Source organism: Psittacula echo (assembly GCF_963264785.1).
Source record: "Psittacula echo genome assembly, chromosome: 1".
NCBI classification, from domain to species: Eukaryota; Metazoa; Chordata; class Aves; order Psittaciformes; family Psittacidae; genus Psittacula; species Psittacula echo.
In genome coordinates, this window is record NC_137735.1 from 100,538,738 (window position 1) to 100,827,095 (window position 288,358).

A 288,358-nucleotide genomic window follows, 5' to 3' on the forward strand; every position below is an offset into this window, starting at 1 on the left:
AAGCACAAAACCTTTGAAAGACAGAAATATTTGTACAGCTGTGCTCAGGTAAAGCAGTGATAACCACAAAAGAGAAGTACTGTTAATGAAAAACAGATGGTCTGACAAAAGAGGGTATTTATGTGTGCTGGGTTTCTACAGCACTGCATACGGGCAGGAGAGGCAAAAGCAAGTACTCCATCAGCTGGTGGTGATTGATCTCAAGACCCCAAACTGCTATGTCTCTCCTCTACGCCCAGTACCACATAAGCCTGTGTCTTATTTGAAATCTTGAGGACTTGAATGTGTTGCTACCAATCAAGGGTTTCACTTACTCCTTGGGCTACCTGCCAGTCTCTTGCTTAATAATGTTTTTTGAGTGAGGACTTTCCCATAGTCAGCATCAACTTAAATGTCCACCAGTGTGCATTCTGCATAGCTAATGATCTTAACAACAAGGTTTTGGTTCCATTATTATTTGAGCTCCTTCCTTGAAAGTATTTTCCAACATTATTAATGCAATTCCAGTGAAAAGAACACAGCTATCTTGGATATCTTCAATGTCTATTCTGCTTGTGAGACTCTTGGAAGACAACATGCATTTTTAGGCTCAGTTGTGCCTTTGTGGCTACACAGTCCAGCTTTTATTTTTTTTCCTATCATTGCAACAATGAACTTGTTGTCAGCACAGTAACCATCTTTCTGATTCCTGTCATACTGACTACTTGAATCAATATTGCACCTTTAAAATGATAAAGTACCTTGATTCAGGTTAGGTGGGTCAGTGTCATGAGGATGATTCACAGAAGTCTTGCAGATAAGACTCTGAGTTTCAGAATGCATTGAAAATTATCCTGAAAATCTGTGTTTCCACCTGGGTATTGTCTGCCTCTTTAGATTCATCCTGTCTTCCACAGGGATTTCAGCTGACCTCAATATGCTGGATTTTTTTCTGGCACAGTCAGATTTTTGCAGTAAAGTGTGTTGCCATATATAATAGGATCCATTTCTCATCTCTGTCAAATGTAATTACTTTGATGGCAATGCATTCAAATCCACCTTGATATTACAACATTGCTTGTTTCACTCAGTGATGGGACAGAAAATGAAGAGATTTGTTTGTTGCTTTTGTTTTGCTTTTTAATATGCATCCTCTCACAAGGGCTTTCATGGTCAAACATTTACAACAAAGCTTACTTAAATTTGTACCTCACTATTCTGAAATCCACCATGTATCTGTGCCTTTCTGCTAACCATCTATGTGTGCTATGGAAATAAGGGAGTCCCCTTAATTTCAAGCTGTCCAAGATCAACATGCTTCCCAAGTTAGAAGCAGGCCTGAATAAAATTCCTTGGAGCAAATATCTAATGAGACTTAGAGAGGGCATGTGTTGTACTGCCCAAGAGGGGATTGGTTGAAAATAAGTGGGAACCTCAAAGCTGAAGCATTCTTGGAACACATGTGAATTATTTTCAGCTTGACCATATGAATTCTAAGGACCTTAAGCCTTTTACACCGAATAAATGGTATTTCTCCTATAAACTGTTCCATTGACTTGTTTGTTGCAGGAATATGATGCTGTAATGGAGCAATTAGTTGCCAGAAAGCAGTCCCAACACTTCTCACATTTCAAATGGGAATTCCACATTTCCACTTCCTTTGCTGAATAGATGATATAAGAGATATCAGATCTTGTCAGCATCACCCTATATTAGTTACTTCTGGTTATAGTCAGGTTCTGAGCATTACTGTACCCAGGTGCCTTTGTTTTCAGTGGGTTTTAGCCCTGTACATGTATTTAGGTCATGTCAGCTAGCAGCCTGCTTCAGAGGGTCTGTTTCCCTGCACAGCCTGAGTAAAGCTCCGCATTTAATTATTGCAGCTGAAGCTATTATGCTTGGAAACAAATTACCTCTGTCAAAGTCCCCATAATGTCATTTTGATATTTTCTACACTATTGATCTACCTCCTGCTTTGTGTGGATTTCCTAAGCTGACAGAAAATGTCAGAGCTGTCTTGTCCAAAAGCATCGGGACCGCTCCAGCCATTTCATAGCTGCCTCTGTTTTTACAAGGCATTTGGTGTGTACTTGAACAGCTCTGTAGATGCCTGTTTGATGTGTGATGCGCAGCCTCCTGGGGCTTCAGAGTTTCACCCCAAGCTGGTGCCAAGGTTCTACTCTATGATACGGAAATGCCAAGGTAATTTCATGCTTTGTAAAGCTCTATGAATATTTTTAATTATGACAGAAATGCCATGGAAATGAAGATTGTTCTGGGTTTTATTGTTGCATGTAGTTTTGTATGACTCTAATTTCATAGCAATTTAGTTCATTTGGCACTTTGAGACTGGTGGGTTTTCTGCAAGCATAAGAAAGTGAACCCCATATTTGTCATGGATTTGATAACCTTGGCTAAGCTAATGTAGGGACTCCTTTGCAGAGTGCTAACAGTGATGGATATTTGTTTTATTCTTTTTTCCCCTGTCACCCCCACTGGAGACTGACAATCTCTAGGCTCTGAAGTGCCTCTGAAGCACAAGATTTCCCCACACTCCTTTGGGATACTTCAATACTACCCTGTAAGGACCATGTGGATCAGGGCAGGAGACGATACGTTAGTTAGCCTTTTTCAGCTCAGACTTTGGTTTCTTTTCAGAAACTGTGGGAGTTTTTCCCCTATAAAAAACTTTCTGCTTTGTAGAAGACTTAGAACATCAGATGATTTCCTTTAGGACATAGGAAGTCCATAACTGAATAAATCCCCCTACTTTACTAGGGTGATACCTGCACTCAGTTTGGGCAATGTATGTCCTCATATGCACTATCCTTCCTTGAGCACTGTGTGAGCATAGCTTTTGGTGTGCTCCCACTGAGATCAGATAAAGAACATTAGCCAGGAGTGTGCTTCATGGGGAGAGGACAGACACTTGGCTTCTCCCTCAGCTGTCCCCATCTAACATAGGTGAATGTCTGCAATGAGCTGTCTTCCTCTGCTCTCCCCCAGCATTAGTCAAAATAGGTTGATCAAAACCACTTACTGATTTTGGGCATGGTGAAGCAACTAACAGCCCAGGCAGAGCTGTTACCTGTGGAGTTACCCCTTTGGTGTTGCTCAGTGGGTGGTGGGGTACATGAAGCTGCCTCTCATCCTCCTGGTAGGGCTGGGTGGAGAGTGAACACCTATACAGGCAGGCACTATAGACTCAAGTGTTAAGAAGGCTGCAAATGTGCTCAAAGGACTCATGCTCATCCCATCCAAGACTTCAGTGGCTTTGTTGAAGAAAGAGGTGTTGGTGCTTATTTCAGCTGAAGGCAGCAGCTAAGGGCTCTGATTCTTCTAATTCACCCCGACAGCACAGCTACCTGACTGACTTGCTCAGGTCTGCTAGCTTTCTTCTGATTTAAGGGGTTGTTGAACATGTCAGGGTAGGGACAGGAAACCGCACAGTCTTAGCATATTTTCACACCCATCTCTTTCTATATGAACTGTGAAGCAGTATTCCTAGAGGTGAAAGTCATGTTAGAAAGAACAGTTTGCTGATTCATTTTTTCAATCTCTATTAAATTGCTTTCCAAAAAATAAGAAAAGCATTCTATGTCTGATGAAGTCTATAATGCAACTTCCATTAGTCTGAGAGTGTGTTAAGTTCATAATTGATGAATTTGCATATTAATGTGCTAATTTATGTAAACTGGATAAACTCTATGTGTTTCTTGAGAGACGATCAAGAAAAAGGAAAGCAGGCAATTTTTAATTAAGACCTTGCAAGCAGGTGTGTAGTGGGTCTGAGAAATGGAGGGAAAATCCTGTAAACACATTCTAACACTTACATGTTTGAAAAACGTTTTGTTTCTCTTTCTACTGTTAGACATTTTTTCCAGATACTCTGGAATGGGCCCACAGAGTGCACAGGAAGGCAAAAATGAAAAGCAGAAATCCTGCAAAATACCATTCTTTGTGCTTAACAGTCTTTTTGACCCTTAAGATCTTGAAATGTTAAAGACTGAAATTAAATAGCAAACATTATTGCCTTACCTCATAAATCTACAGATTTTCTTCCTATTTACATATAATATGTAACATTCTCTTAAATCCTGCCAAAATGCTTTCCTCAATGATTAGAATACCTGACTGTGCCAATAATAGACTTGCTGAATCTTGCCTTTTCTCTCTTCTTTGAATGAAATTCGCCCCCTAGGAAGTAAATTGTTTGTGAATGAAATGCTATTTTTATGAATATATTTATGATTTCAAGTGATTTGACCTATTCTTGCCTAGCTGCAGGCCCATTTTCCTCAGTGAGTTGCTTTTGAAATTGTTTACTCTGAGTTACCTGGTAATTGAGATGATTAATCAAACGGTGTGACCGATTACTTTAGTCATGTGCTGATGTTTGATTGATTGGCTGGGGTTTTCATGAAGCAGAGAGAAGATGCTAAGAGTCCTTTTCTTTAAGCAGAGCATCTCACTGCAAAGGGAGAGCACAGTAGGATGGCAGCCAGGGCTGGCAGCAGTATCCCACCAGGCTGGGTCAGGACTGCTGACCCCATCTGTAGGTACCCCTGGTAAAAGAGCTGCAGCACAGAGGCTGCTGCAGGAATACAGGCAGGAAGCAGGTAAAATAATGGGGCACTTCAGCTCAATGCATGAAACAGGTCTTTTGCCTTAATTTGGATTTCACACTGCTGCTTAGCCATGGTAACTTTCGCTGGAGGTAACAAATCTGACTACAGATCTCACAAGGGCTTTCTTCTTTGGTTTCAAGGTGAAACTTTGACTCTGAGGTACTCCTGTTCATGGCCTTCTGATGCTATAGAGCACATGAGCTATATACTTCCCTTACCTGCAGAGCCAGAGGAGCAGCTATGCTTACTCTTTTGAAAAATGCCTCGATACCTGCGGTTAGGAGGTAGTACACAGAAGCTAATATTATTATCTTTGTGTAGGAAACAAATATCGCTAATGCAAAAAGGCTGCTTATTGAGGCCATTTGGGAAATGGGAGTGAAAAGGCACTGATTTTAGGGATGCACATTTATACTGGGATATTGTAACCTCGTACCATGAAGACAGAGAAAAAAAATGAGCATGGATGCCAGGGGAGAAAAGAAGGATGTTATCTGTGCAAAATTGCAGCTCCTATTGTAAATTTCAGGGAGAGAAATGTTTCCTGTAAGTATGACTCAGATTTCTGTGAATCAATAAAGACTCTGAGGGTCAGAGGAAGTCAGTATTTTTTAGAGGTGAAAAGTACTAAAGTCTGTGGCTGACTCTGGAGCGAAAGAGAATCCAGTCTCTTCTGGATGGTTTTCTTTTCATTTTTTAGGGAGACAAAGAGCCTGGATGGTTCTACAATTTAAAATACAGTTGAACTACTGAGGACTACCCTTATAAATATGTACCCATCTTAAGCAGGCTGTCTTCTATGGCTGGGGAGGTTGTTAAAGACAGATGGAAATTCTCAACCTTTCTCTTTCTCCACTGCCAGTGTGCCTTTGACCTGCTCTGTTCATAGATAAAAATGGAGAAGCAAGCTGCATCTAGAAGGAAACACAGAGGCTACAATTTAAATAAGGACAATTAAAAACTACAGCAACTTTTAATATCAAATATATCTGCTGGTTCCTGATAACAGGCAGGGCTGATCAAATATTTAATAGCTCACAAGAAAGGTAAACATATATAAATATTTTTATTGATGTAAAACTCCTTTCACAGAACTTACTCTATTTCTCGGGCATCCTGTAGCATCCAGATAAGACAAAGTTGCATACATTGTTTAAATGTTAAATAATCTCATTGGCTTTTATGTTTATGTTTGCTTCTTACATTCTGGGGGAAAAAAAGCCCAAATCCCAAAACCCAGTTCCTTTCCATACATTATTTCAGTGAACATTGCACAGTGTTAAAGGAAAGAAATATCAGGAAAAATCTTTCAGACTTATCTACAAGGAAAAGTTTCAATGCTGAAGATAGATTTCTGACTGTTTTTAGAGGAAAATGACCTTTTGTGGCATAGTTCACTGCTTTTCTTGCATTGAAAGACTAACAAGCATCTTGAAGCTGGTCAGTTTGTACATCTGAAGTGTGTCAATCATTCTTGTTATGAAAAGACAGATCTTAAACATAACTGACAACTTGTTTGTTAGGGAGACTGTGGGACGTAAGGAAGCTAAGATAAATTTGCACTTGAACTCATAAGTGGCAACCTCTGTACATTATTTTAGCCACCCTTTGCACTTGTTTTTGTTATTGTTTTATCCATTAGTGTGTTGAAATGAAAGGGCTTTAGGTAAGAATATATTTAAGAAGGATCCACACTTCTTTTTCATATTAATGTTTGTCACTGAATAATAACTTTGCTTCAAAAACTTCATGGACTAGGACTTCTACTTACAGTTTGGGGTTTATTTGTTTGTTTTCTCTTTATAAACCTGATTTCAAGCCATATTTATCCAAATTTGCTGAAGCCTGCAAACCTTCATATAAATCTGAGCTTATACTGCAGCTAAGAATGTTAGCTTTGCCTCCTAGGCCAGGCAAATTCGGTAGATCTGAGTGTTGCTTTGAGGTTTTCTGGGGCAAGGGAAGAATTCACTGTAAACATGAAAGCCACAAGCAGAAACACTTCTATGAACATTTGAATCACAAAACATCTTGATTTTTATTTTTCTATAATAATCTAGGGTGATATATGGTAATTAATGCTGGTTCAGTTGGGGTATTACAGTCATTAAATCACTGATTACAAGCAGCCACAATCGTTTTAATTCATTGGATCATTACATTAAAGGTAAAGCTCCAGCGTTATCACTAGCACAACCTTCAAACTGTTGATGAGCTACTTGAGAAGCTCTTGACAAAGTGTGTTTGATTTGGAGTCCTGCTTGTAAGTGGTGCTCTTTTTTGCAAGAGGGTTTTCTTTGAATGATTTTTGTCATCTAGTGATCTACACTGGTTGTCTATAGTGTCCTGTAATACCTTGAAATATCTTTATCATGTTCCTGCGTACTGCACATCACAAAATAATTCATCCCCAGATTTTGCAGTAAATCTGGTGAGCACAGACAGGACCCTGGGAGCTTCATCTGTATCATAATACCTTGTTATGCACCTTGCTGTCAGGTCCCTCTGCTCCAAGTTCTCTGCCTCACCGTAATTCTGCCAGGTGGATTTAGAGAGAATCAAAGTCAATTAAACCAGCTCGGATACCACTGCAGCCCAATGGACATCATAGCCCCCGACAAATTAGGATGCCTTCCAAGTATATGCTTAGAACAGAAAAATGAGAAATGCTCATAATGCAACATGTTCTGAGCATATCCATGCTGTAATACCATACATGACCTTCCATAAATTCTGGGAAAAGATGACAGGGATTAACAAGCATCCGTCTTCTGTGAGTAAAGAGAACTTGCTGGTGGAGTGAAGGACTCCCTGTTCAGTTAGCTGCTTTGTATTGCAGGGGCTGCACAAATGCAAAGGTCAGGGCTTTGAGTTAGTCCTTGCTATAGGACCTTAGTCCTATATAGACTTACATACTCATAAGTCCTTAGGCTTTTTATATTAGTAAACTAGGAATCTGTTTCAGTTTGCACTGTCTCAAGAAGGTTTCGGTATCTGATTCAGAAAAGTCCATTTTTGACTCCAGAATAGGTTCCCCGTTTGAGCACTTTTTTGCTGGTATGTTTTTGTGTTTCATTTTCTCAAATGTTTGCATGCTTTCATTCAAATAAACCAAATTCCAGATAAATTTGTGAGGTATGCTTCTGAGTACTTCCTTCCTTTCCTCCTGGAGTGATGTAGTGGGTTATAGAGCCCTTTGGAAACTTTATGACTGCTGGTGTACTTTTGATCAGTGGATAGGGGCGTAAAGGACTTCTGGAGCTTCAGGAATACCCTTGTATTAGTATCTTTCATCAGCTGACCATTTGCAAATACTTACAAATTGCCCTGCTTCTTTTTCCATGGACGTTACAAGGTGTCTTATTATTTTTCAAGCTTTGCTTGTTTATTAATAGACTTGCTGGTTTTATTGTTGAGATGCTAGAAACAACTAAGGTTGCCCTTGTTTTCATAGCTGCTGCTGCTTTTTTCTCTAGTATGCCAATCTTTGCTTGTTAGCTTTGTGCACATCATACCTTCTTTCTCTGCTCAGGTGTAGGCTTTCCTTGGCAAGAGCTGTTCTACTCTCTGTATGTAACACAATCTTGAATAGTTGCTAAACCCCACCTTTTAATTTTCTTTAATTAAAAATAAATTAATTCATTTTCTGAAAGATTCTTTTTGTCATCTTCCAAAGCACTGTCACGTCTTGAAAAGGTTGAGTATCACTAGACCCCTATAATTTAAAATGGTGCAATTCTTGCATTCTCTTGGCTGCATTTTTCTTTGCTGCATCAGCTGGGCCAGAATGTCTTAATATCTTAGTCGTTTACTAAAGGTTTCATTCCAGAAACCCTTCTCACATCTTTCAGTAGTTATTCACTTCAACTCTTTTTGATTCAGATAGTGTTGTTCTGAGGCTAAAATGCTGTTAGAATTTTATATCCAGATTATTTTTTTTGCTTTTTAGGTGTCTTAATTTTAACATCTAAATACTGTAAATGAGTGGCATGCTGGAGAAGACAGACTGCAGAAAGTACAATCTTAATGTCAAAAATAATTGACTATCACAATCTAATTTACTTATAAACAAGAAGTTCCTAGCCTAAAATTCAATCCACAGCCCTCAAGTACTGATGACAAGCTTAATTTCCTAAAGAAATTCACTATTCTGTCTTTCAGATAACTTCTCTCTTCCATCTAAACCTGTGTACTGAAGGAAATTTAGCTACAGTTAACCCCTTGCACACCAATTTCAGATAATACTCTGAACACCAACAGAGTGAGGGGTACCCGAGAGAGGCCTGTGTCCTTCACTGGCAGCACTGAGTAGGTCTTTTCTGTCCCAGCTTCTTATAAATGAAGATATGAATAGCACTTGCCTTTTGGAGCTCTAAATTTGGGCTTTGTGCCAGTATCTACACAGGACTTGAATTTCTTCATTTTCTGGATTAATCCCCATCAAGTGTGGCAAATCACCGCTCAAGGGCCCATTTCAGTGCAAAATAAGCACATTCCTCCCTGGCTTTGGCCACTTTGAAATTACAGTTGTGTTGACTGAAGGACAAAGCTGTATGAAAGTCAAATATACCCCCCATATAAGCCATGCAGGGCTCTGAAATGCAGATTCGTTATTGTCTAATTTAGTAACGTTGTTAGAAAACAAGTTTGTAATTGATCAGTTTAAAGGATATTCCCAAAAGAATGTAATAGGGTGCATCTTGCCTAAATGACTAGGAAAATTTGAAAACAAACCCTGAATCTACTTTCGGCCACTATTTTATATTTTTTTAAGGAAAAGTGAGGTGGTGGTCCACTACTATAAGCAATGGAACTACATCTAGAACCAAAGTTGCTCTAAAGTGTAATGTCCCAGACATGCTTATTACCCTAATTGTCCTTATTATGCTTATAACCCTATTTTGTTGAGATCAGTGTTGGTTATAGCTTCGATAGCTGCACTGAGGATGCACCCTCATTTATACTGGTGTGAGTGAAACTGTGTTCGGTGACAAACCAGATTCTGATGTAGCCTTCTTATTTTGGAAAGACTGTTTTCATCATAGTGATCAAATAGGTGGGACATATAGGTATTTTGGGGTTTTGTTCTAGTTCCCCTACTTTTTTCCCTGGGGACATCATCTTAAGCAAGACTTTTGCAAACAGAGAACAGTTTGGGTTGGAAGGGACCTTCAAAGGTCATCTAGTCTAACGCCACTGCAATGAGCATATACATATTGAACTAGGTCAGGTTGCCCAGAATCCAGCCTAGCCTTGAATGTATCCAGGGATGGTGCATTCACTACCTCTCTCAGCCACTTGTGCCAGTATTTTACTACTCTCACTGTAAAAACTTTCTTCCTCACACCCAGCCTGAACCTTTGCTCTTTTAGTTTAAAATCATTACCCCTTGCCCTGCTGCAACAGGCCCTGCTAAAAAGTCCACATCTTTCTTATAGGCCCCTTTTAAGTACTGAAAGACCACAATAAGATCTCCCTGGAGTCTTCTGCAGGCTGAATAGCTTGCCTTTCCTTAAGTTTGGAGATGGCCCTGATCAAATCCAATGATCGCAGAGTAGCATGTGGGAGGGAAGACACAGCAGGGGACGTGATCTTAGGTTTCTCCATGTACCCCTCTAAACACTGGGCCTGAGTATCTCATGGGCCAGGACGGGTTCTTCTCCATCCTTTGCAGGCAGGCTTAGACCTGTACTTCGAACTACTCAAGAGCTGTCCATACGCTTATTCTCCCTCCTGACAACAGCTGTAAGGAAGTCCGCGTTGTTTCCAACCCCTGTGTCTGCTGCTGGCGCCTGGGTGCCAGCTGCTGCTCCTGGAGCTGCTGAGCAGCCGCAGCTGAGCAGCCACCTCCCGCAGAAGCCTGAAGCCCCATGCAGGGCAAACGCTGGCCCCATTCTTTCTCTGTCCCCATGCGTGATCGCGGCATTTCTGTCCCCTGATCGCGGCGGCGGGGAAAAAGCAGGAAAAATGACACTGGGGAGAGATCGCTGTGCGTGTCAGGGAGCGACGATGGGGCTGCGTTTCTGGCTGCCGCCTTGCTCTCCCCGCCTGCGGAGAGGGAATGCTGAGGGCGGGGTAGGGCAGTGCAGGGGGAGCGAGGGCGCTGGCCGCCGTCTCCCGGCCCCTCTCGCCTGCCGCCGGGGGCTGCTGCTGCTCCCGCCGAGAAGCCGGCTCTGTCGGAGCCGGTGAGCGGCTCTCCCCACCCCTTCCCGTGTATCACCCAAACTCCTGGCAGAGGAGACACCCTCCGCTGCCGCCTTCGCTTCCTCCTCCTCCTTTCCCTCCTCCTCCTCCCTCCCGCTGCAAACCCCAAATAAAAGGGGCGGGGGGCGGCAGGATGCGCCGCTCGGCGGGGAGGTCGGCGCCGCCGCCGCCGGCCGCCTGATGCTGCCGCAATTCGCCATTGCCGGGCACGGCTTGGAGCCGAGCGGAGGGAGGCAAGGTGCAGAGGAGCACCAGCTCTCCCTGCCCTGCCGCTCCCTTGGGCCGCGGCCGCCGTCTCCCCCGATGCCCGGCCGCCGCCGGAGAGGGGCCCCGGGGGCCCGCTCTTGCCTCTTCTGGCTCTTTGTGTTGCTGAAGGTAAGTGCCGGGGAAGGGGAGGGATGCGGGTCCCCCCCTTCCCGAGAGCGCCGAGCCCCCTCCGCGCCGCCTTTGTGTGCTTTCCAGGCGGGACCGCGGCGCCCGGGGACGGCGGGTGGCTGAGCCCGCTCCGCCTCTCCCGCGGGCGGCGGAGGCTGGGGCTCAGCCCCTGCTGGCTCCGCTTTGTGCTCCCGCGAGGAACCACGCAGGGTCTGCCTGTGGATTTGGGGGGACTGGGGTGAGGCGACGGTGCGACCCCTCGGTCCGCGATCCGACGGGCTAGCAGCCCGCGGCGGGATGCGCTTCCTCTCCCACATCCCCACCGAAAGTGGCGGCAGCCCGGGGGAGCTGCCGCGCTTCTTCCCATCCTTTGCCTCCTCTGAAGTTACCCGGCTCTCACCTGGGGTGCCGACAGAGGGGCCATCTGGTGTTCTTGGAGGTGTTGCCCGCAAGGCCGGGCATTGCCGGGGTCCGCGCTGTCCTTCAGCACCGCCCGGCTCCGGGGAGACGAGCCCCGCCGCGACATGTTCCCCGTTAAATGTCCCTTATCGTTCATTCACCCCTACCGCGCAAGAGAACCCTTGTGAAAATGCATTCAACAAAGGGACGGGTGGTGTATCGTGGTGGTTTTAACGCTGCTTTCTGATCAGCCTCGTGCAATGTTCAGGCTCAGCCTATCTTCTTGGTAGCTTAATTTTTCAAAGTTCTGCTTAATACTGCAAGCTTGGTTTCACATGACATTCTCTGTCTTTACACTGCTGCTCCTTTAGTGGTTTCTCAGGCGTATTTGATATTCTTCGTGTAACTTATAAAAGAAAATGTATGTGCCATCTAGGTGAACACCGCTGACTATAAATGTCACTGCCCTAACGTACAGTGTTCAGCGCTACTAAAAACTTTGTTGTATATTTGTCAGTCACTGTTAAGCAGAGCTCCACAGCTAAGGACCTGACCTCTCAGAGTCCTATAAACGTAAATGTTCTGTGGAAATCAGCAGAAGTCCCTGTGTGAATAAGAGTTTGCAGGATCATGTCCTAGAACAGCAGCGGTGTCACTTCTAAAATTGACATTGCATTGACAGAACTATTTAAAGGGAAGCTTTCACAGCATCTGTTCACATATAGTAGTCAACTGTCAGCTGTCTCATTTTCCTAAGTGCTGAAACATACATTTATGCAAGATAAGATGTGAATATACAGACAAAATTTATTCCTTGGATTTTGGTGATTTCTTTTTTTTTTTAAGTAAGACTGTGAACGTTATGGCCCAACAGAAAGGTAAAGGTTCTAGTTTGTTCCTGAATATAGAAGTTCACACAGTTTTAAGTAGTTGTTTTATCCCACAATCACAGTTCATGTTAAGTAGTTTACATTTGTAAAATACTATACTTATAAGTAATGGATCTCATGAATGAATGCCAAGAAATTTGGTAATGTTTGAAGGTAGCAAAGGCCTCAGGTTTTTATTCTGTTGGAAAGAAACCATTGCCTCTAAGCCAAATAAAACTCAGACCAACCAGGACTGGAACGACAAAAAAGGCTGATGAGCATTAGCAGAATTTTGTAGTGTGAGGGAAGGTAAAGCTGTAGCTGAAGATAGAGCTGCATCAGTGACACTATGTCACAGATTCATGTCATGGATTATGACTTTGGTTGGATAGCAAGTCTATTGTCATTAGTTATCTTGTACGTTATTATTAAACACTACAGTAAGAGAACTGAGACTTTGGTGGATGCTCAAAGTAAGCATGATTACAGGGGAGAAGTTGGAGAAGCAATGGCAGTGCTAGTTTCAGATCACTTGAATAGGACTATTTTCCTGAGCTTGAAATTCACTTTTTCTTTAATGTCTACATATTTTTTGCAGTGACAAATAATTGCAAGCAACTAATTTTAAAACAAGTAATTTCCCTAGTTTTGTGCTGTTTAGTTCTGCCAATCTATTGAAACACTACTAAAATTATCCAGCCTCAGGTTATTAAATTGATGTTTCACCTGGAAGTTAAACTCATTGAGAAATAAGTGTCATTGAATTGATGAATCTGAAGACAGGCAAAACTGATGTCTGCGTGCTTGCTGTTTCAGCCTTAGCAGCCCAAATGTCACTTGCTAAGCTGTATCTGCTTGATGTGGCCTTGATATACCCATCTGGCAATTTGTAAAATCATCAGCAGACTTTGCACGGTGATAAAACTGCTCAAAGCACATTTTCTCTTCCTTTCCTGTTGTTGTTATTTCAGGGTGTAAAGTAATAGTGCCAACTTGTTCTAACTCCTGGTGCTGTCTGAGGTTGCTGGTACAGTCAGCGGCAAAAGGAGATCAGACAGGGATATTACATACTGCATGTTTTGTGCCTGATATTGTTGTCCATGGACTAGTAATATTTAGTTCCTTCTTTCACAATACAGTATGAAAGCTTTCTGTGCTCCAGGGTAATACCATAATCTTTCTTTTTGGAAACACAGCAATGCAATCTTGAACCTTTATAATTCCCCTTTTTTTTTTTTTTGGTGATTTTCTCATGTGATGGCTAGTTTAGAAACTAGCAGAAGAAAGGCATTGTGTGCGAGCTCAGATATTGATATAGATTTACAGTACTTGGCAGAAGAACAGGGCTGAGTCTTGCTTCAGAGAAAAGCCTCCAGCCACTCTGCTGTGGGAATCTCTTAGTTAATATATAGCCATTTTGCAATGGGTCTGCGTTGTCCAGTGTTCCAGTCTGAAGGGCTGGAAGGCATAGTCTTTAGCTGCTTGCTTTGTAATTGTCTCATTTTGGTGTGGTAAAGGCATGGCTGATCACAGCTGAAGGGAAAAGCTGTACATCAGCCAAGTGAAGAACAATAAAAAGTAGACATGTTCCCTGATCCCAGTGACTGATGTTATCTTTCCCATCCAGTAACCTTCCCTTAGTCCTGTCTGCACTGAGCTTTGACCAGTTGAAGTTCTGCCCTAGATTATGTGGCTACTATGTCAGATGTCCCATGCTGTTAGTCACTTACACCAGTGTGATTTTATGTTTCCTTACTGTTTTATTTTTGTGGAACAAGGTAGAGCTTAAGTAGAGGACATAAAGAATCTTAAATATGCCAAACCTGATGGTGGGGCATAATTTACAATCTATTACACCTCCAAGAGGGTCTGACCAATGCTGTGAGTAGGAAAACAAAGAGAAAGCTTGTCACAGTAGTTCCGAGTAGAACTAAATATGAGGGATGACACTCTTTGGTGAAAATTGTCTCTCCAGGAGACTGAGGTCTGTGTATATCAGTCTTACTTATGTTCATCAGGCTCTGCATATAAAGCGGTAACACCCTCTTTCTTTCTCTTAGCAAGGACAACTTTTTATGTCTAGCAGGTAAACTTCTGTCCACTAGTACATCAGTTTATGGAGTTTGGTGTCATAGTGAAGTCTAATTCAGGTTTAGATGGACCAAGCATTCAAAGAGATTTAGATTCTGTAACACCTTACTCAACACAATCTTACCCGACAAAAGGAAATATGTTTCTGTTGGTAGCATTTTCAAGAGAATCTGCACTTAATGATCTAAAGCAAAATCCATACCATCAGGACATTGCCTGTTTTTGTGGGAGAAACATTTTTAAGAGAAAGGCTGATTTCGTACCTGGGAGCCCCAGTGTCCCGTCATTGTTTCCTCCTGGCTGGAAATAAAAAAATACCAAAAAACACAAAGTGATTTTTGGTGGTGATGATGGTACTGAGTCCTTTTAGCAATCTCTTCTCTCTCTAAGAGATGCTGGCTGAAAATTTTATTGAGAAAACAAGTTTGGTTTTTTTCTTTTTTCCTCATAACCATATCCTACCAGCACCAAAATAAACCCCCAATCTTACCAATTCATTTTTGTTGGCAAAACTAATGTAAAGTTTCCTCATGATGGGACAGACTTACAGGAGCTACTGAGGTAAAAGTGTGAACTTTTCTGCGTACCACTACTCCAAGACTAATCAGGCCATATGGAAGAGAAAAACATCCTCCCTGCAGAAGCATATACTTTTCTTCCTAAAATAAATGGTCATCCGTAGCTCCAAACTTCTACAAGTCATATTCTCTCTCATTTCATTAGTTTCATGGATTATTTCTAGACCAGGGTGATTCTAGATGGCAAGGCTAATGAAGAGGATGCTTGCACGCCAGCTCATGTTTGTGAAACTGTAGTAGGTGCTTGCAAAACTCTCTGCCAGTGAAATAAGAGTCTGCTATTACTCTGGCAAATTTCTGATTTCATTGTGATGAAATGGTAGTGGACCATTGAGAAAAGATCTTTCATCCCTGCAGGAGTTATAAGTCCCAGATTCAAACTGCATGAGGTCATTAAGGCAATTTCTAGGTTGTATCACCTCAGTCAGAAGCTGCACTCAAGGCTGATCCCTCATTCTGGTTAAGACAGGGACTATGCCAAATAAAGATTTACCTGTGGTGAACCCCTGGTGATTCAGTAAAGGTCTCACAGACAGTGTGCTGACTGAACTTCAGAAACCCACTAATCTCTGCATTTTTGATGTCAACACACAGAACAATCCAGGCAGATCATAAAATGACCTTACAGAGCTTCAGAATGGATCTTAAGCTGAACAAAGGCTTGTCTAAACTCATCTTGAGGCTTATTTTACCAGACAGTCTCAGCTCTGGCAAGAGCTCCGGGTCAGGACAATAAATGTCAAAAAATAAAGCTTTGAAAAGAGGTCTTTTTGCTAAACAACTTAAAAGTCTCATAATTAAGTTTGGTTTTAGGTGTTCTTTGAAATTATGTAGTTGGTTGCAATGTAAAGAAAAAAAAAAACCTTTTAAATTTAAAACATTTTTAACATTTATCTTTACACAGTTTAGTACCTAGGAGTACTAAGAAAACTAAGAAAGGCTACCTTGCTTTTCATAGTACTGTGTAATCTTGGATGAATAGAGCCAGTGAAGGGACCAGCTCCTAAGGAAGAAGTCTGCTATCTTTACGGTAAGCCAAACGTGATGCATTTCATTTCTGGAACACCTTCGTTCTCATGCTAGGAAATTACAGTGGCTTTTAAATGAAGGAGTTCCAGAAATAAAATGATATGCATCATGTCTGGCTCACCATAAAGATAGCACATTGTACCAGAGCAAAAGTAGTATGTGCTGTACTCAAATTACTATGGTTATCTTTGCATTTTCTCTTCTGTTATATGTGTGTATTTAGAGAAGAAATGTTTTACAGTAAGAATCAGTGATGGGAAAGTTGGTGACACAACTGATAGTAACAGGAAAGAGAGCTGATGATATGTTTTTAAGAGAGAAGATGTTTTTAAGGGAATTAATAGACTCAGCTTTTAAAACGCTGGTCTTGAGGTAGCAACATGGGCAAGAAGAGAATATGTGGGATAGGCACTGTGACTGAGTAGAAAATATAGTACTGGGGATGGAAAAATTGAGTGGGACATCTAAGCATGACGGTTGACCACTTCAGAGGAGCTGAATGGAGGTAACAAAAGTCAACAACTCTGTGCTATTCTATGTCAGCCAGAGATTTAACATGAGATAGCTGTTTGGTAGATGTGAACCTCTTGGAGGATGAAAATCCTAAATGCCTTTTTAAGTACTTTGGAAAAAACAGATAATGTTGCTTGTCAATCTAACAGTTGTGATTTTAAAATGATTTGGCCTCAGTGCTCTTTAGGTGGTTGAGACATAGATCTCCTAGTCATGTCAGAACTGTTTAAACAACCGTAGCTCCTTCACATGTTACAGTAGGTTCCCAATTTAGTTATGTTGACTTCTGACTATATAATGCAAAGCCAAGTGTTTGGGATAAGGGAGGTTGGTCCCAGTCACAATGTTGTCCATCAGCAACTCCTATATTAAAAGCTTTCAATTATTTCCTTGACAGATGCGTAGAATCAGCCAAGAAGGGGCTGCTCTTCAAGGTTGAGGGAAGTCACCAGAACAGACCCCAGCCTGTTCCAATCGTCTTGTTATCTTTGTGTAATCTGCTGCTTGGCATGTGTCTCTTATCTGCACCAAAGCTATTTGGGACCATTTCCTCTTTGTTCATATGGAAGTCATTTTAATGTGGAAGTAATTTTAACATGGAAAATCTCTGCTCCTTGTTGACCTATCACATGAGAAGGGTCTAGTCCTCATTCCACTTAAAAACAGAAAAGAAATCTTAAACTTGAGTAAAAAAAAAAAAAAAAAAAAAAAAAAAAAAAAAAAAAAACCAAAAAAACCCCCCAAAAAACTCTATTAAAATATGAAGAACAGTAGAGAGGATTGGTGGGGGGGAAAAATCCACAAAAAAGAATACTAATTAGTCTTTTCCCAAAGTACTGCAAGGCAGCTCTAACATTTTCCAACAGCAATGAAATTAATTTATTTAGTATTTGCTTAGTGCTGCTGTGCCTAGCTTTGTTCTGTATGCAAAATATCTGCAGACTCTGCCTGAAATCTGAAAGATAGACACATCAAAATAAGTACGCTCTAGATAACTGAGAAATGATTATCATGTGTGCCAGTTGCTGGTGTTCTCTAAGGGGAGGTATGCCTTCCAAACAGAAACAAGTCACAATTGCTTCCCCCAGGAGCTGAGCAGAGGGATTTTTTGTTGTTATTGTGGTTTGCTGCTTTTGTTTTAATTTGGTATTGATTTCTACAGGATGTTGCTCATCAGAGCTTCTGGATATTTACATCAGTTTAAAGCATCAAAAAATAATTAATAATCAATGTGACTTTAATCCCTTCAAAGAGAGCCTATTAACCTACAGAAAATGCTCTAGCTCACAATAGCTTCATGAAAGTAATTGTAAGCAGGGCAAGAGATGAAAGGGAGAAACATCACTCAGATATTTTGGTTTTTTTTGAAAAGAACTTTTATTCAAAACAGAGAATATGGCTAATATTTTATAGCAGTCATCTTACTGTAAATTGGGAGGTTTGGGGTTTTTAGTAATTTTCTTTCTCTACCTTGCCTGCCCCTGCCTAATCTTGTACTGAGATTATCTTGAGTCATCAGTGTCTGCTTCTAAGGAAAATATTATGATGTCACAAAATCAATATTGGAGAATCCTATACTGTAATCCCTTTTCAAGGAAGTCCATTAAATCAATGCCTCTCATTCTGTGAGTAATGACTGTAGAATCAAGCCCTCTGATTTCGCTGTGTGAAGGAATAAGCAGATGGGATGGGATTTTACATAATTAACTGGCCATTATTAAATACAACAAGAAAAAGTATGACATTTTCTGTAAGATAAATGAATACATAGTCAATACTTAAGCATATTTCAAAATGATCTCTGGTATAAAATTACTTCTGCTTTGGGTTACAAAATGTGCTAAACCAAAGATGCTTTTTTATTTTTAAAACTTTTTTGGAAACTAACTGAAGACTCCATAGGCTCTGAAGCCCTTTCAAGTTTTCTCAGCAGCATTGTGGGAAATCATGAAAACTGCAGAATAGTGACACCATATAATTGTCACCAGCATTTAACTGAAATGGAGACACTCCAAGAATACGGATAATAATTCTGCCATCTCACCTGTTGTTTATGTGCAACATTGACCTCTGTTAGTTGGAACCAGAACTGATGGGTTGCCTCTAATTTTTAGAATGCTGGGAGCTATCAGAGAGTCTTCTGTGCTTCTGGGAACAGGTCCAAAATCCAAACGAAGTCAATGGATGTCTTTATGTTGCTTTAAATGAGCTTTGGATCAAGCTGTAGCGGGAAGACCTGTGATCTCAGCTGGGTGATGCCGTGAAGTTTGACATGCAGCACAGAGTTAACTGTAACCTGCAGGTGACCTTGGGCTCACTGCAGTGTTGGTAGCACAAACCGGAGGCACTGCATAGTTTTGATTTTTGGAATCTGAGAGCCTGATAATTTCAAGATACTCCCCATAAGATAAATCTTGGGCAACCTTTTTGCTTAGGAAGTAGCTGTATTGGCAAGAGTTGGTTTGTTGCAATCCCCTGCTGGAGCCAGTGTAACAGGAGCACGCTTGAATGCTTCTGCTCTTACAAGAGGAGCTTCTTTGCAGGAAACTTAAGTTATGTAACTAGCACTAGGCAAACATAGGGTGGTTTTCTCCTGGCACAGACATAAGTCTCCTCTTTCTCTTCGTTTGCACATTTCAGGGACTGTTCAAATAAGAGTTCAGATTTAAATACGTTTCAACATATAGCTGGTTTTGCTGGCATTGCAGTATTAACACAGGTACATTGGATGGAAACCAAATTCTACACCAATAACTGATACTTGTGTATGGATCTGAATAATAGAGCTGGTCCCTGCTTCTTTAAGAGGTTAGCTGACTCAAAAGCAAAATTAAAACCCAACGACAATCAGAGGCCTTTGAATTTCAGATCATAAACTCTCATCCTGCTCTACTCGGGTGCGATCTGAAGACGGGCATTATTGCCTAGAGTCTTTCACTTACACTCTTCCAGTTAATTACAGAACAGTAGACTTCCATATCTGTGATCACACAAATGGAAATAGCAGTTCAAAATATATTCACATGCTTATCTGAAATGCAGAAGGAACCAGAATTTGAGAAATAATTTAAGATAGGTGTCTGGAATATAATTTTTATCCAAAGGGCAAATGCACAGCCAAATTAAACGCTGTCAACGAGCCCAAGTTATGTATTGAGTAGCAGAGCTGCTCTTGCTTGGAGGAACGCATGGTGGAGTCAAATTCTCTTCTTCATGGAAGGAATTCAGCAGAAACTGGATATTTTCTTACATGTACGCACAGAACAGTTGGGAAGATTAATAGAGTTCTCTCTGTTTCTGCAAGGACATGTTTCTGCTTGGTTTAAAACTTGATAATTAGAGGGGTGAATAGTTAAAAGAAGCTAACTATAGCAGCAAGCTAAAAAAAGAAAGTAAGTTTTAGCCCTTTGACTATAGTGCTTCGCAACAGCTTTAAATGAGACCTGTATCCATATCTGCTGCATATTGTGAACATGAAGATAATCAGGTTTTCCTTTTAATATTTTGTCATAAAGGGCCTGAAATTTGCAGGAACCTTTGTGCAAAGCACCATGCCAGAGACCAGTTGCCTCAGACATCACGCATGATGCTGGGACAAGGGGGTTTTTATGTGGTGGCATAACAGCCTAGCTATCAGAGAGCAATTTTTCCTGGTAGGCATTACTACACCAGGTGATGGACAATAGACAGTCAGGATATCAGTAAGTGTCCAGGTGGAAGAAACAAATTCTGGAGTATCTATTACATGGTGCATGAACATTCAGTTTGAAGCAGAATCAGAATATCTTCCTTATGGCCTCACCAGAAGGACTCAGTGACTGGAGTAGTTGCAGGTGACATTATTTCATACAAAATGAAAAAGGTTAGGAGATAAAAAGGAAAAGACATTTTGAACGTAGCAGAGCATATCTTGCAGGCTTCATCTATTCCACTTATGTGCATGGCTATTTCTGCATCTCTTTTCTTTCTTTCTGTAGCTAACCTTTAATAAAGATGTGACCTGTTTGGAGATCGGCTTTTAGTAATGGTATCTTGTAATGACTGTATAGGATCAGTTGCTCATTGTCAATATGCACTATGGGGAAACTCATCTACTGATCAGGGTGCTTTTGTTTTTATATGAAAGATTTTTTTATTATTATTTTTTCTGGTCGTAGGGATTTGTTGCCTTTGTAAGTTCTGGTTATATGGTTAAAGCATATGAGAACTAGTGGATACCTAGTGGACATAGCATTGGTTTTAACTGAAAGAATCAATCTTGCCATTGAAATATTTAGGCTAATATGATTTGGTTTTCTAAGCTGGTAATTTACTATTTCTGCATTTGTCTGGTGTCCTGTATGGTGTATGGGTCTCATGGTGCTCTGGAAAGAAAGGGTCAGATTTTCTCATGCTTATTTCCCAACGTAATAAATTATTGCATTGAGGTTCAACGGTGCAACAGAACTGGGCTTGCAGCAAGTGAGGAAAGCCAAGGGCTGCCGTGTTGGACTGCTTGCAGATGCAGTGCTAAGACTTGCAAGTCAGAAGCAAGGAATGATTCTCTTAAAAAATGTTGAGACAAAAGCCACAATGGTGTTGTAAGCTGGATGTGGACTGGTTGGCTATCACTGGACAGCTCTAGGTTTTGCTGCCCTTTTTTGGAATGTCATAGGCATGTTCTCATTTATCCTTCTAGCTAGATTTATGCTGACTAATGCTGATAATCCTCGCTCCACTGCAGAGCTGGGGGTGTACAATTCATGCTGACCAACTGCAGCATGTGGGGAAAGGAGGGAGCAAGAGACTGCAACAGGCTAGTTGAGAAAGCAAGTGATTCAGAATTGCCCCCTGGTTGTCAATAAAATGGCAAATGCTGTAGTATAGAGCGGGGACTGCACATCTCTGAGGATACAGGGAAATGTGTAACTGTTCAGAGTCAAACAGTAATTTAGGCTGGAAGGAACATCTAGAGACCATCAGATCTGAGCCGTGGCTCAAAGCAGGGTCAGGTAAGTCAGGTGCTAAGGATCATGTTTGGATGAGTTTTGAGTATCTGAGAAGATGGAGATTCTACCACCTCTCTGGACAACCTCTTAGGGACCAGCAGGAAACAAATGACAGTCAGTTAAACCTTTTTCAAAATCATGAACTGGGACTCAAAAGTATGAAACCGTCTTATTAACCTGACCTTATTTTTTTCTCTGAAATTCATTTAAAATAATAATTTTAGGCTATCTTTCTTTGTAGAATTTAAAACTCTGGGTTACAGTCACAAGCTTTATGCTGAAGCCTGTTGGTTTTTCTTGCATTCATCAGCGCCTTGAAGCTTGAGCCTTAAATATAACATGAAGGATAAAATTCTTAGAGCTGCTGTTGTTAGAATGTGCCTTAATTATCACTTAAACTTTCTGCAGAGTCAGGCAGGTATCTGCCATCACGGCACATTCATTTCACAGCTTCACATTTCTCACGAAGGCTTTTTGATTGAGATATTTTTTTTTCCTTCTGTAAGGAGAGCCATGTCTTCATGTATTTGACAAGCTTAGGTCTTAGGCATGCAGGAAACCATTAAAGCTTCACTGTGGGGGTACTTGCGAATAATGTGAGTGAAAGGCTGTTGGGAACGGGGTTGCCTCTGTCCGATGGCTTAGTGCTGGAGCAGAGGAATTGGTCATCACCGCATCGAGTTAGAGAAAATTGTAAAAATCAAGGTGGAAAATACTTGTCTCAAGGGAATATGGGGAATCCTTTCTGGAAATTTCCCTTGCGCTTTTTTCATTGATAACTAGTGCTCCTCAAATCAATAGATTACAGTGACTCGATACATTTAATGAGCTCCAAAGGAACAGTTACTTTGGACTGTGATTACAGCTTCTGCTGCCTGACTCCACATCATGCTAGCATTTTATTACTAACGATTTATAATGTTGAAAGGGAGGCCGAATTTGGTGATTCATTATTTTTTTCACAGGTTTTGCCTTGAAATTATGTTAGCTCATATGTTTACTTGTCTGTGCTAGGATACAGATTCCTGTCTTTTTTTTTTTTTTCAACTACAGGATATAGAATAGTAAAAAAATACACACCAACTAAAAATAAAAACACCACCAGAAAACTAAAACCCAAACAAAAACCTCCCTGTCAAGTTTTAAAAGTCTCCAACATGGCTGTTGTTCTATGGCCCCTACTTCTTCCAGTTCTATTCCATTGAATCCTGATTTTCAAACAATATCACCACACAAAAGCCTTCTGCTTACAGCTTTGAAAAGTCAAATCTTCCAGTGAATAACAGAAAAGCATATATTACAGTTCCAAAACAAAGAAAAAAAAATCTCATAATGTCATCTGTTAGAGAAGCAAAATGATGCTTTTCCCCTGAAGACACTACAATGCCAGATTTAATTTATTTTGGGAAGAAAGAAAGACTATTCTGTGGAGTGTGCTTACCACTTGTGAAGTGAAAGGTGTCAGCAGAGGGTGTGAAGATATCCTTGAGAATAGAGCTTACACAGAACCAGACGAGTTTATAGAATAAAGGAAAAACCTCTGCACTTTATATTTAGTATAGAAGAAATGGATAGAAGGGATTTCGATGTCATACACAGCCTAGGGCGGATCAGCTGTGCTCAGTCTGTGGGTTCAGAAAGTTTGGTTCTCTAATCCCAACTCTTCAAAACTAGATTTAGCTACGCCAAACTCTCTGGCCTTCACTGTGCAGGGAGGGTGCTGTGAAAGAGGACACCTTGAGGTCCACTTCCCATGCTGCTGCGCCCAGCAGAACTTCAGGGCATGTGGGAAAGGGCTCCAGACTGAAATGGCTCTGCCACAGAGCCCTTTGCCTGCAATGCAATTTAAATGTATGATTTCATCTGATATTAATAATTTGGAAGGTTTACAGATTATTAACATAGGGATTGTCTGAAAGTTGCATGTCATATGGATACAGGAGTTTCATATACTCTCCGGTTTTCCATATTGTGTCATTTCTTTGTGTCCTTAACAAGTTTAAAGAATGAAGTCTAATGGTGTCAGCTGATGCCTGGGATTGATCCTTTATGTTTTCTGTCCAGAAACACTACCCCTGTTCCTACAGTACCGCGTGATGGATGGCTGGTAATTGCTGGATGCCCACTGTGAATTTTCAATTATAATGAAAAGTCTTCTTGCATTAGGAGATGATCCTCAATCTGAATGAGGGGAAGGAGATGGACTGCAGAGACGTCTGCATGCTGCACCCAGGAATGCGTGTGCTACCTTAAGAAGGCTAATAAAGGGGGAGGGGAGTGTCCCCTTCTGCCCCCTGATAAATCCATCTCTGTGCTGTCAGAAATGGCTATAGAATAGGAGCTCTGGGATTTTTCTCTGCGGAAATGATCTAGTTTCATCTATCTTTTTTCCTCTTTGCGTACTGGCATATTCCTTCTCTGCAAGTATTTATCCAAAGTCTTTACTTGGAGCATTGGACTAAAGGTCATATCCATTTTTTTTTTCTCTTATCTTTCTCTCCTTTTTTTTTTTTTTTCTTCAGTAGTCACTCTGTTTCTAAAGATGGCAAATTAAATAACTGATGATTTATTCTGATGCCAGAAGGCCTTCGTAATATGCATATTAGGGTTTAGTGTATTTTTCTTTTATGCATCTCAGCGCTTTCAATTTGTATTCAGAGCCATCCTCTTACCATGAACTCCTATGCCCAGAGCTGAGGATTATGTTCTTATCCAACATATGTACTCAGCCTGAAATGCTAAATCTCTGCTACTAGAGGAATGGAAAGATGTTATGGTTAAAGGAGCTATATCAAATTAACCAGTCAGATCACACTATAAATCATTTCTGGTGAGAGGCAAGATAAAGATACTCCTTGAATGTTTGTGTCCCCTGACCAACACTAACTCTAAATTTAAATATTGGTGCTCTGATTGTGAGAGATTAAACAAATATGGATTTTAATTAAAAAAAAAAAATAAATCAGATTTGTGACAGCAGTGGAGGAGTCTCTGTGGATGCTGTTTTGCACAAGAACAGTCAGATTTTGGTAGCCTGTAGCATGGAGACTGTAGAAACAAAGGATGACAGTATCATAGTGGAGCCTGAGTTGTTCTCACACCCCTTTAGCCAGCCTGGTTCTCACTGGGAGACCAGAAGCAGTTACTGCAGGACTCGACCTGCTGGTGCCCCTGTCTCATCCTGTTTCTATTGCAACAGTTCAGATATAAGGAGAAGAGAGGGCAGGATAACTCACCTGGCTTTGTAACTCCCCCCATTAGACTTCAGGAGTTTCCCACTGATGCTGGCTGCCAGCGTGTACCCTTGCAGTGCAAGGATGACTTTGTGGTGGGGCATGGGAGGGTGGTGGCTGGGACCTGCTGCGGTGTTGGGGAGGATCCAGCGGCTCTTACATCCCAGCTTTGCCTGCCTGGGAGTCACGCCAGAGCTCACCAAGCCAGGCCTGCTAGCATTGCCTTGTTAATGGTGCTCCTCCATCCCTGCAACTCTGCACTGGAGAAGGGTGCTTTATCTTCCTGTTTTTCCAGAGAAAGGAAGCATTCCTAGCTGAGGAGAAGGCAGCAACACTATGCTTTCAGCTGGTCCTTTCTCTTTCAGGTCATTTGTATCCTGAAGGAAGCAGACACTGGGTCCTCCTCCACAGTGCAACTGGATTGTGCTAGTGCATCCCTCTATGATACACAACTGGTACAAGCCACAGAGGGATTGCTGTGGTACCTCAGCTCAGATGTTTTCTGAGGGTTTACGTTACCGTGGCACGTTATCACATTGATGTAACAGAGTGCTGACTGACACCTAAAATGCTGATGGGGTGCTTATCCATGGATAAGCTGCAGGCTAATCTGGTTTTCAGTCTGTGAAGCTAGGCTCAGTACTTGAGGGAGATAGGAGAGTGTCTCTGAGACAGCATCTTGTTGGCGAGTTGAAAGAAATTTCTAGAAAAGTGCAAAGACAAAGAATCTTTACTTTGCCTTTCCCTCATGAATTAAATACTAGATGATTTCATTTTTTTAATGGCAGAATACGTGGATGTTTTACTTATTAATGCTGGGCTAAAAATATTGTAGTGATTGGGTATTCGGAGGGTTTGAAAGGCAAAATAATAATTTGGGTTGACTGGCAAAACTTATTTTATAGTTCTTGCCACAACAGAGGAGCCTAAGAAGCTTCCCAGCAAATATTTCAATTCTCCAGAAAGAACATTTCAGTCCTAAGCTTTCTAGCCCTCTGTAAAGAAAAATTAAGGAAGGGACAGTCAGTCAAGGAAAATTCAGCAATTTTAACAACCATTTCCAAGTATTCACCAATACTTGTAATTGTCAGATATAGGTTTTTTTCCAAGAATAAAGTGCTAGTGTATTTCTTGCATTTATCCTTTCTAGAGTCTGTCCCCTCACTATTGTTTCCTTGGCCTCTTTCCTCTCCAGCCCACTTCTTCCCCTGCTGTTTCACTTGTCACCTCTTCCTGCTATTCTCAGCCGTCATTCTCCTCCACCTGTGCTTAATCCTGCTCAAGTCCCTTTGGTTCACACCCAGCCTCTCTCACCCTCCTCATGTAAACCCTGTGACCTTATTTATCAAACATTTTGCTTTCCAATTCTCTGTGAAGTTGTATTTCTCCAGTAAATATTTTGGATTGCATTTTATAGAAGTTGAAGAAGAGGCTTCTTTGCACACACCATTTGCAGCCATTTAGCCTAGTTCAATAGTTAACTTGCAGCGGAATGCTAAATAGTCACAAAAAGACTGATTGCATGAGAAGACTATTTTAGTGAAAATAACTGCTATTCAAATACAGGTTATATTTCTGGGGGGAAAAAGGGCCAATTACCGTGCTTAGTCACCTACACTGTGAATTTAAATGAACTTCATCTAAAGCAATGGTGTTACATTGAATTACACCAAATGTAACTAAAATCAACATCGATCCCCACAACTTTCAACTTGGCTGGCCATAACGGTGCTAGGGTTTTGTAACCTTGTCCTGGTCATAGTTCATAGAATCACAATATATTTGAGGTTGGAAGGGACCTTTGGAGGTCTTCTGGTCTGGTACCCCAGCTCCACCTAGAACCACTTGCCCAGGACTGTGGGCAGACAGCTTTTGGATATGTCTAAGCATGGATCCTCACAACTTCTTTGGGCAACGCATCATCACCAGTTGGCCATACACCACTACCAGCTGGCCCTAGGGTACAAGCACAGAATCAACGCATAGCAGGCATTGGCTATAGATACACTATTGCAAATAGAAATAGGTCAACTTTTTTTCCCCCAAACTAAAAACTATTTCTTCTTTAGAAATATGTGGTTATTTATACTGTAATCTTTAGAAGGATATGGGCTCCAAAGTCTTTGTGAAGAGCTTAAAATCGGTATTTACTGTATCTGCTTCCCCTTTTCCCCTCTCTCATCTCTTCTCGAAAAGCATTTAATGCAAGTTTGGGTATTTATTTCTGTCTGAATTACATATATTCCTTCCATACCGTGAGCTTTCTGGTAGATAAATTGGTCCTTCTCTACACCAGGACAGGTTGATGGCCCATAAAATAGATTTTCCAGGACTATTGCTATGGCTATGTGATTTATACCAAGACCCTCCCTAAGTTCTAAAGCCACAATTACTAACAACAGTAGTGCTCCCACACAAAATATTGGGGTTTATTTGGCCACATGACCTTGCTTTTGAATATTGAGTTTTAAGTTATTACAATTTGTGCTAGAAAACTAGTTACTCTATAGATTTCCGAAAGCAAATAAATAATAAACTAAAGCCAGTTTTGTGAGCTCTATCTTCAAAGAGTTTCACTGCAGGTCTCTAATTCATGGGTGGAAAGCTTGTGGCTAGGTTCAGGCTCTTATATCAAAGGATTTGAACAGCAGCTGTAAGCTGCAGCTGTGAATGGTGTGGGAGCTCTTCAAGAGAGCTGTGCTGCTGCAGGCACAACAACCAGCTTTGCTGGTGTGTGGGGTTCCCAAGCAGGTGGTGCAACTGGGGGAGAGTGTTGAACGGCATTTGGGTTACGTAGCAGCAGGGAGGGACTGAGCTGTGGAGCTGAAGGAGGTACACATGGTGGGGACAAATGAGCAAGCCTCAGATGTCCGTGCCAAGGATCATGTGGCTTTGCAGATATTTCCTCTTCTTCCTTCCAGAAATTCTGTCCGGGCACATTTACATGACTCTGCAAATCTTCCTGAGTTTCTGGATGTCTTGTCGCCAGAACAAGCTGGACGCTGCTCATAGGAGCTACTAGGCTGTGGAGCCTTGTGTAAGCAGTAGGTCCAAACTTCCCAGAGTGTTGAAATTGCTGTGCACATGCAAGGTAACTTACAGAGTTAAGAGGAAACTGTTACCATTATGCTTCTCAATGTGTTAGAAGCACTGCAAATGTCTTCAGAAACGTCCGCATGTGTGTTTCTGTACAAGTCCAGCAGTTTGGTTTGCTTAATCCCACAAACTAACATAATAACAGGTGGACCAGTGAGACAGTAGCTTGCTTACTCTGAAGTTAATGTTACTCTTTCCACTTTATTTCCTTCTATAAAGGTGTTGGGACTGGGCCACGGGTAAGGACCTTTTTGCCCCAGTGCCTACTTGCAGTCATAGACCTCATCCAAGCAAACCCCGTAAAGCTGTGCCTAACCTGGAACACATGACTTTGACAGTGACCCACATCCCAGTGCCCAGGGACATCCTTAACTAACTGGCTGAACTGGGGCTGGACAATTTCCTCTCTCCAGTAATCGTATTGACTTCGGACTGTTTTTGAATGCCTCAGGGTCAACTTGAGTACCAACTCTAAGACCCAACTATGAAATGAGGAGAGATAAAGCGATTTGCAAAGTATAATATTACATTATGTTTATTACAGTGGTGTCACATCTTAGGCTCAGCCAGCTCATGTTGCTTTATCCCAGTAGTTTGCTGATTTCAGGAGGTTTCACTCCTTTTTGCACAGAGGAGTCCTGCCCTATACAAAGCCTCCAGCCCCTCTCTTGCAGTACCTCTGGGACTTGTCACACCTCTTTTGTGGAACCAGCCCTGCTTACTACTTCATCTGGCCTAGTTTTGTGGAGGGTAGCAAGTTCAGCCTTCACAATGAGTAGTCCAGCAGGCAATGGAAGTAGTAGGAGCACATGGCTGCGAGGAGACAGGAAAACAAGGAGCAGTTCCTCCTTCCTCTGCTGAGAGCAGGCTATTGGGTCTGCACAAACCATCTCATGTCTCATCAGTTTTAGAAATAAGAGCAAACTCAAGCGGTATTTTGAGCAGGAACCCATCTGGAAAAAGCAGTTCACTAGGAAGGAACTTTTCTTGAGTTTCCCTTCAAGAAGAGTAGGAACTGTTCTTGGCATCTTCATTAAATTTGAAGTCTGGTTGGTCAAATATTGTTTGTGTTTTTATTATGTGCAAAGTCCCTTGTCAGTGGACCTGGTGCTAGCCAGTGTTGATCGACGCACAGTGGTCCAGGGGTTGTTCTGTCTCAGAAAACTGCTGTATGTCATTATAGGTACCAGTAAAAATAAAATAAAAAGAAGGGAGAGAGAAAAAAGAAAGAAAAAATCCCAAACCAAAAAACAGATGGGCTTTGTGAATGGGGAATAAGGACAGCCAGTAAAGGGTGGCTGAAATTTTTGTGAAGACGAGAGCAATTTTACCCATGGGAGTTCCTTTACCTTCTGGTCATTTCTAGAAATTATTGATCACCGAGTACATCTAGACCAGTCTTACATCAGCTTCAGCTGAAAAAGAGTCTGGAGTTGAAATACATTCAAAATACCTGCCATTGTTAAGTAGCTAAACTGACCGGAACTGGAAGCGTTTACTTTGATGAAATGATTACTGTTGTAAAACCCTGCTTGGCTGCATTTTGTTAAACTGCAGTTCTGCACTGGAAATGACAATTTTTAGGTTTCTATTTCAACAAAGGCAGAGAGGAGATTCTGCTGAAGTGGAAGCATCTCTGCAGATTAGCATGGCACAAAGCATAATTAAATCTTGGCACCTAAAGATGCTGAGATGGGTAGAGAGTATTAGCACTGGTGTTCACGTACATGTTAATGTCTATCTCATCTCCATAGGAAAATGAAAATTAATGATGTGGTATTTAATATTTGAATGATTCCATACCTGTGTTTAATTGCAGTTTGTAAACCGCAAATCCGATTTTCCTGCTGTTAATACACAAATGAAGATACTGAATTTTATTTTCTGGTTCTTTTTTATTATCGATTCACATATCCTTTTGAGACAGCTTATTCATAATTGCTAAAAAAACATTTTCCAATTAATGTACACTTCTTATAGATGTGTAAAAGCAGCCCTGAAAGGAATCTGTTTGTGGAGAGTTTGGGACCAAGCTGCTCTTGTGTCTTCAAAAGTATATGCTGCCCGTGGCAGACCTACTGCACTTACAGAGAGGGGAATAGGATCCAGGAGAGCAAACTGCTGCCTGTTCTGATCACAGGAATGAGTGGATTACTGAATACTAAATTTCAGTCATAAGTAATGCATTAACATCGGTATTCCACCATCAACATTGCCCTTCTGCCCTTAGTAAAACTAGAGAAAGTTCACCTCTTAAATTGTATTCAGATTTATAATTGAGTGTTTTGGGTGATGGCTTCCTCTACTGCAAGAACAAGGAAGTGATTTACAACGTGTGCCAGTAGAACGTTGTTATGTGAGGAGAGATTAACAATCATAATTTCAGACTCAACAGTATTTATAATTCAGAATTGTCTGCTTTAATGCAAATACTCTGTCTTAAACACTGTGCTCTGTCTTAATTAGATAAAATAATCCTTCCTTGCTTGGGTAGTCCCCTAAATTAGTGACCAGCCTAACATCCTCAGGATCATGCTTTTGCAGTCTTTGATCCATACAAATTGTACAAACTGAAAGAGAGGAAAGCGGTCTCTTATATATGCAGCACAAGAGCCATTACTTCAGTTTTAAATTCTCTGGATTAATTTCCAGTTGTTCATTTCAAGAGAGAGCTCCCACAGGCATCAGTGGTCTCAGATCAGACTTCCTCCAGTTGAGCAGCTTCCGCACTGCGCTTTTTGGGAATTTCTGCTCAGTAGAAGTGGTGCCAATAGAGAGTTAACCAAGGAACATTAGCCTGACCCAGTGCACTGCTGGCACAAAGAACAGAGTACGCTCAAGCAAGGAGGCAAGATCTGTGACTGGCCCCTTGTGCTGGTAGCGATTACTCACTAGCCCTTAGGCTGGATGGGTCTGCAGTGCAATCAGGATACGTGATTACATCTCAGGTACTTGTGCCTAAACTGGTTTTAATCTAATAGGGTCAGCTACTGTTAGCAGCAGAGCTGTGGTGATGTGGGCTTTAGCTGCTTAGTATGCAGCTGAGGTGCTGTCTGCACCGAAACTGGTGTTTCCATGGCTCCATAGCTAGTGGGCATAGGGCCAAACTCCCTTCCACATGTATAATTCTGTTAAACTCAGTGGGTCCGCTTCTTTGAGGGAAAAGCAGCAGAACTGTACTGTGCAGCATAATCATATTAATATTGCTTGGCAATGGAGAGCAGCTGAATGTGCAACAGGAACGTTGGCATCGAGTTCTCCCCTCACAGAGGGAGGAACTATTTTCTGGACTTGTCAGTTGCATCTGAGGCCTGTGTGTGTGTTGAGATTTGATTTTACTCACATTAGCCATTAAGAAGATGCCTGTAGCCTGGACCTAAGCTGTAGATTTTGGTGTATACTCAGTAGAGGGGTGGATTATACATCCCAGATGTTTCATACAGGTGCTATGGTGTGATAACTTACCCTTCAGACCTGGTCATCTCTGTCCAGACAGCATTAATCCAACTTGCTCAGACCAGGTGCCCCAATTTTGGATAGTTTCTGCTAGGGGTGAGATGAAAACAGTGGCTTCGTACTGCCATGGAGTCCCTTTGTGGCTTTTCTTGCCCATATGACATCACAGGCAAAGGGATTTGGAGGCAACCGATACCAAATAAAATGCAGTGCTGGAAATTTCTTGAATACTGAAATGGAAATGAAATTTCACTTAAAAGCTTTCTGTAAATTATGTGAAAAAATGAGGAGTACAGATTTTCTAGCAGTGCATGGCAAGATCTGTGGAGGATTTCTTTGAGCTTCAAAAAATCATGCCATTTTGAGAACCAACGACAACTTTAGTAGCACAATTGCTTCTAGGGAGTTGGTGCTGGGAGGATAGATGTCTGGAAACATTGTACATTCATTTCCTCTCATTAATCAGGAAAAAAACCCTTTCAGCTAATGGGGAGAAGGGTTAGTATTTTCTCAGTGCCAGGTCTTTCTCTGGTGGTTTTTTTTCCTGACCCCTGTAATACAAGAGGAAATACAGGACTGTGTTCTGTATCAGCCTACAGTATTGCCAAACCCTGACACAGGATTTGCACAAAGTTCAGAGCTGATACTAGAAGCTTTATCTGTAATATTTATTAGGCATCACAGTGAAACCTGCCTGGCCTCTGGTTCCACTATAATTTTGAAACTCCTATTAGGCTCGTCGGATGTTGTAACAGAAGTTCATATCTCTTAAATGCACCTTTTGGGCTGCACACAATTTTATGCTGCAAAAAGCAGAGGAATTTCAGTATCTCTTTTTCGTGAAAGCTTCTGGGTAATTTCAGCAGTTTTGAATGAAGTCATTTGGACTAAGGTTTTCAAAGGTCTGGAAGAGATTTAAAAGAACATTAATGGGAGATGAATATTAAAGCATCAACCCTACGTTTTAAATCCAGACTTAACTTCCATTGCTTTTGTAGAGTTAGGATTTCATCCTGAAGTCTCAGTGATGATGGCTGAAACCTAGTCAGTCCTCTTTTTATTCTACATGTTGCAGGTTAAGCCAAAAGAGCTCGGATGAAATAAATACCTATTAGTGATTTTCCACATCATTTTTTTTAGAGGTAGGGAAGACTTTGGCCAACTTTTTTTTTTTTTTTTTTTGGCTGTGTTTCCATTTCAACAAGCACTTCTTCTCCAGTTAGATGCAGAAATACTGAAAAAACATGAAAGAAACAGTTCTCTGCCTAGTAGCAGAAGCTGCCTGGAATCACGTAGAACTGCATTTCCAAAATGTTTGAACAGGCATGCAGACTTTGAATTGCTTATCTAACCTGTTAAAAAGATTGTCCATTTTATATCATTAGCTTTTAATCTCATGCATCCAGAAGCAAGGCTTTCTTATGCAGAAGAAAACAAGGCTGACAACCTGTATCTGGGATGTGTTCAAACTGTGTTGCATTATTCATCTGGAAGTAAACACTTGTCAAGTGCCAAACACTTGATTCTCTTCTTCTATCCAAAAACATTACAATCTTTAATTCTGTGTTTTTTAAAAAAATACAGTTTAATTTTTAAAGAGCTTACAAAGCCATTTGATTAGTCAGCTCTGACTACAGAAAACATAACTGCTGTTGCATTCTCAGTATCACAAGACAAATGCGTAAAGGCTTGGAGTACAGTCATAAGGTAGTTTACTCCATCAGTCTCCAGCTTTTGGATCTCTACAAAACTTAGAGGTTTCACAAATTATTTGTGTTGGTTATTGTATTATTGTCTGTAGACTCCTATATCTTGTGTTAAAGCCCATACAGTAGCTAAGGAAATTTCATTTATTTTGGCAAGACGTTGATTAGATTTCTCTGAAATACTTTTATTGGTGTTATCCAATCCATGAAAGGCACTGCAGGAAGTGACTCAGAGATCTTGTGTTATGCTGAAGGGGAAACAATAGCATCAGTTCCTTCTGCTCTTAATCTGCATATTAAAAATGACTCTAACTCATGTAAGATTCACTTGTAAAACATCCTCCTTGCTCCTTACAAGTTGATTCTCTTGGTCTCATGGTGTTATGGTGTTTCCTTTATACAGAATAAAAAAGACGGTTGGGGAGAGGTTTCTTTGGTTGTTTGGGTATTTTATTTTATTTTGGGGTTTTGTTCATGTTTATTGTGTGTTCTTTATACTTGTGTTCACAACAGGCTACATATTTTTTTCCTATTCTGTGACTTTGTTGCTATTGTTTTATAAAACACGGATTTGAGACTCAAACAAATTGTTATGCACCATTTGAAAGGCTGAAATTAGCCTTTGAAGTGCAGTGTGATAAGGACTTGACAGCTCTTTGAAACAAACAAGGCTGGAGATGTGGTTTGCAGAAATCCTCCTGGATGCATTCCATTTCTCATGCCTGGTTTTCAGGGAAGTGGGTCATCAGATTGTGCCAATGGATAAAATATGTGGATAGATTTGTTTAGTTGCTTTGGTTTTGGGATAGGACAGATTTGTGGCTCTTCTCTCTCCTTTTGTCATAGGCAATTTTATTTTCTAGATTATTGGTTCAAGTGTCTTACTCCTTTTCAAATCAGAAAAAATTGCAAGCTTTTATTAGAAGTTGCATTTACTGTATGTATTTCTATGATTCATATGAGGTAAGAAGGATACATAAAATAATATTGGTAGGGAAAAAACAAAAGCTCATGCACTGATAATTAAACATATGTCAAGATCCATAAGCTGTGAAATTATGTAAAGTAATGCCTGAATCCTATTGTCATATGGTTTTAAACATTTCTTGAATAAACTGGGTGGCTGGGAAAGGGTTCTCTTTCTTCAAAACTGAATAATAGCAGCAGTAAATGATAATAGTTAATACCCATGTGAATATTTCCATTTTATCTGCCAATCTCTCGCTACTTTACAGAAAAGAATAACGGGCTTTTCTCCCTGGGTTTAAAGGAGGGAGTTTGCTGTACTGTATATATACCTTACAGATGGTTATAATTTCTAGAACCATCACTCAATTTCGATTGATAATAATGTACCCCATGGGAATCCTTCTTACTTATTGTTGCTTTTCCCTTTGTTAACATCAAAAAAATAAAGAACTGGGTAACTGACATCAAAGCCTAGTTTCTATGGAAAGGCAGAATTTCCTTCCTGCCTTATGCCTCTGCCCTGGACAATCATTACATCTCTGCTCAGACACAGCTTTAGTTAGTTACCAGGCTAGTGAAGACTGGACTTTTCCTTAGTATGTGCAGGTGAAACCCTTCCCCTGACAGTCCAGCTTTCACCTTCACTGAGGCTGCTGCTCAGGTCGCAGCCCCTTGGTTTGGGGCTGGGCCTCACAGACAGGCTTATTTACTGGCACAAAAAGGCAGCAACATTTGCTTTCCAGTGCTCTTGGAGCTGGATTAAGCAGTGACCTATAAAAGAGAACGTATGTCCACTTTCCGGTCCTTTAAAGCTATTTGTTCCTATTAGAGCAACTTTTTTAGCATCAGCTTATTTTCACTCAGTAGGTTAAGATCTTATAAAAACTGCAGGGAAATTAATTCAGAAAAGACTATGCAAAGGAAATAAATATGCAAAAAAATAAATATGCAAAGCCTGGGGAATTACTTTTTCGTGGTGCAAATAAAAGCAGCCTCCTTGTCTTTTTTTTCTGCCTTTCTGCTTTTTATTTTATTTTTATGACTGCAATTTGAAATCTTAGGCCCTCATTTTTACTAAGCGTAAGAACAGCTTACATCTTTCACTGGCAAGTACAGAGGTCTTAATGTGACTCTATCTTCACCTTGTCAGAGAGGTATTAAGAGACCTGTGACAGATGTCCTAGTTCTACCAAAATGAAATTTTAAAGAGAGTGCAAGTGAATATGGCACGGATGTTGTAGTTGGTTTGTGACCCTTTTTTTTCTTTTTTTTTTTCCTTTTTTTTTCTTTTTTTTCTTTTTTCCTTCCCCTTGAAGTTCTTTTCCCACTTTCTTCAAAATCAATGGCTTTGTATTTAGCCAGGCCAGTCAGTATCTGAAGCTCCTAATTTACTCTAGATATAGGTGCTGACGTTTGTAAGTACAAGCATAGCCAGGGACCAGTAACACTGGCTAAATTGAGAAAATTCAGTACAATCAAGGACATATCTTGCTTCATAATCTAAGTAATATATGCAGGTCCTATAGGACCTCAGAGTAGATAACTAGCCTTTCAAAACTGCTGGTGTATTTAGAATATTTTATTACCTTGTAGAGCACCAACAAATTTTGATTTTAGCTTCAGGACAGAGGCATCTGTGATCCCTGTATTGCAAAAACCAAGCCCCATCACTGTGAGGAGCCATAGTGTAAGTCAGTGCCAAATTAATTTCGTTCCTCTTGTGTTTACATGTTGAGTGGGTGAGAGCAAACATTTCAGCACCTTGGAATTCTTCTAGTTACTTGCCATTTAATGCTCTTATCAGACGAACTGTAAATAAGAGTGTAATTAATTATTCTCTACTTACATGACAAGTTGAATATAAGTTCCATCCCCGTGGGAGTCAATTATTTACCTGATAGTGAGGAGAAATTACTGCAGGGTTATTTGGAGATAACCTGGAAGATGAACATGGGGTTTGCATTCAGTTATTTGTACATACTTGCCAACCTGATAGCTAGATTTTGCTGAAGAGCCCACACAAAGAAGGAAGAATTTAGGAGACACCAGCTCTTTATAATTGCAGCTGGCTCATTTTCACGTATCTGAAAGAATCAACATATCACAAATTCTTTATTCCTAACTGAATTTTGCCCATAAGAAAGGTGCCAGGTTTATTGTTCTAGGGACAAAATCCCCATGCCTAGGCAGACTGAAGATGCCACTGAAAGTAATGCCAACTCCACATGCTGCAGTACTTTCCCAGAGGGCACTTTCTTGGAGTGAATCAAGTACTTCGTGTCCATCACAAGATCCTCTGCTTACTCCTGCTATTACTATGAGTGCTCTCAGGGTCAGGGACAGCATCGTGTCACTGCATGGGTCATTCATGGTGTATATATGAAACATCGTCTAATTTAATTTTCTTCTCTACCAGTAGCAGAACCTGAACTGCAGCCAGTCCTTTTCAGTCCCCTTATTTTGGCCTCTCCCTGGTTCCTTAAGTCCTAAAAAAATATTTTAGGCATAAAATTGTGTCACAAGTGTAGCTAGTGAGAAAATTCCTCTAAAAAGTGAGACAAGAGAGACATTAAGACATTTGCAAAAGAGGAAAGGAGGGAAGAGACTAATTAACCTTTTGGTTTGTCATTTTCATGGCTTTGCCTTGAAATTTTGTGCATCTTCCAAATTTCAGAGCAAAGATCTAATGCATGAATAGATACAAAAGTTTTGTGGCTTCCCCCCTACCCCTTGACTTTAATACTGGGGGGGATCATAATTTTGCCTCAGTTTCTCTAGTAGCACCGTAAACTAGAAGTGATTAGATAGAGACTGTAGAAACCTTAATTAGACACCTCATTAATAACTACAGTAACCTTTTAGTAATGTTTTAGGACAACCCAAGCGTTCAGTAAGTAAATCTTTGTATAAAACTTTTCCCAAGTGAAATTGATGGGAGCATTACCATTGACTCCACTAGAGGTAAGACTTTATACTGTAGCTTTTTAGTATGCAGGCAACCTAATTCAAGGTTATGTGACATAATGATTTTTCTTATCTTCCTCCAGCTGTTCTGTGTTTTGTAATTACCTACTGCTTCTCCAGGCACTGGAAACAAGATTGTACTTCTAATAGATATTGAATGATTTGAAGCTTTTCTTAATAGAATATAGAAAGACGCTTAACATGTTAATAGTACACCGTGATTTGAAAACACTCTTTTTAAGAAGTGCAGTTCAGAGTTAAATCTCTTGAAGTGTTTCCATTTTGATCAACTGAGCTTCATGTAAAAAAAACACTTGCAAAGACCAAGACTGGCTTTTTACTGGACTTGTCATTTTGGTTTTCATTTATCTTGCTGATATCAAATTCACATTTCTTGCCATCTGAACACACCCATCTTTAATTTTTAGATGACAGAGAGAGACACTGACTTTTCATCTTCTCACTCTTTGCATCTTCCTTAAAACCTTGGTACAGAGGAGGATGGGTTCAGCATTATATCCACCTGAATCTGGCAGTTTAATTGTGGAATTTCCTTTCATCTTTCCAGCTAATTTCTGCAGATCACTAACCTGTTGCAGGGAAACTGGCTAGCTCTGGTCTGCTGTTCAGGTTAGTAAGCAGTATGGTGGTCTTTTCCAGACAAGAGGGCCCTTTTGAATTTAATATAAGGATGCTTTGGAGCTATTCTTTGGAAATCCCCCCGAAAACTGAAAAACAGCACACAGTGGGAGAGTGGAGAAGAGTAGTGGAGCTTGATCTGTACTCTTGAATGAATACATGGTAGATAATATACAGTAGGATAAGGTTATCCATGTGGGAACTGCATGCTACATGTATGACAGTATCACAGTATGTTAGAGATTGGAAGGGACCTCAAAAGATCATCTAGTCCAATCCCCCTGCCGGAGCAGGAACACCTAGATGACGTTACACAGGAATGTGTCCAGGCGGGTTTTGAATGTCTCCAGAGAAGGAGACTCCACAACCCCCCTGGGCAGCCTGTTCCAGTGTTCCGTCACCCTCACTGAGAAGAAGTTTCTTCTCAAGTTTAAGTGTTGTGTTTGTCCGTAGCTTTCCCATTTCTCTGATAGGTTGGATGTGAGATTTCCCTGATATCTCACCTGTACTGCAGAAGATCAAACCCTGTTGGAAATGTTCTCCAAAACTGAAAGATGATTGTTATGCACCTCTGCAACTAATTTGGTCTCTTTCCAGTCTGCCTGATTATCCATCATTTACAGCACAAACACAGATCTGTGGAGCAGGCTCTGTCAGGAGCAACTGGTATGGTAAAGTCGGCTTCTCTACTCCACCATTACCTAGCTCTTTCTCTTCACATAAACTATATATTCACATAAGTGTACAGAAACAATGTTATGTGGCTTTCTGTCTGGAGAAATTTCCCCTCACTTATCTCAGCAGTATTGCAAATATTACACATACCCCAAAAAAAACCCAACCAAAAACCAACCAAAAAAACCCCGGTCTACAAATCCGAATGCTGCTTGAAGAGGTAAATGAAGTACAAGAAACACTTTCTATTCTTACAGAATAGAAATAGGCTAAAGAAAAGCAGCTTAATTCAGTAAGCAATTGCCCAAAGCCAGTTTTAACCATGCAGTTTATCAGTTCAGCTTAAAATAAAATTGGGCGAGAAAAAACCCCAAACAACAGGAGTTAAATGGTTTAGCTTTCCAGAGTGAGGAGAGAGGTGTGAGACTGCAGCAAACCAGCATGTTTGCACACCAACAGAGAGCAGGAAGCAGCCAGATAGCATTTCTCATTTACCTGCATGACAGGGCATGATCCTGACTACAACTTTTAGGTTTATAGAAGAAAGGTCCTCAAATCTCATTGAAATTCAATTAGAGCTCACTGTCTAATTTCCTCCTTTGCAAATCTCAATTTATATGAAGCTCACAACTAGAGAGGGCCAAAGGCAACATCACTCAGGTATTAGTGCTGTGTTCAGCATACTGCGCTCTGTGCCCAGTTCACTTTAAGAACAATTGTGGTTTAAGCTGACAGTACCAACAGGGATGTAACAACAGGCTTTATTATTATTTAAGGCTGTGATTTTAATAGTAATTTCCATAAAACAAAATTTTGCAAGTGAGAAAATAGTGTTTTACACAGGAGAAGGAATGCCACTGAATGAAAATCATAGAATCATAGAATAGTTAGGGTTGGAAAGGACCTTAAGATCATCTAGTTCCAACCCCCCTGCCATGGGCAGGGACAACGAAGTGCTAACTTCCTGTTAGCACTTTGGGCAGTGAAAGGACATCTTGGAAGCTTCAAAGTTCTCTGTTGTTGTAAAAGAATTTGCATAAATCTCTCATCTCAGAAATGAAAATATCAAATGCCTCAAGCCATGAAATACTCTGTGTGTTTCTGATTTCACTCTGACAAAGAAGCATTGGAAATCTCAAGGAGATGACAGGTGTCTGGGGATTCTACTCTGATTTCCCTTAGAAGTTGGCACAGCACAGGTGTAAAATGACTTCAGATGAAACAAACCCTGGTGAATGAGGTATCTTCAAACCATAGTCCTATGATGTAGACGAGAATTTCACCAATATTCAGAAGCAAATTTTGTGACTTGTCTTTTTCTATGGATTAGCTCATGGACTGTTTGACCTTCACTCTCCTACTTCAGGGACTGATTACTCCCATTCTCTTTGCCCTGCAGTTGGCTCTTCTGTTGAGTTACTCTGATTTGTTCTTTTTCAGTCCACTAAATGGCCTTCAGCTTCTTGTGAAGGTCAGGAATATGAAGAGGATTGCAATAAAATCGCATTGTTCCAAAATATGCTTTTTTATTAGCATTAAATCCTGAAGCAGCTGCTAAGAGGAAAGGATCATAAACATTATTGAGCACTTTTAATTACAGTAAATGACAGTTCCAGGTTGTATTATTCTGTCCTTCTCTGTATTCAGCATGAGTCTTTCTGGAGTAAAACTATAATATTAAGTCCTATCGATATAGTCTTACCTGAAATCATATACCTATGGAAGCCAAATTGTGTTTGCTTTCAAACCTAGGTAGACCTATCAACATCAATAGAAATATCAAGTAAGTTAAGTGAAAGGAATGTGACACTTGCTTTTTTTGGCATGAAGTGAACAATTCAAATGACTGTAATTTACAGTTTGTAAATATTCATGAGGAAAAGCTTATATTCTGTGACATACTAAAACTGGGTTGTTTTGTTGAATTTTTGCACCACACTGGGAAATTCAGGTAAAGTGAGAATAAAAAAGTAAAAATAAACCCAACAAAAATGGTTTTATCTGTGACTTGTCTCAGCATGGCATCTGTTCGTATTCCTTGGGTCAGAGCCCGGGGTTTAAATGCTAACTTGATTCGTGTTTAAACTGCTGAAGTGACAAGCCTGGACTCCAGTTCTACTGACCCAGTTCTCTCATTGGAAAATCTCCCTCCTCCGCAGAGTGAGTGATGAGTCTGTGGCAGGGCAAGCCTGTGCTCTGTTCCTTACGTGATCAGAATTAGCTAGTATTTTTTGTATATGTTCATTTTCAAGCCACTTATGAAGCTTTTCCTTTTTCTGCTTCTCTGCCATGTGCATTTAACTTTAGACTGACTTAAATTTCTCAGCATCACCAGTACTTACCTGCTGCTTCACACACTGATTTCTCATCCACAAAACCAAAATAAAACTTGGTGAAGTTTCAAATGAAATGTAAGCAGGCAGCTGTAAATTAGCAGCTATGTGCCTAGCCTGGGCTATGAGATGGGCAAGGAGAATTGGCTCCTAAGACATTGCTAAGAAGGACTGGTCCGATAGCCTCTTGGTTGCTGTGCTCTCTGATTGCTGTGTGAAGTGGGTACTGACCCTTTGGGCACAGCAATTACCCAGCCAATGCCCCTTAATATGCTGCAGTAGTCACATGTCTGTGTGGGACAAAAACATTGCAGGGTTTTTGCTACATGGTTACATTTTCTCTTTTAAACAACCTCAGATGCCGATACAACAGCCTGGACACAAATGACTGGGTTACCTACTTCCGTGTCTCACATGGAGTGGGATCCCATCACACCTGCACTGTCAGAAGTACCAATGTGCAAATTCTGGTCCCTGCCTTGTCTTCCTCCTATCAATACTATATTACATTCTAATGGCCCTTTCAAAATGGAAAGTATGATAGTTTTACTGAAGGATATTCATTGAGAAATAGAAACAGTGTTGATGGCTTTGACCATGTTAAATAAAATTGTTTCCTTGTAGTGAGAGGGTACCTTCCCACTTTCAAAGAGAAAAGGGGCTTAACAATGTTGAATAACTTGCACGTTCATCTGTTTAAAAGAGTATTTTAGAAAAGATTTGTTTGCAATTTATCAGAGCTTTTCCATATCTTGATGAAAAACGTTTTCAAGGGCAGCTATATGGAATAAAAACTATTTTTTTAGGAAAAAAAAAAAAAAGCCAAGTGATTAAGAAGAAGAGCTCTTATCTAATCATGCCCACCTCTGCAGAGCGTGGGCACTGCTTCTCAGAAGTGATCTGCTTTTGACAAACCCCTGCTGCCAAAAACTGTCTGCAAGCTTTTGGGCATTTGATTCCCAGGTGTTGGATTTCCTCAGGTGTCCTCAACCCACTTCCGAGCCGCCCAGTTATTCTGCAGTCCTGCAAATCACATGAGCCACTGCTGCCCACTGCTCCGGCGTTAGCACTGAGTCAGTGAGGGGGCAGAACTGTAGTTTTATAATCTCATTATGGAATTCAGTGGGAACCCAGGGTGAACTTCCCTCCTATAAATCATCAGTAATGTGACCACTGGCTTGGTGCAGTCAGGATTTAAATTCATATTCTCAGTGTTTGTAGGGTGGTTAGTTAAAATGACTTGCTTTTTGTATGGCGTTCAGCAGTAGCTTGTATAGAGCATTGGAGGTAGGGACAGCTTTAGGAGCTGGTGATGTAGCTGACAATCATAACAAGATGATCTACAAATGAGGAACATTTTTCATTTCTCGGCAATCGTTACATCTTGATGAAATCAGCAAGAGGTTTGACTAACAAGGGGGAAGGACTGCGAGAAAATTTTTCTTGGCTACACCAAGAAATCCTACTTGGATAGGCTGGCTTTGGCATTATCTCTTTGTTTCATTCATTTTTTACATTTTATGGGGCTGACCATGTCTACCTTGTAAAGTGCAGGTCCAAGTCTGTTAAAGTCCAACTTCATCACTCTGTTTATTTGCTTATGCAGAAGCGTAGAGTCAGGAGAGGCCTGAGCTTGCTGAAAGTGGGGAGAAAAACATCCCGTGCTACAGCTTAAGCCACAGGTACCAACTACATGGTCTGGGCAAATTGGGCCATGAGTAATGCACTGCTTCATGAAGGAGGCATTTTTTTAATGCCAGGTTCACATCCTTTGGGCTAAGTGAAAGGGGACCTTGCTTTTCCCCTTCTTATCACTTGATCCTGATCTTCCTCTGCCAGATAGGGGGAAGTCAGAGAGTACTACACTGAGCTGGGAGACTGTCTTCAGAGCCACAGTGAGATCTGGCAGAGAGTTCTCCTGTTTCAAATTGCAGGATTCTTAATAAGTTAAATTTAAACGTTGCCTGCTGTCTTTCATGATGTCACAGATCATGATTACAAATCTAAAGATACTCTCGTAGTTCTTGTCCCCAGTGGCAAAATGTAACTGTGGAATTTCTTGGGGGAAGTGGCACTGGGAAGGTGGACCAGGAAAGAAACTGGATCTTCGTGCTAGTCCTAAGCTAAAACCTGCTGAAGTACGTAAGAGCTCTCTATGGAGTTAAATGCGTTCAGTCAGGAAATGTAAGTGCATTTGTACACTCAGAAGCACAAAAAGAGATGAACAATCTGCTTGTGTCAGCTTTGCTCTTCCTGAAGATACACACATGGTTTTTGCAATTGTTCCTCCCTCCCACCCCCCCTTCTTTTTTCTTTTCTCTTTAACAAGTATAAATGCCCTAGGGGTGATACAAAGAAAAAAGTATTTTATCTGGAATTTTTTGTTATGGGTTCATTCTCCTGCTCATTAAAAAAACCACTGAAATGTGAAATTTTTCAGCCACCTCATTTCATTTATCTGTGAGCATCCAGACTCCACGCTGAGGTCATTAGTATCTCAGGTGTATTACCTCACCTCAGTCTGTTGCTATGGAAATAGCTCCAAGCATCTTCAGTGCCTTGGCTGTATACTGCCCATGCATCTTGGCAATACAGGCAGCAAGGCAGTAAAAGGGAGCAAACTTTAGTTTTAAAACATGCTGATAAGAATTTAAATATTTATAGGTATTTGGCATTCTTTACCTGGCTCCTAAACCCCTCCATACTTGGTGGTGATTTAATGCAGATGTATTTCCTTCTTTTCTGCCTGATTTGTGTCCATTACGTTTGTGCAAAAGTGATTTCTGAAGGAAAGGAATGACCTATATGGAAAATAACAATCATAAGAAAAAAAAAGAAAGTTGGTTTCCTCCTATTTGTCTTTCAGATTTCTAGATATTTCTATGCATGGCTTCAGGCAATATAGCTATACAAGCACTGCATCTAATATACTACTGTATTTAATAATTGATCAAGCTGCAGTTAGCGTCCTGTTCTCTCTGACATTACTGTTTTGTGTTGTTCTCTTCATACTATGCTGGTAATTATTGAATGGCTTAAACATGGTTGCTCTTCCATGCTGTTTTGAACCTTTCATTTAAGGATCTTCAAGACCTTTATGTAACTTGAGACTGAGTTAAGCTGCTCTTACCTCCCTGAGGAAATATGGAAGCGTTATCACAATATTCTCTCTGTTCCAGCTGCAGGCTGTAGCTGCTGACTCTGTGGCTTGCAGCAGTAACCCTTGGCTTGAAGGAATGTGGAGCATTTTATTTGTGTGGACTATCTGAGTGGTGCTGTGCTGCTGTGACAGTTAGGAAAGGTGACAGACCAACACAACCAAAGATCCTAGGCTGCCAAGTGTCCCTGGGAGAGCTATTTGCTACTGCGTTCAGAATTAAAGGCAGCTGTGGGGGCTGATCTTAAATTTCTTGAGGTCTGAAGTTTTTTCCTTTCTTTCATGAGCTTCAGGGTTGGGGAAGCCTAAAGGTGAAATAAAACACAGAATGTGGTTGTGGTTTTTTTGTCCCCCATCCCTCATTCCTTACTTTAACTGTCAGGTAGAATTCTTCCACTTAACCCAATCGTGAAAGTTTTACATATTTTTACTAATGAAAATCAGCCAACTCTTGTATGTGGGAAGGAAGCTAGGGCACTAGGGCATTAGTAGAAGCACCTCCTCTGTGGGAGAGGTGCGGTAAGTGTCCGCTGCCTGTATACTGACTTTGCCTTTCTGCTGTCACAGTGTTCTCTGTTGCTACAAAAACTTTTAAGCCTTTTTTTATTTAATTTATTTTTTCTTTATTTTTCTTCCCTGTAGAACGTCTTTCAGAAAACCCAGGACCATATAGTGAAGCAAGACTTATGTTTTTAATCTGCCTAGTTTGAGAGGCATGGAAAGCAGTCCCGCTGTCATTCCCTGCTCATTTGATTGTGCTGTAAGCTTATAAACTTCTGTTTGGTACAGTGCTCTGGAGACTTACTGGCAGCCAGCTAATAATTTCTGTAATCCTATCTCCCAGACTCAGGAGTGTGGTCTATATTCTGTTTCTGCCTTTCTCGCAGAACATAATCACTTTGAGTGGGGTCGGACAGATGTAATAGCCAAATTTCATCTGGACAATTCGACAAACCTCGTAGGGTGGTTCTGTTATGAAACCTATATATCAGTGATCATCAGCAGGTTGAATTAGTACAACAAAGAGTTTCCTGGTACACCTGCCTGGCTGTTGGTATAGGTAATTGGCCCATATAGAACAGCAGGCTGACTCAAGCGCAGCAGCCACGCAGCCTGAAATTATACAACCCCTCCTAGAACAAAGGTTTGTTTGATACCGTGGCTGGCAGAGTGGGAGAGTTCACAGGATTTCTTTCTGACCCTTGTTAGATAGACTTAGGCTTTGAAGCTGTGAGGTTTGAAGCTGTGAGGTTTGAAGCTGTGAGGTTTGATTACCTCATTTCCCTCCACCCCCCACTTCATGCATCTAACACACTCATGCTTTTCTCCCTATTCTCTCAGGCATAATTGGCTCAGAGAGGGATGGTAAGGATGAAGGGGCAGCAGTAACACAGAATATCTTTCCTTCTTAATATCGAGTCCCAATCTTAATGTTATCCAAGTATATATTTTATGCTTGAACTTGAAAGAGAAGATTTTTTCAAGCTTTAAAATTCTCTATAGAAAGAAATGCTGGGGTTTTTATTTCCTTCTCTTTCATTTATCTTTTTTAAGATGTGCTGAAATGGAACTGTTGGTGAGATCCTTGCCTGATAGTGGCTGACAGTATTCTGCTGACTTTGAAGAGTCTCTGCCAAGTTACACCCAATATGAACAGGCTCATTTTGGAAGGAACTGTGCAAACAAATTGTCACGGAGTGAGATGTCGAAGTTTGTGATGATACAAAATGTTGCACTTAATATTTAGCAACGGAGCTTGGCTTGGTTTTCGGTGTTCTTGCTGAGTATGACATCTGGTGTGATGGAAACTTATACCCACTTTATAAAGTTTAAGAAAAAATATTCCCAAATTAATTCTGGTGGCAGCTGCCTTAAGCTCCTGATTTGGTTGGTGGGATGCAGAGGTTTTACTAGGATTGTGGATAGAAAGCATTGTATCATGCTTATTGCCATTGGTTGAGCTATACATGGTCCCAAGGGAGAATTAACCTGTATCATACCCCAAGGAAGGGGGAGGTGGGGGAAAAAGCAGCGTCTGCTTGCAAAACGCTGACTGTAAAGCCCTTATCTGCAACCATTTGTTATGGGCCAGAACTAGGCGTTAATAGGAATTCCTTCTATGATGAAACATACTCTTCCTGGGGTATGTCTTTCACTGCCAGTATGTTGCAGTGCGTGAAAATGACAGGCAGTGATAAAGGAGGGAATTGACAGGACTGGAGGAGAGCTTTTGTTTGTTGCTGAAATGCTGCTTGTGAGGAAATTCTCAGGAGTTTGGCACTAAAGTCTGTGGACACAGGGTGTCATGACTTCTTCCACTAACTTTTATGTGGATGGTAAGCATGCAACTGTTCCAAATAGAAACTTTGACTAGTAGCTGTAATAGAAACATGGAGCACAAGCAAAGAAGAGCATCACCTTCCAGCACCTTTGCCTTTATAGTTGTTTCATAGAGTTTTAAATAACTCTATTAAGTACCTGCAGGAAACTGTCATGCCAAGCTCCTGCTGATGCTGTTGTCAGTACAGCTATACATTGTACGAAATGATGAGCAGTCCTTTTCACAAAAAGCTCTTGTATAAGCATACTATTTACAGACATCATTGAAAAAAATTAACATTTTGAATGGGCTAGAATGAGAGAGGTACAGAGTTTCCTGGTAAGAATTCATGAAGCCTGTGTATTACTTGCTTTATTGACAAAAACATTAAAGAAGTGACAGCTGACTTTCGGCAAATTAATTTTGGACCCTCAAAGAGAGATGAGTTAAAAGGTAGAGACATGCAAGTATTAGGCACTGAACAATTTATAATGATGTGGACATTTTTTTTCTGTCTGTTTATAGCTTAATATATGCTTGCCACATTCCAGTTGTACTGGTCTGTCCTACACAAACCTGTATCTTAGAAAAGCTCAGTGTAAAGAGAAAATAACAGGCTGTCTCCAATGTCAAATGCCTTGGAAATGGATCCACCTGATTCTATGTTTTATTTCTATGTTTAAAGTGTGTCATATTTACTTATAGAACTGTACTGTATTTTCCTTCTTTTTTTTTTTTTTTTTTTGACACAGAAGAAAAGCCAAGATCTAACGAAGAGTTTAAGGAAGGGGGAAAAAAAAACCACCTCGCCTCTTTACCAACACTGTAAATTTCAATTACAGAAATGTAGTTAGATCAAGTGCAGGGCCATTAATTTCCTTCAGCTGTCAGTTTTGCAGTGTTTTGTTAAAGCTTAGGAGGGATGAAGAATGCATCTATTTTTTTAAGAGCTCTGTATAAACCACTAGTGTATCAATTCTGATACTGTGGGGTTGGGGTTTTTTACATTAAAATTTTCACTGAAGACAGGAGGACAAAGAACTCAGAATCAGGCCCATAGCCAGAAATATGTGAGAACTTAAAAGCCAAGCAGAATAATTGGATCTCTGCTAACAAACTGACAGAAACTGTCATAGGTAATGAGATTAACATGGCAGAAAGCCCTGAAAACAGTGACAAAGTAATGTTCATTTCTTACCCACAGGAAACTTCGACTTTAACAAGCCAAAGAACAGGCTAGCTGCGCATAATGTCATTATCAAAGCCAAAGTGGTGTTGGCTGTCACACCTATATCTCTCTCTTAAACCTTTTTAAGAAATACAATACCTACAAGTGCTTTCTGGAGGAACCTCATTATTTATGCCTGTGCCCAAGGTGGATGCTACGTGTCTTTCTTAATGCCACCCTTCACAGTCACGTCAGCCTCTCCAGAGACCTCTCTCATTTTGCAGAGGAGCTGGCGTGCTGTGGTCATAGCCAGAGCTGGACTGCAGTGGAAGGCAGTGGACATCTGAATCTTGGAGTGGTGTATCCCGAAATAACTGTAAAAAGTGGCAAGTGTTTATTCAGTATTTTTAGCATGGCTGAGCATGTCAGAAAAGCCTTCTCCCAGAGCTGTGGTCTGCTGATAAGATATGTATGAAGACTTGCATGACCTATTTGATTGGGCCTTTCATAGTGAAAATTAAGATAAGCTGGGGAAGAAGAAAAGGGTAAAAATGCAGCAAAAAAGACAAACGTAAGCCTATTTTCAAACTTTTCCCCTTTAGATATCCAATATAGTGCTAGCAAAATCCTAATTCTCCAAATGTGTATTTGGGGGCTTTTAATGTGTGAAGAGACTTCTTATTTTTAAGCCTGGGCTTTGTGGAAACCTGTGTTCAATTTTTTCAAACTGCGTCTGTTGTCTTAGGCAAATCACTTTAATCTTCCCCTGCCTCAAATCTCTATGGTGTAGCACAGATAGATTAAGTTTACTGCAGATATCCAAATTATCAATGGCACAAACTCTCCAGGAAAAGACTCCTTTGATCTTGCAGTAAGAAGAGCCCTACTGAAGCTAATGAGACTGAGTGTACAGGATAAGTGCTGCTGGAGGTATAATAAAGCTACTGGTGAGGTGGGAGGGAGAGTAATTTTTCCTCTGCATCTAGACTGCATTTTACTGGTGGAGGGGGAAGTCCAAGTGAATCCAGGTTTGTGTCTATGAAATGCCAGTACGTTTTTTGTCAGGCTGCTTACCTATGCATCCTGCTCTCCTTGTGTTCCTCGTGAGTATATAAGCCATTCTCCTCCAGTGACCCTGCAATAAGTAATTACCTCTCCTCCACATTGTTTAATCATGCTGGTATTTTACATGGCACAGCTGGGTTGCTGGGTTGCACTTGCTGCTGCTGGAATTAAATGCGCCTTATGGCTTTTACCTCAAAAAGGGCTGATCCTGCAAGGTGTAGTCTGCCCCCCTCATTGAGAAGTGTTGGCTGGCACTCTGGGTGATCCCTCACAGCTCAGCTGTGACTTAGGGGGCCAGGTCCAAAAATCAGTTGGCTGAAACCTGTGGCCTGTGTGGTGCAAGAAGTTGGCTGAGAAGGTCAGGGTGCCTCTAAGATGATCAATCTGTGCAGCCCCAGCGCTGAGGTGTTCAGGATTGCCTAGACTGAAACTGCGCTCTCTTTTAGTAAAGTCTATACCTGCAAAGTGATACTTTAAGAGTGGAGAGCATCATAAAGTTACAGGCTGTTATTGCATGTATTTATTTTGCTAACTCTCTATTGTCAATTTGTCTACATGATTTTGATGGCAATTTGTTAAGTGCTGCTTTTCTGTCCTTTGTCATGCTTTCTTTATATTCTTAGTGGTTTAGGAAAAGCAGTAATTATATGGCAATATCCTTTTGTTGCAGTTAGGCATGCTCTTCAAAAACAATCCCTGAAACCAGAGATGGTGTGCAATAATTTTCTATTTTCATTCTGTGCAGTTACTTTCATTCTTGATTGATGGGAAGATCTCTTATTAACCATCAATGAAGTTACAGCGTCTCAAAATAATTTAGATAAGAAGGGATCTCTGGAAGTCATCATGTCCAAACTTTCATTTAAGTTGCGAAATTTGTAAAAATTTTGTAGGAATAATGAACTTCTGGTTAAAAAATAGAAATGGAACTTTGAAGATGTGCATACTTTTCTTCTCTGCTTTAGGTTTCTTTCAATAATCTCAGTCATATTGCTTATATTAAAAGACCTAAAGATATTTTATTGTCTAGGTTCCTTTATACTGTGTTTGCTGCTCTGCTCAGCTAACGCTTCCTTTTCACTGCACTTTGTCTATTTTTTATAATAATCAAACTCCTTTAGGGAAAGAACTAGTTGTTACTCTGTACATCTAGTCCATTCGCATCTTGATTGTGGTTATTTGTGGTTATATTATAGTAACAGTACTCTTCAGAAAAGGTGACACCACAACCTGCAGACAGGTCTATTGTAAGGATGCTAGATACTAATTTTTTATGACAGGACTGCAGAACAGGATGTCCAACATCAATCATAAAAATGTTCTTTCTTGAAGCAATGAGCTTCAGTAATAAATTAGTCACCACTGTCTCTTGTACATGAAAAAAAAAGAATGTTAATCACGGTAGTGAATAATGAACCCAGGATGCATGGAACCCAGGACTATGATAGGCTGAGAAAGCTGGGGCTGTTCAGCCAGGAGAAGAGAAGGCTGCGTGGAGACCTCATAGCAGCCTTCCAGTATCTGAAGGGGGGCTATAGGGATGCTGTGGATGGACTATTCGTTAGGGACTGTAGTGATAGGATAAGGGGTAACGGGTTCAAACTTAAACAGGGGAAGTTTAGATTGGATGTAAGGAAGAAGTTCTTTACTGTAAGGGTGGTGAGGCACTGGAATGGGTTGCCCAGGGAAATTGTGAATGCTCCATCTCTGGTGGTCTTCAAGGCCGGGTTGGACAGAGCCTTGGGTGGCATGGCTTAGTGGAAGGGGTCCCTGCCCATGGCAGGGGGTTGGAACTAGATGATCTTAAGGTCTTTTCCAACCCTAACTATTCTATGATTCTATATTTACCTCAGTAACAAAATAAAAAATGCTACAAATTAAGTCACCTCTTACATGCTTGTCTGCTACCCATAAGTGGTTCCTTACTGTTGTGGTGGTGTTATAGACAAAAACATGTATACGGTATGTTGGATCCCTACCTACGTCAAACACTTAAATGAAAAATGTGCACTAAGGCAACCACAGGCAGCTTGTCAGGCTGAGGTAAAGCCCCCTTTAAACATGTACAGATTCAAACAAGCTTTTTTAATAAGCAAGCTCTTGTAATTGCAGTTTTTATCAGCTATTGACCTGGTTTCCTTGCAAAGCAAGAGCTCATCTACAAATTGCTTTGTGGATCATAAGTCTCTTCTAGGCTTCTTTCCTCTTGGAGAGGTGAAAGGCATGGCAAGGTCCCGAAGTACAAGGACTCAGCATGATACTGCAGACCTGTCTGCTTCAGGAAGAACGTCCCAAACTTAGCAGAAATTGAGGTACTGGGGACCTGTGGGGTCGCACTCATATCCTGAAACTTATCGTTTTGACGTGTTCTATACATCAAAGGTTTACAGCATAAATTGACAATACCAAAGGGTTTGCAAATGACCTTTTAAAGCAATCCTAGACATCAGTGCAGGCTGAAGGCTTACAGTTAAGGACTATGAACTATTTTGGTTGGGTTTGGCTAGCATAGATCATTAATGTAGTATGTCAGGAACTGTATGTGAGCTTTTGTTTTGATAGAGTTTATTTCTGTTGTCTGAAATTACTACTGCTGTGGACTAGTGTTTAGCACACAGCTCAGTATGTGAACTAAGGTTAGATCTTTTAAGGCTCTGCCTACAGCAGAAAAAATAGGTTTTAACTTACCATTTATAAAAAATCATGTGGAACATCCTTCTATGTCCCCTGTTTTCAGACTTTGAGAGACTTTTACATGCATGCAATTTGGGGAACTTGTGCTGGGTGCTGTTCAAACATAATACAAAGGCACATTCTGCCTTGAAGATTTACCTAGGAAAGAAAAAGCTAGGCTGCTTGATCAGCAGTATTGCAGCTGCAGGTGGATGAAGATGGAGTGATGCCGTGATATGAGCTGGCAGGACTAAGCAGATGTGCAGTGTAGCTTAACTATTGGAGGCAGGGGGAGAACAGTATATGCCATCAATATAAACATCTATTTTCAGAACATCTGATTGGCATTAAGAAAGCTAGCAAAAAATAAAATTTACAGAAGCAAGGAATGCAGAGAACCACTGTGTAAGTGTGGGTAGGGGTTGATATTTTTTGTGTTGTTTTTTTCAGACTGAAAGACATGACACAATGCTTCATCTTCCTGTGCAAACAGCTGTTGAATATGTGCTTCAAATTTAGCTTTACTTTAAGAATAGTTTCTTGGGGAAATGTTTGCTCCTTTATCAGAACTCTACTGAGGCACGTACCGATTTCAAGGAGACTTTCACAGAAAAAGAAATAGTGGGTGCAAAATGAAATCCCTAGTTTTGAAGAGAGACTGTTTCCGAAAGAGGAAGTATTTTAAGGACCTGAGCATTCATATGAGTTGCACAACCCTCAGGTCCTCCACCTGTTTCAGCAGGCTGCCACTTTACAAGCAGATGCCCTAAATTATTAATGGTTTCATGATGGCACACTCAGCCTTTCAGGTCGGAGCTGCCACAATCTGTGTTCATAATATGCATCGCTCCAACATAAGACTGATTGAATTGTAGGAAATCAAGCCCCTTGTGTGGGATGTTGCGAGCAGATGGACCTAAATTCTAATTTTCTACCACTCATCTCTGTTCTTTTGACTATAAGACCCTGTGTTAACATGTATATACACAGAAAGTGATGACTCCATCAGATGAGAGATATGAAGTCTAAACCAAAATAACAAGTTCAGCTGCAGTTAAAGTCAACAAGAACTTGTCAAATGAGAATGTCTTACCTTCCCACCTCCTTTCCTTTCTTTTAATCTTTTTTTTTCCTCCTTTTCCTGCTGCTCTTTTCCCTTTCTCCCACCTTGTGTTTCTTGTCTTCCATGAAAAATGTTCTAAATTCTGTTTCATCTTGGTGAAGAACAGGGAAAAAAAATAATTTCAGTTCCTTTCTGCAAGATGAAAGAACAATGTCCTATCACTTCTACTAATATTCAAGTCAAGCAAAACCTAAAGAACCTACATATTTACAAAGCAAAACAGATTGTAATTGGTACTCCACTGGAAGGAATAATCTTTGAATGTTGCCAAGCATAGCTTAGAAAAGCGAGAAATTATTTCCGAAGATTTGTGGATGAAAAATGCAATAAAATAAAATAAGTCTTTGTGTAAATCTTACTAAAATATCCAGCAATTTTAGAAAGACATGAGAGAAAACAGAGCGTAAGGTAAGAAAAAAAGCACAGAAGATAAATAGCCTGCTAGGAGGGAAGATATGATTATGCCTTTTAGCAGTGTCAGTGCTGGCATAATTAAGCTGGTGTAGGGCCTGGTTTGTGAGCAGTTACTATAGAAGAAGCTGTGTTTTCTTTGTACCAAGTCTGATTCCTCACTGATGACTTATTAATGCTTCCACTTGCTCTGCAGAGGTGGAAGCGGCTGCACAAAGCCTCCACCAGCACAGGTTTGTGACAAACATGAAGCGGGTGCTGAAGAACAGTGAACAGAATTGCAGAAAGAGTGAATTTAGTAAGTCAACAAACTTATTTTAAACTGGCTGGCAAGATTCGGATAGTTCAGGGGATGATTCATCTAGCAGACTCTGTCTGCAAAGCAAGGGCAGTTTAATGGTTGGGTCCAGAGCAGGGCCCAGAGCAGTGCACCCTCCACTGCTGTACCCTCCACCTTCTTATTCCTGCCTACACCCCCAGGCCATCCTGCCCCATGCCTTTATTTGTTTGGCTACACAGAGAGGGAGGCTGGGGGAGAGTTTCAAGTTAGAAATAACCACTCTAAAGTACCTCCTTAAATCCAACCTCTGTCCTTCTCCAAGTGGCTGAATAATACATCCCTGGAGCTACTACCTGGCTTAAACTTCAGAAGTCCTGCTATAAGCTTGTGGAGCCCATTAACTGAACACTTCCTCAGAGAAGAATATTAGTATTATTTCCAGGAGCATCTGGCTTTATCTTGGGTTTGTCTTACCCTGAAACCTCACATGCATCCAGTAACTGACTACTCAGAGAGGAAACACATCATCTTTCCCACTACCATGAAGCTTAAAGTTTTTCCTCTCCAAGAAGATTGCTCAGTGCAGGAGGAATGCCGCATGGGGAGGAAGAGGAAGGCTAAGAAGGTTTCTTTGGGTCTGAGAGTGGTGGGAACAGTGAGAGGGTTGGCAGAGGGCAGCTGGATCATGGTTCCTGATGAGTTTCTGTCTGGTGTAGATCAATGCAAATGAATAAGTAATAGGGCCCCTGAAACATCAGGAGACAAGAAGATTATTTCTTTTCTCTCTTCAAGCCACTGGAAACCTAAAGTCCACGGCTCCTTATTGCCTGCTTTAGGAAACCCCTCTCCTTTCTCCCTCTTCACAGTACTTCAACACAGATGTTGTGAGAGTGGCTGATGTTCTCCGCTTTTCTGAGACATAGAATGCAGCAGCCTAGGACTCAAGGCAGCTGGAGGCCACTGCAGAAACACTGAAATTAGTTTGCAAATGTGTCAGTTCATGCATTTTTGTAACAGGTGTCAGAAAATGTGACTGTTGTCTCAAAAGGCATTTAATTGGCATTCCAGTTTGTCTTTTTTTAATTGCACAAAATTGCAGTGAGAAGGAAAACTGTGAGTGGGAGATTAAATAGGACAGTCTGTCTGCAATAAAATGGAGTTTCCTTAATTAAATCTGCTCAAAAGTTGCTAAAATTCTGTCATTTGCTTTATCTCTCACTATTTAGTTTCTGGAAAGAGGGGGGAAAGTGGATATGTTCGCATAAAAATGTAATTTATTAGGATCACCTTCAATAGCTGCCTAACAGCCTGCTGTTACAGTAGAGTTCCTGGCAGAGAAACGGTTGACTCTCAGAGGGTTTAAGTTTGCCTAGAACTTCTCCATAGGAATTCTTCAAATGCTCAGCATCTTCATGGTTCATATCTGAATCCATGGGCTGGCTTCTGAAATGCACTTGCTATTCAACTGCATGAAGCAAGACTGTAAAAACTAAAGAACATAAACCTATTCCTGGATATTATAGTGATATAATCCCTGATGTTTGCAGGGGAAATCAATAGATCTGTGACTTAACAACTCACAAAATGCACATGGACTTCTAGAGAGAGACATTTATGATGGTACCCAAATAAATATAGCTAGCTGGACTATAGGGTTGATGCCTACAGTCCACACGTGTCTTAATGCCTAATTTTTAATCAGCGAGAACCTGTAAGTTACCTATCTTATGAATTCCTGCCCATGTTTAACCTGAAAAGCTCTACACAGCTTTTAATCAATTTTGTTATCCAGATACTTTCATTCAAAGTTTGCTTTCTGCAAAATATTTTCTTGTATTGGCTAAAAATGATTATTCTGCAAGCCACTTCCCTGGAAACATAAGATACTTGCTGAAATATGAAATAGCTACAGTGACACTGAAAGCGCTTTATTCCCCTTAAAATGTATACCCTCTGGAAAAATCGTAAGATATTTGTCCCTCTGAAATTCACCCACTACTTTGGTGAGTGATCACCTCAATTTCTTTCTGTTAAAAGCTTGACATTAGCAATTGCTATAATATTATTTATGAAACACACAGGCCTCTGTGCAAATATGCACTGAATACTGTCCTTTTCTGAGGAAGACAAATAGAGAAGGTAAGCACAGAGAAACACAAAGAAGCATAGCTCTGAGTCAGATAGCGATGAGCTAGTTTTAAACCTTAGCTTTCAGCTGAGTTGTTATAGCACTTAGTTTATACTGCATGCATTTTCTTCCTCAGCTACTTGCAGAGATGTTCACTGGACAGAACATAAATATGTAAATTGAAATCTGGCTGAGATTTTGCTCCAAGCACACAGCTGGCTATGGAAAGTTGCATGATTTTTCACAGTATGTTCTCTGCTCAGGGCACTCTGGCAGCTCATGAGAGCCACAATGTGCTATGCTACCATTTGGGCTTAAATTATGCCCCAGTTGGGCCTACCCCTTTGGGAGCCTTATCTGATGCATGCAATATTCCAGACTCTGTCCCTTGCTCTTAAAGAAAATTTCACTTCTCATTGTGTAAGGCTAAACCCTGAAATCCATTGGCAAGTCTTTTATGCCCAGTTTGGCTTTGGTGAGATTCTTGTCTGGGTCAGCTTGTTGGGTTTTCCCCTTGGGGAATGAGGTTTTTTCAGTATCTTATCCAGACTGTGGTCTTTACTTTTCCACTGAAGGAAACCTATGAACGCAGGTGAAATTTCCATAGTCCTTGCCTGACAAGCGGCACGTAATGATTTGGGTTAATGATACTGCTTTCTCCGGAGCAAATGGGAGACTTTTGCTGCTGCAGTTGGTAATTAGGGATTTCAGCTGTTCTGTGCAGAATGAAGTTGTGCTGACAAAAAGGTAATTACACTGCAGTGCATTAAAAAGCAGGTACTGCACGTATAATTACTGGAGACTTTGCCTGTGTGTGTGTTTTCTTAGCTTCAGAGTCATCCCCTAACAGCAGAACCACGGACGGCTGGCACAGGGCGCTTGCCAAGAAAAGCAATTTAGGAGAGTTATTACCAACCAATGTTTTCCTGTGTTCAAAGCCAAACTTAACAAATGCTCACTCACTCTTGAGAGGGGGAGTAAAGAATGGAAAGAAAACTAGAGTGTTGAATTTCTGAAAGAAATTAAAGTAGATTGTTTATGTCTGCACCGTTATGTTATTCTCCTGCTTTATGACTACTAACACAGCAAAACGGCAGTTACATGAAGGAGTCTCAGAAGGCCTTCAGTATTTCCATGTGGGATGTTCTGCCATGCAGTGGCGATCTCTATGAAGTCAGGCTGGTGTGCTGGTAGCCACTGCATTAGTGCTTCAACCTGCAACAGCAAGGCTGTGTCCTCTGCCTGGTGGCTGTGCCAGCTCTTCATGGTGCCCCTCTACTGCAGGCCTTATCCCATGATTGGGAAAAACCAGCATTGTAGTGATGGATGTTGTTAGTTACCAGGAGCACTCTTGTTGTGGCCCTCTGGCTTTGTCATTTAATCCACTTAAGTTTCACTGGATTTTGGCACATGCTAGCTGATGTCTTCATCTCTGTTGCATCTCCATCTTCTGCGTGACAGCAACCAGCAACCCCCTCCCCAACCCTTCTCTCTTTTCCTTTACATAGACAGCTCTGCTCCCACTGCCAGGAGCTTTTTCTCTTCTCTTGTCTTTTCCATCCCCGTCTCTTGAAAGGGTCAGGGACATGACAGCAGCTCTTTTCACCTCCAAGATCATTTATACTTAGGGCATCCTTGCCCATGCAGAGCTGCTGGCGTAGCTGAGAGGGAAGGCCATCTGTGTCAGCAACAACAGTCACTTTCAGTGAAGATTAATTTAGAAGTTCCCATTGACAGGACCCCTTTGCTGTGGTCCTGGGTGGTTGCTGGCACTGACGCCCACCTCCTGCTGCAGTGAGTCCTGGGCCAGGGCACTGGGCTGCTGTGCCATGCTGTCACCTTGCTCCCCTACAGCTTTGCAGCTTATGCATACGTAACATATCCCTCTGGTGCTTAATTTGCTAGAGATCGGTTTAATGGAGAAGTTCATGGCATTTGTGAGTGTATTCAGAGTATATTCTTGCATAGCGGGGTAGTGTAGACTCTCAGACATGTGGAAAGGTGAGGAGCTCTGGGCTGGGTTTCCTCATCAACTGTGATCACTGACCTGAAGGTACCTCCTTGATGCTTTGCATTAGAAATGTATAAATTCAGCAAGTTAAACACTTAAAGGAGTCCAGCTGCTGGCAAAGCAGTGCTCAGCAGGATGCCTGCTCAGCAGGCACTGCTCTGTCTCCCAACCCCAGAGAGCACATGCTGCATCTCTGAGCAGGAAAGAAAGATGGAGAAACATCCCCTGCAGTTCCCCAGGCTTTCAGTATGTATACAGAGATGATCAGAAGTGAATGCTCTAAATTAAAAGGTAAAGTGATGATAATGCTCTGGTATCATGATGAGTGCTTAAGCTATATCCTGGTAGATCAAATTAGCCTTGCAGGACACCACACAACAAAACACCTCCAGGTAAAACTTATTGAAAATAAATTTATAGTTGTCTTCCATAGTTAAGTTGAGGGCATTAGATCTTGAAGACCACAATTTGCATCATTCATCCTCTTTTTTTCATGGACGTGTAAAGGTGAAAGAGAGGGATAGTCTTCAAAAACACAACCCCAGACTTGGGAGACATTCCTAGAGGACTTACACTTCTCAAGCATTCTTAAGTGCCATTTAAAAGCAGAGAAATTAATGGACTAGTAAAATGCTTACTTGGTGATATCCATTAGACTTCCACCAAAACCTAAAAGCCAACACTGAAATTGTATAGCCTCAAAGAAAATAATGCTGAGTGGCATGCTGCACCATAACATATGCAAAAAATATTTCATGATACAGATACAAGTGTAAAACAAAATTATTTTTGTGCGTAGTCAAATACATCAGAAAGAACCACATATCCTGATTTGTTGTTGATACACAACCCTTTCTCAGGGAGAATAATTTCCCCTAAGCAAAGCACTGGTCTATCATTAGCAAACCAAGAGAGACAGTGAATGCAAATGAGATCATCATTTTGCTGACACTTGAAATTGTGAGTCTGTTGCTTTAGTCGTGGTAGTGTGAGAGTCCTGCCTGAGCAAGGAGCCCCAGACAGCATTCTGAGAAGGTGGCACTGAGAATAAGGGAAATCTGTTCAAGCTTCACAACCTAAATTATTAATCTAGCTCCTCCTGCCATTTTAGAGTTGTGCCGTTATTCCTGAGGTCTTAGGGCAGGCAGGTTTTGTTCTGCTGCCTGAAAAACCTCAGGTTCTTTCATATTCTTCCCTCCCTTCCAAAAAATCCAGCCTCAAACCCCTGCGGATTTTTCTAACCAACACTAATAAGCCACTCCCAGGTTTTTTTTTCGGTTACAAAGCAGTTACATAGTAATTCCATGGCTCTTTTGACATAGGAAGTCCTTTTTATACTAGTCTTAATTGTGTCAATGGTGAATTCAGTTTGCACATGTGCAGGTAGAGTGTTGTCCAAAATCAAGAGTACTGGAAACTGGATTCTTAATAGAACAAAATGCTTGCAGCAGGATAACTAAGATTATATCTGCAGTTATCGCTGTAGACTTTACATCTTAATAATGGAGGAATCATTGCTGATAAAACAGAAATGCAATTCTGCATTACAGGATGTAAGGCTCATGGAGTAAGGCTTATGGAGATGCTCTTTACTGTATCAGGCATAGTTATCTGAAAACTATCCAATATGTTTAGTGTGGTATAACATGAAGCTTCTTATGGCTTCCTGACAGTCCTGTGGTCATCCAGTGCTGTAAGTATAGGGAATGTTTGGGTTAGACAGGAGAGAACAAGATGGTGCTGATGAAATTCTTCCAGATCAATAGGTCCTGGGTTGAATATTGCTGTGAGATTTGTCATTTCATGGTCTTTGCAGACTGAGGCTTACGCTGCATTGATAGTTTCTTCCTCTAGAAACATTCTCAACTACTTTCTGATCATGAGAGTTTATAAAAATATCACTTTTTTATTTTTTCCCTTTTTTCTCTGTCTTTAGCAAAAGCTTAACTTTCAGTGCAATTATGCAACGGTAGCTGACATCATGATGTGCCCTGGACCTTAACAGGTTGTGGTAGTTCATCAGCAGATTTAGTTCAGAGGATTTAAGGTGGAAAAAGGCACAGAATTTTAAAAAGTTGTAGAAACATTTACCAAATCCCATTGTTTTTTCCTTTGCTTTCTTGTCTCTATCATGATGCAACTAGAGCTTTGGTTACTACTACTCTAAGCCACGGCACTTTAAATCCTGTTTATGGTCCAGAACATGAGGGTCACCAGGTTCTGATATCACTTAAACTGCATGGAGCCTGGGGGAAAGCTAAGAATGAGATGTTTGCTTGATTGCACATTTTTTTCAGTGTGCTAGCCCTTTCCTTGTCCTGAGAGCACTGCAGTGACTTTGAAGATCTGGACTCTGGGGACAGGGTGGTAAGACATGTCAGGCTCATGTCGCACTCTGGCCAGCAATGTTGACCCCATTGCTCCTCGTGGCCAAGTGCAAAACTTTCCCTTAAATTGTTGCTAATTGTCCCCAATGAAGTTAGTTCCAGGAGCTTTCTCATGGCTTGTTTTATGCGGACAATCTGAGGGGAAACTGAAGGTGATCACATTAGGTTTTCCTGCTCCTTATTACAGATGTTATTTCCAGCTAAGCAGCCTTGAATACTTTTTTTGAGCAAGGCGCCATTTCTGTTTAACAGTTGTACAAAAGAATGAGGATTCCTCAACAAAGGCAGTATAAAAGTAGGCAATTTCCACTCCTCAGTAAGAAAAAACTGGTATAAACAGTGGTTTAAGCAAACTGGTCCTTGCCAATTCTGAATTTCTCCAGAGACTGATTTTCACCCTTCAGTAAATGTGGAAAAAAGAAAATATTACATAAACCAAACTTTCTTTGCTTAATATCTCCAGTTCTTCCTAGATCTCTTTCTGATGTCTCTGAGTGGTTTAGGTTCATGTCTATCAGAGACTTATATTAAAGTTTACAGGGTTCCTTTGTTACAAACAAATGCAATTTCACAATTTTTCAATAGTTTTGGGCTAATAAAACCCATCATCTGCTGGATCCTATGGCATCCAACTGCCTGGTCATGTGACTCTTCAGACTGTTTCTTAGTTATGGGGTTTATATGTCTTCAAATAAGTTGCCATGAATTTAGAAAAGGCTTAGGAAAAAAGGTATGAGGGTGATGGGAGGCTTGGGGAACGTGCCTTATGGTGGCAAATAAAAAAATTTGGTCTACTTAGTTTATCCATTGGAAGGGAAGGAGTCAACTTGATTATGGTCTAGAAGAACCAACAGGGAAAAGAGATTCCTTATACTACGTGGTATTTTGATCTCCATTTTTTTATTCTGTTAGATCAGAGGATTTGATGCTGAGTTTAATACGAAAAAAAAGAAATTACATTATGGGTAATTATTCTCTGTAGCAACTTAGGGAAGTAGTGGATTCTTCCTCCCTTGTAAGTCTTTAATTCAGTAATACCTACCTCTTTTATACATATTTTTCTTTAATATATTATAAAGCAAAGAAAAATTGATACAGGTGATGCTAAGACTGGGAATCTGTGTAAAACTGTGTTATGGTTCAAACACATGTTACAGGCTTAAGAGAAATTGGTTGGTGTTCTCTAGCGTAGGTTATGTGACAAGTTAGAACAGACAACCAGAGTGCTGCCTTCTTGCCTTACAAAAATAAATCTAAGAATATTATCAGTTAGCAAAATAGGCTGTTGTGAATGAAGGAGTGCTACTAGGCAAAGAAATGTGTAACAAATGTGCATTAGGAGAGAAATGACCAAATCAGAGATTTTCCTCAGGAGATACATCCCTGTGTTGTTTCCTTCCATCACAGCAAACCTTGTCAATTTGAACAACTGGTGGTGTTGAACTGATAAGGGCCAATTATGCTTTATCAGCTCTGTTAACATACAACAGTTGTGCAGAAGTAAAGCCCACAGTCTAGTGCTGGTTATCCTGTCAGTGAAAGGCTGGTTAGCCCGATGGTTCTACAGAGATTGATTAAGCAATGAGTCTTGACAAGGCTGGCAACATCGCTGAAAAATAATCAGGCCTCTGGGAACTTTTAAGATTACCAGCACGAGCCTTGGATTCCTGTGGGTGTATTTATCACATGGGATCTTCACCATAGAGTGTCTATTAATACACTGTTGTTTGCATTAGAAATATTTTGCTGCTCCTGATCAGGTCCCTTGAAAGATTCATCTGGTCTGACTTGCTGTCAGAAATAGCAGTAAAGTCACAATGCTGACTTTAAACCTCTGCCTTTTATGCTTAATATTGCTCCTTGTCTGCACCCAGGTACAAATAGAAGTCCCCATGCTACCTATCAAATTTACACTGGTAAGTAACATAATTTGACTCCAGCAGTAGGGATGTCAGGGATCAGTGGCCTAGCACTGGTGACCCATGTCTCCTTATAAAGCAGTCAGCAGGTGAGAAGCTCTCTTACAAATGACCTAAATAAACTGATATACACTGTCATTGACAGCTTGTTTTCTGTGCTCTGCCAGAGACAAGAGTTCTCCATGACTTTACAGTGCAAATCTTTTTTTACGAGCTCAATTTCTTTCTTGGCAAAGTTAAAAAAGGAACCTGTTTCCTCTACCAGTGGCAGGAGGCAAAGCCTTTCCAGCAGCATGCCACAGCTGTGGCCTGTTCTTGTCAGTGAGACAAAAACAATTGCCTGCTTACACCTGCACATAGGTCTGTTATCCATGCAGCAATACAGCCACTTGTGCTTTCTTTACCCTTCATTCTTTCTCTGTGCTTGTTTAGCTGGTCTGCCCTATGCTCTTGTCTAAAAGAACATTAAGATCAACCTATTTACTGAAAAGTTCCCCTGCTGCTAGAATCCAGTTTCTCTGCTCATTTTTACACCTTCTGAGAGCAGAAGGAAATAGCAGAAGTGAAACCATCAGTGTTCATGTAGGCTGATAACATGTTGCATGAGGAAAGTTCTTGGCAAAGTTTGGTTAGCTTACGCACAGAGTCCTGTTAACTGTATCTCTGTAGCTCTTGGATGAAGTTAGGCTATGTTCAGGCAGCTCAATGCCTGGGCAAACCAGTTTCCCATCTGTCTGCAGAAGCTCTCTGTGGACATACTCTGAGTGACTCAAGCTCTTTCAATTAAATAAATAATTGGAATTAGCAATTAGCTCTTTATTTCAGTGGGCTTTGGCTGTGGTTGGAGGCATGTGTGTATGCAGTACCTTGGAGATACCTGAAACAGATATAAATGAATTGTTCCTCAGCAGCACTAATGAGGCTTTGTAAAGAACTGCTCTAATGTGGCTGCACTGCTGTGTTCCCCAAGTGCCCAGCTTTGTCCTGGCTTGTGTGGAACCTTCTTGGAATGCAGTGCAGGAAGCAAAAGCTCTATGTATGTATTCCTCACATATGCAAATAATGCTGTTGTCATCACTGAAATGATTTACATGGTCTAAGCTTTGAAGATTTATCAGTCTTTTTCTCCTAATTTAGGACTTTTTGTTTAGCTCTTCTAGAAGAGTTTTTCTAAAAGCTTAATAGTTGATCACTTCTGCATCCTCATTCTACATGAAACCTCCCTGGGTGGATCAGGCAGTACCTGTAGACTCAACTACAAACTTTTGGCTTGTGTAGGCAAAGGATTTTGCACACAAAAATCAAAAGAGTTAAATTTTAGAATCTTGCTGACTTTATATGCAGGGTTTTCAGGTGTCTTTTTTGTTTTGTTTTGGTCTTATTTGTTTTCTGAAAGGCCTATAGTAAAGGGGAACTGACTGGAGGGGAACTGAGAAAACAGGTTATAGAATACAGGTGTTACTGGAACCAGTTTAGTAGCTTAATTTGATTCAAGGAATAGAATTTAGCAGTATTTAATTCACTATTGCTTTGACTGGAAGCTTCCAGTTTTACTGGAAGGGAGGGAATGTTAAAGGTGGATGATGTATTCTGAAAGTGTAATAAAATGTTAGTTCAGTAGTATCCCTTACATCAGAGTGACCTTTCCAAAGCCAGCTAAAGTGTTATCTATTGAATAATGGTGCAGTGAGCAACTATTGCCTCTTGCTCTAGCATCCGTCAGATTAAATAACATCTGCATCAGTCATTCTGCATAACACAAAATGTCGTTTTAATAGAGCAGCGACATGGGATCAATAGTGCATGCTTTGAAAATTAACTTTATTTGTCTCATACTGCTTGCTGGATCTTAAGGAGAGGACAAAGAAAGCAGAGAGTATTCAAAGTAATATAAAAAGTGAATAAAAATGTGTTTCGTTAGTAGTACTGTAGCATACAGCATGGCGTTTGCTGTCCTGAGACAATATTGTAATCTTCTGAGACAGGCTTAAGTCTATCTAAATCAATCATTTACCTGTTTGTTAGACGCACATGCACACACATGAACAGTCGCACAGAGATTTCCATGAAGACATAAAGAGATGTGAAACTCTCTCAGGTAAAATCCAACAAAGAAATATACCTATTGCCTTGATCATGTTGGAACTCAATTTTGCACCAGATTTTTAAGGACAGTATGAAGTAGTCTTCTAAGGAGAAGACATTCAGTGAAGTAGTGTCTTCTGTAAAGAGTGAGAGGTGGGACCTTTACCAAATGTGTTCAGGCTTTTAGAGAAAAAGTTCAAAAATCCTTTATGAATCCAAATTTAGATAGTGATAACTTCAAAATATGTCCCCTCTTGTTTTCCTTGTCACTTCAACCCACATCAACAACATTTTAACTTTTGAGCTGTTATACTAACTTATAAGAGCTGTGATGAGACCATTTATTCAAACTATATATAAAACTGAGAAACAATTATAGCTGGTCAACAGAACAGGCATTATTCTGGCACAGTATCACATGCTGAATCTAAATGCAGTTAAAGGGCGCTTGCAAATCATAGGTATGCATATGGGTGAAATAGGTCTGAGTTTATAAATCAACTGAGCAAATGGTAAAAAGGTCTTTAACTACCCACTATATTGCCACCATTTCTGCAAAACAAGTGAATTCTTATGGTCTCCTGTGTTTTTGTGATTGCATTCCACAACTCAGTGTCTCACATAGCTGAAGCCAAAATTATCAATAAGTTTAATTTCTCAGTTGGATGACTCAATGGGAAAAGTGTGAGAAAGGAGAACTTAAAACCTCTCCAGTAGATACAGAAATATGGTAACTAAAAGAACATACACTTTCTCTAAATGGCTCCAAACCTAAATGGCAGGGTAAAAAGAATTAAAACCAAATATGAAGCTTAGTGAAAGGGAGATTCAAGAAACAGAGGAATAGTACCAGCATAGAGAAAAGAGCCTACAGGAGAAAGGAGTGAATTACTAGTATTAAAGTATCATATATCCTATTTTTCATTCTTTTTTTACTGATTTTCACAACATACAAAATGGATTTCATTTTTATTGCTCCAATAATATATCCTTAAATAATTAAACATAGTCTTAAATTTATCTCTATAGCCTTAAATTTCAATAGTCTTCTCTCTTTTTCTTATTGGCAGTGAACATTGGTCAGTTTCTGATAGGACAATGTGTGTATTTTGACTCATAATAATATCTGTGAATGCTTCTTCATGTCATCTCTTTCTTACCAGTGCCCCTAACCTTCACTATCAACAGAGAAAATTGGTCTGTTTCTTTGAAAATCACGCACACACACACAAATCATTGATGGTTTGTGTCCTAATGGATGCAAAATCTACAGCAATGTTAACAAATCTGGTTTAGTTCTTTAAAATTAGTAAATATTTCTGGCTGTAACTACAGCCAGAAGTTCAGGTGCAGAATTTCAGGAAGCAACATCAGGAAGAGGTACATTCAGGCATTTGATAAATGGTACTAAGTAGTGAAAAGCTAAGCGATAATTTGTCCTCAAATTTAGTTGTCTAAAACACCTTACCAATATTAGGCTGTGCTTTGCATGTGTGTGTATATGCACAGCATGTATATATACTATATACAGGTATATGTGTGTGTATGTGTACAGTGACAGTTTCAGTAAGGGATGAAAAACATGGGCATTCCTCTGAATTCAGTGGGGAATTGGAGATGCTAAAGTGCTATTTCTGGGTGAAAGCACTTTTGGATATTGCTTTCTCTAATACATAGTGTTCTGGTGCTGCATTTATCTAGGCATTGCATTCAAACCAGAAATGAGCTGCAGGAGAGCACAGTACCAGAGCTTTTTTGAACTTGGTATTTGTTGTGAGAATCTTAATGGGAGGTTTGTTTCTGTTGTTGGGATCATCCTTGTGTGGATTTTCTCATCTCTTTGGAGGACTGGAAGTAGCATTAATGACTGAAAACTACCTGAGCGAGCACAGCAAGTAGTGTGCCCTCAACTTTCAGACTCAGCTTTCTCTCTCCTCAGAAATTCAGTTCTAATTACAGAAGAGGATGCCTGAAAAGCTTCTTATGTCATTTCTGTGCTCATCATTGCTCTCAACATGTCAGTGGGATGAAAGCTGCTATAGAAATGTAAGATCGCTATTATCATTCTTGTTTTCCTCAGTATAGAGTGAAATGGGGTCATGGAGAATGATGCCAGCAAAAATGACTGGAGAAAGGCAAATAAAACACAGATGTATGACTACTAATGAAAAGTTTTAAGGATTAGATTGGAAACAAGATGTCAAATATTTTCTTGCTCTGACTAAAATCACTACTGGCTGCAGCCTAGTAATGAAGAAATGGCACCCTGGGTCACACAGGTGGACCGTGCAGCACTCACTCTTTTCTCTCACCTTCTTTGGCAACTCAATACTAAAACATGTTTAAAACAGAAATAGACAGTAGGACAGATGCTGATTTTCCCCCACCTTGCCCCTTTTAAGTTGCTTTTCTGTGGCTGTGACTTCAGTGGGGTTCCCAGTGTCACATCTGCGTCCCGCTGCCGCCAGCACAGAGCCTGGCGAGGGGAGCTGGCAGACAGGGCTGTCGTTATGGGCTGTGCCCTTGCCCTAGCCACTGGCTTGAGCCGTGACCTTGGAGTATCTGATCCATCTCCCTGTGCCGGTTTTCCTGGTTGTGAAAAAACTAACAGCAGAGTAATTCTGAATTACCTTACAAGGCTATTGGGGCGCAGGGGGATCTTAATGAATATTCGCAGAGTACTTTGAGACCCTTGAATGAAAGAAGCTATAAAAATGCAAGATGTTATTATTTATTTATGAAGGTCCCCTGGCTTTCGGCCAACAGCATGAATTGTTGACATTTAATTATTGAAACAGTATGCCTATCAGACCCCTTATGGTAGGAAGAGATAAATAATGCAGAAGACTTCAGAAAACCCGGTCAATACCCTCTCAAGATCTGAAGCAAATATACCAGACACATAGCTTCATCCGAAAAAGAACTGAATAATTAAACCAAGGAATGAGATCAGTTGTTCGCAATGCTCTTTATAGTTCATGCACAGTGTTCTACAAACTATTTATTATTAGTCCATTACTTACAACCAGCCTTTTCTAAATAAATACATACGACTTGCCTATAAGGGTCCCATCATTGTGTAAATGTATTAAGGACCAGTGAAAATGTATGAGCATTTGAAGTTATTTGAGCAATTACAATGTTTCTTCCTGATATCTTGAAGCTTGAAGGTTTTTTTTAAAACCTTATCATAGAACCAATTAATACTTTTAAATATGCAATCAATCATCTTGCTATGAAAAGAAGAAAGGGTTTAGATGCTCAGGGTGCTTTTGAAGAAGCTTCTTAAAAAGATGTCTGTGGAGTCACGTTAATTATACAGTGTACTTTAGATGATGTTTTTCATCCAAGCATTGCAAAATTTTCACAACTGCTGAGGCTTAATATCACCGCAAGGCAAAGTACATAATTTACAGTTCTGATGGATAAAGTGAGACACCAGTGTGTTATAATACAGGATCTTGGGTGCACTGCAAGGAAACAAGGAAACTCTGTTTCTCCTTTGCAGGGTGTACTTTCTCCTATCCAAACTCTAACTATAGAAAAGAGGTGATATTAACATCTACAGAGGGTACTAAAATGGGAGAGATACTTCTGGAAACCAGCAAACCAACACCTTTTGCCCTGTGTTCTCAGTTGCTTGATCATTTTATAATGCCTGGACTTTAATGGCATAAAGATTTATAAACAGGTGCAATTGGCCAACTCTAGCAAGTCCCTGCTTATCCAATGCTGTGCTGCAGGCTGAATAAATTTGAGATTAGAACTCCTCCATCTCTGTGACAATGCAGTGATGCGTGGGCATGATGCTAAATGAAATCTCTGACTGAGCAATGAGATTTTAGCAGTGATGTGAATGGACTTTTTTTTTTTTTTTGCCAACTCTCTTGCAAGACATTAATTCAGGAATTTATCCAATGCAATAGATCATAGCGATTTTGACTAACTTAGAACTGTTCATTAAATTAGTATATTCTGACTGTCATTTTGAGTAGAAACATTATTTCTCTTGGTTTCCACGACTGACCATACTGAAGGAATAATTTTCTGTGCAGAATCGTGCAAAGTGTAATTTGCTGTCTGTTGATTAATTGGCATTGTCTCCATGGCATTTCACCTCTTTGTGGCTGTCTCTTGTTAAAGTACTGACTGTGTCTGACCCTGCCTCAGTTATCAGTTATGACAAGCTCACAGCCTTAGGTAGTGTGACTCAGAAATAGCTGGGGAAAGGGAGAACAGCCAATTTGTGTGATGGCTGTAGAAGAGGATTAGTAAATTCCACAGATGTGAATGATTCCTTTAAGCAATGTGGTTACTGAGCTAGGGAATACTGAAGGAAGCTAATGAATCAGGCTGAAACTCCTCTGGCTGGGGCAAACATTGCTGCTGGATGCTGTTCCTCATGTGAGTCTGGGCTAAAAGGATGAAAACACATCTTGTCCATCACTTTTCTCTTCTTTCTTTCTTGATCCTCCGCTGTTGTAGTTCAGGGTAGCCATTGTACATTGATGTTCGATATTTCCAGTATACTTGTAATGTTTTGGAAACAGGACTAAAGGTCGATATTTCCTCTGACACAACCAAAAACAAAATAAAAAAAATAACCTGGGTGATTGTCCTCAAACTTTTGTTCTGAATTTACTCCAGCATAAGTTAATGGGGTTTCCTTCACTTCATACTCTATTATACAAAGGCCACAAATGAACAAACAGATTTTTAAGTGCTTACTGATGTGTTTGGCTCAACTCTTACAATTAAGCTCTCAAAACATTTGCTGTGATATTTAAATGATAAACATTTCTCATGCTGCAAGTATATGGCATTTTGGAAGAGTCAAGTGATAGCACTGTTAAGTGTGGCTTCCATTTGATTATGTCACCAATAAGTGCTATGGTTAGTGTGAAGTTTGGGAATTAAATTTTCTATGTTGTAAACACAGATAATGGAATATTGGAAACAGAAAACATACCCTAAAATACTTCCTGTGCTTAAAAATCCAGTGTGTTCTGGGATCCCTGACTGAGAATGCAAAAATGTTCCCATGATCAACACCTTTCTCTATTGATTCTGCTTAATTACCTTAAAGACAGTCTGAGAAGAGGGAAAAAAGAGGGGGAGTGTGTGTTAAAAACATGAGGATCCAGAATCAATCTGTGGCTCAGTTGTTGACTGAGGTTAGTGATGATACATCAGTCAGATTCTTTTCCTTTGTCTTGCTTTATTCATTGAGAGGAAGCAATGCGAATCTCTGTTCTTGTCTAGTTACAAGATAGACTGTCTGAGGCAGGCAGCCTGTGACTGTACAGTGCTCAGCACAATGGTTCCCGGAGCTTGAATAATATTGTGAGTTTAACACAAACTTCAGGAGTGCTGTAATATGAGGCATGGCAAACTAGGCAGAAAAGGACTGGAATATTAAAACTCCCGCAGGTTTTGAGAACCGAGGTCTTGTATTAATTTCTTCCTGTCATTAACTTTCCTTGTCTTTCCAATATTTTCTGCAGGATGTGAAGTCATATCTGATATTGATTGCTGTGTAGTCTGAAGCACAGATAAGTGTCAGCTTGCATTAAGCTGTAGTTAGACCTCTCCTCTCCCCACCAGCCCCTGCCTCAGAGCTCTAATGCCATAAGTAGGTCATTGCAGAACTGGAAGCTGTATTTTTTCGTTCTCCCCCATGTGGCTGCTGGAATACATTTAACTGCAAAGCAGAGCATCAAAGCTGGAGTAGCCAAGCTCACCTCTAAAAGATAATTAGTGAATCTCTGTTCAGTGTGCTGGAGGGTAAGCGACAATTGGAGATGGATAAATATGCTGGTGTTTCGAGTCCTCACATTTTTAAAAACAATTCCTGTTTGAGTCTTCAATAGATGTGTGTTTTATTGGGCCAAAGCAATACTTGGATTCCCAGTTCAAATGCACTGATGGGTTATACACCCATCAGTAGTATCAAGTATGAGGGGTGTGGATGGCTCCAATGCTGTGGTTTGGAGTCCTGGCTAAAAGGTAAACTGGAAGTAACAAACTGAGAGGGAGGAGAGGAATGAGTTTTTACTCAAAACTGTGTCAGGTGAAGTGCAAAGGGCCAGCTTCCAGCAGACATGCGGTGAAGCTGTTGTCCAGCCAGGGGTGGTTGGTATGATTTTGAGCGTTCTGGTGTCAACCCCATGATTGTGAATATATGAGAGCAGCTGCTTGAAAACACTTGGTTTCTGCATGCATTTAGCATAAAGACTTCTTAAGCCTTCAGAAGATTGAATTGGAGATTTTATTGTACTAGGGTCTATTTCTAAAAGTTTAGACAAGCATAGGGTAAGAAAATAGGATATCTTGAATCTCTTCCTCACTCTGCTAGGAACTTCCTAAATGAATTCCCTGTATGAACTTGTGCAGTAATGTAGCCCCCAAATAAGGATTATTGTATTACTGTAAAGGCTTTAGTAAATCATTTTACTCTAGTGATTGAAATAAACTGATAAGCAGTGTCACAAAAATCTTTTATTAACAAAACAAATATAGACTCTTGTGTTGTGATTTTAAGCATTATACCAACATACTTTTTTGGTTTTGTGGTTAGTTTTGGTTTTGGTTTGTGTTTTTTAACTGGGATGAACTTCCTCATTTTGGTCATACAGACTGTCTTATAAATGGACAGTTAAATGATGGAAATTTTATCCAGAATTCTCTTGAGGCCATATATACACTTGTTGTCATTCATCAGTGGAAAAGACTAAATCTGCAGGGTCTACCTATCACACATTAATAATGCTAATTACATTTCATAGGCAGCTACAGCTACAAGATTTTAACCCAAATGGCTTCCTTTCAGATGAGGAAAAAGTATGCATAGTCCTAAAATTCAAAAAGCTAACTTTTATCTATACATAGTACGCCAAGACTTTATGTGACCATTAGAGAGATTACTGAGAGCTTTTTTGAAGATAGCTGTGAAATTCTGAATGGGCAGTGACTTGTCTCAGAATGGGCTGTTCAGAGAGGTGAAGGGCCCTAAGCACAGCAAACCCAGGGAAGGTGCAGCCACATGGGCCTGCCACAGCCCAAAGCCTTGTTGGCTTTCTGCATTTCATGCTATGGACCAGGGTGGAGGGTTTGGCGGTGCACATCAGAATTGAAATGGTGGGTCAAGTTCAGAGGTGAGTCTCCCCTGAAGTTATGCCAAGCTGGAAGTGACCTTAGCTGTTATAACTCTTTGCAGCAATTACATAAAGGATCTTTTTATGGGTCTTTATCCAGCCTTGGAACAGATAGATGTACATGTTGGCACTGTGCTGCTGGCTCTTGACTGCTATACTTTACTCATTTCTGAAATAAAGTAGTAGAGCTCATTTCATATGGGTGTGGGGATTTTGGCTGATTTTTTTTTTTCTTTTTTTTCTGGTCATGGACTGTTTTGTCAAAAGCAAGACTAGTTTGTTCAGTTTCAATTGAATCTAGATTGATAAACATAGGGAAGATTTTAGCTTCCAATAAAGACACCCCTGCTTCACTGGAAAATGCTTAGAAATGTGTAAACTCTTCCCTCTTTTTGCTGTCAGATCATTCTGATTGCTTTGCTTTATTTGGACATAAACCCTCTAGTTCCTGAGTTTTCTGAATTGTTTTTCTGTAGGTTGCTAATCTGTGCTAAGGGCTTGTGGATATCTTTTTTTCACTTGTCTTTTATGAAAGCTTGTCCCTGGATCTGCTACTGGCTCTGCTGGTTATATGTCCCTTTTTTGTGCCTTAATTTGTGGAACAGAATAATGCTACTTTCTTCCTTTGTAAAACCACTGAAGAGTTACAGCTGAAAAGAAAGTTCAGTATCATTATCTTTTCTTGCTGTATGGGGAGCTCCTTTTCTGTGGCAAAAAAAAAAATGGCATTCATTCTTCATTAATTTGAATTACAAATCGAACATCTGTAACTTCTCTGCAGGAATGGTGACAACACCACAGCTCTAAAATGCAGCATGCAGAGTCAGACCCTCTGCTGCTATAGCTCAGCAGATTCCACTGAAGGTAATGAAGCTGTGATTTATAGCAGATAAGCATCTACAATATCTCTAAAAGCCCTCTCCACAATCTGTCACCTGCTATTGTGGGCTCAGCAGAAGGATGAAATAATAGGAAAGATAAGGAATTATGGAAGGGCCCGTTTTCTTCTAACACAGGAAAACGAGCTTGGTCAGAAAAGCAAGGCATGAGCTAGTGCATCTGTTCTTCAAGAAGCACTTATTCCAAGAAGTGCTCAATTCAGACTCTGTTTAATACCTGTCATCTTGGGCCTCTAATGGTTTGCCAGAATTTCAAGCAAGCATTTCAGATACTTGTTAGTGGGAAGACAGTGTGTGACAAAGTACACGCGAATGAGTTCCCCGAGTCTATGCAGTACAACTGTCCATAACTGAAGAATTAGGATAGCTCCAACCTAGTTTTCCACCCATAGTGTTCAAAGACAACTATCCTGGGGAGCAACATTGCATTGCATTGCCCTGGCTCCATCAGGGTGTCCTGGCAGATGCAGGAAGGGCAGAGGAAGTTGCCCATGTTGGCTATGCTCTAGCTAGGAAAATCCCGCAATTTTCCTTGCTCTTTGCCTAGTTGGAGTGATGCAGCTATAACAGATGGCATTAAGTAATTTGGCCAATACTATTTTCATTATTCATTCAACTGTAGAGCTTTTGCAGAAAAAATATGGTTTGGCACTTTCTAAAGATACCTTTTCAAAGGAATAATGCATGTAGTTGCAAAATCAAAGTACTGAAGAAACAAGGTTTTTGTATTCTTGGTGTCTCTCAGAGCTGAGATGTACCACCTACATTTCACTGAAATTTTCAAACTATTTTTGAGTTTATTTTTACATTTACTGCAAATATTTTTATGAGAAAGTAAGTTACACAATCAATAGCTTTTCAGTTTTCTGCTATCACCTTTAGCTGAATAACCTTAGAAACCTACAACTTTTGTATTGTAAAGACTTTATTTTAAATCATAAATTGTGTGGCTTACCTTGAAAAGAAAACTCATTTCCCTCAAAGTGTGACAAACTGGTATCCATTTGTGTTAAAAGACAGAAAATATTGAATGACAGTATTCAGCAACTATCTTCTGAAGCTGTATTTCTTTGTTTTCTATTTTTGTTGAGTGGCCATGGAAAGCTAATTATTGTTTGGTTATACTGGCTAAAATGTGTAAGATATCGCTGACAAAAAAGTAGTGTTCCCTTTTCACTGGGCATCAAACAGACACTTCATCAGTCTAATCTAACACCTCATCTAACTCAATTTCTTTCCAGATATTTTATTTCTTTAATTCAAACTGCAAAAAATACCACAATTTTTCCATTTGCTTGTTCTTTTGGACATCTTGTACTCAGGTGTCAGATCTTTATTTCATATAATTAGGGAGGATATAAAAAGCTGCAGATTTCAGATCTTTCTCTTTAGGGAACTGTCTCCTGGGCCATCAAGAAAAAATTGAAAATTATATATTTCCTGTAACGTATAATTAGACCACTCTAAAGAAATTCCACCATGAAATAGAATGCTGAGTGAGGGTGCAAATGCATATTAGGTGTTTCCTGGAACTTTTTTAGGGAGCATAGAAAATTATTATTGTGTGGCAGCTGATATTACAGTGGTGTCCTGTCAATGTTTTTTTCTGAGGTCCTACAACTAGGGCTGAGCTAAGCAGTTTCAAAAGATTAAAAATTTCCTCTTTAGCTCTGCAAATAAACCTTAGCTCTATATTAAGCATGAACTTTTTCCACCCACTGAATTTTTTTGATGTGTTGTTTTCCATGCCTGGTATCAATTCAGGACAAAAAGGGGCAGAAATGCAGAAATGCGACAGGAAATTTGGATGTAGATCTGTAACAGCAGAAAAAAGTAGCTTAGAGCACTTGCTGAAGAGTCATTATTCACCACCTTAAATTCGAAATGGCATAAATTTGAACCTGGCTTTTGATCCTCAGCCTACTTAGATGTGCAGAAATATGTTTGAATAGACAAAATCTTTAAGTGGTTGTTGTACATATATATGGAGCATTTAAATAAGACATACATTTCCAACTGAACTGGGAGTTCAGTTGAACTGGGAGTAAGATTGGCTCCAGGCTTTTTATGTGATCTCGACAGAAAAAAAAATATATATTTTTAATATTAAAATTGTATACCTGAATAATCTTGAGCTGTGCATTTAAGAAGACCCCATTTTATGGATATTGAAATGATAACAGATTCACATAATTTTTCCTTTCCCAGAGTCTAAGGTATAGAAGTCTCTCTGAAGTCAGCTTAAATACTGAAGTTCTGCCTTTAGTATATGTAGCAGGGAAGCAGCAGGAGAGATACCAGCATATCTTTGACGACTTTAAGTATCACCCTTGACCCTTACAAGTGCATTGAGGTCCACTCAGACACACAGAGCTACGTGTACTTAAAGTCAATAGAAAATTCTGTCTCTTTTATTTTTGCATATGATCAGACATTCCCACCCAGGTAAATTTAATCTATTGAGCTCTACATATAAGGCTGACACAGGGACCTGGGTTTGAAGTACAGAATTTTATGATCATCTAAAATAAGTTTATTCTGAAATTTTTCCTACTTTGGGGGCAGAAAACACTTTACTACTGCACTGATACTGCAAAGTTTCTTTTGCTGTCTGTCGACTCTGCATCTTGTTAGGGAGGTAGAATGAATGAGAAGAAATGTTCATCACCTATGTGGAATTTAAAGCATGTACAAATGGAAACCCACATTCCTCCTTCCTCCTGCTGGAGGTCTAGTAAGGTACTGAGGAGAAACACACTCTGTTGTCCAATTTTTGAAGAGGTAGAAATTTCTCTTTATTAACTTTTTGTTTTTGAAACCTTCTTTTGTAACCTACTGACTGTGAGAAAGAAGCTGGGTTTTGAGGTCTCAGGCCACACTGGTCTCTGACTGGTGGGGGCACTACTGACCTTTGACTGACTACTTTGATGAGTGCTGAGGTTTCTTACCAAGCAAATTTAGATTGCCTCCTTTTTGTATACAGTAAAAAGAGAAATACTGGACTACATTTGCTGCAAGCTTGTGGTGGCTGTTCTCCATGACAGTTACAGAAGTATGATGTATACAAGAGGATGAGAAATTCTGGTGTCCTCAACATAAAAAGGACATGGAACTGTTGGAACAAGTCCAGAGGAGGGCCACGAGGATGGTCAGGGGACTGGAGCACCTCTTGCATGAAGACAGGCTGAGAAAGTTGGGGCTGTTCAGCCTGGAGAAGAGAAGGCTGTGTGGAGACCTCATAGCAGCCTTCCAGTATCTGAAGGGGGCCTACAAGGATGCTGGGGAGGGACTCTTCATCAGGGACTGTAGTGACAGGACAAGGGGTAACGGGTTCAAACTTAAACAGGGGAAGTTTAGATTGGATGTAAGGAAGAAATTCTTTACTGAGAGGGTGGTGATGCACTGGAATGGGTTGCCCAGGGAGGTTGTGAATGCTCCATCCTTGGCGGTGTTCAAGGCCAGGTTGGATGAGGCCTTGGGTGGCATGGTTTAGTGTAGGGTGTCCCTGCCCATGGCAGGGGGTTGGAACTAGATGATCTCAAGGTCCTTTCCAACCCTAACTATTCTATTATTCTATGATTCTATGAAATTGGTAGGGAGGTTCTCCTTTTAATCCTCTGAGGAGTATGACAAGTACACAGCAGTCCCTAGAAGCAGTGATTTATGCTAACCTCAAGGCAGTCACTTAATTTAGATCTTCCTATTTACTCCCTGAACAGAATATGAAATGCTGTAAGTTCTGCAATAGGGTGAGTTGCAGTTAGTGCTTTTAATCTGTGTAATACATTCTTGTTCAAGTTACTTCATATTCTGTGTCTTTTTTTCTTGCTTTTGTGATCATAAAGGGTTGGCTAGGCTGGGTCTGTGTTATAGGGATTTATGTTCCCTTCTCAATACAGACTCCACTGCAGAGTTTTTTCTTCTGTAAACCTCACCTAGATTGTCAGATTATGCTTTTTAGTCACAAAATTTACATTTTTAGCAGGTAAGACCATCTTATGTCACATTTTTAGAGCTTGAGGATTTACATTTATTTTGCATTAGTCATCTGAATGTTCTTTGTGGGTTTTTTGGGGATGTGCACGCACATACATATATCTCATGTTCTTGACAGATCTGCTAGGCTACTTCACATACTCTGTTTCATGCTTTTTCTTTTGTGATATGTGTTGCACTGTGTCACACAGGATAAATTGGAGATGACAGTAAACAACATGCCTGACGTAGTATCTTGTACATGATCTGAGGCCAATGTTGATTCCACCCTTCAGGGATTTCCCTCAAGATCTGTACCTCTGCCTCAGATGTGGCAGGGATAGAAAATGCTTCCTGTCAGAGCTGAATCCCTTTGCACAACAAAGTTCTACAGATACACTTGCAGCAAACTGTTAGAAATTGAAATCTTTCTAGTGAAAATGAAATAAATTTGAGCAATTTAGTGCAAAATACACTTCCAAGTGCAAGAAATGCATCCTCCCATCCCTCCTGCAAAGGAGATTTCTCCTTGCAGGAATGAATGGTATTACTTTGATTTACCATTACCTTTCACCCTGTAATTATCACATGTCTGCAAAAGGGATGCAGCTATATCTATTCTGATGTGTCACTGCACACCTTTTTCTCATTCTTCTTGAGTGGTACAAATGCCTGAATGAGACAGAAAATGAAGAAATAGGTACAAGGAACAGCAAAAGATTCAGACTTGTAATCTTCAGAGGCATCACGATATATCTTAATAATTACTGATGGATTGTGAGTCATTGCAGAACTCTAGGGGAACCACTGCGTCTTCAACATGCAGGACATTAGGGAATCACAGGGCTCCAATATCATAAAGATAAATATTAGACTACATTGAAGTCACCTATAGGCAACTGTCTCAGGTGCTGCTAGCAGCATCTAGCATGCTAAAATCCTCTGGGGAGCTATGGAGACACTGTGGGAGTTTGTGCTGTCCTAAGACAGGCACTTGAAAGCCAGCTAGGGTGAGCAGAGAGAGTAGAGCAGACGGAGGAAGAGAGCATTGCAGCAGGCATTGCCCAGGCACCACAGGGCCCCCTGGCAGCCATCTGCTCCCAGCTTTCCCATGGCTGCACCACACCCTGCAGCAACCCTCACTTCCATGGTAGAAAGGGACTATTTTGACTTGGAGGGATAGAGAGGTAGGAGACAACGTTTAGTGGTGCCCAGCGCCTTGGAAGAAGCGTGTTCCCCTCTGTATGGACCTGCGGTCTCTGGACTTCCAGCTCCAAGGGTTTCTCTCCCTATTGTGTACTAAGTACTAAGCACCCCATTGTATGCTGTGGTAGCACTTAATTCATTGACTTAGGAGGCATGGTTTTAGTTTTGTTGTAAAAACCTCACTGTTCTAGGTTTTTTAGAAAGGTGCTCACGTTACTCTCAGTCGAGTTCAGTTTCAATACAGTCTATGTATGCAATAGTATGAATGAATAAATATTAGCTGAGGCTGATGGGTAATAATTGTTTGAAGTTGACAGATAATTTCAATTGAGGAATAGGACTGTGCAATTAACTTACTGAAGGACAATTATCATATATTTTGGGTAATGAAGAAATGCCAACTTACTAAATGGATGTCTTCTGAGTAAACAGCGATGTTCATTTCAAACCTCATTTATATAATGAATGATATGCAAACTGCATTTGGACTGTAATAGATATAGCTCAGGTCACCAGCTAATTTAAAATAAGTATAAATAATACAACTCCTTTGCGGATATTATGAGTGAAAGGTATGAGATTTAGAGTCTCTGGTCCTGAAAACAGGAGCCTTAAGTTCAGAAACTGCTACAGTCATTTGACAAACCACTGCATGGCTTCACCCAACCTTCTGTAGGTCAAAGGAATAAGTTTACTCTTCCTATCACATGAGATTTTCCTCCTCCTTTCTCCATCTCCTTAGCCCAAGACTGTCTTTTTCTTTCATCCTCTGAAATATATCAGGGTCCTAAGGTGATTTCTTCCCCTCAGAAAGTTATTAACTCTTGAGAATAGGGGCCATTTCAATTTTAACTCCATCAGGTGTTTCACAAGAACACTGCTTTTTCCAAATGGCACCCTACTACAAATAGCAATAAATCCATTCAGGAACCCTTTCAGCCTGTAGAAGTGGCCGTTTCCCAGGTGGTTCATGATTGACCAATCCTAGTGCACAGTGGTTACTCTCAGGTTGTCTCTTGGTGATTGCATGTGCTTTATCAGCTTTTTTTTTTCTTATCTTTTCATGGATTAATCATCCTTACTCAGTCAATGGCTAATAGGACGAGGGCTGGGCTGTGTTGCTGCAACATGCAAACACATGCACTTGAATTTTCTGATGTTTTCCCTGCTGTTTTATCTGAAATTTTTGGGGATATCAGAACATTTCTATACTGACAAAGAAACAGAACTCACCCATGCGGAACATTTAAAGCGCAGTACAGCAGACCAGACTATGACAGAAACATTTTAAGTGGTGAAGTTCTTAGTTCTGTCTTTAATTACTACAGGAAAGGCTTCAATGCATCGTTCAACTTGGTCTAAGCTTCAGTGTTTTTTTCGAATTGTCAGAGACAGAGAATAGACTTTTTTTTTTTTTTATTGAAATCAAAATTTGAAGACTTGAATTCTTAGCCAGAATAGCAATTTACAGAATGAAACTTGCACTGATTATGGATGGCTTATAGTTCAGAGGTAGATTATAGCCACAGAGTCTGCTCTTGGATATGAACGTTGAGAAGTCTGCAGTTGTTAAGATTCAGATCTAGGGAGGAGCCATTCACAAAGACAAGAGGTTTCAGTGTGGAAAGAGTGGTATTCTTACTGATCTATGTTATCCACAGATTTCATAGATTAGAAAACTTTAATTAGCATTAACAGCATTGAGCCATCAAAGCATAAAAGGGCAACAACTTATTTACAATTTTATATTCTTATGTTACTGATATCCAATTAGGAGCTGAATCTCCTGGGGTTCATCTGAAGCCTAGAAACCTGTTCTCTCTGTCCTTCCTCCCATTTGGAGGATAGGAAGCATCTTCCCCTCCTTCTCCTCCTTTTTTCTCTTTGGGAGACCAGTGCAGTTACCAGGAGTTTCTGCTTTCCTTCCACACTCTTTATGTGCTCTAACTGCTGTGAATATTGAAGCAAAATTTGCCTTCCTTGTTTTGGCTGAATTCAACCATGTCAATTGTCATGTATGTGGGAAAGAAAGAAATCACTAGGAAATGAGTGGCTTGATCCACCTTTCTTGACTCCCCTGAGACAGGGCTAAAAAAATCTAGTTACTGTGGTTTCAGCTCTGTTATTTACCCTCTGTGTTGCTTTTAACCATTTATTTAGTTTATGATAGTTTATGGACAGGCATTAGCTTGTCTACCCATCTTCTAAGCTAGCAGGAAGCTAAGGTAACCAGTGCTAAGCCCATGTTAATATACTTGACCATTCATCAACATGTATGACCATTCCTGTAAAGTACCATGCAAACAAATCCTTTGTGTGTTTTCTTTATTACTATGGCTATACAACCTCCTAAACGGGTAATCACCACAGGAGTAGAATGAACTCTTTGAAATTACTAAGAGCTTATCAGTAGCTCAGTACTAATAATTAATTAAGCTAAGTAAAAATGGCTTTTAGTTAAGGGCATAGGTGAGTTTAAAAGATTATATATTGCTTTTTCTCCTGCTTTATAATTAAAACCTAGTCCTACAGTAGACCTATATCTTTTGGATCCACATCCATCCCCCAGCAAAGTTCCTTCTTTTTCTTACATCCTGCTATAGACCACTGGCATAGGATGGTATATTTAGCACAGGAGCAGCTATACACTTCTTTAGAGTTTATTTTCTTGTTAGAAAAATGCCCTACATTTTTGGTAGGAGAACTGGACTGCTGTTGCTTTGCAAGGCAATCATGCAGTGAGAGGGTTATGGTAAGCAGGGTGCATGTGTCTCAGTCTCAGTCTCTGTAACTAGAGTCAGCCTTGAGACAGGTTGACCCTGAAGACACAGGTTTTGTTATTTTGGCTAGGTTCTCACAGAGGAATTTGCCTGAATGCTGCTCTGTCACTCTTGTTCAAACAGTGGTGTAGGTGATGTAAAATTAATAAGTTGCATGAGTCATATACACATGATACTGTATTTATAGCATTCTTCTGAGGTCTCATTAACATGTATTAGAAAAGTGCTTTCAAATTCTCCAGTGAAAGATATTATAGTACAGAGATGTAGAACATCTTCCAATCTTGACATCAGCTTTAATCAGCTCTTCAATTTAAGTTGTCTAGAACTGAACTTCAATTTGGGATCCTCTCCTTCAGGGCATCAAGAAGGTTACAAGACCTGAGTGCTCCAAAACTTCTTGGGAAACTGAATGAGAATCCAAGAAGTCTGGTGCTTGAGCACTTCCCACATTACGTTTGGACCATAAACCATGCAGATTTTCTCACATTTTTCCCACTCAGCTGCAATATCAACAGTAAAAGCACATAATTAACCAGAAATATTCTTTCATTGCTATTCGCTAACATAATAGTGGGGAATTTGGGCTCAGATAGTCAACCAAAACATACTCCTTTGCTACTGAATTTGGAGTGGGAGGAAGTGTGGTGGAGGAGAGAACATGAGTACAAATTGCCTTTTCTCCTCCACTCTCATTTGTTTCCAGTACTGGGAGAGCTTGCTGCTGCCTTCTGAAAGGGAGGGAGCCAGAAGCAGGGAGTTAAGGGAGCAAATTGGGATTAGTCACTGCAACAGTCATGCATAGAGGAATATATGATTATTTCAGGCTGACTTTCCTTTGTTTTCCTTTGTCTCTTGTCAAAAAGCATGGTTCTGTGAACAAAGTGGAGACTCAGCAGTAAAATTTTCTGGGCCATGGCTGACATTAGAAAATAGTTTGCAGCTAAAGGCTTTTCAAACAAAATTATTTGCAAGGTTGTCGTGTTACTTCAGGTCAGGGTCTTGTATGTTAAAGATGACGTCTTCTGCACAGAACAGAGTAGATGAAAACCCCCTATGCTCTTGGGGAGCAAAGAAATGAAAATTAAGATGGATTCATGATCCCATAGCTGTGTTTGATGGCTGCAGTGCAGACTGAAGGAGGAGTGAGAACACCGGGTAGGACTGGAAACCTATTGGGCTGGTTGCTGTTACCACTGGATGAAGTAACCAGCTTGGTCTCCAAAGGAGCAACATGAATCCACATCAGTAAAAAGCAAGACAAAAAACTGTAGAGAAGAGAGAGACTGCAGAATGCAACACACAGATAAATTGGAGATATAAAATACTTATGTTTCTAATTCACTATTTTGTAAAATTCATTTTAAAGCTGAGAAACGTGTGAGCAAGCCACATGCAAGTTTTATATGAAATTTGTTTTCTATTGATATATTTTCTAAATATATATATGAAGCAAATCAACAGCAGCTCTTGAGATTTATTACAAACCTCTCTAAAAAGGAGGTGTTCTTGCTTATTTATGGCAAGACAGTGTCATGTACAGGGAGCAGTAGGAAAGAAGCAGAAGTAGGTATTTGTGTCTTCTGTTACTGGCAGAATAGAAGGCAGGTAACATGATGGAAAGATTGGCATCAAATAATGGTTGATAAAGTCTTTAGGGGAAAAGAACAAAAGATTAGTCTGTGTGGGAAAACCAGTGAAGGGATTCAAAGGAAAGCTGACATCATCAAAACACACAGGAAACATTTTAAATATTAAGTGTTCAATTCAACTCTCAATTACCTAGGATAACAGCAGCTGGGATAATCCAAAGTCAGGGGTAATAAAACATTTATAAACAGGGTTTTAAGAATATGAGCAATACATCCTCCTTGAAAACTTATAAACAAATTTCTGTAGTGAATAGGAGTATCTTGAACTGGAGCCAGCAAAGAAGGGAAGAGGCTGAATGACTTGTGCTGTGCATCTGTCCTCTTGTGTCAGCCCAGGGCAGCCAGACGAACAGGGGAAAGGCAAAGGAGAGATAACAAGAGCTTTGACATCTGCCCATACCTAGTGCTGTGTGCACGGAGCCCCTGAACTCAATCGCTCAACTGTAATAACAGTTCTAACTAGCAGTGGCTCTGGGGGCTAATTATTCAGAGCAAATAATGCTGTGTCAAGCCCCTTATGTTTCTCCACTTTCTAACATGACACACAGTCACTAAAATAGGCCTTGCTTTTATGAACCTTGTGCTGCTGCCACAAGGGAACAAGCCCTCCTACTGCTAATTGAGACACTGAGAAATGTATTTAACTTCTCAATTTGGGATTTCTTCCTCATCCTCCAACTTCTTTGCTTTCTCCTGCCAGAGCTCACTGTAGCAGGAAAGAAGTCAAACAGCACACTTATTACAGATAATTACTTCCTGGATGTAATTTTTCTTTTGGAAATGCTGCCTGACAGTTAAAATCTCAAAAAAAAAAAAAAAAAGAAAAAAAAAAAAAAAAAAAAGAAAAAAAAAAGACCTGAGGGGTATTTAAGTAAATCCCTCTTAAAAAAAAAAAAAAGAAAAGAAAAAAAAAAAGAAGAAAAAAAAAAGACCTGAGGGGTATTTAAGTAAATCCCTCTTAAAAAAAAAAAAAAAGAAAAGAAAAAAAAATCAGTCTTACCAGGGCAGAATCCTGCTTATCATTTTTTGTGCATGTAGGATCAGTTAGTTATCACACTTGTAGCTTCTTCTGCCCTTTGAGGAGTTTTGTTTGAATTATAATCACTATACTATCTCTGCTCTTGGTTTTTCTCCCTAGATGCTCATTCTGAGCTACTTTTGAGAACACAGGCTGAAATTTCTTGGACATGAAATACCTAAAATGAAACAAACCAAAGCCTACCATGTAAGATGTAGGTATCAAATATGTTCTTAATGTTTTCAAAGTATAAATCTAAATAAAATATAATGCAAGTTTTTAGCTTCAGGTAAAATGCTTGAGTTCTCTTTACAAATACAAATCAATGCTAACATCAATGAGTTAGCCTAGTACTGCAGGAATTGTGCTTTGGCCTATGGTATGGAAGTCTGGAAGTCATGAAGGTCTATGAAGGCATAAATTGGTACCAGTGGGATTTTCAAAAACAAAAATTTATATACTGGACCTGTAAATACCTTTAAAAATCTCAAGAGTGTTTTTTACCTATTGCAAAAACCTCTGCCAGTAGTTTGCCTAGCCATGAGGCCAAGTCAAGGTAATGGGTTAGCCACAGCGAGGGATGGCACACTACTGAGACCATGTAGAGATCACAGCTCCCCTGGGGTGAAATAAGGAAGGATGATCTTGCCATTAACCTGACAGACTGGAACCCAAGGGGAGCAGACTGGAATGGAAATGGCTTTACTTCCATCCTCACATCTACAGTTATCAAACTGTGCTGTAGGAGGTGATGATGAGAATTGCAGGCATTTGGTTTTAAGCTACATTCATGCCAGATTGGACGACTGGGTTTTTTTCTTCTTGATCTGCATCTGAATGATAGCTGCTGGCTTTTCTAGGACAGCTTAATAAAACAGCATGGTCTTTACTTTCCAACTTCTGTTTTACCATGTGTAGATGCAGGCTGCTTTTTCCTGGCAGAGACGTGTTTTTGTGTTGCTTGGAATTATTTGTAATGTGATTGTAGCAGGAGATTTCGATCAAGAATGGGGCCTCATTGTTGTAAGAAGTACAATTTTTTCTTTTGTTGCTATTTAATTTTATGTAGAAGAAGGATTTGCTCTGTTTGCAAACATTTGGATGAGCTTAGATGTGTCAGTATGAGGCACAGAGCCTCATCTTAGGGAATGAAATCGTTATGTGCTCATTATGATCTCTTTGAATTGCAAAGCTGACCAGGATGATAAAGATGTGGCTCTTTTATTTTTGCTTCTGCACGCCTTGCTAACAACTGGTGTAGTGTGATTTTTTTTTATTTCACACTTACTAATTGCTATATGTTTCAGGAGCATGTGTCAGTTTTGTTTCACAGCAAGAGCCCTAATTGTGCGTGACTTCTTGTCGCTGCTCTGCGCTTTCAGATCTATTCTAGGTTAGTTGAAAAAGTCACACATTATAACAGTATGAGGCACTCTGGAAGAAGCCTGGTTTTATGGTAGAGGTGAAGATGAGTTACACAGAGGCAGTGTATTGAGAGAATAATACATCTCCCAAATCTGTATTCATCTGCACATGTTATTTTGTACGTAATGGAACTTTCATCCGGCTCAAGGAATACAGGACAAATTATTTCACAAGGATGATATGTCCTTGTACTGTTTCACCACTGAATTGGACACAAATAGGTCTTCCATTACCATCACTCATGCATGTCTTCTTTTTTTTTTTTTTTTTTCTCTTTCAAGTAGAGACAAGTGGCAGGGAGGAAATCCAAGTCTTCTCCAGCTTCTGTTTTTACTGTGGCTCATACCAAGACATTCACGCTCTTTGGAGCATGGTGTCTAATGTTTTGGTCTAGTCTTCCTTATTTATGCAAATTTGCTGCACTTGTATGCAACTTTATAAGGACATGGATGTTTTTCTGTCTTTTTGGTATGAAAAGTGTGAGAACTGAATGGAGAGCTTACAGGAAGAATAAGAGGGGAAAGAAAAATACTGTGAGATGGATTATAGGTTGGTCGTAAACATGCAATTACTTAATATAAGTATGAATATTCACTTTCACGCACATACTAGGAGACGTATTTGCAGCAGCAGAGATAAGCAGGACATGGCTAATTTTGTTGTCATAGATAAATACTATTTTGCTGATAGGTTGAGCTGTGGTAGCTATGTTTATGATCCAAATCTTTGGGGTAATTTAAGCCAATCATTTTTCCTGGTGCTTGTGGTAAACTCAGAGTATGCACCCAGTCTGTTACTGCTGGTGTTTCATTAAGCTGTGGAAGAGCTGTTGCTTGCAAATGACTTTTGGAGCAGTGAGATGTAGGCAACTCACAGTGCTGTTGGGTGATGAGTTTCTTCTCTGAAGTCTGGGGAACACAATGACAACACTGAGTCATAACTTTCTTCTTTGTGCTCTCAGCACTCTTGGTATCACTTGAGAAATCACCACAGGAATGTGCCTGGAGTTGCAACACTTAATAGCCACGAGAAAAACCCCAACCAAACATCAAACCTCTGCCTTCTCTACTACTTTAAATTTCTAAAGCTTGTTGAGAAACAGCTTGGTCAGGATCATACTTTTGTCCATTGACTCTCCTGGCGCCTGAATTAGGTGGCAAAAATTACATCCAGAATAAACCTGAACTGAGAAACAACATTGTAGTCTGACATTGATAGTAAAGGGGTATGAGCTCACTGGAGTGGAAGTGGAGGAAAAACTGAATTATGTCAGTAAGGACCTGGTGGAGAATAAATCAAGAATGTATTTAAAATTTTAAAAAGCTATAAATAAATAAGAGAAACCATTCCTTTGGCTTGATTGCTAAACAGCTCCCATTACCATGGGGACTCAGCTCTGCCAGTGTGCATGTTCTTGCATCTTTCTGATGTTGTTTATATACACATACATAAAGGACCATACTCTGCAAGTGGAGAGATATAAAAGTGCACGCTTGTCTTTAAAAAAAACCTTTTTGTGCTCAGCTCTAATTTTTTTAAACACCTTGTGGATACTTACCTGCATTGTAAGCCACCTACATGTATTTATAAAACTGGTCTTAGTGACTTTTCATGGTCATGTATGTGAAAAAGAAGAACCTGAATTTGATATTCAGAAGTACAGGCAGGTGTGATCACAGGAGAATAATGAAAAATGTTTCTGTTAAGTCAAAGATTTGTGAAAGAGCTTAGGCAATATACTTATTGCTTGAATTCTGAGTGCAGGAATTGATAAGAGAGGTCTGTATATTTGCATTGCAGTTATTGAGAAATGACCATACCGCGACTGGCAAATGGCAGCCAGCCAATTAGAATAATACATTTTTTGTCTGGATTAGTGTAATGCAAGATGACCAGCACTTATGTATGGAAGCACCACCTGCTGTGAATTAAAAAAAAGGCAAAAAAAAAAAAAATCCATGGCATCTCTCACTGGTGACAAAAATATTTCATAAAACAGAAGAAGAAAGCAATGGTATAAACCAGTACGTGGTGAAATCATATCTAGAAGTTAACTACGAAAAAAATCGTTATCACTTTTATACTGTGGCATTATGTCACAATGATATTATACATTACATTGCCTAGTGACCTGAAAGCTTTTTATATTACCAATGAGTTAACGCCTATGAAATAAAGCTCAGTAAATATTTATTTGAGGCTACTTCTGAGGAGGGTCATGTTGCCTCACTGAAGGTCATGCTGTTTATAAAATCATCATTTTCAGCAGAAACAATAACAGATTGCATCCTGAGTTAAAATTAAGAAACAGTCTTCTAAAATTATATATTCTTGTTTTACAGTCAATTCTGCTTAAGGGTACAGATTTCCCATTGATGATTTTCACACACCCTTTTTTCAGCTGACTTTCCTCTCTCAGTATATTAAGCCTTCTCTTGCCAGGCTAGCCATTGTAATGCCTGGGGAAAAGCTCTGCCAGGTATTAAAAAAGGAATAGATAAAAGAAAGGTAATAGCTAAAGTTTAATTCTATAAATTCTGCATTCAAAGGGTTTGTAACTGCCAAACCAGCTAGAAATTTAATCTGCATGCTTTCCGTACTATTACTGCTGAGCTACCCCAGCCTAAGATACTAAGCTGATGAATGTATTTATAAGGGTTTGTCTGCATCCCTGTTGGCCACTGAATTAACTGCCAAGTGTAAAAAAATGAATGAGAGCAGAAAGGAATAATAATTTCTGCAAAGAGAACACCAAACCTGAAGAACAGGGTTCTCAGCATCACCAAATGACCCAAGAGTTTTACTATCCTTTGAATGACTTTTTCGCAACCTCACTTCGTAAAAATGCCAAAACAAATTAGAAGGAAGTTTCAGGGGTTTATTAGTCTTTGGTGACTCAGGAAGAGAAATCTTGATCTCTTGATTGATTCTTGTATGCAGGGCCAGCCTTTGTGACATAGGCAAAGGATTTATGAGCATACTTACATCTTTTGCTGAGTAGGACCTTTTCTATGCTTAAAGTTATATGCCTTACTCAGTCATGGCCATCATTTACTTTTCATATACGGCTGAAAAAGGGAATAGCTAAACAAAATTTAAAGCTTATAGTATCACTTTAGACACAATAGGAGCCATAACACATAAAAATGGCAATACAAATCCAAGTTACAGCTGCCATCATATCATACACAGCTGTTGCTTCTGGTCCCATCTGACTCTTGATGTTTGAAAGGGAGGTGCACAGAGAGAGAAAAGCATCTGCAGAAGGCAGTTTGTTTAATCCTAAGTAGATAAATCAAATTCTTTAGATCCATCTCTTCCTACAGGGTACAGAGGGATACTAGATGATGAGATTTGACTATATGCCCAATTTTTAGTTTGATAAAATGAAGTCAGATGAATCTCACACCAAGTACAGAAGTCTCAGCATAAAAGTTGTGACCAACATGTCATTAAGGTCTCCTTGCTTTGAAGGTAACAGGATATTCAGTAGTATACACACAGAAGCATGAAGAACATTTAAGCATGTTCTTGTGATAGCACACAAATGGATCCCAATGAAGAGTAGGTGTGGTGGCTGTATATTAGAGTAGAAGTAATTATTATTTTCCTGATCTGGTAAGTACAGCTGCAGAGGGTTTTGTGTTGCAAGTTGAAGCCATTAAGCTGCTAGGAGAGGACATTGTAGAAGAATTATATCTTTCGTGAAAGCCATATAACACTCAGTAACCTGGACTGTCATCCCTCTGGTAGGTAACAGCAGTCATTCTCCCTTGGCCAGTCTCTTCTTCTGGGGAGGTGGGGTGGCATGTATTGCATCTCAAAAGACTTCACCCCACGGTTGAGGATCCTGACTCCATTTCCTAAGCTCTTTGTTTTCCCTTCTTTCATTCACTTCTTTCAAGTCAACCTGTGGCAGCTGTACTAAAAACTAAATGCTTGATATGCTGTGACCAAATAAATCCTTCTGGAGTTATCCCTGCAGGGGAGTGTGGCAGTGACAAGGTATGAGTTTTTGTAGCATTAGAGAATTTGGTAGCTTTCATGACTGCTGAGCAGTATGTTGCCAGCAATAGTGTGATAGGAAACTCTTCTTTGGATAGGAATTTATCAAATCAGTAAAAATGGCTGAACTGAGCCTAAAGCCACACTAGAAACGAATTGAAATTCAGGATGTAGCAACTGCTGAAATGTTCTGCGTGGATATGCAATTGACCTTCTTCTCTACAGAGAATTACAGAGTTTATCTCTTGCTAGTAATCAGGGAAATGGCACTGCCTGCTTGCCCCTCTTTGAGCACAGGTTGGGAAAAAGTGACAAAAAAACCCAACCCACCAAGTAAGACATTCGACTCCCCCTAAACCTGCAGAGCAAATACTTTAGCAAGAAAAAAACCTAAAAAAAACCCCACAAAACATTCAGCCACAGGAACTATGTATAAGTAACATGAGAAAATCTCAGCAGATTATCTGGTCAACAATTGCTAATTTAGACAACACATGACACAACAGAGCGATCAAAGGGCAGAATATCAGATTTCACTTGGATCTGAAAAAAATCCCAACCCATAAATCAGTGCTTGAACCTGAATAAGCAACCTTTCAGGGTTCAACCATAGCCATGTTATGATTATGGCTTGGGGCAGTGTCGTGGTTTAAGCCCAGGCCGTAAATCAGAACCACGCAGTCTACTCCCCCCCCCACACCTTTCTTCCCTCCGCTTCTGGAGGGACGGGGAGGAGAATCAAAAGAATGCAGCTCCCACGGGTTGAGATAAGAACAGTTTAATAACTAAGGTATAACACAAATCACTACTGCTACCACCAATAATAATAATGATAAAGGAAATAGCAAGGAAGAGAATACAACTGCTCACCAACCAGTAGCTCACCCCCACCCTGCCATGATCCAGCCCTTCCGGGGACTCTCAGTTCTACATCCTGGGCATGACGTGCTGTGGTATGGAATACCTCTTTGGCTAGTTTGGGTCAGGTGTCCTGTCCCTGCTTCCTCCCGGCTTCCCCTCCTCCCTGGCAGAGCATGAGACTCACAAAGTCCTTGGTCAGTCTAAACATCGCTGTTATCAGCTCTGTTCCCAGGCCGAAAGTCAAAAACACAGTGCTGCAGCAGCTACTAAGAAGGAGGAAAAAATGACTGCTACTGCTGAACCCAGGACAGGCAGAAAGGTATTAAGTATGTTAAAGCACTTGTTTAAGGTGAACTCTGGATAAAACTGAAGTCAGTAGCTTAGATAGGGACAAATGCACCCCACGCCTGCTTCTGAATTCTTCATATCAGAAAAATTGATTTGAAACAGGATTTTTTTCTATTAATGGCTCCTTATTTCAAATTTTCTAACCTCTCTAGTAGTCTGAGAACATATTTGACAAAAAGGAGTTTTTGAAAATACTCAAGAGCACTTCGATTCTGAGTTCCCTTTAAAATCTCTTGGAGTTATGGAATAAAGAATAGCTACTGGAATAGCCCCTATCTACAATTTTATTCATTGCATCTAATCTGTCCTCTTATAGATTAACATGGGAGAGTGGGGTGGGAGAGGGAACAGAAAGTCTTGTTTTCTTCCACCATTTTCCACTAAGTTGCTTTGTGATTTCAAATTAATTGCATAACCATCTGGGTCTTTTGTTTCTCAGATAAATGACAACTCTAACTTCCTCCCAGTCGTGCTCTTTGTAGATAATGCAAATACCAAAGCATTGCATTCTTTCTTTAAGAACTAGTTCACTTGTGCAGGGTATATATGTACCCTATCAATTTAAAATGAAGGCTTTTTCACTTTTGTAATACCCGTAAGACTCAGTCTCTATCCCCCGTCATACTCTCTGCCAGAGCATGTAAGATGAAGTTCAGCTGACAACCAGTCCTTAGAATCATAGAATCAACTAGGTTGGAAAAGACCTTTAAGCTCATCAAGTCCAACCTTTACCCCAGGACTGCCAAGTCCACCACTAAACCACATCATTGACAGCCTCATCTACACAGGTTTTGAACGCTTCCAGGGATGGTGACTATCACTTCCCTGGGCAGCCTGTTCCAATGCTTGACAACCCTTTCTGGGAAGAAATTGTTCATAATATCCAATCTAAACCTTCCCTGGTGCAGCTTGAGGTCATTACCTCTTGTCCTATTGCTTGTTACTTGGGAGAAGAGATCAGTTCCCACCTCATTACAACCTCCTTTCAGGTAGTTGTAGACAGCAATAAGGTTCCACCTGAGCCTTCTCTTCACCAGATTAAACACTCCTAATTCCCTCAGCTGTTCCTCACCACACTTGTGCTCCAGACCCTTCACCAGCTTCTTTCCCTTTTCTGGACCTGCTCCAGCACCTCAATGTCTCTCTTGTAGTGAGGGGCCCAGAACTGAACACAGTATTTGAGGTGCAACCTCACCAGTGCTGACTACAGCGGGATGATCCCTGCCCTGGCCCTGCTGGCAGTGCTAGTGCTGTTACAAGCCAGGATGCTGTTGGCCTTCTTGGCTGCCTGGGCGCAAGTTGGCTCATGTTCAGTGGCCATCAATCAGCACCCCCAGGTCCTTTTCCACTGAGCAGCTTTCCAGCTGTTCTTCCCCAAGCCTGTAGTGTTGCATGGGGTTGTTGTGGCCCAAATGCAGGACCCGGCACTTTGCCTTTTGAACCATTGGCCACATCCCATTGATCCAGCCTGTCCAGATCCCTCTGCAGAGCCTCCCTATCCTCTAGCAGATCAACACTCTTGCCCAGCTTGGTGTTGTCTGCAAATTTACTGACGATGCATTCGTTCTCCTTGTCCAGATCATCAATGAAGGTGTTAAACAACACTGGCCCTAACACTGAGCCCTGGGGGGCACCATTAGTGGCTGATTGCCAGCTAGATGTGATGCCATTTACCACCACTCTTTGGTCTCAGCCATCCAGCCAGTTTCCAATCCAGCTACAAATACACTTATGTAGGCCATGAGCAGCCAATTTGTCCAGGAGAATGCTATGGGAGACAGTGTCAAATGCTTTACGAAGGTCCAAATAGACAATGTCCACAGCCTTTCCCTCATCAACCAGGTGAGTCACCTTATCGTAGAGGGAGATCAGGTTGGTTCAAGTAGGATGTTCCCTTCATGAGCCTTTGCTGACTGGGCCTGATCCCTCTGTTTTCCTGCAACAAGTTCAGTCCAGTTCCTCTCAGCTGCACAGCAGTAATGGAGCACGTCATGGTCAGTTTCTCACAGTGCAACAACAGTCTTTGTGTTCTGTTGAACACCAGGAATTTTCTGTGTCACTTTCTAATGTCACCTTTCAGCATCAGTAGCTGTTCAGGAGCTGTTTCAGCATCAGAAGCTTATATTATAGACTTCTATTATTTGCACAGGTGAATCCACAATTTTGGAGCTGAAGTACTAAGCAGCTTGAATGAATTTGTCCTTCATCATTCAGAAAGCACATCTCTTCCAGTATTTCTTTCATCTCACATAGGGCACTTTGAAGCATAAGACACTTCAAAGATTGTTTGACAGCATGGAAAGAAGGTGTCTTTCTAATAATCCGAGTTCTTAAAAATCCACATTAGCTTCTCACTTCTTTTTCCTTCAGTATTTTCCTGGGGTGATCTGTTCTTCCTTTCCTCTATCACGGAGAGGGAACTGAAATACAGTGCATGTGTTTTGACTTGTAGGCCCTGTGCTGTGAAAGCACTTGCTCTCAGTTGATGGAGAATATGTATATTCTTAGGCTAATGTACATGTGGCATATTATTCAATTAAATCCTGTTCTTAGAAAGTAATCTTTATTTTCCTTTCCTCCTAGCTTCTCCTTTTTGGAATTTAATAAGGAAGCCACTTAACATGACCTCCTCTTCTCACCTGGCCTATGTACAACTCTGATCATTTTACATTTGTCCAGGTAGAAATTTTCTTTCACTATTCTTCCAGAGAGAGAATAAGTATTGACTGGAGAAGATCACTACAGGGGCCAGTTTGGTAGAGTTAAGGGAACTGATGAGGCAATATGATACGTTTCCTGTGCCCTTTTTTCTTTTCTGTTATTCACGTAGAGGCTCAAGAGGGAAGATGCATTTTAATTAAAGCACATGGTTCATCTGGCATGTGTATGTGTTTGGGTACATCCACCAGGGATGGCTAACTTTAATTGCAGAGGCTTCATAAAGGTCTGAGTTGGGGAAGGTTATCAAATTCATATATTCTTTCAGAAGAATTCTTCTTTTTGACATATTCTAATACTAGAGAGAAGCTAAAAATCTAGACCATAGAGAAACCCAACTATATCTGCCTGAGTGTGAATTTCTGTCGTATTTGGGATAGATATGTGCAGTCAGGATCAATAAGAGGGAGAAGTGCCGTCCATAGTTCTTTCTAACCTAGTTTTATGCTATGTCAATATCAGGGTCTCTGAATCACTGTGCTTGGGTTTTGCCCTTTCCAATTTACACTAGAAAGATGGGATAGAAATATATGTTTAGCAATAATTCATTAAACGCTACATATACTGACAAGGTGATACATAAAAGATATTAGCCTTACTGAATGCAAACATTCCACTTTCACATATTTAGCATTCTGGCATGTACTTAATGTTATCATAAAAGCAGTTGATGGTGTCAAGAAAGATTTCCTTCCAGATTATTAACTTCAGAATGGTAGCAAAATGTGGTGGACTGTACACACCAAAATAACATTTGCTTAAAAAAATACCTTCGTATTCTTCATTCATGTGCAGAGAGGGGATAAAATACCTGTCCCTTTAAAAATGTCTCCCAGAGCAAAGAGATGTTGAAGCTCATTTATAAAATATGACCAGCAGATTGTTGTTGCTGGCTTATTGAGACTGAGAATAGCAACAGTGCTGAGGACACTATTCATAGAGCAGGATTCCAGAAATGGTGTGTTAACCTGAATCAAACATCATAAATTATTGAGAACTGCTGCTTTTACTCTCTTTCCACTTCTTTAAATATGCCCTTTTGCATGGAAAATCTTGAATATAAGGTTTTCTATTTCTCTGATGGGGTATTTCTTCCAAAGAGTATTTATTAAGGGAGTTTCTTTGCACAACCTGTGGAGAAGTGTAGATAAAAACAGAAGCCTCAGGAATAAATATCCTTATTTCCAAGAAGTCTTTACATTTTTTGTTCCAAGTCTGTAACATTTTTGTTCACACTCCTGAAGAGCATTTCAAACAATCTTTTCATCTTGCAGTCAACATTGAAGTCTCTTCCTGCTTCAGAATTCACTGGAACGTGGAAATCTTAGGATGTACTTTCTTCCCTAAATTCTGTAAGGTTGACTGTGCCTTTTCTTTATTTTTTTTTTTTTTTGTTAGAACTATAGGATCTAAGAATGATAGCTAGCGTAATATATAATAAGCAATATTCACCCAGTCCTTTCCTATGCACAGAAAGGATCTTTCTCAGGCCATGTCTATGAGAACTGCTTTATTTGAGACTGCTTGCATCTTTTTGGGAAACCATATCACTTTCAGCCTTATGAAATGCTTTTATTAAGAGCCTTTGAGATGAGAGTAAAGAGGCTGGATGTGGAATATAAACAGCACAAGGTTTGTGAAAGTAAGAAAGGTGACGCAGTAATGATGGAAGAAAGGTTGGAACCTGAAGGGTCATCTAAAGCAAAAATTTATGTATTAACTTATACTTCAAAACAGCTAAAGTGTATGAAACCACAGGCTGTTGCTTGCTTTGGATGGTGACTTCACATTGCAACCGAAGGGAGTTTCATGGATCCCTCTTATTTTCTAGCTATAAAGGATTGGAAGGTAGTTGTGATCATCTGCCACTGTCAAGTGTCTAGCCTGCACAGGGAAATGGCAGGGAAAGGAACAGAAGGAGAGCAAGAGTGATTGCGAGGTAGGAGGGAAGTAAATTACTGAAACAGTTATATAGGTCAGAATTTGTTTCCTGCACAGTGACTCACATGAAACAATACATTTCCAACAACTGCATAGTAGATTCCAATTTCTGCATAAAATGAATGTTTAGTATTTTTGCTATAATTTTTCTTCAGTATCATTTGTCACATACGTTAGAAAGCTGGTGCAAAAATACTGTGACATGACTTTTATGCATATTTTGCAATATTATTTATCTTATGAAATTTCTTACATGCTTTCTGTGGAGCAGCTGGTGACAGAAGACTGCAGGAATTTTGCCAAGCTGGGAGCATGGATCCTTTGGCTGTTCAGTGCACTTTCAAAAGTAATTCAGTTCTCAGACGAGCCCTCAGGTACTTTGTCTGAAAAGGTCATCCTGTATCTCAGTTATTCCCTTTAAGTACCTAAAATTAAGTAAGATGAATCTTGGTGAGAATGAGTCATAGTGTGATTTAGAATGAAATAGCATTATTGGCCAGTGGAACAAAATATATCTGAGTATAGTAGCATCATTTGGGAAGTTTAGGCTAGATATAAGAAAGAAGTTCTTTACTGTTAGGGTGACGAGGCATTGGAATGGGTTGCCCAAGGAAGCTGTGAATGCTCCACCCCTGGCAGTGTTCAAGGCCACATTGGATGGAGTTTTGGGTAGCATGGTTTAGTGTGAGGTGTCCCTGCCCCATGGCAGGGGGGTTGGAACTAGATGATCTTAAGGTCCTTTCTAATCCTAACTATTCTGTGATTCTATGATTCACAAAAATAGCCAGTATTTCATCCAAGATGTCTGGATATAGTATTCAATATTGTCTTGTCATACTTGCATTGATGTTATTTTTGACCATCATTACACAGAAGGTGATCATAATGGTACTTTTGCCCTAAGAAGTAGATACTTACAGCTTTAAAATTTACTCCTACATGAAGGTATCTGATGGTCACTTTGAAAACTCTGTGATACTTTAGGATTTGCTTAGGATTTACTCTATAAGAGCTGACAGAAGTAAGATTTGTTCAGCATCTTGGTTCCACTTGCCTAGCATTAGATAACGTGACACAGTTACCAGTATTTTAGTTTTACAGAGCTGATGAATATCCACAGCTCCTCTTAAAGACAGCAGGACATGTAACTGCTTACACTTCATATAATTGGGTTCTGGTCCAATGTGTTTCAAAGTGAGACATTCAAAAGCTAAAGTAAGTACAATTAGTAGGCGTTTTGCAACTTTGATCTCTTCTTCATGTGTAAAGCTCATACTGTTAAAAGGAAATAAACCGAGGATATAGACTTCTCAAAAGAGAACTCTGAGCTCTGCTGCACACCGTTTATTTTCCTATTACTCTTTGAATGTTGTTTATTTGACATGCTCTATATTGCCTTGCCTCCCCCTCCTTTTTATTTTAATTGGGACCTGGTTATTGGCTGGAAATTCCACTAGCATGACTCATCCCTGCGCTGGAAATGACTGCGAACAGGCATCACATTGTGGGGATTTACTTCCCTCTCCACCCACCCCCCTTTTTTTTCTTAAGTGCTTTATCGTGGCATGAGCTTGTAATAATAAACTAAAAAGGAAGTTGAAGCTAATCATTTGGTTCTGAATGCACAAGCCCTGCCAAATTTCCCCACAGGCATGAAACAGCCGCTCAAGCTGCGACACCAGCAAATTAAATCCTGGAGGTAGCTGACCAGAAGTAATGAAATGTGTATTTACCATACTGATGCTGTCAGTCCTAAGACAAACTGGCTTTACAATCTAGTTAAGTGGGGCATGTTTGTCACTTCCAGAGGTGCTTCCAAAAAATACTCAGGTTTTTCTCTAGACTTCTTTTCAAAATCACAAGCCCAATGATGGTTGGTAACCCTCACTTTATACAACATACAACAATAGGATGCCTAAAGTGGTCTGTTCTATTAAAACACTCAAAGTGAAATCCATATCCCAAAGGAGATAAGTGATTTAATCTTATGACATGTTTATTGCAAGGCTTTTTTATTCATAACCTTTTTGCCACTTCATTCTATAAACCAAACCTTAGAGTTGTAATGATAAAAATTATTTAAGGAACCAATGGATAATAACAGATGCCTCTCACAAACCATGTGTTTTGTGCATGCAGCAGTTTAAAAGCTTGGGCAGGTACAGGTGTGTAAAAGAGGGCCAGATAATCACCAAAAAGAATAGGTACTACTCAAGAGAGGGATTTGTTACGCAGGTGGGCACACAGCTACTAAAGAGATGTCACTTAAAAAATGCTTGTGCATCATGGCAGCAGTGGTTCAAAAGCATCTGGACACATGCACACAAAGTAGGGAGGCTGTCATTTCACAATCCTCAGATGTTCAGGAGATAAAGGACTCAGGGAAAAGTTACTTTCCCCAGTTAGGTGTAGTCATAGGTAACAATAGTATATGTCTGAGAGGTTTCTACGTATTTAGCTAGCAGAAACATGTTAATTGTGTGAGAACTACTGAAGAAGGTTAGTGGATCATTTGCTGAATGGTACTTGCTGTGAATTCAAGGAAACATTATGAGGGGACAAATGAAAGTACAATCTTCAACATGATTAATACAATACCCACAGAAGGATCAAAGAGTAAAATCACACCCCATATGAGCAGTCTCTGAAAGCATCTAATTATATCCTAGGAATGTCTATCGCTCTGCAATTATATGCTTAATTTCCAGCTGTACTCAATTAACATCACAAATGATTTATAATACCACCAAACACAAGGAACTTGCTTAGAACTGTTTGTCGGCACATGTAAATTTGTTGAGCTTTTTTGTCTGTCTTTTCATAGCAAGGTAGGCACATTGAGTTAGTACCATGTAATTCAATGGCAAAGCCAAGGGCAGGCTAGAAGTAATTTTAGAGATAACATCATTCTTTCTCCTCTACCAAAACATTCAAATGCTAGTCTAAGGAAGGTCAGAACCCACTGATTTACATGGGATTATATATGCAGTTCAAGCTTGATATATAAAAATAACCTTGCTGAACCATGTCTGTCTTTCCTTGCTTGGCCTTGGAAGGGAATCATGTTTTTTTGTGATACAAAAGCACACATGCATCTGAAAAGCCAGGCTGTGAATGCCTTCCTTCTCCTGTCTTACCACATCAGGAGAGCTGAAGTAGGAATCATTCCATATTTGCTTAGCATGGAGATAATGGGGATGAAGAAGGGTAAGAGAACCTCCACTTGGTTTTGACCAGATCTAAACATAATCCCCAGTTAAAGGCTTGAATCTGTGTGGATCCAAATACTGAATGGGGATTAAAAGCAAAATACAAACTCTTGAAGTATGTTAATTTGATCTACTCAAGGGTAAACCTGTTGAATTCAGCTGAGGCTAATGAAAACACATGGAAGCTTTTGGGCAATTGGAGTCTTACATTATAAATCTTTTGGAGCAATTGCTCTGCCATCTGTGAAAAATTAATCAGATTTCCACACCAAAGTATTCATCCATGGATAACACTGGTTTATATCATTTTAGCAACTTAAAATTAATTCTTCTAAAAGTCAGTCAAAACAAATCTCCAATCAGCAGCTGAAGTTGCATTGCCTTTATTTTTAATCCGTTGAAGCTGTCTAGACTGCTTATCCTCTTTGAACTGGACTTAATTCACTTTTACCTTGTTCTCATGTTGGGTCAGGTAAGTGAGTTTGCTTTGGTCATTTTTTTTCTCACGCCTGTCGTTCTGTCTATAGGGTGATATGACCTTAGGTACACTGTGAAATCTCAAAGACAGTGATGAAATCACAAATGTATATTCAGACAAACCACTGTTATTTAAAATCTTACAAACCTAGAACCAATTCTCAGAATTGGTTCCAATTCCTAGAACAAATTCTCGGTGGGGTGTTTTTTGTGGGTTGTTGTTGGGGTTTTTTTAATGGCAGGAGTTAGCAATACCATATGTGTGAATTTCAAACTGGGAGCCTGGTTCCTGCAGCATAAATGCAAAAGACATTATTCTCATGGAAGAATCCCCTAAACAAAACTACAAGAAGACAGAAGGTAGACAAACTGCTAGAATTAATCTCTGAAGGAGGTGTCTAGCTCTTTGCTACAGGAACAACTTGACTGAATAAGTTGCAAACTAGCCATGGTTGCCCACCCTGCCTTCCAAATAGAGCTCTCAGCCTGTGAAATACGAAGGAGAAAAAGATCCCATGGAGTTGGGAATTTAAAATACCAGATATTACAGTTTTCACTGAGGGTAAAAAATTCTAAGCAGCAGTGTGGCCTAATAAACAAAAAGGCAACTCTTAATGAAAGCTTGAACTTTTCCTTCTTGTTAATTACCATGAAACTGTTTTGAAATTCCTGTGGAGAGCAAGTGCTTCTTGCTGACAGCTGGTTTGCAATTAATAAAAAGGGAAGTGTTTTCAGCTGGCAATGGCTTAACATGCTCATGATATATGAAAACAAGGTTAAATTGCTTCTTTCTCTCTACTACTGACAAAAGAAATATTGAAAAAGGAAATGGCGTAGCTTAGGAACTGAGAAGTGCCAACCAAAGCCATGGACATAGTGCTGAGAGCTGCATATCACCTGGTAGTTGCTGGAATGGGCATATTTGCAAAAGCTTCATCAGTGCCAAAAATTATTTTTCAGTTGCAGGCTTCCAGAATATATTGCTTTGAAGAATATATGATCCTGTTTCGGCAAGATAAAGGAGTCTTGATTTAATTTTCTCTCTTTGTTGGTTTAAATGACTTACTCTTTGTGGCTTTACTGGAAACCCTCTTGCTTCTGATACCCTTTTTAATCCCATCCTTCTTCTGCTCTACTCCACCTTCTGTCAAGAAAGAACGGCAGAGTCTTTGTTGCTTGGGATGTAAGGGATGGAGTAGCCAGAGCATCAGAAAACACACAGGAGGAACTAGCCTTCACTGCAGAGAGACTGGCCTGATAATAAGATGCTTGTGGACTTTGGCTGTGAATTGTGTTCAGAAATAAATGTTATGGTTTGATGTTAACTCTCTTGCAGAATATGAAATGGAACTTTACCTCAAATATAATGTGAGAATCCTATGAATACCAAGGGAAATAAATAAAAGTAAAATAATATGTTTTACTTCAGCAAAGTCTTTATCCTTGTCTTGTAGAATGCAGAACCTTTCCAAGTTACTGTCCGAGAAGACAATTGTATCATTGTCTCCCTGGAAGCATCTGATGTGGTGAGCTCATCCTCTGTATATGTTGTGAAGATAGCTGGAGAATCCAAGAACTACTTTTTCCAGTTCGAAGAATTCAATAGCACTTTGCCTGCCCCTGTGGTTTTTAATGCCAAATACCATGGCCTATATTACATAGTAACTCTCTTGGTAGTGAACTCAAATATGGTTTCCAAGTCAGCAAGATCAATCACTGTGTTAACCAGTAAGTAACATGTTATTCTTTCTTTCTTCTGTTTCTTCTCTTTGTGTGTGGTTTTATTTTCCCTGAAAGTTATTCTTGTGGAGAAGGTTGGGTGGGGTTTTTGTTTTCACTAGGTCATCCTTCTGTGTAGGATTAATCCCTGCATGAGAACAGTAGGGAAGAGGTGTTGAGAAGGCTTATGAGTGAAAATTCACAAGGTCTGAGCAAGAAGAAAGGGATGGCTGTGGGTTTCTCCTAGTGTGAGCTTTCCTGAACAGTGACCAGAGGTTTAACATACTGAGACAAATGTGATGGATGAATCTCCTTTACAAATGTTCATCCTAAACTCTTTGAACCAAGAGTTCCAAAAGACTAGTAAAAGACAAAAGGTGTTGACTAACATTTCAGTGTAAGCACTCCTGTTACATGGTGAGATGTATTCTGGTTTAAATGCTATAACAATGTTCTTTGGTTGCCAATGTGTTGAAGCAGTGTTAAACTTGCAAAGCAGATTCTAGTCACCAAAACCATGTTTCTGCCAGTATAGCTAAAGTTTTTTTTGTGTGGAGACCGTAACTGTAAGTAATCTGTGTCTTACTCCCTCCATGTATATCGAACCTGGGGGAGAAGTGTGATTTTGTTTGCTTTGTCATCATGTGAAGCACCACAGATTTCTGAGTGATTTCTGCTGTATTTCTGGCTCGACTGCTACTCCAGAACTGCTTCCATGTGCCAACCTGAAAACAATTCGTAAAATATAAAATGATTTCTTTGCCTGGAAGACAGATTTAAGAAAAGACAGGAAAAAAATATTTGGATGGAGCAAAACCAATTTCCGGGTGGTTTTGTTTTTTTTTTCTATAGACAGTTTTAGTTAGCTTGCAGATGAGGAATGGTTATGATTTTGTGTACTTACGTTAGTCTGTCAGTGAGAAACTGTCATCCACTGTAGTAATATTCAAAGCATATTACAGTAGTCTCATAGGTTACAGAGTGAGGTGTTTGAAACTTTGCAGTAACCAGATTTTGCATAATCTATACATTGTGCAGCCTTCCCTTGTGTTCTCAAGTTGTACCCTGATGAGGACAACCATGAAGCAATCTATGGGAAAAGTATGGTGTTATTGGGTAGTTCAAGTTTTCTCATAAGGCATATGTGCAAGAACATCTATGTGTAGTGAACAATTTTAGGATTCAAAAGCAGTCTGAATTTCCTTTTCTTTGACTGCTTTAACCTTGCAGACAATGTAGTAATTCTAATCCAATTTCCTATTTATGATTTGTTTGTTTTCTTAAAACAAAATAATGGAAGCATCAGGCATAATCAACTGGAAAAGAAAAATGCTTCACTATGCATTTCTAGTGGGTTTTGCATGCTGCACTTGCAGTTGTGTGTCAGGGCTCATTGCTGTTTGATTTCCAGAGCCCACAAGGGTCACTGGTAGCCTGGGAAGGTGTGATCCCATGTGGCAGATGGAATACACAAACTTCTGTGCAGGGGATCTCTGAAGGAAGAAGAAAACCAGTGTTGCTCAGCCCACCAAAGCCAGCTCCAGACTTCCTATTTCTGGCTCAGCGAGTTTCCAGAAGGTGTTCATGAAAGAGTGTGAGGCTGATGGCTCCAAGGGGCATATCCCATGTCACTTTCTCTCCTCCAAGACTTGACAGTGTTCTTTCTGATGTAAAGGAGCCCACCCCTTTTCACCACCTGTCTTATGTGAGTCTGTTGGCAGCATCCTAGGGTTTCCTGCTGTGGGCTCTGCTGCTCACCTAGAGCTTGGAAGGACCAGTGATTTGGCAGTTGGACAACGCTGCTTGGGGAACTCATGTAACAAAAAACAGAGCGGTGAATTTCACTGGTTTTGTCTCAGCAGAAAGGCAACCAGGTTTATGGAAAAGAAAGAGCAGCATTGAAGGATGCAGTAGTGAACATTGAAAGTGTGATGTAAATTCTGGACTTCTCAAGGGAAAGGGCCAGATCTCCTGTGTATTTTCTGCCAGGCAGACTCAGGATTGCTAGCTCTCATGTAGCAGCCTCAGTTACTAACATAGCTCATCATTGGAGCACAAGGCTGCAGGAATGAAAGTAAATTTGGAATGAAAAGACAGTGTGGCAGGCTGGTCTTTTTAAGATACACTTCAATATGTTGCTTTTGAGAAGAGATTTTAAAGCTCATGTAGTGACCACTGGCTTCTCCTACAAAACTGCATGATAGTTGGTTTTCCTTTTATTTTTTTTTAATTTTCCTTTTATTGTTATTATTCACTCCCTGTTTTACATCATTTTCTGATAATTAATTAACTTGATTTTTGTGGCAGACAATAATTAGGAGAGATTCGTATTTTCTTCACACCATATGCTCTCACTGCCTGTTTAACATGCTTAGTTTATTTTAACCATGAGAAGACATATAACTATCTTAGTTACTCCATCTATATCTTACATGTGAAAATATGGCACATTGCAACTAGCTTCCAGGACCAAATTAATTCCTATTCTAATTTCATTGGTATCAGGAGAGCTTTACAGGGGCAGATTGGCCTCATTCATTAGACTGCCACAAAATAAATCAATTGGGATAGCCAGTGATGCCATTGTGGTTACTCCCAAGGCTGTACTTTGATATTTCACAAGTCCAGTTTTCTGGGATCTTCTGATTTCTAAAAAGGAGTCCATGAACGGAGATGTGGTCTTGGAGCTTGGCCATATGCTGGAGACCTGAGTTTCACACAAACATTGTGTATCCAGATTATGCATGTCAAAATGAGAGCATGGTCCTTCAAAGACATTGTCTACTTAGAAATTCAGTAAGAGTCATGAAAGATCTCTACTTTCTAATGGTATATCTTGATGACATTTCCTTTCTGCTATTCACATCCCTTAGCAATGTGCTGCTTCTCAGCATATTGGCAAGACAAAGGTATGTCTCTTCACAGGTTGAAACTTCATCCAGTTTGAGTCAGAGAAGACTTTTGTTTTACCCCTCAGATATTTCTGTTCAGATAAAAAAAGATTCCTCAACAAAGATGATTTAGAAGTCAAAGAAATATCTATTTAATACATATATGCAAATATAATTATATGCATGCAAATATAGACATATAAATACACGTGATAAATATGTACATATAAAATTTAAAAATCTTAACATTATATAAGTATACAAATATGCATGTCTGTATGCTACATTTGAGGCTTCCGTTATTAATTTGGGCCTTCTCCACTAGACCTAACAGTTTATTTTCTGCTTATCTCTGATTAGAATCATTTAAGGGCTTTCTCATATTACTGAAACCACCACAAACTATAGCGTTTGCTTGTTTAGTCCAGATTGTTGTAATGCAAAGTGTGAACTATTTGTTGCAATATTTCTTCTCAAAGCCGAAGGGTTTTGTCAACTTGAGCACAGCCCACATCCTTGCATTGCTTCCTGAGCAGGGGTGATAGAATGAGATGAACAGGGTGCATTCAACTCTCAGATAGAAAGCCTGCAAAATGGGATTTGAGCACAAAATAGCTCTCTTTCTTCTGATTCTGTAGCAAAGCTGTGCTCAGCAAATTGGGCTCAGTATTTCACTAAAGGAGAAAAACTGAAACCCTGACCACTTAGTTGAAAAGATCCCTGTGATGGTTTCCACAACAATAGGTGTATGAATCTCACCATCCTGGCCAGATTCCTGTGAGTGCAATTGTATTGTGCCTATCAAAAATACCTTTCTTCCAGTTTTCAGTCTGGATAAGGTTAGAAGTTGTTCTGGTATCTAACATGATTACTTCAAGCCTGCTTTTATCTGCTCTTTGGGTTTTGGCTTTTCAATGGGAGTGAAGAAACTCCAGAATTTATATAATTAATTTAGTGTTTTGCAATATTTTAAAAAAAGTTTCACTTTATTACTAATCAGTTTTACATAGTTTATGAGAGAAATAAAGAGCACGGGTGTAAACAGTGACTAAAATTCTCACTCGTTCTCTGTTTTCCCATCTTGAAGCCTTGTTTTATTCCCAGGTTGACCCATACCTATACAGCCTTTTTTTTTTTTTTTTTCCCCCAAAATTCATTGTCAATTCTTCTTTTCGTTGTGAAGGAAAAAGTGTTTGCTCATTGGAAGGAATGTGGAAAGCAGTACACTGCAAAGCTATTGTGTGCTTTAGGAAAAATGTATCTCTACTGAGAACTGGAGAAATCAGGATCTCTGAGGGTAATTAAGAGCAGCTCTGCCTGACTTTTATTTTAGCTGATGATTAGGAGTTTTGAGTGGTAAATGTCTCATTGTTTCAAAAGCTTATAATTCCTTACATAAATCACTGTAAAGTATATTCCCTTTAGGGAGATTTCTGCCTCTGTGGCTTCTATGAAAAAATATTCTCCTCAGGAGACCAATGGGCCTACTGCTTGGGACTCTGATCTCTTCTGCACTCAAAAAGTAATTGGCATTAGACATAGTTAATACTTGGTTGTCACTGTGCCAGACACTGCAGGAAGTGATTCAATAGGTCAGATCCTTTTCTCCAGCTTATTAATGGATCAGAACTGTTGAAGTCAGAGCTTCAGAGGTTTTTTCCAATGAAATATAAAACTTAAGCCTTTTGTGTTTTTCTTTCTTAAGGGATGACATGGCACATCTTTAAAAAGGCTGGTTATCCGTGGCAGCCTGTTTTGAAACGTAACTCAGAAGAGTGCCTAGGTCCATTAGTGCTCAGCTTTCCCCACAAACAAATCGTGTTATCCCCTTTTTAAGGTGGAAAAAAACGTCCATCAGAATGAGCAAAACAAAGAATTGCAACCGTATGATTTCCTGCCATAATTTCCATTGTAAGGATGATCTAAAATATTGGCCTAAATCTGTTTAAGAACAATAAATTAATTTTTGTTCTTGTGATAACATTACTTTTTATTTTGTATTGTCTTTTTATGTCATCTTATGCGAATATCTAGAAAATGCAGTATATACCGTCATTGCTCATATGCTACTTTCACTTAAATTCCCTTTTCATAAGCAATAGCACATGGTATCTCTATTGCCTATCATAAACTTGAACATTATGTTCCTAAATTATTGAACAGCAGCTTTTTAATCTCAGAAATTGTTACTTTTTAGCAAGAGAGAAAAAAATCCCTAAAGTTTATAGCATAATGGAACCTCTACTCTGGCTGTGACTTGTTCCCAGTAACTATATAGATACATAAAGAGTGTCATCCTGGGGAGAAAATGACATAATTCACTTCTTCATGTGAATACAGGGAATTACCCATGGGAGTTAGGTCATGCCATCAGTGGGGCTTTTATTTTTTTTGTGAAAGTCGTGATATGAAGGTAAATTATCATTAATTTGGGTTTGATAGTGAGAAACAGAAGGGTTGATCTCAACCCAATTTCAACCACGCATATGTAATACTACGTAGAATCTACCACAGTAATCAATCACTAATCCAATCTGTAGAGTGATCTGATCTACAAATACTAAATACTAAAACCAAATTGGTTTGAACTGGAATGTTGTTATATGTTATATGTTGTTATATGTTATGAATTACTGTTAATGTACTCTTTTCTTTTTTTCATCCTCTGAATTGCAAATGTTAATGTGTCTGGCACAAACTGATGTATTAATGGAGGATTTAGCATCCAGAATTTTCCAGGGCATTTGAGGAAGAAGTTAGCCACATTTATTATGCTATCTTGATGTTTGTATAATGCAAGCTATGTGCTTAATGCAAAATGCTGTAGAGTTCAGGAGAAACAAAGAAATTGAATCTCCCATAAACTGATTTAATGGGAAAGCAGTTGCTATAGAGCAGCAGATTCTGAGACACTAAGAAAAAAGGCAAATTTAGGTCTTGATCCTGCAAGCTTGTCTGTGTGTGATTAATATAATCTGCCAGTCTAAAAATAAAGAGATTGTACATGAAGTGCCTTAAACATGCTATTAGAGGGACACTGAAATCTTCTAAGGTCCCTTCTGTAATATGAATTCAGACATCAACATAGTGCAGAATGTTTATGAAGCTCCATGTTTTCTGAACTATTAGGCTATTTCTTGAGAACCACTGAAATCTGTGAAAAGCTGGATTCTGACTACTGAAAATGGTAAAATTAAAAAGACCAGACTGTTTATGCTCTAAATTATAAATACAGACAGCAAAGAGTGACATTTTACATATTCTTTAAATTTAATAACCCTAGGAGCAGTTAGTAAGTGAAAAACAGAACATGACTTTTTTATCTGCTGAGTGTCCTTTTAATTTCACAGTGTGCAAATAGCTTTTGATGTGAAGATTTGGTGCCGAAGGAAGTAAGATAATGGAAGAATCTCTAAATTGCATTATATCACTCATGCTACTCTGCTAATATCAGCCATGAGCAAGGAGAGGATAGTAAGCAGAAGATAACAAGAAAGAGAGTCTGTGGTGATTACTGCTTAATTCAATTATTGGTTAATTAAATCAAAGCATCAGGAGGAAAAATCATTTGGATTAAAAATGAGTATAACTTCCATCCTTTATTTGATTTGTTGTAGGAAGGAATAAATGGGGTAATTTAATCACTGCATGAGAAAGTTTCAGTAATTCTTTCAGAAATAAGGAGACCTCAGATGTGAATGAGATAGCAGAAGAAAGCCCAGGGCACACCCGCTAACATGAAAGATGAGTGCATGTTAGCGTTGTGCTAGTTAGAGATTGTTATTGACATTTAAACTACTATCGTATGCTGTGTGAGCTGTGATATGAACCCTCTGGTCATGTGGATAGTCAGATGAACAATTTATTTTAGAATAAGCAATGGGAAGAGCCTCAGAGGAAAGAAGAGGGTAGACTTTGTTTCCTGTGATCTGTTTTACTCCTGTTTATTTCTAGGCTATCACAAATTGTCAGCAAAATTTTCACAGCTCCCATCAGTGAAGTGCCTGTAGTATCTGTGAGATTGGGAGTTTCTATTTGTAGGTAGTTAACATACAGATACATAGAGATTTATCTAATGAAGCTAATGAAGTGTCTTTGCCATGAGAACTAGTTTAAATAATCCTACAACACTGCATTCACATGCTCTGACAAAGTTAAAAATGATAATATGACTTCTTAAACTTGGGGAAAGATTCTATTTGCATCTGTGGTTTTTGTTCTTAGTTCTGTTTTCTTCTCCATTTCTCGTCATATCTGGAAACTTAGTACTGTGTTGAAAATACCGTGCTGATAATTGGGATTTAATTTTTGCTTCCACTACAGTCTTGCTTTTCCATCTTTTATTAACCTATTCCACCTTCTGTGGGATAATTCCACTTTTGAAACTGACACTAGTCTTCACTTTCATCTATTCTTTCTGTTGTAACTGTTGTAACTGTATGCTTTTCAGGGAAAAAATATTTGTTTAGTTTTTCTCTAAGACCTACCACGGCAGAACTTTGAACTCAGATGTGTCCTCTGAGGCCATGCTAATCAACAGCCTGAATTTTTCAATCTGTTCCCTACAGTGTGCAAGAACTAAATCAACATGATAATACTTACAAGGATTTAGGTATAATTACTGAGGGTGTTGTGCGTTAACTATCTCTATTAAAATATGCTAGTATGACAAATTTCAACTACCACTATTATCTTGTTTTGAATATGTGCTTGGCTCTCTTAACCTATGTATAATTGGATTGCTATAATTTTTTCTTGCTGAGAAGAGCACTGAGAAAAAAGGTTATTTTTTTCATTGTTGTTTTTTTGTGCACAAAGGAGGCTGAATGAAACTGCGACACTCTTGTTAGCAGCAATCAGACTCCCAGCTGCAGTGAATTGGCACTGCTTTCCTTAGGTGACAGAGCTACACTGGTCTAGGTGCCACATTGCAGGACACAGGGTATTTCTTTTTGTAGCCCAGCTGGCTCAGAGTTCAGAGCACTAGATCAGCAGTTTGTCACTAAACTGCTTTCTGTGCACAGGCTTTCCCCGCCCCTTTGCCCTCCAGTAAACCACTTTATTTCTCTGTATCTCAGTCCTTCATCTGTAAAATAATGGTGATGGTACCGCTATATTTTGTAGAAGTTTGATGTGGATAAATGCATTGAAGACAGTGGCCCTCTCAAAAATGGTGGGAACAGGGAATGTGTAATTACCCATGAAATACAGAAATGAATGTATATCAAAATAGAAAATCTTCATCCAAGTAGTTTCCTTTGGGCATTATGCTGATAAGTTTCTCATCTAATCTTAAAAGTTCACATTTATGCCAAACTTATGAGCAATTTCATGTGTTTTTGTTATTATTATCTGGACACTTTTACATGATTGGCAAGGATTAAAGATAAAAATCTTTCTGGTGTGTACTTAAATAATAACTGCTATTTCAACCTTATTTTTGTGGCAAATAAGAAAGTTTTTCTGTTAAAGTGTAAGCATAAAAACCATAAATTGTTCATGGGGGAGCACGCAAATGTTGGCTTTGACAATGCCCAAGTAGCTTTTGCCCCGGACCTCTGTGAAGCGCCACATATCACATGCTAGATTTGAGTGCCTGTGCCATACCTAGCAAAACCATTTGTTTCATTGCATTGGCGATGGTATGTGTGTGAAGAACTTAGTTTGCCTATTAATCTGCTCCTTCCTTCCTTTTTTCCTTTTATTTGTATATCGTTTAGAACCCCTTCCTGTGAGCAGTGTTTCTATCTATGATTACAAACCATCTCCAGAAACAGGAGTGTTGTTTGAAATTCAGTACCCGGAGAAGTACAATGTTTTTACCAGGGTAAATATAAGCTATTGGGAAGGAAAAGACTACCGAACAATGCTGTACAAAGGTAGGAGGAAACTATTCTACTATAACTTAATGCTAACTCTGCCAGAAACATTTTGAATTGTGGTCTTAGGTGTCGTTTTGACATGTATTAGTTAAAAAGATTTTTATTTTTTGTAAAGTGTCTGATTATATAGTGTCATGAAGGAAAGGAAGAGTCTTTGAATTGAACTGGTGGTTCACTTTGGATTTCAAACTGCTTCCCATTCTAGTTCTAGTGATTCTTCTTTTCTTTTGGATATTAGAGGAAGACTGAGTGGTCCAGATATTTTTAATCAGTTCTGAAATCAACCTGGGAAGGGATCCCCAATTCCTAATGCACTAAACCCCAAAAAGCTATCTACCTTCTTTACGTTGTTTGTTTTTTTTTTTTTTTAGCTTCACTGCTGCTGTACAATCCAAAACAAAACAAAAGTTAAAAGGAAAGAAATGCAAAACTCATTAGGAAGGAGGGAGATAAATTTTTATTTCCTAGAGATGCTTGTTGAAATCCCTAGATGACATGTGTCAGTTGAGGCATAAAAAATGCTTCCCAGTCTCTTCCCTCTGGCCAAGATTTCTTTTTTGGTGAATAGCTGATAGGAGAGCTGTAGGATGCCCCAGAGCTGGGAAACCCATTCAGTGTACCTGATTCCTGGCACAAAATTTAAACCTGGTAATTCTGTATCACCACAGAGTGGCACAGGGCTAATAGTGCTATGCTGTATAGCACTGTATATTACTGTAGTATTCAGCATTGTCCCTGAGCTAATAAACCCTGCTGCATTTTATAATTTTCAATTTTATTAGAATAATGTAATCAGGGGCTAACAATCTAGGCAGTCAGTCTAAACAATTTATCTAAGAAATGTAACAAAAGCAAATTCTGCTTTTTATTTTTACTGTTTTCTAACTCCCTTTTGCCCTGCAATGTAGCTTAAGCATAACATCTGTCTCAGAGATGTAATTCGGACTGTCCTATGGAAAGCATCCTGAGAACTGAGAAAGGCACCTGCACATACTGTGGGCCCTGAGGAACAGGTGGTTTAACACTGCATAGTGGCAGTAGAATTCCTTTGAATAATCGAGTAGGTGCTGTATTGAATTTTAGGCACTGAGCTAAGGCTCCCAAAGTAGAAGTCTAGTCACTGTAAGCTCTCTTTAAAGTCAGTAGAGGGAGATACACACTTCCAGATGGAGGTCAGAAAATTTTCCAGTCTCTTTGCTTCAAAACAGAGTGGGGCTAGAAACCACATTTTTTCAATGCTGTGAGGTGACAGAAGTTAGGAAAGGTGATTCTGAATCACAGCACAGAATATAGGTAACCTCTTTCTGAAGAACAAAGGGTAATTTTTAAAAAAAACAAGAACAAAGCAGTAATTTTTACCTTCTACAGCTAATACATGGTTCCAAGGGCTGTAATGCTGCAGCTGCTGATAAATAAAAAAGTCAACTGGGTTTAAGAAATTCACTAAACAACTTGCACACTCATTCCTATAGCCGAATAGCCTGAAGCAACTTCTCACGTGTACTGGTGGTGGATGTGAGCTCCAGACTCAAAACCGTGGCTTGCACTCATTTGCATACTAGATGGCCCTTTGAGCATCTACCATGAATGTTATGCCTCAGTCAGCAAAAGACCATGGAGGCTTTTTTGCGCAGCAGTTAAAGGTCTGCAGAAACTCAGATGTTCTTTGAGATGTTCAGTGTCACGTCTGAAATGCCGCCAGTTCAGCATGTGCAGTTGCATTACCAAAAAGTGAACTTTTGATGCATTTTCCTCTTTTCTAACTTTCTTCTTTTCTTCTTTTCCTCTTAAACTTTCTACAGATTTCTTTAAAGGTAAAACAGTTTTCAATCACTGGCTACCAGGTATATGCTACAGTAACATCACATTTCAGCTGGTATCAGAAGCAACCTTCAACAAAAGCACACTGGTGGAATACAGTGGCATCCAGCATGAGCCCAAACAGCACAGAACAGGTGAAGAAAATTATTATGCACCATTTGCTCCCAGTGTGTATGCTTGCTCTCCTTTCTGCTGTGGGGAGGGGATTGATCCCACAGAGAGGATCCCACACTCCTCTGTGTGGGAGCAGTCCTGGGAGCTGCTCCTGCCCAGGAGCATGGGAGGGGGATGCTAAGGCTAGCACATAGGGTTATGTGTCCAATACAGTGCAAAGGGAAATTTATATGAATGTTTCAGCTATAAAGCTTTTTTCTTAGAAAATAAATTCTGCTTCACATGAGAGGACCTAGGCCTTGTGCTAGGAATTAATTTTTAAGCCACAGTAGTAGCTGCACTGAGCATACTATTGATCCATCTATATTGGTCTGTCTCCTTGCACAGTGAATCATAGCTAAACTGTTGGAGAAGGCCTTCCTTACTGTGCAGTCTTCTATTATGGAGAGAAATGTCATAGTCACCCCACTTGACAGCCAGTTTGTGCCCTGAAGCATGACTTTTTAATTTCCAAGACAGCAATGTTGCAAAGGCTGAAAGTCACGCTTGTTTAGGGTCCAGAACTAATTTCATTTGGTCCTGGAACAGTGCCCAAAACTTTTCTGTTAATCTGTTGTACCACAGACATTTTCCAGGGTCCATAGTGAAATGAACCAGTGGTAAAATCAAAAAAACAAATCTTCAGATGAATACACTGATGTTGGTCCATTCATTGCCGTGGACAAAGTAAAGTCAACTGATGCCAGCCAAGTTCTGTCTTGAGAATCTTAAATATAGTTATCAAGATATTGAACCATAAGAATACAACCAACAGGATTGTACTTTGCTGTCCTGCTGCCCTCACATCCTTCATTCTTCGCATGAAAGATCGTAGTGTCTGGTTTTGTATTAGTGGCCGTGGCCGGGACAGGGGAAGTAAACAGGTTATTGTGGTGTAAAGTGCCAGTTTAAAAGGTGCCAGTTAAAATTATTTGCAAAGGCTACTCTCACTTATCATATGTAAGGGCAGACAGACAAGCAATTACAGTGAGGAAGACAAAATGCTGTGTGTTGCCCTCCTGGTATAAGTTGAAGTACCTTCTTTGCATGCCAGAATCTTGTCTTCTGGCAAACCAAATCTTAAGATCAAACCTTCACAAATATTAAAATCTAAACTGATGTTTAATGGTTGTGAAAAGGTGCTGCTAAAAGCATATGAGAAGGCCTACATTAACATGAAGGTCATACTTTTTAAATATGGGTTATGCCATGTATTAGTTTTGAATATATTTTTCAATTCATTTCCACAGAAGTTTTTTTTTCCATGATCAAGGTCTTTCTGGAAGACATAATAAAATATATGAAAATCCATTCTTACAAATTCACACTCAAGTAGCCTTGCTGCTGTAGTAGCACTGAAGTCGGATTGACTGTGATTTCACATCTGCTTTTCTTCTTGTTATTCTTGAATCATGATTTTTTTGGGAATTTACACTCATTTTGATCCTACTAGGATTGCTTCTTCTATAAGTATATGTAAGAGAAGGGAGAATCTTAATATGAAGAGGTTATTTCAAAATATCTCTAGATGCATTGTTTTTCTGAAACAGTATTCCTCTGGGGAATTAACACATCTAAAGGTGCACAGAACATATCTATTAAAAGACTAACCCTTGCTTCTCTTTTAGTTCCTTACCCACCTCGAAACATTTCTGTTCAGATTGTGCCAATCAACAGAAACAACTGGGAAGAGCACAGTGGGAATTTTGCAGAAGAATCATTCATGGAGCCACAAGAAATCATGAAGAAAGAAAAGCATAGCTATTTTTCTGACAACCCACCTGAAATTCCAGCAGTGAACACAACTGCAGCCTCAGCTGTCTACCGTCATAACAGCACTGAGTATGAAACCACATCACAGCCGTACTGGTGGTCTAATGAAGCTGAGTCGTCAGAGGGTGAAGAGGAGTTTGTCAATGCAGTTTCCAGTGATTACGAGGCCAGTGATGTCAACACATCTGGAAAACTCAATCCAGAGCCCCCTTCCTTCCTTCCTGTACAAATGGTGGTGACCTGGTTACCACCAAAGCCGCCTACTGCGTTTGATGGTTTCCATATCAATATTGAAAGGGAAGGTAAACCAGAGCCTTATAGCTTTTTCATACTTATTTTTTGTAATTCCATTGGTGCTTGTCTCCTCTACAAATCATTAACCAGTACTGTGCTTCAGAGGGCTTTGTTAGATCTCCTGTATTTCTTCAGAAATTTCTTGCACTAAATAACATCTGGTTCTGGCTGTGCATCATAAAAGTCAGGGAGGAGGGGTAAATTGCATTTTGCAATTCTCTTTTGTTAAACAAGATTTACACTGTTGTACATATTGCTACACTGTTTACACTGCAGTTATCGTAAATCCATTCTGGTAATGGAGAAAGGAGGTGAGGTGACAGAAATTTGAGACACAGAAGGCACATTATACCATGTAGTTTTGCCTGCCACTGAGAGAGGTTCTCAGAGGGACCTCAACTGGAAGGAGCATGCAGAAAAGATTCAGATTAATGCTTGTCTTGGAGGACAGCTGCCGAACATATTTCTTAGGCAACAAGGAAGCTTTGGTGGAAAGCGGGGAGATTTTTCAAGTGATGAAGCTACAAGAAAATCACCACATTGCTTAAAGATTTTCTGCTTTAAAATCTATTTTATCCAAATTAATTTTATTTCCTCACAAGCAATTTTGATAAGCCTTCCCACCCTGAGGGCAAATACTGTTTTTTTTTGTGTTGGTTTTTTTTTTTTCAGAATAAGAATGCAATATATTAGATAGGAAATTGGATGCTCCTTTTCTTCCATGTTGTGCTGTTTTTCACTTGCACAGTCATGGCAACCCAATTTTATCGTCCCTTCTATGGAATGAAAATTTGGCTTGGGTTTATTGTTCCTTTATACCTATACTGCAACCGTGGTCATTAATTACTCTTGTGCTGATGGCAGGAAATAAAACTACTCACATAAATCCAGTCCTTTTGGATACCTTTTAATCCCTCAGCAGAAACAGCATTAGCATTTCTGATATAAATCATTTTCTCAGTGGCTGAAGCCTTTCAAGTTTCAATTAATCCATACTTCTTTTTCCTCCCTGATTTAGAGAACTTCACGGAATTTTTGACAGTAAGTGAGGACACTCACAAATTTGTTGCTGAGCTGAAAGAACCAGGAAAATATAAGTTGTCTGTAACAACATTTAGCTCCTCTGGCTCTTGTGAAGTTCGGGGAAGTCAATTATCAAAAACACTTAGCTTTTACATCAGTAAGTATTTCAACAAATCTGTCTTTTTCTCCCAGACCAATATGACTTTAATGTTATATATATATAATATAATGTTAGAGTTTGACCACTGTGGCAGCTATGGCATCTGCTTCAGGATCAGAAGAGTCTGGTCTTCTGGAATTACCTGTGTCGGAGAATTAAATATACTGCAAATATGTCATATGTTATATCTTCCCTGGATGGGCCTTCATTGTGCTGTCTTGGCAGAGCTAAGAACTGAAAGCAGGCGACATATTTGATAGTCACTGCCCAGTGTACAGAAGTGAAGTGGCTCACTGAAACAAGTTCCCCCCTTGCATCTTTCAAAGAGAGGATTTAATTCAGAGAATTAAAGCAGTGGTTGTAGACATTCTTGAAAATACTTAATTTCTTTAGGCTCTATGCACTGGGTTAGGGATGAAGGATATCTCAGGCTGAGAGCATGGGAATTGCACAATTAAACACTGCACTCTGAAATTAGATGGTCTCTGAGAGAACACAGAGCAAATGATAATAGATGACATAGTTCAGCCTGATGAATTCAGAGGAGAAAAAGTAATTTATTTCCCTGTAGGATCCCAGGGTTTCTTAACTGAAGGTTTAGTAAAAGACAAAGCAATAAGACTACTGTGTAAACTAATATGATTGACAATTAGATCAGCAAGTAAGGCAGGTGTTGATGAATTCAGATTGTTATCCTTCTGGTGGCTGTGATCACCTCTGTACCTTTTCTACAAAAGGAAGTAGATATAGCCTGCAAAGTGCCCATACAATGAGAATAGGGGAATACTTGCAACATTACACAATTTTACGCATGGGAAGATGGTGTCTTCCCCAGTTCATGAATGCTGTAACAAGATACAGGAGCTAAAGCTGGAAGAAACATTCATATTTAGAAGAAAATTTACTCAAGTACTTAATTACGTTACTAATAAAAATCTTGCCTTTAGAAGCTCATAACATTTACAAATACTAACTATTTAGGCTTAAATTCCTCATAATGCTTGACTGCATGTAACTGAATTCCACTATCTTGCCTATTTTTTAACTTTATAAGTGAAAGAAATGGTACTCAGAGAACAAAGAGAAAGGAGGAAACAGCACACAAGAGAAAGGGCCTCTGCTGTTGTAATTTCACTGTCTTTGGTTTTCTTTAGAAATAGTTATTAGACAGCTTCATTATGTGGAAAGCATTAAAATATATAAAAGTATTCAAGTATAACAAATAAATTATGTAGCATTGCTATTAATGCCAAATGTTATTCCATTTCCATTAAGCAATATGCAATACAGTGTCTCCATGAAGTCTACTCACTGGGGACAGACATGAGAGAAATAAGAAAATGTTAATCCAAAGTATGGTTTTATGGATTGCTAGATTAAGTATTAAGATGTTATGGGAATGTAATGAATATTTTTATTTTACATGTAACACATTGAGAACATTTGTTTTGGGGGGGGGGTTCAGTTAGTTTTGCAGTCTTTCAGAACCACTTGAGGATTCTTGGCAATTGTCATATTTATTCTGTCACATGCAAGATCCCTAGTATTTAGATAGATTTTATACATATTTCTGGTAGTATGCCAAATCTGAGATGTGCACAAGTCCTCTTAAGGTGAAATTGCTTTTCCATATTTCTTTATGAATCTAATCAAGCAGGCTTTTTGTGTAGGGACTACAGCTTAGGTTTGTGACATGAAATAGCTCAGTTCCCTTAATGCCAATGCTGAAACAAATTATGAATGGTAAGAGCTGCACATACAGCATTTGCTCCAGAGACTAATCTAACGATCGAGTTCCTTTTTTAGCTGAGTAGGTGTGGGCCCGCTGTTATGAATAACTCTCTCTCATGGCTTCAGCCTTATCTTACCCTTGTAGTACTCTGTTAGTGAAAGATTCTGTCAAATTATTGGCTTGTATTACACAATATTTTTATTGCATCCATATAGCAGTATAGATTGTCAAATATAGCAGGCTGATCTCACTGGCATTTATTTTATTTTTTTCAATAAATGTAAAGAACTATTAGAATTATGTAAAAGAAGGAATGTCAAGGAGAGAGAGCTGTCACATCACTTCAAAGTGACAAGAAAAGCTGATAATTTTAATGAAATCTGAAATTTTGGCCAAGTCTGGCTGAAGTTATCTTTCAAAACGTTTTATCTACATTTAAACCTGTATTCCCTACCAAGTCCTTCAGAAACTCTGATGGACAATGAGATTCTTCACTGTGGTAACCTCTGTGAATTTGATTTTCACACTTCAAGGCTGTAGTACAGTTGGAGGGTATGGCAGTATGTGGAGAGGTGAAAAATTTTACGTGCTTATCCTTTAATATTTGTCAATGATCTGTATGCAGTTGGATGTCACAGCTTTTAAACATTCTCCTGGAGCAAATCTGGTATTTCTGGGTCGTTTCTGATAAGCAATAGAGAATACTGCACTCTGAATTTTTGAACAGTGACATTTCTCTCGTCATCTCCTCTGCTACAGGTGATATAGCACCAGCCTTAGGCTGCTTCCTGCTGGCTGCCTTCTTCACTGCCTGACAGCCGTGCAAATGAACAAGTGTCAGTCCAGCCTCTTTCACTAGTAGTAAATAATCCCATGAAAGAAGGATGTTTTGACATATGTGCCTCAAATGCGTAGAGTGGCTTGCTCACATGTGCTTCTGGGACATGTCCCAGGCCCCACAGGTGAATGGATAGAAGAGCTCACTGAGAAGCCCCAGCATGTGACTGTGACGGTGTTAAGCTCCACTACTGCCCTGACATCGTGGACAGCATCGCGAGAAAGCGGAGGCAACAACACCATCGTGTCTGTGGTCTCTCTGACCTGTCAGAAGCAAAAGGAAAGTCAAAGGCTTGAAAAACACTACTGTACTGAGGTAAGGGATGGAAGCTGGAGCCTTTTCAAACACAGGAAAAAATTGCTAATGATTCTGCTGTTTGAGATCGTCATGCCTAAGGGCCCTGTCAGGGTCAGGGCTGCGAAGCACAGTGGCAGGTGCTCCCTGCTGCAGTCTAAAGGGACACAGCTGCTACAAAGTGTAGGGGAGAACACAGCATTTGGGAACAAATGAGTATAGTAAACCATAGTAGGGTTAAAATTGTATTTCTGTTGGACTTACGTGGCCAGTCCTTTGTCTAAGCTTGTGAATTACATTGTACCTTTTGAGACACTTTTGTGGCGGTAGGCAAAATGGTGCCATAATAGAATTATAGAATCATCAATTCCCAGGTTGGAAGAGACCTCAAGGGTTATCTGGTCCAAGCTTTCTTGTCAAAACCATAGTCTAGACAAGATGTCCCAGCACCCTGTCCAGCTGAATCTTAGAAGTACCCAGCCTTGGGGAACCCACCTCTTCCCTGGGGAGATTATTCCAATAGCTGATTGTCATAGTGAAAAATTTTCCTCTTGTGTCCAACCAGAATCTACCTGGGAGTAACTTGTACCTGTTACACCTCATCTTTTCCATGTGACTCCTTGTGAAAAGGGAGTCTCCATCTTCTTTGTAGCCACCCTTTAAATACTGGAACATGATGATAGTCTCCCCTGAGCCTTCTTTTCTCAAGGCTGAACAAACCCAGTTCTTTCAGCCTTTCCTCAAATAACAGGCTTCCCAGTCCTTTGGTCATCTTTGTGGCCCTTCTCTGGGCCCTCTCCAGCCTGTCACACCTTTTTTGTATAGGGAGGACCAAAACTCAACACAGTATTCCATGTGTGGCCTGGCAAGCACCAAGTAGAGTGGGATAATGACTTCTTTATCTCTGCTGGTGATGCCCTTGTTGATGTAATGCCTCATCCTGTTGATTTTCTTTGCTGCAGAACTACACTGTTCAGTCATATTGAGCTTGTCGTCCATCAGGACTCCTAAGTCCCTTTCCACAGACCTATTTCCCAGCCACATCATAACAACATTTAGGCATCTGCTGTAATCCACTTGTATTAAGCAAAGTGCTCATAGGCATAGTTATCATCAGACTAGCATAAATTCTTTCTTAGATACCTACAAATTAATACAGAATACAAATGAATACAGAAACTCTAAGTTTTCTGGAAGTTTAGAGGTGATCAGAAGTCAGCTTTTCTTTTTATCCATAAAAAAAATGTCAGCACTGGGAAGTAAATGATAATTTAGATCACCTAATTTGATTTGCATGAACAACAGTTCTTTAGAACTGCCATATAGGGTGTGTTTATAATGATCAGTAATCCTGAATCCCAAAATATGGCATTTTTCTGTTCGTCGAAACTCCGAGTCAGATGCTGTGGGTATGATGGATCAGCAGCATACAGCTTCAACTAGAAAGAGATTTTAGCCCACATCTCAGTTAGATTACCAAGATGCTGATAAGGCCATTTACTGAGCAGTGCCACAACTTCTGTCTCCTTAAATGTGCGTGATGGAGGAGTCTGCAAAGGACCTGCAGCGCTGCCCTGCTGCACTCAGCTTGTCCATGGGAATGGAAGGAGGCCACTAACACTTCCAGTAAACCTTCATCTCCTTCAACTCTGTGGTTAACCCTGCAAGTTCATAGTACATAGAGTCTGCATCCTTTAAAAAATGCTTTTAAAATGGTTCTTTGTCAAAATGTCTTCACCTTTATTCCAAGAATGGCTGTGAACTTAAACATTTGGAAATGTCTCTTCATGACAATTTGAGAATTGTTTTTCAGAATCATCTTGTAATCTCAGAGTTATTTTCCTTCCACTTATTAAAAATGCAGTCATTTAATCAGGAAGGAAAACAATGCTGTAGTGATTATAAACCACAGATCACAAGTATATACATATATGATTAAAGTAAATACTACAGGATTCATCTACAAACTCAAAAATGAGTACCTAAAGCTAATCCTTGAGTAAACAATATATCTGTAAAAGTAAATGCATGTTTATTGCAAGCAGGTATAAAGTCCTAAATACAGTTGTTTCTTTTTGTCATTACAAATATTTATGCCACCTCTAATCAAATGTTATCAGCTTATTAGACCCGGAATTATTAATGGCTGCTTGGTTTGAATTCTCCTTGACAAGCTGAAAAGGGCAAAATTCAGTGAATACCTCTATCCATTTCAAAAGTTGTGCACGATTTAAAAGTGATACAGCTTTCCAAAGCAGCTGTTAAAGAGAAATTCTGTTCCTCACTAAATCTGTGCCGGCAGTGATATATTCATGGGCATTGCAGTAAACCACCAGCGCAAAGATGGCTGTGATGCAGACTTTGGAAAGTTTGTGGATAAAATATTAGTAGGAAGTATCAGCCTGCAGCTCTGGAACTGGTGAGGGCTGTCATTTCCTTGAAGATATTCTGTGCATTTGCTGTTAGCTGGTTCTTCAGAAGATAAGACTTTTCATGTTGTATCAGACCAGGAATCAGTTGGTCAGGCATTCTGTCTCCAGCTCAGAGTGAAAGCTGATGTGACACAGCAGAAATTTTAATGGTGATGTTTCAAATGGAAAAGAAAAATCACAATGTCTCTTAGGTTTTGTAGGGCTGTGCAGGGGAGGTGAGAAAGAGTAATTCCTCTCAGATTACACCATGCAATCACTTAACACATGCATTCAGAAAACAGCTTTCCCATAATGCTGCCTTCAGCTCACATAGCTGCAGATGAATCAGATGGCCATTGAAAAGCCTCAGCCTTTTATTGAAAACACATGGTTTTCAATAAAAAACCATGCCTGAATAATATAATCTGAATATGAATAATGTAGCCTGGATATTTCAATAAACTTTGACAGTAGGAGAGAGTTGGTCTGCAGTGTGACAGCTGACCTTACGTAGCAAAGCAAGTGTAATTCTACAAGTTAGATCATTTATCAAGTCAGTCCTGACCAATTTCACAGTTTTTCCATTTTGGGCTTAATGAATGGAGTTTTAGCAGCTGATGCCAGTGTGTTCAGAATCACATCTTTTGTAACTGGAGTAGTTCAAGTACAGTCTCAGTATTGTTTTAATTAGCTGAGTAAATACTTCATGTCCAGCGTGTTCTCTTCCTATTAGGTAAATTCAAGCAGCAGCCTCATTGAAAATCTTGTTCCTGGTGCCCAGTACCAAGTTGTGGTTTATTTACGGAAAGGACCGTTGGTTGGACCACCTTCTGATCCCGTTACATTTTCCATTGGTAACCCCTGCATCTACTGTTTGAAATATGTTTATTTTGGCTTGGTTTTAAATATCCATAGTATATTCATTAAGTTCTAGAACCCATGAAGGACTACTGCTTTGTCACGTTGGTTATTTTAACTGCAACGAACACTTACTGGGAATTTTTTTTCTTATATTTTCTAGCCCATTACTAAGGTGGGGAATATACTCCTTCAGTGGAAGAAAGATATTTCACATTTAAATGTTATTACCAAACCTAACTAGAGAGAGGTTATGGCCAAGATTCACACAGAGTGCCCTGGGGAAAGAGTCGTCTTCACTGTTGGACACCTATATATGTTTGTCCCTAGCAGTGGTCATGGTTTATGTAATTTACAGTGCGAGCTTCCTTACTTAGGTGTAGCCAACCTGATCTATGGTGCATAGAGAGATGTGGGCACTTCCTAAAGGTGATTTGTTACCACTGTCTCATGAAGTATGTGGACTGCTGTTAAGACATTTGTTGCAAGTGTATTTTATGAAGGATGTAAAGTGGCCCAGTCTGAAGGCCACAGTGCTAAGAGTCAGGAGAGCTGACTGATCTCCTACAGTACTTCACGACCATCACCAACTTAGGCTGTGCATGCCTTGATTTTCTAGAGTTTATCAGTGGATCTTGATGATCTCTGCTTTGAGATTTGAAGAGAAGAACCTTCTGGGGCTGACAGTAACAATATCAAGGATGCAGGTTGCTGCCCCCCTGCCTGTAACTCAGGATTCCTCCAGGCTCCTAAGTAGTCACTTAGGGTAGAATTCAGAATCTTTTAGTTTCAGTATCATTTATTTTGTTAAGATTACTACTTTAACAAAGTGTATTAAGAAAAGAAAGGACAAAGAGAAAGAGATTTGGTGCATAGAATTACATATACAGAGAAATATTTAACCTGAGTCACCAAGCTTCTCCTTCTGATAAGTAGACTGCCTTGTGGGAGAGCAGGTGGCTGGCAGTCAGAGATCTTCAATATTTTTCACTCTGCTTCCTCTCTGTGATATAGAAAAGAAAGTGAAACAGAAAAAAAACCCAAAGTTAAGCTGTTAAGAATCGAATCCTTAAATGAAAGCAAATATGAGGAGTAGTGAATATGGTGACAGCCTTTCCAGTCTAGGCAATCTCCTTATATATTTTCATAAATTGGGTCTGAATAAAAATTTGAAAAAGTATGGTGTATTTCAATAAAGGAAAAAATTGTAAAAAATATATATATCTTATTAAAATCTCTACCATTAGACAAGCTTTTGTTTTCCTTTTTCATTTTACTTTGCTCAGAAATCTGCAACATTCCATTTTCAGTTGAGAAAGTAAAATCCTATATTCCCAAAATAGATTATTTCCTTCATTTTCTCCGCTTTTGTGTGGCCTGACAACCATAAAAGCCACAAACTTAAAATGGCAATCAGTTTCTAAACAAAGCATCTCATAGATTACTTGTTATAAAGGGGATGTTTTTATGCAGAAAAACAACAGTTGTATGAGCTTTCGTTTCATAACAGGATATTGAATTTGATCTTGAAATAGTAGAACTGTGAAAGAAACTGTTCTGTGAAATTATCAGTGGTGGATAATGGTAAATGAAATGGAAATAAGATAAAATATACTGTTATCAGTATTAAATTCTCCCCATGTTTATCCTAAGCCTCATTTTCACTGAGTGAATATTAACACTTTAGATAAAGCAAAGAAAAGATGTGGTAAAAGATTTATAAGGGGAAAGGCAATCATGTGCTAACATGTACTGAAGTCATCTGGATGCTGGTGTTGGTCCTGACCCGGCATGCAACTTCTGGGGCTCTGCAACCCTTGCAAATGTTAGCAAAGTACTTATTTAAGTAGCTTCAGTTAAGTCATGAAGAATAATTGCTTTCTAGACAAGTAAGGGTTGCAGAAGTTGACCCTTATATGACATTTTTCAAATCACTTGACTTCTCTTTCTCAATGTCATCATCTGGGAGGCAAGAATAGCAATGCATGACAGCACCTTTGTGCTCCCCAAGGAAGGAGGCGAGACATGAAAAATGTTCTTTCTCATAGTCTTCATCTTCCAGAGTGTTATGGCTTCTGATGCTTTTGTTTTTGAGCAACTTGAAATATGTCCTGCACATCCTGATTTTCAAAGTAGAATGGAACCCTTCATTAAGGAAAAAGCAAGTCCTGTACTTTATCTCAAGCTAAGCAGCCAACACCAAGTAGCCTGTAGTTATTTCTGGAAAAGTAGACATTAACAAAGTGGGGAACAAATGCTGGAAAAATGGTATTCAACTACTAGTGACAAGAAAGACCTTGGGAATTAAAGTCAGAGACAAATCAGAAAAGGGTAGAACTTGGTTAAGGAAAGGTATTTTTTAAAATAAACTGTAACTGATAACACACATTACTAACCACAATTTCTGATTTGTAGTGCCCACTGGAATAAAGGATCTGACACTTTACCCTTTGGGACCTACTGCTGTGGTTTTAAGCTGGAACAGACCTTTCCTTGGGGTGTTCAGGAAATATGTTGTAGAAATGTTTTACTTCAACCCATCAACGATGACTTCTGAATGGACAACCTACTATGAAATAGCAGCAACTGTCTCCTTAACTGCCTCTGTGGTAAAGTGACCATTAGTGATTATTGTTTTCCAGCGCCTGTGTGACCCTGTGACATTTTGTTCCCCAGCCTTTCTCCTATGAATGTGTATATATGCCTTTAAGCCTGGCACTTTTTACTAGGCAAAGCAGAGAAAATGGCCAGATTCTAAAGCCATTTTCTATTCTAAAGAAAGAGAATGCCAGCTGAACCATGCTAACTTTTAAGCAGGGAGATCATGTAGGAAATGAGCCTCTTTTTTGTTGACAAATGGGCATGTTCAGCAAGTCCAGAGGCAGCTTCAATTTGTGGGTCAGTTTGTCAGTCAAGGCTTTAAAAATGCTATCATCTCCTCAGAGGGGAGCTGTCCAAAGCCTTATCTACATTATTAATATTAATAATATGGATTGAGAGCATGCAGGCTAGTCTTGTAGTGTGCCATCTGGAAGGCTTAGCTGCAGAGATGCCCTTTTGAAAATAGTCTTCATGGTTCTGAAGCTTTAAAGACTTATGCCAGGTTTTCAGCTAGGTGGAGACTGGTCTCTAGAACGTACATACACACATGTGCCTTTGCAGAAATAAAGGGAAGTTTTCCTTTTCCTTTCCATTGTTTCCTAGAAAGTGAAGAGATTTTATTCAGGCTTTGCTGTAGTGCAAGACAACAAGCAATTTTAGCTGGAATTAGTTGTTCAGAAAGTTATAAGTATGCAAAAAGATAGTAGTAACTTGCTGCTAGTGAGAGCCACAGTGATTTACTGTAATTGATTTGCATAATACCATTTGTGGAGTCATTTTGACTACAGCAGCTTAACTGTAATTGGGTACGTGACTGTAAATCTAGCACACGAGTCTCTAGGGAAATTAAAAACAAAAATAACGTACCAAATGAGTAATTAATATCTTGTAATCATGACTCAGCACAATTAGATTAATAGCTGAGTGATCAAAATCATCTTAGAAGTAATGGCATCTTCCAGAGTTAATGGGGCCCATTAGAAAATTAGGTGATATTGTCCCTAAGTGTTGCAAATCCTTTTCAAGGCAGTGAAGTTGGAATTCCTTAGCCTGAATTTCAGTCTGAAATACAGTAGTGCTATATCACAGCTAAAGTAAGCATTTCTTAAAGAATAATTTTAAAGCGTAAGCCTGAATTATAAAAGGAGCGTCTCCCTGTTCTTCCTTTATGGTAGTTAACATACAAGTAGGTATTAGTGAACTTCTGTTTGGGTTCCCTGTTGGTGCCCCAGAATCCCACCATATCCCATAAATTTCTCTATCTACTGACATCCCTGAGTGGTGTATTCTGGAGCAACAGTTTCAAGCCCAGTGAGAAGGCAGGGGTATAAAAAAATCAAGCTATCTGACAGCTTAGATCAAAAACTATGTCCTGAAGGGTTGTCACTTGGTGAGAACCTTTGGAACTGAATTTTCCCTTTCACTCTGTTTATCTGTTTCATTCTTCTTGTGGTTTTCATCTTATTTTTAAATTGTCAAAGCAATGTTTATATTTTCAGTATTACACCAGGGGCATGTCAATAGGCCAAGCATCTTCAAGATTTTTGGTATTAATTGAATACAACTTTTTCCAAAAAACATGAAGAGAATAGTCCACAAACCTGATCTTTGGATTGCCTTGTATTGTCTGAGGAGGGGGGAAGGCGATGCAACCAGCAGAGATACATAAAAATAGCAATTTCTAATTTCTTTTAAAATTTTATTATTTCCAATTTGCTTTTATTTTGAATTAAAAAAGTATCATGAGGCTTTTCATTTAAACATAAAATTAAATATTTGAAGTGGTTTTCCTGTCAATGAAAGTATTTGAATTTTAATTTCCCTATTACATATGATATTATAAAATACATTGCATTTTGTACTTCATTTATATCTCATTTGTATTTATATATATAATTTATGTCTCATAAGTCATTTATGTTTCATTCATATTTCATTTATAATAAATGACAATACAAAAGGAAATACACTGAAAATCGGAAAATATAAGTCTTTTGAAGTGACAATATCTGAGTCAAAAGCATTGTTTCTAATTTTGTGATGGAAGATTGCTCTATGGGAGTTGTCCTTGCTGCCTTAGAAATCAATGAGAGGTTCCCGTGGTGGGTAGGACTTAGGACCACATGCATGTGGATAAGCAGCAGAACCATCACAACCATGTTTGCTCCCACGGCACAGATTTTTGAATAAATTCAAGAGCCAAATTTCTGAGATTTCCACTGAAGTGAGGACTGGGTGCTTGGTAAAATCAGTAATTTGTAAATATTGTTGTATTTTGTAAGTCACACTTCCCAAGCTGCTCATTGTCTTTGTCACTTTACAGAGAATAGCTAACCTGCTGCCAGCTTGGTATTACAATTTCCGAGTCACCATGGTGACTTGGGGGGATCCAGAGCTAAGCTGCTGTGACAGCTCCACCATCAGCTTCATAACAGGTAAGCAGCCATCTGAAAAGACTGTTGAAATGCTCCCAGGAGCAGAAATGCAGAGAATGTCCTACCTGGGTGTTGCATTTCACCTGAAGATACTTGCACATTATGACACTTAACACCTATCTGGGCTTTTCTGTTTGTGGGGTTTTCTTTTGTTGTTGGTTGGTTGGCTTGGGTTTTTTTTCTCAATTTTTTTTTTAATTTAATTTTTTTTTTAAGCTCTGAGAGCTGTTCTTGGTGAATATATATAATTTTCCTATGTTAAGTACAGTGCTAGGTTACCTTTTTCCTGAAATATTTTCAATATTTCCAAATGTTTTTTCCTCCATTCCCAGTAATCCACAGATCAATCCATGACTTGTGTGCCACCTCAGGTAGCATGGAGGAGAGTTATGCACTCTTAGACAGATCGAAGCAGGTAGTATGTTTGATAGCACATTATTCTTGGCCTCCAGCTTTGCCTTTTCTGCTTGCTCACAGTAATGAGAGAAGAGTGCTCTTGTGATCAAGGCGCTGCACCCATGCTGGGTAAATTAGCCTTGTGAAACTGTGTGGTGATGGCAAGCCAGATTCTCAGCTGCAGTAAATCAATATAACCACATGGGTTGCCCTCTTCCAGTTGGGACTAGCCATGTATTTAACATACTCCATTGTCTCTTGTCAGATTCTTTGGGTTTGAATCTTCAATACATCACAGATCAGTCATAGAGGGAACAGCATGCAAGAGGTCTTGTTAGTGCCTAGCCCCATGTTCCTACCATTCAGGCAGGTGAAGTCAAAGTTTCCTATTGAGTCGTTTTGCTTTTATGCACTGCTGTTTCATTCACCTTGCAGGTGATTGAAAGCAGTAAATAATCCTGCTTTATTGAGGACCATAAGAGGAAATAAAGGATGCACCATGAGAGGAAATAAAGGATGACTCACTCTTCCTTTCCATCTGTAGAAATCAAATAACAAAGAAAAAAAGCCTCCAAGGTCCCAGCCACTCCCTCCAAAAAAGATGCTAGCCTAGTCCCAGATTTTCTGTTTGACAAGAAGCTAAGAGGATGTATCTGAGGAAGAAACTGAATGAGATCCATTTACCAGGATGATCATTCTATGGTTCTATAATTCTATGATTAATATAGTGCGGGTGCCTGACAGAGCCATGACAGAAAAGTTATCAGTGGCTTAAGTCCTAGCTTCACTGAAGTAACCAGAAACCCTCCCATCCTAAAGTATGTGATCCTCAGCTATGCTGCTGACAAATTCTGGCACTCCTCTAGTGTATCGGAAACTCACAGTCCCTGCTGGAGCCCCATGAAGGTCTCCATGGATATTCATTGTTCTTTGGCATCAATCAACTTTTCTGTAGCACTATAGGGAAGCAATTTTCCAGCTGGTTGGTTGCTGTATGAGGGGAGAAATGTCTTTTCCAACAGTTTTGGGCACCAGGTTCAGCATTTTAGAGTGGAAATGTTCCAGTGGGACCCTCACACTTCAATATTATGTCTCCAGAAACCAGTAGCAGAAATGAGGGAGATTAAGGTTGTTCTAAAATATAAGCTGTCATCAGGATCAGTTTGGATCTCTGTATGGTGTGAAAATAAAGACACTGCTATTAGAGGAAAAATGGATCAAGTCCTTAACTAGCAGATATAGACAAAATCAGAAATGGATTAATCTCTTTGATAATGTCATCCATTTATGATCGGCAAAACCTCTCTTCAAAAAGGTCAAAAAATCTGGTTTTGCATAAAAATATCCAGAATGTATAAGACTTTAAAGTTGTACCAATGCTTAATTCCTCCTAACATCAAATGGTTTTATTAACTGAAGAGACACAAAGGTTTTTTCCATCTCTACGCAGAATCTAGTTTCACTCTTCTGTTAATAAATTATTTCCATTGAGTTCTTCAGGTTCTCTCACTCTTAAGACTTTTTCTCATGCTGCTTTTTTGCCCTGCTCTGCCTGTCTAAGTTTTACTATTTTTACTAAAGTACATGAAAACTTAAAGTATAATACCACCCTGCTGAATTCTCCTACAGAGGCAAAGTCAGCTTTTTATTTGATGCTCTCTTGTTTGTGCATCTACATGACTGCATTTCCTATTGCATCACACTGGAGGTCTCTGTTGGTTTACTTCTATTCTGTGGTTTCTAACAGAACTTATTTGGGAAGTGTTGTCTACATGCCTTTTTTCTAAAAAAAAGTGTTGTCTACATGCCTTTTTTCTATAGTCAACTTTGCACCTAGTACTTCAAAATACATTTAGTTTGAGCAGGCCCAGGCCAATAATTCAAATCACAGCCCTGTCCAAACCCTGCACTCCTTTGCCAGTTGCCATGTTACTTGCATGGTTCGTTGGTGGTGCTTTAACTTTCAGAGTATTGATGGGAACATTGAATAGCACTGATTCAGATCACAGCATTTTAAGGGAAGAGTCCTCACAAAGAATTCTGATTTGACCAAAGTACAAGCACTTAGCAATAGATGGTCACCATTGAATGTCAGCATTTAATACACTCCTGTCCTCTGATTGCCTTATTACTTGTAATCTCTTCAGCTTTGTCCAGGGACTGCTATCAGGCTAACTTGTGAGAAAGTGACATGCCAATTTTTTATGTCTGCAGGTTTGAAATGTTTGTCCCCAGTAGGTGCTGCCTTTTCATTCTTTCAAGTCACTACGAGACTTGCGGAGTTCTTTGTCACCCTCAGCCTCTTTCTTTCCAGGGAACAGATGGTTTTATGGACTACTTTATCCTTTTCTACATCATTCTCAACCGTGCTACCTACCTCCTCTGCACAGATTACCAGGAATTAAAGCAAAGAAAGACCCCACCAAAAAGCTCTAAACTTTAAAATACTGAAATGAAGGTTTTGTAGTCTTCTACAAAACCAATGGCAGTGCACCATCTGTCAGTTCTTCTGTGTATAACTGGAAAGCTAACCTCTGCATCCGGAACATAAGCTTGACCTGGAATGAAAAGGATATTACAAGATACCAGAAGATGCATAGCTGTCTCCCACAACAACTTGTCAGATGTCCCCAGGAAAATAGGGGAAATCTGGGGGGTCCTGGAGACTTATCAGAAACAGCATTTGTTCTCTCAGACTTCTGCAGCAGTGGTTGCACACTGTCATTTTAATGCAGGGAGAGATTGTGGCGCTGCCAGTGTTGCTGTGGTGACTAACGAGTTTTTAATGCCACCTAGATTTAAATTTTAATGCCAACTGGATTTAAAGCAATCATAAGCAAGGACACTTTAGACCAGTAACATTTTCTTTTACAATGAGAATACTTTTAGCTTTGGAAAAGCAAAAAGAAAGCCAGAAACTTGGTGATTATGAGTACCACCACATCTGCTGTGTGTTGGTCCCGTTGATGCTTTCAGCTGTTGCTTTGGGCCAGGTCAGCAACGAGTTGCAATTTCCTACAGCAAATCTGTGCCACTTAGCAACTAGTGGAACATGGTTCTAGGGATCATGCAAGCCGTAGCCCATATCCTGGATGTTCATTGCCAGATACCTAAAGCAAACAGCTGTGTGAACATTGAGAGGGAAAGCATATCATCAGTATTTAGGTATAAAAGGAGATTATTATTAGTGTATTAGATTCATGCCAGTCATAACCTTAAATTGTAAGTAATGCACAATTTGTGCACAGGGAAGGACTGGGAATTCTAGAAATTGAAAGCATTGCTTTAAAGATTTTATACTAAACAAGGTAGTTTCCTCTCAACAGCATGAAAGGACATTTTCAAGATTAATTTGAGAGAATAGTCTTGCTAAACGCTTCTAAATAGCTCTAAATTGTCCATGCATTGTATTTTCTGCCTTCTTAGCGATTACTTCAGTAAATCTGTTCACTAACGCATGTCTCAATGCACAAAGTCACAGAAGCCTTCATGAAAGCAGCAGTGACATCTTGTGGCCCCTTCAAACAATTCAGAACTATTCCGTCCTGCGTTTCATGCCTGCTGGTGGTGCCAGCAGCTGTGCCGGCATCCAGAGCTTTGGTGGTGGGAAGGGTCCTCTCACCAGGCAGCCAAATATGAGTTGCCTTTGCACAAACACAGTGAACTCAACGAGGCTTGTGGAGAAGAAGATTAACCAGCCCATATTGTTTGTGCTCATAAAAAATTTGCCAAGCACACAGATTCATGCATTTCCCTGTTTTATTCAGGTTATCCCACTGATATCACTTTGAGAGGGGGTTATGGTCATTACTGATCACTGGCTTTTTCACTTTTGGGTCTTCACTCAGTTTTAACTTAAATCCTAACCTGCACCTCTGAATTAGGCAATCAAGGTAAGCTGACCAGCTATACACCCTCTGCAATTATTAGAGAGGCACCTCAAGGAGGTAATTCTCAACTTTATATACCTCTTTTAGAAAGGGTTGAAACCATTGTGCAGCAGGAAAACTATGATATAGTTTCCATCACAGAAACATGGTGGGATGACTCACACAGCTTGAATGCTGCAGTGGATGTCTATAAATTCTGCAGAAGGCATAGGCAAGAAAGGAGGTGGGAAAGGGGAGATAGCCTTATATCTTAGGAAGTATTTTGATTTGTCTAGAGCTTAATGATGGTGATGATAGGGTTGCATGTTTATGGGTAAGAATTGGGAGGAAGGCCAACAAGGCAGATATCATGGTGGGAGTCTGTTATAGACCACCCAACCAGTGTGAAGAGGCAAATAAAATATTCCATAAACAGCTGTGAGAAGTCTCATATTCACTAGCCCTTGTTCTCCTGGGGGACTTCAACTTAGCAGATTTCTGCTGGAAGTACAATACAGCAGAGAAGAAAGTCTAGGAGGTTCCTGGAGTGTGTGGAAAATAACTTCCTGAGACAGTTGGCAAGTGAGTCAGCTAGCAAAGGCACCCTGCTTGGCCTGTTGTTTATGAGCAGAGATGGACTTATGGGTGATTTGATGGTTGGAGGCCCTCTTGGGCATAGTGATCACTTGGTGCTTAACTGGATGTCAGCTGAGAGCTGCCTTCTGTGATGGTGGGACTTCCATCCCAGGAACAAAAGTGGCCATAACTTCATGCAAAAAGATATTCCTTGTAAAACTGCAGGTTTGAGATTTTTTTCTCCTGGGAAGATGCAACCTCCGTTAAGGGAAGGTATTTTTTTCATGTGGAAAAATTATACAAATATTCAGTGTGACAATTTGTTATTTCTCACTGATTGTCATTTCTTTCCAGTGCTGTAACACAGTGAAGCAATATCTCAGGCTTTTAACCTGACTTTGAATTCCATTTCTAAACATTGACTCAAAAAAATGGTTTGTATCAGCCAGTAGCTTCATGATTTTTTTTTGTTTGCTTGTTTTAACTGAGAGATTGCAAACAGAAGTGAGGTTTTTTTGTTCTGAATATCCCCCAGGTTAAACATGGATTTTTTGTTTCTTTCATCTAGCACTAAGATGCAAATATTTTTACATTTTTCTGCTATCTTTGTGATACTCTCTTCCCAAGAGTCTCATTTAGTGGAAATTTATTACAGGTTTTGGTATTCAACTGTGTTAGACCCTGTCTGTAATACACTTGCTTTCTTCTTTCAGCACCAGTGGCTCCAGAGATTACCTCTGTAGAATATTACAATCACCTTTTGTACGTCACCTGGACCTATGGAGGAGATAGTACTGACCTTTCTCATTCCAGGATGCTGCATTGGATGGTCATTGCAGAAGGAAAGAAAAAAATCAAGAAGAGTGTAAGTATGAGTGGGGAAGCTGTCACTCATTTCTCTGTATTTTTTTTTTTGCTGAGTCAATAAATTTGTATTATGAAGTTTAAACAAGTTGATTAAGACTGGTAGAAGCCTGATCAGTTGAAGTTGCTTCACAATGTTAGCATCACTTCCAAAGACTCAAGCTCTCAAAATAGCCAGTGGACAAAATGGTTCTATGATGATTCAGTATAAGTGTTGATACTTAAGGATACATAAGGATTTTAAAATAGCTTATATGTGTCTGAGCTGCAGACAGTAAAACATATTTTTTTAGTGAACAGATTTGGTCTTTTAATTTTCTATTTATCAATAACCAGACTACACTACTGGCAGAAGGGTTTTGTCCAGTTCATTCAGGCCAGGTACTATTACTTCCCGTTTTCTGACTTTATCAGACATTCTTAGAAATTACATGTTTTTTGTTTTCTGTTTCGAGTACAAGTTCCATGAACTGATGGGATGAAGTTTTCACCTGGAATATGTGCACTTCATAGAAAACTTCTTGGCACATTACCTTGAACTTTCTGAGCATATTTAAAATTCACTTAGATAAAGAAATCTGGGGTTTCCAATTACAGATTAAAGTCATCCTGCTGTAGGGTACTGAGGTGCATGTTTAACCTGAAGCAAAAGAGCAGCCCCTGAGAAGTGTTTGAAGAGTCCCCAGTGAGAAGGATGTGAAATAGCAGAGGAGTGCTGAAAAGCAGGAATGTATATGGCCAGCAGTGTAGCTTCATATAGCCTATAGCATGTGACTGTCTTCTACACCACTCTTGAGCTTTAATTGTTGACAGGCAGAAAGTATTTGGTCTTTTTCAAGGGAAAGGTTTCCCTGCTTCAACTGAAGACTCAGCAGATGCTGAATTGGAAGTGGATTTTCAGCATAAGCACAAATTCATCAGCAACTTTCATTTGGATTTATATGGAGCACCCTGGCTTTCATTGGATTCCTAGTGGCTGCAAGAGTACACCCATCTGGAGCTTGTTACAGCATGAATCTAATTACATGATTAGTAAATCTGTTCAAAAACATTACATTTCTCAACAGCAGGAGCTTCCAATATTTGGATCTTTGTTTCAAACAAGGAAGAAAACTCCACAATTTTTTTCTTCCCCTACAAATAAAATATTCTAAAAGTGAATTCTAAAAAAATTGTGCTATAATATCCCTCTTCTGTCTTCCTTCCAAAAGTCATATTCTCTGCAAGGTTATTGTTCTTCAAAAAAATCCAATTCCTGTGCCATTCAACTTCAATTCAACTGTTTTAATATTCCTTGAATATTTACATCTTAGATTAAATAAATATAAAATAAACATTAAATATAAAATTAAATTTAAAAGAATATTGAATAATTTTAGATTAAACAGAAGATTAAAAACAGTATCTACAGCAGAGTATATCTGCAAATAAAACTTTAGGAATGTCTTGAGAAATGTTTGTCTTTTTATCCTTTTCAGGACAAGAGAACTCAGAAAATATTATTTAAGAAATTCCTGCAACAACCTATCTACAGTTAAGATTTATGGTCATGCTCATATTTATAAATATGGGTACATGCCTGCAGGCATCAGGGTGTTCCTGTTCAGGCTAAGATTTGTTAGTCACTTTCAGAAATTGTGTCCTTTAAGAATCATACTATATTGTAATGTCTTTATCTGATTTATTAAGATTGTTATTATGGTTAAAATGAATAGGTAACATTATGAGGCAATGAGGACTCTTTCTGCTTGCTGTTTTGCGTTTCCCAATTTCCCAAGAAGTTGGTTAGTTTTTAGTGAAGTGCTGAAAATAGTTTACTTCATCCTGTTAGTCTTTATTCAGAATTGTCTGTTTCTCTTGTAACTAAAAGCCTGAAAATTAAATGACTATGAAAACCAGTATGAGATTTGAATGTGCCTCTTATAGATAGTCTTCAAGTCCTCTGAAAATAGTCTGTTGCAGTATCTGAGTTCTGTGTTATTCTCCATGACCCTGGAAAAATGGGGAGCTTACCCCTAAAATAGCAGGAGGAAGTTATTCACAATCTTTTGAAGCTCAGCTCAGTTTTGAATCATATCTGGTTTCAAACTTGCAGATGACTGAAGTCAGGCCCTGACATCTATTGTCAAGTCAACAGGTCTCCAGGTAAGTGTTAGACTTGCCCAGCTGGATTTGATTTGCAGGGGTTTAGGATACATAAAGGCTGCTTATATGTCTCTTGTGTACTCTTCTTAGAGATCTGACTTGAGTTAAATTCCTCTAAAATTGTAATGGACTCAATACCATGGCTTGTTTAACATTTTGCATAACATGAAATATCTAGATACAAGAGTGCTTTCATTGGTGTTAAGGAAGATTTTCTTTATTTCTTAAAATTTCAGTGGTCATATAGAAAATAAAGCCTATGATTGTCCTTTTGAATTGTGATATTCTGCTGAGTGCGATGACTTTCCACAGTTGATGTCAGTGGTAACTGGTTCATGTAACAAGTCTAGAACATGCAGAAGACATCTGCTGTGATGCACAAAACTGTACTTGTGGTATATTAAGTGACCAGCTACTAAGAAGGAGAAAAAATGACTGCCATTGCTAAACCCAGGACACCAGATTACTTTTAAAGTAAGGATGTATAGTTTATGTCAAATTTAACAGTTGGTGCCTGTAATTATTGTAGGTAACACGCAATGTGATGACTGCAGTGTTGAGCTTGCCTCCGGGGGACATTTACAACCTTTCGGTGACTGCTTGTACTGAAAGAGGCAGCAATACTTCCCTGCCCCAGCTTGTGAAATTGGGTAAGAAATGTAAATTATAAACTCACTTCTCTCATTACACTGTAAAAGTAACTCTGTCAGCAGATTCAGAATCTTCCTTATTTCAGAGTCATGTACCTGTGACCGCATTTCTTTTGCAAAGCTGTAATTTTCACCTCACCTTGCTGTGAAGATTCTCATTCCTGCATTTGAACCTACTCCCCTAAAACAGCATTACTCAAGAGAAGCAAGAGCAGCAGAATTTGACTGTAAGTGGAAGTAGGAGAGTGGAAATCACTTAATGCCTCGCTGGGAGAATAGCTTCATAGCTGGTTCCTTAAGGTCTTGGAACACAGGCAGGTTTTGGGAATAGCAACTCAGGTTTCACAGATGAAATTTTCAATACAAAGCAAAACCTTCCTTGTTTCTGACAAGCTTGTGTCTGTGTCTGCACTCTGCTACCTGGTCTGGTTCCCTGTCTCCCCATCTCTCTCCGTGAACAAGTCCATAGACTTCTAGCACCAGAAATGTACCACTAAATACAAATAAATGACAAAAACATTCTTTACAAAAACAATTAGATTCATGGCTGTGGAACCCAGCATCATTCTAAGAGAAATATATGTAATCTACTCAAAAAACAAACAGACTTGAGAACTTAATCCTTAAGGTAAGACTTGATAGCTTTCTGCCTAACTTCTTTCTTTACCTTCAAGGAAGACTGGATGCTATCTTAGGGAGATTTTCTCCACTATTGCACACATGTGGAATTGTTGAACACTCTGTACCTAAAGCTGTGAAATTTCAAAGTCTGCCTAATTGCTTTTACAGGTGTTAACTCCACTGTGAAAGTGGGTAAAGAAGAGTTAGGAATTTCAAATGGGATTATCTTCTCTACATGCATAGTAAGCGTTTTGTGAGTGGCAGTGAAAGGACTCAATAATTTCTAATTGAATTAGAGGTCTTGAAGCAATCACTATCCAGTTGTCTTTCTCTGTAGCTCTTACTCAAGTCTTTTAAATAGTGCTGGAGCAAGCAGTACTGCTGCAAGAATCTGAGGTTCTTCCAGGTCTTTTTACAAAAGGAGATATTTAAAAGATGTAGAGAAATTCCATGGATTTTCCCTTACCTGCACAAGTCCTGATCACTGTTTTCTCCATGCCTTATGCCTGTTCATGGACTTATGTCTGACATTTCTTCCCAGGACTAAGTGGGTAGATGTGTGAGGGTGAATATATCCCCCCCCCACCATTGTCCATAGGTATGGTAAAAAATTTTGGAGGGAATATGTCCAAAATATCAGCTAGCTCTGTCTTTCAGACAGGTCCACAAATGCTCTTATTTGTGGCCTTATTATTATATATGCTGTATATTCATGTTGTACGGCCTGCAGCCTAGTTATATCTTCCTGTTCTTTGCTTACAGACAGGAAGACTCTTATTGAACTGGTATAGGTACTTTAGCTGTTTCATTGACACCAAAGAGAAGGTGGAATGAATTCCATTTTGATAAATGACTTCCAGACTTCAGGGGTTTGTTGGTTTGGGTTTTTTTGGTTGCTTGTTTTTTGATTGTTTTGTTGGTTATTTTTTTGGTTTGTTTTTTTTTTTTTTTTTGCTTTATGCTGTTTGCACTGTGAAGAGATAATAGTGAGGATATTATGCCAAAGGTTTTCCTTCTCTCTGTTTCTGAGGGAGCAATGGGAGTTGTAATTAGCAGAAGTGGGAACTAACTCTAAGTGATAGACGACTCAGCATTTGGCAGTTGCTTAAGCACTCCTGCCAAATGCTTTTCCCTCCATGATGTTTGCTTCATCCTGGCAACTTTCCACTTGCAGAAAAAATCAAGCCATTTGCTGGAGGCAGAAAAAGGATTTGTTTGGGATGATGCCCTAATGTAAAACTCATATTTTAATTGAGGCCATTTTTTACCTGGAGTGAGGGATGGAATGTGTTCCTGAATCCAAGAGCAGATATATGGGTGTAATTAAGGACGCTTTCCTATGTAGTACTGGGACAACATGTACACTGCAATCCCCATGACAGAGAAGCAGCCACGTGAATGTGCCTCAATCCCTACCCAACTCTCCCTCTCATGGCAATATAATCTTGGCAGCCTCCAACTCTAGAACACAGATCTGATTGTCTGAGGATCGGATATGTATCCAATATGTCTATAACTACTTCAGCAAGTCCTTTGTGCCAAGTTTTTTGTGGTGGATTTTACGTATCACGTCCAGGCTCCTGTGACAGCATCTCACAGAATGAGAATAACTGATTATTTGTGAAAGGGAATAATAAGAGCAAAATGTTGTTGTACAGAGCACATTGTATGTAGTGAGTCAGGATCCTGGAATCTGGTCATTGTTTGAGAGTGACAACTTAAATTAAACATCCATAGATTAGGAAATCTGAAAACTGTGGAGAACAGCTCAGAAATGTTGCCCAAACAACTTAAACTTTGCATTCTCTGAAGGCAAACCAAAGGAGCCCAGGACGCCTGAGGCACTGAAAACTAGGTATTGCCAGTACCCATCATGTGAAGTCGTTAGGATGAATATCAGGATCAAGCCTTAGTCTTTAAATAATCTTGGAAAAAAAAAATTATCTCATCCTAACACCGTCCCAGGGCCGTTTGCTCCTCCCTCTGCTCCTCAAGGCTTCCTCTCCTATTCTGTGTTTTCCACACACCAGGTTGGTTCAGGCTGCATTGCAGTAAGGGGTGGCCTCCACTGAAGGTCAGTGTGGCCTCCCGCAGGCTGCTACTCACCCAGCCGCAGGGTTCATGGGATCTGAGGTGGCCCTGGTTGTGGCAGCCAAGGCCACCACACACGGGGCTGGGGGTGCTGAGCACAAGCCCCCTCCCCCCCCCCCGTTTCACAGTATCCTTGATGCCATCCCTTCCAGAAGACCTTCCATATCTCCCCATCACAAGGTTGTCTCTTCCTCACCAGACCCTTGTGTATGTTTGCCCATTGTCAGTTCATCCATCACAACAGCAATGAAAATCAGAGCAATAAGCTGAAGACTCCTGAGGTCTGAACCTCTGCATTCAGTGAGAAAATTCCTGTGGCTAACTGAAACAAGTGCAGATTCAGTGCCCTTTAAATATTAGCTTGATAAAAAAAAACCCCAAAAAAATAGGCTGCAAGATTTTTTTAAAACTGCTAATTGACTAATTAGTTCTTCTGCTACAATTAAGTGAACCTAAACAGCCTTTTCTTGTGGAAAGCTGCTTCTTTATCATCTTCTGGGGAAGGTCTTGTGTGGAAAAGCTTTCTCAGGCCAAACGTGCTGCTAACAGGTAGACAGCCATCTTCCCCCAAGAGTTTCTGCTAACGTTCTATTAATAGAATACGCTGATGATCCTCAAGCAAGGGTTCTGTTGAAAAGGGAAATGAAGTAATTATCCAACTGCCCAAATAGAGAACAGTTTAAATAGAGAAGAAAAACCAAGAGCTTTATCATCTTCTCATTTTATAGTGGTAGTTTATCACCATGAGAGGCAGGGCTTTATATTGGCAGGCTTTATCTGAAGGAAATGAAAGATAGAAAGGCATCAGGCATTTCTTTCATTTTTGTTCAAGGCTTCCTCTTAGTTGTCTGGAAACTTAAAGATAAGCTTAATAAAAGGAGAATTTCTCTTAACCAGAACCAGCCCCTCCAAAATCACTGTTTGCTGTCAACAAGACTCAGACCTCTGTGACTCTGCTTTGGGTGGAAGAAGGAGTGGCTGATTTCTTTGAAGTCTACTGCCAGCAGGCTGGATCTGGTCAGGAAACAAAAGTCCAGGTATGTAAACAGCTCTTCTTTGGATTCTGCTCTTTAGCTCTGAAACTGAGACTGGGCCTTGCATCTTTCTGGTTTGGTGTCTGGTTTGTGTGTGAAGTCCAATGACATTTTATGCTCAGCACACAGGTTAGATGATTAAACCAAATGTGGTAGGGTGGTTCAGAATTTAACTTAAAATTTAACTTAGAATTTATTTTAAAAGCTAAACTACTAAAATATTTCATTATTTTTCAATATTAAAATTAACTTATATCTTACTAATGAGATTATAACTAATTGGACAGAAGCTACATGCACTCAGCAGAGTGTCAGTCCTTGGCTATTGATGAAAATGGTTCCAATATACAGTGCAAAACCTAAAAGATCACAAAACTGAGGTAATGTCAATAGGCAGGAAAGGAAAAATGGTCAGGTATCTTGATGAGGAATGAGAAAAATAGACATATTTAGATGCCATGGGATCTTGTATGCAGCATTTAATAATTTCTGGCTTACTTGAATCCTGGTTTAAGAACTGCTAACTGAAGTTCACTGCTGTTCAAAGAGTACCTTTGTGCTGCAAATGAAGCTGCTCTTCATGCATTTTGTCTCTTAGGGTATTTCCTTCAAGACCCACCTTCTCAGCCTCACAAATGAACCTTCTTTTCTCTCTATCCAGTTAGGTACCTGTGCTTAGAGGTGTCCTGGGTATCTGTTTAGATTGGTAACATTGTTCAGTAGAAGAATGGAGCAGTAACAGTTTTAATTCCTTGACATTCAATGCTGTGCAGCATATGAGGCTTACTTTGTGGTTTAGCTGATGGTGTAGGGAATCGCTGTGATTACATGTCGTGGAACACCATTCTCTCATGTGGACTGACACACATAATCATGAATCATTCCAAAAAAACAAAGTAAAAAATAACCCACTGAGACCACTGATTATCAAAAAAGATACATACACACTCCTAATCCTATGGAAGACCAGTTTGAATTATTTCATACTCTTTTAAATTGAGAAAGGCACTGACAAAAGTAAAATTGTTTAAATGCACTTTAATCTTTTGGATAGTTTGGATTCCACATATAGATTCCTGCTTTTTCACTGTGAATAGCTAAAGATAGTGAAGTCATTATCCACTTAGCAGAGATTCATAATAATAATGTGATCAGGCAAGGAAGGTACTGCAGGATTTGTAGTTTTATTGCACAGCAGATCTGTTTTAAGAACATCAGGAGAAGACTGCTCCATTTGGCAGGAGCTTCAGTCGGTGTCTCATTTGTTGACATGAACATCTGGCAGTGGGAAATGCACAGACAGATTATCAGCTTACTTCTCATTAGATTCGTCACTTTCTTTTCTGTCTCTGCAAAAAGGGGAAGGGCTGCTTTTTGAACTGTAGAAAGAGATACTTTCTCATTAGACTGGTGAAAATTCTTTGTTTGTGATTTTCTACGCTAATTACATGAACTTTTTTGTCCCTTTCCTTCATTTTTAAACTAGCAAAATGAAAAGCAACAGCTTTCTGAGTTTGAATATCTTGGATTTTGGTTGACTATTTTAAAATTCCCAGGGGGGAAAATTGAAAACATTTAGCCAAGTCCAATTGCCAGGCAGTGGCCCCTCCTTTCAGCTCAGGGAATAAAAGCCTCTTCCCTTACACTCACGTAGATGTCATTTCATCTGCTTAACGTACCTCAGAATTGCACTGCAGCAGCAACCCTTGCTAACCTAGAAGGAGCCTATGACTGACAACCGGCCACTGCAAAAATCCAGTGCTTGGCACTTGTTACAGCATCTTGCACTCCCCACCTGGAGCAAGTTCATTCATGAAACTTCTCCTTGTTCACTTTCTAAACTGCTCACTCAGTGTCCCTATTTTCGCATCTGCAGCCCACTCTTGTTTTTGCTGGAGAGTACAGAAAAGCCTACGAGGAACTTAAGGAGCTATACCTTTAAGTCCATTCACATGTATTTGTTTTCTTTTGCTGTATCAGCATTTTAAAACCACAAAAGTGTTTACTATGGATATAGTAATTAAAACATTGTATAGATATGTTATGCAAAGAATTTCTACTGGCTAGAAAAACTAATGTGTGGGATGTCTGATCATAGTTATTGCCAAAAGGCTTTGCTCTAGCTTTGTTTTTCACCTTGGCCTGTCAAAAGAAGCAGAGATGGCACATATTCATAAAACGGTGTAGGGGTTACAGCTGCCTTGGCTGCACTTTGAATAAAATAACTGCCTGTATGGCTTAGTAACCAGAGTTCATGAGGTCTGCCCACCTCTGGGGATGCCCCATGGGTGGCAGCACTTTCCCCCACCAAGCCTGTGACTGACCAAACCCCTATAAGGGGTTTCTCACCCTTCTGCTCTCCCTAAGGTGCCCTGGGGCCCCCTTTGGTGCTCTGGGCTGTTCCTGATGCTGTTTTCACCCCTTTTCCTCTCCTCTTTTCTGCCAGACTGCTGGGCTACCTGCCTATTTTCAGGCGGGCCCTGGTTACCTTCCCTGGATTTTGAAGCGCTGATTTCTTTCAACAGATCTGACTTTACCTGTTCAAATATATGGGTGGAGAGGGAAGCACTGATTTGTGCTCTGTTGTTTACAGGAGAAACAAACTTCTGTGTGTTTTTCCCCATGTCTGCAGGAACCTGTCACTGTCTCTTCACATGTAGTGACCATTTCCAGCCTAACCCCTGCCACTTCATACAACTGCAGTGTAACCACCTTCAGCCACAATAGCCCCAGCATCCCCACTTTCATTGCGGTTTCCACCATGGGTAAGCAGCACTTCCCTGCTTTCTTCTTCCTCTTCCAGCTGCAACATCTGTTTCTCCTTTCTTTCTAAAGCTGCTCTCAGTAATGCTGGCCCCAGGGGTTGTTTGTATCATGGAAAGGCTGCCAGATGTGGATGCAATGAGGAAGCAGCTTTAAAAAGTTCTTAGAAAAATCCTTGCTGGGGAGTTGACTTGGAAAAATATATTTAATATAATTAATAAAATATATTTAATAAAATGTATTTAATATAGTTGTGGATGTAAAGTTATTCTGACCAAGGAAAGTAAAGAAGGTTTCTGACAAAATGAGCAGAACAGGCTGTCTGGTCTCGTAGTACAGTCGATAAGAGTGTAATATGAAACAAAAATAAATCAAGGTTTTGTTACTGAGACTTGATTCCAGTTCTCATTTAAAACAGAATATATTGTACAAATTTATTTGCAAAAGAAACTCAGTCAATTCTAACACATTATATTGCAGCGCCTCAGCCTGTTATTTTGCTTTTAGGTCAGAAAAGATATTGATTATTTTGGAAGATCAGCTTCAGAGTTGAAATGTGCTTTGGAGACATAGATGATGATGAATTTCTGTATTTTATATTTCTTTCACTCTTTTGTGTTATGAGTTTCAGTTAAAAAGCGAAAAACAAATGATAATCACAAAATACCAAAGTTTTAACAAAAATGCCAGAGTGAAGACATTTCCCCACAGAAATTCTGTAAGAGCAATAACAAGTTAAAACCTCCCTTTATTTCTAGTGGGAGATTTTTCCCTAGGCTGAATGAGATCAGTTCAGAAAGATAACACTATCAAAATTCAGTGGGAAAGAAAAGACAAAACACAACCAACCAAAACGAGCCCCACCGCAAAACTGACAGCACTTCTGAATTAACCAAGATTCCCTGTTTGTATGTACAGTCACCGAGATGAATCCCAATGTAGTGGTAATCTCCGTTTTAGCCATCCTAAGTATCCTTCTGATTGGACTGCTGCTGGTGACTCTTGTTGTACTCAGGAGAAAACATCTACAAATGGCCAGGTAAGTCCAGATTTATGCTAGTTCCAAAAGTTTCCAACAACAACAAACACACCAATAGTTGCAAGTGAGGATGCCTTTGTGCGTGAGTGCTGCTCAAGATGCTTGTGATCAGGATACCTTCAAAACCTTGCTTGAGTAGCATGTCTTCTCCATCTGTGTCTTTTCATTCTTGACGTGAGTTATAAGCTCAACCTTGTCTCATTTTGAGCTTTGCAAGAGTGGATCTGTAAGTGCAATCACTTATTACAAGAGGATTGTGTCAGGAACCTAAAGGATAATTAGGATTTGAGGCAACTGGGCATGAGCAAGACATCAAGATATTTAGCAAATCTTTCCTATAGTTTGGAACAGGAGATTTTCCATATCAACAGATAAGACAGTTTGTTAATCGGATCCAGGATGCTGCATTTCAAAGGCCATATAAGGCCTGAGCCATAGGAGCCAAATCCCTAGGATGAGGGAGGATGCACCCAAGGTCCTGTTAGTCTCTCCCTAGAGCACTTGCCAGTCTGCCCCCAAATCCTGATCTTCCAGTTGTCCAAATTCTGCATTCATATGAACTTCTATCCTATAGGAACTGCAGCATGGGAAAGAACATATGGGCTCACCTATATGGTGAAAGGCTGCATGTCTTTCCGTGCAGTCAGAATGCATCCAAATATACACTGAGATTCACAAATCCAGAAGGGATCTTGGGTTAAGCTCTTCACTTATAGCACTGAAGATCCCAATTTATTGTGTCATATAGATGAAAGGAAAAATTATCTTGTAGGAGTATAGGGGTGTGGTTCCTTCAGCTATCTGCACAAATCATTTGTATCTGAATATTGACATTCAGTTTCATTTTCCTCGTGGTTTTACCTATAACAGTTCACTTTAATGTGGGTTTTATTATAGCCTGAGTGAACTGTGTAAGTTTCTCCAAACCCTCAGTATGTATTTCACCTCCTGGTTTTGGAAATGTCCTGGAGTCTTCATCCTTTTGTAATCTGAGCAATATATTTTATATTAATTTACTGTGCTGTCTCAAGAAAGGAAATTATTTCATGTAAAAAGCCCACCAACTTATGTGAAGAATCTAGCACTTGGTTACCTAGCAGACACTGTTATTTTATGTGTTTTGGCTATGTATTCTACGCAACAGATGACCATATCACACATTTTGCTGGCTCCATGAAAATCCCAGCTAAATTAATTCTCTTTTGTATTTAATTACTTTGCAGGCAACCCAAAGCTTTTTCTTTTTATCACCTCTTCTAGCCCCAGAAGATAAAAACCCCTGAAGGAAATTAAAAAAGTAGATCGAGTAAGAAACTGTAAGCAATTGTTTTCTTAAATCAAGGAATCAAAAGTAGTCAAATCAGTTTATCATTTGTGGCTGAAAATACTGGACTTGTGATAAATTCACTGAAATGTTATTCAGGAAATTCAGGGGTTTGCCACAATTATTTTGTGAATCCAAAATTACCACGATGCTGTCAAATGGAGACAATTATACGTATGCTCCTTGGATTTAGGACAGTGAATATTTAGTATAGAAAGATAAATATTTAGCATATATACTGAGGCCAACAACTAGTGCTAGAGCCAGACTATAGAAAGCCCAAATGTGGACAGAAGCTGAGTCCTATTTGAAATCTTTATTAGCAACTTCTCCCTTATTTCACTCTTTTTAAACCATCAGTAAGAAACCTGAGCTTAGTTTTGGATAACTATGTTAAGGGATTTCAGTTATGTTGATCACAGATTACCTCACATCTAGTCAGAGGTGTGAGTGTTCAGCCCTTCTCCACACCACCAAGAGTTCTGTGTTAAATCAACATCACAGCAAGCATTGTGAATCTGAAAATGGTAACTTTGTACCCAATGGTTTTCCTGAAACAGGGAATGCGGGGCTGGAACCTTTGTCAATTTTGCATCTTTAGAGAGAGACGGAAAGCTTCCCTATAATTGGTGAGTGTTTGAAGTAAGGCTTTTAATTATGTCTTTCCCCATCTATGCTTTTTGGCAAATATGACCTTTAATCTTAAGTGCTTATTTTTTCTGCCATCACTGTCCTTCTTTAAGATTTTTTTGGGGTTTTGAACAACAACTAAAGACTATGTATTCTGCCATCTTCTGTTTTTAGTAGGGAATGATGTATATACATGTTAACCAAGTTGCATAGATGTATTTTGGAAGGAAAGCTTTTCCTTTCTCTTACAGACATATTTCCTTACATAAAACAAGTGTAGAAACTTGATCTATAAATCCATTAGCACCTCCATAGAGATATATTTACATCCAGAAGTAAGCCTACCTGTAGATGACTAATTAGCAACTGTCTTCATGCAGTGCTATTAATTAATCTCTCCTTGCATTGCAAGACAAGGACAAGCCAGCTCAAATATTTACTGTAACGTAATGTTCAGTGCTGTTGAAAAGGCTCAACCCCCCCCCAACATACTCTTACTAATCTAAGAAACCACCTACAAGAGTTGCAGACACTGACTATGGACCCCAAACCATCACTGACACCATCAGCAGAAGAAAAGTGTTTGAACAAAGAAAGTCTGTAGGATTAGATATTATAGAAGCAAAAGGGCTCTTCAAAGCTAATTGACTGGCACCAGTGTGGTCATTTCCATTTCTATTACAGAAAATGAGGGCTAATGACTGACTCAAGGTTTACTGGTTTGTTATTTAGCAATCTCTGCAAAAGCTTTTTCTCTTTCAAGACAAGTCCAAACACAGATATTTAAAAGCATACTGCCAGATATCTAAAAGCATACTGCCAGCCCTATTCCAGGATGTAGGAAAAATAAAATCATAGAATCATAGAATTATAGAACAGTTTGGGTTGGAAGGGACCTTCAAAGGTCGTCTGTGCCTTGGTTTTACACCCACGGTCAGATTTGTTGATGGCCAAGAAGTTGAAAAGAGGAGCTGGTGCACAGGGAGCTGCCTCCATGATCTGATAGGATGCAGCCTGCCAGCAAGGATGGGATTGAATGGATTGACACTGCACTACAGCAAGCCTTTTGCTAATAAGCGTGCAAACTGAACTAACAAGCCCTGCAAATCTTGTCAGTACCTCACTGTGCTGCTAATTAACTGGATATTAAACAAGCTTCACTTGCTTAGTTTAGATTTAATAGCAGCCAGCTGTATGTAGTACAAACTAATCTTTCAACTTCTCTTGCTTGGACTATATTAATGGCAAAGAAGGCAGAAGATCAAACACTCATGTTAATTAAATAGCCAAGCTTGAATCAAATGATTGAACTAGCAACAGATGTTATTAAAATCATAAAAGGCTTTTTTATGGGAAGGGGAATTAACTAATAGGTTTGGATGTGAAAGTGAAGGTTCTTGTTGCTTATTATATGTGTATATATATGTGTATATGTGTGTATATATATGTGTATATATGCATATGTGTATACATACATAAATTATGTTATAAAAATATAAATTGAGAAAAATATTCCCACTTACTATCTTCACAAATTTCTGTTACTGAAGCCAGCGTTCCCTAATCTTATGGTCCTGACTTCTCTGAAAGTTAGTAGATATCTTGTTTTGTGTGCCTCTGTTGTCTAATGTCAAGACCAAATTCACTGTCCATCCAGGCAGCCAAATAGAAAATATGGCTCTAAAGACAGGTAGAAGGATTAAGAAGCCAAATTTCCTTTGGGGTTATTCCAGGGATCTAGTAAAGGAGCTATGGGCATATTCACGGATTCCTTACGGAAAGCTCAACACAGCAGAGTTTTCAGGATTTGAGCAGTCTCTGCATCTTTCTTTTAATTGCATAAAATTGTTCAGTACACCTAAGCAGGAGGTGAAAGACTATATAATTCCAGGAAAAAAATATTGTATTTATTGAGCAATTACATAGTTTTCATATGTCGAATAAAATCAATTGGTTTAGATGTCAGAGTTCCTAATTTGTGAACAATATAAATAGGTTTGCAATCATGCCACCATGTGATTTGATAAAGTGGAAATTTATCAGGATGATAAAAGACCTTAGGCCCACTGTAGGAGAGGATCAGGTCTGAGATCATCTCAGGAACCTGCATAGTTCCATGTGACCTGATGAAATCCATCCATGGGTCCTGAGGGAGCTGGCGGATGAAGCTGCTAAGCCACTGTCCGTCATGTTTGAAAAATCATGGCAGTCAGGTGAAGCTCCTTCAGTCCGTGAAGACTGGAAAAAGGGAAATATAACCCCATTTTCAAGAAGGGGAAAATAGAAGACCTGGGAAACTACAGACCAGTCAGTCTCACCTCTGTGCCTGGAAGGATCATGGAGCAGATTCTTGTGGAAACCATGCTAAGACACATGAAAAACAAAGAGGTGATTGGTGACTGACCTCCACAATCCCTACCAACACCTGGGGAAGGGTCCATGCAGAAACTGAGCTGCTCGTTTTCTGTTCAGCAGCAAAACTCATTAAGCATAACTTGGAGTTTCCACTGCATGGGCGGTTTCCCACCACTGGTTGGAAGATTAGTATTAGAGATTATTACATTTGACATGACTTTCTTATCAGGGAAAACACAGTATCTGCCAACTTCATAAGATCCAAGAATACCAAAAGAGGAAATTTCACTTTGTGGTTCTTCTTTAGAACAGCTGTAGAAGGATGGTATTGCTTTTAAGACAGCAGATTTTCTGATGGGGGGGGGGGGAAACACGGAGGTGTATTTGGAAAAAAAAATAATAAATCCTGCTAATGGAGCAATCTTTGTTTAAGTTTCATGAGTTATTCAGATTTGAAAAGTACTTGTAGCCCACTCCACCAGTGGATAGAACACGCCTGAGTAGGCTTCCTGGATTAATGCATAGCAGAGTCCGGTAAAGAGGTTGCAAATGCAGAAGTTTAGAATGATTTTGTACTCAAAGTTCCATTCGCCACAATGAAATCTGCTGTGAATAGTTATTCATAGACACCACAATAATTTTCATCATATAGAATTTTATGTTGGATATCTGAAAATCCTGCATAGGGTGTCAGGTTGAGGACTAAAATTTCTATGGATGTTAATAATATGAAGTAAGAGGAAGCCTTTAAGGACTTAGCTGATTTTTAAAATAGAATGTGCTGATCTCCTGATTTCTGTTTGTCTTACTAACTCTCCTCACTTTTTCATCTTTATGTATGTTATTTATTAATGCTCACAGGCGTAGAAGTGTATTTGCTTTCCTAACTCTGCTACCCTCATGCCTTTGGACTGATTATCTTTTGGCATTTTATATTAATCCTTGGTAAGTGATTTACTTGTTTTTCCATTGCAATGTGTAAACAATGTTAGTTTCTATTACATGAAAAATGTGTGATACCTCTGCTTTAAAATGGGTCAAGGCTTTTGAAGATACAATTTTCTTGTACTAGAACTCAGATTGGAGAGGATGTGGGTATCAAAGTATTTGCTACCCTGCTTCATCTGGTTTGCCTGTTTATGCTCCAATCCATTTTGGTATTAAAAACCTAATCTTATGGTGGTCATCATATTCATCTCATTGCTGTCTTTGCAATTTTTGCCACTTCATTGTAAGTCCTGGCTTCTTCTGTCGCAGTTATTAATTTGTTCATTGCCTGGCATTGCCTTCTGCTGCTGCTGCTTTTGTATTACTAAAATTGCTTAATCGTGCCCCACCTGTTTGGTGTGTGTTGTCAAATACCTTAGTTTTTAAAGGTGTGGTTGTGCTCTCCTGACATCAGTAAAAGTTTTGCTTTTGGAAACAACAGTTGACTGAGAATCAGTACAAACTAGCAGTCTCAAAGTATAAAAAGTGGGTTAGTCTGTGTGTGTCTCTGTGTGTATGTGTATATAGTTAATAGTTTAGTCTGAAAATAGCTCATAAAGACATAATACACAACTGATTGGGGTTTTTTTAAGTACCTAACCAACAAAACCACAGTCTATTTAGAACCTGAACTGTTTTACAAAACATTTAACAAATAAGTATAATTGACTATGATCTAAAAGTGCTCAATTTATATAAAATAAACAAGTTCCTGATGGTCTTGAGTCCAAGGTATAGTGATTTACAAAATTGTGGTACCAAAGTTAAGGTTTACTTTTGACCAAACATTTTCTCTGGTGCTACCATAGTACTACTGTTCAGCACAAAAGCCCTGGCAGGCAGTCACTGGCATCTTCAGCATAGGAATTTCCGAGACTGGTTTTCATTGAGTTGCATTGAGTATGTGTTAAAAATCATGTAAATTTTCAGTGGGCCCAAAAATGAGTGGGTTTATGTAACTAAATAAAGGTTCATTTCTTCTCCCAAGAAAATAAAAGCATGATACCAGTACCCAGGTGAAGAACAGCGTCTTTCCAAGGTTAAAATTATATTGACTTTTAACTTACCTGATGTAAACTCAACTATCAGAGCTGCAAAATGATGGAGGATCAGGCAAGCAGTTTGTTATTGTGTAGGTTACACTGATCTCTTTAACTCTCTAGTGGTCAAGAAGCCCAAGGTGGCCACTATCTATGGCACTGCTGCAAAAACATTGTAATCTTCTTTTTCCCTTTTTCCTCTTTTTGGTTAATATGCATTAACTCACCTTGCCAGATGTGTATCTTCAGAAATTTCCTCTTCAATCAAGCTACCTAGTTTAGTATGGATGACCAAGTTTAAAGGAGCTGAATGAGATGAGAATAATCCCTCTCTTTGAATTTTAATCTATAGGGTAAATGGAAGAACAGATGAAACACCAGCTAATGTTTCAAATGTCTTTGTTTTGCACACAAATTAATTTAAAACATTTATGAACATTCAGAAAACAATTACAGTGCTAAAAAAGAGAGGCCTCTTGAGACTATCAAAGCACAAGAAAATGTTGCTGAGAAATGGATGTCAGTCATTTGTTTTATTGCCTCTTGAAGTGTTTCCTGGAGAACTGTTCTTAGAAGCATTCCTATCATAAACAGCATTCAGATTTCTTTTTCTTTTGAAACTAATTCCAATGTGCCTGACATTAAAAGGTTTACCATAGTCATAGGGGATAAAAAATAAATGTGTGGAATAATTTAGAGAAATTAATTTCAAGATTTCATTGGGAAAATCTTTAAAGTTGTAGAATACTGCTAGGCTGTGCATATAGTACACGTAAATGTACAGATTCAATACAGATAGTATCTGTTTAGATAATAGTAGGCCAAAGAATTTTAAATATTTGCAAAGTAAAGCTTGGCAGAGTAAATCCTTCACAGTACTGTAAAGCTGGTATTGCTATAGCTTGTTTATTCTGCAGGCAAAGCTCCACATCTGAATGGAAATGTACCTTGACAAGATAACAAAAATTACTATGGATTGGGTGCGGCTGCTCCAAAAACTGAACATGTTGTAAAACTTAATTTTGGAAATGAATAGTTGATTTTGTGTGGGTTTTGTGGGTGGTTTTGGTGTGGGTTTTTTTTAGTCATTATAATGTGATGAATGGATAAATATTGTTTAATGCTTAGGAAGAAAAAAATGATACTACTAAAATCTCTTCTGAGTAAGCAAGAATCTATTAGTGCTCTGTGGATGACTTAACAGAGGGTATGCATTTTCAGACCTCTAGCCAAATTATTACAGGGTGCTAACTTTGTGCATTTAATCTAATTGATTGCTTAAAATTTTTGTGGCAGCAACAAGATGAACACACACCCTTTCTCCAAAAAAACCCACATGGTGGTAGTTAGTGCAGTGCAGTTCTTAAGTCCGTATCTTATGGGTTATACCACTTAACACACTCATAACCTTGCTTGCAACTGTCACTAGTGAATTATATGACTCATAAATCATGTGAAGACAGTGTATAACATGACTGGCATAATTATCTTTAGCTGTGAAAAGTCAATTAATATTATCTAAGTTTTAAGCTTGAATCCGATGAAGTCAGCAGGGTATTTGCCATTGTCTTCATTGATCATCATAAGCAGGTTATGAAATGGGTGATAAATATTGCTCTGGCCCTTTTTTTTAGTCACCCTTACTTGAATTTACAAATAGTGGTCTTCATTTACCCAACAGATGCTTCTCATTCCCAAAGTCTCTGTAGTGTTGGCGTCCAGTTTCCCAGCCCACTAAAGCCAGAGTAAAGCAGCCTTGAGGGCACCATGGTGGTTCATCCCCTGCAACAGCACAGCCCTCTCCCAGTCTCAGCCAAGCTTAGGCTCCAAGGACTCAGCTCCAGCCCACCTGAAGCCAACAGTGCTGTTTGTTTGGTTAGGATTCATAGAGAACACATTGTTTGTGTTGGACCAGAAAACACAATTTCTTAAATCAGTACTGACTTTGAATAAAAAGTCTACAACAGTTTAATGAGTGAAAAACACTTCCTTTTTTTTTTTTTTTTTACAGGAGTAAAAATGGATTAAAGAAGAGAAAGCTGACCAAGTATGTAACTTCTTTGATATTTAAGGAAATAAAAAATGGATTAAACATGCATTATGAAGTATGTGGTATAACGATATTGTAGTTACTTTTTGATAAACACATCCTGAGAGAGATATCTGAAGGCAGAAAACAAACAATAATTGGACAAAAGCAATTCTTCTCACAGATTAAGTTGTGGTAGAACAGGTCCTTACTGATAGAAAATTAGTCATCAGGAAAAAGATCAATTATTCAGCTTACTGATTCCTTAGTTAAAAATGACAAATGATGAAAAACTGGAATGAGTTTGTTTGTAGTGATATTTCCCTCTTGACATGAAACTCTCATTATGGTTGTTACTAGAGCATTAGATCATTAATGCTAACGGGTAAGCAGGAGTAATTAAGTGGTGATAAGACAGGTTCCTTTGGGCATATTGCCTCAAAGTAAATGAAAAGATTACTGTGTACATGCTTCAGTAGCTTGTAAATTAAAGCATGATAATTAGGTGAGGGAAGCTGCTTACCTGTGTTTCATTATTCAGAGCATTAGCCTGATTATTTCTCTGTTATGTTCAGAGGCTGTGCTTATACTAACAGATAGCTCCTCGCCTAGGAAAAAAGTGTGTAGAATGACATGAGTTGCTAAATCAAGGCTAGTTTAGAGCTGCTGAAGCTCTGCATTTGATGCCCACATGCCACTTTACTTAGCCATGATCACTCTGGGAGAAGAATTTGACCTCTGATGACAAATGTGTATGGTTATCAAAGCAAGCAGAGAAAGCAGCAATGGCAGTGGCATCCAAAACAGTGGTTTAGGGGATTTTTTTGGTGGAATTTCTAAAAAAAAATGAAAACCTAATTATGAAATCCACTTTTCTGTATGAGCAAAGCTCAGATGAGTTTTAAAAGTGTTTCTGACAGATGTGAAAATATCTGAAAGCAACATTTTACATGGCACAAAAGACAAATGAAACAGCCCTGGTGCCATAAGCAGGCTGGTGGGATGGTACTGAGTGTGGGTCTGTGATGGGGTGCTGGCTCATCACTTTTCATGGTGTCACCTGTACCTTGGGAACATAACCCGTGCAAAAACAGTTCAGGGGCCAGGGAACTGTAAGAAGAGTGCATGGGCCATTCCCCTGGCCTCAGACCAGTGGTTTCCCTCAGGTAGGACAACTCTAAAACACCCTAACACAAGGTGGTTGCCATCATCAGCAACAGCAGCAGCAGCATTAAGCTCATCCAGAGGGATCAGCACTCCTCTCTCAGCCTCTGGTGCCATTATGCTGTGGTGCAGGTAATGAGTAATACACCCACCATTTGGTGGCATTCAACCACAACACATTTTTTCTTGCTCTTTATTGTTGCTTTCTAGCATTAACAGTTGCAAATACATATTTATGACTTGATAGTATTCTAGGGAAAAATAGAAATAAAATGTACTAAAAATATTTGGGGGTTCATTTTGGGTTTGTTTGGGGCTTTTTTGTCTTTAATTTCTGTGTTTTTTTCTTTTAAAGCCCTGTCCAGTTGGATGATTTTGATGGATATATCAAGGATATGGCCAAAGATTCGGATTATAAATTTTCTTTGCAATTTGAGGTAAATCTATGGGGACTCTGTCCTCGCCTAGCTGCCATGCCTAGATCGGCTATTTCCAGATGTTAGGCTTGCATGGCATTTTCCTGTGCTCTGTGTTGTTTAATGCATGCTGTTGCTAGGTGGGTCAGCTTCCGTTCCAGTTATGCAGAATTTAAAAATGGACCTTGGTGGCATTGAAGGCTGTATTTAGTAAGCTGATTTGAGTGGCTCATCACATTTGTTTCGATATAATTGTCAGACCAGCACACTTCCTTTATGTTTAGGGCATGGTGGCAGCCTGAATTAAAGACATCAAAATCTTGAATTCATTTTAATTATTTCATGTCCTGAATTTGACGGGAAGCATTGGAATGAGGAGGTGACATCAAAAATGTCTTTAAGTAGGTCTCCCCAAGACCAGTTCAGGTATATTCTCTTAATTACACAGAATTTAAAGTCAGTTTAATAGTATAAAACTAAAAAGCTCTTATCTTAGGGCTAGCTCGCAAAGATTTATGCATAGGAAGGGAGTAGGGAGGACAATCAGTGTGTTAACCACCATTCTGAGTGGTTGACACATTCCCTTCCTGCCAGTAAAAAGTCTTCTGATGCATCATATACTAGATGTAGCTACTGAAGGTAATGACTAGAAAGATCTTCAAAGCATTCCCCAGTATCAAGATAAAAAAAAAAAACACTTGAGGAGCTGAAGAAAAACCATTAAGTGGGGCAGACGACCACCACAGAAATAACTTATCAACGCCCTTGTTTGACACTATTTTGGCTAATTTAAGTTCGGGTAGAGAGGAGCAGTCCTCAGCCTCAGCCTTGGGTGGCAGCAGTGCATCAGCAGGAGAGACCACATCTTTGCTCTCTACCTGTTTGGAGCCAGACTCAGGGACATCAGACAAGGACAGTCAGCGTGATCCTGCTGTCGTTTTATAAAGTGATTTATGAACGTTTTCAATCTGGTACCTGCCACAAGCAGTCACTTCACCAGGCATTACTTTTTGAGTGTTTGTGAGCTTGACCTTGGTGTTTCTCTTTCTGTTACCTCAGGAGCTAAAACTGATTGGCCTTGACATCCCCCACTTTGCTGCCGATCTTCCCATGAATCGCTGTAAAAATCGCTACACAAATATCCTGCCGTGTAAGTACAATACATACAGACTCCTGCCTAAAGTTCCTGATAGAGAGGGAAAGAAGAGTTTTAATAAGAGAGTTGGAGAATCAGAACAGACTTCCTGACTCATAAAAGCCTGGTTCTAAAGCCTGCCCTTAGAGAGATATTTTTAGTTAGCTTTGAAGAGCTTTCTGGAGATGTTTATCAAGACAGTAGTTTGGAGATGAGAAACACAAGGTGTCCTTTCTGCTACTCAGTATTGTTACTATGTTCCTCTTACAATTTTAATGAAACATAAGGGAGCCCAAAAGGACAGCAGCTCAAGGGTTTTACAGAATGGTAATGAGTGTGCATCTGCGTAGTTTTTACTGAAGCAAGCATTGCTGTCTTTTGGTAAATATGAGAATTTTCTAATGGATTTTTTTTTTGCTCCAGTTTTCATAGGATTAATTTTAATTTTGCCATGTTTGAGAGACATTTTTTTTTTCTCCTTTCACAGATGATTTTAGTCGTGTCCGGTTAGTTTCGATGAATGAAGAAGAGGGATCTGACTACATTAACGCCAACTACATCCCTGTGAGTACAGAAACTCAGTCAGTGTAAAGAACAGTGTCCTGCATAGCAGTTAGTGTGTCACCTGCAGATAGCACAGTATCTCCTATAAAGTCAGATAGATTCTCAGCATCTCCTTCAGCTTCCAATATTTTGCTCAATTTTAAAAGTTTGGCAAATTTTGCCACAGCAGCACTGAGAAACCTAGATTATACTGGTAAGGAAATGGGGAGGAAAAGTTAAATGGTTCAATGGCTTTTGAAAACAGCTAGGAAAAACATAAACTTTTAAATGAGAAACTCTTCCAGGTTTCTACAGCACATGGAAAAAGGATTGTGTCAGACACACCACAAAATGTACACAGCCCAGATGGAGCGTGGAGAGAGCTGTTTTCTACCTCGTCCCTGGTGCTCCCAGTGTGTCTCCCTGTCCTGGCATAGAGCATCCATTTACCAGGGAGCAGCACCCAGAGTTTTAGGATAAAGTACATGCAGAGCTGTATTCAACCATTTTGACAATGGGAGTGGGCTAAAACCTCATCAGGTCTTTCCACTTTTGCCTGAGCTTGTGCAGTCACTTAGGCTTATCCCTGCCACTGCCACAAAGGTTTGCCCCTCTGTTATCCACCCCTTGCTATTGCTCAGTGTAAGCTGTGTTAGGGAGAGCAATGTCCACTGGGTCCTTCCGCATGGAGTGGAGGCAGGACACTATAACATCCATTTAGAAAAATGTTTGGGGACAGGTAGGCAGATGAGGCAGATGAGCATTTCTGCACCCTTGATGTGAACAGTTGACAGAGCTGGCCCTAGCTATGCTGGAGAGAGCTGAGTCAGCATTATGGAAATGGAAGGAACCCTCAGATGAGTCAGTGAAACCATGTTTTTGTCACTATGGCATCGCCCATGCATGTAGTGCTGAGCATGTTGCCTCCGCTTAGTTTCTATGTGTCAGGAGCATGAACCTAAACACACGCTGCAAGTTCCTGAGCTTGCAGTGAATCAAGAAAGAAAAATGTTCCAGTGTTCAAAACCATCATTCACAATGTCTGGATTATGGATAATAGAATTTTATGTAGCAATCCTTTTCAGATTGCTCAGTTCTGCTTTTATAGTTTACATCTCTTCAGTTCTGCTTACTGCATAATGCTGACCGTAGAAACTGGGACACGTGTCATCTTAATGTTTGGCTTTTGCTGACAATTGCTTCTCCACTGACTACCTGCCTCCAAACACAGATACTAGTGGTCATCTGTGTTCCTGTGATAATGGAGGTTTGACACTTAGCTCAGACATAGCCCATGCAGGGAAAAAAAATCACCCCAGCAAATTCTGGGTAGTGCAAAAACTCAGATTGAGACTTCTAGATGTCCGGAGGAAGCCATTTATGGAAAGTGCTCCCAAATCACAAATATTTTTACAATCCACATGCTGTGGTGGCACAGAAATGGCCCAATTTATATTAGCTCATGCTGCGTGGTAGATGTATCTTTCACTCTTATTAGAAACAACAAATAACTTTCCAAATGTGTTTTTAATGATACAATCTCAGTAAATATGGTTACAGCAGATGCCAGAATGGCCAATCTGTGGATCTTTTATTACAGTCTTTATAGCCATCTTTTGGCTTTGGAGAGGGGAAGGAGTCTTTCCATGTTGATAGGATAGGAGAAGGAATACATGGATATAAAACATCTAAGCTTCAATGGAACACGGCAGTGATAATCTGCTAAGGGTGTGGATTCCACATATTCTCTATTATTTTAAGCAGAATTCTAATTAATGTTTTGCTAATTGAAGTCCTTATGACATAAACACACATAATCCTGTTTATTGCTATCTTCTGTTTATATCTGTGACTTAAAATCACCCACTGTTTGGGATGAGCAAGCTAAGCATCTGTAACTAAGCATCTGTAACTGAGTTTTTGTCTATAACCGATCAAACCCTTAAATGAAATCTGGAAGAAGCTGGAACTTTGATTTAGGATTCCCATTACTTGTTTTTTTAATGTTGCCTTTCCTGCTCTCTGGGAAAAGGATTTGTGTAGTAACAGCTTCATCTTCTGTCCTTCATTCTAGATTGCTTACGCTTTGGGAGCATCGAAAACTGCCAAATTTGTAATCTCAAAATAAATTAAAAAATATCATGAAGTAGTTTCTTTATACTAGAAATCACTTTTTGAAGTACAAATTGAACTTGAGCAAGCTAAAAAATACATATGGCAGAGAAAAATACGTATTCTGAAGCAGTAATCATGTTGGTAAACCGCACCTGTCTCTTTGTTTCTTAGGGTTATCATTCACCCCAGGAATATATTGCAACCCAAGGACCACTGCCAGAAACTAGGAATGATTTTTGGAAGATGGTTCTCCAGCAGAAATCTCAAATTATTGTTATGCTCACTCAGTGTAATGAGAAAAGAAGGGTATGTAGCAAAATCTTGCACATAGTATAAAAGAAACTACTCTGAAAACATACTTGTTTTCTGGTGAATGAATTTCTTTCCATTGTTATCTGATCATGAGACAGCATCATAATAAGACCTAGAATGGCACTTCATACACTTAAGGCAGGCATTGCAGGATGATTAAAGGACTGGAGCATCTTTCACATGAGGAGCGGCCCTCCAGGCTGAGAAAAAGAAGGCTCAGGGGATTTTGTTACTGTTTATTAACATATGATGGGAGGGAATGGAGACAAGGGATACCTCTGTGGTGCCCAATGACAGGACAAAAGCCAGTGAGCACAAATTAAAGCATATTAAATTCCATCTTAAATCAGGAATCACTTTTTTACTGTGAGAGTGACTGAGCACTGGCACAGGTTGCACAGGGAGGTTGTGTAGTCTCCACCCTTGGAGATATTCAAATGCTGTCTGGAAATGGTCCTGATGGCTCTTGGAGGCCCTGATTGAGCAGAGAAATTGGACCAGAAGACCTCCAGAGGTCCCTTCCAGCCTCAACCACTCTGTGACTCTGCATTTCTAAGTTTAAATAATGATAAAATACAAGTATTATGCTTTACGTTTTCCTCAACATCATCATAAAAATATTTGGAATATAACTTATTTTTTATATTTATATTCTAGTTCCCTGTGTTTTCTTCCTTTTAGACCTATTTTATTAGGAAAACAATCTAAAAAGACACTATCTATTTCTGTTCTTCACTATACTAGTGCTACCCTTCAGAAAACCAGTGCATAGCTTATGTCCACAGTTACACAAATAGGAATGATCAAGCTGAAAGTCATTGCAGGATATATTACCTCACAGCATCAAGTAAATAGTGCTGTAGACATTTCTAAAACTGAGGTTCAGTATACTTGTGATTGTGCTTTTTTATATATCCATATATATTTATATAAATAAAAATATGTTTATATTTCTTTCCTTTTCAGGTGAAATGTGATCATTACTGGCCTTTTACAGAAGATCCCATTGCATATGGGGACATCACAGTAGAGATGCTGTCTGAGGAGGAGCACACAGACTGGGTTTATAGGAATTTCAGAATTAGCTATGTAAGTGATGACAGCTCCCACCTCTCCCCATGTTTTGAGTTCCTTTAAGTCTCAGAGACAAAATGTGTTGTGTTGAGAATCTTATTTCACCTAAGGCCTCTAGAGCTTTTAGTATTGTAAGGTTTTTTTTATGATAATGAGTATTTTTCTGAATCTTTCCTTTGCCCCTGTAATGTTGGGGTTTGGTTTTGTTTTTTTTCTTCCCTTTTGGTATTTTATTTTTTCCTTGAAATTTGAAAAGAAAAATTCTCAAGAGTCCAGTCTTGATTTTTTGCCAACAGATTTGGTTTTTATCTGTGGCAAGATGAGAAAGGAAGGGGAATGGAATAGAACAAGGTAAAAATCTTAAACTTGAAAAATGCAACAGTTCTTGATTTTAAAGCAAAATAAAATTGAACCACTGTGAGGGAAAAAAAAAGCAAAAGCCAAATCCTAGACCCAGAAAAAAGAGTTCATTTTGATAATGATATCCTGATACCCCCTGCCCTTATTAATCAAATAACATGTAAATTCTTTGCCACTTTTTTGGCTGCCTTTACATTCTTAGGCTGTATTGGGGAAAAAAACCCAACAAAACAACACTACAAAATGACAGAAAAACTCAGTCTGACTGAGCATGACTGCACTGTTAAAACTCCTGTGAACATGCTGCTGTTCTGCTTCTCCCATTAGGCTGATGAGGTGCAAGACGTGATGCATTTTAACTACACTGCCTGGCCAGATCATGGTGTCCCCACGACCAACGCTGCCGAAAGCATCCTTCAGTTTGTACAGATGGTCAGGCAGAAATCAGCAAAGAGTAAAGGTCCCATGATTATTCACTGCAGGTAAATGCTTCAAGGAAATAGAGAACTAAAGGCTGTAACTCATTAAATAGATTGGAAAACCATTGGTACCCTCAAATCTGTTCTTCCAATGACCAGAGGAGGAGGATGTGCACAGAGGCACACATCTGAAGGGAAGCAGCACACTGCTGGACAGACCACACTGTCAATAACATGAAGGCGTGGAAGTGAGAGAGCAGGGTCAGGCTCTCTGGTGTAAATCAGGATTGCCCACTGTGCTCCTGAAGCCATTTGTTGATAACATCTGAAGAGATGCCTCTGCTCTACAAAGAAACGCCTTAGGGTCTATGGCTGCAGGCTGAAATCCCAGCCCCACTGCAGTCAAAGCAGGGGACCAATTCTTTACCCTTAACACCAGAGAGAACCAGCTCCAGAAAACAGTGTGTCTCTGTGCAGATCATCCTCCTCTGGGCATTCAGCTTGCGGTATATTCAGTAAGTGACACGAAGAGCAGTATGCTGTGCTAGCAGTAATATCAGTATCCCATCAGTAACCCCCAGTTATATGGGATTTTTTTGTTTGGTTTTCTTTTTTGGAGGAAGGTTGGTTTATATAGTGTCAGATTTATCTCTTGTGCATCATCTGGCCTTTTATTAAGATACTCACTTACTTGGCCTCTCTGGAAGCAGCTACCATGTTAGTTGTGATATCATCCCAGATTGGTACCTGTTGCAGTTCTCTTAACTAAATTCAAACCACTTCGTAGCTCTTCACGCAAATAGCTACTTGCAACAGGTTTCTCAGATACACGTAAATAGATGATTTGCAGAGGGTGAATATATGTACGTTATGGTGACATATTCTAATGAAAGTCAAGGCTTGATGAGATTAATCTCGGCCAGCCCTACGTCACCCACCACAGAGGCAGCAGTTAGATTGCTGCACAATGAGTGAGCACTCTCCAACACTGTCTTTCCTAGTGTTGATATGGTGGTTAACACTGACTGTCTCTTGCCGCCACTTTGCACACTTCTGAGAGCTCCTTCCCAGTAAACAATCTTTTATAGCAATATAATTTCTAGTTTCCAGATATGGCACTTAATGTTCTACTGGAATGCAAAACAACATCAGCATTTATAAATGCAGCAAATCACACAGCCTTCCCCTGTAACTTAATGGAGAAATTCATACGGGATATTGTTCTGGGAGTCCTAACATTAAGAAAGGTGGTAGAAAGGCAGGAAAAGATTATACGTAGTGTTGTGAAATCATATTGCTTATATACCACTTACTTACTTGTTCTGGGAATGCATAGAAGCAAGCAAAAGAGAGCTGGGTAACAACTGTGGTATTTTCTTTTTAATTAGGATGCTTCTAGCAGCAGAAAGGTGTTTTCAGACAGCATTTTTAGAGTAGCAATGCTGTGAAATGAGTGGTGAGGGGGAAATACATTTGTCAACTCCTACAGAAATTGCTCAAACATTAAAAAGTCACAGAATGAATTTATCAATTTATCAGAAGTTCTCTTGTATTCATCTTATTTGAGATATTGACAGTTTTCTTAAACCCAGGCAAAAATAAACCCAACGTTTTGTGACAGTTACGTTGAACTATGTTGAGATGAACTTTTATGCTTTATTGCAAATATTTCCAACGTTTTTCTGAAAGACATGACAAGACAGCAGAAAGAACTTTTGCTACGACACACACTTCTATCCTTTTTAGTAGGTATGGTGTTGGGATGCTATATGAAACTCCATAAAAATTCTAAAGCCATACTCCTAATGAAATCAGACTTAAACATTACATGTGAAATCACAATCAAAGAATCATACGGACATAAGAATCTCTAAATCAAAACAGTATGTCTTTTTTCTAGTCACTAAGCTTCTCTTCTGGGGGGAGATAACGATTTGTCAGCCAAGTGATTGCTGGCTATTCTGTCTTATGCTTCCAAGACAGAAGTCTAGGAGTAGACTGTTCTGGGTGGTCTGTCCTTTGAGGGTTAACTTCAGTAGTGCACTGCCTTTGCAAAGCCAAGAGCTTTGCAGTGTGGAGAGCTGTGAAACTGAATTGTTCAGGTTCAACTCCAGTTGCCTCTGTGCAGCAACCGGAGTCTCTACAGTTATGACTACAGCCACTGTAGTTAAAGATGTCTCATGAAATCTTTGAGGGGAGCAGTGAAAGTAGGAGGAGCAGACGGCTATGAGTGGATAAGGATATGTATGCACATTTTGTACGTGAGAGAGTATAGGAGGTGAAATAGGAGAGGAGTATAGGAAGGTGAAATAACTGCGGAGCCATCCAATCCATATATTCTGCATAAACAATGGATGAAGAGTTGCACGGTTTTGAATCCTACTGATTAACCAAGCTGTCTGACTTCAGATTAGCTATATCTGATTATTACAGCTGCAGGACACCTGCTTTTTCAGTACTACTGATTTTCCTGTATGTCCCCATCAGAAAAGCCTAAAATGAGATTCATAACTCTGTGTGTTGCAGTGCTGGAGTGGGACGGACAGGAACCTTCATAGCCCTGGATCGGCTTTTACAGCACATCCGTGATCATGAGTTCGTAGATATATTGGGCCTGGTGTCTGACATGCGGTCCTACAGAATGTCCATGGTGCAGACAGAGGTAAGATCAGTTTACTTCAACATTGTGAACATATCATCGGATCTATTTCATACATTTCCATAGTGTCTTCATGTTATTCCCCCTGAACACTTGACATAATAGCTATGAATAGATACAATTAATTTTTCATCTTTGTTGTAATATTGTCATGTTATTAATGTGCTGCATAGATGTATCTGATAACATATCTACAATCTCACTGATGTCTTCCAGGGGGATAAGTTATTCTCACCTTTTGTGAAATTAATATGCAAAAAATGCATTAGAATAGATTAACATATGAAATTTTCAAACCATTTTGAAAAGAATTGAGCTTGCTGAGAGGATTAATGGCTTGTGAAATGATATCAGTATTGGACAGCCATTCCCGCTTATTCAAGAGGGTATCATCTGGCCAAGCGTAGGAACTCAAGTTACACAGTGGTTATACAAATAATGAGCAAAACAGATAAAAGGATTGTGAGATTGCCAGGCACACTCCTTGCCCCTCTCCATGCCCAAACATCTACTGGGTAGTTCTTTTTCATTTTTTTCAAAGCAAACACTGGGAGAATAGTCATACTGTCAGAATATATAATGGAAAAAAAAATCACAAAATCTTTTTCTAAAGCAGAAGCTTTTATACATCCTGATTCTTCTGCTAATGAGGGAAAGATTTCATGCCTGTTGAGCTCCTCATTGGTTACACACAGTGTAAGATGGCAACCTCCATATAATTGGAAGTGCCACCATCACTGTTTACAGGCTAAGTCTGGCAGATAATTTAATGCCAAGGGTTGTTGAATCCAGAGCAAAGCAAAAAAGATTTAGCAGGGAGAGAGGAGGAGGAAAACCTGCAGTGACAACAACTAGCATCTAGAAATAAAAAAAATGATCATTATTCTCAGACCACTCCAGATCATTGCTATCCAACTATCGGTTTTCATCACAATTCATTATATTAACCCAAAGGCAGATCTGAAACTCTGATGCTGATTTCAGCTGCAACTGCTTTAGCACTCCAGAGGTGATGTAATTCTTTCTGGTTTTTTATTTTCTTTCTTTCTTTCCCATGTACAAACCCATTACCTGCCTGGGGTTGGTGTCAAGGGCTGGGCTTTTGCAGATGCTGGGCACCTGCTGCTCCAGGCAATGGCTAAGCCTGGCTGCAGAGGTCACCAGGTGACACTGACACTCAGGCGCAGAGGCCACGGAGAAAGCTTTCCTTACAAAACCTGAAACCACACACAGCTCACCTGAGTTCATGTTGCCTCGTACACTGGAAACTTGGCAGTGTTTCACTGAGCAGTTTAAGAAAACAAATGGCATAGGCCCAAAAAGGGAATTAGACTGGAAAATACCAGTTGAGTTGAAACCAGTTGCTTCAAATTAGAGGAAATCAAAGCATTTCTGTCATCTGAAGCATTGATATCTCCTGGCATCAGCAGACCACTGGGAACAGGGGCTGAAATCCAGACTCAGGTTTTGGGACACCTTTTTTTGCTTGGGCTCCACTCACTGCCTGTGCCTAGTGCACATAAACTTCATGTAAGCATTCATCAGGGTTTACCTTCTTTCTCTTTGAAATCTAAAAGTCATCAATTAAGATTCTCCCAAATTGCATTACAGGGTTTTATCTGTATGATGATAATACTTAGAAAAGCCAGTCCATAACCAAACCCAAAGATAATCACAGTCTTGTTGCACAAAAACCTAGCCACAAATGTAACAATGCATGTGATTGACCCGACCTACTTACAGTGTCGTTTGCACAGAGGTTGATAACTCCTCAAATAATTGACTAACTGCTCTGTGAACAAAATCAGATTTCAGCTTTTTATTGGTAAAGAGGTCAAGCACTAAGGAATACGAAGTAAGTTCATTAAAATATTTCAGGTGCATATGTGGCATGGATGCAATTTGTTGCACATAAAACATTCAGGTACCTTTCTGGGAAGGAATTCATTTCAGGCAATATAAAATAAATCCACTTTAGCTGAGATTCAATGGAATTATTATATTTTATTCTGTTCTACTGTGTTCTCATCTCCCATCATCATTCAGGTTATTAGTAAGAGATTATGATGCCAGGGCAGCTCAGGTGGATTTTGTGCTTCCTGAGCTATCTATCTATCTTTAACAATTGCTGGCTATTATTTTGGGAGCTGACAATATACTGTACATTGAGAGGGTCTTAGGAGGGAAAGTCAAAGAAGCTTTGCAAGCTGTTACTGTGCCCTATCAAAATGTTTCACTGTTTGGGTTTTTGTCATGCTTTCTGAGGTGCAAAAATGCCTGCTCATTTGGTCTTCTCTTCCAGGAACAATACATTTTTATTCACCAGTGTGTGCAACTGATGTGGCAAAAGAAGAAGCAGCAGTTCTGCATCAGTGATGTTATATATGAGAACGTCAGCAAGTCCTAGTTCAGAGTCACAGGTGGTAAGTAAATCAGGCAAGCCTGGCCCTGTGCCGTGCCTGCAGCCTCACATCCCGGTTTCTCAGCTGCAACCAGCAACATGTGCATTTGCTCCAGGAGCTTTGATGGTGTTTTGGAGCTTTCTGGGCCTCATCACATGGACAGCGTGAAGAAAATCCCTCTAACCACTCACAGTAAATAATATGCTATACTTTCCATGACACTGTAAGAGTATGTTGGCTCACTCAAAGAATAAGAGAATCTGGAAAACCTGAGTGAGCTGAGCCATCTAACCATTCCCTTCCTCTTGCCCTAACACTCCTTACACAAAGCTTAAAGGAGGAGAGGACTTCAATATCTTCAGTCAGTCTTAAGTCACCAACTAACTGGCAGGTTTACAGTGGTTTCAGGCCAGCAGTGGTTTAGGGATGCTCTGGAGCACTGCTGTTTTGTCAACAGAACCTGCTGGAGGGTGAAATGGTAACTAAAACCTCTGACATGAAACACTGGGGATTTTTTTTTGTAAAATAGAACCAGGGAACAGGAAGTGTCTCAGACTGCTACTACCATTAGTGTAAGTGAAGTGACCATCTTGCCTTTCCACTGAGTCCTAGTGCCTGACCTGTTGCGTGCAGTCCCCACCTGCAGAGCAAAACACATGGCTCTGACCTCCCAGGGGGCTGATGGTGGGGGCAAGCTGTGAGGACATCCATCACTGCTGTTTAAGTTGATGAGCTTTAGTTCATTAGGTGGCAGTAATAAGCAAGCCAGCCATAACATTAATATATGCTTTTGGGCGAAGCAGGATGTTACAGACTTTCAACACAAAGTGGCTTCTCGGATAGTTGGTGGAGAGCTGGGCTGTGGGTACCACCACCAGCCATCTCCATTGATATCTGTGGTGTTGCACGTGCACCTTTATTAGCCTCTGAGTACACCGTTCCCCTGCCTGTAAAACGAATCCCGATTTGCCTTTACTTTCCTACTGTTCAGGTAGTTTACTGTCTAACCTGAGTCCCAGAGCCCAGCTGCTTGTACTGGTGGGCTGCGGTCCAGCCTGTATGGAAGGCTGATAAAAATATATACCAAGAACTGTATTGATTTCCTTTCTTATTTCTAAAGCATTCTGTTTGTTCGGTTCCAGGTGAGACCATGAAGCACACCCATCTTCCCTTGCTTCTGATTATTTTTCTGATGACGGTTTGAATGGCCAGTTGTTCCGCCATGTGAGAGACCGCTGCTTTGCAGTACACGGACCAAGAAAGAAACTTTTACCTTTCTGAAGCACTGGGGAGACAAAGCCTTAACGAGCCTGCGGTGTCTTTCGAACTGTTTCATTTCTGGACATTTTTTTAAAATACTGGACCAAATTCAACTAAACACCATGAAGGAAAAGACACTTTTATGTGCAGAAAATTGATCGCTCCAGATGTTGGGTTTTTGTTTGGTACTTTTTTTAATATTTTCTTTCTGTGCAGGTTGGGCTTAAGGTTAAAGTAAGTGCAATATTTTTTTAATGGTTGACTGAAGAGCTTTCTTCATGTGTCACTGGTCTGTGCTAACGTCCATAGGAGAGCAGGCATTGTTAGTATCTAATAATACCTCATTAGTGAATAGCGAGGCATGAACATACATGAAGAAATCTGGAGATTGTGAAGAGAAAAGGGGCTGGGAGGGTGGGGGGAGTTGCTGGGTACATAGATTTGACTGTTTCCTACAGCACTGATGTACATGGGGTTTAGGGGGAGCACGAGACCCAAGGAATGGACTGATGAGCAGAAATCCAAAACACGAAGCCCGAAGCTGATGTGAGCAGCCGACACTGAGCCAGGATGGTTTTGGTTCTTGACTGTGCTAGTACTAACGAAGCAGAGGAACCACTCTTTTAGCCAACCTTTCCAGTAGTGCCACTGATCAGGCTCTTGTTTTACTGAATCTAATTGAAGGGCAGCTGAGTTTCAAGCTGGGATATCTTAAACTCCATTACTCCATAGGATTTAACTCTTCAAGCAGTCTATGGTGCCTATAGACCTCATTTGTTTATTATTTTTAATAAGTACTAACCCTGTGTAAAAATCGTGAAGCTGATTGAGGTGGGGGGTGGGAAATAAAAATAAAAAGTGCTTTAACAGATGTAACTATTTCTCCAAGCCAGGAATTCACTATGTTACAAAAACAAGGTTTTGGCATGTGAAGGGCTGGTTATTGCTTTATTGCTTACAAGGCTGCCAAAGCATCAGTATGGATTCCTGCAGGGGCTTCGGGGTGAGGGCGGGGCTCTTTTCTTTTTCGCTGTCAGTTTCATTTCTAGTCAGAATAATTAGCTATATATATATTTTTTTTGTCTTTGTATAATTCCGGTACATCATTGTGTATTGTGACATGGATGCTGTCAGAATGGATGTTGATGGCATTTTTGTAACCTGTTGCTTTGTGTCACCTCATTGGAAGTTAGCAGCAATGGTACTCAATGTAAACAAAACAAACTTGAACTGAAAGTAAACACACTGGATTGCTTACCTGTGAAGAAGTCACTATCGGCAAAACAGCAAACACACCCGCATGTGCTTTATACTCACTCTTTCTGGGATCTGCTATTGCTTGTCAGGGTTCCAGGGTGTAGTTCAATACCTCAGCTATTTCCAGGATCCTGATAACCTCCTTCAGATATTTGCATTCTTTTCTTCCAAAGAGTTATTCTACTAGCAGGTAAATAGGTGTATATTCCTTTAATATCTACTTCACCGTCATATTGGTTACAATGGGAAATTTCCTTCAAACTATCCCATATATATTATGCAAAACTGCATAGTCTTACCATAATCCCAAAATAAAACAGGTCCTTGTGAAGGGTACTGAAGAAACAGGACTCTACCTCTGATTATTAATGGGTATGATATGAATTGTCCCACCCTTCCCTTTCCATGCATTTACTATTTCCACAGTTGCCACTAGCTCGGTCCTGAAGCAGAGATGCTACTTCTCTAAATAATCTGCATAGAGGTGGATGCAAAAGGGCAGAGAGCCCTGTCTTCAGGGAGTGGATTGCTAACAAGAAAGGCTTCAGTGTTACACATCTTTTTCATTTCACCAGTGAGCCTCAGCTGGAGGGCTTGTCATTTCAGTAGGAACAGGAAAGATTTGTCTGGCCTAATTTGAACAGAAGACAGCATTATAAATGAGCATTTGGCCATTCTGACCTTGCTTCCATGCTTTTTTCACGAGTATTTCAGCATTTCACTATATATTTACTCAGAAAATAAGTATGTTCACATCCCTATAGAGAACTAACGGGGAGAAAAAACACACCACCAAAAAAAACAACAAAAGCAAAGCAACCACAAATGTTCTTGCTTTCTCATCTACTGCCTCCTCCCTCCTGCTGGCCATTGCCCACTGAGTCTACATTTATTCTGTATCATAGTCCAGCGTAAGTAGGTTTCTTTTAAACACCTCATGCACACAAAATATCACAGTGTGAGCTGACTGTAAGAGAAGGCTGGCTGAACATGACAGGGTACAAGATTGCTGCAAAGATGCCAAAATCACATTGGTGCAAATGATACTGCCTGAATAGCCTCAATTTACTAGACAGTTTTTGGATGCATGTCAAAAAAATTATTCCATTTGCACAGTAACAGGTGTGTATTTTTCCTTTAATAGCTACTTAATCACAAAATCAATTACAATGAAAACTCCTTCAGAAAAAATACCTTTTCCTACCCTATATAGTATGCAAAAACTGCATAACTGGGTGTGTTTGGATGGCAGTGGAAACTATCTCTCCCAGAGTATAAGATGTAACTAAAGCAATGCAGTAGTCTGGGTGACACTCTTGTCTTTTAGAAGACTCATATAGAGCCTTTTAGCCTGACTTGACAAGTCATACCTTTGGCTTTACCTTGTCACTCTCCTTGAAGTCAAGTCCAAAAGAACAATGTTTTGGACTCACACTGCATGTTGATATGGTTTCCAGCATATGTCAAAATAAAATTCTCAAGTCACAACAGCTGTAAAGCTGTCTGAAGCTTCAGGTTTTATAATAGTTTTTTTGAATTATGGGTTTCATGCCTATAGCTCTGCTGACATACATTATAGGTGCTCTGTATTGATCTCTTGCTCTGACAGCATCTACTGACCCAGATGTATGTAAAAGCAGCTCTGCACAGTGAGTGACCATTAATCAAAATCAGGGCAGGTTTTCTCCTTGTTGACTCATGCTGTGAATGCTGCCGTGGAAGGAACAAACCAGTAAATCTAAGGAAATGTTTCAGAAGAGCTAAGGAGATTTTAGAGCCATGTGTGAAAATATTGTCTCTCGCAGCATGGCCTGTGCACTGAGCCTTGACATACTTGGGTCTTCAGAACTGTTTCCTTCCATCCTCACACAAGGATGAAGAACAGATTGGGAAGCTTTACTTGTGCTTTACTTCATTTTACATGGGTTTTCCTGCATCTAAAGAGGACAAATTGCCCCTTGTCAAATATTTAACAGCATAATCTTAAGCACCAAAATGGCCCTTCCCTCCATCCGCTCATTAACCACACAGTCACACCACCTCCCTCCCACTTCCAATCTTTAAAGGGCTTGTGTGAAAACAGTAGTTTCATTCAGGCTGTTGCTTTCAGCCATTTCTTGTGAGAAAATAACATTTAGTGCTGTTGACATGGATGGCGGGGGGGAGTTAAGCTTTGCTGCCTCTGTGACAAGCAGCAGTGGTGGCTAGGAAGCACATGGAAGTCTCCCTGTTTTCTTTCATCTCAATCTTTAATCTACAACTATTATCAAGAACTAGAAGGACAGACTAATATCCTGATAATGGATGCTGAGGAACTAGTAAAAGGCCAAAGCTACACCCTAAGCATGTAACTACAGAGAAATTGAAAAAAGATATTGAAGAGCTAAAGTCAGTTAAATAGGCACTTACTAGCAAATATTTAACATAGCTGCAGTAAAAATTCAACCTGTTTGTAAAATATTTAAACACAGAACCCAATGCATGCTTACAAATTCCCTTATGTTTGTAATTTCCTTACATAACACTGTTGCTTGTATGCAAAGGTGGGAGGCTGAGCACAGAAATAATCCCTCAGATACTCTTGACGTATCAGACTCAATACTTGGGGCTGTTTGTTTTGTGTTTTAGACATTGCACAGACTTCACAGTTGAGGAGAAACAACATACTAAAAATGGGTTCTTATAAAGTATTAGCTTGGCCAGAAATACGGATTCCCATTCATAATCATGTTTCCCTTATGCATGCGATTCAGCCCAGGAAAATGAGTAGAGATACATACTTGAACAAGGGTCTGGTATTCAAGCTACAGCTTGCTTCTCTATATGTCCTAAAAACTTGGAAAACCCAAAATGCCTTCACTTCGCACAATAAAACACAAATTACATATTTTCTAATTATAAAGACATCATACAGTTATTCATGGGTGTTTGTTCCCCTAGTTAAACTGGCAAAATACTGACTGATGTTACCGTCCAGCAAAGCACTTACAGGGACACTTAGCACGTCACAAATACTGATGAATACACTCAGTCACTGGAAGCTCTCTACACATTTCAGGGTATCATATAATTTTTTGATATCTCCTTCCCCATAAACCACTGGTTTTTGCACATATCAATAATTAGGAAGTCTGCACTTCTTTCCCAGCTTCCCCAAGCCTGCCAACTTTTATATAGCACAATGTTTTGGAGCAATAAAATATGCATAAAAATCTCACTCATAGATCACAATTTGTCTGAGCAAAGCACTGTTTAACATTTGAATTGCTAGATGGTAACTAAACTGTTCCATGCATTACTATTGGTTAAAAGTGTCCTTTCTGAATTTAGTGTGAAGTTTCACAGTGGTTTTCTCTCCCATGGCATCCCAAGGGAACAGACTAAAGGAGTGGGAAGAAATGCCTTGCTAATATTAAAAGGTATACGCTTAGAGAGTGCAAAACTTCTGAGTGAACATCCACTGCTAAGAATCTCACTCTCCACCCTGTTAAAAAGGCAGACTCATTCACAGCAAAATAGTAAAGTAGTACCTATATTACCAAACACAACTCCTTTTTCCACACCTAATAAGGCACTTTTCAATGACCCTTTTCACGTATCACAGCATTCTAAAATATTAATGTAAAGAAAAAAATCCTCACTGCTCAAATCCTAAAAAAACCATTTTGAATGAAACACTGCATCTTACTGCTTTCATTTAAGACACTGAAATTTTTGAAGAAAACATTTGTTTTCATTTGAGGAACCCCAAACGAGATCTCCTCTTTGATTACTACTAATTGTAAACAAGCTGAAACTTCAGAAACTGTGCAGCAAAGCGGTGAAACTCTCTGCAGTGCTTTAAACCATCTAGGAAATTCCAGCAAAAAGGGAAATAGCTGCATTAATGCCATTCAGACTTTACGTACTGTAATGCAGAAATCATAAAGCCTACTTCAGCAAAGTTAAAGGGTAAAATACAGTTTGAGTTGTACTTAGTAATTAACTTAAACTATGAAAGATCATGGAAACAAATGAAAAAACCACCTCCAAGCCCCAGATTATTCTGCTTATCCCTTAAGGCCTTTCGTCTTTTCTTCCCCAGCATCTCTAAAGATGCCTCTGAGCACACTGACCATGTTCAAACTTGTATAGGAAGAGCTAGCCAACAGCTACACAGAAACCCAACTCCAAAAAAACAGTCGTGAAGCCATCTCTTTTCTCTCAGAGATGAAATATGGGTGCTTCCTCTAAGACTTTTGCATGCCAAACTCCGCAAAGTTTGAAATGCTTCAGAGCTCTTGCCTCCTGGATATAAGAAAACCATATGCTGAATGCTAGAATAAGCTTGCAGACAATATGAATATTGTCTGCATATTTTGGTAATTAACATTGGTATATGGAATCAGCATTCAACCTGTTGGAGCAAGTCCAGGGGAGGGCCACAGAAATGATCAGAGGGATGTTCTATGAAGACAGGCTGGGAGAGTTGGGCTTGTTCAGCCTGGAGAAGAGAAGGCTCTGGGGAGACCTCATAGCAGCCTTCCAATACCTAAAGGGGAACATATAGGAAAGTTGCAGAGGGTTTTTTTACAAGTGCTGGTAGTGATAGTTCAAGGCTTTGAACTGAAAGAGGATAGATTTAGATTAGATATAAGGAAGAAACTCTTTACTGTGAGGGTGGTGAGGCACTGGCACAGGTTGCCCAGAGAAGCTGTGGGTGCCCCATCCTTGGCAGTGTTCAAGGCCAGGTTGGATGGGGCTTTGAGCAACCTGGTCTAGTGGAAGGTGTCCTTGCCCATGGCAGGGGGGTTGAAACTAGATGATCTTTAAGGTCCCTTCCAACCCAAACCATTCTATGATTTTCCATGACAAAAGACAGTGACTCTAATTTTTAAATATGAAATTTCAAAGACCTTTTAAAAAGTTTCCTACTCCTGTACTTACAAGCAATGAAGCATCTATGTAAAAGTAGCTTCAGATCTTCATTTTCTTAATCATTCACCTTCCAATGTAGAGGACTGATGTAAACAGAACACTCTTCAGGTGAGATATGGATGCTTAGTAGAGAGGGTAGGGAATAGGAAGTTTTACATGTGAATCAGAGAATACATCAAGCCTTTGGAAGTCTGGGTTTGACCTTTAACTATAGGACAGGCAGTGAGACAAACAATCTTCCCCCCTAAAGCTACATATATAGGATGAATGGATGCAGTTATTCAGGTGTGCTGGTTCAAATGTTTCCTATAGGGAGAAAGGAACTGAAAATCACCATTCCTGTCACTGGCTAAGACAAGATTCCATTTCTTAGGGGTTGCTATGGCAGTTGGAGTCTTCAGTTTGGGATTTTTCACTTCTAGACCCATTTCTGGATAAGACTACATTTAAATGACAGGTGTAGAACCTACGCACTTTTCGCAGACATAAATAATATATATTAAATGTAAAAATATACATAGACACATAACCAACACTCAGAAGTAGCATTTGTAGGGACATTTACAATAAATGGCACTAAACACCTTTATTAAGATTTTAATTTTTCTTTTATGAAAAATGAATAGGATTCTTCTTTCCCTTGTACACAGAGGAAGAGCAAACTAATGGCAAAAATCAAGAACGCTTTCTTATTTCGATACCATCTTTGTAACCACAAAGATACAACTATTTAACAGACAAGAAATACTATTTATTGCAGACTTTAAGCTGATTCATGTGATAAAGGCACTATGAAACTTAATCAAACTAGATGATTAAATTTGTCTAAATTAAGTGATATTATATATTATATATTATACATATATTATATATAAAATCACATGACCATGTGGAATAACAGAGTATTTTGTGACAAAATCATTGAATCTTCAAAAAATAATTTTTGCTGGAAGGAATGTTTTCTTTCTTTCCCCTTTTACCTCCAGGAATCCACTTTGCCAAAAGATTACATTTATAAAGGGAACAATAGCTTTTTACATAAGGAAAACTTGATATCTGGGATCAACGCACAGAGAAGTCTAGATTATACACTGTTCTTTTGATGGGTTAAGTTACAGACAAAAAAAAAATGTATTATTAAAAAAATAACATAATATAAAAAAAAAAAGTATTGTGAATTGTTTTGTGGCTACCTACAGCAGATCTGACCACCGCTTCTTTGAGCTGACTAGAGTTACTATTTTCTAGTTATTCCTTCATGTGCAATATTATAGTTCATCACAGGTGAAGTATTGATAAAATCATGGTACACAGTATTATTTTGCTATAAACAGCATCATTACTAATAAAACATCTTGGGAGTGATCCAAGAAAGATTCAGTTTATGCTAGGCTGCTGTTCATTCTCTAAACATTTCCTCTCTGATTACTGGCATCAACGGCTTAAGTAAACATCCTGCAGCCGAATGCATGACAAGAAAGACTGAGCCAAAAAGACATAATTGCACATTACAGCAAGAGATGGAATTCAGAATCTTATTATTACAGAAGGGTTAAAATGCTTTTTAGTTGCTAGCTCAGCTTCTCTCACATGAATCACAAAGACATTCCAGTTTGTCTGCCATATAATTCCATCAAGCCACAACTCATTTTTGGTTGTGAATGAGTCATGTGTCAATATTTTCACCTGTCAGGAACCTCCACGGAATTTCTCACCTGTTCATTTTTAACAATGAGAAGCCAACAGCAGGGAATTCTGTGGATACTACTGTAAATTCTCTTTATGGTGGCTAGTTATGTTTACAATATAGTAAGACACTCCCCTTCACTGCTTCCTAAAGCAAAGCTGGATGATATAATGCTATGGACAATGGAATTATGGAAAAGAGAAAACACATTTAGTGGCTGCTTCCTTCATCAAAGGACTCCACACCTGAATCTGTGGCAGCTGCACTGATTTTTTCTTGTCGTCTTCTCATAATTTCTTGCAGTTCTGAACTACCACTGTTAGCCTAGAAACAAATAAAAAAAGAGTTGATTTGTGGTTTTGACATGGGATGAAGTTCCTCTGCCAATATTCTGCCATTTGAACAATTTTACTCACCTTGCAGCTCCAGAACTGAAAATGTGCCAAGAATCCGATTAAATAACATTTGGAATAGGAAAGTATTTACACTGTCCTTAAATATGGACCTGAAAAAAAACCTATTAAAAGCATCATCTTTCCTTCCAGCACTGCTGAGCATCTTTAATTCTCATGCAAGCCCCTGGAAGTTTTTGGGATTCCACCCCTGAGTACTTAAAAATCAGGTTAATCATAGTTGGCAATTACAGCTTATAAACCCTTGGGGGGTTTAGATTTATGTAAATACAAAATTCATGCATGCACATGAATTTGCATAGCCAAGGCCTAAGCAAGAATCCAATCTTTTTATCTCACGATACAATACTCCATTATTCATTTGCTGTTCAGAGACACAGATTTCAAACTGAGAGCACAATAAGAAGTATTGAATCATATTACTATATTAGAAACAGTGAAGTACTGTGAGGACAAGGCTTTATTTCACCTTTTCAGGTGAAAAACATGTCTGCTGACCAAGTTGCAAACATATTGCTTTAACAATGTAAATGAAGTTATTAGCAAGGCCAGGATACATAACCACTAGAGCAGAACTTTCCAAAGGGTGCATGACTTTGAATAAAACTAGAGGATTATAAAACAAGAGCTGTATCTGCTAGTATGTTATTTGGCTATGACATGACCTTCCAAGCCTCAAAACTAGCTTCCAAAATAATAGCCTCTGAATAAGGAAGCAGGATTGTTAAGGGGAAAATCCTTCAACTGATCTCTGAAAATTTATCCAATTACATAAAATTTAATTTAGATTTATCCCATTATATCCATTACAATGCATTATCTGATGCCACTACCTGGCAGACAGGTTAGGTGTCCACAGGGAGGGAGGCAATAATGCTTCTCCTAGGCAAATTACCATTGCTCTCTTCTCTCAGAGTGGAAGGGCAAAGCAAGGGGCTTATAATTTACTCTCCGAAGGTGAGAGAGCAGTTTTATTTGTCTTAATTCATCTTGTCCTTGGCCACTTGGCTTCAGATACAGAGCAAGTGCAGCAGTCACTCATGACTGAAGTCATGCATAAAAACCATCAGCAGATACACAACAGCGTGCTTTATCAGATGTCACGTAGAAATATTTTTCTAAAAAGGACTGAGTGGCTGGGGTGAAACAGTTTACCTTCCTGATAACATCAATAACAACATGACTAATGAGCTTGAAACACTGCTCAACTGACCCAACTGCAATGCATCATGTGGCACAGCACGACAGGTGCATCCTACTTAGAGGTGGAGTACAGCATCACTAAATAGCCTGGGGTTGTTCTTAGCAATACAATTTTTGGAATAGACTGCCAGACCTTGGCCTTAGTGATCTTTCCACTTTAGCCTCTAACCAGATCTTGACTCCATCATTCAACCCCACTTGTGTCTGGATTGTTCCTTTTACCAAGGTGTCAAAGAGAAAAAGCTATTCTTCCAGGCAACTTGATACTATTAGACAGAAACCATTACCAGTTCTAAAGTGGTGTGTGTCCATGCTTCCTACGGATGTAGGAAGTAGTAAGACAATGAGAATGTGGACCTGAAGTGCTACCTTCTGAAGATGACAAAGGTGATGTTCAGGATACTGTGTCTCTCTGCTTATCTTCTGTAGCACTTTTCAACGCCAGAGCTTGAAATGCTCAACAAAAGTTAAGAAAATGGACACATAAAACCCTGTAGTTATGGACACCATTAGTATTTTCATTTGCAATGAAAAAGTAAATCCATATATATGACCAGCCAAGCTGCTGTAATGCACTGTCCTTGGCATACAAGCTGAACTCCAACTCTCTGGAGCAGCCCCAGAAAACAGGTCCAAGAGGGATACTTTGATCAGTACAGAGTGTGGTGCATCCCACCTCCTCCTGAGACTCCACTGCTTGCCTCTGGCAGAAAGGAGGTGTTTGGCCCTGGCTATGTCCAGCTCTCTGTCAAGTTGACACACCAGTCTTATGCAGAGTTATCCTTCCGTTTTTGCCTGGCTAGGTCCAAGAAAGCTGTTAAGCCCCAAACAGCTTCCTCGCATGTGCAGTCTGTTACTTGGTCACATTTATACAGGGGCCACAAAACTTGTAAGGAGTCTGGCTTCCTTTTGTGTTTTAAACTCTGGTGTGATTCAGGGCTAAATGGAATTACCATGAAAAAAATTCTTATTATTTTTTTTTTTTTTCCCCTACTTATTTTTTTTCCTTGTAAGGGTACAATTACTAAGTTCCAACAATAATTGGAATTCCATTGCAAAATACGGACTTCATCTGCCTCAGGTAGAAGAACACAGGAAAGAAAATTACAGATGCATAAAGGTAAAGATCTGGTTGTCCATATTTGGGAATGCAGCCCCAAATCTGAGAGGCAGGCCTTTCACTGGCTTGCAGAAATTGTATGAATCCAGAAACACTTGTGGAAGATCCCAAATAGAAATAATAAATAAGCATGAGGCATGCAGTTCTGTAATACTAGAGAGTATGTGGGTTTGCTCTGTCTCTGGCTATTATTGCTATTTGTGCTTAACACCCAGGTCATTTACTGCAATACGACACCACCTTAAAGGATGCCAGAGCACTTCATGAAAATTTATCACTGATTAATTGTGTAGGACAACTATGGTGGTCAAACCCATAACCCAGTAGCAGCTTGTAAAAAGCATTCAATTGTAAATTGAGCCTGACACTAGTACAAGTATGTGTGTGCTTAAATGCTTCTGTAATTGGCAGCATTTTGAGTTTCAGCAGTAAGAACATAGCCCTGTTTGGAACACAGCAGCTCATCTTTGCTAGGCCACATGTAAATATTTTGGCTGCAGTACTCCTTCCTATAGCTTCTCTTAAACAAGGACAGCCTTCCTAAACCTTGCAACATGAAATATTGTAGGGACAGAAAGGAAAATGCAACTTAATGTTTTGAATAACTCAGTAAATAGGCTAAAGCAATCAGGAATTGCATAAATTCTGAAACTCATCCGTTAAACCTCAAATAAGTGAGAAAGAAATAAATATTTCAATTACATTTTCACTAAAAAATCCAATTACTTTGTTAAACTATCAGTACCTGTTTATTAACACTTGTAGAGCATTTATTAGACTAGTTTTGACTGCTCAGTTACCCGCAGAGTAAGACCTAACCAAGGCAAGCAGAATAACAGCACAGAGTGAAAAAATAGACTACTACCATTCCAGTGCATCTCTGCTTTTCAAACCAACTTCCACCACAAAGCCACTTCCTTGTATCACAGTATCACAGTATGTTAGAGATTGGAAGGGACCTCAAAAGATCATCTAGTCCAATCCCCCTGCCAGAGCAGGAACACCTAGATAAGGTTACACAGGAATGTGTCCAGGCGGGTTTTGAATGTCTCCAGAGAAGGAGACTCCACAACCTCCCTGGGCAGCCTGTTCCAGTGTTCTGTCACCCTCACTGAGAAGAAGTTTCTTCTCAAGTTTAAGTGGAACCTCTTGTGTTCCAGTTTGTGCCCATTACCCCTTGTCTTATCATTGTTAGCCATTGAGAAGAGCCTGGCTCCATCCTCATGACACTCCCCCTTTATATATTTATATACACTAATAAGGTCCCCTCGCAGTCTCCTCTTCTCCAAACTATAGAGACCCAGCTCCCTCAGCCTTTCCTCATAAGGGAGATGCTCCACTCCCTTAATCATCTTTGTCGCCCTGCGCTGGACTCTCTCCAGCAGGTCCCTGTCCTTCTTGAACTGAGGGGCCCAGAACTGGACACAATATTCCAGATGCGGTCTCACCAGGGCCGAGTAGAGGGGAAGGAGGACCTCTCTCGACCTACTGACCACCCCCCTTCTAATACACCCCAGGATGCCATTGGCCTTCTTGGCCACAAGGGCACAGTGTTGGCTCATGGTCATCCTGCCATCCACTAGGACCCCCAGGTCCCTCTCCCCTACACTACTCTCTAACAGGTCGTTCCCCAACCTATATTGGAACCTGGGGTTGTTCCTGCCCAGATGCAGGACTCTACACTTTCCCTTGTTATATTTCATCAAGTTTCTCCCTGCCCAACTCTCCAGCCTGTCCAGGTCTCGCTGGATGGCAGCACAGCCTTCTGGCGTGTCAGCCACTCCTCCCAGCTTAGTGTCATCAGCAAACTTGCTGACAGTACACTCAATTCCCTCATCTAAATCATTGATGAATATATTAAATAATACTGGTCCCAATACTGACCCTTGAGGCACTCCACTAGATACAGGCCTCCAACTGGACTCCGCCCCATAGACTACAACTCTCTGGCTTCTGTCCTTCAGCCAGTTCGCAGTCCATCTCACTACCTGATCATCCAGGCCACACTTCCTCAATTTAGCTATGAGGATGCTGTGGGAGACTGTGTCAAATGCTTTGCTGAAGTCAAGGTAGACCACATCCACCGCTCTGCCATCATCCATCCACAATGTTATTTCCTCATAAAAGGCTAGGAGGTTGGTCAAGCATGACTTCCCCTTGGTAAAGCCATGTTGACTGCCCCTCATAACCCTCTTATCCTTGACATGCCTTAAGATGGCACCAAGGATAAGGTGTTCCATCACTTTCCCAGGGATGGAGGTGAGGCTGACCGGTCTATAGTTACCCGGGTCCTCCTTCTTGCCCTTTTTGAAGACTGGAGTGACATTTGCTTTCCTCTAGTCCTCAGGCACCTCTCCCGTTTCCCAAGACTTGGTAAAGATGATGGAGAGTGGTCTAGCAATGACTTCTGCCAGTTCCCTCAGCACCCGCGGGTGCATCCCATCTGGACCCATGGATTTATGGATGTCCAGATTGCTCAACTGGTCCCTAACCCATTCCTCATGGACTAAGGCAAACTGCTCCAGTGACCTGACTTCATCTGAGGTCTCAGGAGTACAGGGCTCTTCAGGACTGCCTCAGGCAGAATAGACTGAGACAAAGGCGGCATTCAATAACTCTGCCATCTCAGTATCTTCTGTCACCAGGGCACCCATCCCATTCACCAGTGGGCCAACCTTGCCTCTGGTGTTAGTTTTATCAGCTATGTATTTGAAAAAGCTCTTTCTGCTGTCCTTGACCCCTCTTGCCAGATTTAATTCTAAGGAGGCCTTAGCCATCCTAGCTGCCTTCCTACATCCTCTAGCAGCAGCCTTATATTCCTCCCGAGTGGCCAGCCTCTCCTTCCATGACCTATAAACTCTCCTCTTCCACTTGAGCATACCCAGCAGTTCCTTATTTAGCCACGCAGGTCTCCTGGCCCTCTTCCTTGACTTCCTACGTGTCGGGATGCTCTGCTCTTGAGCTTGGAATAAGCAGTTCTTGAATGTCAACCAACTATCTTGGGCCCCTTTACCTTCAAGCAGCCTTGCCCATGGGATTTCCCCTAGCAATTGCTTGAAAAGGCCAAAGTTTGCCCTGCTAAAGTCCAGGGTTGCAATTCTACTTGCTATTGTACTGGTCCTACCACACAAGATCCTGAATTCCACCATCTCGTGGTCGCTGCAACCAAGGCAGCCCTCAACCTTTACTGCTTCGACCAGACCCTCCTTGTTAGTGAGGATGAGATCCAGCAGCGCTCCTCTCCTGGTTGGCTCATCCACCATTTGCATGAGGAAGTTATCATCCATACACTGGAGGAACCTCCTGGACTGTGGCTGGGTTGCTGAGTAGTCCTTCCAGCAAACATCAGGGAAATTAAAATCCCCCACGACAACCACGGCCTGTGACTGTGAGGCCGCTCTCAGCTGCCTGTAGAAGGCCTCATCAACTTCCTCACCCTGATCTGGTGGCCTGTAACAGACACCCACAACAGTATCGCCCCTGCCAGCCTGCCCCTTAATTCTCACCCACAGACTCTCAACTCGCTCATCCCCTGTTCCTGGACAGAGCTCAGTACATTGCAGCTGCTCTCGCACATAAAGAGCAACCCCACCACCCCGCCTGGCTGGCCTGTCTTTCCTGAAAAGGACATAGCCCTCCATGACTATATTCCATGTCAGTATACCGAAGCCTTACAAAACTGAAATAAGTTAGCTGACATTCCAGGAAAGTTGAATACACAGATATCTTCACTAGGAAATGATGGATTGCTCTGGACTGTAGCAACAGATATTCTTATGAATGAAAGCGAAATATTTCTCCCTTCCTCTAACTGGAAAACAGAGCTTGAGGAAGAGAATAAAGCAATTTTAACAGTGTTAGAAATCAATGCTCTCTGATCCATGCAGATCAGGTAAACTGTAAAATATGCATCATCATAAACTTGTCTTTGAAAGTATGCCTGGTAGTTAAAGCTTAAAATAATTTAAGACAGTCCCAGCTTCTTGGGGGGATGGAAACACATTTTAAACTTTCTCAAGATTTTATTTTAAACAGGATGTGAAGGATATAGCTTCTCATTTGGGTCAGCCTCACCTCTAGACAGCATTGAGTCCATTTCTCCACTTGCCACAGCAAGTTTAAAAAGATTTCTAAAAAGAAGTAGATGCACCTGCAGTTCTCCTGGTTTAAAATTGGCAAGTGTTCTCTCCCTAGCACAACTCTGAATACAAGCTTATAAGGTGTTTAAGGAACAATACTGCTGCAATTAAGCAGACTGCCATAGAGCAATGAATAGAGAGATACAACACTTTAATCCTTAGCTCAGTAATTCTGCTAGCAGTCAAATGTGTTTTCCCCCACTAAGGAACCCACCAATACAGACGCCTGAGCATTGACCTGAAAGGCCTTAATATTCAACAGTGGGCTCATGCTACCACTTTTTCATGTCTAATAAAACATATCTCCTCTAAAAATATAAAGCAAAACTAACTCATGATCACCAAAAGTACTAGGATTACCTGTTTGTCCAATTGCCAGGCAGAGCAAGAAGGAAGAAAAAGGGCGTTTTTCTCTCTCCTATTGTTTTCCTCAAAGTTCTTTTTGTCTCATTTTGTCTTCTTACAGCCTGATTACAGCACACAATGTCTTAAGTATTACCATGCACTTTTTCTAACACTTTGTGGACCCCTTTTACAGGTGGGAAGAGATCCCTCCTGGTGTTCTGATGGCTGAATGATGTTTCAAATATTCAAACAACTCAAGTACAAACAATACTTATCCATGTGATGGGAACTGAGGAAAAAACAGCTGCCTCACAGGAAGAGCTATTTAGTTCTATAGGTTCAAAATTGGTGACCCAGCATCAAGTTAGTAAGAAGGGTTATACATACCTCTAAGGCAGACTTCTGTACCGTAATTTGGCTGTAGACTCGAGACCCTTCTGGGCAAACAGTCCTCAGTTCCTCTTTATTGAGGGAGAAAAGCTGAGCACCTGTCAGCACTCCAAGGCTGTTGACAGTTCTGTGGTCACACCAAGGCAACAAAGAAGAAAAAAAGCAAAAGTACACTAATCAAGGGAGAGTAGTAGATTGTCTTCATCCCACATCATCAGGTAGAGATATTAAATCAAGACAAGACTTTATGCAACAGGATTCTTGAAGTCAGTTCAGTATCTGGTATAAAAAGTACCTTTTAGTGAAGGCTAGTAGATCCTTTTTTTTCCTAAATATATTCTGTATCTCTATAGACCTATAACCACATTGATATATATTGAGATTATATAATATATATGCATATATACAGAAATATATATATATACACACATACAATGGAAAAATAAATACTTTTTTCCAAAGGAGCAGCTGAGATGTCTTCAGAGGGATGCTTCATTTCAAAAAGTGGGCAGGTCACATCCTAATTACTGACAAGAAAATAATTTAAGAAGTTTTCTTATGATTTCCCTCAAACTTACACAGGGTTGAATCCCTTGGACTGCAACCATGCTTTCACATCCTCAGGCGAAGAGTCGTAAGTGATGTTAACTACCGGAATGTTTGGTCGTGGCACATGGAATTTCCTCTGAGCAGCACTCCGGCCAATGGTGAGCCGGTGAACAAGTTCATCCTGCACTTCTTCCATCTGTGATTTCCTGCCTAGAGAGAAAAATATGCCCATAGGAGTTATTCTCAAGGTTGCTTCATCAAAGACAGGTAATTTCTTGTATTTGCACTTTAAAACTTTTTTCTTTAAAGATTCATTCACTAGATCTCACTAAATTATCATTCTCCTTTTTCCATAGAGAAGATTTCAATATTCCCACTCCTCCCTTTGCAAAAGAAAACAAAAGCAAAAAAACCCCTAAACCTCAAAATTCAGCTGAGACCCTAGAAAAAGGAGAGGAACTTGATGTCACAGAGGCATAGATCAGTCTGATAGCACCCAAGCTGTGGAAGAAAATGAGCACAGAGGGTTACTCAATTGCCATAGTCTGCAAGTCTTCAAATAGAATTATTGTGTTATAAAAATGGAAACAAAAAAGATAAGAAATAATATGAGACAGCTTACACTGTGGATAAGCAGCACTTTCCACAAGCATTATAATTTATAGTGCATTTTTAGTGCAAATCAATGTAGAGAAGAAAATATTTCCTGCTGCTGACATATATCACCTTACGTCTAATAAGCTATTATAGTTATCAAATTTTTGAAGGGGTTTTAAGAAACCTGAATGCACTCCAAGCCTGGAGTGACTGGTCAGCTGAAACAATGTCACACTTCATGTTAAAAAAGACAAAAAAAAAAAGAAAAAAAGAGAAGGAAAAAAACCGTTGCTCTCACCAGAGATACAGGAATTGGGCAAAAGCTTTCGAGGGTTGTTTTTTTTATTAAACAAAACTGCACAAATGCGCTATCTCACAGAACCCATTTGTCTGAAGTACTTAGCTCAGTTGCTTGTCATTAGCAGGCAACAAACTGAAATGTTTTCATGCCTTTCAACAAAATCAATTATAACAACAGTGAATTTTTTTAACATGCATATAAAAGCTCTATGGATAATTTCACAAAAGTAAGTAGAATCCAAAAGGGTGTAAATATCTTCTGGGCACAGAGAAGATACTGATTTAGCACAGCTAAACTCTCCATGCAGTAGCTCTGGAATAGCTATAAAAATCCTTTGACACACAACTTTAAATGATCTCAAAAATTCTCAGGATTTTCTTAGCAAGATATTTTTAGTCATCTTTATTCAATCCTTTCACTTTAACACACACACAGCGACCACAGCACCTGCTCTGATGCACTTAGATTTCAAAAGCTATTCTTTTTCTCCCATTACACAGATGGCAACAGAGGAAAATGACCATAACTTTGATATGAAAAAACTCTAAGACAGCAAAAGTGTTTCTCTCTTAATTAAAAAATTCTCTTAAAATCTCTGCAAGGACCAATATCTCTAGTGAGTTAGACAAATAAAACCAAGCTTTACATAGGCTTTTAGGATATTTTTTTAATAGCAACAACAAAAAAACCCAAGCAAACAAAAAAACCTTTGGTTTAGCCATTTTCTTCTTTCTTTTACAAAATAGCCCCAGGTTTAAAGCAGAAAAATTATGTCTACTAAAATATGTGAGGCATTCAGGCCCTATTGTGTTGGGTTATTTCCCCCCAGAGTGTGAAACAAGGCAAAATGACATGTGCTCAGTGATATGTGAAGGTCTGAGATGGGATATGAAGTAAAACCTTTAGGCAATGGTATCAAAGCATGAACCAGTTTCTTTTCCAAAACAGGAAGAGAACAAGAAAATTGCTATCTTCCTTCTATTTACACAGATTTTGAAAGACTTACTTTTTATTTAGACTAAGACTGTATCAAAAGATAAATATTTAGCTGTTAGATTTTTACTGTTGTTAGATGCATTATCATAAACAAACAAGATATCCTTAGTGTGAAGGTAGTACATCGCGTGTTCTCTGCAGGGTTCAGGTAGGTACTTGGTGTACGAGCAGGGTTGGCCATTACCATTGCAGAGGCAGCTATTTTTTGAGGACTGTGAGGTACCTAAAGGCCATCAACTGGGTTTGAGCAACAGCTCCCAGCAGGGCACAGGAGCTCTCATGCATGGCCCAGGGCCTCGGTGGAGGCTGAGAGGGTAAGAGATGCCTTGTAACCACTTAGGCTACAGCAACCCTTCACACCTCACACCCTGTACCTGAAGACAGGATGGTCTTCACCTTTTGTGTTGGTAATGCATAGAGAAGGCCATCACAGATACAAGGGAGCACATGCTACAGCATGCAAAGTCCATCTTACATGGAAATAAAATGCTTGTGTGTGTGTGTGTGTGCATGAGAGAGAGAGAGAGAGAGAGAGAGAGAAAGAAATTCACCCTCATTTTCTACCTCTTTTATAAATAAAATGAGAAACCCAAAAGTTAAGTAACAAACTGCCCAAAATAGGACAAAGCCAGAAGCCTGCCATACTGTTTCCTTGGGAAGCAGGAGTGAAGCCTGTTCCTCCTGCCAGGCTGCTTTCTATTTATAATTTCCAGCCAGCCAGCCTGTTAGGTGAAAGGATTAAAAAAGGTCCCAGAGCTTTCCCAAGTTCAGAACTTAGGTGAGAACTAGTCTACCACCAGGCAATGTCAAAGCAGGCTCCACCTGGATGGAGTGTGGTTATCCAAACAGGCATGCTTCCCTTTCACTTGGGACAGGGATGAAAAGAACCCCTTCTGCAGAAAGGATTTTGTATGGTGCCAGTTTTTACCTCAGGTGGGTATGGAAATTTCCAATAAGGCAGGAGGCAGAGGATGGGAAAAGTTGTCAACTCTTGAACTTCAAGAAGCTTATTTAACAGCTATTAATTTAAAAGCCATAGGAAACGCCTGCCTACAAGTTCCACTTATTTTTAAGCCAAGCAATCACATTGCTTGAAGTGCATTTAGTACAGAAATTATTGGCTAAATAGTTTCCCTAACTTAACTTGCTTTTCAGTCAATATAGAGTAGGAGCCTCAGCATCACAAGGCAGCCTTAATCAGAACTTTTCATGACTGCCACACACTGCTGTATGCAGGCTGTCATGCTTTTCCACCTAAAGGACTACAGAGTATGCAGCCACAACAAGGACATGAAAGTTTGCTCAATGGCCTGCCAGTCACTGTTGCTTTGACCAAGCTAAGGGGACCTCATTATGAGATGAGACTCCAATAACACTATTACAACACAGTTCTTATGCATCAACCAGACTTGTAAGTCTTCTTGCAAGCCTTGGATACATGTTTCAGAATGGTGCAAATGCCTTAGAAATATGGATGACCAAGGACAGAAGTGTAAAACCAGCCTAAGTGATTTTAAATGCAATTTAAACTTTAAATGCAATTTAAATGCCACTGTAATGTGGCAGTGAGTTCAGGTGGAACATATCCATTAGCCAGAATACCAGCATGGGCATTTACAGTGTGGAAAACCACTGACTGAAGATCCCAGTCATTCATAAAAGGATAGGATTTAGAATTAGGACAAGTGCAGAAGTGTTTTGCCCATATTTACCATTGTGATTAGTGAGAGTCAGAACACACATACATAGGAAATGTGTATTTTAAAAATAGGGTTAAATATTTCAAAAACATTCATCTGAAACACAAGGTTTTAAGGAATTTAAGGATTAAGCAAAACACACAGGAATGGAAGAAAAATTTTTTTCCTTGCTTCCTAGACAAACTTACGATCCACAGGAACTTGCTTCTGCCTCTGGGTGTCTCGTGCAACACTACCACCACTGTCGCTAGAGGTGCTGCTTTGGCGGCTGATGGTTGCTGGTGCTTTGGGCATGGGAACTGGTATAGGTGCTGGTGCACTAGGAGGGAGGGGGACAGCCACGGGAACAGGAGCAGGTGTTGGAGGTGGCGAAGGAGTAGCAGGAGCTGGGTCAGGCTGTTTTGCTATATAGTCTGTCCTTTGTTTCTGAAAAGATGAAGAGAGACTCCGTTCAACAATAGAACTTGAACAAGACATCAGAAAAAACTCAGGTTTCTGCAAAAACTGCTGGGATGCTTTGCACCAACTCACTTCATCTATCACACAAAGACATCTTACTTGCCATATATAGTTCCACAGTTTGCCAAAAGTTGATCTGGCATCAGTGTTTGGCATCAATTTCCCTCCCCTTGGGCACCAAACAGCAATGGCATCATGTGAAATATGTCTCTTTCATGAGTTCTATAAATGAAATTGTTTCTAAATCCCAAGCTTCTATGCCCTGGAATATTTTAAGAACTTCCAAAATTTTTAAATTGTTGGACTTTATCAGTGTAAAAATGTTTATTTTAGAGATGTTACATAAAAATAAATAGTGAAAAATTAACATATCCAGCCACACCTAAGCCTGACTAATGGTTTAACTTACAAACATCAGTGGGTTGGGCTAACACATTCTTTCTTGAATTGCAGGCAGCATTTAGAAGATTCCTGCTCCTCATACCCATTCAGTTGTGCCTTTTCAGCTATTTGTGTGACCACCTCAATGCAATAATCTGATTAAAAAACCCAACCCCCAAACTCCACAACTCTTGGAATAGGGCTGTTGCTCTTTTCCCCCCACTTTACACAGTGTTCTAACATTATTAATCTAAAAATAGCGCACATTAGCTTGCTGCTATTAGCTAGGCAGCAGGTGCCTCAAGAATAATTTTTGTAGAACAACTTATTTTCTCTTTCTTTCCTTCTAGAATGGGATTAGTTTCAGGAAGACATGTATTTTTCCAAAGCAATTCCAATGACAGACAAGCCTAGAAGCTCATAAGCTACCTATGCTGCTACTCTTTCAAATAGTTCGAACTCTACATCTCATTGTTTTAACAGTGCTCCCTCTCCACAGTTTTGGATTAACACAGCTTGAAAGTTTAATGTTAAAGTTTGTTTGCTCAATAGGAATGCCTCATTTCTTAGTTATGAGAAGTCCGCTTACTTTGGTATATGAAAATAGATGAGTACATTCCTCAGATTCATTGCTCCTTCCTGAAATACCTTTCTCCATTTCCTTGGAGGCAGAGGGTTTATGGCAGATTAAGTCAAGAAATATTTGTAGGAGCTGTATGTTAGACACTGAACATCAAATCACTGCCATGACAACAAACTTTCATTAAATGTCAGCAACTGCCCTTGTACAGGATTCCCTAGCTCAATAAGTCTAATTGATGGACAAGGCATTTTGTAGTGAATGTAAACCAGGACCGTTACAGCTAAACTATGCTGAGTTACACCAGCAGAAAGCTTATCCCATCAGTTTCTAATGCCAGTCATCTAAAGACTAGGAAAAAAGTCTTGTTTCCCTTAGATAATTTTTCACGTAAACTGAAGCAAACATAAAGACTTACAATACATTCTCCATTAGATCTTTGGATTTTTTTTTTTCCCTTGGCATTTAGTTATTCAAAGGCATCCATCTCAATTATTTTGTGCCCACTTTGTACAGTGCATTGTGGGGAGATTTTTAAAAAACCCAAAATATATGATTGACTTTTCTGTACTCTAGTATGTCAATGTTACAACAATAAATATTTTTTACATTGGCAAGGAAAAGAGAAATGCATAACATAAAAGACAACAAGCAGAATAATGCACATATAAGAAATCTGTCATTTGGTGGTACACAGTAAATATACCGTAATATATGATATATAGTTGTACTATTGTATATCCAAAATCCTGTTAATAAATTCTAAAATTTCACAGATGTTATAATGTTCTAATGATATTCAGATATTTTTTTCATCTTGTTCACAGATTCCAGTTGCTAGACTGCCATCCCCACAACGTACTTTCATCTGTGCCCTGACTTTAAGCACCATGCAAGAAAAAAACAGAGACTTTTTTTTTATGGTAGAGAGGATTCATTACAAACCATGGCATCAACTGCACATCACCACAATCATCATCCAGAAAAAGTGATAGCAAAACACTACATGTAGCTCTCAATGAATGCTACTGATACAGTTTCAAAAACATGTCGTACTGCAATCATAGCCTCATCAAAATGACTTGCTGGAGTGAAAATATAAATTAATCTGGAAGGAATGCTCAGATTCTAAATTTATAGATGAAACTACATTGAAATACACTTCACATTTTTTTTGAACAATGCCCAAAAGCCAATCACACATTCGAATCATGTTTCATTTCTTTTTTTAACACTTCTTTTTTTAACTCCAGATCTTTTGAGGACATCCACACATTCATCCCATCATTTCTATTTGTTACTACAAACAAAGCAAGCATGCATTATGGAATTTGGTAACTACATAGTCTAAGAAAGTAATTTTTGAGGTTCAATATCAGAAGACTAATTTTGTTACCTCTGAAAGCTCTCCCAGCAATTGCTGTGAGGAAAATGGAGTAAATCACATCAAATAGTATTGTTAGATAGGTAAAAAGTAAATCACACATGACTCATGAAATTTCAAGCACATTTGCAATTTAAAACAAAGGAACATCAGGGCTAATGATTACCTCTTCTTACTCACTAAGCAACTCACATAATAAGTTATTCTAATTTTCTTCTTTTGAATAATGAACACAGTGTTGGCTACAAAGCATACATATGTGACACCATATAAGCTCTTTTCAAAAACAGAAACTTGAAAAGACATTTCATAAAAAACAAAACCCAGACAAAAAAACTGACAATGGATTGAAGAGTGTAAGGTGAATGTAGAGAACACTTGCAGCTGTAGAGCAAGAAGCATTAAGTCACAGCAGGTATTAAAAAAAGGAACTTATTCATTTTAGTTTAAGAAATATTGGCTGGCTTAGAAAATGAGGTAAAGGTTGCTGTTGACATACATATACTCACTAATTTGCTGACAGTCATAAGAAAAACAAACTCTGGATTTTGTTTTTCCTTCTTCTTCCTATTTTTTTCTTTTAAGAAAAAACTTGCAGTCCTCAACTCATGTAAATTGGAACAAATCCTTTAAATTATTTAGAACAGTGATGGTACACACTCGTTAAAAATCTGGGTATATCAGAAAAGCTTGCTGGGACTTTCTTATTTTTTTGCCAGAAAATCTTTGAGTTTAAAGGAAAAAAATATAGTCTCAAAACTCTTTCTCAGCATACTACAGGCTGCATCTTGTCAAAGCATCAGTATGATTTGATCCATTTTGAATGTAAGCAAAATAACATTTGCGTAAAAGTGCTAACAGTATCAACCCTACTTCTTGATCATTGTAAAAAAAATGGGAACAACGTATTTTCAAATACATTTTGGCTTCAAAAGAAGGGACAACAGGTATCCAAACTATGGTAAATACAAACTCTGCATTAAAAGAGGCATTGGATACAACCATAACTAGCATTAGTGCTGGGAAATGCTCTCATTAAGTTAACACAGACACAGAGTTTCCTGTTCAACTCTCTTTCCAAACTTTTTAATGCCACATCCCTGTTTGCACAGTGCCAGGAGTTCACTGAGAGGGCTGCAGAGCATTCAACCTCTGCTTTGTCAACAGCATTGTGGTTTGTATGTTTGCTTGAGACTTATTTCGAGACGGAAGAGAGAACCAGCTACTTGTCTTTACCCAAAAGGGACAATTAGGCACACAAGACTGGAAGAGCAAATTTCAAGCAAGGCCTTTTGCCAGAGTTTTCTTTGGTGGGTTCAGCTATTATGCAGAATCAAACAATTGCCTATTAAAATCCTATTACAAGTCACCTAATGAGCTCTTTGCGGGGTATAAAGACTGTATTTTTTTAACTGGATCTGAACACCCACCTTGTTAAAATTTTGCCAAAAAGTAAGAACTACATTATGATAGAAGAAGAAATTTAGACAGAGTTTACTTAAACAAATTCATATTATGTAGGATTAGTCCCCGTTTCTTTAAATAAATAAATAAATAAATAAATTATTATGGGCAAACTGCGGACTTCTACTTTCTATCATTAATCAAATCCTTTTTACAACTCTTCAGTATATTTTTGTATAATAAGTGGCATCCCATAATCTGGGATTGGATCAATGTTGAATTGGACAGGAAACAATTTTTTTTTTTTTTTAAAGCCATCAAAAAGTCTTGGCAACTTTAAAGAGTGTCTGATATGAAATGAGATAAAAGAGATACTGGCTCTCGGTCAAAAATTATGACAACTCTTTGGCCACCATAAAATGGACACCTGGCAACTGCATCTCTTCATTATCAAACACTTCATGATCTGCAGGAAAGTTATCAGTTGCCAAAAGATCAGTATGCCACTGTTGTGGTTTAAGCTAAGAAGGAGAAAAATAACTGTTACAGCTGAACCCAGAACAGACACTATGACACTAACTTGGAGCACAAATGGTGTTCTTGAGGGGAAACAACTTACCGCAGAGACATTTTAAGTGAGCTACTAAACAAAAGACTTGAAAGACAGGTTTTGATGGTAGACTGCCATCTAAGAAATGCAAAGGACACTTGTGAAAATAAATAGAGTTGTGCAAACAGATCCTCTAGTGAACCATGTACCTATCACAGGCAAAGAGACAAATGAGCATACTCAGAAGTGCTAAAATTACAATAATCACCATAAAGAACAACATTACTGACATGTCTTGGTAAAGACTATGTTTATCCTGTGTGATTCATTATATTCTTAAATAATTTCACTGTATTTCGGGCTTACACTTGAATATGATAAAGCTATAGGAAGCAAGCTGCCAGAGGGCAGAGAAATGAAATTATCTGAAATGTTCTCTGACCCTAATTGTCATAATTCTGTGGAGAATGCTTTGTGAAAAATGATTATTTTATCATTTCCCATGTCATGTCATTATTTCAAACAGAAACTTCGAAACCTGCGGTACATTACAAAGAACATTGTAAGAACATCTACTCAAAACTTAGTCTGCTTAGAATTTCTTGGCAAAAACACACAAAATGACATTCACCCAAAGGAAAAAAAACAGTCAGATCTTCAAATCAGGAGTTGAAAAGCATTCTGTGAAATGAAGCATGCATCTAGACAGGCAAAAACCATAACTGATTTAGAATGAGCCCATGGGTTATAGGCAAACAATCAGGCACGGGAGAAACTCAGAAAGGTCTGATTCAAGCCCACCAGGTTCAAGACAGGTCTACCACATTATTGTGCCAGAAGTAGCATAGGATCTGTTTTTCAAGAAACATGGCAAAACTGGAAATACTGAAAGAACCGCAGCTCTCACGATACCTGTGCACACAGAATCCGGCACAGCAGCACCTTTGACTGGGAGATTCAGATTATTTTGCAGCAGAGACAGTGGATAGTAACAGTATGGCATTTCTCCTTTTCCAGCCATCAGCTGGAGTGTGTAGGCGCAAGAAATGAATATTAAATTAAATTAAACTTCAAGTTTCAATAGAATTTTAGCTTGTATTTGGACTGAAAAAGTCTGATTCAGCGGCAGGACTGGAATTTCTGCCTAATCCAAACTTGTTTGCCTAACCTTTCAAAATCACTAGGAATAAAAGGGAAGAAATAGGTCTTAGAAAATACAACTTCCTATTTTATGAGCCTCCAGCCCATTTAAATGGTGTCTAAAAACACAATTCACAACTTTACCCTGTGGATACTTACTGAGGTGAACAACTGCACTGATGTAAGACTTATGTATTTTTATATGCTTTATACTCTAATCCTGTTCAACATGAAAAGAAACAACAATAACAAAAAAATCATAATGCCACACCACAGCATGAAAGAAAGAGCAACAAAACTAGGTCAGAAGAATAGAGTGCTACTGATGCACAGGCATAGTAACTGAAAGATATCTGCTTTGTGAATTCAAAAGCAAAGGTGCCTATTTTAAAGACTCTAAAATTACAGTAATTAAATAAATTCAAGACTAAGATAGAGACACACAAAGTCAGAAACTGAAAAGAAAAAATAGCTTTCACTCTCCCAGGAGAAACAAAGATGACCCTACCTTAAATAATTCAAACTCCTTCTTTGGCATCAACAGCTATCAATCCACAAAGGACATTTGCAATTAAAATAAATGCATACACAGCCATTAGGATTGAAATTATCATCTCTAAGGAAATAAGCAGAAAAAACACCCCCAAAATTTAAAGGAAAACATTTTGCTGTAGGCTCTATCAACTTTTTTTTCCATGTTAGACTCTACACTATACAGAAATCAGTGTCAGCCTGGGCAAAAAATACAAATCTTTTGACCATATCAGTGGAATATGTATATATTTTAGTCTTGCTATGAATCTCTTCCTCCTTCACACACACACACTACAAAAGAAAGCTTTGCTCCCAAGGAGCAGACAGTACCTGAATGGTGCGGGTATATGCAGGCTCTGACCATCCTAGGCCACCTTCTTGATTTCTGAGAGGGTCCAAAATGTTGTTTGGCACAAAGCCTGTGCTGCCACTTTTATTCTGAACCTTCCACCACTGCTTTCTGTCATCCAGAATCTGAAATAATTTGGTAGATCAATTACATATTTTTTTTTTTACTTTTCTCCTGCCAGTACTTATACAGTGCATCCCTTAAAAATAAAACCGTAACTTTGCCAGGTTCTGTGATTGCCAACACAGATGTCCCTAAGAAACCCCTGTATGGATATAGAAGTGTGTAATGAAACCCTGTGAACTCAGGCATGTGCTAGACAAGACAGTGGAATGAAAATCTGCTTGTGCAGAGAGGCTGGCATCTCTACAACCTATATGCTGTTGACAAAAGGAGTAACTACTAATAACCCAAGGAAAAAGTGCATTGTTGCAGAAACTACAAATTTGGAGAGGGCACACTTCTGAGTAAACAGGGATCTGGAGCAGGATGGTTAGGAGAAGTCCAAAATGTGACCATCTGCTGTGCAATCTCTCACACAACATTTTCTCTCTTTGTTGCTCCCTCCCTTCCAAAGGTTTCTAGCTTTCGGGGTACCAACTCTTCCAGGAAACGACAGTATTTCACTGTCCTGTGAGTATATAGATAGTGTTTGCCGTAACAAGCTATTTAAATACTATGAAATGAGGCTTTTACAAGCAATACCAGAGAAGATGGAAGAAATATACAAACACATTTCTACAGCATCAAAATTCACAAGTCAGTGCAAAATCTCTGTTTATCTTGTCTATGATGCAAAACAAATGAATTGAACTTTCCATATTAAAGGAAATAAACCAAACGCAGGGAACTAATCATTAGGAACAGCCACACTGTCCACAGGAAAGATACCCTCAGCTTTGAGTAGTGCCTGAAATTTGTGTTTTTTCACTAAGTGGTTTGGGGTAGAGATGGGGAGAGGAAATTACCTCTACAATCTCTTCTTTCATGACAGAAAGTTCACTGTTGTTTCGTGCCATAAATTCGTACTTGCATTTGGCATATTTCTTGATCTGTGCTTTACTGTGTGCTTCGTAGTTTCTGCAAAGCAAAATCAGACTTGTTCAGTGAGTTATTCAAGCAACTAAAAACACAGACAAAATGCCCTCTTCCAACAGCCTGTAAAACATTTAAACACCACCCCCCCCATAACATGATGCTGCTGTAAAACTTCCTAATTATAACACACCAATTTAAGTGCCTAAAAAAAGTTAAAAAAAGAAACAAAAAGAGGCTGTTTAGCGACATGGTCCTGAAGAACTGGCAGACTTTACTGGCTCACTGTTTGCAAGATGTGTGATAGCAACTTGGATTAGCAGGTACTATTGTTTTAAAATAAACATGCATACTATATTTAGTCTGTTTACTTACAGTAGGTTAAACAATTATTTTCCATATAAAGAAATGACTATACTAAGTTCATAATTGAAATTTTGTGCTTTGTTCGAGCTATATTTCTGGTGTTCATCATAGTGTTTCAAATCCATAATAGATGAATATATTTTTGCCATCAACACCAATGCAATTAAACTCTGAAAAATGCTCACCTATGGTGGGTCAATTTTCTTAATTGAAAAAATTAATACAATCAACCATCAAAAATTGATACCATCAACTCTAACAATGTCAAGTTACTGTATCAATTAAAAACCAAAACAACTTCTTGGCAGTTATAAACAGGTCTCATTGTAGAACAAGGTATACCACAGTTTAACTCTGTGTGTTTTCGTTTCCATGAGGAAAGACTGTTGAGAATGTCTTTGGCTAAGAAGCTACTAGTTTCTGTGATGTAGCACCTCTTCAAGTCGAGAAGCCCTCCAGCCCCCTCAAAACAGGCATAAAAGAAACAGTATCATTATTCACTTTTTGCAAATTACACCCAACAACCTAAATCCATACCAGATAATAAATTTTAAAAATAAAAAATCCAAACAGAGAATGAAAACATGAAGCAATCAATGGTTTGAAATGCCGCACACAACATCATAGTACAGATATAACAAATACCACAGATATCACAAATGCAGATAGTTGCTGATGTTGGGGCTGTGTAACTGTGGGTCCTAGGCATGCCTGAGTAATCCAGTAGTCACCTAGCTACTGCATGGCTGTGGAGAACTGTCTCACTTGACTTGAAGATCAGAATAAAGGAGGAGTCATATTTAGATTGAAATATGATTTTGAAAGAGACAAAACACTGAAGTGTTTAAGGAGAGAGTAAAAAACATGGGATGAACCCCCGCCTACAGAATAGCTATAGCTGTTTGGAGGCTGAAAGACGTGTGTGCAATCCTATTTTTTTTCCACAACCCACTCAAAACTAATATTATTTTGAATTCCTTTCTTACTATCTCAGCGATGTAACTAATGTACCTCTGAAGGTACTTTTAAGCTGCTTTTCCAAACTCATTTCACTAAATGTGTCTTCATACTTTGCCCACACCTAGCTATGCTGATCCCTTCAAAAATATGTCAGCGAGAATTCTGCAAAATGCTTACATTTCAGTTTGACTCCACTCTTGCAATCAACAGCAACATCCCCAGAACATGGGTCAGGAAATGTTCGTGTGCTTCTGGAGAGATCATAGTTCTTTATACCCAGCTTTATAAGCCAAATAGTTTACTCAGGGCACAAATATTCTCAACACTTCCCTCCATCCTTCCACCACTGTATTTTGTTACTGTCTATGAGATATACAATACCTCTACCCCTGCTCTCCAGGCAGGCTGCTCAAGAGCCTAGTGGATTGCATAGACTTTCAGGGTCCTTTTCTTCAAATGATAGTGCAAAACCAAACTACACAGCACACTACTATGAAAAAGCACAGAACTTGCTGAAAAAGTATTCAGTACTCTTTCAGCATCAGAGTCACCAATATACCTAACATCACACTAAAAGTTTAAGATCCTGACAGATTATATCACTCCAGGAAAACACACCTTACTGAAAGTCCTGGTATGTTGGAATAAGGCTCACTGAAGATCTTGGTGAATTAAAATTTCCCTGGATAAGTGCGTTGGTCTTGGCTGGGACAGAGCTAATTTTCTTCCTAGTAGCTGGTATATTGCTGTGTTTTGGATTTAGTAAGAAAATAATATTGGTAACACACTGATGTTTTAGTTGTTGCTAGGTAGTGTTTATACTAAGTGAAGGACTTTTCAGCTTCTCATGCCCTGCCAATGAGAAGGCTGGAGGGAAAGAAACTGGAAGGGACCACAGGCAGCACAGCTGACCCCAACTGGCCAGAGGGATATTCCACACCATACAATATCAGGCTCAATATATAAACTGAGGGGAAAGCTGGCTAGGGGACGTTGCTCAGGAACTGGCTGGGGATTGGCCAGCCAGTGGTAAGAAATTGCACTATGTCTCGCTTCTTTTGGTTGTTCTAATATTTTTATCATTATTTGCTTCCTTTTCTACACCATTAAACTCAACCCACTTTTACTCTCCCAATTCTCTCTCCCATCCCACTGGCAGAGTGGTGCTTAGTAGCTGATTGAGGTTAAAACACAACAACAGGGTGTAACCTACCTGTCCCTCAGAAGGTAGTGGATGGCTTGGTCATTGCCTATGGACCACTCATTAGGAATGACAGCTTTGAACAAGAACCAGCAAACAATGGCTGAAAGGGTCAGCTTGAATTTCTCACTCCCTACCCCAAACCCACTTCTTTACTGGCTTCTTCACAGATGCTTTAAAATTTATCTTTAAATGGAAGTTACCCAGGGTAATACATATTAACAGTTTTCTTCAAATAATGAGGTCCTACCAGGCACGCATTATATATATCAAGAGGCAATTAACAAATAGAAGTTTGTGTTGTGTTGAACAGACTGCAAGATAAGGGCACACTGGGGATGTCTGCATCTGTACCAGCCATCTAGACTCCCTCCTACAATCAGTGGTGAGAAGTGGGCACCAGCACAGCACATCTCATTTCATATGTTTCAAAAGACTGATTTCACCTTACATGAACTGTTTCTTAGAAACACCCATTTCTCTTTACCCGCCACAAAGAAGGCTTGGATGACTCTTTCAGCTGCAGCCAGATACACTGATATCATCAAGAATTCAGTGCAGTAAGACTCATTCTCTAAATCTTAAATGGAGGCAACAACATCTGCATGGTCTTACTCTAGAAGGACAAAACAGGTCTTATTCCAGAAGGACAAAACAGGTCTTATTCCAGAAGGACAAAACAGGTCTTATTCCATTATAGGTAAGACAGAAAGGAATTAAGAGCCTAATATTCTGTGATTCTGTGATTCTGTGAAGAGTGCAGATCACCTAGATTTCAAGCTGACTGGCCCTGAGACAAGAACTCAAAAAGTAATCAAGTTTGAGAAATTAAGAGATGAATACTATTGCTGTTGTTGTTATGAATGATAAATCTGAAGTTCAAGAAAAGAATCAAGTCTTCAACCTGCACACCATGTGGGAATTTGTTTGCATGTAGATTAACAACCAGATCTTTTAACATGTAGCTCAAAACAAGGAATTATGCAAAGGTTTTCATCAAGTGAGTTATATCAGTGCTGTTTTAACTAGCAATTTAATCCAAAGTAACTTAGTTTGAACATCTTCCATGGCACATAAGCCAAAATACTGTTTATATGGTGGATGCAGAACAGGATTTGGCATGGAGAAGCGATTCCAACACTGTTTTTACTGATTCCCTTCCACAGCTTGTGTTGGTGTAAGTTCTCCTCACAGACAAGGCTGAGACTTCAAGGATCACTGCATTTGATCCTGTCAAGCTAGTTCAATTTAGGTTAAACTGAAGGGGATGAAAGAGCATATGCAAAAGGATACTGGTTGCTATGCAAAAGGGTACTGGTTGCTATGCAAACATTTCAGAACATTTCTGTAACATTTGAAAGAGAATGGAAGAAATGAGGAGTTACTATTCTGAAAGTGGATATTTATGCACCAGCTCAGAAAATAAAAAGCAGGAGACTATGGAACATTAAATGAGCAGCTAAGCAAATCAAACAATCACTCTAAACAAAGACAGATGAGTCTTAGAGCAGACTTGTCATTCTTTGTAATTCTGAAAGAGCAAAGAGTGTATTTAAAAACATGAAATAGAGCAGAAATAAAACTTGAACCCAAATAGGAGGATTCTGTGTTCTCAGTTGGGCTGGAATTCCACTATATCATTTTTGACAGAAACATCAATTTAACAGCATACATAAAAAGGGTAGTTATACAGAAATTAGATTAAGCGAGTCGAAGCAAAAGCAGAATACCCACTGCTAGCCAGAATCACTTCCTCACAGAAACAGTGCTCTGCTCCAGACACAACCAGAGGTAATTACAGAAACCACCACCCCAATAGCAATAAGTCGGGACAGTTATCCACAGCACCACGTACGCCATTGACTCAGTGTTACCTATCTACATGTCGGCTAACAGTTTGCTTAAAGGCAGCAACAGCCGCCCCCTGGTCCAGCAGAGGCCCTCTTTTGTAAACTGTGTTACTGAATGCATACCCATCAGACGGAGGATAGTCAGGAACACTGGGAGGCTGGAAGACAAAACAGAAACAAAGGCACAAAGTGGATTAGTGTCATTAAGCAGCCTAGTTCACTTCATCCAGCACCCCAGGGTCTCTGTCAGCATTCATGCATCCTCAGGTGCTCATGCTTCTGCTATGAAAAGTTAATAACTTCTGCATTTCAAATACATAAACAGGGAGATCAAAAGGATAAGAATAAAAGAATTTCTATCCTAAGTCATCCCACTGCATTAATATTGCAGTGGATATTCTTTAGAAAAACAGTTCTCTCGGGCAAGGTCCATGTCATCTTTCAGATATCACTACAGCAACACAACTTATAAACAATAGCTGACTGGCTTTAAAATACACTGTGTTGAGAAACTGCTTTGAGCTTTTGTTCTAGATGTACAATTAAAACCAAAAACCTTTAGCTAGCTAAAAGTAAGTCTCTATAAGAAATAAAACCTCCCAAGTAAAATTGCCACTCTCTTGCAGGATTGTAATATGAAGTGGCTCATTTATGTCGCTCTCTCACTGAGCATGACTACAGTCAAAGAAGAAATGCAAAAGGAATGTGATAGTTGGTACAATTAAGGATTTCAATTAAGGAAAATTATCACAATTTATTGTAAGCACATACATAAGACTGAATCAAAGGCTTTAGAAAATTCTTTTAAAAAAACACTTTTCTAAAGTGAACCACCTTAAATCCAGCAGTGATGCTCTGCATCTAATTAAGAACTATTTTAACCACCACTCCCCAAACCAAAACAAGCTAAGCAATTATTTTCTGGAGATTACGATCTTGAAATTGCTCAGTCTAGATCTTTTCCTCCTACCACCACTCAGTTGCACAAATTAGAACAGCTGAGATTCATCAGAAATTGACGAATCTCTAAGCCTGTTTTGTTGTTGGTTTGGGTTTTTGGTTTGGTTTGGTTTTGGTTTTGGTTTGGGTTTGGTGTTTTCTCCAATCTGGTATTCACCTAATTTCTACTTCCAAGTACCTGATCTGGTACCCAAAGACACTTCACTACAGGGCTTAGGGCTTATTAAAGGAAATTAAAACCACACAAAAATTGCCATAGGCATAAAATATCCTTTAAAATTATACAATTAAGGAAAAAAAAAATCTCAAGTGTCATCTAGCTTATGCCTTACATCAAAAGACACCCAGGTAGCAGGAGCTCATTTTACTTCACACACAAATTATTTGCATTGCCTTAGCCTCACTGGACTATCACCACTTCCCCATTGTTTAACTGCCACTTGAAGTCCTCATTGCTGAGCCGACTTCACCATGAAACCCCTCCAATGGGAAAGCTGTGTGTGTGGCTAGATCTTAAGGTGTAGGAATGGAAACTAAAAAAACAGTTCTCATGAGCAGGGACCTCCAATGCATTTTGCCAGATGCCCTAGCAGTCCCTGCCCAGAAGGGAGGGCAGCCACATCATGCACCCCTTCTCCACTCCCAGCACACCACAACTCTCAATATGCAGCCTTGGTCCTCTGGAGAGCAATGTCACACTGAGACATAAGGCCAATTAGTGACAGGACACAAACACTTATATTTCCATTTTTCCAGCATTCTTCGTTAAACAAGCTGTTATAGGAGACTTATGAAAGAACAATTATTCTGGTATCACCCACTCCAGAGTGGTCATTTTGCTGCAGACAAATAGGATTTTGCACTCACACAGCTTTTTCCAGCTGAGCACTTACAGCATTTCACAGCTATTAAGCAGCTCAGCACTTTTCACCCTAGGGATGTGCTGAGGAGGCGCTGGTGGTGCAGGGAGCCAAGGAAGCAAGGTTAAATGACTTGCTTAAGACTACACGGGAATCAGTGACACTCATGAAACTAAGACCTAACATAGAATCACAGAATCAACTAGGTTGGAAAAGACCTTTAAGACCACCAAGTCCTTCAGTTCCACCAGGGGACAGGCACACACACACACACACACCTTCAAGTGAACTGGGATATATTATTTATGTCTTTTGAAGATTAAGACAAAGAGTTGGCAAACAACTACCAATCCAACCAACATTACCACCATGAAAGAGAATTAAATCAACTCCCTGAGACACAAGCAACCAAATTACCTCAATATATTCTCCCCCCCAAATTTGTTTTAACTTATTAATAACAATAAATAATAAATTAAATCATCAGAAGAGAATAATCAACGGTGCTCTTATTTCAACAACAATTTTTCCTTTTTTATTTTTTAATTATTATTTTGAAGGAGTTTAATGTAAAAAACAACAACAAAAACCCTGCATGGAATGTACAGCAGTGAAACCCTGAAACAATGTTTGATGAGACTTTTTCAGGAGATGACTAGGGAAGGGGACAACACCAACGGCAACAGCTATATTTCACATTATTGTACCCATTAACTTTGCTAAACGCTTTTTTGCTCACAATGAATCACTGGCAATAACTTAGGTCTTGGCACATTTATACTCGTATATCTTGTTAGGCATAAAGCCAAACGGTGGTTTAAGTAATCAAATATGTACCATGTTATCCTCCTTTATTTAGCAGACTTTCTACTCAATTTGTTTTTCCCTATAGCTGTGTAGACTTTTTTTTAACTAAAAGATATTTTCATGAAAACAAAGTTTTATTGTGACAAGGTTTCTATGGACAGCTTTGATAAACTTTTGCTGGGGAAGCGTTGTCTCCAATAACAGAATTGCTCTGAAAGAGAACACCATCCCATAATAGCCAATAATTCTTCCCTTGAATCTTCTTCCATATGTGCATTTTTTCACTAACAGATAATACACATAAATATATATCATAAAATTAAGATAAAATCCAGTATGATGGTGTTAACATGCACTTGAGGAAGATGGGGAAGACTAGGGACCAAATCTAGAAAACTCTTAGGTGCAGTTCATACCACAGCTGCTAACAGGGGACCATGGACTAGCTCATACTTGATTTAAACTAAAACTAGCACACAAAAATAAATTCAGATCTTAAATTAAAACTTATGTCCTCCCAACCACAGAAAGCTTCCAAAAGGAAAACTTTTATATGTTTAAAAAGGCAACAGCTTTTTTGTGTGAGTTAATAAAAACACCAAACAAACAAACAACAAAATCGACATATATTCTTCAAATCTTCACAAAAATTAAAGCACAGGCAATTTCCTAATTGCTTTTTTGGTGGCTGAACAGGTTTTGGCTTTGTGTAACTTTTAATATAAATGTAATGAACTTCACTGATGTAGGAAGCATCAGAGTACAGTTACTCCAACAATACTGAAGAATGTTTTCTTTATGAAGGAAGCAGCTGGTGCTGCCTTCAGCTAATTTACGAAGTGCTGTTGCAGGTAACCTACCTCAGTTGACAGTCTTTTCATTTCTTGCTTCCGCTGTTGCTCTGCAACATTTGCCACAGACTCAGCCAACTGATTGAGTTCTTGCTCCTTGGGAGCTCCCATGAAGTTCAGCAAAGGAGGTTCCCAACCATTTCGGAAACGGGGGACATAAGGTGGAATAAAATGGTCTTTGGGCCAATCCGCTCTGTATGAAAAGTAAATTAGAGATCTGTATCAAGGGCCACACAAATATTGATTTCATAGGTTTTCCTGAAAATAAAAATGCTTCAGAATTGTTATTAATATAGAGGAAAGGATGGGATTATAGTACAGGCAGAAGAGTGTTAGAACACAGAAAATCAGCAAAAAACATTTATTGACCACAGCTATGCTCCCTGCTGTGTTCTGCAGAAAGAAACTGTTCCTACTGTAAGGATGTGCCAGTGGTAAAACACAATAAATATCTGTCTTGTAGCAAAGGATGAGTAACAGAAGAATCAATCACAAATGAATCTAGGATTTATTTTAACTCTTAAAACGGGAAAAATACTGCAATATGTGGAAGCACCAGACAAAAAATTTTAAAGGAACAGCCTGCTCTATAAGGAAGTCTAAAAGCAGGTATGGAGCATGGAAGCTTAGGGGGCCTAGCTAGACATAAAACAAAAAGTTAAGCAAGAGCTTTTACTGACAAAAAAACCAAGTCTACATACTCCGAGATACAAGAATTATCACTACATATGCTGTTTTATAGTCCAGATGGATCTCTTTAAAATACTGTATTACTTTTCAGAGCTCCATTAACATTCCCTATTGTAATACAAAATACCAAAAGCTACAGTTCTCATGCTCTGGCTTTGCATGATACATAATACATGGTATCTTCACAGTGGAAGAAAAAATGGGAATGTATATTACAGTCCTTTAACAGTCTCATTAACACTGCTTCAAATTAAAGGAACAAATGCTGCCAGTCACACAAGTTGCAGGAGCAGTCAGCAGCTACTAGCCCATTAGCAGGCCTGAGCTAGGTCAGTAACCCTTGAGTTTTACTATTCACTTCTCCAGCTACACTACACCACAGTGTTCTTCTGGATACAGATCAATCAGACCATCATTTCTCATCTGCACAGGTCAATCAACTTCATTCTTTACTGCTGTCCTGGGTTCAGCAGCAGCATTCAGTTTTTCTTCTTCTTAGTAGCTGGTGCAGCGCTATGGTTTTGACTTTTGGCCTGGGAATAATACTGATAAAGCCGATGTTTTCAGTTGCTGGTCAGAATGTTTACTCTGACCAAGGACTTTGTGAGTGTCATGCTCTGCCAGGGAGGAGGAGAAGCCGGGAGGAAACAGGGACAGGACACCTGACCCAAACTAGCCAAAGAGGTATTCCATACCACAGCACGTCATGCCCAGGATGTAGAATTGAGAGTTCCCGGAAGGGCTGGATCACTGCAGGGTGGGGATGAGGTACCGGTCAGTTAGCGGTTGTATTCTCTTCCTTGTTATTTCCTTTATCATTATTATTATTGGTGGTAGCAGTAGTGATTTGTGTTATACCTTAGTTATTAAACTGTTCTTATCTCAACCCGTGGGAGTTGCATTCTTTTGATTCTCCTCCCCGTCCCTCCAGGAGCGGAGGGAAGAAAGGTGGGGGGGGGGGGAAGTAGACTGCATGGTTCTAATTTACGGCCTGGGCTTAAACCACGACAACTGCCCAACATGAGCTACTTTTCTTTCCATTAAACTTCTTCTCAGGATGGATTAGACAAATGATGATGGTATTTCCCAAGACAAGAGCACATTATTTTACCCAGTGATCCATTTCCCCTGCACAGGGCTCCCACGCTGCAAGGCAATTTCTATTGCCAGTCACACCATGAGCTTCTCTGAAGCCAGCAGAGCTTGAAGCAGGTAAAGACAAGCAAATGGTACTTGGCTTAGGTAAGACCTCTGGCAATCACAAGGAGCTGCAATTCCTGTTTCCAGCTCATTTTGTAATAGCAGGGCAAATGATAGGCCCAAAAGATGAACTTGGACATTCATGGTAATGCGGTAGAGCGAGTTCAAGGAAGTGAAAGACCTTTACGTCACTCTCCCTACTATGAGGATGTTTGTAACTCCATGCTCTAGAGCTTTCCATGCAGCCTTCCAGCAAAACACTCAACTACTTTTTAATTAATCAATTAATTAACTAAAGAAATCCACTTGGTAGATATGTTCCAATTTGAAATGTAAGAGCAAATATGAATAAACTCAAAACACATCATACATTTCCAGCCAAGTTACTTAATCATCATCAAATGTACCTACCTACCACAAATAAGGATTAAAACACACTTTGCTAATTTAAGCTTTTTCTTTTGTGTGTTCTGTTTACCTAAGTAATTCTTGATACCATGGACAAAATTTGTGTATGCATTTTCTCCCTGCTTGAGAATCGTAAAATCAAACGACTCCCAAATCGCACTGAGACTAAAGAGCTTCTTTTAAAAAACTTCAAAGAAAAGTTCTGAAGAGTCCAAAGCCTAACAAATTAATACTGAGGTTTTTGGGGGGTGCGTAACCTGGCTAAGATTGTGCCAAAATAAACCTGAGTTGGGAGATCACCTCTAAAATATGCAAAGGCTTTTTCTTACCTGGCTTTGGTCCATGTGTCACCCAATGACATCCATAACTGTCCTTCCTCACTGGTGACGGTATATCGGAGGAAGTCTATTGTATCTTTTGTTAAGAGGGGGCTGAGTACTGTACCAGCAAGCTCTGGACCTCCTGTTGTCTGTACCACCTAAATGCAAGTATTAAAATAATCCAAAAAACATACATATTGTCAATGAGGAAGTTACTGTGAATATAAGTTACCTATAGTGCTACTAAGGAATGTCTATAACTTGCAAAAACACCCCCTCACAAAACTCTGAGAAGTTAACAATGTGTCTTAATGTCCTACAGCTTAACTAAACCATTTATTCCAGAAGAACTTCTGTTTGGTCACCATTTTATAATTAGACCCACTTTTGGCAATATTATTTTTGCTCTACTGATCAAAACTACACATACTTCCATTAAATTGACATATGGCTATGCTTTCAACTCTCCTCCTGCACTATGTAAAGTATCTCAATATTTTATTGCTAAACATTATAATGGCAAACTAACACAAAGCTAAAGATGAATTAAGTAAATATATTTAATAAAAGGCATATATGCAGAAAAGGATATAAATAATTTTTTAAGGAGAATCTCATCACTAGATACACACATTTCTCTTTAGTTATTATCCAGGGACAAAATATTTCAACCTTGTTATCATTCAAAAGGTTATAGAGCATATAAATAGAAGAGTTCTGAAGGAAAAGACTGAGAAAATTTTAAAGCCTTACCATATGTAGTGGAGTAAAGAGAAAATGAACCAGTTCAGCTGCACTAGGGTTCTGGATATGAAACTTTAATTTTGCCTGAAGGAATGGGAAAATGATACCTTTTAGAAGACATTTAACTTTAATTACAATAAATACTTCAAATAAGAATGGCCATCACTGTTCAGGCCAGAGGTCCACCTAAACCCAGTGTCTGTCTGCAATGTCCACTAAGAGCAAGCGCTCATTCATCCAATCGCTTTTGAATCCATGTATATCTTTAGCACCTACTGGGCAAAAACAAGAAGTTCCAGGACAAAATTATATACTTTGTAATGAATCATCACCTTTGGAAATTTGCTACCTCTTGGTTTCTTTACTATTCTATAGTTCTCTTCCAAATGAAAACCAAGCAATCCTTTTCTACTTGCTTTTTTCCAGTGATTTTCATAACAATTTACAGATTTGTTACATTATTCGTCTCTTTGGTCTTTTTCAAGCTAAAGTAGTTCTCTCAAGCATTCTTGTCCTCCCTGTACCTTCTTCAATTTTATTACATTGGGAACAAAATAAGGTTAGGGAACATATCAGCACATTTGTTAATTGTCCCCTCCCACCCCCCAATGGTTCTTAACATTTGCTTGATTCATCACCATTGAACAAGGATGATATTCCCACACGAATCTGTACAACACCAAGATTTTGTTCTGATTTGTTTTATATATTAGATTTTTCTCTACCTTTCCATGACTACCGTATCTATTAATATTGAATTTCATCTGTTTCTTTATCTGCTATCATGAGATATTTCAACATTTGTAGACTCTACACTCCCCATTTGCCAGAACATCTCAATGCCCATTCAAACGGGGTTTCTAGTCATCTACCTGTAACTTGCCATTCTGATCTGCTGTTCTTTAACCTATTACCACTTCTTCAATTTGAAACAGATCATCTTTTGTGCCAACCCCATAAAAAATGGTTTTCATGAACATATTGTCCACTATGAAGCTTTTCTAAGTAAATATACACACTAAAAATCATATACTTTCTCTGATACACCTTCTTTGAAGATTTCTTTTCTTTACTGATCACTCATTCACCCTGCAGGCTCCAGAAGAAAGAAACACACCAGAATGTATTTTAAAAAGTTATAGTAGTTTTTATTGCATCTTGCTGTCTGTTCCTCAAACTGCTTTTGGGTAGCCTCAATCTGCTTTTACATCTAGCCTTCCAGAATGCGCCCCCAAATGAAGAAAGGAGGAGGATGTGTTTTTACTTCTAATAGCTTCTTATACATTGTCCTTCAGCCATAATAGCTCACTTTTGGTCTTTCTAAAGGGTTTTTTTGACAGATGGCACGCATTTTCCAGAAGCTTCTGACACTGTGTTTTAAAATAGTTTCCATTCTACCAGCAAAGATTTTATTCTTCTAGCTACTCCTCTCATTTTTAAAATAGATTCTTCATTTTGTACAGTTCTCCATGTCTGACATAAAGTGAAATTTCAGGCTTTTGTGGCTCCTGCAAAGATGCTGAAGTAAAGAACTGTTACAGCACAAAGCTCTTCAAGAGCAACATTAGAAAACAGGTCCTAGATGCTGCTGAGCACTAAAACAAGAACTGCTTCTTCTCCTGCACAGAAGATGAAGATTAAAGATGCACATGTTGTTCCTGAGTGAAAAACTAATTCAAATGCAGAACACGGTGAGGAGTAAGAATGGGGGGAAAAAGAACCACACTACAAGCACTATTACTGAGAAGGATCAGCATGTTCTAAGACATTCATCCCCCCAAAACAGCTATCCTTCAAGGTCAGAATAACAGCATTCAATATAGGGTTTAATATATATTATATATATAAATAATAATATATACATTAATATATATATTCTTAACATTTCTAAGTATCTCTTATAGCCCTGCAATCAGAACACATTCCCCAGGAGGAAGAAAAAAAAACTGATTTGACTCAGTAAATACAAGAATGATTTTCCCCATTGGCACAGCTTGCACAGCAACTGGAAGACAGTATCTCAAACTAAATGCTTTGAAGCTGTCCCACTTGCTGCCTTCTTTTAATAGCACTTGCAGAAGAGGAGATGCCAGCAGAAGGCTTCTGAATTAACATTTCTGCTTGTTGAGAACCAATTTGTCAGATGGAGCATTCTGAGGACAGAAAGGTCCTATGTAATGATACCAACAAGCACAGAGAGTCTGATGGGCACAGCAAAACAGAACTAAATTAAGGCCACAGCTGGTGGTGCTGGCAAGCATGCAACAGAGCTGTGAGCCCTACAGACATTCCTAGAAATTCCTTCATGAATTTCAAGTAGAAATCTCTAAGGAGCCAGAAAAAGAAGAAACACAAGAATGCTGAAAAAGAAGCATGCTCATCTAGTCCCTGTGTAGAGAAGTGGAGGAGCAGTATCCCAAAGTTCAAAGGAAACCTAGGCCAGAGGAGGCCAGCCCTGCTCTTGCCTCAGTTCAACCTAGGATGGAGAAGGAAATGGTGAAAGTCCAAAACCAGTCAAGTATCAGCTGAGGTACTCTCCTTTGCATAACCCAAGGATCAAACAAGATTACATTTCCAGGTATATCAGCATTCTTCAAGAGGATGCTTGTGGGTTTGCTCCCTCTGAAAGAGCAGTGGAGACTCAAGACAACACAGATTCAGGCTTAGAATTCCCTGGATGGCATTACCACCTCTGCTTGGCTGGCAGCAGTAGGGTGTTTAAGACCCACAAGGTTTCTCTACATGGACAAGACATCATGAAAGTTAGACAAAAGGCAGAAAAGTTGATTAATGCATTACCATAGACAAGATGACCTTGTTGACACCTCAGCTTTCTTAGGGGCATCAACAATAAAGCATCCACAATCTCTGGAAAAGCAGGAACCTCCAAGAAAACCCAACTTAAAATTAACAACAAAGAAAATCCATCATGTTACTGATTATTCCTTTTCCTCTCCACCTATCACCACAATTTTAGTTCTTCACTTCATACTAGTGGAATAAGACACAGGAAAACCAATGCAGAAAAACCAGCACCCAGAGTAATTTGTAGTGGTAGGGAAAACAAAGATCATGTTACACTTAACGTCTGCTATCCCAGGAAAAAACCATTATCGCATGACTCACTGGCAGTCACTTACCAGAAGATTGAAGCCATGCTTGAATTTTTGGAAGCAGTCAACAAATTCATCTGGAGGTGGTGGTTTTGCACGGAGAGTAAGAACTCCCTCTGCGAACAAAATTAGATTTTTATAGATCCATTTATATGGTATATAACTTCTACAAATATTACAGATAAACACATAAATACATAATGAATTTCGAAACTTACAGAATTTGGTGAATACAGAACCATGACAGTGAGCATATTCTGTGGTCACATCTGCTATGAAACACTCCCTATTAACTTCAAGCACATGATTTTCATAGGTTTCCCTCAAAGAAAATACTGCATAGGATATTTTTGCACTCAAAGTAAAAGAAAATCACTACATTAGTGAAAAAAAAAAAAAAAAAACCAACATAAAAGGTCACTTTTGCTAGCTACTTCAACAATCCTTAGTGAAACAGAAATGTGTGCAGAAGAACTCCTACCTCCAGGTCCTTTCTTTTTACTTTTCTTTGCTTTCTTCCTCTTCGAAAGTTCAGTGAAAGCTTCAGCAGCTTTCTGAAGTTTGGTAACAAAATACTCAATGTCATCCAAAATATGGTTCAGAATTTGCTATAGAAGAGAAGAAAAGTCAAAGTTTCTCCACAGATCTATAACAGAAGTACTCCAAAAATTCAAATGACCACACCCTTCTACAGCTTCTAACAGCTTCCTCAGAACTAAGGTCATGCTAGAACTTTTAATATTTAGATTCATTATGTTCTTAACTTTACACACATGTAAAGTATTTTACATCTCAGATTTTTAAGAACTTTGGGCCACTGGAAGTTTCTTAGAATATGTGCAACAACATTATTAAATTCAGACTGCAATTACACAACTTGTTCAAACGTTGCATTTTCTCTCACAGCACATGAAAAACATCCTAATTATTTGAAAAGACAGCTTTTTCCTAAACAGTGTAACTTCCTAATCTCCTTCAGTACTAAGTATTAAGCTATTTTTTGAATGTCAGAATGTAGTTTTATAGAAAAGTGCTCTTTGAAGAATTGCTTTCAAAGAGCAAGTGGAGGAGAATGAATGAGCCCCTGAGATTAAAAACCACATACACCAATTAAGCAGGCCCCAACGTGCTCTCCTCAAGAACCTCTGATGTTGCTGAGGGCAGAGCGGAAAAGTAGAAAGTTACAACTGACAAATGGGGTAATCTTTGATATTGCATACCTCATAGGATCTGCCCATATATGCAAGCAAAGTTTAGGTTATACACATACATGGTCCAACTGCCTTCAGAAATGACCATATGCTTATTTTCCAGATATTACACATGTTGAAGTCTCACTAAATTGATGGAATTATTTATCCTTACAAAGTTTGCTGAATTTAGTCTACCAGACAAAATTACGATTTGTATTTCTAGTTCTTCATAGCAGAAAATTTTATATCAACATTCAGTCATATCCCCCCCCCCCTTTTTTTTTAAGGGAAAAAAAGTAAGGGAAAGAGCTACCACCTATTCACTTTTAGGTCTACCATCCAAATGTAGGCTTCCTGGAAAGCTTTCCTGAAGAACTGAATTCCTCATGTGGAAAAAAGCTTCCCATGAAGCAGAGCTGCAAAATTTCACAAACATTAAGCAATATCACTTGTAGTTTCTCACTTACAACATCTCTGTCAATTCTGGCTGCTATCATCTCTGCTGTTTCTTCATGATCATGGTATTGTCTATGTTTTTCAACTGCAGAAAAGAGAAGAAAATAAGACATCTATATATATGACATTAGTAATCAAAACTTCCTATACAGCTTATGCTTTAAACCATACTACTGTAAGAAAAAGATGGACAAAACTGTTTGCACCATTCACTTTGCAAGGACTTCACACAACCTGAAAATCTTGCCTGATCCTTTAAAGTCTCACAGGAATCTTGGGTTTATGCTTTCAGTCAGCTTAGCTGAATGAATGAAGTTAACCACAGAAGTGTGGTTAGTCAGGTTCTGAATAAATAATTTATGGCAGAGGTGGCAGTTTATAAATACAGCATAATGAGAAATCATTCCATTTTGCAAAATATGCTGAAAGCTACTCCTGCAGAAGTAAGCAATTTAGAGTGTAGCCATGACTTCAAAGACCATTTAATGTAAAAGATAATTAGCAAAATGGAATACAAAGTCTGGCAACACAGAAATGGGAGGTAATGATGTAACAGAACTGGTATTTCTAAATAACAATGGACAGAGTCAATAACTTTTACTGAAAAACAACAAGGGTTAACATTCTGAGAAATCATAAGTTCTGCATTTTTAAGTCACACTAAATATTACATTGCATTTTTTAACAGGTGAGATTTTAGTATATACATTCTAGAAAAGATCTACAAGTGGAATAAAAGGAACCGCAGGAACTCAGATCCACAAGCGGTCTGACAAGACACTTGACAAATTAATGAAATTTTTCTGAAGTGAGGAGAAGTCAAGCAGAAGAACAAACTAGCCTTTACTCAAGGCAGATATAATACTGCAGCTAAATAGATTAAATCATTACAGATTTCTCTGACCATTTTTAGTTGTTTCCTTTGCATAGTTGTGTACTTTGTTGAACGATATAGTTTAATAAATCAAGAACAATAAAAAGACTCTGTGGTTAATGACTTCTGATTCTTAAATTTTAGTATCTATGATTCAAAAAACAACCAAAAAAAAAAAAAAAACAAAAAAAAACCCAGAAAAAAAACAACCAAACAACCCAGAAAAGGTCTCAACTTCAACTTATTACAGTGTGCGCTCGCAGCCCAGAAAGCCAACTGTATCCTGGGCTGCATCAAAAGGAGCGTGACCAGCAGGTCGAAGGAGCTGATCCTGCCCCTCTACTCTGCTCTCGTGAGACCTCACTTGGAGTATTGTGTGCAGTTCTGGTGTCCTCAACATAAAAAGGACATGGAACTGTTGGAACAAGTCCAGAGGAGGGCTACAAGGATGATCAGGGGACGACTGGAGCACCTCCCGTTTGGAGACAGGCTGAGAAAGTTGGGGCTGTTCAGCCTGGAGAAGAGAAGGCTGCGTGGAGACCTCATAGCAGCCTTCCAGTATCTGAAGGGGGCCTACAAGGATGCTGGGGATGGACTCTTCATCAGGGACTGTAGTGACAGGACAAGGGGTAAGGGGTTCAAACTTAAACAGGGGAAGTTTAGATTGGATATAAGGAAGAAATTCTTTACTGTAAGGGTGGTGAGGCACTGGAAGGGGTTGCCCAGGCAGGTTGTGAATGCTCCATCTCTGGTGGTGTTCAAGGCCAGGTTGGATGAGGCTTTGGGTGGCATGGTTTAGTGTAGGGTGTCCCTGCCCATGGCAGTGGGGTTGGAACTAGATGATCTTAAGGTCCTTTCCAACCCTAACTATTCTATGATTCTATGATTCTATTTTACAGAAGGAGATTTATTGCTTCAAAGAACATCTTTTTTTCAAAGAAATCTGATACATATAAAACTGTTTCCGTAAGAGGAAAAGGGAGGTGGCAAAACAAAAAACAGGAAAAGCCCCACCACAAAAAAAAAAAAATCCAAACCATTGAAAATGTTACAGCATTCCTTGATTAAGGCTTTAAAAAAAAGGAAAAAACAAAACAATAACAACAACAACAAAAAGAACTAGTTTAGCCATACAAGCCATTATAAAGATAAACCTACAATAAATAAATAACACTGATCTCAAGTCACCTTTTAATCCATGATTATATTTTTTAATTTTCAAAAATATCTGACCTACACTCTTCATGTTACTGAGAACGAATCATTAAATTACTCGAGTTATGACAGTGCTGGTTACTGTGAATGTTACTACTATGTTCACAAAAAAAGCCCAGGTTAAAATTGGCAGCCCACACCCCCACCCAGCTAAACACAAGTACAACCAGCTCCGAACAGAAATGCAGAAAACGGGTAAGTGCAAGTAAATGACAAGTCACATTATAACAGTCAGGTCTTATTCCCCAGATCAGGCAGTGGTGGCTTGGGGCATTTCAAACTAGACCAGGAGAACATTCCTGTCTGCTCTCAGTGCAGACAGAGGGGTGACTTTGTACAGACATTTCTGTATCTGGATTCAATTACTGTAATCTTTATGAAAGTGATCTTTCCAAATTATTTTTGCATCACATGAACGTACTGCCCAGAACAACCATTTGCCACTTCACTGTGCGGTGGTGGGCTCTCAGGAATACTCACACTCGCCCTGCTCAGCAGCCCATGCAGACCATGCTGCCACACGGCTTCTCACATCCACTTGGGTGATGGTCCCTGGTGGCACAGGGGCAGGCGCCTGCGGCGGCGGTGGAATGGCACTGTCAGCTTTGGATATCATCCTAGAGGAAAAATAGAAAGCCCACAAGTGACACTTGAAGGAAAAACATTCTATTTTCTTGTGCTTAATCAGAGAAGACAAGGAGATTTCACAAGGACCTCTTTTACTGTTGAACACAGTATGGGCTTGCCAAGTAAGCAGTACTCAAGACCACAATGTGTAAATATGTTAAGCACAAGTAGGAAACCCACTCCATGATGGGGTTAGCAAATCTTTTCGGCACCTGGCCACATGGGAAATCCCCAAACAGTGACAGAGAACATGATATCTAGAGATTTGCCAGTTTACACAGGTAATTTTAGTGGCTTGGGTTTAGTAGAGGAAATTTTTATCACCATACGCAGTCTACTGGCTGGACTTCCATTTTGTGTGAAAGTTTTCATTAGAAGCTACCTTTCAGCAATCACAAGTTGGGCATCTAGTCCCCAAATTTGATAGGTTGTCAACCACCTGTTTCTTAAAACCTTACCGACAAAACCAATTAAATTTACTGGCTGATTTTCCTTTTTACAACCTGTCTTGATACAAATGTATCAGTGTTCCCATCTGCAGTTTTCCAGTTCCTAGTGTAGTTTTTAAATACTATAAGGAAAGAGGTCTTTGAAGTCAATCTACAGCTTGATAGCAACAGACAAAAAAATCGCAACAACTGCTATACACACACATTCCATCCCTTCCCCATGCCCTTATGCAAAAGCAAGATCTTCACCTTAAATTCACCTTTTCATAATCCCACCACATTCAACAATACAAAATGTCATCTGTCATCTGGTCTTTGAACACTGAACAATAAAATATTTCCCTCACCTTTCCTTCTTCCCAATGCCAGCACGTACATGACACAACAAGAAGTAGCCGGCGTTAAGCACTCATGACATCTTCACTTCATAAGCTCTCAGAGACTGATATCTTGGATTATTTTTCCATTAGATGTACTGACCTACATAATTTTCCCAATTATATCTCATTAGTTTCCCTGAACATCCAATGTGTTTGGGTCCTAGACTGCCTCTTTGTGCTTGTACCTGTTTGTTAGTCCCACAAACAGTAAAGTCTACCCATTTAATTTTAAATCCTGAGATAAAGTTAGACACAGTTCTGGTTTTGTTTTGCTTTTACAGGAGTGTCCATTTCAGAATTTAACAAGTAGCTAAGACTGTTACAAACTCGTTTCATGTAATGGTGACATTTTTATTTAATTTTTGTCCAACAAAGACTTCTCTATCTGAACCATAAAACTAAGTGTTATTGAGAGATACTATCAGGATGCAGTTACATACTAACTTTTCAACAAACTGTCATCATTGCCATTCAGTATCTAATATACCTATGCCCTTGTTTTTATGCCTCTGTCGGCTACCATTCATTTCTGTATTACTCTTCTCTGAACCCAACAGCCTCTTTCTCCTCCACATTTTCCAACTGGCAGAGAAGCTTTCACTACCAGGGAAACAAGAAGTCTCCAGCATCATTGAACAGGCAGGCAGGAAGATTATTCCGCCTACAGTTGCAGTTTCATTTAACATCTTTAGATCCCAAACCCTTTTAACATAATCTTATTTATTTGGAGTTATGGAGCACTCATTTTTCATTTAAATTCAAACTGCTTGACCCATATGCAGAATTGAGACACGCAATGCTATTATCTGGCATCGATGTGAGCTATTCCCATCACTAAGGTAGAATCAGGAAAGGTAAGAGTAATGCTATGAATTGAAAAAGCATATATAATTATCAAAGCAAGGTTTCTACAAATGTTTTTGGAAGTATATTTTCAACTAGCAAAAAAGATCAAAAGACAGCAGGCAGACTTAAGAGCTTCTGAATGCTGTAACACTATTTGATAAACCCATATACTGCCAAGAAGTTAGGTTTTTACCTCAGTGTTTCAAGCCTCTTCTTTTGTTTCCCACTTTTGCTGTCACTGATTGCACTTTCAATATCTTCATGTATAAAGCTAGCCTAAAGAGAAAGAAGCAGAAACAATCAGTTATCAGCTAGGCTATTCATATATATGAAATAAGTACCTACTCATGCACTTTTTTAGGGCATCTTTAGATCCCAGATTACTTTATCAAATGTCATTTATTTAAAAGTTCTGGGGTAAATTCTTTTACATATACACAGAACAAAGGAATACACAACGCTAGTGTTTGCGAGTTAGTATTTTTGTCACTGTTCCAACCTCAAGCATTATCACCGGATGAGTATGTAATCTAGATACTAAATTTGTCTGAACAGCTGTAATTATCTTAAGTCCAGCATTCTTGCATAAGCTATTTTTTCCCCTCTGTAGAAGTTATTTTTGTTTTTCTCAAGTATTTTAGGGGAAAGACATACTATTAAAAAAAAATTAAAAATATCTGCTAGAGATAGTAGCAACATAAAAGTTTAGGAAAGTAACTGGTAGTGATAAAGCTTCCTTTAAGAAATAATGACAGCCCCCAATTTCTCTTCAATGTAACAGAAGATGAATTTTCAGCACATTTGTAGGTTCCTGCCTCTCCATAACCACAGTCTGCCTCCACCAGTGGCCCCCAAGTGAAAGTTTGATGCATGTCTAAGGCATTAGTTTAATAGATCTTTCATTAAATAGGTCACGGCTTCTCATAGGATTCTGTTATGTGTCTTCAGCTGACAAATTAATTTCCTACACAGGCTGTCAAAGCCCAAGTAAGTCAGTGTCTGGCTCACTCTACAAGGTCCAAGTCTTCCTTCATGCCTCGTAGTGAAGATGTATGTAACTTTTGGGGAGGAATGTGTAACTTCTGCTGTAACCAGAAGACATTACAGATTACGGACAAGGGATACATTAGGGTTAAAGAATTAATAGGAAAAAACTTAAGGGGATTTGAGGAACTTAAACCCAGAAGAATTCCATTAATCATACTCTTTATATTTATTATTTAGCATACTTTCTTTGTTTAGAAAATATTGACTACCCCAAGTATTATTGATTTTGACTAATTTTCTGTTGCAGATGCTCCTGGGGTTCATGGTAACTTCTAATCAAAAGCAGCAATAAAGCATGGGAGAAAGACCTAACCTTCCAAAACAGTGAAGTCTCCAGCGTAAGGAACAAAACCTAGGGTATGCTCACAGACTCAAATACCTCAGAAAAAAAGGGAGATCCTGGACTTCCAAGTCGTGCATAAGTGCCTTGCATTTTTACTTGTACACAGAGGAACAACTTCAAAACATGAAAGTCTGATGGAAAAAGACCACCTCTACGCTTTGAGAAGCTGGGTCTAACCAGATCTCACAAAGGATCCCTGCATTATTCAACATAATGCCACCTGAACTTTTCACAGGATCCTAAATTCCACTGAACAGCAAATTCTGCACAACAAATCCATAATTAGCCAATTATCTTCACACCACTCTGACTATATCGTTTTCGAAAAGGCTGCATAGTGTGATTAGCAATCATTATTAGCAATGATATGAACTACTGCAAAGGAAGTTTAAAAAATCCCCATGAAATTATCAGTTGGAATTTAAATATGTACCAATTATATAGAATAACTAACAGAAAATAAAATTTAGAACCCTGGAAATAAAGAAGCATTGCAGAAAACATTAAAAAAATATTTACACTTGAAGGAAATATTTTAATCAGAGATGAACAATCTCCTTCCTTGTTTTGTCCCTTGTTTTGCAAGTAGCATTTTCCTTTTCATTATCACTCCAGCAGAGCAGAGATGCAGAAAGGTGAGAATGTGGGGAAGGTTTATTGTTCAGTGACAAAAAGAGCAGAAAAACGGCAGACTAGGTAAAACTAAGAGCTCAGATGAGTCCTTTGTAGATTACAAGATAAATATGTGATAACACAAACTATTTACACCACTTTCTTCAGAAACATGACAGCACACCACATACATATTCCATGGATTTACTCATTTGCAAACCTAAATGAACAGCTACAGAGCCCCAAAATTGATATTTACAGTAACAACATATTTGAACATGCACTAACGATTCAGCTTGCATACTGGACTACTCTCCTACAAGAAAATAACGCACTACATTTACTAACATACTGTGAGTAGCGTGGATAACATAAGTGCATTAAACTTAAAGCATATTTATAAGAAAAAAAGAAACAGAATTATTTTCTAAGAATCAGCTCATTTGATTTTATCCATTGTACTTGCTAATTCACAATATTTCCTCTATTTGAGTAAGTCATAGCAGATCTCCATTACTATCTTACCTTAATCTCATCACATTGGAAAAGATGCAAATCGGGCTTGTTTTGGGTTGGTTCTTTACATATTAATGCAAGAATTGAATTGTAATTGCATGCATTCATCACGGCTTGGCAATGTTGAATTGTGCTTAAAGGAAAATTCTCCAGTTCATTCTGCCAGAAGAGAAAAGAAAAAACAAACACAAAACACCACCTTACTATACAATGTCCTGATCTCAGAAAAGCTGCAAGAGTTAAAAAGGGAAAGTGATAATAAGCTAATTAAAATACAGAATCTCACCTACATCATTTTTCTGCCTGTTTACATTTTTTCTCTCCCTCTCTCTGAAAATGAGACTGCCACTCACAGATCTTACCTTTGATTCCAAGTCCACCAAACTGACAGCTTTGTCATCCACTTGAAGAATCATATCTTGAGTCCACACTTTGCCTTTGGCATTCAGCAATTTCAGCTTCCTTATTCCATCATCCACTGTAACCATTGCCTCTTTTCGGTCCAGAACAAAGGTAGTCAAGTGCTAGTGAATGGGATGTACATTTAGAAAAAAATAATTGTATTTTTCCCCACTGCTAGGCAGTGTCAGTATTTAAATTGCCAGGAAATAGCAATGCAAATTATTAATGAATAAAAGTGCCTTTGTATATGACAGATCCCACTAATAAGTCATAAAAGAGGTTGTTTAGTCCATGATGCCACTTGAAGTTAACTGATTTTTGTAACTCACTGTTTGTCATCCTCTGTCATTTCCTCACCACAGCAAGTGGTTAGACTTGAAGGCATATTCTGACATCTTTCACATAGCAATGCTAGAATCAAACCCCGAGCATTTAATTAGCTTCCTTGAGGAGTGAAAACCTGCTCCTCTTGGCAAGCTGAATCCAGGAAGCCTCAGCAGAAGCTTTCCAGAAACACACTGCCTGTGTACCTCCATCACCACTCCAGCCGGGAGTGCCCTCATCTCTTCCAGAGCTACCAGCTAGCATGCCAATGGCTATCATGACGGGCTTGCATCTGACTGGGATACCTTATGGACAGGCTAGACGCTTCTTTTATGAAGATCACAGCAGAAATGTAGTGCACTAACTATTTTTGTTCACCATCAACTTGGAATATTTTCCAGATTCAATTAATGCTCTAGAAATTGAATATTACCTCACAGACACCACGTCAACTAGCTTCCCTGTCATTATGGCTTTGACAATTTCTCCTTCAATATGCCAACCATGCAAGAAAACCCATAGAACTATTTTATCCAGGCATAAATCCAGCTTCACATTCTTATTGAAGACCTGGTTACACTCATTCAAACTGAACCAATTTTAATATGTGCCTGCATATTTATCTTCTAAAGAACTTAAAAAGAAACCCCAAAACCAAAAAACAAACCAAAACCACAAAGAATTAATTGTACTTTATTCTATTACAGGATAACAGCAGGAGCTGCATATAATCAAAGAATTAAGAAGAAGTAAAGTGAAACAAAATGTCTACTCGCTGCTCACACAGGAATGCTTAGATTCCAAATACAAGTACTAATTTTTATGCCAGTACAGTACCAAAACCGGTATGACGAAACCGAAGAAAAATAGACAATTAGAAGCAACACAACTATTAATCTGCAAGCCAATCATAGGATAGAAGCACTTGAAATTAGGACTCTTCTGCATAAGATCTCACAATTTACATCTAATTTAAAATCCAGGGAATAAAAATGAGCTGAGAACCTATGGTATCTGCAAGACTTGGCCTAACCCATAAAAGTGTTTTGATGGCAGTGGGAGAAAGTTTGTGCCAAAGTAAGACTACAGAATGAAGCAGTTTATCCAAAAGTGCTGAACAGGCTACATATGGGCACCCAGGATTACTTTGCTGAATATTTCAAATATATCTACTCCTGAATAAAATATGACAGCAGCATGCAGTACTTCTCCAAAGCGGCTTAAGGTAGGAAGTAGCACTTTGCAATTCAAGCTGGAGAAGCATCTTTACAGGCAGAATATATTTAACTACTACGTAGTAGACAAATTTGGGCTTTTAGTGGTTAATGCTCGGCTCTTTCTGAATATTGTCATCCCTGCTGATTATAACTGATTAAAGTACTCATTTTAAATAAATGTCGTTCTCCAACAGCCAACAGCTCTGCCTCAAGATTGCAACAAGCCAGGTTCAGAGACAGGGCAGCATAACACATTGAACTGATATCCCATTGAGAAGCCCTGTTCATTTGCCAAACTACACACAACTTTGCTTACATACTTCTACATAAAAATTTCAGCTTATTATGGCAAAGCCACAGAATTTGAGACATTTCAGTGTAATCTAATCTGGAGCGATCTCGGGCTGGCAGAATGTTTTGGAAGATGTATATGCCTTCAAGCATATGCATCCTCAAAAAACATGTAGGCAAAAATAACTGAAAGCTATAACTCCACTCATCGTCTCACCTCTACGTGATACTGGGAAGTTTCGGATATGCTGCTGGCGCTGTCTCGTGCATAATTCTTCCTTTGTTCTAGAGATGGGAGAAAAGAAAGAATAATTATTCATTCAACTTCTTATCCTGCTGTTTTGAATACTTCTCAGAGATAACAAGACTAGTTGTATATATGAAAATGGAAGACAAGTTGTTGTTAATTTCTGTATTTGACAGAAAAAACCCTCCACCTCCACATATTCCAGCACAAGGATCATACGTCAATGCATTAACAGAGAGTCGGTGGGTGCAAACAAAAGCCAGTTATGTCATCCCAGTGAGTCAGGACATCGGAGGGGAGCAATGTTCTGACTGAAAACGCTTCATTGGGAAGTCTGATTACTGAAATCACTGGCTTGCCACTTTGGTAGCAATATGCTAACTAGCATCAAGCTTACTGTATTTGTATGAATGCACTTAAAAGTATTTTCGAATATGCATATAATTCTGTTAAACCTACAAAACAACAAAGCCACACATGAACCAGACCTAAGTCATCCTTTATTTTTTCCTAAACTATCCAAGTTGATGAATTACTAATGTAGAAATATGCATAGAAAGGAGTTAAACAAACAAAACAGAGAGAGGGAAATACACACCAAATATCTGCAGCTAAAAGGACACAATGCTGCAAAATCAGAAACATCATGTGCCTTTTACTTTATACAATAAATTAATATTAATCTATTTAATATTAAACCAAAAAAGGAGGGAAGAAAAAAAGGCAAGATGAAGACACAGCACACACCCAAACCACAATATACCAAATTTAGATGGATATTGAAGAAAACCTTCCAATGTAAACAAACAAACAAAAAAATCTTGAATGCAACATTTGGAAGGTTTTTCTCTTTTTTCACTATAACCACTGAAGTGCCTGATCTAGAACACTAAGAGCTCTAAGGAAGAAATTTACTACATGACATGGCCAAGAAAGGACCAAGGAAACTCTGCAAGTACCCAATTCTTTTCTCTCCATTTCATGAAATAACTTAATTTCTGGTCTTCAAGTGAAAGCCAACTGTATCCTGGGCTGCATCAAAAGAAGTGTGACCAGCAGGTCGAAGGAGCTGATCCTGCCCCTCTACTCTGCTCTCGTGAGACCTCACTTGGAGTATTGTGTGCAGTTCTGGTGTCCTCAACATAAAAAGGACATGAAACTGTTGGAACAAGTCCAGAGGAGGGCCACGAGGATGATCAGGGGACTGGAGCACCTCCCGTATGAAGACAGGCTGAGAAAGTTGGGGCTGTTCAGCCTGGAGAAGAGAAGGCTGCGTGGAGACCTCATAGCAGCCTTCCAGTATCTGAAGGGGGCCTACAAGGATGCTGGGGAGGGACTCTTCATTAGGGACTGTAGTGGTAGGACAAGGGGAAAGGGGTTCAAACTTAAACAGAGGAAGTTTAGATTGGATATAAGAATGAAGTTCTTTACTGTAAGGGTGGTGAGGCACTGGAAGGGGTTGCCCAGGGAGGTTGTGAATGCTCCATCCTTGGCGGTGTTCAAGGCCAGGTTGGATGAGGCTTTGGGTGACATGGTTTAGTGTGAGGTGTCCCTGCCCATGGCAGTGGGGTTGGAACTAGATGATCTTAAGGTCCTTTCCAACCCTAACTATTCTATGATTCTATGAAATAGACAGTTTGATTTTGTTCAAAGGAAAATACCTGCCATACCTAGAAAATATATCAATTTCATCATATTTGGAGGAAAAATAAAAATGAGTGATTCTGTTGACAGGACTGCTAAGTAACTTTTTTGCACAATAAAATGCTAACTACTACCAAGCACATAATCATGCAACATGCACATAACATGATCATACAACATGTGACATACAGAGATCTGCAGTGAGGACACATAAAAGCTACACTGTAAGTCTCTTCTATGACCAGGCTTCCTCTATACAGGAATTTCAAGTGATGACAAAGACAGCAGTGCCATCATTTTCAGATGTCACTTGTGACACTTTTGTATGTGCCACCTTTTATAATCACATCATTATCTCTCCAGTTCTTGGCGATTTTCATGACAGACCCCACAGCTTCTGAAATATCTCACTTGGCTTGAAGTCCCTCTCCAATGAAGAAATAACACTGCTCATGCAACAGAACCATCCAGTTCCTGTACAAGTATTTCTGCTTTTGCAGCATTTTATTTAAGTACTTATTTGGTTGATTTTCTTTTTAAACACAATAGACACACACACACATGCACACCCCAGTAAAGCATTAAAGCAGTACTGTCTGATTTGCTACCTTTCTTTTTTTGTTTGGATGATGATCTGAAGAAGTAAAGCCCATCTGTTCCTAACAAAACAAGGGAATTAGAAAGCAGTATCTAGTTTAATCCCATAGAATTATTTGCATCTCCAAGGGGATCAGTTAACAGTCTTCTGTTATAGACTGTAAATAATAGTTAAATGCTGTCCAGGAAGAAAGACTGCATGGTATATAAAAAAGTCACTTGCTTTAATTAAATTAATTAATTAAATTTAATGCATCAAATACTCAGTTTTGACTGTTATTATCCTCTTTCAGGTGAATAAAAATATTCTGAATTATATCAAATTAACAAAAATAAGAAATTTTATGTACAGTGTAAGATTTATAAATTCTGCAAATAAAAACAGATAGAATTGTTTTAAATAAATACATAAATTATGGCATATGTAGAGGCTCCAAAGGATTTAAGAAGCACAAAGTAAGTTTTGCAAGAGAATCCCTGCTCTGTTTCATATATATCCTGTGTTAAGACAGGATATACAAAACACTTGTAGTACTAATTAACTTATCCTCTTCCACAGAGCAGCCCAACACTTACAACAGACATGATGGCAAAGTTTTCAACACACTGTCATGTTGAGAACAATAGTGTTTATATAAGAAATAGAGCTTTCTGAATGCTAATAAAATCTGTGATTGCCTACACTACAGACCCAAGGAAAACCCCTCGAGTTCTGCATTCTTAATTGCACCAGAATAGTAACAAGAATTTAATAGTAACAAGAACTGAAAATATAATTTTCAATTGGCAAAAGTCAATCCATATTTGTGTTAATAAACAAAAAGTATGGTCACCACAAGAACAGCCCATGCTGAGTTAAATAACAATTCCTATTTACCTATTTATTTCTTCAATGCAGGTAGAATGATTATTAGAACCTGCTGGAGATCAAAGTTATAACTTAGAATATAATATTTCAGTTGGAAGGGACCTATAACTATCTAGTACAACTGCCTGACAACTTCAATGCTGACCATAAGTTAAAGCATGCTGTTAGGGCATTCTCTAAATGCCTCTTAAACACTGATGGGCCTGGGGCATTGACCACTGTTTTCTGTTATCCTATAGGCTCTTCAACCAAAAACACCTGATAATGTATGTCACTCATGCAGACTAGGAGACTCCATTTTCTGGGAGCCCAAGGAAGTGATGCAATCTAAACTCTGCACACTGAAGCATGCAAACTAAAACTGGGGAGGCTTCCAAGTCTTGTTGCAGTTACAGACAAAACCAAAAAGAGAGACGGTACCTCACAGGCTCTTAAAAGTTACTGCAGCACTAAGCAGTAATAATGCAATTTTGGATGAGCTAAGAAGTAGTCTACAGCAGCTATGAATGCTGTAAACACTGGTAGAGGTAGATACTATGGGCAACTGCTCCATCCTGAAATTACCTTTCAAAATGCATCGTCTAGTAAGTACCTTAGCATAAAGCAAAATTCTTTCACTGCTTCTGGAATGGTTTTTCTTCAACATTTTTTTTTTCAATTCTTTTACAATTAAATAGTTAGAAAGTGGGTCTCCTTTCCTACTGTTGTGGCTTAATCCCAGCCGGTAACTCAGCACTACGCAACTGTATGCTCACCCTCACTTCCCTCCCTCTGAGCAGGATGGGGAGGAGAGTCAAAAGAATGTAAACCCCATGATTTGAGATAATAACAGATTAATAACTAAAGTACAATGTAGTACTACTGCTACCACTAATAATGATAATGATAAGGGTAATAAGGGGAGAGAATATGAAACTAAAAAGGGGAAAAGGAAAAAGAACAATAAACACAAGTGATACACAATACAATTGCTCACGACCTGCTGACCAATACCCAGCCTGACTCGAGCAGCAATCTGCCCCTCTCAGGTAACTCCCCTCAGTTTGTATACTGGGCATGGTGTGCTGTGGTATGGAATACCCCTTTGGCTAGTTTTGGTCAGGTGTCCTGTCTCTGCTTCCTTCCGGCTTCTTGTGCCCGCCCTCACTGGCAGAGCATCAGAAACTGAGAAGTCCTTGATTAGGGTAAGCACTACTTAACACACTAATGTTTTAGTTGTTGTTATCAGCACTGTTCTCAGACTAAAAGTCAAAACACAGCACTGCGCCAGCTACTAAGAAGGAGAAAAAATAACTGTTACAGCTGAAATCAGAACACTTACACAGGGTCAACCCAGTTGCTAGTCACCAAGGCTCCCTGAGAAATGGTTTTCTTGGCTGTCTGGCATAAATTGTAATAAAGTCCCCCATGATAACATGAATGTAACACAAAGAAAGAAGAAAAATTGAGACAAGCCTTCAAGTCTGCTCTGCATCCCTCTCTACCCTGATGACACAACAGTCTGATGCTTCTTCCTACAATACCTCCACATTTCCAAGTCAGATATACCTGAGCATAATACTCTCACAGTTTTTTTAATTCATATATAGCTCCTTACTTTTCTTCTTTCCTAGCTGCCTATTGTTATTCTTCTGGAAATGTAGCTTCCATCTCCTCAACTCTTTCACATAGCAAAGTAGTTAATTATTATTCATCAATATTAATCTGACTGCTAACACAGAAACTCTAAAATGTCTCTTGACTTAATACAATCTTTAAATGCAAGTAATTCATACCCTACTACTGAAAATGAGGAACAGGATTTGCAGACTTACTGAACATACTAGGTCTGGCTGGGATGGAGATTTTCTTCACAGCAACCTTTATGGTATGTGATTTGTGACCAAAACAGTGTTGATAACACAGGGGTGTTTTAGTTGTTGCTGAACATTGTCAAGGCCTTCTCTAATTCTCACTATCCCAGTGAGCAGGCTGGGGGTGCACAAGAGACTGGGACAGAGCATAGCTGGGACAGCAGACCCCAACTGGCCACAGGGATATTCCATATTGTATAGTATCATGCTCGGCAATAAAACTGGCAGGTAGTCTTGCTCAGAGACTGTCTGGGCACCGGTCTGCTTATAGAAGGTGGTGGGTGATTGTGTTATTTGGGTTTTTTTCCTCCCCCCTCTTTCCTTCATTTGCTATGTCTTTATCTTGATCCGTCAGTTTTTCTTGCTTTTGCTCTTCAGATTCTCTCCCCTATCCTGCTGCAGGGAGGAGTCAGGGGGAATAAACAAACAACCGGGTAGGTCCTTAGTTGCTGCCTGGGGTCTACCCTGACACTGGAAAAAAAACCTCCATATAATTTTGTATGCTCCATTTCACTCTCCTAATCCTCCCAATCAATCTCAGCCTCTCATGGGTCCCTTCATGCATGAAGAGAGCTATTGCAGCTAGAGTGAAATTCTGCAACAGAGACATCCAGATAGGATTTATAAAACTATCAAAAAATGAATACAACTATCAAAATTATTGGGTTTTTTTCCTCTTTATTTACTTCAGCTCTTACATCCAACATGTAAAATACAGTGCAGGATTAATACCGCAGTTAGTGCAAACCCTGCTGATACACTGCACACAATTTACCTAATGTATTTTCCTTCTGATAAAGGAAAAAAAATGAAAATATAAAAGGATCATGGCACAAGGCACTTAAGTTAAATTCTTCATCGCATCTATAGCAAATGCAACCTAGAAGAATTTGAGCAAAATAAAATCTCCCACAATGCAAGGCAATAATCCTAAAAGCAGCACAGCATTTCACTTATAGGTCCTGACTGTAAGATCTACTAGCTAGTAAACCTTTCAAAGGAACAGTAACATTGATCCACAGAAACTAATACTCTTCCCACTGTCTGATATGCTACTGCTATTTGTGTCCTTGTGAACTGATTATTGAATTCACCAGTCATCAAGAGTGGACCATATTTCTGGTTTCAAAAAAGATGTTTAAGGGTACTGATTTTGTACTCTATTTGGAAGCATCCAAAACTTCAGAAAGACAAAGACTTTAAAGCCAACTCAAAAGTACTACTGGACAGTACCTGACACAGATAAACAGGATTGCCTGTTTAAAAAAGATAAAAAAGATTGCCTTTGCTCATTTTCTTCCTTGCCTTCACTATGGATCTCTCCAGTTCTTTCTGTGAAGGACCATTTGGAAAGTTTAATTATTCAACAGTTTCCAGAAAAAAAACAACAAACCAACAAACCACCAGCATTGCTCAAGGTCTATTGAGGCAGAGCTATGAATAGAACCGGACAAAATTGGAGTCCTGTATCTCCAACTGGAAGAGAGTGCAGGATTTTGGAAAATTAGAAAGCTGGTTAATAAACTCTACTGTAGCCTGTGTCTGCCACTGTCCAGAAGACTATACAGAGAAATGTATCACAGGAGGAGAAATGCAATTATTTATTTAGCTAGGGAAAATTCTTACCAGAAGCAAAACAAAATCTCAGGCTGGGTCTTTAAAGATGACCTGCAGAACAGTGGTGCTGGTTAGGGCCATGATACCTTTAAGTACAACAAATTTTCATTCCTAAAACCCTAAAACAGAAGTCAAGAAACTCGATGCGTAGGCTCCCACCAATGTCTTACAAATAATTGTATAGGCCAGATGTAATAAATGTTATCAGTGCTATAGTTATAATAGCACAAAGAAAGGTAATGGTTGATCTCATTTTCTCCTTCCATAGCCAAACTGAAAAATGTCTATACAGCGTACAAAGACATAAAGTTCTGAAATCTGATGGCAATCCATGCAGACATGGATTAAAAGTCTCCCTCACAAGCTGACCTAAGAATCCTGGAGTAACAGTATAAATTATTACCACATATCATCAAGCAGAAAAGCCCAATACTTAGTTTACTACCATGTATTTGTGGTTTGCATTGGACTGATTGCTGACACCCCTTTAAAGGTGTATGGTAGCAGCTGGAAAAACTCAGCTCTTGACTGAGAGCAAAATGCAGGAGACGTGACCTACACAACCAGGGAAAAAGGTCAAAACTGAAGTTCAAAACAAATGGCATTTTCAGAACAGCAAACACTATCACTTTCAGAGATTTACGCCACAAGCTTCTCCCCGATGGCTATGTGGGAACCAGCTATCAAAGAAAGTGTACTGTTTGGGAGCCAGCTGTCAATTTAATTCGAGTATCAAATAATAGAAGCTTGTTACATGGATGGCTTCTTTTAATGGAGACATTTACTTAGTCTATGATTTGCTTGTGGTTTCCTTGAATTTATTACACCACAGTTCTTCTGAACGAAGTATTTGACCAATGCAAAAATACACAAGCAATTTCACTGCTAGCACCTAATCATAGCCATGAGCATATAAACACAATGCTTGAAACACTTAGTTTCTTCACACTGATGCAGTGTGAAGACAAGTTTGGCAATTCCACACCATAGAATAATCCAACAGTTTGCAGTGAACCACTAGCTTACTGCTCCTCAGGAATGGGGCTGCTTTACATTGTGTCACTCACTGGCAATTCCCCAGCACAGCTCTGGCTATTGGCACTGACTGATGCTGCATGTCTCCCCAAAACCAGAAGACAGATGGAGAAGCCAACGCTAGAACAACAGATAACAGTGTGAGCCACAACCAACTTCAGACAGAAAGCCCAGGAAGTAAATGGTGAAATAAACCCCATAAGAGTGTGCAGAGAGCATCTTCCTTCCCAGCTCAGTGAGAGGTTTATCATGCCACTAGAAAACAGTTCATTTCAGGAAGAAAACGAGTAAAAAGAAAACCAAAAAACATTATTTGAAACAGGGGGGAAAAAAAAAAAAGGCAGCTGCCGGGAAGCTTTTGCTATCAGATAACCACATCAGAGATAGTTATGCTCCAGTCTAGTTTTTAACTGAACTGTCTGTAATACCAATAAAACCCCAGCCTCCTTTCCCACTGGCACTGTGGCCAACCTTCTGCCTGATCTCTGAAGTAACTGAACAATCACGCATCACCTCAGCACAGGGAATCAAAAGATAAATCTCATGCCATGACATATAGGTTTGTGTGTCTGTGTATACACATGCACACATATAAATATATATACACACAATATTATTAACTTTTTTTTTTTTTTTTAGTCTTTACTGTACTTGGAAGACATGTAGCTCTAGATCAAGTGGTCATTTCAGAGCCCATGTACTATCTTCATTTGCTGGCATCCATTGACAGGTGTTTTAGTCCAAAGGACATTCAAAAGACTTCCAAAAAAAAGGAAGTCTGTCATGGACAAAATTTGTTGCTAACATGACATTGTCGCATTTTATCAAAGAAAAAAAGTCATGGTCAATTTTACTTTTAACATAAAATGATCTGTATTTTCCAATATATTATAAGTGAATCTATTAAATAAATGAGCTTTATGTATTTACATAAACAAAATATCCACATTTAATATACATGTACATAATATAAATTATAATAAGAAAGCCAGGGAGCCTCCAATCTGCTTCATAGGCTTTCAGTGTCATGGATCTCAAATAAAATATTTCAGTTATTGATTATAAATATTTCATAATAAGCACTTTTAACACATATTAATAATTCCAGTATCACTCAACTTTTTCCCACCCCCCCTTGGCACAGCATGCACAAAAATCCCTCACATCACAAGGGAAGAAAAGACACACACGGGATGCAGCAGAATGGTAACATGGTTGCTAAAATTAAAAAGTGCCCTGAATTTGAGAAAGTTTTAGGTGTTTTCCTGTTTTCTCCAGTTCATACATTTGGTAATACTGACAGCCCAGTTCTTTATGCATTCAAAACAGAGCAGAAGCAGTAAAATGTGCAAATTCCTCTCCAAAAGTTATGCCAATAGATCTTCACTCAGAGCTCTAGGATAATTAAGTCTTCTACTTCATTCAGCTCCTGGCATCCACAACTAGAGGTTTTTTGATGTATCTATCAGCAATCGAAGTGAACCAAGATCAACAATTCATTTTACAGGACCAACCACACAGCAGTTATATGGTAAGCATTTTCAATTAGTACCTGAATTCAATTAAGCATTTCAGAAGTAAAAGGCTGTTTACCATTACACACCTCAAATTTACTCACTGGTCCCCATCTTTTACTGACATATGACAACCCCATCACATGTTTCGTATGAAAAAGCTCAAAGCAGTATTACTTTAAAAGACCCCAAATTTTAAAGGACATGGTTAAGGCACTTACTGATACTGCCACACTGTTCAAACAATGTACTCTTGAAAAATGATGATGATGATGATGATATAAAATGAAAAAGAAAAGTGTAACACTCTCATAATATCTCATAAAGAAATAATCTACTAAGTTTTTCACAACCTGTCTTTCTGGTTTCTGTTGCCACCTACTATTTCTGTCAACACGTGCAATCAGTTTGTTGAGTAAACCTATATAGGATGCAGAAATCATCATTTAAAATGATCGCTTCAGAATTTTCCTCAGTTATAGTTCCTGCCTTTAGAGCTATGTCAAGTGCCTGACTTTTGCAGCACACCACTAAAAAAGATAAACTTTGAGTGATTCACATGCAATGTCTTTTTTAATGACAAAGGTTTCACATGGTTTCTACTTCTGTCTTTGCTTATTTTTCTAGATGTGGATCTTCACACTATTTTAGCAGAATGCCTTCAGCCACCAAACCACATCAGCTTTTTCCACACCACTCATCTTTTCAGAAAACACCAAGCTAGGAGACCTCCAGTCTCTTTTGTGGGGTTTTTGTCTCATGAATTTCGAAGCAGTTTAAAACCCAACAGGGCAACTGATAGAACAAAGTTCTCATGCGGTCATGGATGAGTAACCAAACTTGAGACCTGTATGGTGTCCTTCCAAGGGCAAGGTTAACCCTGCTCTGATGCCACAAAGCATCCTGCCATCATTTCCCTAACCTCTGAAGTCTCTCCCGGCCATCAACCCACCCAAAATAGGACAGAGAACTAGGGATGTCGAAGTTCTTAGCCACTGCTTTTTGAGCTCTCCAGTTTGGTAACCTGCAAAGGAGGTGGTAGATGCAATAAGGGAGAGCAGGCTGAGGTGTGAGGGGTCCTGCACAGCACTGGTTTCTCAATGCAAACCTTGTTCTTCCAATCTTAACAGTTGTATTGACTTTCAAAAGAGCATTTAACAACAGGCACAGATTTACACAGCAGAAATCTCAGCCTCATTGCTGCTTCTCTTTCCATTACCAGCACAGCTATCAGCAGGATGTATTCACAGTGGAGGTGGATGACCAGGAAACAATGCAATTTGGCTGGCAAGGAACATGACTACATTCTGTCTCCACAGTGATTTGGCCATAGGCTAGAGAGGAGCATGTACAGCCAAGACAAATACTAGCATTTGTAGTTGGTAAGTGCAACAACATTTAGGCATTTGTAAGGAACGTCACTTTTGACAGTCACAAAGCCTGCTAAAAACAGCAGGCCAAATGAGACTCCAAATCCATTACATCAAATCTAATTTCCACGAAATCCTGGTGTAAAACAAGAATCCCTTTGTAAAACTATATGTAAAACTATAAATCCCTTTTCCACTAGCAGGGGATAAGGCTGGGGAGGTAGTGGGGGGACACAGGTCATGAATCAAACCTATAGCACAGATAGACTCCTGAATGCTTTCTTCCTGGTACATATCTTAGCTATACGATCACTCTTAGTTTTTTGATAAATGCTTTACACATTGCTCCTTTAAAGATTAGCAGGTAGAAGCTCTCTGCTTAGCAAACCATAAAAACATTTTCTAGCTAGCTACTTAATCAGGAATAAAGTCACTTTGTTTTTTAATTTAGTTAACATACACACCCATGTGTGTACATACACTTTCAGATCTATATGCATAAAATATTTCCACCATGACATCATAAAAAATATTTAAACAACAATTTTAACATAAAAGTTTAGAAACTTTATGCTGCCTTACCATAAAGAGCTTTTGCACTTGTTCTTGAATTCTGCTCCCTCTCTGACTGGGCAAATGTTGGGGAACCATAGCCACTGGAAGAAAACATTTCTGGTTAACTTCTGAAGAGATGCATTTGCCACACACAAACAGGCACTAAAAAAACCCCTCCCCTTATGTAGGACTACACATTCCTACAACATTACTAACAGAGATAATGAGACTGGATATTTGTTCGACACAATGAATATAATAAACTGTTTCACTTAGGCTGGAAGCTCTTCTGATCTTCTGAGCTGTTTCATTAGTAGATCATCATGCACAATGGGTGTGTGGTATACACATACTTACCATAACGTAAGTAATCAAGATCACTTAATAACAACAACAACAATAAAAATATATTAATATTACTACTATGTCAAAGACTTGGTAGGATTTTTTTTCCTCTGCCTACACAAATGTTAATTGTTTTTAACAATTTTAACTGCTTTTCATAAAAGACTCAAAAGGACTATCATTGCCTACACACATGAAAAGGCAACCCAACTTCCTTCTAGTGCAACAACAAGAATGAATCATATACAAACTCACAGATGACAGCACAGATGCCCTGCTCCATAGAGGAATACATGTTCTTTGGCATCAGATTACGACAATTCTCATTAGTGCTGCGAATGAGCCTGGTGCCATGCTTCTGATACAGGGAGAATCCTCTTATCTCAGACAAGATAGCACTTTCAGGTAACAGTTGCCCAGTTGTGTTTACCGTGAAACAGCATTTTCTCACAGACAGAAAGGGAAGCCTCATCTTTTATGCATAAAAATGCATCCACTCAGAGCTAACCTCAAACCTTAGGTATATACAGACCTCTTCAAGTAAAATAATAAGTAGGTTATGGTTAGAGCAATGTTTCTGTTCCAGATCATTCCATTCTGTAATACAACTTTACCCTTACACTAATCAGATTGACCAAGATCAGTCAGATGGTATCTGCCAGTTCGGTTACATGGCTTGGAAACTGCACATTCTTTCACAGAAGCTGCCTTTGTATTATTCCAATGGGTTTTAATAATTCTAACTGAAATTAAAGCCTAAAGAAGAAAATACAACAGGTTTTTTGTCCATAAATGGAAAATCAAAAGCATAACCTTACTTCATTTGAGGAAAATAACTTCCATATCCACCAGGAGGGGTGTTTGATATATGTCCATTCATTCTTATCGTCTCTTACTGAGGGAAACAATCTGGGAAAAGAAACAACAGCATACGAATTTAAGTCTCTTAAAAGATGAAGGCTTAATACAGATGTAATACAGGCCTAATGAGAAAATTATCATTGAAATGGGAAAGAAATTGCATCAACAAGCTAAATTGCCATTATTTGCATCATGGTGATGCCTTAAAAATCCGTTATGGAACTTCTCCCAATTAAAATTTGATAGTTATTGCTTCAAATAATTTATAATTTAGGAAAAAAAAAAAAGCTATTATTATTGATACAATGGTCTTTAAGAATAGCTTTATAAATAAAAGGCTGACTAAACAAAGAACAACATCCTCTGCAGAAGTGAACAATATGTTCCAAATGGCAACTTTAACAGTCAAGCATGTTTGCTTTTAACCCTCTGTTCATTTCTTCCAAATGAAACTTTTAAAATGAACTTTTGATATATTTTCTATGAAACTTTTCAGCTGAACTGTTAGAAAGATGCATTACTGAAACAAAACACACTTGTTGGCACAAAAGGAAACTTGGTTAGCTATTTTGGGACTAAAAAGGTGATTGATTTTTTTTTAAGCACCATTTAACATCCACAAAACCTTTCATATAACAGTGATACTGAAAAGGCTAAGACGAAATAGTTAAAAGAATTCCTTTTCCCCTTATTACCTTGCCTATTTAAGTTAAACTCCACTCTAGAGAGTGACTTCCAAAAGCCTCTAAAATTAACCAATCTCTATTCAAATTTACCACGGGCAAATATTCTTTCATTTATACATATATGAATAACATATATTTGAATATTTCCCTAAATCTCAGTCATTAAATAGAAAAAAGATTTCTTTTAACACTGCAAAATAGCCAAAAGTACCTAAGATAAAATTTGTACCTAACAAAAGCTCCATTTCCAAAGTAAGCACAACCTACTATAATGTACTAAAGCTACCTTACAAAGAGCTTATCTTCTGAATCATTAAGTCAGCTTACTGCCTCACTTTAACTGTTCTCTTTCTGTTTTACAGAGAAGCAGCAGCTGACTGATCTACAGTACATACAGTATTCTGCATCCACATATGATCTGCTTCTTTCCTCTCTCAGGCAAAAATACAATCAATATCAAATTCTGTTCTCAGCTCTAAAGTCTTCTGTTATTCAAAAGAGGTATGAGCTGCTTTTGGACTTCTGTACTGAGAACAGAATAATTTTTATACCCTTCTGAGGAACACCTAACATCTACCTGAGATGCAGTTATCAAAGCTAAATAGACCAGAGTAATCATGTGGAAGTGTGGTATTGCCTTTAGGGAGCCCATCCTTGCTAATTTTGCTTAGCAACTCTGTAATTTTTCTTTAAATCTTTGATTGCTCCTTGCAAACCAGCTTTACTGACATACCCACATTTTACTTCCATTTCTCCTGCACAGCCCCACAACTACATCACACATCGAACTTGGTAGCCTGTTTGGCTGCTCAAAGCCACTTTGTACAGAGTGCAGTACTTAGCAGCTGTCTCCAATAAATTACAGTCTGTGAAGAGTGCTGCTCCATTCATTAGCAATAATAACCTTTTGGAAGCATCCTGAAATTGTCCCATGACTTGAAATAATAAAAATATTCACTTTCTCAGCAGAATTTGAGAGGTCACTGTGCGCTCCTTGTTCCATTTCAGCAACTGCATAACTGGTTCTACTCAGAGTGCTCTTCTTCAGCTCATGCTGCCATTAAGCTCTTCAACACTTCCTATCGGCTATTAATTTTTATAACCTGCAGTCATGGCTCAGTTTGCTACCCTGCTTGTTTACCCTGTGATTAGCTTCCTAAAAGTGACCAGATCGAAAAACCTTACACAAACTTCCTCTACTTTCCATACACACATTATTTAGAATCATAGAATAGTTAGAGTTGGAAAGGACCTTAAGATCATACAGTTCCAACCCCCCTGGCCACTGGGGTTTAAGATAATACTTATTAATTTTATCCTCCATACCCTTTCAGCATTTGTGATCTTTTTCATAGCCCTACTCATAACAAATTCCACAACTATACACTTTAAAGTGAGATTTGGAAAAAAAACTTGGACTTAGACTCTTTCAAAATTATGTCACTCTTCTGACATCTTAATCTGGCAAATATTTGGTTTGTTATTTGTACTCCACTTAATTTTATGAAAGTGGTGAAACAGGTATTTTAAGCAGAAGGAACGTAATATATTACAACTTAAAGCTTCAGCCTTTGAAGTTAGCATAACACACCAATTTTGAAGCAGCAATGAAGCTGAGCAGAAGAATTTCACATTAGGGGAAGAAAACATGTCTTGAGACTAAATACTTGCCCACTGTAGAGCATAACACCCTTTAGAGTAAATAGAAAAAGCTTTAAAATTATATTTTTAGCCAAGTGATAATGCAAATCTGAAGTTAGAAATGTCTGTATTAAAAAAAAAAAAAAAAAAATAAAAAAATGGCTCATTCTGCCAAGTAAGCATCAAAGTTTTAGTGAGTTTTAGCTGATATGCAAACAAAACACCACTTGCTATTTGATAGTTGAATAAAGCCAACAATACTTCCTGTCCCTTATGCAATTTGCCACTGTTAAAAAAAATCAAATGCTTTCGAAATGCCAAGACAGCTACTTTGACATGACAATTTCAAGAGCCCATGCAATGCTTCTAACACTTCACTGGAGAAAGCCCCTGATTGGGAATATAAACAAACCCTTTAGAGCCATTATTTATAATTAGTCTAAATATTTATTACAGCATCAAAAAGCTATTGGTAATTCCCCAGAATTATCAGGCAATTTCATCTCTCATTTCAGGAAAACTCTAAATTTTTTATAAAGTGCACAATGAAGAGAAGGTAAAAATCACAAAAGGATAATAGAATGTGCAGTGCTTTGCTTATTATTCACTTCTACAGCCTTCTCTGCTGCATTTCTCATCTCAAATGCTCTTTCATCTCTTACAACCAGTTCCTGAGCAAAAGTCAACCCGTGCATGCTGCAAAGCCATTGTCTATTAAACTCCACTTCCTCTTTAATCTTCCTTTTCACCTCAGCCCAGCAGTTCACAGCAACATACGCTGGTGTTTTAGACTTTAAAATAAACATCCTTCAGAATTAACTGTATAATCCCCTTTTAAGTAGGCCTGAAGTATCAACAGTTCACTGTTGATATGCCCAAGAGTGGTCATGTCTTTCTCAGGATCCTGCAAAGAAATCGTGCCTTCCCTGAACAAGAAATATTTGAAAGCAGGAGAACAATGTGAGAATTTAAGAAGAAAAGAAAAACAAGAAAATGGCTGAAATAATACGAGAACAATATATTATTTTTAATGTATTTTGAAATTCCTAAAACCAAATAAATACTTTTTTCTTTTTTTCCACAATATCAGAGACTGAACAAGAAGAAACCCAACCATGAGTTCATTGTTGTCATCAGCTTTATATTTTAAGGGACTCTAGCGTATTGATAGTAAGCAGCAATACAAATTACAAGGTTCCAGCTTTTGGTTCTCTAGTAGTCAATAGTTACAGGTGCTCTAATCCTACACATGGGGAGTATTATACTGGTATCCAACATAATTACATTAGTCATAAACATTCATTTTAAAAAATGCCTGAATGCTAAAATAACTCTTCACCTTCCTCACCTTGTAGCACAGGAGCCTTATGAAAGCAGTACAAACTGTTTGCAACCACAAGCTGACACATCAACAACTCACGCTCTGCCATTTCATTTCCTAGCAGGAGTTTGAAGGTAACAAAAGCCCTCAATTTATTTTAGAAAATCCCTTTTCTAGAAAGGCAGAGCAATCTCATTATAGAAAATGAGATGTTCCAGAGGCCAGTGCTCCTTTTAATTCACCCTGATCCAACTGCTCCCACCCAGTGGCAGATCCCAGTATAAGATGGGGGGGGGAAAAAAAAAAAAAAGAGAAATAGCTTAATGGTGTGGATATTAGAAATGATGGAGGGGGAAGGGTTAAGGAGAGGAGGACGTAGAGGAAGGAAAAGGAAAGCCAAGAACGGCTGGAACAATAATTATCTACCGATTAAGAAACTGTTGCTAATAACAAGTTATTGTTATCACATGTCCAAAAACCCTCAAGAATTCTTCCTCATCTAGATAGCAGGCACAGGCTGTAACTCCAGTCTAAACAAAAAGAAGTGGACAATTACAAGGTAACACTTATCCTTAACAGATCTGACATTGTAGCAGTGTCACATAAGGACACCATTTCTCCACCCTTTCCCTTTTTAAAAATATTCCGAAACAGCAAAAACAATAACAAAAAAATCACATGCATCCATGCTACGCTGTAACTCACTACGCATTCAATAAACATGCTTCTTACTGCTTTCCAGCAATTTAGTACTGCTGTTCTACAGAATGTAGGAAAGCTATAGAACTTACTGCATGTCTTAATATTACTCATTCGGCTCTTCTCAAAGCTCACACTGTTCACTCCAACACACTTTCCTTCCTCATGCTAAATAAAAATAATTACTTTTAAACCCCTTGTTTCCCCACGCTGGTCTTGTATTTTAGTGTCTTCTCTGCGTCTGCCTTCTTGTTCTGACTGAACACTCTCCTATTTGTATCTTTGCTCCAGCCACAGATTTTACAAGTGGGAAACTCCTGACAGAAATACATCCCAGAGAGTCAGATGAAATGTTGCTGCTGACCTCTGCTTCAGGGCTTGCTTCAGACAACAACCAAGAGCAAACATGAGTTCTGCTGGGTGTTCAACATCTTGCCTCGAGATAAACACCGAGATGCAGATGCATGCATGCATAAGCATTACTTCAGAAATGATCACTGGGGATTTTCCATCCTCAGTACATCAATATTAGAACTTCTCTGAGGCAAACCGCTTCTGGTTGGGCTGGCAGCAGCTTTGCACTGTAAAGTTTTCCATTTTCTATTAAGGGGATCAGTGCATCCAAAGGCTGGTCAAAAAGGGGACAGCAAAAATCACACCGAAAACTGCAAGTTAGACCCTACAAGTGATTCAGTTTCAAGATAAAACATTTGGACTTCATTCACCACTACTCTGGCTGTTGTCCCCTTTGCCTCTTTTAAGCCATTATATTAATGACGAGCGGATGAAGCTTTCTGAGAAAGGAATGGGTATTCCAGTACACAACCCTGTGTCCAAGAATCAGGACTTCAAACTAACATGTTAATCCAATAGCCACAATGAAGTAATTTTGAAAATCCTCTTACTTTCAGGTCTTCTCTGGATTCAGAGAAGTTGTCAAGGATGGCCACAGCAGTAATTCCACTGCATTTGAGTTTACATAGATCTGGCACTGAGTTGCATCCTTTGTTTAGATTTTAACACATCCCCAAACAACCTTTCTGCTAGATGCAACATTAGCTAAGTGGTGCTTCTGCTAAAGAAACTTGGGTGGGGAGGAAAGGACTGGGTGTGTCCCCTCTCCCTATGGATTTCACTCCTTATGGAAAGCTGATCGTAAACCTAGAATATTATTCATCTATTTGTCTAAGAGGGCATAGGGGTAGGAGCATTTCAAGAAACTAAAGACTGTGACAGACGAATACAGCTCTGGCCAGGCAGGGGACCATACCACACAACAGGGGACACAGCATTGCCCAGGAGGAGGCACCTCCACAGAGCAAATGCAAAAGATGTGTTAAATCAATCCTGCTTTTTCCAGTTTCATAAAGTGTTTTGATTTTCGTTGACACTTTCTGAAATCTAGGGGGGGGTTTCTCACTCCTTGAGTAGAAGGAGTATGCTAAATTAATCAGCAGCGTTCCTTTCAGCAGGAGTGATAAGATAAATGTATTAAGAAAATTTGGTGACATAATTATCAAAATAGGAAACTCAATATGTTAATGAAAGACCAGTATTCAGAGCAAGAATTGTTAGCTGAGACACTTCCTGCTGAATAAACTAATAAGACTAAAAATGCCCTTTATATCTCCTTGTTCCTACTATGACATTTTCCAGTGCCTCACTGTTAAGGAAATATTCTAACAATACAATTAAGATAGGTATCTTTTATTTTGAAAAAGGGAGAAATATGAAGACCAACAGGAAGAACTAAATGAATAAACTTCAGACAGATCCTGTTCATAGATTTAGCTCTTATTACTGCCACAGTAATAAAGACCCTGCTTGAAAACAGGTTCTTATTCTGGCATGGCAACCTACTTCCATCCATTTCACCCAGGTCTGGGCCATGATTTATAATTAACTATATTGAAAGAAAATAAAACAGCTTTACAGATACAAAAGCTTCAAAGACTTAAAAATCCCTATTGCAACAAAAGAATGTTAATAAATGTGCCAAGCACTAAAGCCACCACTAACTGCTATTTTTAATTACAGAATTTTACCTACCTCATCTAAAGCAAGATGAGTAGTTATTAATTACCAAGATCAGGATAATTATGCAGACCTTGCAGAAAGTATCACCGTAGCTGGAAGACCAGAGTCTTGCATATAAGAAAAGGAAAAAGGAAAAAAAAAACCCCACAAAAACCAAACCAAACACCCTCCACACATACTGAACAGTCTAAAGAGGAAGGTGCCTATGGCACATGAAGCTGTTTGTAGATGGAAGTAGAAAAAGGAGATTATAATGCCTTATAAGAATCAGTGTCTACGTCTACCTCAGGTATTTGAAGAGGATCAAAGAACAGTATTTTAATGGAAGAGGTCATGGATTTAGAGAGTTACTGGCATACTGCACCAGAGCTTACTTTGGCACCTCAGCTACAGCACCCAGATATCTCGCTGTGCACCCGTGTGGACTCACATAAGGGACACTGGGAAAACATTTTCCATGTGACAAGCCCCAGTACTATCACTAACTTCTTCTTTCCAATGTTCAAAGAACAACTATAAGACAACTGCAAAGAACAAAGATCCTCTCTGAGCTCAATATTTCTCAAAATTCAGAGCAGTAGTTCTCAATTCATACTTGACTTTGAAGGATACTGCTTTTATTCCAGACCAGAGGAAGGACCACAGACCTTGGAAAGTGTCTACATTATTTCCAACCCTCAGCCCCCATCCAAGTACAGTAGTGAGCTAGCAAAGGATACTCTTTTTACTCACAAATCCTAATCCAAACAGTGCACTCAATATCTCCACCTGAAGAGGAATGCACAGTAAGTGGTTTCGGTTTGTGTTTTCGGTGGTTTTGTTGTTTGCTTAAAAAAACAAAAAATGATAAAAAATTTACTTGGAACCACAGACTCGTGAATACAGCTGACCTAGCCCAGATAAAACAGTTTTATTGCTCTTCTTCACACTCTCTTCTTCTTTTCATGACTTTACTTTATTCCTTCTTCCATCATACTTCAAACAAGATCATTAGATTTCAAAAGAGGGCACTCCAGACACCAGTTTGAAAGTCGGCTTGTGGTGCACAACCAACAAGCCATCAATTTGACTTTAGAAATGAAAGCCCATAAATGATATTATAATACTAGTGTGCATCTTGAAATGGGCCAGCAGAAAACTCAGCAAGAAATAGTGTGCAAGGGGTGCTTCTTTCCAAATGCCATATGAGCACAAGCTTCCCACCACCCTGAAGACATCACATCAAAAAGATCCATGGAATTGGATACACTTTTCCCTTTCAGGTTGAAAACAGTATGTGAGGTTGGCTAATGAAATATTTCTGAGCAGTTTCTTGACCTGAAGTACTTGTCAAAATGTAAAGAAATTATAAGAATCACTGTAGTGGCACTGTAAGTGAATAAAAATGAACAAGACAATGTCTCTAGGTGTTGTCTGCTGTTTTAGATAAAGTTTTCCTTTAAGTCTGGCAAAAAAAAAAAAAAATGCATGAACTCCCAACATAGTTAAAATACTGCCTACTGCTGCAAGTTGACCAAATGAAACTGGCTTAACCACCTACCCACTTCTACTTGCAAGCTTAATAGCTGCATCATGACACACTGACATTATTAAAATTAGTGTGGTAGAGTCCATAATAAAAGCTGTACTGAAACTATATAATGATATACTCCAACCAGACCATTAAAATTAACATGAAAGAGGAAAAAGGACAGTAACTTTCATCAATGCCTCTCTAATTTAGTTTAGTAAAACCATGGTATGATCTGATTCTTGTTTTCAGACATTTACTTTCTTTAGTTTTGGTGAAGTTGCCGTATTAGCTTTTATCCTGTAGGCACTGTAGCCAGACACGCAGCTGATATCTATTCTTATTTATTCTTCACATGGCAGCACACACAATAAACCACAACAAAAGCTCATTTCCATTAAAATCCAACAGCTAATTACTTAGAAGAACCAATTTCTACACTAGTAGTAGGTTACAATCTTGAATTAAACAAGATAAAATAAGTTGAGAAGGAGCAACATCCACTGATTTCATGATTACCCTAAACACCTGAATGCATACTATCGTAGGCCACCCTTTGATTCTATCCTTTGATGATACAGACCCCACATGGCTTATGAAAATCTTGATCTTTTTCACCAATAAAGTGTCTCGAATGCCAATTCACACAAGTCTGAAAAGCCTCTAACTTTACTACAGGAAGGGTTTATACTCTGCATCTTACTGTAACAGTTACATTTTCTACAAGGTTAAAAAAAAAAAAAAAGCAATTTCTATTCAGTTCAGTGAAAAAAAAGGTGGCTGTGTTTAATGAAGGTGAACAAATATGTTAAAAGTTATTGATCAGACCACAGCAAATTAGCAAAGCCAAGCTGAAAGGTAAGCTCACAGTGGAGTTCAATAGCAAAACTAAAACTTTCCTTTTAAAACTTAATAAATGAGCACATGCTATTCTAATCTAGGCTGAGAAAGTTGGGGCTGTTCAGCCTGGAGAAGAGAAGAGAAGGCAGCCCTCCAGTAACTGAAGGGGGTCTATAAGGATGCTGGGGAGGGACTCTTCATTAGGGACTGTAGTGACAGGACAAGGGGTAACGGGTTCAAACTTAAGCAGAGGAAGTTTAGACTGGATATAAGGAGGAAGTTCTTTACTGTGAGGGTGGTGAGTCTCTGGAATGGGTTGCCCAAGGAAGTTGTGAATGCTCCATCCCTGGTGGTGTTCAAGGCCAGGTTGGATGAGGCCTTGGGTGACATGGTTTAGTGTGGGGTGTCCCTGCCCATGGCAGGGGGGTTGGAACTAGATGATCTTAAGGTCCTTTCCAACCCAAAGCATTCTATGATTCTATGATTTACTATTCAGATTTCCCTGTTAAGAAAGGACTAAATCATATAATGCGAAACAATGTTGATATGCAAAAACTCATGACTTCAGGTACCATGAGTTAAAACAAACACCATCATCACGAGTTTTGGGCATTAAACACGATTTTAATGCTATCACATTCCCAGAAGTAATTTAAAATATTCCCCTAATATTTGTCAGTGTACTTGCAACATCATGTATACATGGAAGTATTGAATTAACACATGACACCTGGAAAGTATTTGAATCAATTCCAAATCTAGTCAGCAGGGTTTCACTTGTCATGCACACATGAAACACACAAAAAGCAGAATCTGTCTTCAAAGCTATGCAGTTATGAAGATAGAGTGTATAGCAGCAACATTGCCAATACCTGTGAGTCAAGCCTCTGTGCCCTACAGCGGTATGGAGGTTTGACTCTGAAGCTGGTTTATAGACCCTGACAATAGAAAACTAGATGTTATCTTTAAAACTTACCCTGTGTTTCAGGAATCCTATTTCTTTCAAACTCAAGGGCCTAAGAAAATTGCTTTGTCTTTAATCTATGGGGAAAAATGCTGCTCCTGAAGTATCTAAATTGCCATCCAGTCACTCAATTGATTACTCTTTCTTGTGTTTTCCATTAATAGTAAAGGACAGCATGAGAAGGGGCCTAAATACACAGCGTCCACATGGTAAGGTAACAACAAAACCAAAACCACATGAACTCTAAAAATAAGGTAGAAGAGACAAAAGATAGAAGAAAACAAAATTAATTTTTAAAGAAAATTGGAAAATAAGTTGCACCATAAGCTATTTTAAGATCTAGCACAACCAGTCACTGACTTTTACAAACTCTGTTCAGTTTTCTCATCTATGAAAGAAAAAACCCATATTGCCATCCCTCAGGGTGCTAAGTGAACCAATCGTGATGTTCAATTTAATACTGTCAAAAATATAATTTTCCAGTTGTCACTGGAAAATATGCACTGGAAAAAGAAATATGTTTTCCAAGGGAACACTACTTTTTTTTTTTTTTTTCCCCCTTTCTACTTCTCCCTACCCTCCTTGACACTAAACATGTAATCTAAAATCATTTCCCACTCCACAGCAGAGCGGAGTAACATAGAGGTACAAGAAGACCTGTGTGACTTGTTTGCGTGTACAGAATTATGAAGTCAAATGGGCAGTCCCTTTATGTTATACAGAATTTCCCTGATGTTCTTCTTTCTGAACCATGGATTTGAAACAATAAACTTCAAGAACAATGTCCCCTCATATAGGGTTAAAAACAGGCATATGAGTGTGCAGTAAGACACATGACCTTGAATACAGTCTGTGCAGTTCTCAGCACTTTCAGGCACACAATAACTCACCTGCACTCAAACATCAGCTTGATTGGAGCACCAAAACTCTTCAGCATCAATTTTTATTTGCATTAATGCTCACATAACCCAAAGAGATTATATTGCATTTCAGTGCGTAAACAAAAGGCACTATCTTAAACATCTAAGCATAATTGATCAGTCCACACTGCGGCTACAATTATTCAACACAAAGTGATTCAAGTGTAAAAGAACTTACTGAACTGAGTCACAGCTCAGTAAAGTCACACCCCATCATGGTATTAAACCATGTATTTCTGTAACTCAGCCTTTATTTTGTGGAAGAAAATATACTGAACAATCATAGATTCCACAATTTGTGGGAAGAAAGTTTATTTAAACTTTTGGAGTTTCATGTCTCTAATTTTCTAGTTTCAATTATTTATGTTTCTGTACCGATACAATTTTCTCCTCCATTAATCTGGGGCAACCAATGTCAAACTTCTTAGATGTGGGTTTGTTGGCTAGTTTTTAATTCCCTGATCAGATGCAGAAACATGTTTTCCAAATCAATTAACAAAGTCATATTTCCAAAAGCAGCCCCTGATGTGAATGCCCACCCTTGGCAAGTTGCAGGTTTGACTTTTAGAAGTAAAATACATATTTTTTTTAATTTCAATGCCCTTATAATCACATACTAGGTTTCCAGCAAACATCCAGTAATTAAAGATGACAAAATTAGAAACCTTTATAAAAAAAAAATTGTAATCAGTGCAAAATGGTTGGCTCCAACTTCCTCTAATTGTGGAGTCTGATTTTTTACATATCACAAGAAATTTTCATCCAGGAATTTGTCATTGCTGGTTACCAAGCCAGATTTCACAAGCTGTCACTAGAAAGGGATTCTGAGATACTGCAACTAGGTATTTTATTGAATTTTGCTCATTCATTGGACTGAAAACAGCCTGCTGAGGCATTTCCAGTGTCTTTTTCTTTTAAAGCTGAAGTCAGATAGGTTTCCAATGGAAACCTCAGTCTGGGACAGGAGTCCAATATACTCTGCTCCCATGAAACCTCAAAGGAGCTCTGATTTTTGGAAAGTTCCCACAGGTTTTGAAGAAAGCTGACTTGCAAAAGCCTTCCAGAATAAGGATTTACTGCTCTCTACCCAGTTCTATTATTAGAAATAAGCATACATGAAATAAGTGTGAGTGGGAGACAGGTAGAAGGTAGAGGGAAGAATGAAGGTAGAATGAAGGTAGAGGGGAGAAAGCGAAGGTACTAGAAAATCCATGCGTGGTAATGCATTTTGATCTTTTCCTGCTCGGAGGGATGATAGATGCAGTTGGGGAAATCTGAGTGTACCATGCATTTCCATGCACTTCAATAATTGTTCTAGAGCTGATTCTAATGATCTTAACATGATATAAGAAATATAATATAATATATTATAATATATAACAATATATTATAATATAATATAATAAGAAACCTAATATTCTTTTTTCGGAGATCGGGTTACCCTCCGACAGAGCTAAGAAAGAGTTAAATATCTGTACTTTTCAAGATGAGTCACTATTTTATGAGGATCTTGCACAAATGACAGTCATTAGAGATATTATAGGTTGATTGGAAATTGTTTTATTGCCCTTTCCCCCCACTCACCCGAAAAGCATATTTGGACCACTCTGTATCTCTTTGGTAAGTCTAATAGATGATACTGAACAGAACTGCCAGACTTCACAGGCTGCTCAACTTTCAATACCAATGATACCACCACAAAGTGAGTTACACCTTCAGTTGAAGTAAGGAGGATTACCCATGGAGACAGTCCTTAAAGCAATGAATGTTATCTTAAGAACTATTTTCCGTAAGGCCCTTATCCTTCTGGTCACACCTATGTGGCTAGAAAACAGAGCTCTGCAAAAGACACTAGAGAGAAGGCATCCACAGAAATTTTTCGAAGGACAAAAGCCTACATAAATAAAGTTTTCTCCCCCATTGTACGCAACTAAGAAATCCTGTTTATTGTAAAACTTCACCAGATCCTCAGCAATAATTCAATTTTCTTTACAGAGCTCTGAGTTGGCCATGCTGTTGTACATTTTCTATTTGGTGAGACTGACAAGGATATTTTCTCCTTTTCCAGAAGGCACACTAGATAAACTTTAAACTCATAGCCAGTTTTAAACAAAAAATATTTGTCCTACACAAAGCCTCCATTCAGAGTCCCTGTTTTTACTACAGTAAGAAAAATAGCTGTGCCCCGGATAATTTGTTCATGTATGCCAATAAAAGCACATTGGATTAGAGCCAGTACTTCTAGCAAGCACTCAAAAACTTCTAAAATCCTATGAACAGCAGAAATTCTTTTCTCTACTTATCCTTTTTCTATTTGCTGCTCTTACTGCAGTACTTATTACTTGTCTCTATTACATTTGTCTTTACTGTGAGAAACAACTACAAAAGAAAAATAAGACTAAAGAATAAAAGAAAAGCACTTTTAAGAGGAAAAAAAAAGCTTTCAGATATCTTTCTACAGTGTTTAAACTGTTAAGTATGTACCCTTTTGAACTCCACTCTAATTAAAAATTATAAAAAAGACTAAAGCTTATTCATGTTTTAGAGGTATAAAGAATTTAGAAACATACTGACATAATTAGGTACATCAGCTTTCATGAAGGACTCTGATAAAGATGCTTGCTGCTCAACCTAGAGCAGATCTGTGGCAGAGCCAAGGTACAAAAGAACCTGGAGAAAATTCTTGGGAAGTTATTCAGACCATAGCAGGATTTGTAGTGCATATGTGCTTCCCCAACCCCAATGTTTTTATAAACAGTTTCTCAAACCATCACAGAAAATGAGGATGAAAAAGAAAGAAGTCACCTCATACCCTTAAGACAGAAGAAACTATGCCAAGGTACTTCCCAAAAGGTATTACTTCCCAACCTCTTCCTTGGGCCACTAGTGAGAAAGGCTGAAAACCAGGGTGTTATTACCTTACTCCGAAAATGTTTTTTTCTCAATATATTATCTCAATCCTTGTTGCAATATAAACTCATTTGACGTTGCTTTTACCCACAGCATACCCAAGAAATACATTAGGTTCTTAATTTTAAAAAGAGGGAAAAAAAGGTAATGCATCCAATCAGTGTTAAAATGGGCTTATAAAAATACCCTGTTCCTCAGTCTTGCTTGACAAAGAATATTTGGGTTACTGCTACCTCCTCTCTCTTTCATAACTTATCACTCACATCAGCATTGCAATAGGCCTACAAGGATGTTGTCTCATGCATATCATCTCGTATGTTTTTCCAGCTAAGCAATCCAAAGTAAGCAGACGTCAACTTCTATTTTCCCTTAGGAGCCCATAAGGCAAGTTTCAGGGGAAACAATATTCCAGTTACTTCATCTATATATTAGCTTTTATTATCACAGTGTTTTTCTAACCTGTATCCTCTTACTTCCTCAACTTCGTGTAACCTCTTCTCTTTCCTCATATTGTTTAATTCAGCCTTATGCTTTTCTTCTCCTTTTACTTTTGTCACGAACATCTACATGTGCATGACTTTATGAAACAAAGTAATTCAAGACAAAATAATCCAACTGCAGCTTCAAAAATAATTCCTGATGTTGACCAAAGCCTTTAAGACAGGGACTTACCTTGCCATCCACATTGTGACTGTCGTTCCTCTCCTGCTTGACTGGGTTGGATGACCACTGAGATAACTAACAATGTCAGTTGTAAATATTGTCTTTCCCAATAAAAGTTACAAAGGCATTCAAGGTAGGGTTTTTCTGTGACTAGATGTGGTAATTTATGTTTCCCAGCTACTGCAATTACCTTTCAGAAAGCTTAGTCATTCACAGGTAGATTTAGGTGAAAAAACAGAAGCAGTTAGTACTCTAATTTTCTATGCCTTCTTTCTGCCTTTACAAAGAGGCAAAAATGTGACATCAAAATCTCAACTTCTCTCTGGGATGCAGAGTTTGAAATCCAGCAGAGGTGATCAAAGCTGAAGCTTGGGAGGGTTAGGATTGCGGCCCAAATAAGATTCGGCACCAGGATAAGGCAGTTTACTGGCACAACAGGAAGGTTGTCAGATGTCCCATCTTTGTCCCTCCACAAACAACTTAGATAGTCCGCAGGCTACTCACAATTGGTCACATTCCAAAAGTTTTTGCCACAAACCAAAGAGGTAGCTATTAAGAGACTCCCTACCCCAAAGTGGTACTTTGCAGAAAGCCTGCTGAACATGCTTCTCAGCCACTTTCTTATGCTCTAAGAAACAGACCTAAATGGCTTTTTTAATCTTCTGTTCTCTCCAAACTTGCCTTTACCCCAACACCAGCCATCCACGTGTTACTTCAGCTATATGCTAACCCACTTTTATTGCAAAAAGAGGCCACAACATGATGGGAAACCTCCATAGAGTGCAGTCAGCACTGCAGACCAGTGAGGATTTTGCATCAGAGGCACCATGCTTCCTGCCGCTGCAGTCTCCAGCTGGACACTGTCTGCCAGACAGCAACACAGCAGCAGTGCCTGGCATTACTAAATTTCCTTTAGCCTGGTCTAAACCACTACGTTTTGGCTGCTGTTTCCACAAGCAAGTCAGAGATGCAGCCTGCTGCTCAAGTAAGACAAGCTTCCCCAGTCAGTGTGCCAAATGATTGCCCACCCCACTGCAAAATGGCCCTGGGGCTGCAGCTGCTCAAGGCACAGCAAGGACCTGGGTGAGGGCAGACCTTCAGTCACAACTCAAGCTAGTATTTCAGCAGCAACCTGTCCCGTGTCACGCTCAGCACACTTCTAGGCAAAGATGTTTCTGTAAATACCCAACTGCTAATGGCCAGTGAAGACCTCTCCCAAGACAGAGCTGCCCCACCATATTTCCCTTGTAAGCCATGTAGAAGGAGTGGTGGGATGAAGCCATTAACTGGGATGTTGCATTGTGTGGTGGGAATGGAGAGGCCACCAAACCATTTGCTGTCCATGCATAACAAGATTAATACTCCTAGCCAAAGGCACTGGTGCAGTTAATACCTAGCCAAGCTGACCAAGCCAACCACCTCTGTGTTCTTTGTTGAAGGGTAAGACAGCACAGCTGCAGTCCAGAGCACTGAAGGTGACATTCAGGCAAAATACATATCCAAAACCATCTGCTTCCTTTGCCATTACTCAGCTTTGCGACTCAGCTCTTCCAAGCCTGTGCACATTTCAGCCAGTGCCAGCCTCTCAGGTGATGTTAATGGGAGATATATGCACCAGTTTCCTCTAAACGAAGTTAGAAATTCTGAGTGAAATTGCTGCTGTAACCAGACTGGGGAGGCCAAAGATTACAGAAATTAGAAAGGAAGAAGGACATTGGAGTCAGCTCTTTTCCTGCTACAAGACCTCTCTCCTGGGCACAAGCTTTCCAGTTTTACAGCATCTCTTGAAAATCTTACACCCAAAGGAAAAACAAAAATGCAGATGAGACACAATAGAGTCCTTCTGCCAGGAGTAACATACTGCTGACAGCACAACCATGCTGCCTTTCCCCTCCTGCCCGTGCACCCCTATGATGCTTGCACAGCCCTCCTGTCACCCAAGAGTTTCTCTTGTACCTTAGGAGGGCCCTTGATATAGGTTCTCACACGTGGCTAAATTAAAGGCACATCAGGTTTCAGCTGACAGCTTTCAGGCCTGCTAAAACTCACATTCAGTTGGAGAAAATACTGAGAACTCACTATCCAGGGATGGGGAGAAAGCTCACACCCTTTCAGGCTCAAATAAGGGCACTTGCTGCCAAAGGTCTCAAAACCCCTTATCCTTTATGGAAGAGTAAGACTGTTGCCACATCTTCCTCATTGCTTCTTTTCCCAGTGGAGAGCATTTATAACTCAGTTTAGAAAAAAATGCCCAAAATATTTTTGTATGCTCCTGCAAGGAATGTATTAGAAAAAACATAGATTTTGGGGAGGGAGGAAATCCATTATCCTACAAACAGGGAGATCCCAACAGACATCCTAACATCTTTTTCTGCTGCCCAGATCAACCCCAAAGCACCAGGGGCTCCTGTGTCATTCACTCCTGCAAAGTTTTAGCATGGCTTAGCAGACGGTTACTTCTCACTGTGCGTAGGGCTTTTCTCTCCCCAGCACTGAATGGTTTTGTGTCATCTAGGAACAGGGCACTGGTTTGCCAGGCTTCATAACCAGTTCCCTTCACACTTGCACAACCAACAGCATCACCCTACTCTCTTGCTCGGGTTGGCACAATATGGAATCTCAATCCTTTCAATTATGACCAGAAGCAACACTGTAGCCCTAACACATGCTACCAGACAACTCTAGCATGTGATGAGAAGGACAAAGTACTCCAGTAACACAAAACTAGTGGCAGCGATGGCTCTCCTTCAAAATTTCAGCCATACATTGTACAGTATCTTCATTCTCAGTAATGAAGTCTGCCATCTGCTGCAGTTCAGTGTGTTACTTGCTTTGAATGGTTAACAAAGAAGTCTTTAACCACTGTAAACTGCCATCAGTATGTAAGATAGTGTCTCTAGTGAAGGAGGAGATGATATTCTCTTGAACTTGCTCTTAAAATGGAAATATGTAAAATGTGATGTCATGTAATTTGCTACTCTAACAGTAGGCTGTTATCTAATGTTCCCCTCCTTCTCATGTTTTAGTGCACGCCAAGGAGAAATTATCCAGGAGGATAATAAACATGATGCAGAAAACTAGCCACATGCAATTTAAAAACTAATGCCAAAATGACCACAAATGCTTTTCCAGAGCTGATTTCCAGAGCTGTCCAAGCGGAGGCAAGGAATGGAAGAAATCTCTCACTCCTGACTCACGCTGTTGGCCTGAACACGAGATGGCTCGTTACTCAGAAATGGTATTTGGATGCGCCCCCTCCCCAGGAGCAGAGTGCTGCAGAGGGGGGAGGAAGCATCCACAGCTCCAGATTCCTGGAAGAGAAAAGATTGCACAAAACTCAAGGAATTTGGGATACATTTCAATCCACAAGAGTAACAAAGGAAACTATAAACAGTATAATGATTTTTTTCTGTATTTTTGAATTATCTAAAGACAACTGTATCTCCATGTTACGTTTTGCCTACTGTCCACATCGCACAGAGTTTGAGTCAGCTGTGTTGCTCTCTCCCAAAGCCACCAATAAGGCCAGGGGGAAAACCTTGCTTCCACTATATTTTTCATTCCCTTTTTTTAATCCCTGTCAAATTTTAATCCCTGTCTTGTTACACACAGAAAACCAACACTTGAAAGGTGATTGCTGTAATATAAGAAATACTCAGATCAACAGTTCAATACTTAAAATTACAAAAGCAGAAAACAAAAAAGTCCATAGGGTTTGCAAGAATAACAGAAACTTGTTAGAAGATGGAGATGACATTTAAGAACAATTCAGAAGCAGCATGTAAGGGATAAAGTCTCAACAGTGTACTGAGCATGAGAGCGCTTGGACACTGAAATAGTTACTCAGCACAGATACTCACTGCAAGTCAATTACAAAATATGCTAATGCCTAAATCCATGATAGCAGGGATTAGAAGTGAAAGAAAACTCTAATAGAAAAATAGCATCATGAGATGCAAACCAGACTCTCCCCAAAGGAAAGCTTTTTTTCCCCCTCTCTAGAGAGTTTTAAGGGAAGGACGTAAATGAACCACAGAGCAGTCAACTGCCCAGCTTCCATTAGTCTCTTTAAAATACCTGTTTTGAAAAATATTCCAATTTCATGAGAATCAAGGCGCTTGCATGCACCAAGATGATTCTCTGAAGAAAAAACATGGCATGAGTAATATTTGTGTGTGCGGTAGTGTAATGTCAGCTGGACATTTTTGTCATCTTTAACACTCACTTCCAAATGCCTCAGTAAATAATTTATTGCACCACAATATGCTCCCAGGATTAAATCTCACACTGTGTAATTCAAGCATTGCTGTTCATGGATCTGTCTGTTCAGAACACCCAAAATATTAATTAGCCTTGCCTGATTAAAACACATAAGCCAGGAGAGATGATTGGAATTCTTCAAATCCTCCAAACTTAAAAAAGTTTTAGAAAGGACATTTAATCTTTTCAGAAATTTGCAATCCTCCACTTCATCAGCTAATCTTGGAAAACTACACCATCCTATGTTTTCTCCATACCTTCTTTTCTTTGGATAAGAAGGGAAAAAAATCTCTCACTTGCCAGTATCAGGTTGGTCAAGAGCAAAACTCAGATGCCAAAACTTCATCATTTTAATAGAATCTCAGCATAAAACAGGGAATCGCTGAGCTTGAAAACCTGCTTCTGCTTTAATTGCTAGGCCAAGTTGGAACTTAACGCATGGCTGTTCTGCAGTTCTATCAGCTTCTGGTTTTTCAGCTGTGCACTGTGCTTACTCCACCATGTGCATGAAAAAAGTCACATATGGCATTTAATTTTTATTTGTTTGTTTTTTGACCACCTCACATAAACACAGTCTCTGGGAAAGGAATTAGAAGTTCACTGTTATAAGATTACAGCTAGAAAATAACCTGGGTTGAGCAAGGGTTCCACAGAGGCAAAGCTTAATTATTTACAGTTTAGTTCCCAGCAGACCGGGTCCCAAGGTCATTTATCACCAAGAATGTATATAAAGCACTGGTTTCTATTTTTGTAGTGCAATAACCAGCACTCAGTGAGAGCCGTAAGGTGAGTAGGAGGAGATATCTCCCCTTAAGTAACACCATAAGATGGACTTTCTGAGCAAGAAAAAGTACAGAGGATAACTGTACCTTCTTAAAAAAAGAAGAGATATATCCCAAACCAAAAAGAATTGACATGGTTTGTCAGCCTCTTTTACTGAATCTTCAGGTGAGAGAAGTTATTCAGAAGACCAGCAGCTCTCCAAGAGAACCATGAAAGTGAAAGCTCTCCAGAGCAGCAGGATGGAGAAGTCAGAGCCACACTGTTAACCCTTATGCCCACAGAACACACCACATGCTGGCATTGAAAGCCTGCCAACACAGATGATGCTGGCTGTGAAACCACAAAGCCAACCCCACATATGCAGCTGTTGTCCATTGCAGGATCCTCTCCCAGTGTGCCAGCACGAACACCTTTTGCCCTAAAGACTGGTAAGCTACAGAGGCAGGAGCAGCACAAGCAGCAGTCACAGGCTCTCTCCTCTGCACAGGCACACACTGGAGAGGAACAGGAAAAGCACGCACCCTGTGAACCAAGCAAATACAAAGGTTTTAGAAACAATACATCTGGGAACAGGCACAGCAGTACTGGATGGCATTGGCTTTTGTAGCAACAAAACAATCGCCAAGACCATGCAGGGATCTTGGCCACAGCAGGAGGGTACACCCAGTAGCACAGAAGGACCTATGTGCCACAGTCTCCCAGTGACAAGGGAATCTGGAGCTGGTAGTTAAAACCAATGGTTTGAACTATGTCATCCCAGGCACCTCTGTATTTGTATTTTTATTGCAGTCACTGTCACAGCCCTAAAGGTATCTCCACCCCACAACAGATATGAGAACAATGATGAACATAGTACTAATTAAGGCATAGTTCAGGGCAATATCTGGACTCTCCATGGCATGTCTTATGTGAACAGCCCACATCACTGGGGCCAGCACCCTGCCAGGGTTATGGTATCTGCAATAACTTGCAAAGAGAACCCAGAAAAAAAAAATGGTGATTTGTGGGGGGTGTAACTTTGTAATACAGGTATTAACCATATGAGACAAAAGAGCATAATTTTCAGTACCTGCCTTCTGAAAATAAAGGTAGTTTTAGGTAACTAGGATCAAATATCACTAGGTTTAAAACATGCGCTAAGCCCTCTGTTGATTTGACTTCAAAGCAGGTATTTGTACCATTTCAGATTTGTATTTATTATTCAAGTTCCAAAAGCATTAGATTCTTCTTTTACTTCAAGGAAAAAAATGTTGTTATGCACTCGTAGTTAATGTACATTGGACCACAAATCACCATTTGCAGAATAAACATATTATGAGGATACATAGCATTATAGCTAAGCAATGCTGTTTATATTCTGTGATGACAGCAGTAGCAAAACAAATGCTTGGTTATACCAGGAATGAAAGTTCAATGATTCAGTAACATTACAAATCAACTGTGAAATAAATATACAGAAATGTATTACTAAGACAATGTATTATTGCTGAAAGTTTTATTGTGGTGAACAAGTGGGATCACCCTGTTGCTACTGAGCTGTTTTTAAATGGGCATAAAGGAACACGAGCGTGGTAATGACCTATCAGAGGTGACAAGAAGCAAAAATTCTTTTTCTTTTATACTCTCATTTCCCTGCAGGCACATACTATTTGTGTAGTCTTAGTAGTAAATATTTTGTGGATAGATCTCATTCAGTGAGAGTTAAGAATAAGACTTTTCAGCAAAATTCACAACAAATATATATCCAGATCTTTATTTCTATGAGCTATCAATTACACACTGGCTTATCAAGACCCTTTGATTACCAGCCTATGCAAACATATTGAGCTGCAAGACAGAGATACATGCTTAAACCACCTCTACCTTTTAGCCCATGAATTACCTATTGTTTTCCCAATTCTGTGCTATGCTTATAAGTTCTTTTGCCTGTAGCATCTACTTCTTAACTTTGTTTAAATCATGGTATAAATTGCAGAATAATTTAGGTTGGAAGCAATCTCTGGAGGTCATCTAGTCCCAACCTGCTCATCAAAACAAGGCTAACTTTGAAGCTAGACAGACAGAAACTCTATGAATTGTATACAATAATCACAATGACTCCTCAAGCCACCACAAATTCAGCAAATGATTTACAAATAGCTCCTGACCACAAGTAAAATAAACTCTCCCATTTTGGTCCCATGCTTATGTCCTGCTACATCTAAATAGGATCAAGAACAGAAGTAATGGTTTTGGCAAAAGTACAGCTGCCGAACTGTGACTCAAATGCAGTTCAACAGCATTTTAGGAAACCTGGTGCTGGGACAGCCAATCCTTCTTAGAAGGCGGCAGCATAGCAAGGACAGATAGCTGCAGGAATCCAGGAGGAAGGTAACAGCATGGTGGCGGGAAGACTGTGAGTGAAAGTCAACAGAGCATTTCTCTGAACAGCAGCAGCACAGCTCAGCTGGCTAACACATGTAGAGGCTCTTGCAAACCCATTTAGTGTGGTTTGCATGGTCCCTGGTGACCCAGAGATCCCTCTTCATGAAGACATCTGTATTCGCAACAGCCTTGCTACAGCTGTTTATACATTCCCCTAAACCGAGGCCTCACTATGGGGCCACAGGGAGGAAAGTGATAGAGTTACAACAAGCTCCATCCTCCAGCATAGAGCACAAAACGAACATTTACTATCTAGCACAGACAATTTGTCAGGCTGTAACATGATCTAATTTCTTGGAATTAGCATAATTCATATACATATATATACATACACATATATATTTTTTTTTCTCTAAATAAGAATTGTAGCACCGCAATATGCCCCAACGTGTTTGGCTTTGCATCTTTGGACTTACTCATCAGGGACACAATAAGGAGCTATGCCAAGTGCAACAGGCTGTACATTACTTAGTGGTTTGACTATCCTCTACTACAGGTTGTCATGATTCCCACATGCAGAAAAAAACCTCTTAAGATAACAAGCATAAAAATGGTCACTCAATAAGTATAGTGTTGAAAGCATTCTGCATTAGGAGGTATGCCCAAAACACAGGAAAAAGTTTTGCTGTTCACACTGTGACCATACTGGAAAATTGAATACTGCTTCTCCACCAGCAAGAACAACAAGAAGGTTGTTAACATTTCATACTTTAACAAATCATAGTGCTTAAAATAATCCACTGCTTAAAATCCCTGGTGGTTCTAGTGGGTCCTGGCAAACTGAAAACAATTTTCCTTCCCTGCTTCCTCTCTGCAGTGCAGCTGAAGGACCTTGGTGGTGGGAGAAGCTCAGTGTCAATGAGAAAAAGAGTCTTTCAAACACTGATACACTATTTGATTTTAAGTACTAAATTCACAATTTTGAGACAAAGCCAACTTAAGAACATTTAAGTCTTACAACTTCAAAGAAAATGAGGAGTTTAAAGACCAAGTGTTTGAGCTTGCCCCAACAATCCCCACCTGCAAGTCAAGGAAGCAATAGCAAGACCAATCTCAAAAGCATCAAAAACTACTAAAACAAACAAACAAAACCAAAAAAACAGCCAAAAGCCACAAACAAAAAAACCCAACCGACACACAAAAGGAAAGGGATGGGGTGGCTTGTTTCTACCTTTGCATACCCCTCACTTTGCCCTGTACATTGCAAGCTGATATAATCATTTCAATCTTTTGCAGGTTATAAAAGATGTGGTTTATTTGTGGTTTTGCCCTTTCCCCAGGTTCTTAAGGTCTGTTGTCCTTCATGAATAAGTAAAAACTTGTCAGTAGGTCAGAAGTGAGTTCAAAGAGCTTCTCGATATCATAGAGAGGTGACTTACAAATATTTGGATAGTCAGGTCTCAGCATTTATTTATTTATTTATTTAAAGACAGGCATCTTTACATTTATATTGATCACTACCCTTAAAAGAAATAATCTCTAATTAATTTTAAGCAGAAATTTTCCGTATGCCACGTGTGCCCTCTAGGCTCAAGGTACGTCCCAAAGTCAAGATAAGAAGCTGGGCCAGGAACCACAGAGCACACATTAAATAACATAAAGGAACAGCTGCCCTAAAGACTGCAAGCCCAGCACTCAGGATGGATACAGCAGCCTCCCAGGAACCTCTGCATGAGGCCATGCCCAGCTCAACCTACCTAATTAATCTGGAATCTACTTCACCCTCTCTCTGCCTCCACATCTATCCTCATGTTAAAACATCATGTATTTACAAACTGGTAGCATTTTTTCTTTTCAAAAATTAACATCAAATCCCAAACCTCTCACAGCACCCAGAAAAAATATTATTGAAATATAATTAATTCTTTGTATTTCCTTTTTCTCTCATACCTCAGTGCTTATTTACAATTAAGTTGCATCTTCTGATGTGCTTGCTAACAATACAGCATTGTTGTAGTTTCAGACACAGATGAAATGATAAAATAAAGTCAGTAAAATTTGCATGTATAAAAGATAAATCGCAAATCTGGGGAATAAACTAAGTACCCTTTCCAGTCTCTAGCTTGCTTCAATTCTAGTCAGGCTGACAGGTATTTTACCATAAGTAAAAAAAAAAACAACAAAAAAAACCTATATCAACAGTTCTATGGTTGCATACAGATGACCTAAACAGAAAGTTTCTTTGAACATATTTGATAAATATTGAAATAATGGAGAAAACAAAGGAAGTAACTTGTAAAAGCAGGACTAAAGCCCTATTTTCTGAATGCTGTTTCTCCTCAAATGTACTTATACTTTTCTTCTACAAGAGTACTAAACTCCAAAGAAAAGAAAATAAATGCTCTGAGAGTAAAAGCAGCAGTTCTGGTCTGATAAACAACAACATAAAACCGGCACCTTTGCATTCAGCAGATCTGCCTCCGGTGTGCAGTCAGGAGTAATTGCTGCTGACTAGTGAGATAAATAAGGTCCTACTACTTTCATGCTTGTTCGAAACAGGATATCAGTGTTATTGCTGTGCAGCAAACCAAATACTATTGTCTTCTATACAAAGCTAAGTTCTTCATTAATTTCCAGTTATGTATCTGAACAGTTCTTGCTGCACCACTCAATAACTGGTAATGGGATACAGAGACAATGTCAGAGCATGCTTCGCCCAGCACAAACTTTGTGATGCGAAAATACTCAGGAAGGGAGATGTGTCTACAAGAGTGGGAAACGTTCAATCCAGAGCCAAACAGAAATTCCAGCCTCATAAAGCTACTTTTAAACAGCACTTTCCAGATTCAAGGGCTGCAGTTTTTCTTTATAAAATGCTACAGATGCAAGCAATCCTAAATGAGAGGAAACTAGAGCAAGAAATCAGTAAGCAAGTGTGTTGGTACGAAAAAAATTAACAGGCAGTTTTCACTGCCAAAGTTCAATGTAGTATGTGCAGGCTGCAGGTATAGTACATAGAAAAAATACATCACACCCGTATTATACTTAAATACCAGCTCATCATTTCAATTAAGAATACAGACCAGAAAACTTGTTTTCATGTATGATACTACCAGAATATGACTGAATTTTATTTACAGGACTGGTAAGTGATTGAAAATAAAACAGGCCAAGCAAATTCTCAGCATTCAAATTGACAACCCACCACTTTTTAGAAACTATTAGAGAACATCATACTTGGAAGTGAGGGTTTAAAATATTTTGTTGCATATTTTGGCAATACTTAGAAAAAATAACTAGTAACAGTGCCTGCTCTTTGGAACTTCAAAATTGGAGAGATAAGGAAGACCCTGAAAGAAGAAACAGATAGGTAAACAAGACAACTTTGTTGTTTTGTTCCTGAGCCTCCCAGGACTCACAGACTAAATACATCACCATTATTATCATACCACTATCTCACTTGAAGGCCCTGAAAGCAAAGTATTTCTCTTAAATCAAATACAGCATACAGCATATTTCTATCTGGAAGCTCCTGCATCTTTCTTAACATCTCAGTAAAAACTCAGTGTCGCTACTAGGTGTCACATTGCTGTTATTATTTTTCTTTTCTCAAAAAAATCCACCAAAAATAATTATATCAAGCCTGACATTTCTCTTTTTTCATATTCTTTTCCCTAAAAAAAAAAAAAAGCTTAAGTGAAGTAGTAAAGACTGCAATAAACTGTTCATTTAATAAAGACAGTGAATCTATTAGTAAGCATTACTAAAACCATTCAGTTTGTGCCAGTAACAGCATACATGCTTGTGATGACAAATCTACTTCATTTCATGCTACTAAAGAACAAGTAAAAAATTTCGGGCAGAGAACAGAAACAGATTCACTAAAACTTCCATGTTGTTGCTAACAGTCAGAGCTTTCCATTCCTCCCATATTTCAGACTTAAGAGGCTGGTTGACATCAACAAAGTATTTTTCTTGCATTGAAAGAGTGTTAAAATGGTGCCAAAGAAGATTATAAGAACTTGCTCTCTTTTGGTGCATCTTTAGACAGACACTAAATAAGAGTTTCTGGCACACAATAAAATAAACTAAATCAACTTCTCTCAAATGCGTGGCTTTTCATGATTCAAGCTGCCAAGCCTTTAAGCTATGCCAAGCTTCTGCGAGAATTAAATACAGTTCAAGTTAACCTGGCATATAAGGCTGGGTCCTTATCAGATGAACAGCAGCACAACTATCAGTTCAGTAGCTCCACAGCCATTGCACCCTGAGGCTTGTACAAGCTGTCTCTGGTCCAGGACCCAATCCTGCCAGTGCTCACCCACAAGCTGAGGGAGCTCTAGGTAGAGGAGGGAAGGCTTCTCCCATCAGTTCACCTTCCTATGCTTATTTATTACTATTGCTATGTTCCTTTTTACCCTGATAATAAGCGCAGCTGTTTGAGCTGCTGAGGGATGTGCAACATGAGGATGCATCTCAGGAAAGGAACTAAGAACCCGGTGGTATGACTGCAGGCTTGCAGTGCATCTTGATGCAGTCATAGGCCTGGGATGCACAGTTTTCATATGGGAGAAATTCTGGTTTTAAACAGCTCTCTGTTAATACACAGAAGCACTACCTGTACAACACATGTTCACATATGCATATGCTCAAAACATTTGCACACCAGAAACAGTCGTAACAACATATTTGGTACAATGAAGAAATACATTAAAGATCTCTCATACGACCGCATGCATCCACACAGCATTGCTTTGAGATTTTTTGGTCCAGTCATAAAAGCAGCAATGCCTGGGCATCACTACACCAACACCGATATGTTGTCACTGCTTGTGCTGGCTAAATATCTTACCATGTAGCTACATACACTGTTTTAGTAAATGAAAGAGAGAATCCTCTTTGGAAGGGACCCATCTTTAATTCTGCAATCAAATACCACACACTGCAGAAGCAGATGTATTCTTACTGGACAGATGCTTAGCGGAATATAAGTGCATCTCTGAGTAAAACCTTTCTACAGAACAGCTCACATAAAAAACACAGAACACAACCCCCAAACTACCACATAAACCTAGCACACAGCTGAGGTAGCGCAATAAGAAGCATTAAGTACATCAGCACTTCTGTTCCTATACCCCATTCCACCTTGTGATCATAATCTTCTGTACCACCTCCCAAAGCAGCTCCCTCTATCTTCACCTTTTTCTCCCCTTCTTGAACCACTCAGTTGCCACAGACAACGAGGTGATGAAGCACTGTGCAGTAAGAATCCCTTCAATTCCACCTTGCTGGACTTCAAGAAGTTGTTCTGCCACCAGAACCTCAGTTGAGTTTTTCTTTCTGAAATGACTGTTCATAGAGCTTTATGGGGCTCTGTGTTTGCTAAAATACTTCAGAACCTTTGCCTTTTGCTATTCAACACAGTTATTCAGTAAGAATTTGGGTACTTTCCTATCCTTTCTTAACAAGGTGCTTGGGTGGGGGTAAGTTGCTGCAAACCACCTGTTTTCCTAAAGTTCCACTAACACACCCTTACCTAGGAGTCACAGGAGGGAGCAGTCTCCCAAATGTCCCCTCTGAAGCAGGCACAGCATGCCTTGTGAAGGACATGGAGAAGATGGACACACAGACTACACAGCTCATGTGCACACTGCACAAGAGCTGCTGCTAAATAGGCATCAAAGCTAAAGCTTCCTCTGTCCCTCTGGAAAAACGAACCCAACATGTTTAAAGGTTTCATGTATGCATTTTCAACCTTGAAACAGGAAAACTTTTCGGCAAAAAGTTTTTAAATTGAATTCCTTGCCAACAAAAATGAATGGTTTGGAGAAGCAATTGCTGAATGTATAGAGGCCCCTCACCCCAAAACTGTGAACAGATTCTCAAGGAGCTTCGGATCCAGACGGGCAGTTTCTCCATTTAACACGTCCACTGATCTGCTACCACATTCTCAGTTTGTATTTCTGTTTAAAAAGTTAAAAAATATGTTGCCTAATTTATAAGCAGTGTGATAGTTTGAGATTTTCCAAGCATTTGTTAGTACAAACAGAAATAAAATACATTTAAGCTCAGTTGCAAACAGAGATTTTAACAGACACTAATAACACAGGTAGCAAAATAAATAACAGAGTTTTTTCTAGACTAACCCCAATGTTTGGACAGGTGTCTGGCATTTATATGACATGATCGTTACTAGAGTATTCACATCCGTGCATTAAAGCTGTCACCAACTTTCCCTCCCTCCTGATTTGGATAAAAACAGAAACAAAATACCCACTTGCAGTTCTTAGTTATCTCCTTGACTGATCACAGAAGTGAATAACCAGACTGATTTGTGATTAACAGCCCCCTGCACTTTGATACAGTGCCGAAAACAGATCTCTTCTTATGAAGACAAGACTAAACTTCTGTTTCTTTTTACAAGCAAAAAAAGGAACCTCTCTGAAGAGATTAGGAGCTTTTGGTTTTGTTTCTCCATGCCTCTTTTGCATGCATGCCAACTTAAATTTGCATACCCTGTTTTTCCTGAGAAGAAAATGGGAACTGAAAAACCAGTTCACTGCTATATATTAAATAAACAAACACAAAAAACACACAAGAAAAAAAATCAAACAAAAAAACAAACAAGCAAACATTACTGTTGAAGACTTATTCATAAGAGACTACACAATCTTCCTCCTAGAGAGGCTGCTACAAGTCATCCTTCCTCAGCAGTATTCATTTTGCCTCTAGTCCTACACTTTCAGTTATATGGTTTCCACTAGCCTTACTCTCCTTAACTTATGAGTAAAACTGACAAACTGAAGCACAGCAAAGGTGAGGTTTAAGAGGACGAAAGAGTCCAACATGGCTGCAGCTGGGAGCACTGGCTCACAGGGAAGAGGCAGAGACCCATTTCACTTCCTCACATCCCTTATTCATCCCTCACCTATATCAATACAAACCAACTCCGTTAAGCCAGAAAACGACCAGGACCCATCATGAAGGATATCCCTAAACTCTATTAATTAGCCAGTGTAATCACTAAATCCTTTCTCTTTTTATAGCAACTTGTAGCTTAGACTTCAGCTAATGTTCAGTACTCTTGACATTTTATATGTTGTGAGTTACTAACAACATGGATTTAGATACATGCCAGACACCTGAAAAACTCAGGCAGGCAGAAACTGCTGATGGCAGAGTTGAAATCTCCAATACCTCTGACAGAGCACAATTTTTAAGGTTAAGCAGGAGCAGACAGATGGCATCATTAGCTTAAATGTACCAAAATCACTCCGTTTTAGCTGGCTGTTAAACCAATGAATCACTATAAAAATCCATGAAGGACACTGTAAAATAATCTGTGTACTTACTCTGTAAAGTTATAAGGTGTTATAATGAAAAATAAATGAGAAACCATAATACAGTGAAATACTTTGGAATAAATGTAAACAAATGCCAAATATAGTCCTTTTATAAAAACAAGCACTTAACTAGTAGTAACAGAAGCTAGGTAACTATAAAGACACACATAAAGGTGCTAAAATTGTAGCTGATTTGTTCTCAGTGAATATCTAAACACTGACTTATCCTGGTGAGTCCTAATGCATTGTGCATTTTGATTCTAGAAGTGCTTTTGAAATCCTTAGAAACAAAACAGGTTTGAACTAAAAATGTTTGTAAGAGAAAGTAAAAATATGGACTAGCATCCCTATTGTATACTCACTCCAAGGCATCTTCAGGAGCATATGAATCTCTCTTAGATTCATAGCTGTTATTATCCAAGCCTTCCTTTCCCAGTGTTTTGCGATTTAAAAAGAAAAGTGAAAGAGATCAAATTGTTATCTCTATTTTTTTTCTGCTTCACTCGCTTTAATTACTTATTGAAATGAATTCAAGCTTCATGAGTTTGAAGCAAGTGTTCTCCAATGCCATACACCAATGTAAATACCAGAACACCAAGCACAGAAAGATATTAAAAAAAAAAAAACAAAAAACAAAAAACAAAAAAATCTTTCAGAAATTAAGAAAAAAAAAAGGAAAAAGAAGAGAGAAAAGAGTGTAGTTTTTCCATATGTTTGGGTCCCCTTATATTTAGCTACTTAAAAGCTACTATTTAGCTACTCAAAACTAAAACTACTATTTAGTTACTTAAAAGCATTCCCTTAGCTCATGTTCACAACTTGTCTTTGGAAGCTCAGTAAGAGCTTTAACACAGTAATTAAATATACACACTAAAATGAATCCAAAGTTTTCTCTTGAACGTGAAAATAATTAAAAGCACTGCTGTAAAATGTAACTTTGTTTCAGTTAAGCCTGTGAACTCTAGGTAGTAAAGGAAAATGCGTAAGCTTAAAATATAGAAGAGCTGATATTGTCTGTTTTGGGAAAAGATGAGGGAGATGCTGGGTGCTGCAGGAAAGAGTAAATCCAAAAGTAGGACAGCCATTGTTGTTGCATCTGCAATAGTCATCACCACTCACTAAGCTGCTGCAGCCTATGCACAACTAGTACTCTGCATTCATGTTAAAAGGCACTTCGGCACAGGCGAGCTTCAACTGGGAATCCTTAAATGTGACCCAAGATGCTCAGCCCATAGCTGTTACTGATTCAGGCATTTTAAAAGTACTTAGAAGATTTCTAAAAAATCTCCTCCAAAACTTCAAATAGGGTTGTTTGCAACTTGATAGATTTCCTGTTGTGTTAAAATATTAATACTTTTTAAAAACTATATAACAGAAAGATTGGATATTATAAGATAAAATTTTAAAGCATCAATATTAAATGTACTGCGCAAAATCACCCCGATATTGCTACTTTTGGTTAAGCTGACTAAGCACAGGTTTTTCCCAAAAATTTTGGAGAACATTTAGGACAATTTATAAATTTTAAGAAAAAAAAAAAAAAAAGAAAAAAAGGTTATAATATGCTACAGTAGCATTTACCCTGAAGCGGAAAACACAACTTGTATCTTTAAAACATTTCTAATAATATTAACTTCATTTCTTCCATTGAAACTTCAAATTTCAGTATCACTGGGGTTTCAATTCAGAATTCAAACATGATTAGTGTTCTCCAAGTGCCAATACAGGATCTTCTGAAGACATATCACCCTACAGCAGTACTTTTTTTTAAATGTCACATTGACTATTAAAAAACAGGAAAAGCAGAGTATGAAATAAAAATGGGGAGGGGATTTAGAGTCTCTCCTGTGCAGTCTGAACCAACTTTTGATTATAAGGACCAAAAAGCCATTTATACAGAATCAGTGTTCATTCCTGCAGCTGGCTGAACATGGGAGGGGGAAGCAAGTTGCAGTTGCTTCTGCAAGCACTAGGACTTCCAGTCGTCTGTATTTAGCATCATTAGTAGTCACAAAGTTATTTCTTAGCAGTTTGGTCAAACAGAGACTACGTGGTCAACCCACTCCTTAACTGGATGACTAATTAATTCTGAAGGTCAAACATTAACATCCAACAGCACATTGACATCCAAAGGATGGAATCACTGCTTTCAGCAAATGAACTGAGAAGCCAACCTGGTCAAAAGGCAGGAACTTGTGCCTGGGGGAGAAAAAAAAATAAAAACCAAAAACAAATCCAAAAACCCCTAGTGCCAATTAAAAGGGCTAATGCTAAAACAATTTAGTTTAGCATGGCTCCACTAATTTCCCACAGGCTGATTCCAGACAGTGAGCAGTTCCTGCCCCATTTGCCACCTTCCCTCCTAGCAAAAGAGGAGCAGGTACTTGGGAGCATCCTTCTATCCCACCTCCCTACAACACTCCTTTCTGAGCAAACAGACCCAACTTGCTCCTCTCCATCTCCAGCAGAACCAAAGCTGGTGCCAATATAGGTGTGATCCAGCATTTATATTTGTGAGTCATTGCCCTGTGACAATAACCACAGAGCACAAAAGGACTCTGAAAACACCAACCACTGGACTGCCCAATCACACAGCTACCAAACTGAACTAAACCTAACCTACCATTGTTCAAAACTCGAGCACAATTTTCTCCCACCCTGTGGCATCCCTTTTTGCTTTTTTTGCATCTGCTTTGTCAATTCAGTTGTGAGAAAAGAAACCAAGTGTGTAGCTTTATCAAGTTAGAACCCTTATTTCCTCCACTGCAAACAATGAAAGACAGCTACACAAAACTGTCCTCAAAGTTCAGTTCAGCAAGAGAACTTAAAAAATGAAAAAACAAAACAAAATCACCCCAATTTTAACCCTTCTTATTATGAAAATAGCTGAGCCAAAGACAGCCTGATTACAGATAGGTGGGCCAGCCATAACTCTGTCTCTGCAGTTCACAAGATCAGAGTACAAAATATTTCATGTATTCTGGAAAGAGTTTCTATTATTGGACTATAGCAAAACACACTCTGAATGAAGTGCCATAAGTTACCTTGGACTTAGGACTTTCAGATTGCTCAAGAATGCATTGGTAAAGTACTTAATTCAACCATCCCAGTTAAAAGAAAAAAAGGAAAAGGCAAAGCTTACAGGAGAAACATAAGCAACAAATGGTAAATTAAGAGTAAACGTACCTGGATCCACTGAAATGTGTTTCCTGCCCTGCGACCTTGTCTATGCAGGATGATCAGCTGCTCTCTTCCTACTTTTAAGTTCTTGACTTTCTTCTCAAATGACATTAAGAGCCAGGAACAGGCAATGTGCCAGGTAGAAACAAACAGCTGAGGCCAGGACAGCAGCAGACTGCCCTGAATCACTGCCTGTGCCCCTGATGGGAAGATCTCAGGAATCAGGAGCAGGGTACCCCCACTGACTGCCCATGAAGTGTCCCACAGGAGATTTAGGAAACCTGGGTAGGTTCAAAACTCTCTGCATCACCAGTGTTATACGGTTAAAAGTAAGAGCATGAGAGAAATGAGGTGGGTTTTTTGTCTCAGCTGAAATTGAACACACAGATACTGGCTGGCAAAGGGCGTTTTCCAAGCACTGCCTTAGGGGTGGGTGAAAGGTAGTCAAGGTAAAAGTCAACACGACCTTTACATCAGCTGTGAAGAAATTCTTGATCTCAAAGTCATCTTTGTCACTGTCAAGGACTCAGCAAATAAAACCCAACACGCAGCTCCCTAGGCATTATCTGCATACATCACAGCTGTCTATCAATATCCACTGAAACAAAAGATAAGAGTGAAAACTACTTGGGTCTTGGGTTGAGGGATGGGATCCTGTGTCAGGCACAGGACACCTGGGCCTCAATTGCACCATACTTGCAATCCTTGTTTGAGGGAGAGGGGCAGCATTTGTAGTGTATTTTTCTCCTTCCTTTTTCTACAGAAGTTGTAACTCATGCTTTATCTCCCAATTCCTTATGTAGGATTTGCATTCTGTCATTAGTGCAGTAACACCCTCAGACACTGATAAGAGGAAAATGACAGCTACACACAGAAAGCCACCGCATGGACCCACGGGCTCTGAGTGAGGGACGGGGCCTAACCTGGTCCCATGCTCATCCAAACTGATGTTACACTCCTTTCCAAAGGGCTCATAGTCTTACCTCCCTCCTTCCCCAGTTCTAGTGGATCCATGGCTCCACATCACCCCTTAAAAAGAGCTCCTCTTCCCTCCTCCGGTTCACAGCTATCTTCTGTATCTATTGACAGACTTAAGTCCTACTTAAAGGTTACAACTGAAACCAGAGACTGTGCTAAGTCATTGGGGAAACATTTGAATACTATGTTAGACTAACAGAAAAGCCCTCAGAGAAAAGGCTTTTCACATTTCCACTTCCCACTTGGTGTCACTGGTACCTGATTTGCTCTGAGCTGAAACAGAAGCTGCTCCTCCAACTACAGCAGCTGTCACACAAGCCACAGGCACAGCTCAACAGAAGCGTAGGCATCGCTTCAGGACTTCTCAGCCTCTAAAACCAGGAACTTTCTTGCCTGCTCTCACCACAGGCTGGCATTGGAGGTCCTCTCTCAATCGTTATGACAATTCAGGGTGAAATTCAGTATGAAAACACTGTTTCATTTTAGTACAGCACTCAAACCAAGTGATTCTTCACTATTCAAAAACAATTTCAATTTGCTTATGAACAATAAAAACCAAAACGAAATTAAAAAATCTGCATCAGATTTAAACCATATTCTTTACTTCAATACAAAACTCAAAAATAGTGCTCTAGTTAAGCACCTGCTTGCAAGTCTACACAATGCCTCTAAGCCTTAACTATATGCCAAAAGTTCTAAGAAGTAACATGCTTCATAACTTTTGGGACAAACTCCAAATGCTCAGAAAAGAAAGCCTGAGGATTAAGACTGTGTACTCACAGCTAAAACCAATCTGAGCTGGACACTACTTTATCAACAAAACAAAAGTGTGTAAACCTTGTAGTCTCATGTCAAGAAAATAATTTCAAATGAAGCCCAAGACCATTGTGATAATTGCACTTTTATCATCTCTGAGGAATCAAATTCTGAAGGTCTACAAAGTACAGGTGACATTAACGCTTTAAATTCTCACAAAAACCTTCTTTTACAAGACATTTCACTGCTGATAAACTATAAATGCTCAAAGGGCCAAATATTTAACAATGTCATAAACCATGCACTAATTTTATTACATACTTAGGCAAATGACAAATCAAAGTCATTAAAATCCTCAAATAGCAAGTAACACATTCTTTCCTAGTTAATAATGCATTCTTTCAAAGCTCCACCTCAAAAAAAAATATTTAAGACACAATCAGGAAGTACTGACACTGCAGATGCTGCTTTACCTCTTCTCTAAATGACAAAATAACATATCACAAAGAGGTGTCATCTTGTTTATGAGTTAACTATTGTATGAAGTTCCACACTGTTTTCTAAGGGCATTAACCAAGAAGTCTTCTGTTTATTAAGAAATCTGTCACCTTGCTTCTGCGCAACAGCTACCCATTGCGTTGTAATTTTACAACAGTGAAAACACCAAATTGCTGTATATTTCAATGCAAAAAAGGTAGCTTTTATAAGTTAAACATCTAGACAATTACCGCACCCTTTTTAAAGCCCCTAGGACCAAAGTCAATTTTATTATACTGTGATACCACAAATAGTAAGGACTTGTAAAACGTACACTTGGCTACTTAGTGTAATTTTTTAAGAATGCAACTTGAAAGAATACAGGAAAAAAGTAAATACAAATTTACAAAACACACCAGAAAACAGTGAGAATTCCTAGTGACACAAATACTACTTGCAGGATTATTTTTTCCAGTCTGCTTTGAAAAATCTCAATGTATATATTTTGAAACACTGTTTCAATGATTATCATGTTGATAATGATAACTGAGCACACAAACTCACTAACATACATTATGCCAGAACCCCACAGCATTTCAAGAGAACCTATACAATCCCTACCAAATTTGTCAAAAGGGTTTTCTACAGATTTTTGTGAGCTTTGGAAGCTGTATATGATTCAACACCATTCCTATGTCTTCCTATGTACACTACAAAGTTCACCTCACCTTTTGTATCAATGCCACATGGTCATGTTCTGTTATTTCAACAGCAAACGTATCCCCTAACACCCGAGCATGGAACAATTCAGAACACCAGCGGGCAGACTGTGCCTACCCTGAATGCAACAGAAAATCAGACACCAAAGCTTAGCTTTGATTTGCCAGGCCTCCCAGGTCTTACGTACCAAGACAGGAGACTAAGGACTAGTTCACCTGGGAAGTGAGCTCACCTGTGCAATTTTGAGGTAAAGCCCAGAGCAGACAGCAGCTGTTCAAAGCAAAGCTGGAGCATCAGGATAGTGACAGATATCAGGAACTCCTCTCATTTACAATCACCTATGGGAGCAGAACAAATCTCTAACCTAAGTTATAAACAGCACCTGAAAGATTTTGCTCATTCAATGCTGAGTGTCTCTTTGCCAGCAAAGAGAGGAAATAAGCCCAGAGAAGAGAGAGCAGGGAAAGTGACTTCCCCCACACATAGAGCACTGAGAAGTAGAGAAAGGAGGAACTAAGTGGGGGACGGGAGCAGGAAAAGGGGACTATGGCTTATAGCTGCTTGATTAATTGTATTTTCCATATTGATAATGAATTTAAAAAGCATGTTTAACTGAAAATTTGTAAGTGATGGGAAAAAAAAATACATCCATATGAGAAGGGCAGTGACACTCTAACCGCCTCCAGTGACAGCACAGAGGAAGATTTTTTCTAATTTTTATTTTTTCCAAATAACACAATCCAGTAAGCAATGAACTAGTTTAAAATGCGACACTGCTTTTCTAAATGGTCACCTGGTAGAAAGGCTTTTTTCCCCTCTCATTTTGTTTTGTAGAAGACAAGTAACAATAATAAATAAGAAGAAAGAGTTCAGGACTGAATTTAATTTCTTTGGGTGTCCTCTTCTCTGAACATGAGTGAGAAGCATGACAAACAATTCAGCAGCTGTAGAAGAAACATTCTACTTTTCTTTTTTTTTTTAAAAAAAAGCATACAGAGGAGATTTGTAAGAACAAAAAAAAAAGAAAATCATTTACACAGGAAGGAAAAGTCAACAACTTTAAACAAGAAAAGCAATGAGACAAGAAAAAATGAGCCCATCTTTGCAAACACAACCATAATAACTCTTCTGTTGGATCCATTTGTTTCAACATTTTGCATCTTTTAGTAGCTAGGACTCCATGATTGACCACAACATAAAGCGGGTGATTTTTATGACCTTCACTAAGAATTTTAGACAGAGAAAGACCCTTCTTTACACACAGAGGCACAAGTATGAAAACTGAAGTCAGAATTATACCCTTCCTTTTTAGAAACTAAAACTTTCAACTGGTGCTTGCAGTTCAATGTTATAAAACCATACTGGTGTATCAGTGTCATCCTATTACTATTCCTTTTCATAGAGGGAATTTGTATTTCCTTATTTGTTACAAAGAGCATATTTTTTTGTACTTTACCTCCATTACAGGAATCAATACTTGCAGCCAGCTGCACCTTGCTCAGAACAGCACGTGCCAAAGTTCATGGGTTCATGAAGCTCTGGGAAGCACTCAACACAATTTGGTAGGAACGTATCTGTACTGTGTAAACTCTATATCAGATCCCTATTTATCAGCAATTAAGCCTACCAAGAAAGCAGCACAGCAGCTTCCTCTTTGCCCAAAATGTTACTTAGCCACAGAAGAAAAAACATAGATGCAACATGGCACACAGATGACACAAGGCACCTGCTGCATGACCTGCGTGAGAGCTATGGTACGTTAGCAAGGGCTCTTGATTAAGCTGCAGAAAGAACACCAACATGGATGAAATTGGATGGATATTAGAGGCTTGGGAGTAAGCATGATGTCTTGCCACATACCCAGCTTCAAAGTGGCCTGTGCCACAAAATCCAGTATTGAAGGTTCCCTTTGACCTAACTGTAGAGCAACTGAGGAGTGAAATGTAAATAACACCAGCAAGAAAGTGCCTATTCTGTGAAAATGCAGAGTATGATGGAGCCACCTACCCCCCTCTTACTGACCAGTACCTGCATCTGAGTGAGCAATTGCAAAGAGAAGACCAACAGCAAGTGGCACAATGCTGACTACAAGGAGGAGGCGTTCCTCTCCTTAAGAAAAAAACAACAGATAATTCCTAAGGCAGCTATCTATTTAATAAAAATGGATTGGCCACAAATACAAGAAAGCAGACAGTAGGTATAGAGGAAATGGACATGGTTTTGTATCTCTTCAAAAAACATACAGCCACCATCGCAAGTGTGAAGAGCACTTAAAACCTCGATCTTTAGCTGGCTGTTGCAGATTTCAGTAAAGTGGCAGTCTGCAAGTGGCCTTTCTGCACACACAAAAGTCATCCCACCAAGAAGTAAATTTCATATGGCCCAGTGAAATTTCACATGGTACAACTTCATCACAGTAATGCGTGACTATGGAGGAGATGAAAGTAAACCACCTCCAAGTAAAAAAATTTAGTAATTAAGTATCCAAAATATACTTAATTTTGGATGGTTTTTTTTGGAAGCAAGTGTAACCTTTAGCTCATTGCTACTGCACCACAGATACTATTTGGTTACACAACTATAGGGTGCTTTTAGGGAATACTGTTTGTAAATAGATAGCACAGAGCAGCCGTTTACTTTTCCCTCTAAACAAATCTCCCCAATGCAGTAGATAACAGTAAGAAGTTCTGCCTAGCTTACAGCTGGCTGTATTGCACCTCACTTACTGTAAGGAATTCCACAAAAAAGCAAACTCTCCATTTATAATCTGGGCTGCATTAAGAATAAATCTTGTAAGCAAAGATACTGGCAACAATATATTCTGGAAAACATTTCCATAGCTTTAAATTTTCTATATATCAACAGATCTTTCATATAGAATTTCTAAATAAATAAAAGGAAGAAATTTCAATACCCAAACGATAGCAAAGATTATTTCAGCTTCTGCTATAATAGCTACAATATAAACTGAGGAACTGTAGTAATGCCAACATAGGATTACCTGCTGAGATGTACTACATGTGAATCGGGTTGCTAGCAATTTTAAAATGTTTTGCTATCTACCACATCCTCATTGGCTCACCCATTACAGTTTCAGACCTCCGTCAAAAATTGCAGCAAATAACAGAGATTACTGAAAACTCTTCAGTCAGCACTCTCTCTTTCTTTACCTCATTCCCACCTCTGCGTTTCCAGGGACAAAATTGCGTACACCTGATAAAAGTTAAACCGGATACTAAAATGTTATTCTCAACTATTCTGAAAATACAAATCAGAAAACAACCTTGAAATATTACACAGCACTAATGATGCTGCTTATGCTATGAATTTATCTCAGCGATATAAACACTAAGCCTGTCTTCAGTCACAGATATTCACAAAATATATTATTCCTCTAGTTTCCAAAGAGAAACTAAAGATACAGAGTACCCAAACACCAACCAGCTTTTCTGCTTAAAGCATACCAGGGTGCCAAAAAGCTGATATTTTAGAACAGCTGTAAGCCAAAGCAAAAGAACCTGGGTTTAGAAATTAATCATTTCATTCTTAACGATCAGTAGTCTAGACAAGGTATTGAGAATGTCATTCATAATCCTCTTAGATATTGATTCTGCCTCTTCAAATACCCACTCAGCAGTGGGCTTGGTGTACCCTGCCTGTTCATACTGATCTTGAAGAAGGATGCAAGAGTGACACAGGCCAAGGCTGTGCAGACACCCTTTGACCTTCTTCATGGAGACGCCACACTGCACAGCTCTTCCTAATGCGGGAAGCCTATCCCTTTCAATGACATGTTCACTTTCCATGTTCACCTCAATTTCTCTGTGTGGGAAGGGAAAGAAGAGTTTTCCTCTTTCCCCTCCTGCCAAATCCCTCCATTCAGACCAACTTGTGAAGCCTGAAAAGTGGACATCAGAACACAGCAGTTTTCAGAGGCCTGAGTGCTCCCAGTAAGGAAGGACACATTTGCTATGGGTGTGCAGAGCAAGGCTTTTCATATGCTCACTGATGTGCAGCTTTTCCTGCTTGTTAGGTTAAACAGTGATGGAGCAAATACTCTGCATCTGCAGCTAATTTACAGATACTGCATGTTTATAATCCAAAGTCCCAAGTGGGTGTTCAAATGAGTGACAGATCTTAATAAGTGTATTTTAACTCTATCAAGTATTTTAAATTAAGATAACAAGATATTGCCAGCTATTAAGCAATGACATTTCCCTGCTAAGCTCCCTGATTAAACATATGTAAGAAAAACAATGCAGTCTAGAGGAAAAAAAAGAGCATGTATTGACTCCTTCTGTCAGCCATATTTTCTTAACATAAGCCAACATCAATCAACCTCTTCACTCAAAGTGCAATTCTCACCATCTCAATGTGGAACATGTTAATGATTCTCCATTAAAAAAACAGAAAAAGGCAAAAGAAAAAGAAAAAAAAAAAAAACACCCACAAAAAACCTCTGTGTTTATCAGGTACAAAGCAGTAACAGGCTCCAATATACGCAGTGCTGCTTTCTATATGCTAAAGAAAAGCTAAGAGGTTCTTCTCTTACCACATAGCAACTTCATTTCAAAGACACTGTAGTAGCTTTGACTGACATAAAATAACAAGCTCACAAAGCCAGTCTGGGTGTTCTGGTTTGTTAGGGTCTGGTCAGCTTGGTTGTTGTTTTTTCTTCCCTTCTCTATACTTCTGCCAGCACTGAATTTAGTGTTAATTAAAGTGCTGGCTTGGCACACCACTAGAAATACAGTACCGATACAGCTGCATCGACGAGCAGCAACGCTTGCAGACCGCAACAGCAAATGTGAGATGGAGAAGCTTATAGTAGGGAAATACGGGTGGACTTCCCCCACCCTATGAGGTCTCCTGCTGCCGCAGGCCATCTGGGCTGCCAAGACAATGTGTATCTGACCACCAACAAAGGGTAACCTCTGTGGCTGAAGAGCACTACTGAGCCTAGAAATAAAGTATGGCCCTCCTACTACAAAAATCAGAGTTTGCAAAGGAGCCTATACCACTGTTCTGATCCCCCAAGGAAGGTTTTCTTTCCTGAAGTGGAATGATGTAATGAAAATGACATACTTGGTTAAACATGCAGTACTCTGATGAATAAGCTTCTAGTGGTAGGAAATGCTTTTCCACACACATCCCAGCACAAGCCAAGTCCTCCTCAAGACAAAAGTCTTGATGAGGAACTAACTGAGGAGAAGCAAAACAGGAGATAATACCTGTGGATAAGGCCAACAGACTGCAGGTCATGAATCAACTGATCTCCATATTCAGTACACAATTTATGGAGAACATTACAGACCAAAGTTTCACATGTAATTATGAGAACAATTAATGCAGTCAGCAAATGACCATTTGTTTTTCTCAAAAGTTGTCTTACGTGTAGCTTACAAAACAGATTATTATAAATGAAAATAAGAAATTATGCCTGTGTATACTGGGGTGGGCGGGAAAACAATGTTGTCTCCTTTTGCTGATTTGAATAAGCCATGTCTTTTCCTCTTCAGCTCATCCTCTGAAAAGTTTTAATGTGAGGCAGTGCTACAACCAAAAACAATGTAAAGATCTGGTGATGAGGTTCATCAGAAGGTCAGGATTAAAAAGCAAGTAGCAAGCAGTGCATATAGTTTCTACAAAGCTTACCGCAGGTCATCTCCTAATGTCAGTTTTTACATCTGAATACCTACCTGCACATCAGTGCATAAGCACTGCTTGTAGCCACTTTGCTCTCCTTTCAAAGCTAAAATCATGGCTCTATAAATGAAACTGCTAAAGTATCTCAGAGCCCATCCAAGCACACTTTGGCTTGGTGGTTTGTTGTTTTTTTGTTTCTCTTTTCTTTTTAGCAAACAGCACACCCAGATACTGCTCCACTGTAATCAACTCTCCTGACAATGTGAAACTCACACTTTAAAGAGCCCACTGACAGATGGATTCAATTTAAAGTATGACTATGAACAGCTGCTGCTGATCACTGCCTTGTAAAGTGAACTCATTCATCACAGAATATTTCAAAAGGCTGAACTTAATGGAACGAATGAATGTGAAGAAGTACAGGAGGTGCAGGGTTAGCCCTGCAGAATGTGTCAGATGTAAAAAGCACAGTTACGATACTGCTATTAATTTATTCCTGTAAATGCTGGCTCCACTCTATTAGCAGCATTCTCCAGATTCCCAAAAATCCAGGAGGGAAGCCTGAATGAGAAGTCATAATTAAATACTCCTTAGTGAAGGATGCTGGGGATGGGCTATTCATCAGGGACTGTAGTGACAGGACAAGGGGTAACGGGTTCAAACTTAAACAGGGGAAGTTTAGATTGGATATGAGGAAGAAATTCTTTACTGAGAGGGTGGTGAGGCACTGGAATGGGTTGCCCAGGGAGGTTGTGAATGCTCCATCCTTGGCGGTGTTCAAGGCCAGGTTGGATGAGGCCTTGGGTGACATGGTTTAGTGTGAGGTGTCCCTGCCCATGGCAGGGGGGTTGGAACTAGATGATCTTAAGGTCCTTTCCAACCCTAACTATTCTGTGATTGTATGATTCTATGAAGGTGATTTTAACTAAGTGAGCCTCTGATGGGACCTGACAGCAAGTTCAAATTGTGCTGGGGAAATCTTCAAGATGACAAGCCCTGAAAAAAAAATGCTGGAGGGAGAGGAGGTTATTTCCCCAGGTGCTCTAACTCAGCAAGGAGTCCCATCAGCCATGCAGGAGGGCCAGGCACTCTGCCTTCACACCTTCTCTTTAAGTACTGTGAGAGGCTTTACGGATTTTAAAACGTTTTCATCTTCCTCTTTGCTCCTTTGGTATGGCTGCAGTCAAGAGCAAAGCAACCTTCGAAGTACAAATGAAACCACCAACTATGATGGTCTCTGAAGAGATGGGGAGCTGACACACAACTGAGTAATTCACACTTTTTTTTTTGCTTTTTAAAGTTCAGGAATTACAAAGAAGTAGATATTTCAAACTTCACTGTATTTGTCATGGCCACTAGCTCATCTCTGAATGACTCAGTTTTCCCCAGAGTGCTTCCTACAAATTACGAAGGGGCAGCTTCACAGACACTGGGAACAAGGGTAATATGTGGAGAAGAGAATTCTTTGTGAGCTGCCTCATGTGGTAATTCACTCTTGCCAACACTTGCTAGGGTTCTCTAACAAGGGAGGAGAACAAAGTTTCCAAGACTTTCTTGAAGGCACTTCTTTATCTAGAAGTGATATTTATTCAGACAACTGTGACATCCAACTATAGCTGTACAAGTGCAACTTCATGAAAAAAGCATGCAAACCTCACGCAGAATATTCACATGTATGTTCTAATTTTCACACACTTTCTTATCAATATATAGTTATGACATCAGATTTTCCTATCTTAGTATGAAAAACACTCATCTATTTTGAGCTGTAAATTTAGTAGTAATTTGTTTATTGATAAATGGAAAATAAAAAGAAACAATAATAAGCCAAGCAGGGTCTCCCAGGTTTTTTTTTTTTTCTCAGTATAGAAAATGTAATCTTCACAGTGGTAGGAAAAAAGGAAAAAAAAAGAAAGCTCACTCAGATAATAGCATTTCCCTCTTTCCTTCTGCAGAGTACCTTTTCAGTCTACTTCTCTACCTACTCCAGCCCAGGAAACAAGACAAAGATCAGGTGTTATAACCTTATGCAAATAAAGCGTATCAGCTACCCTGCATTTCCCCTTCCATGCAATGGAAAAAGACACTGCTTTGTCACCACCCAGTCTCCTGCTACCTGGTATGGAAGCAATGTGAGGCAGCAATTAGTAGATTAACATCATATCATAAAACTAGCTGTAAGACAACAGTTTTGTTGTTTAACTCATTTTGGGGAGCAGCCAACCATTGCTAGGATATGCACTCTGATGCGGGGGTGAAAAGCAGCGTTGTTTCAGATGCAGGAACCAAGGCACGTGGGCACTATTGCTCACACACCCTCAGCAAAGGTTATTCATCACCACAGCAACCTCTCAAAACAAAGGTGGAAGCCAATTCAAACAGCTCTGCTGACAGAGGATGAAGGGTGCTCTCTGCATACACCCTACAGGGGGCTTGTTTGCTTGGGTTAGGTTTTCTGTCACTGGATGTCATTTACTGATTTAATTTTCAGCAGCCAGCATGCAAAGAATAGACATACTTATACATTAAACGTAAAATTCTTCTATAAGCCCAGTTAAAAGGGCAGAGAAGAACGGGCTGATATACAGTTCCTTCTTGCCACGTGGCTGAGCAAATGCCATACTCTATTACACATACCCACATAACTTCCTTGCAGGTTCCCCTATGTACCAGTAATAACTGCTGTAAAATAAACACCCCACCTAAACCCAAGAAATAGCCCAACCTGTTTAACTACCATTTCTTCTACCATTTCTTCCTCCTTCTCCCCTCATCACCCTTTCTTCACATCCTCTTTCACTCTGTAGGAGCTTAATGATTTTAGATACATTAAGACAATAAAATAACTGTAAACTCAGCACAAACAAAAAGCAGAATGTCTCTTCTCTCCCCAAATCTGGAAAAAGCAAACCCCAGTGCTTCCCCAAGTGATGGGAAAAAAGAGATTATGATCATTTCTAAACCTTTTCAACTACAAGCCAGAAGGAAAAACCACTATCTGTACTGACAAGCTGTCAACACTTGTCGAGCATCATGGCTCTCATTTGTGACACTGATCCTTTGCCTGCAGAGCAGGGCACGTGGGCATCAGCAGCCACACTGCATGCAATGACAAAACTCAAAAAAGCCCACATTTTTCTCTTTCTTCAAAAGCAAATCTCCCACTTCAGCAGCCAGGTCTTGATGCGAGAATGCCCTCCCTATCTTCAGGATTTAAAAGATAGGGTAAACATATGTTCTGAAATACAGGATTAAAGGTTCCTAGGAATTTCATTTTGTAAATGGAAAACACAGGTGACTGGAGCAGATAACACAAAGCCTCAAAAGTTAAGTTCATTTACAATCAACAAGAAGTTAAATTTTGCTGTAATGAAACCACCAGAAATACCCATCTAGCTTCAGTGATTCCATGAATCTAAGCAAAATGTATGCCAACAGAAGAATGGTTTGATTTATACCAACTAGTTAAGCTAATGTTATTCTTAAGTTTCAAAATAATCATTGATAGCTGACCATTAACCATTTGCAGGCTTATGATGGCCTTCAATTTCTGTCAGTAACATAAACCAACAGCTGGGGCAGGAGGTTCATTTACCCCATTCTGCAATATTTGTAGTAGCAAATCACATTGGTTTAATACTGCTCTGGCACCAAAAGACCCCTATAATTAATAAAAAATTAGAAATGTAAGAAAAAAAAAAAAGAGAGAAAATTCAGGTTACAGGTACAAATTCAAACTGCACTTTCAAAAGAGCACACTGCATTTACAGCTAGCAAGAGGCAATAAAGTGGGATTGAAAGCAAAGTGCTAAACGCCATCTAACCCCACGAGCAGGACACTCTTCACGCACACTGAACTTGAAGCTCTGTGCTCTATTACTACAGTGCTCTCAGAAATAGAAAAAAAAAAGAAACCTTCATTTGAGCACACATATATTAAGTACAGCCATAGGCAAAGCCATCAAACTGGATGTACTCATAGCACAAGGTGATGCACATCATGACGTAATGTGTACTTGATGTGATAAGCAGGCATCGGCTGACTCAATCTTTATTTGTGCAGTGAATTTTCAATGCACCTCCCTGATGATCCTGCGTTTCGAAGGAAGTCTCTTCACTTGGAAATGCTTTCCCACCCACACTACAGGACAGCAAAGGTTTTTACCTTTTCCTCCATGCTGGCATTCAAGCTTGTGAGTCAGACTGGGACCACAGATATGACAGACAGCAGCTAGTCTTAAATTTGGGACCTTCCTGACCAAGACATAGACATGCTTCCACTGTAAGAGAATAATCTTTACCTACATTAAATTATTAGGCTTATAGAAAATCTGTGGTCTCTAACTTCTCACAATTGAAAACCTAATGAAAAAGAAAAAGTGCACCTACCCAAGTGGTAATGATTTAAATAAGAAACATTGCTCTGGTTACTCCTTTGCTTTCCCTACTTCTATACACAGAGAAAATAAATTGCAACAATTTTAAAACCTTTCTTCTCCAAAGCTGCTGGAGTTAGCACTAAAGTTGATACATAATTTAAGCACTGGGGTTTCAGAGTTCTTGAGCAGTATAAAGGAATTGCGTCTACCTTAAGTGGTTCCCAAGATAGCAGCTGGTAAGCCTGAACTGAAGTGGGAAAAGCAGCAGTCATGAGAATGAGGGAAACCTAAGGACAGGTATCTTCCAACTTACAAAAATACCATGGATACTTGACAATAGCACCAAATTTGGTTTTTCAAACTTTCCATTAATTAAAATCTACTTGGTTTAGCTTGGTTTAATACACTACTGGACCTTGAAATAACGTTCCTTGTTCTGCCTTTGCCTCCTTCAGCATACAGCCAGACTTACCCTTGTAATTTTTTAGGCCCGAGTAATTTTCCAACTCTGCTGCTATTAAGTTAGCATGTAAAACTCAGTACGGCACTGACATCCAGGCATTTGTCCAAATATTCCAATGAGCACTCTTAACAATGTGGTAAGAACCTGAAAGAGTCAGACCAGAGCCCAGGAAGTGTAGTGCCCATTCCACACCCATCCCTACAGGGCACTCCTTCTACTTTCTTAAGAAGATAACTTTAAGTGGTTTTGCTTAAAGCACCAAACTTCAACTCTGATATTCACAGGAAGATTCAGTATGTGATGCTGAGCTGTATCTACGCTTTAATGGGACTCTATCCATGTACAGATAGGCTACTTCACCCAGATTTCACAAAGATGTTTAAATGATTAACAACAGCTAAGAGCACATATGTTGCTTTTAACAGCAAACGTGTGCTTTCCAGACCAGGCTACAGCTCATCAATAATTCCTTGGTGCAACACTCCCAGGAAGACAGCAGTCAGGCCAGCATGACAGAGACTTAAATAAAGCAGGGTGTTACAAGGTGCAAGGCAGCACTCCACACATTTGCTGTCAAAGAATCACAGCATTTCAGCTGCTGGAAGAAGCAGATTGCCATTGTTCTATCAAGTTAAAAAAAAAAAAAAATCACAGATGGAAGAAACCGACTGGAAACCACTTTCAAAATAAGAAAAAATAATCGATAGCTATTATCTTTTGCAGAGAAGGTATTCTGGTATTTAATTGAAGACAGGACCATGCTTCAGAGGTCAAACCAAGCACACTCGTTTCTTTACAAAGCATCTTCAAGAGGAAGCTGGGGATGAAGTTTGTGCACAGCCACCCAGAGATTTAAACAGGAAGGAAAAAAGAAAACCATGCACTTACATAAAAGGCTTTGGGGAGTTTCATTTTCTATTCAGCTGGAAAGGGAGTGAACAAGCATGCGTGCACACACACACACATTTTTAATCATCCTCATGCTGAGAGCAGCCAGTCACTACTTCTGTTATCAGAGCCCCACAGCTTGTATTTCCAGGCTATGAAGCACTAAGTCAAAGGTTATGAAACCTCCTCTGATTAAAAAAGCATGGCTGATATTGTCTAATACAACACAACAATTGCTATGGATTTGAAGTTTGGTCTCACCAGGAAGTTACTCATTCAGAAGACGGAGGGGAAAAAATAATCCATAAATATACAAACAAATACCAAGGATTTCCTAAGATTACCTGGTAACCTGGACTGCTCTCATTTTTAATAAGCTTGTCAGTTACCCTCTGGGAAAAATAAGCAAGGCAGGTGAACCTTTGCATCCAGAAACTTACAGTTTGCAACAAGGTGCCAGTTGTTACAAGGAGAACCTGCACTTAAGTACAACTCACCAGTAACTACTTGTGCAAATGCCACGTGTCTGGGATTAAAACCCTGGGTAGATGCTGTCCCTGCCACTGCTTGATTCAGATCAAATGGCTGGCATCTCTCCAGTCACCCAGAAGGCAGCTGCCCAACAGGACAAATCACTGAAAAAAAAAAAAAAAATAGAAAAGAAACAGGTTCAGCTTTGTATAATGTGCAGTGGAATTACAATCAGTCAGACTTGCTAAGCGCTGATTTCTTAAAACGAGATTTCCCTTATTGTATGAGAGCGAGAAGTATGTTTCTGGTTCATCTCCTACTGTCCAACATGAACTTTCTAAATACCAGTAATACAAAACAAGAACTCCTCTAACAAGCTAATGAATCTCATAGTCAGCGTACCTGGACAACCTCCACCCTGAACCCTGCTTTCAAGCACAGGCTTCAAGGTTGGGTGAGGAGTTTACAAAACCATGGATCTGACAGGAGCACCAGAACTGAGAAGGCTGAAAACTCAAAGGGAATGAGCGTGTTAACACATTTGAAACACATTTTGCAAAAGCTTGGTCACGCATAAGGATGGAGGCAGCGGTGAGAGTGGAGCCCCTTCCTCTCCTCACTGGGGCTGGAGCCCATGGGGTTCCTGGGGAGAAGGATGCAGGAAAGGAAGAGTAAGGTGAAAACCAAGAAGAGAGGCAGAGGAAGGAGACAGCAAATGCTGTCATTTTTAGATTTATTTATTTATTGGTCACAGTTAAAGTAATCTCCATTTTCCCATTTTCTCCTCAAATTTTTTGCCACTTCTCAATCTTGAATCTGACAACATTAAGAGTTCAGACAAGCTTAGTCTTTTTCTATTTAATTTCTTTAGTTATATTCAACAATCTGTTCTAACCTGGATGTACCTACAAGTCGCTCTGAGCTTCCTAGCTGCACCATCTAAGGTCCTGACCAGTCCTTCAAATTTTGCCAAACCTCCCCTGCTTACAGCTGATTTTTTTCATGAGTTAGTCTTTAGGACATCTCTTTGACATTAATCCAATTCGGGAGCTTTTACAAGAGTTTCCATTCCCCCTCCTTCACAGGGCCAGCCCTGCAGTGATGTTTTCCATTTTATGACAAATCCAGTTAAAAATAATTAAAAAATACAGATTGATTTGATATGGCAACAAAACTAGGAAGAAGCTGTAACACGTCAATCCAGTAACAAGGCAAGTTGCAATAGGTCAATTCAGTCGATCTGAATTGATCCAGTAGTTGCATATTAGTATAGAAGGTAGTATATTGAGCTAATTTACATACTGAACCTTATCAAGTTGCTTACTAATATGACCAAATTATAGAGGTGGTTTATCTGTTAATCACTTAATTCTGTCCAAAAAAGAAAGAAAACAAAAAGTATTTTAAGGGGAGGTAGGCAATTATTAATGGTTTGCTGATCAGGAAACCCGTGTTGGAGAAAGGACAATACATGGCACAACACTGTAAGGCACCAGGAGCTGCCTTCCATCCATACCTCATTTCCCAGCCACAAGCCCCAGCCTTTCCCAGCTCACAGGCCTTAGGCAAGACCCTCTACCTCTCCATGCTCATTTTCTCCCTTGGAAACATAGATACAGGTTACAGTGTTCTTAATAAGGTAAGAGTGCAAATGATGAGGAACACTTTAAGAGCCAGGTATAGCTAGCAGCCCATCCAATGCTTGTCAATGCTCTGGGTCACTGTGAGAAGGTTGCCACTGATTTCAGAGGAACCAAGGTCAAACACTGAAAAAGCAACAGAACAAAAGCCTTCAGGGGCAATCACAGTGAGACCTTTGTACATAGGTCTCTCTCTTAAAAGGGCAAGAGGGCAGACATAGCCACCTGAGGATATACCAAAGTGGAAAAAGTTAACACTAAATAAGACAGGGTCATCTATAAAGCTCTGAGACAAGACAAGGCTTGGCTTCATACATATGTATAAACACACATATGTATATGTATGTACATTAAAAAAGTGGACAGACTACACCTCTTTTCTTTCCTAACAGTAACTTGTGATCTCAGTAACTTCTTCTCAGCCACATAGAACTAACTAATTCTGATAAGAAAAGAAAGTACAAAACACACCAGCATTTAATTGTTTTCAAGCTTCTTATCTCCAAAATTTGCATCAGGTTTTGGGATTCTCATCTGAAAGCCAATGTGAAACAGAAAAGGAAAAAACAGATTTCACTGCTGAGTCTCAGAGCTCTTCCTCGCTAATGCGATTTTACTGTCTGCAGCCATGGACATGAACACAGTTAATGAATAATGACTGTGCAAACAAAATATCAGACAATGATGGGAGGGGGAGGGAAGGGTGAAATAACAGTGTGGGTGGCTTGGATTGGATTTGGCATCAATTAGAAAAATTTATGCCCTTTTAATTGTAGGAAAAAGGCTTTTATCTTTGCTAGAAAGATAAGACAGACAGGACAATCAAAACACTCTAGTCTTCGGATTTAAATGGATGGAAATTGAAAGTTTCAAGGTTAGGGTTTTCATTATGTTTTCTTTCTGTAACAAAAAATTTAGCTCTTTCTCAAAAATTATATCTGACTCTGTGCGTAAACCTTCAGCTCGTTTCAAAGCTGCTACAGCAGAGATTTGCTCTGCTTTTATCACTCTCTGGGAATATTACTTACTACAATTAGGACTGCCTCCTACGAGGTACAAGATATTTTTCATTTCCCTTCTAGTAAGAGCCCAAGTAAGTAGGAGTTACAGCCACTTGAAGAATCAGTCCAACAACCTATCAACATCACTTAAGATCCTCCCCTGATTGGTTCCATTGAATATATTATCAAAAGAGGGCACTAGAGATTGCTCCCTGTTCATTCAGGCTGCACAGTGCACATTTCTTTCCCTGGTCTTATTTGTAATTCCAGCAGCTCATGCCGGATTCTCACATGTGCAAAATGCCTAATGTAAGAGCGTGAAATGCATTGTCCTCAGTAATCCTTTAGTAACCCAGAGTAGCTCTATAATATCCTTTAAAAAAATAAAAGAAAATAAAATGGAAAAGGATATCTCTTTACAACACTCACAAACAGTTCCTCAACTACCCAATACAGAAAAATACTTCACAGCTCTGGATGTCTTACTGCCACTCTGTACTTCTACATCTCTTTTTCTGTAACACCAACAATCACACAACCCATATTTACATGATCATTTCTACAATGAGCTATAACTATTTCTGCATAAGTGTTATTTTATAAACAATGTTTACTACCCTAAAAATTATAATCACCATTTCTACTATTCAGTATCTTTCATCAACAGATCTCAAACAGTGTTTAGAAGATTTAATCATATTGCCCAACTACCTCTGCAGATGTGTCTTACAAAGCGAAAGAACAATTATGCAAGGCAGAATTTATTCAGGAAATAGGAACTGCGATACTTAATCTTGCCTAAATAACAGAGAGATAATTTAAAGTAAGGTATCTACAAAGAATAGTGTCCATGCCAAGAGACTGTTTGTATTAGTTTTGCAAAGAGGGGACAGAATGTTCTCTTCCAAAGCACCACAAAACAAACTTCCTGAACCAATGTGAGTTTTCTTTTTGCTTGTATTTAATCCAAGTGCAGCCTGGCCAGATTTACTTAATAAGGAGGAAAAAAAAACAAAACAAAACAATAAAACCCTTACAATTAATTTGGCATAGTCTTGTCTTGAGAAAGCAGTCACATCCTTCAAAGTGAGTGGAACCTGCCACCTGAACAAACCTAGAACCACTGTTGCTCTGTGAAATCAATGATAATAGCTTGGAATGTTTTTTTTCATGGGGTTTTTGTCCCCCTTTTTTTTTAATGCTAGTGTCTTGATGCACACCAGCAGGGTTTGAAAATGTGCAGGTAAGAGATGCAGCATGTTGAGATGGTAAAGAAGCACAGAAAAAAGAACTTGAAGTCATGAAATACCAGTTTAGTTAACATAATGTTTTGCTCCTAAATCAGTCATATTTGTCTTATAGCAAAAAAAGGCAAAAAGTACAAACAAAAAAACCCAAACAGAGAAAAAAAAAAAAAACAAAACCAAACCAGCAAAAAGCCAAACCTCATGACCAAATAAACCAAAAACCAACAAAAACCCCATCCAAATGAACTAACAAAAAAAGCCAAGCAACTTCAGCTCAGCTTCTATGTCCTTTTGCCTTTTGGGAGCTGATGGGTAAGTCCGCAGGGAAAAGCTTCTGTGCCAGGCAAAATGCAGGAAAACATTACTGGTTAGGTCAAAAGAGGCAACATATCGGTTAGTGTCATCCTTCTGTAAGCACTGTAAAGAAATCGTAATGGACTTCAAATTTAAATAAATCATATACACCCTCTACCCTACATGAGGACATCGAGCCTCCAAAAAACCCACACTGATAAGTAACTGTACAACAGATTGTTTATATGTACATCTGTGAAGGTTTCTTGCCTATCAGAAATCCTCATTTCACAAAACATGGCATGCAAAACTACTTCCAGAACCACTAGAAATAGAGTTTTCACCACAGATGTACCAGAGGCATATCTGTCATATTTGCCATACAAATGCCCATCTCTTCTCACAGTGGCATGGTCTAAAATGTTGCATCATTTCACTTGAAATTGGCAGAATGCCAGAACAGATGGAAATCTCCACAAAACTCATATACTCATATACAAGTCAGATATTTCTTAAGATTATATTCAACAGTATCACTTAAAAATGCTGCACAACAATCCCATTGTAAAAGAGTCATCTTCAACTTCTTGCAGGGTGTACAATGAAATTTCACCTACTTTTATGTTCCTCCTGCTACAATGTTTAGGTTTCAAGCTCTGCAAGGATCAGGTTTATTCACTGGAAAACAAATCAGTACCATTTTTATTTTCTAATAGGAAACAAATTTTATTAGCCTCAGGTTTTATAAAAGTTGTTTTCATATGTTCAACTTGGATCCAGCTTCTAAACCTGAGTGCATAAATGTTACTCTGGCAAATATACCCCTACATAAACCCTCAGTCTCCCTACCAGAGGCATATTTTGGTAGCATTCCTAAAATTATTCTTTTTTAAATTAAAGTGAGATTATTAACAAAAAAGACTCACATGGTGAAGTTTCTGCCTTTCTTAAGTCAATAGACAGTTGGTCTTACATTTCAACTGACCCCAGATTTCTCGTTAGCACTACAGAACACAAACCTATACATGTATGCAGTAAGCAAACAAAACTGAGAGCAGCATATTATTCAGGAATATTAGATTATGGTCTCCAAATACCATTACAGACTTTAAGAGGATGCACACAGAGAGTATCGCAGTGGGGAACAGGCACAAGAATTTTAGCCGCTCAAATTCCCCACCTATCCCCGCAAAGGGAGATAAGATTGTGAATACCCTTGAAAACTGCATCAGCTCTCAGGCCTTTGACAAGGACTGATGTAGCTTAAAAGATGTGTGGGAGGCATCACATATGGTATTGGAAAAAGCAGTAAGAAAAATAATCTGTTTTTTGGAAAGGAGCAGTGGGGCGTGAGAAGGGGAATGCGTTTTTCTAATCGCTCCAAAGGCTGTTCACAACAGAGCTGCTCAGCCCTTGATTCCCAGACTTACCACATCCGATATGACATGAAGAGCATTTTAATACCCATTCCCAGGTATTACCTTGTGGCAAAAACACCCATCTCCCTGTTCACCATGTAGATAGTTTGCATTTCCCCTGCACCACCAAAAGACTTAGTTTCTTTCATTTTCTTTCATCCTACTATTCCCTCAGAAAGAAAAGTCATTTGTCACAGGTGCTCAGAGCAGCAAACACTAGACTGTGAAAAGTACAGTGCTAGTTCTTCTAGCTGACCTTTTTTGCTCAATTTTCCTGTTTAACAACAGGAAAAGAACTCCAGATGACATTCCTCAGAAAAAAGGAAACAAAGCGGATATGCACAGGCTAGGGTAAAACAACATCCATCCTTTGCATATCTCAGCACTAGAGCCTACCAAAACGTCCGCTGTCCTCAGCAGCAAAGAAAGTGAACTTTCCCAGCTGCTTGCTATCAGGTCCTTCCTCTACTAACCTTCTTGTAAAATGAGAGCTGAAACAATCCAGGCAACTGTCCCACTGTAGCCTGACAAGTCAGGTTCCTCTTATGTTTTCAGAAAGGCAAAGCACACAACACAAAATTCCCAGGATTTATACTGAAATTTAACAAATAAACATGGTTATAAAATTTTCTGATCTTTCCTTGTGTAATTTCATTATAGCCATTTGTCATGTCAGATTTCCAGAGAAGTGGAGGAAGAAAGCCAGAAAAAAGGGAATCTCTTTGGAAGAAGAAGGATGAGGAAGCAGCATGAAGGAATAGTCAGTAACTAAAGGGATAAGAAGAAAACTCGTGGTCAAAAGGTGAATAACTGAACATTTGGTTGACTGTTATAAATTTAAAACTGTACAGTTACTAATCCTTCCTCAACCTAACCCTCCCTAACTCTGTTATTGCGCTGCAAAACTGTGTCATCAGGAAAATCTTAAACCACAACACCTGTTTATCAAAGAAAGCATAAAAATCACACAGCCTCTTGAAATCACTTCTACAAAGAAAAGCACTAGAGGTTTCCACACCAACATACCTACAAAATTCCATCATATTACAGCCACTCTGGTAATAAATGTTATTTTAAGCACAGCCTGTAGCAATAAATCAGTTTTAGTGCCAATAATTTTCTCTTTGTAGCTGAGAGGCAGGAGGAGTTTCCCCATCATGATGCAATCAGAAGTTGCTTCCAAGCTATATCAAAACTTGGGTTCATGACATTTTTATCTCAAGAGAATAGACACAGCCTCCAGAACACCTATAACTGCTATCAAGCTAATAATTTTTTTCCACACTCAGGCACATCAAGTCACATTGCTTATACTCAATAATAAAATCAGATACTCTTCATCAGTATATGCTATACTTTCCCTGGGAATCACAGGCACAGTATCAAGACATCTGGATGTCACAATTTTCAGTTCATCTCCACATTTTCTCAAACACCATTTCTTACCTATGCCTTTACATTTATCCCTAATTAGAATCGCTCATCTAGTCCACTGGGGTCACAGTATTGCTCGTAAGTGATGTTTTCCTGTCTCTTCTAATATTGCGTATCGACATAATAAAAATTTCTGCTCAAAGCAACCTGTTATACAGTTCAGCAGCTAATGACCTTTTTTCTTCTACTCCATCACTTGTACTGACCACAGTCTTTGAACTCATTGCTACTTTCTGTATAACCTCTACTTCATGAATTAATGGTTTATCAGAATTAAATGTGTTTCATTCTATGGCATTTCAAGTTAAATCATCCTAAAAATCAATGCAACTACAAAAAAAAAAAAAAAAAAAGGGTTTGTAATAGCTGTTATTAGTTTAGTAATGCAGCTGGGAGACAGCAAACCTGTTTTCAGGGCAATTTTCAGGCCTAAAGAAATAAGCAATGTGTTATTTTGTCCAAAGAAGAATCAGGAACCTAATAGTCTGGTTACTCTTCAACAAGGACTAAGTGGCAATTTTCTTGGAGCCACCCTATTCCTTCAAAAGAATCTGCAATTCTCCCAATAGAGCATAACTACTAATTCCTAATTAAAAAAAAAAAAAAATAGAGACAGATTCAAACTACAAAACATAATTTTATAGTATTCATCACTACCACTTTACTTGTTCTATTGTTAGTTCCCATTACACTAGTACACAATCACCAGAAGCAATCCAGACTCGAGCAGGACTCTGGGCAGGACAGAGCTACTCTGAAAGGCATGAATTTTTTGAGACCTTGGGTTAAATATTCTCCTCAAATCCTACCTAAGAACAACAAATATGATGGCTCCTTTGCTGTAAGACAAGGTCCTGTAGGTGATGATTGGTACCAATGATCGCCAAGTACTACCATGTTCTACAATGGACAACTACAAAATAATAGTCCTTAAATTAATTTCTATCTAAACACTCCCAAGTCTGAGCTAGGAATCCACAAAACCTACCACTTATCCTTATAAAAGGTTTCTCTTGCTAATGTTTCTATTATTGAGGCATTTTAAAAGGTAATGTTTTCAGCAATGTCCTGCAGTAACGCCCACCTAAAAGTTAAGAGAGTACTAAAAGGAAATCCCTGTGTTTAAATACCTTCCAAATTCTCTATACATCTCTCTTCCTCCATTTTATAATTTCAGAACAAGAGTGTCTGTCCTTGATCTGATCCCAGTTTCTTTTTGACTTTCCTGTATCATCTCATCCATGCTTTTATTTGTCTTACTAATAAGGACCTGATCCTGCAACGAGGCACATATACGTACAGAAGTCTAATCAACATTCATTTTAGACGTCAAGCAGGATTTATATCACAAACAAAAAAAAAGCCTAATCCTGGGCTAACTGATCATACATAAAAACAAACACATAAAAAGCTCAACCTCCTTGCAAACTGAGGAAAAAATAAAAGCCTCAAACACTGTGCTTACATGGATACTATGTCCTGGCTCTGTACTAACCTATCTGCACACCCCTTGTATTTTCACACTATTTTTCCCCAGCAATTATCACCAAAATACAACAGCCTAAAGCAATACAGCTAGAAAAATCCAGAGCCACACAACCAGAATAAGGGCATTAAAGATCTACAGGACCAAAAGGGACTTTTGTGCGTCCCATCCGAAGCAAAAGACATAAAACCCAGATGAAAGCTGGCCCATTAAGTTTCTTCTTTGGACAAAACAACACATTGCTTTTTTTGTTAGACCTGAAAGTTGGCCTGAAAACCTATTTGCTGTCTCCCAGCTGCATGATAATACCTAACACTTGGTTGCCAATATCAACAAAGTATTTTAATTGTGTTTGGGTTTGTACACTGCATGGAGTCATGTATTATCACTACCATGCTTAACATACTCAAATATAAAATTCCTCTGAACAAACAACTCCTAATCCACTGTTTCATCATTTTAATCTTACAACTGGGGAATAGGATTCTACTGGGGCTAATAGTTAAATAAAAGTATAATACCGCTCTAAGCATTTAAAATAATGTTCCTCACCTTGTTATTTTATGCAATCAAAGCTACTTTTAGGCTTGCAATTCTGGCTATAAAATATCAGATTCATGGTGCTGAATCAAAAAAAACCCTGGTAAACAAATTCAAGAAAAATGTGGATAAAATAGTGTTTAGGCTGGAAGAGGTTATGCCATATCTTCATATGGAGCAATAAACTCAGGATCAAAATACAAAACTAAAGATAAGAGGTTGTAATGGAAAACCCGACAACACAGATACCACAAAACACACCTTACACATGTGTATTACCAGGAGTGAAACAAAAGGAGAAAGCTTTTGCTGTGTTCAGAACAGACTTAGTGCAAACCCATGAAGCACTTATGTACAACACTTTTCTTTCTCACCATCTCTCTCACAGAGCAGAAACCTGGCAGAAACTCTTGGAGCTACTGAAAGCAAGGAAAGTGGCTGGGTGCTTAGCAAGCCTCTCAACTTCTGTTATAGCAAAACACACTAAAGCAAAGAAAGATGAAAAATTTGGTAACTCTCCTGGGAAGTTTCTTTTTTTGGAAAAAAACAGAGATGAGAAACATCTCCTTTTAAGCCTAATCAAGAAAGTAACAGTTACCAGCCTAACTGGAAGCTGACCTTTACCAATTGTTTGCAAGAGATGTGATGAGGTGTGAAACTCTAGAACCCTCTTGCAGTATGTCAGGAAACCCACTGCATTATTTACATAGCCCAAGCAGTGTTGTTTGTCTTTAACTTCAAAACAATTTGTGCACCCTTATTAGAGTTTAATAATAAATCCAGTTTCCCTGTTTGCCAGGATGAAATAAAGACTGCTAAAATAAAGGAAAGATGCACATGGGAGACACACAGGGGAAAGAGAAACCTTTAGATGCCTGAGTACCTCCCATATGAAGACAGGCTGAGAAAGCTGAGGCTGTTCAGCCTGGAGAAGAGAAGGCTGTGTGGAGACCTCATAGCAGCCTTCCAGTATCTGAAGAGGGCCTACAAGGATTCTGGAGAGGGACTCTTCATCAGGGACTACAGTGACAGAAAGAGGGGTAATGGGTTCAAACTTCAACAGGGGAAGTTCAGGTTAGATAGAAGGAAGAAGTTGTTTACTGTGAGGGTGGTGAGGCACTGGAATGGGTTGCCCAGGGAGGTTGTGAATGCTCCACCCCGGCAGTGCTCAAGGCCAGACTGGACAGAGCCTTGGGTGACATGGGTTAGTGTGAGGTGCCCCTGCCCATGGCAGGGGGGTTGGAACTAGATGATCTTAACATCCTTTCCAACCCAAACCGGTCTATGATTCTATGATCATTCTCTGAAGAAAACAGTTTCATTTCCCAGGAGGCTCAAAACACTCCTGTCAGTGTCATGCCATGCCAAAAAATAAAACCCCCAACGTACATCAGCTACGTCAGGTTGCCCACCTAGGACACAGACCTATGAAATATATATCAGTGGATTACACCAAGCACACCCTGTGCAAAACTTCCTACAAGTTTCTAGGGCTTGTTTTAAAATAAGATGAATGAAGAAACGGGCCAAGGGATGAAGTAAATGACAGCTTGTAATGAGAATGCTTCTAGAAGAATGACCAAAGCTAATACTGACTTTCACAGCGCTGGAGCATTGAAATCTAATTTAGTTAAAAAAAAAAAAAATACACTGGTGATGTCTGTTTGTGCACAAATTTTCTTATGAGACATAAAAAGAAGAGATATAAAAGAACACTAAATACACCCTCCAGAATCAGAATTGGCGAGATGCCTTCTTGTTTTGAAAGAGGGTAATACTGGCCTGATGAAGAGTATTTTTAAAAAGTTTCTACTGGATTTAAATAGAGACATTTTCCTCAAAAACAATCAGCAGACCACGTGATGCAAAACTGACATCTCCTTTATTAAAATGCACACATCCTTGGGAGATTAAGTAATTCTACATGGTCTCACAGATCTAAGGATTCCTAGCACAGGATTTACATGGAAGATTTAAGTCAACTTAAAAATACATGCAAAACCCACACATATAAGTGGCTACCATCTTTATCACTTTTAGCTTTGTCCCTTTCTAGCATATGGAAATGTCCACTATTTACATTTCTAATATTAATATTAATTAATATTACCATGAAAGTTGCAAATTTAATCAAAATTATTTACAGGCTTAGCATGGACACAATGGGCTTATCAAATGAGCTTTCCACCTACTGCTCTGCAAAATAATCCTCCTATGAAGACAAAAGCATAGTGTTTTACTGAAAGTCTAACTCCAGTCTGAAAATGATTAAGTTAAAATGTATTTGCATGAATGTGTATTTAAAATGTATTTATATTTTAAACATAAAGAGTAAGAGTCTGCTTTGCTAATAGTACTTTCAAGCTTTAAACTCTACGATATTATGACTTTCTCTTTTTTTTGTCTCTCATATCACAAGCTTAAATTTAATTAAGATTAATTTGATTTACTGGCCCTCTAGGAATTGGACAAACATAACCAATATATTAGGCCGAAAATTCAATCTTTGATTAATGGGCTCAGGCAACTCCACAGGGACTCTCAAGTCCTTAAAATAGTTAATCCTCATGTAAGTGTTGCAGCTTCAGATTCTGGGGTCTTCAGTGAGAACATGCTAAACACTTTCCCTACCCAAAGGAAAAAAAAGATTTGGCAATTCTCCATGAAGAATTAAAAGAATAATAGCTGGACTTATAGTGAAAAGGTTCTTTGTCTTGAAAGGCATAAATGCATCTCCCTGCATAAGAGATGATTGTGTTAACTGGAGCACTGCTTATTCTGTTACACTAAATATTGCCTGAGGACCCCAACGAATCATGAGATGGCAAGGCTACATGCCAATTTATTAAGTTACTTCAGAAGAATGACGCTCAGGCCAGGATTTCAAAGTTCTAAATCTTTCTTATAGGAAATTAATGTAGATGCAGAATGATTTAGAGTACAGCAGCAGAATGAAGATAAAGCATTCAGCCTGGGCACATCATCTCCTACTCGAGGCTAAGGTAGCTGTTCCACTGAGAGATGACACATTCCATCTACAATGTTAAAAATACCTAAGTCCTTGTCAGTAATAGCTTTAAGTTTTACCATAAATTAACCTGGCAAAAGTTGCTCAGTAATGATGCTGGGCCAGTGACTTCACAAGATACCCCAATCTATCCTTGTGAAAGTAGTGAGACTTTCATATATAGTCCATAGTCCATTTACATAGTCCATTCATATATATATATATATATGTCCATATACATAGTCCATTCATATATAGTCCATTCACATAGTCCACAGTCTGCAGAGCAAACAGCCTTAGAACGAATTCTCTCAGGAAAATTAGGCAGGAAGACACTATATTTGTAGAAATGGGAGTATAAGTCACTTGGTTCATTTTTTTAACCTCTCATTATTTATACTGATACCAGCAATGGTGGGATGGATACAAGAAAGACCAAGAAAAAATAAGTTTTGACCACAGTGTTGTCAACACATAGCTGGGAATCTAAATACCTCTTCTCTGTTCCTGCAGTTAGCACAACATGGCAAAGGCCTGTCCCCAAAATGCTACCGATTTACATGAAACTACCAAAAATGAAGACTGCTTTCAGTGGGCAAAACCAAACACAGTGAGCAGAGATAGATTAAAAAAAGAAATGCTTACTGCTAAGCCACAAAAATACTGCAGCAATACAAAAATAAGAATATTATGTTTAATTACCTGTCTTCCTGAAGGAAGTAAAAACACTTTGCATACAAGACTTACTCAGAGACATAACAATTCACAGAATGAAAAACATGACATATTTTTCATTCTGATTCTTTTCTAGGTACTTGAAGAGCATTTTTGTTTGCACTATAACCACACAATGCTGATACAACAAAGAGCCCATCAGCCTTGTAAATCCTATTTTTAAGTTCCAGTGAGACATGATTATGCATTATTCACGTTACATGTGGATTCTTCTTGACAGTGTGCAAGCTGGTGGTATTTTAGCCAGGCAAGAAAATAATAATTTCCCCATGTATCAATGCTTAGACAGCTCCAAAAAAACTACTTTAGCTTGGCATATTAGTTTTTAGAAATCTGCAATTCCTTTGTGATTTGACAGTTTCCAGCATTACTTTCACTGTGAATCTCCTTGCAAAACCAGGGCTGCAAATCACATTTCTCTGTCACAACCCAGTAGAGAACTTCTCATCCAAGCCATGAAGCCCAGCTGAGCACTTCCCAGAGCAAGCACTGGGACACAGCAGCAGATGCAGGAGTTCTCTGCTTAGCTTGTACACAACAAGGAAGCAAATAGTCTGTCCTTCTTATTTTGCCCCTCTGTAAGCTGTTATAAACCCCCTATTTCACTCCATTCTCTTCCAGGTTAAGCCCAACTGCAGAACATGGAGGGGGCTGGGCAAATGTTTCCCTTAATTTGCATGAGAGAAGGGAAATATCTATGTCCTTAAACAGCTATTCTCAATCAGTGTCCCTGGGGTACGAATTATACCTGTTCTACCTAACTGAATGCTTATTTGCATTCAAGTCAGGACTGGGATGCAAAACATCAACAGATTTCTAGTTATAACTATGTAAAATAGTACTCCGTTCCCAACTATCAAAGATCATAAAAGAGGAAAAAAAAAAAATCCAAACTGTGGACATGCGCAATAACTCCCTCTTCTCCACCTCCAGCAAAGGCAGAAGGCCAATTATGAGCTTTGGGTTTTGAAATACTTTCCGTTTGCCTCCTCTTCAAGGACACTTACACAGAAAACAAATTACCTACGGTTTCCAGGTTGGTAACAGAGCTGGTGTGCAAGCATGTCTCAGCATAAGGCCTGAGATCACTATCCTAAATGTCTTTGCATCTCTAGCCTTGAGCAAGTTCAACTTGTTTACTAAAACTGGCTTTTTAAAGCCCACCAAAAACCTACAACAAACAAACCAAAAATAATCCCTAAAATCTGCAGAAGAATATTCTCCAAGGGCAAAGGAACTGGCAGCATTAGTTGAGAACTAGATTCCCCCCGTGCTTCTGGGGAAAAAAAAAAACAGAAAGGAAAAAGAAGAAAAAATAATGAC

General features: G+C 39.2%; 2 protein-coding genes across 4 annotated transcripts; one reads left to right on the forward strand and one right to left on the reverse strand.

The window, feature by feature from the left end:
* Nucleotides 1–10,991: 10,991 nt before the first annotated feature.
* Nucleotides 10,992–161,021, forward strand: PTPRO (protein tyrosine phosphatase receptor type O; the record flags this gene model as incomplete). The annotated part of the gene is made up of 26 exons (XM_080626035.1): nt 10,992–11,186; nt 98,574–98,847; nt 107,450–107,608; nt 109,414–109,566; nt 111,214–111,660; nt 112,671–112,832; nt 115,521–115,720; nt 118,844–118,964; nt 121,384–121,577; nt 123,893–124,004; nt 129,559–129,710; nt 132,384–132,504; nt 136,114–136,253; nt 138,883–139,015; nt 139,932–140,052; nt 141,937–142,005; nt 145,223–145,306; nt 148,400–148,435; nt 149,937–150,018; nt 151,057–151,147; nt 151,620–151,696; nt 153,962–154,096; nt 155,069–155,191; nt 155,864–156,018; nt 158,482–158,617; nt 160,917–161,021. The coding sequence occupies 26 exons, from the start codon at nt 10,992–10,994 to the stop codon at nt 161,019–161,021; spliced, it is 3,777 nt and encodes a 1,258-aa protein (XP_080482161.1).
* Nucleotides 161,022–170,347: 9,326 nt separating this feature from the next.
* On the reverse strand, nt 170,348–227,671 carry EPS8 (EGFR pathway substrate 8, signaling adaptor; the record flags this gene model as incomplete). Of its 3 annotated transcripts, none has more annotated exons than XM_080623031.1 (21): nt 227,292–227,671; nt 226,156–226,229; nt 215,046–215,113; nt 212,957–213,118; nt 212,604–212,753; nt 210,270–210,352; nt 208,255–208,391; nt 205,697–205,770; nt 204,518–204,644; nt 204,064–204,152; nt 200,933–201,007; nt 200,189–200,337; nt 197,571–197,754; nt 194,108–194,241; nt 189,640–189,751; nt 188,653–188,796; nt 184,707–184,730; nt 182,079–182,316; nt 178,326–178,506; nt 177,745–177,874; nt 170,348–170,461 (listed from the first exon to the last, which is right to left on the reverse strand). In XM_080623031.1, exons 1-21 carry the CDS (start codon nt 227,351–227,353, stop codon nt 170,348–170,350), a joined length of 2,511 nt encoding a protein of 836 aa, XP_080479157.1. In that variant the 5' UTR covers nt 227,354–227,671. The 3 variants fall into 3 exon arrangements, with proteins under 3 accessions (XP_080479157.1, XP_080479156.1, XP_080479158.1); XM_080623030.1 differs by lacking the exon at nt 184,707–184,730 and adding an exon at nt 188,297–188,332; XM_080623032.1 differs by lacking the exon at nt 184,707–184,730.
* Between the last annotated feature and the right edge of the window lie 60,687 nt (nt 227,672–288,358).